At 41.1% G+C, this 248,361-nt stretch overlaps 5 protein-coding genes and 2 long non-coding RNA genes across 18 annotated transcripts; 4 read left to right on the forward strand and 3 right to left on the reverse strand.

Moving 5' to 3' along the window:
• The first annotated feature begins 2,082 nt into the window (after positions 1–2,082).
• ZDHHC14 (zDHHC palmitoyltransferase 14) lies at positions 2,083–67,415 on the forward strand. 4 transcript variants are annotated; one of them, XM_035108653.3, is made up of 9 exons: positions 2,083–2,871; positions 28,001–28,173; positions 35,358–35,516; positions 43,837–43,974; positions 46,151–46,199; positions 47,893–47,995; positions 49,978–50,087; positions 51,711–51,813; positions 63,847–67,415. In XM_035108653.3, exons 1-9 carry the CDS (start codon positions 2,618–2,620, stop codon positions 64,246–64,248), a joined length of 1,491 nt encoding a protein of 496 aa, XP_034964544.1. In that variant the 5' UTR covers positions 2,083–2,617; the 3' UTR covers positions 64,249–67,415. The 4 variants fall into 4 exon arrangements, with proteins under 4 accessions (XP_034964544.1, XP_034964546.1, XP_034964545.1 ...); XM_035108655.3 differs by having other exon boundaries at positions 63,892–67,415; XM_035108654.3 differs by having other exon boundaries at positions 28,001–28,161.
• Positions 67,416–86,054: 18,639 nt separating this feature from the next.
• LOC148686283 (uncharacterized) lies at positions 86,055–90,151 on the reverse strand. The gene is made up of 3 exons (XR_015949339.1): positions 89,506–90,151; positions 88,614–88,869; positions 86,055–88,175 (listed from the first exon to the last, which is right to left on the reverse strand). It is a non-coding gene; the product is annotated as an uncharacterized LOC148686283 (long non-coding RNA).
• Positions 89,646–133,613, forward strand: SNX9 (sorting nexin 9). 2 transcript variants are annotated; one of them, XM_035108651.3, is made up of 19 exons: positions 89,646–90,154; positions 103,680–103,766; positions 105,105–105,179; positions 106,112–106,219; positions 113,032–113,115; positions 114,252–114,405; positions 114,832–114,985; positions 115,981–116,065; positions 116,748–116,873; positions 117,047–117,164; positions 119,493–119,623; positions 121,137–121,240; positions 122,908–123,011; positions 124,571–124,648; positions 125,899–125,975; positions 126,762–126,851; positions 128,070–128,184; positions 128,840–128,931; positions 131,650–133,613. In XM_035108651.3, the coding sequence occupies exons 1-19, from the start codon at positions 90,143–90,145 to the stop codon at positions 131,695–131,697; spliced, it is 1,842 nt and encodes a 613-aa protein (XP_034964542.1). In that variant the 5' UTR covers positions 89,646–90,142; the 3' UTR covers positions 131,698–133,613. The 2 variants fall into 2 exon arrangements, with proteins under 2 accessions (XP_034964542.1, XP_034964543.1); XM_035108652.3 differs by lacking the exon at positions 113,032–113,115.
• On the reverse strand, positions 129,379–141,301 carry LOC148686284 (uncharacterized). The gene is made up of 2 exons (XR_015949338.1): positions 141,171–141,301; positions 129,379–130,305 (listed from the first exon to the last, which is right to left on the reverse strand). It is a non-coding gene; the product is annotated as an uncharacterized LOC148686284 (long non-coding RNA).
• Positions 140,827–195,629, forward strand: SYNJ2 (synaptojanin 2). 3 transcript variants are annotated; one of them, XM_088667327.1, is made up of 27 exons: positions 140,827–141,766; positions 146,167–146,253; positions 151,487–151,757; positions 154,772–154,997; positions 163,696–163,779; positions 165,614–165,675; positions 167,295–167,391; positions 170,422–170,594; positions 170,859–170,940; positions 171,238–171,387; positions 171,473–171,638; positions 174,229–174,420; positions 175,545–175,626; positions 176,304–176,444; positions 177,771–177,963; positions 179,043–179,201; positions 179,828–179,984; positions 180,397–180,514; positions 182,037–182,255; positions 183,911–183,989; positions 185,595–185,763; positions 186,460–186,639; positions 188,310–188,444; positions 190,258–190,370; positions 191,305–191,413; positions 191,706–191,908; positions 193,300–195,629. In XM_088667327.1, exons 1-27 carry the CDS (start codon positions 141,646–141,648, stop codon positions 194,110–194,112), a joined length of 4,581 nt encoding a protein of 1,526 aa, XP_088523453.1. In that variant the 5' UTR covers positions 140,827–141,645; the 3' UTR covers positions 194,113–195,629. The 3 variants fall into 3 exon arrangements, 2 of the variants coding, with proteins under 2 accessions (XP_088523453.1, XP_088523454.1); XM_088667328.1 differs by having other exon boundaries at positions 140,939–141,766; positions 170,425–170,594; XR_015949337.1 differs by lacking the exon at positions 191,305–191,413 and having other exon boundaries at positions 140,950–141,766.
• Positions 195,630–201,649: 6,020 nt separating this feature from the next.
• Positions 201,650–227,265, reverse strand: SERAC1 (serine active site containing 1). Of its 4 annotated transcripts, none has more exons than XM_060272784.2 (17): positions 227,067–227,231; positions 225,654–225,745; positions 223,557–223,593; positions 221,869–222,005; positions 221,251–221,340; positions 218,563–218,694; positions 216,973–217,094; positions 215,441–215,569; positions 214,604–214,717; positions 214,262–214,424; positions 213,061–213,211; positions 210,888–211,029; positions 210,108–210,208; positions 208,191–208,288; positions 205,744–205,926; positions 205,083–205,226; positions 201,650–203,602 (listed from the first exon to the last, which is right to left on the reverse strand). In XM_060272784.2, exons 1-17 carry the CDS (start codon positions 227,159–227,161, stop codon positions 203,466–203,468), a joined length of 2,067 nt encoding a protein of 688 aa, XP_060128767.2. In that variant the 5' UTR covers positions 227,162–227,231; the 3' UTR covers positions 201,650–203,465. The 4 variants fall into 4 exon arrangements, with proteins under 4 accessions (XP_060128767.2, XP_034964536.1, XP_060128768.1 ...); XM_035108645.2 differs by having other exon boundaries at positions 227,146–227,228; XM_060272785.2 differs by lacking the exon at positions 223,557–223,593 and having other exon boundaries at positions 227,146–227,265.
• Positions 227,266–227,367: 102 nt separating this feature from the next.
• On the forward strand, positions 227,368–231,515 carry GTF2H5 (general transcription factor IIH subunit 5). Of its 3 annotated transcripts, XM_088667330.1 has the most exons (4): positions 227,931–228,178; positions 228,675–228,732; positions 231,063–231,146; positions 231,279–231,515. In XM_088667330.1, exons 1-4 carry the CDS (start codon positions 228,021–228,023, stop codon positions 231,279–231,281), a joined length of 303 nt encoding a protein of 100 aa, XP_088523456.1. In that variant the 5' UTR covers positions 227,931–228,020; the 3' UTR covers positions 231,282–231,515. The 3 variants fall into 3 exon arrangements, with proteins under 3 accessions (XP_034964535.1, XP_088523456.1, XP_088523457.1); XM_035108644.3 differs by lacking the exons at positions 227,931–228,178; positions 231,063–231,146 and adding an exon at positions 227,368–227,429; XM_088667331.1 differs by lacking the exon at positions 231,063–231,146 and having other exon boundaries at positions 228,126–228,178.
• Positions 231,516–248,361: the final 16,846 nt, after the last annotated feature.

The raw sequence follows: 248,361 nt of genomic DNA on the forward strand, positions 1-248,361 counted from the left end.
TTCACACACACACACCATTTTTTCCAGGACCCCAACTAACATATTAAATGCTAGTCTATCAGAAGGCGAACGCAAATAATACCTATTACAATATCGTCATTAATAGTAACACAGCATTATAATATGTATATTCCAGATGAGTTTATTTAAAAAAAACACTCCTCTGCTTCCTACCCCGCTTCCCCTTTTCTTTAAATTGCTCCTGCTGAACTCACTCCGTTTCCGTTCCCAGCTCAGAATTCGCCGCCCTCGCGATTATTTACATCAGCAGACTATCGTAGAGGGCGAGGAAAGGGGGGGGAGACGCTGGGACTTGTAGTCCTGCCCCGTTTCCCCTTCGGCTAACTTCACTTCCCCTTATGGAAGCTGTTTTTGTTTTACGTAGCATCTATCTAGCTGGTACACGCGGAAGGAAGGCATTGGACTACATTCCCCAGAAGGCCGTGCGCTCGAGAGTGGGAGAGGGGAACTGGACCTTGAGCCTTCTTCCTCTTGAAGCAGAACATTGGAGGGTGGCGGGGGAATCTCCGCTTTCGCGCCGTCGCGTGGTCGGGAGTCGGGACCCAGCACAGGGCGGGTGGGGGAGAGGGAGGTTGGAGGGAAGGAGGAAGAGAATGAAAACAGTAAGGACAGCGGGAGCACAAGGCGGCCGTTCCCGCTGTCGCCGCTTGGGGTTGGCGAGAGGAGGCATCGCCGCTGGCTGCTGAGAGGAAAGCGGGCTGGGAGACGACGGGGAGAAGAGACCCTGAGAGACCGAAAGCGACCTTGCCGCTGCCGCCGCTGTTGCGTGGCTTGTGGACGGAGGAGGACGAGGCAGGGAGCGAGGTGGCTCCCCGGGGGAGACGGAGCGAGGCGAACAAAAGGCTGCCCGCCTTGCTTGACGAAGGGACCGGAGGAGGCAGAACTGGGCGACCTTCCCTGGCCGAGAGGAAGCCCCGTGAGGCGGACGCTCAACTGGCAGAGTTCTCCGCCGTCTTCCAGCCATGAAACGGAAGAGCAAATCCCGAGGAGGAGCTCCTGGCGGCTGGTGCTCGCTCTGCCGCGGCTCTTGGTGAACCCGAGGCGAGGAGGCTTCTTCCAGGAACGGTTCGAGCGAAAGAAATCTCTCCCCGCTCCTGCTGCTCCTGCTCCTGACCCGTGTAAACGAAGTGACTTCTGTTTCCCCTCAGCAGCAGGAGAAGAAACTGCGCCAAGGGAAGCGTGTCTCGTGAGGGCAGCTACGGTATTTTATAACCGTGCCTCCCTCTCTTCCTTTCCTTCCCTTCCTCCTTTCGCCTGCCTTTGCCAAGCAGCCTCCATCGCTTTTGAACGGGGGCGCGTGGATGCCGGGAGGCGAGGGGGAAGCAGGCGCCGCCGCCGCCGCGAGCTGTTTTCGGGTCGCTTCTCTCCCACACGCTGCTCCCGGCGATGAAAAGCGGGATCCAGGAAGCTGCTTCTGCTTGGTCTGGCTGCTGGGGATAAATAAACCCAGATAGAGTGGGAGGCGGAAAGTGAAGCACCCGCCGCTCTTTTTCTCGACGTCTGGCTCTGTGTTCAAGTGGAAGGCAGCGCTGGGGTCGTGAGGTGGTTGTGCACAGCTTTGGGTCCAACGGCAGTTTGAAGGGAGCGGGTTAGGTGGGTGGGATGCCTGCCTTCTGGAACGGGAGACGAATCTTGGATGGCTTCACTGTCTGACTGACTAATTCCTGTATCGAAGCTGGAATGAGTTTCAGAGAGCAACTCGTTTCTTTGCTTATATAAAAGCCTGGAAGTCTCGGTAAGAGCGACAGAAGGAAGAAAAGCAGAAGGGATTTATAATATAAACATTTTATTTGCATCTCTTTCCCCTGAAATCAAGTTTGTTTTTTTCTGGAGGAAAGGGAGGGTGAACTGGATATTTGTTGGCAAATAGAAATGAAGGCTGACATTTAAAATGTCATGCATTATTTTTTCCCTGGTGATGGATATTGACCACCACATTTATGTCTTGTTCAGAAAACTTTCTTTTCTATAGTGAGAGCAAAGAGGAACTAATAGTCTTTTGTTGTCATTCAGAGCAACAGCTGGAAAAATACAGGCAGCTTACAGTGAATTTAGAGTCTAGGAAAAATTGGATATTATGGATGGTTTCTCAAATGCTGGTTTTGGATTTGGATATATGTATTTGGAACAATTAATAGGAATTTTAATTTTTGTAAAATGATCTGCATAAAGGATCTTAACAAACTTATGTGAAAGGAATGTACTCAGTTACAAAACACTCTTAACATTTTTAACCAAGACATGCTTAAGGATGTGGATTTGATGTAAAAACTGAACAGCTTGTTAAACAAAAGGAACAATGCTTCAAAATCCTTTTAAAGCGCTATTTCTTCGACAGTTGATTTATATTTTAGCCGTTTCTAGTTCCCATTTCCTTGTATGATTACATACTTTTAAGGAACTGTTTTGAACTGTTTCATTTCATTGTGAAGAAAGGATAGACTACTTATGACTTCTTCAATGACAGCTTTGGACACTGAACAGATAACTGGGTGTTGTATAATACCCTGATAAACTAAAGTACTAAAAGTGGCTTCAAGGAAACATCTTACCCAAAAGGTGTTTTGGGGGTTACTCCCCTCCTTATTCCCCCTTGATGACTCCAGGAGGTGGTGGAGGAGGGCCCATGAAAGACTGTGAATACAGTCAGATCAGCACTCACAGCTCCTCTTCTCCCATGGAGTCTCCTCATAAGAAAAAGAAAACAACTGCCAAGAGAAAATGGGAGGTTTTCCCTGGAAGAAACAAGTTCTTCTGTGATGGAAGGATCATGATGGCTCGTCAGACTGGAGTCTTCTACCTGACCCTTGTTCTTATTTTGGTTACCAGTGGACTGTTCTTCGCATTTGAGTAAGTGGCATTAAAGTTTTCATTTCTTTCCCCCTTTCCATAATGATACAGCTTTTTGAAAAAGGTTTCTATTTCCATTCTGTTCTATATTTACCAAAGATGGTTTGCAGTCTGTAGGCATGGATAAGTGAGTTGTACCTATATCATGACTGATATAGTTATGTTTACAATATGTTGAGACCTTGAAGCTGAGGTTGCTACTGTTTTCCACTACAGCTGAATTTAAAACAGCCATTCTTTCCTTATGTCCGGCAACTTGGGCTGCTACATATGAATGAGAAGACTAGTTATTCCTGCTTGTTATTTCTCAAAACTATTACAGTACTTGATAGTACTTTTTCACACAGCCTGTACTAAGCTGAACATACTTGCATTTTAAAAAGAAATTTTAAAAAAACCTTGAGTCTAGCTGAATGATTTTAAGATTACTTTGTCAAATGTTTGCAACAGGCTATTAAGGAACCAGGTGTTTACATTTACATCTAACTATGAACTACATTTTCCTCTTTCTCTGATCAATTCCTCTGTGTAAAGGTTTGTATGTATCAAGTTGTTAGCCTGCCAGTGGATGCAGTTTGTAGAACTGCAGTTTGTACCTGGTAGCATGGTCTGTTCATTATGCTGTTGCTTGATTTAGTTAGATGAATTTTAAAACCTCATCCAAGAGGTAAACTCAGTGTAATTAGGCTAACTAGACATTTCACAACATTCCTCTTCTCAGCTATTGTTCAAACTTACTTCTTTTTTGTTGTTAGGCAATTCTTCCTTTAAAAAAAATAAAAGAAATAGATTTTTTTAAAAAATTATAAATACACCTGTTCATCATAAATACCTTACTCACTTCCCTTTTTGAGAGGTGAAGGATATTGCTTCTGACTTTGCTCAGTCTTTGTTAGCTTTAAAGTCTTCTCCTCACCCCAAAGCACCTAGTATTTGCAGCTATGTGAGTTCAGTATTTTTTTAACAAAATAAAAAGCTGTAACTGAGCAAGAAGAAGTGTGTAAATATGAGATACATGCAATAAGCCTGTGTGATGAAAGTGATCAGGGAGCACTAGTGTACACACCCTTTATTGCTTCCTCTGTGGCTCATGCCTACCGTATATTCCGGCGTATAAGACGACTGGGCATATAAGACGACCCCCAACTTTTCCAGTTAAAATATAGAATTTGGGATATACTCGCCATATAAGAAATATGACCCGGTGTATAAGACGGCCCCTGACTTTTGAGAAGATTTTCCTGGGTTAAAAAGTAGTCTTATACGCAGGAACATACTGTAGTTATGCTGTGCTGTGTTAAAGTTATACTCATGGAAGGCTAGTTAGCTTAAGGATAGTTTAATATGTTATAATTTTGCTTTGCAGTGGTCTCAATATTTATGACAGATGCAAGAAAATGTGGTATTGCTGTTGCACACAGGTCCTGATTTTGGGTTTCCTATACACATCTGCTTTGCCGCTGTGAGAACTGGGTGCTGGACAAGATGAATTGTTGGCCTGATCCAGGAGACCCTCCTTATGTTCTTAAGTGGACCTTTTAATGTACAGTGCATAGAAATGTTTTCTACCAATAGGCATGGAGTTTAGCATTCTATGGAGAAATTGTGTAAATTATGAATCCTGATGGAACCATTATTTGATAATCTGTTTAGCAGATAAGCTTTTTTTTTAAAAAATTATCTTTATTCATTTTCACATAGAGAAAAAACCATACAAAAATACAAAAAATATGAGAAAAAAAAGAGAAAGAAAAAAAACATGAGAAAAAACAAAACAAAACAAGCCCACAATAAAAAAAGCAAAAAGAGAAAAAAAAAAGACAAAATTATCTAATGATCTTATATCAGCATCAAATCATTTAGACTTCCCCGGTTCCCCTCCCACTGATTCCCCATTTCAAATCTTTATAAAACAGTTTTCACATACTACCAATTATTTCCCAATTAATTACAATTTCCTCTCTTATTATCTCATTTCAATTTTATCTATTAACCCATTTTTTATATACATACATTTCCAATTAAAAAAAATTCCCCAACTTAAAGTTTTCATCAAAAAAGAATTCCCTTTTAACACTTCTTTCTTCCCTCCTTCCCCCGGACCCCAGTACCCCAGAAAAGCCAGCAAACTCCATAATTCATACCAGTGTCAGACTTTCCAATCAATCCAGCCTTAAATCACATAAATAAACTTTTTAACCCACCCCCACCCTTTCCACAAACTTCCCACAATATATTGTAAACCCAGCCTGTTTCCCCATTTTTCTTGCTGCTTCCCAGCACCCTCCTCCCATCCCAGTTTCCCAGTGGTTTCCCAGCTCTCCCCCTCTCACTGGGAGTGCAAGGATCCTTTCTGGTACACAGTTGAGGGGTTCTTTAATCAAGTCCCAAGTCTGCCCCACATCTCTCACTTGTGGGTCATTTTGCCATCCTTTTTCCTCCTCTTCTTTGAATCTTTGCGCTTCTTCACGAGTGTCGTTGTCTATTTTTTGTAGTTCTTCCTCTCTTGTCTCAGAGCTGGTCTCTTTCCTTATCTTTTTCCATGCTGTCCCTTGGTTCCTCCAGTCTTTTATTAATTTGTCTCAATTGGGTATTATTCTTGCCCAGCTGATCTTTAATGCACAAAAGTTCTAGGTAGATCTTTTGGTAATAGAAATCCTGTATTGGTGTTGGCACTTCCATCGTCATTACTCTTAAGTCCCGTGGGAAAACAGCAGATAGTGAAGCCGGATGTGGCAGGAATCAAGTTACACAATGGAATCCATTTTAAGTCCAGTCCTGGCTATTCCATTAATCCAAATAGAACACATCAACCCTTCATATTATTAACAAAATTTTAAGTCCGTTCGCTGGTCTCTCCAGGGACCAAGGTCCAGCCTTCTGGAGGGTTTAAAAGTCTTATTTTTGACGAATTGGTTGCTCCTCTCCCTTCCCCCATCAGGGATCAAATTACTGCATCTTAAAATACTCACTGTGGGAGACCGACTTCCGTTTTTTTAAAGTCTCCCAACATGTCCATCTTTAATCGAAATTTTGCCGCTCAAGGTTTTTACTCACGTGGAGTTCTTTTTCCAATTCTTTAAATTATGGAAGGCATCCACTGCTAACTGGCTGAAGGCTCAGGGCTTCGTTTCTGGAGGTGGTGAAGGTGCCCAAAATGGCTCCCGCAGCTACCACCCCGCTGACTCTCGAGAGCTCTGCGGCTTCTCGGGCAGCGGAGGAGCTGCGATTCAGAGCTCTGCCGGGCCAAAAAGCCCCCGGGAAGCCCAACCCGGGGTTTGTGGGGGTCCGCGCGCCCCCGCGGGAGTCCCCCCCCTCCTCGAAAGCCAGAAGCCTCGGAGCTCGAGGCTTCCGCGCCCTCACGCCAGCGCAGCAGACCGGAAGCCTCAGCAGATAAGCTTTTTTGAACCAAATCGTGGTCCATTCTTCCATGCACTGAAAACAGTGGAGCCTACTTTTGAGTGTAAACACACATGATTGCACTAAAAGTATTTTTTGTGCTTGGGGACAATTTTTTCCACAAGAGCAGGTTTGGGGTCGAGCCACTGAAGACATGGTGTGTTTACATGATCCATTTTTCATTGAAAGAAAGAGCTTCTGTTTCTGGTTAGTTTATATAAGGTATGAATTAGATAAGAGGTTTTGTGATCCATGGACCACCAGTGATATGTGAACTTCATTCAGGTGGTCCATGGCATGTGCACATTAAAATGTCATATTTATTTTTAGTGGTATCTTTATTGTTTCTTTTCTTATATTGTATTTTATTGAATTACAATTCAAATTCTATGAAATGCAAATTACAATGCAATAAGACACAACTTTAGAAATGAAAGAACCAATAAAAACACCATTCAAAACATAATACGGTAGTTGCTATGACATGTAGAAAAATAATTACGTAGTCTGCTAAGACCACCAGCAGTTTTCAAGCTGTCTGTGGCAGGGGGCAAGGAGAGATTGGGAACCACTGAACTACCGGGGTAGATGCTGATCTGATCTTCAAAGGGCAAAATAGAGGCTGAAAGAGATTCTTGGTGAAATTAGACTTTCTTACATCTCCAGATACTTGTTCATATACATTTGGTAAGTTATCATCTTTGATTTGTAAAAGTTAAAAGAGTTCCTTAGAGAAGCATAACTGCAAATCTGCATAAATAGATGGGGTTGGTGTTTGTTTTTTGTACCTACATATTTAAAACATGATGCGTGATACAGCACTGGAAGCTTTTGTCCATGTAAATGGGTGTTATTGTTGGGAGGCTATATTGTTCCCATACAAAGTAGGATGATAGATACCATGGCCAGTAATTTCACCTGCTGGAAGCATTTTATTCATCCTGCTTTATTATCTTTATTTTTCTTTTTTAGTCTCATAAAGTACCTTTGATGGGCACCTTTCAGAGAGGTTCACCTAATGGATTTTTTTTCAGTACAGCAATTCTTGCTTGAGTAATGAGAAAATTTCACCAGGAAAGTAATAAATACCTCTACTTTTAAGTAACCACTCACATCTCCATGAATCCATCATAGAGTTTGCTAATGCATGGAAACATTATACTATTTCAGGACTCACTTTAAAAGTTCTAAAGCAAAATGTTAGATCTTGTCCTTACCTGTCAGAAGGTATGACATGTATTGAAAGAGGCTAATCAGAAGTGAAGTAGATTACAAATAACCTGCATAAGAATAAAACGGTACAGCAGCTCTGGGTATTTCTGCCTCTTCCTGATGGCTAAAGAACAAAACATGTTTTGAGACAATAATCATGTGATAATCAATTTGTTGTAAATGCCCTATATACAGAAAGCAAAACACTGTTGCTCTACTTTTGATCTGATGCCATAAGTTTGGCAGTTATTTTTATCAGCCTAAGAGGCTGTCATTTAATGAACAGCAATTTAATTTGAATTAGGCATATTAGAATCTAAAATCTTCTCAAAACACATCACGTAAGTAACTCATTTCTATTCTACATACTTGTGCAAGACTCCATAGGTTTTTGTGTATTTGTACACTCTGCTTGCTATTATCAAGAACTTTTTGCAACAAATACGCAGGCACATGCTGCTAATTTTTCATAAGAGACACCATTTAAAACTGGCACAATCTGTTATTGGTGCACTTTATTAAATAATATTTAATTAAATAATATAAAACAATCTGCAGGTGTTTCCCTTTCTTTATTTTTAATACAAAAAGTTGTGCAGCTGTAATTAAGTGCGTGCATGTGGTGGAAATTATCCCGAGCGCTATTTGTGTGTAAATTTATAGCTGTAGTGGCTTACAAGGAGGTATATATTGCCATATATAGCATACCAAGCAGTTGTTAGGGTTCTTTTTGATAATTAGTATTATTAAGTTTAAGGCTGTCAAAGCATCTGTCTCACAATGTAAAAAGTATATTCTTATTCTGTGAGAGAAATCTAATGTTCTAAAGCAATTTTTTTTGTCTCATGTGCTCTAGTAGAATGGGTATGTCCCAGAAGATTCAATCAGAAGTAATAATCTTTTGCTCTGCCCTTAGCAAACAGCATGAGGAATTAGCATCTTGAGCTATTATTACATGAAGTGCTTGAGTATGGAATATTGAAATATTTAATTTTAAAGATATCTTGTGTATATGCAAATACACAAAAGTGGCACAAAAATGATTCATATGCAGTTTCCCATGGCCGCCTTCATTTTATGGTTTGATAGTTATTAAAGCATACTATCTACAACACAATTTGTAATTCTGTTAATAGTAACATTATTTCATCACAATAATTATATATGAATTCAGGATGCATAAGCAAATATGTAATTAGTTTTTCCCCAGCTGCACATACTTCAAGATTTGAATATGCCTGATGATGTGACAGCTAATTTTTCAGAAAGTTTATAGGGACCAGTAAAAATACTGAATATTCATGTCAGAGTTTTCCAGCCTTAATAAGAAGGTGGGCAGGTCAGGAGGACTGAAATCTTTGATATATTAACAAGTTAAGCTTGTTATATAAAAACAGATGGTTGCTGATCTGGAAGAAACGACCTAATGGCAAACAAATGGGTAGATCTTAAGTATCACTCCTGGCAGGAAGTTAATGGGGGAAGGGAACATTTCAACTTCTTCAGGTACTTGGTTAGCAGTGTCTCCTGAGGATCTCTGTCTAACATATAGAAAGCTCCTGAAAGCAGGTGAAGAGCTGCTTCCTACTGGGGCAGAGAAAGGCAGACTCCACTCCAACAGATAGAGATTGTGCTTCCCCCACCCTGCCAAATAACTGTTTGGCAGGCTGAGAGGAGCATGTTTTACTTAGGGAGGAAGGCACACAGAGACTACTGTTTCCTTCCTCATTGCAGTTGTGCTCTCTTCAGCCTCCAAGCAATAACGTGATGGTAGGTGGAAGGCATGTTAAGGGATTCACAGCAGGTGTCAGAAAAGACCTGTGAAGTTGCCTGAGAGCTGCAGCCACTACATCTGTCTTAAATGCATCCCTTAGATCAGGCATCCCCAAACTGCGGCCCTCCAGATGTTTTGGCCTACAACTCCCATGATCCATAGCTAACAAGACCAGTGGTCGGGGAAGATGGGAATTGTAGTCCAAAACATCTGGAGGGCCAAAGTTTGGGGATGCCTGCCTTAGATGCTTCCAGTACATCATCTGATCATGGAAAGATTATTAAAAATTACAAATGTTTCTTACTCCCTTAAAATGTTATGATGGGAGAGTTGGAGTACTGTATATTCCTGCGTATAAGACTACTTTTTAACCAGGGTGGATAAAAATCAATGATTTTTTAAAAAAAATCAAAAAAATCGGATTTTTTTGATTTAAATCGGATTTTTTTGATTTAAATCGATTTTTTTGATTTAAATTGGATTTTTTAAAATAAAATGCTTTTTGAGGAAAATATATTACCATCCAAAGGTTATTCCATCATGAAATAAAGATTAGTTTTTTAATTATGTAGAATAAGGTTGTATATGTTTAATTTTTGGGGTAAATAAATTCCATTAATCCATTCACAATGTCATGCACTTCCAGATGTTTTTGTAAGATTATTGGGCAGTTTCTCTGCCTACAAGATATTATCACAGATGCTTGGTTTACTTTTGCAGTTCTCAAAACTGAATTTGACTCAACAGAGATCACATGCCTCTTCTTCACAGCAATAATGTTATAACATGAACAGAGTTGAGAAAAAGACCTTAATCCTATTGTTCTATAAACCTATGAATACAGAATCAACCCCTTCAGTGCTAAGTTTCAAGAAGTTCAGTGAATAGCATAGAAACAATATTTTTCTGATTGTTTGGAGTGGACAGTATTTAAGTTTTTCATGTGTAGGCTGGGCTGACAGTCTAAGTTTCTTAAAATATTTATATTTTGTTTTTGTTTAGCCAAATTAGTTAACAAACATGGATGTTTGTTTAAGCAAATAACATATGCTGTAATGTTATTGTTTCAGTTGAATAAATCTATTTAAATTATTATTAAGGTAATGATTATTTTTCTCCTTCCTAAGTACAACAGTAAAGTTGTCCAAATATGAATAACCCATTAAACTGGGGATAAAAAACTAATATGAAAAGTTGTTATTCTAAAAATCTTCATCTACTTGCATATTAAAGTTATACCAGCAAGAATTAGTCTTTATGTAGAAAACTATGATTTAAATCAAGCCTTACTGACTAGTGATTTAAATCATGATTTAAATCGTGATTTAAATCAGATTGATTTAAATCAAATCCACCCTGTTTTTAACCCAGGAAAATCTTCTCAAAAGTCTTAGGATATTGATTTCAAAATTGCACATTAGGCAAACTAGTTTTTACCCTCCCTTTGTTTCCCCTTATGAGATTGTATCATTAAATTATTTTATTATTATAAAATAATCCTGTGGAATTCCGTTTCTAATCTGGAATATTTCTCTAAATATGGTCCGTCTGTCGCCTCCACCAGATGCTCTGTCACATACTCTTGTGGTTAATTTGGTTATGTTAGAATTTTTTTAGTCCTAGCCAGATATTTTAGTTCCTGTTCAACCCCAGTGAGCATGACCAATAGTCAGGGATGATGGGAGTTGGAGTCCAGCAATATCTGGAGGGCAGCAAGTTGGAGAGGACTTTATTAGTTATTGTTTTTAAAGTCATACAGCTTCTTACTAAACAAGCCTGCTACACAAGTGATTATCAGACTATTCCAGTTCCCTCTAATAACCCTGGATCCCTGGTGCTGATGTGGGAAGTAGCCATGTCATCTGCCTGATCTGTTGGTACCTGGATGCAGGTGATCCAGGCTCTCATAGGCCCAATCTATTTGCATTGAGAACAGGTTGTTTGCATTTGCCTTGAAAACTGTACAGATATAGGTACTTACAGCATGGTAGTGATCTGATTCAGATGTTACAGTCTCCCCCCGGTTGTATATTCTTTTTAAAGCACTGTTTAAGCCACAGTTCCCCAGTTGTAATATTATGGGGATTGGTTTAACAAACCACCATATATTCCTTGAAGCTTGGGGTGTGGGGGGTGGCGAGAGGGGAATGTATGTTCACAAGGCCAATAAACAAAGTTTATTGTGTCTGAACCATGCCAGTATCTTAAAAGTATTAGTGAAGACTGTAAAGATCTGTGCTCCTAGAAAAGTACATCTTCATCTTGAAAAGTTCGGGGGTGGAGGGAGCTGCAACATAGGCCTACACTATTATTTTCTTCCTATAGTTTGCAAAAATCAGAATATTTGTGATAATTTTAATACAGAAGTAAGCTATGCACTTTAGACCAGTGATACAAAATTGTTTATAAAGTTGTTTGCATTCTCTGGAAATGATATAGAAATCCTGTTGTAATGTGCAAAGGGAATTTGGTAGAGAAGCCCCTAGTAGTGATTAGCTGATCTGATATCACAGAGTAAGACAGCTAAGCTCAAAGTGGTAAGCAGAGAACAAGCAAGCCTGCGTCCCTCCCTCAGTTCATGCATAGAAAGCAGCAGAATAAGAGAAGTAGGCGATCTTGGGAAATTACAGTTGGGTCTTGTGAAAGGGAACTGAGGGCAGATGTGTGTTAAACTCTCAAAAGTGGTGTTTTAATACATGTTCTAATGGAACATTGCATTTGCAAAGTAAAACTATTGCACAAAAGTTTGCACTTCTGCATAAATATCACACTGCGTAAGTCTTATAAGTAAGTGTACTGTACAACATTTCCTAGCCTGCAAAAAACGTTATTAGTTTGCTGGGGGCTGGCAGAGGAGAGATGGATAATATCAATCCACACTTCTACACTCCGATTGGTTTATGTGCTGAGCACAGAGGAGAGAGAGAGTGCTCCATTCCTGCACTGCCATACCTCTCTTCACTTGTACATGGAATTCGATACACTTGCTGGCATGCAATTCTTGCCACCTATGGCTACCATTCTAGTACTTAAATGCAAAGCCAAGCTGTAGTATGTTGAGAAAAGTGTTTATATTCTATCTTTCTGTCATTGACTCCTGAGGCAGTTCACATTAATAAATGAAGTATTTAAAACAGCTTACAATGGTTGCTGGACACAGCTTTATTTATCCTTATGCATATGAAACTAATTTTATGTTGCTGTCGGTGATTAGGTAAGTGCAAGGTAACGGCATCCCTGGAACACATATAATGTATGCTTTGTGGAACAATTTGTGCTGATTGCAAAATTTGTGTTATAAATCAGTACTGTATCTTTAATTATTTCTAATCTACAACATTAAAACTGAAAAGAGAAATATCAGGCAATGAGGTTGTTTCAGATTTAGGCATATGTTGTTTAGGCATAATGTATTAGGCATATTAGCCATGTTAAAATAAGAATGATTCATACTTGGCAATATACATTAGATTCCTAGATACTTAACATTTGTTGTGGAGACATACATGACATACACATGCACCAGTCACAAAAACCCCTTAATAAACTTCTCCATACAGTATATAACTAGCATAAAAAGGATAGATTTCTTGTAAATCAAGAAAATCTTTAATAAAAATACATTTAAAAAAGGATAGATTTCCTGACAATTCCATTTTTGTCCACAGCTTAGAAGAACACTATTTTTAAAAGGGAGGAAATAAGGATGTCTGGGTTCTGCTTCCTCAGTGAGTAATCCCAAGGAAGGAAAACTTGCAGAATTAAGTCTTGTCACACTGACATCCAAGCATTGACAGGCAATGAAAGGGTGGGCCTTTGCTGTTGCATGGATTGGAACTGGGCAAATTAACACACTGATCTGTAGCCCAGTCAAGATACTTTCATCAGGAAACAAAACATCTTCTTGAGGATGCACTCCTGACCCCTAGATTTTTGCAGAGATGATTCAAATGCATGGATGAGGGACACTTGGATGGTAAGGAGGAAGGCCCCTTAACCATTCCTATTCTGGGCAACTCTTGCTGGCAAATGCCTCATTTCTAAGGCTGTTGTTCTCCCAGTTGGATTGGGTTGTAGTTTTGGAGTCCACCTTGAAGAAAAGATAAAAATATATATGAGGGGGTGGCATTTTGCAGGGGAGACATGGTAGGCTATAAGTGCCGTTCTCTTTAGCATTATGAGGGAATTGCTCTTTGATTTGTCCGGTATCTCTCCCACTCCATGGTTTCTTCCTTGAAAATGGCTGAGATTGACTGGCAAAGCATGAACAAGTGGGCAGACTCGAGCTCTTCGGGTATCTGAATCAGCCATAAGTGTAGCAAGGTTTGGCCATAACTTTTTATGATTGGATAACTGGATTTGCGATAAAAAGCTTTCTGATAAAAGTCTCTGCGGGTATTTCCTATTCTGATGTAGCCATTTAGAATCCTGAATTTTCTCTTGTTTTTTAGCAACTCAGTAACCATAAAAGGAAATGTATGTTCAAACTCCTCTTTTGTAAGGAATGAATAACTGGTGTTGTTTGTAAGCTGCCTTAAGTCCCTTGAGGTAGTGCATATATGTGTGTGCATGCATATTTACTTAGACATAAATCTTACTGTGCTTTGTGGGACTTACACCCAGGTATGTGTACATAGGATTGCTGCTGTAGTTCCTGAGGATAATCTGTATAGCCAAATTTATTATTATTATTTATTAAACAAGAGATAACATTGCCTTCCTGAGAATTAGCAACCAGTGTGGGAGCTGCTTACCATGGCTGCAATGTCAATAAAGGGTCATGGGAAGAAATTTATGAGATTTTCTGAATTCTAGAAATAACTGTGCAGTCCATCCCCCTCCCCATCCCTTAAAGGATTGTAGAAATTAAATGTTCATGAATCATACACTTGTAATGTTCAGTTGCTGTATGTTTCATCAGTCTGGACATTTGGGGTATATTCTGTATTCCTTTGCATGTAACTGCAGTGCTCATATGTGGAGGAATCATCCTGGAACTCTTTAGAGCCTTGTTTCTTTTTGTGGTGTAGTGGTTAAGAGTGGTAGACTCATAATCTGGTGAACCGGGTTCGTGTCTCCGCTCCTCCACATGCAGCTGCTGGGTGACCTTGGGCTAGTCACACTTCTCTGAAGTCTCTCAGCCCCACTCACCTCACAGAGGGTTTGTTGCGGGGGAGGAAGGGAAAGGAGAATGTTAGCCGCTTTGAGACTCCTTCAGGTAGTGATAAAGCAGGATATCAAATCCAAACTCCTCCCCCTCCTCTTCTTCTTCTTCTTCTTCTTCTTCTTCTTCTTCTTCTTCTTCTTCTTCTTCTTCTTCTTCTTCTTCTTCTTCTTCTTCTTCTTTCTTCTTCTTCTTCTTCTTCTTCTTCTTCTTCTTCTTCTTCTTCTTCTTCTTCCTCCTCCTCCTCCTCCTCCTCCTCCTCCTCCTCCTCCTCCTCCTCCTCCTCCTCCTCCTCCTCCTCCTCCCTTGGCCAATATGGAAGCAGTATGGTAGAAATTTGTAGGGAACTCTTCTTCACATTAACACTTACTCGAAGCCTTCTGTGTACACCAAATGAGGAAAGCAGGAGGGAGGTAAAGAGTGGAGCTACTGACATTAGCTGTGTGTTTGTGTTCCTCTGTCCATTGATGCTGCACCCAGAGTCTTGTTTCTTTAGTGTTTTAAGAATGTGCAAGAGGGAGACTTTCTTTTATATTCCTTTTAATGAGATAGTTCAGATGGTATTCACATTTTAGTGAGATCATTCAGATGGTATTCACATGTGTGGCACCAAAAAGCATTTGAACCATGGCTTGAAGCTGGTTTTTAAAGCATAGTTTCAGCAAACAATGGTTTGGGATACTGTTCTGTCCTTGCAGATCATGATTTGGGATCAGGATAGCCTCTTGGGATTCAGATTGAAGACAGAGGAAGAGGGAAGCCACACAATCCATGATTTGCCTATATGATTTGCCTGTAAGTCTCTGGAATGCAAATCATGGTTAGTGTTGTATTGCACTTATGTTTTTCTTAGCATATATGAAAGCAATTGATATTATTTTGGATATAAACATTCAACTCATGCAATTAGTTTCTGCTAAAATAAACATAATAGCTACATCTGACTCATATAGGGCTAACATGCATTTTGGGGGTAGAAGGAGGGGTCAGTTCTATGAGTTCTTTCTAATTATATATATCAATCTTTAAATTTCAAAATGTGGAGTCCACCTCTGACTCTGTTTTACTGAGGATAGAAGAGAAGGAAAGAAGAGGGTCTGCACACATGGTAGATTGCAAAGTGTACTTCTGCAAAACAATAGCAAGGTCAGAACAATTCTGACCCAGAATGCCCCAAACCAAAGCAGGTGTTTGTCACTCTTGACCTTGGGGAAGTATTCTCAGTAGTGGAGGCTAGCCCTCATCCACTAGGCATCCTGAAGAGAGTGAGAATTGTGATCCAATGAGTTCTTCTCCCCCACCCCAAATCTCTTTAGTCGTCAAAGGAGGATTTCCCCTTTGCCATTTTAAGAGTTCCACCAAGGGAAGGAGGAATTGTGTTCCTTATATGCATATTCAGTAGTATAAGCCCTTGGAGCCACTTTGATAATGAATGAGGGTAGCACCGGCAGCTCAAAGCAAGTGAATGGGCAGAGGCTCATCTCAGACCTCATGTTCAGCTTCAGAGGCACTTGGAAGCAGCAAGCAGTCTTGCTGTTGCTGAATGCTTCTGAGGCTCAATACTACTGCAGGAAAAAGGCCTCCATCTCTCAAGGGCAACATGGATGCGTAACATAGGGAGTTACTTCAAAAATTGGCAGGCTGTCAAAGCTAGCCCAAATTTGAAAACTGTTGACAATAGTTTTCTCTGCCATAGATTCTATATGGTAGCAATATAATGATACTCTTGAGGCCCATTCTCAGTAGTAAACCATCAGAACTGTTTACTTACACAAACAGCATAAGCCAATAGTGGGGATACATCTGTTTGATGTGCTGGGTATCTAGGCATCTGCTGGCTTAGATAATTGTAAAATGTTGGTAATTTATATTTTTTAAAAAGAGTTTCTTTGGATTTTAATAGATTTCTGAAAATATAATTCTCTTGAACTTATCCAGATGCTCCCTAATTCCTGCTCCCTAATTTATCTTATTGTAATGGTAGTTTCTAATATGTTTTTACTTTGAATGTAGCCCGGACAGTCAACTCTTTATTATTGTGTGGCTGATAAAACTGAATTAATAAATAAAGGCAACCACTTTCTTTCTAATGCCACACATCAATATTGCCAATCTACTTTATATTGAATAAAGTTGCTAACAAAATGATTGGTTTTTCTTTGGTTTTTCTTTGTGATTACTTTTTCTTCCTCAGCACTTTGCAGTACAACTGAACAAATATATATATATAGATATAACCTTTAAAAAGGGCATCCACAATCTAGTGCTCTCCAGCTGTTGTCGGACTCCAGCTCTCATTGTTCCTGACCATTGGCCACACTGACTGGGGCTGATAGGAGTTAGGAATCCAACAACATCTGGCAGACAGCAGATTGGGGAAGGCTGCCTTAAAGGAACGAAAACATTTGGTTGCATTAGTGTTAGCTTAATGCCAGCAAGTGCAGCGTCTTGACAATATGTCAATGTTTGTGGTTCAGATCAAAAGCAAACTTCTTTAAAAGCTGACTAATTATTTTGCAGAAAGAATGCATGCGAAGTTAATGTATCTTTGAAAATGGAACGTGCACAAACCGCTTCTTGCATGATTTATGAGTGTCTGTGTAACTGATGCAGCATTTGAGAATAAGTCTGTCCAGCACTGTTTCCCCCCACATGTGCAATAATCCCAACATAAACTTTTTATGGATTCCGATACCCAGGTTTCCATGAATTGTGGTTGAAAATTACGGTAAAATATTGCCTAGGCAAGTTCAGTCTGTATATAGTTTATAAACTGGTTTAAAGTGGAAACGAAATACTGTAGAAGTGAGTTCATGTGGTGTGATGTACAGTGTGATAATTTAGGGCAGGGGTGGCTAATGTGCAGTTCTCCATATGTTAGTTACTTAACTTCAGCTCCCATCATCCCTGACCATTGGCCATGCTGGCTAGGGCTGATGGAAGTTGTAGTCCAACAACACCTAGAATGCCACAGGTTTCTCAACCCTGAGTTAGGGTATCAGCGATAACTGGATGTGTGAATTAGCTATAACCATTACTCATATTCAAGCATCAGGATATTTCATGACATTTCTAAAATATTGGAGTTGAGATAACAACAAGCTACATTGTGTGAGATCCCAGGCTATCATCTGAAAGTACATGAGGCCATCACCTTGCTGAAGTTAAGCAGGTCTGGGGCTGGAGTGATCTATAATGCAAAACAGATGGAATATGAATTAAATAAATAAAAACATGTACTGCAGTATAAACTGAAGATGTGTGTTTATTCTCAGTGAAATCAAATTCTAGCTGAAGCCAATTAACTTGGCTACCATCTCAACTTCAGAATTTTTACATTTAAAAAGCTTTGTGCCCATCAGATTTGTTATGGTGACCTGTAGGTTCTTGTACATTTGCTTGATTGACTATCTGGATTTTTATATGAAACATTTTTTCTGTTCTGGAGGTACTGAATAAATTGCTTTTGTGGCAGTCCAACATGTCACTTTTTCTAATCCTTTAGCTGTTGTTGGCTTTAGAGCTGTATGCATAGACTGCTGTTTTGGTGACATAATGCTGTTTGCCTTTTTCAGGCAAAATAATATAATATGAGTAGCTGATTTCCATCCTTTTTGGCACACACCAACATGAGCTGAAATGCCTAGGACAGTAAATTGCTTGAGGTTTTTAATGGCGCTTTCTCTTTTAAACACTGCTAATTTTCCTTTTGCAACTGTGCAGCAATATTTCAGTGTCAAATGAATGTTGTCATTGACAAAATAACCAATGCAGTTGTTTCATCTATAATCCTAAAATTTGGATTTTGAATGAAACTTGCAAAGATCAAATGATAAATCCTTACAGATGAAGTGTAATATGTTTGTCTTGGCATTCTTTTTGTAATTCTTCTGTTTGCATTCTATTTCAAGAAGCTATTTTAAAAATTCACAATCTAACTTCTTCAGTTCCTCCCACTTCTGGCTAAGATCTATTGCCAGATAATTTAGAGTCCTAAAGTAAACATTGCTAGGGGAATTATATTCTTGTTTTGTTTTACCCTTGATTGTGAATAGACGTAAATGAAACACATTGTGATAAAAGTTTGGAAACCCTTCTTTTAATTACATCTGTAGTGGATTGATGTTTTTTCTGTAGGTATTAGTAAACTAGTCCCACACATTCAGAAATAAAAATGATTAAATATGCAGCAACTTTGTACACAAGCCCATTTCAGAATCTGATCTTGATCTTGCACACAGTGTTCAGATATGCAGTCATATTTCATCATATTCACATTTGGAAATAGCCGTTTCATAAGCTCATTCCTCCAAAACTCCATCATCTTTGTGAATTTTCTGAGGCAGCCACTCAACAGCAGGATGCATAAGAACTTGTACCTCGTGGGTGATATCCAACTAAGTTATGCTCACAGTAGGCCCACTGATATCACTGGGTATATTATGAGTATGACTAATATTGATTAGCTCTTACACTCTTGTAGACTACCACTCCCTTTAGCCCCAACCAGTGTGGCTAGTGGTCAGGGAGTATGGGAGCTGTACTCCAAAACATCAGGTATTTGCTTGTTTGAAAGCAGAGGTTATTGTTTTATAAAATGCTCTGTTTATTACCAAAAACAAGTAGCTCACTTTCATTGAGCTTCAAACTGGACTAAGTTCAAATATGCATTCTGTTTAAAGAAAATGTGCTATGCTACTTCAATTGTAAAAGCTAAGGTCTGATATCTATGTAGTACTGCCAAACCTGTTTCCATTTAGGCAATCTAACGAGAGCCTGTATCACTTGAGTGCATCTCTGTTATCCACTTTATATTGGTGGAACCCCCCCCCCCCACACACATCATGTTAGCTTCCAACAAAATGGAAGCAGTTTTGAGTGGCTGCCACACTCAGCCTTGTTTCAAATAAACGGAGACTGTATAAAGTGACTGAAAGTTTGTGATGCCCTATATCATTTGCTAGATGTTTGTTGCCAGAATCCGCAGGTTGCTTCACAGGCAAAGAGGAAATTGCTTTGTGGGGAGGGGGGTTTCCTAAAACAGTTCAGAGTACAGTATGTCTTATACTGAGTCAAACAATCCATTTATTGTCTACTTTGTTCAGGAGTAGTTCTTCAGGGTGTTGGTCTTTCTTAGCTCTTCTATGTGAAATCCTTTCAACTCATGCTAGGAACTAAACCTGGAACCACCTGCGTTCTAAGGATGCACTCTACCAAGAGAGTGCTTGGGTGAATTAGGGAATGACAGCAATACTGAAGGGCTCAATTTCTGTGTGTAAAGACATGCAAGAGTTAGTCTTTGTGAATCTGACAAAGGCTGATGGGCAGATCATCGTGGGGGTAGGGTGGGTGGAAATAGGAAGGATGAACACTTGTGAGTATGCACCATAGTCAATTTGCCGTTGTTTGTGCTATGTCCACAAGTGTGACTGTCCACAAGATGGTCAGTATTTTATACAATCTCAAGTATGTGTCTATATTGATGAATGGTGAGAACAGGAGATGAGAGAACTCTCACCCTGTTCTTCCTGCCATCCTACTACAGTGGTTTACAAATATTAATTTGTTGTTTCATCATTGCCAAAATTAGGATTAAGCATAATTTGAAATTTGGCCAGAGGCCATAGCCACAATGTGTGTAAACATCTGGCAAGTACATGTCTCATAGTTCTGAATAATGAGTTATTTTGGGCCCAAACTTGTTTATCTGAACAAAAACATTTAGAACTTTTCTACACATGTTACCCATTTCCTGTTATACAAGATTGTTGATTGCTATACTGAGCAGTATACAGAAAAATTATTTGCATGTTTTCATCTTGTCCTTCTGGGACGACAGGTTCTGGCAGAAATGCAATATTTTGCTAAAAGAACGCTTGTGTTGTAATTTAGCAGGCATCTCCCATAGTTCCTGGACAGAATCTGTTCTTGGGTGTTTTGTTCAGCAGTGGAATCACATTGTATGATACCTTGCATGATTGAATTGTGTGCTTTTTCTATAACCGTCTAGAATATGACAATATAAATTGTGACAAGGAAATAGTTTCCCTTAGAGTGAAGGGCCATCTTACAAGGATGGTCTCATGGCATTTTTCACATACTTGACTCAAATCTGTCTTGGGCTTTTAAAAGTTACTTTGAAGTTGTATTGGCAAATTAGTTCTTTTGCTAATATAAGTAAGTGTGTGTTAAATTACAGGAATATAAAGGATTAATGTACTTTAAGAAATGCGAATACTGTATTGGCCTGAATATAAGCCTCACTTTTCCCCCAAATTCCGACCATGAAAAGTTAAAGTGAGGCTTATATTCATGACCTTACAGTATGCAGCCAGGAGCACGGAGCAAACAGCGCCAGGAAAGTGGCAAAGTGGCACCTGCCCTGCTTGTAGTCCCCCATCCTCTCCCTCCCCCCCAATATGCAGCCAGGAGCAGTGAGGAATGGAGGGGCTTATATTTAGGTATTTTTTCTTTTCCTTTCCCCCCTCCAATTTTAAAGGTGCAGCTTATATTCAGGTGCGGCTTATATTCAGGCCAATACGGTAAATGTTACACCTTGTGTATTTTGTAACACCATAAAAGTTTAGCAGCTGTTAGCTATGGCAGTCTTTCAATTCAAGGGCCATACCAAAACTAATACAGTATATGGGAGATGTGCAGGTTCAAAGTGAGGAAGCCCAAGCATTTTCAACCCCCAAGACAAAGGTGCTAAAATGGACCATATATGGACCACCAAGAGGTTTTGGGGGGCCTACAAGGATGCCCCAACAATTCTGTGTGATCTTTTAAAAATATATAACTATTACTGGCAATCCCTGCACACACACACTTTCCCCAATTTTTTCCACAGCTAATTAATTTCCTTTGTTGGGCTTCACCAAGTGCTCTCAGATAATTTTTGCCATTTTATAGTCAGCTGGGGTTCCTGCCCTCCCCCTCCCACCTTAAAATTAATTCTTTCCTCTTTCTGCTTCTAGGTGCACTATTAAAAGTACAACTCTGTGGCAGCCTATTCACTGCATTTCAATTCATATCTCTCCATGCAGACCTGTATCACCTTATTCTGAATGGTTCATTCAGATTTTGTTTAAATTTGTCCTTAATAGATTACAATGCATTTTATATCTAAGTTTTAAAAATGAAACTGGATTTATATCATGATCAATTGTGGTTTATTGTGACAGGATTGAACCTAGTCAGCCTTTAGGCTTGTGTGTCCTTGAGAAGTGCAGAAGTTTTGCTACTGTTTTTTTTATCAGCCATAGCTTGTTGTGTCAAAAGGAGTGAATCCATTACAATTTGTATGAAACAAACCAATTTAAAACTGTAGATTATAAAGCTGCCTTTTTCAGTATGTCAGTTAAAATTAACCACAGTTTAGAGTTCATATATAATGCTTAAATGTGTTTAATTAAAATTGGAAGCAAAAGCTTCTATTCATGTAGACATGCTCGGGGAGGGGAGGGGTGGGCAAATGAATGCAGAGGGCACTTAAACTCATTCCCAGCTTGATAAACCATAGTTTATCATTATATCCAAACCTCACCCTTGTTTCCTAGGTCTTAAACTTGAAAATGTTATTTGAGAACTGCTAAACGTATAGCAAGCAGGAACTGAAGAAGGTTTAGAATGTGTGGGTTGTTACACAGAGAGAGTCTTGTATACCTGCCTCATACTTTTTATTAGAAGTATGGTACATCTTGTGTCTTTAAACATGTGAGAAATAGTTCCATGCTGATCTGAAGTGACCATGTTTTCAGGTTTTACTTTCTAGGTATTGGATGAAATCTACCCAAAGTTGAACACTTTAAAATTTAAAGTTCTGTTTCAATGTCATCATAATACACCATTATTTTAAGATGACACACCTTGCAGTTCATTTATAATGTAAGTCACAGAATGTGGAAATCAACATAAAAACCATGAATTCTCTTATTGTTTAGTACCCAGCAGTTTCTTCCATTTAGTCTTTTCAGCTGTGAAACAGAGCATGTCTAAATTAGATTGGGACTGAATGGCCTCCTCTTCCTCCCAATACATACATACTTTTGGAGCGCTATTCATGTCTCACAAAAGTGGAGGGCTTTCTTGATGGCTTTGCGGGTTTTGCTCTTTTGTTTATGAAATCCATTTATTTCTGTTGAAGGAACTTTCTATTCTGTCATAGGAGGCAGGTTCTTTGTACTTTTCCCCACTTTGTTATACTGTACAGTAAAAAAATGCCTTTGTTTGGTGGAAGAGCTGCCATCCGTTTGCCTCATGGTGTTCCCATTTGTTTCAGAATAGCTCAGTTGAAATGATGCTACAGCAGACTTTGTGGGGTGGTGGTGTCTTACGTCAATTAAAAAAATGTTTGCTGCTGGTGGCTATGCTCAGGGAAGGGTTATTCTCTTGGGTACCTTGAGACAAGTTTGAAAGTTAGGGGGCCACTAGTGTGGGCACAATTCTGGCAGTGACTTCTTTAAAGCTTTAAAGCTATTCTAAAAGACTTGCTTTCTTTACATTTATATCCTGTCTTTTGCGCTGGAACCCATGGTGGCATACACCCAGCCAAACCCTGCCCAGGTGTAGATCTGCTTAGCTTTAGCAAGGTAATGGCCTTGTGTCTTGCAACCATACCATATCCTGATCTAAAGGCACATAACCTCTAGGCAATTGTTAATATGACACACTTGTGCTCACAGTAGGGGGAGGTGGGGCAGATTGATGCAGAAACATTCGCTCTCATATTTTATGTTAAAAAAATGAGTCAAATAATAAAAAATTGTTTCATGCATGGCATAACCAATCAATATTATGATAGCAATCAAAAGAACCATTAAAGTTAGAAGATAATAAACAACATTAGTAAACAACAGTTTTTTTTCTTTCCAAATTTAATGAGTAGGAAATCATTTTCTGGAAAACAGAATGACTAGTTTAGAAATTTCATGGAAACTTGTATATTGGGGCACTATTGTACATTAGCGGGGCACTTTTATACATATCAATGCCTTAGTGTATCAAAGTGCCCCAACGGATATTTTCAAAAAAACCTAACAGTTATTAATAAAACCACTGAACTTATTTAAATATCACGTGTAATCCTGATTATTTAGTGGAATAACTTTCCTTTGATATTTTAAAATCCTAACGACGTAAAACCACGTTGGAACACTTTCACATTTCACGTAATTTTTTAGTTGGCTGTGCTAAAAACACACCCACTCTCGTCAAACACCAACGGCCAACTGGCGGGCGGTGCGGTCGCAACTGTTGTACTCACGCATGTATAGATACGTTTTAGTGATGTTGCAACACAAATAACGTTTCTTGATATTGATATATTGTTGGTGTATCAATGTGCCCTGCCTCTCCCTAACATTCTTTGGTGCCCACAGGGTTCCATCCCCCTGCTAAAATAAGATTTGAAATAAATATTCTGTTGTAGCCAACAGAATAGGCTGTGGTGTGTGCTTGGTGCCCACAATAGTTTCTCTGGTTTGCAAATGTGTCCATCAGCCCAAAAAGGTTGGTGACTATGTAGATTATCCCTGCTTTGTATCACTCCTTAGGTGTGTTTAGTTCAGACGGCTTGACCATAATCTGTGCTCAGTATAGCAATGTTTTTGTTTTTTTAAAACCCAGATGCAGCAGATTAAATTCTCTGGCAATTTCTGTTTCCTCCCATTCTCCTGTAAGCCTTCAAACACAAAGTAACTGAGTGTTAGAGATAAACCGGGGAAGGAAAAGCAGAAGAACATGTAGAAAAGCTTACTGTTAGCTTAGTTTACTGGTATGTTTAATATTTGTAGTTTTGCAGATTCAGATTAGAATCTTGGTCTTCTGCAATTTAGCACTGCAGGATTCAGTCTGAACAAATGATTTTTTAAATAAAGTATTTTGTAGCCAGTTTAATTTTGCAATTAACATAGTGACAGTTGCAGTTTGTTTCAGAAATAGACAGTACTGTCAGATCACCAAGATCAAAGAGAATGTGTCTGTTCTAGCTACAATCTGAAACTCAGCTCAGTACAAACTAGTAAAAACTGTCCTTTTTTCTAGGTTTCCTTTTAATGAGTAACTTTAAATATGTGAGCTCCCTGTACCCCTGGCCATGTACAGTCCTGTAATTTCTGTTGGTTTTGACACTGACTTGATGGAAGTGTCAAGTGGGATCCAGCCCACTCCTTCCTCCTGCCTCCCACCCAGATCCACCTCTCCTTTCCCTTTTCAGTATTAGCCATGGTATAAAACCCCTGGTGAAGAACTTGTGTCCCTGCAGATGTTGCTGAACTATAACTCCTCAACCAGCATGGCAAATGGTTAATTATGATAATGGGAGTTGTATTTCATCAACATATGGACACTCACAGGTTAGCTAGCCATAGTTGGACTTAAATCAACACCAAAGCTTTATTGTTGTTGTTGTTATTTATTATACCACTCTTTACCTGAAGATCACAAGGCGGCTTACCATATAAAAACACAAAAATACATAACATAGTAGCAAACAAGAACAATGCCCCCCTCCTATTTTAAAGGCCATAGATAATTTAATTAACTAAAGGCCTGGGAGAAGAGGAATGTTTTTGCCTGGTACCTGAAGATATGTAATGAATGCTCTGGGAAGAGCATTCCACAAATGGGGAGCCACCACAGAAGACGCCTGTTCTTGTGTTGCTTCCCCCCAGACCTACGAAGAAGGGCCTCAGATGATGGTCGCAGGGTCCAGATTGGTTCATATGGGGGAGTGGCAGTCCTTGAGGTATTGCGGTCCTGAGCTGTTTAAGGCTTTTTAGATACAAAATGAGCACTTTTAATTGTGCTTAGAAACTCACTGGCAGCCAGTGCAGTTGGGCTAGGATTGGTGTTATATGCATACACTGTCTTGCCCTAATGAGCCGCTGAATTCTGCACTGAGAAAGCTAACAATTGTTTGCTTTACACTAGAGTTTGAAAGCAGGATTTAGTGCTGGTATACTAATGATTAAAGAAACCATGGCACAGAACTATGCTACTGTTAATACTGAAAAGGAAAAGGAGGGAGAATTTCTATGAGTCTGCAGAATGCTCCTTGTCTGCTAACTATGGTTATTGTCTGTGATCATACTTGGCCAATTCTGCAACAACTGCACTGATTACTAGCTTGCTTCCAGACTGAATGCAAGGGGCTGGTGCTTATTTACTTTTGAATCTGGTCACAGCCTGTGATCCACACACCTTAGAAACTACTTCTCCCTCTGTTGCACCCCATGGTAGTTGTGATTGCTGCACCGGACTCTGTTTTCAAGCACTTTTAACAGGGTCTTCATTACTGTCACCTCAGGGCTCTGGAATATCCTCCCAGATGAGATATAGAGTCCTTTCTCTCTCATTTCTTTTGGGATAGTTCTTATTCCAGAGGGTATTTGGTTGTTATGATCGATTATGCTTTTGTTATATTTTTCTTTTTCTAAGTTATCTGTTATGAATTTCCTGTTTTAGTGTGATTGTTGCATTTAAAATATGTGTGTTTATATTTTGAGTTGCCTTGAATTGAATTGAGGACAGTAGCCTATAAATACTTCAGTGTAATACAAATAATTAGGTGCTACTTGTAAACACACAGATTGTGAAGTGTAAAGCATGCCTGTGAAGACCTGCTTGGATCCCGTGGTGAATTAGTTCAGCATGAAAATACATTCCCGTAATTCCTTGTAAGGGAATCTATACCATTCATCACAGTGAATCATTTGTTCAACTCTCTGCACACAAATTCAGCCTAGACTGATATGCATTCATTGCAGTAACCCTGAAATTCACCAAGTAAACGATATATACCCATGTGATCTTAATAATTTAAGCTTTTAAGAAGTTTTAGTTCTTAAATTAGGATACTCCAGAAATCAAATTAAAAGGGTTGTATTTATTTATTTAGAATACTTATGTCCCCTTTTATTGTCCCCAAAGAGACTCAAAAGTGGTTTGCAAAAGATTTTGTAGTATTAGGAACAGAAATAACATGAAGTCCATATGGCACCAGATTTATAAGGGCAGCATATCCTGCCCTCGTCTTTGGTCTTTCCTGGTGTTATCAGGCAGCAGCTCCCACTGAAGCAAGAAGTGCGGTTCAGCAGCTAGACTTCATTCAGCCCATGATGAAGGGAAGTCTTCTCTTTTGTCAGTTGCCAGGATTATGCTGTATACAGCATATAATACAGCATGGATATATTGCAGAAGTCATAACTTGCTTTTCTGCAGCTGTTTTTTTATGCAATATAAAATGCTAGGCATATTGTTTTCTTAAGGTTTTTTTAAGCTAATACCGGTATTTAAATTTCAAATATCTATCAACAATGACATTTTTATTTAATTAATAACCATATTAATTAAATAACCTCTAACTCATATAAAATATCAAGGTGATATACAACAATATAAAAAATAAAATATAAAGCACCATAAAAGCAATACAAAACAATCATAAGAATCATAACACTGGCTAATCAAGAAGTTTTAAAAGGTGCATAGGCCTGTTGGCATAAAAAAAGTATTCAAGAGATGCCTGAAAGTCAATGGCAAGGATGCTCTTCTGTACATAGGAGTTATTTATTTTCCAAATTTGTTGTGCAGCAGCATCAGGCAAAAGGAACTTGAGTCCTCAAAAGTTTATCTTGTAATCAGTCTGTTAGTCTTTATGTTTTTTGTTTTGCTGCAAGTGATTAAGATAGTTATCCCTCAGGAAACATTTTATTTTTAAAATTAAAGAAGGCGGGGAGTCTAAATAAAACTGGGAACTATATTACATTTTAACCACACTGCTATACCCAGAACATTAAAAGAGATGCCATTTATAAAAGGCTTTGCATCTCTTATCAATGCACTCTATCCTTTTTTGTTTTTGTACATAACATCATACTAGTGCTTCACTTTAAACAAACAAATAAACAAAGGGTGTTGACTTTTCAGGAAATTTTACTAAAGTGTACAGAAGCATAAATTATATCCCTGGAAATGATCTGTATTAAACCATGGGTTCTTTCACTACTTCTGCTCAATTTGCTCCAAGGAGAAGTGATTGACTGGCTCAGGAGATCCTATGTTAACACAAGAATTTACTGATGCCTAGAAAATAAGGTGGGAAAATAGAATGTAAGTCTGGACCTCCACCAGAGCCTTCCTTGAGTACAAAATAGTGGTAGTGGTGAAACATAATCTGAACATGCACTCAGAAATTTTGTGAAATAAATAAGTTCTCAAATAAAATTTGAGCTTTTTTGGTTTTGTGCTTCATGGGGAAATGACTTCTCTAAGCTGGTTATCTGGAATGGCTTTGCAGGAGTTCTCTCTCCCACACCTAATTCCCTTACAATAATGGAACTTACATCAACTGGCTTATTACTACTAATAATAATTTGATTTCTTACCCTCCCTTCATCATAAGGTCCCAGGGCGGATTATAGCAATTTAAAATTCAATCTTAAAAACAGTTAAAACAAATTACATTTATAGGAATGGGGTGGGTCCTGCAAATTATATTGGGTGTCAAAAGCCAGGGTAAAAGGTGTATTATGCAGTATTAATAACCCTTAAACTTTCAACTTTTCTCTGTTTTACAGTTGTCGATATTTATCGGATGAGATTACACCTGCTATTCCTGCAGTAGGAGCAATTCTGTTCTTTTTTGTTATGGGGACCTTGCTACGTACTAGCTTCAGTGATCCTGGAGTCCTGCCTCGTGCAACACCAGATGAAGCAGCAGATCTTGAAAGACAAATAGGTAACACTGAAGGTCTGTTGTTGTCCCATCATCTTCTTTGTAACTGTGTGTGTGTGTGTGTGCACACACACACAAGTGCATACATGCTGAATGGCAACATCACCTACTTGTTCTTTTTTTCTAAAAAGAATGAACTTTGTAATTTTTCAGTTCTAGGGCAGTGATAACTGGAATGGTCTGTCTTGCAGCATTTCAAAAGAAGCATTTGTGTTTACAGTGATACTGAAAAAGAGCAACAATGACTTCTACAGCACACTCTCAAAATTAAAAATGTGACCACTGCTCCAAAACGGTTACCAACCGCTGCTGCAGGGTGTCTGGCTAAGAATGGAGTGCTTATGTCAGGGGTGCCAACTTGAATAAAATATTGTGGGGCCCAGGTAAACCCTGCCCCACATAATCAATCACATGACTCAGAGCACACAAGCTGTTTGACTGGAAATGTCCACCAACTTTAGGGGAGGGCAGCCCCCTCAAATATTTTATTGTGGGGGCGAAAGCCTGCACGGCCTCTAGGAATTGGCTCCTACGGGTTATGTGAATTCGCTTTCAGGAGACACAGGCATATAGCAGGGCGGTTTTAAAATCTCCCTGCTGATGGGCAGGTGAGGACCCAGAGGACTGTAAGAAATCCGGCTGTGGGTCAAGGGTTTGCCATCCCTCATCTACACAGTTGGGGGTAGTGTACATTTGGATCCATTGCTGTCACTTTAGGCTCAGGTGGCCATGGTGGTGCAAAGTGCCTTCCACCAGCTTCTGCCAGTAGTCCAGCTGGGATTGCCTAACTTCTGTTGTCCATGCTTTGGTAACCTTGGTTTGCGACCGCAATCCGTTCCGCGGTGCCGGTCCCTCTCCGAAGACACACTTCTGCGTGTGCGCGAAGCGCCGATAGAGCGCTTCTGCGCACACACATGCTGCATAGATCGCTTCTGTGCATGCACGCGCTGAGCAAATCGCTTCTGCGCATCTGAGCGCCGCAGAACTCTGATGTAAACACTTCCGGGTCCACGGTGGTCGGAAACCGAAGCAGTCACAAATGGAGGCGATCGCAAACCGAGGTTTGACTGTACTGCAACACGTTATATGTGGGCCAGCCATTGAAAAAAGTTTGGAAACTAGCTATTGCAGATTTTGTCGGCCAAGTTGCTCACTGGGGCAAGATGGTTTGAACATATAACACCAATCCTGGCCCTACAGCATTGGCTGCCTATTAGTTTCCAGGCCCAATTCAAAGTGCTGGTTTTGACCTATAAAGCTTTAAATAGTTCTGGACTGCAATACTCAAGAACCATGTATTCCCATGTGAATCAACCTGGACCTTGTGATCAGCATCTGAGGTCCTTCTTTGTGTGCCTCCTTCACAAGAGGTCCGGAGAGTGGCGACACAAGGATGGGCCTTTTCTGTGGTGGCTCCCTGCTTGTGGAATGCTCTTCCCAGGGAGGATCGCCTGACACCTTCGTCACATACCATTAGGCACCAGGCAAAAACATTTTTATCCTCCTAGGCCTTTGGCTAATTAAACAATCTATGGCCTTTTAAATTGGGGGGAGGTGTTCTTGTTTGTTGTTATTGTATGTATTTTTGAGTTTTTATATTGTAAACCACCCTGTGATCTTTGAATGAAGGGCAGTATAGATATTTAATAAATAACAATCTAAGTCATGAAAATACTCTGTGTATTAGACAATGATGGCTTTTGGTTTGTTCGCTGTCATTTTGGTGAGATACCTGAATGAGTGTGATCAGTGTTAGAAACTGATATATGAAAGCTGGGAGCTAAATGGCACCTTAAACCTAGGTTATGGGTGCAACAATGGAATGTATTGGCACACTTTTTTTAATAACAAGAATACAAAGCTGAAAATGAATGAACTGCAGTTAAAATATTATGTTCATTTTTCACGTGGTCTGGTCCGTCCCCTGCCGATCCTTTAATATTCTCAAGAGGGAAGTGGGGAGGTAGAAAGGTCCTCCTTTCCTTCCACTCTGCAGTTTTAATCTGAAATCTTAGGCACAGTACTGTACCCAGAGCTCAGAAACTGCTTGCGCTAAAGAAATTCCCTGTCGCAAAATACGCCTAGAACAATGGGAGTTTCATTAAGTTGTTTGATACTGTTTATTACTGTCCCCAACCCTCAAACATCCCTTGAGCAAATGTTTAAATTACCCATAAATTAGCATATAGAGTTCACCGCCCCCAGTCTAAGCTGTTGGAGAGCTTTGTGTATAAGTGTAAGGTAAAGGGACTCCTGACCATTAGGTCCGGTCGTGACCAACTCTGGGGTTATGGCATTCATCTCACGTCATTGGCCGAGGGAGCCAGCATACAGCTTCTGGGTCATGTGGCCAGCATGACATTGCCGCTTCTGGCGAACCAGAGCAGCTTATGGAAACGCCGTTTACCTTCCCGCTGTAAAAGGTAAAGGGACCCCTGACCATTAGGTCCAGTCGTGGCCGACTCTGGGGTTGCGGCGCTCATCTCGCTTTATTGGCCGAGGGAGCCGGCGTACAGCTTCCAGGTCATGTGGCCAGCATGACTAAGCCACTTCTGGTGAACCAGAGCAGCACACGGAAATGCCGTTTACCTTCCCGCTGTAGCGGTACCTTTTTATCTACTTGCACTTTGACGTGCTTTCGAACTGCTAGGTTGGCAGGAGCTGGGACCAAGCAACGGGAGCTCACCCCGTTGCAGGGATTCAAACTGCTGACCTTCTGATCGGCAAGCCCTAGGCTCTGTGGTGTTACCAAATTCATTTTTCCAACAGGAGGTAATGTCAGTTGTTACATTGGAGGTCTTCCTCTCTTTTATTTATATATCTGCAGATTTATAAATTCCTTCACAACCAAAAAGTTACTGAGGTGGTGTACAAACAGTACAACACAATAAATTAAAATAAAATAAAGTATAAAAATTAAAGAACCCAATAAACTAAAAGCAATATAACAATTCTTGCAATTGTACAGTTATCATTTCATTTTTTAAAAGCCTTCTCGTACAAAAATATATTCAGTAGCTGCCTGAACATCAAGACACAAAGGGGTTGGATAATTTAGGTTTGATAACTGGAACATGCACTTTAATCCAGCAAAAGTTCTATATTGTTTTGTCAGACTCCAATATGGGCCACTTCTGGTTGAAACTTCTGGTTTCAAAAAAGCAGCATTGGAGGAAAAGAAAGTAGTTAATTCTTCCATTCCCATTTCCTCCAAGACCCATGAGAAATGCACATTTTTGACACCACATTGGGCAACATGTATCTGCCCCTGTCATCAAGAAATGACCGAAGTACAAGTCATTCCTACTTCCTTTCTATCCCTGCTTCATTGGAACACCTAGATAATCCCTTAGTGTTTGCCTCCACTATTTTCCTCAATTTTCCAGCATATTTGAAATCAAATCTGTAAGACTGGGTAAATATCCAATGCAGCATCATTGGGTGTTTTGTTTGGTTTTTTTGGAATTTTTTCTCCTGGAAAAATCTTGCAACATTAAAGCTTGCTTTCAGCATTTTAAACGTAGATGGTCCAAATAAAGTGATCGTCTGCTTGCTTTGAATGAGCCAACTGCTGTTCCCTCTTTCCAGCTATAAATAATGAAACTGCATAATAAGCCTTTGGAAACAGCTGTTAATACAGTATAAATAAGTTAGAAGATAATGTTTTATGTTGAAAGGTACTGTCTTGCATCTATTCCTGTAGTGGTGAAACCAGATGAAGTTACAGGTTAGGAAATCAGGGGGGAAATCACACGTAGTTTTATTGGCTAAGAGCACAGACTTTTGGACTGATATCAGTATTTATGAACACTTGCAAATGGAGGGAATTAGCTTTTGTTCACTGTACAAGTTTGAGGAAGGAGATAAGCAAATAAGTTCGTCCTCTAAATAACATTTGCATATATATATTTTTTGTGTGTGTGTGTGTAATAGAGTTTGGAGGATTTGGTCAAGGACCTTTTTCATTAGTTTGGGGTATGGTTAATTAAGGTCATACTGAATCTTATTAATGTCAGGAACTGTTCAGGGGCTTGTAATTCCTACCGTAATATTACAAGCCGTAAGGTTTTATTGTGCCACTCTGCTTATTTATGTGTGTACTCTGGCAACCAAGACTGCTTTCAGTTGGTTATTAAGTTTAAAAAGATTCAAAACATTGTGGTAATCTTAGAGGATAATGCAGAATAAATGTGTTGGGTGCTATCTTGCCATGGCAAATACAAGTATCTGGGAATTTGTAAAATTCTTTGAGCAGATGCACTGGGGTGGATGCTGTCTCATCATCTTGGATGTCATTACATTTATACTTCAACTTTAATTTGATGACCAGTTCATTTAAGGATTTCTAATTTAATGAGTTCTTCAGTTTGGGCACAAAGTACTTCTATTTGGGATAGTTAATTGCACTCATGGTATTGATGTGGACATATTAGAAGTTGGTTTAACCGATCATTATGCAATTTGATTAAGTTTCTGTTCTTACCAAACAGAGTGGCAGAAGCATAAAGAGCCTTCAGATGTTAGCTAGTCACACAGAATGCAGTGTTTGTTTTTTTAAAAAAATCCTTATTAATTGGAGGATTGTCACAGATTTTTCCTGTTCTCAGGTACTGCAAAATAGGTCATATTAACCACTCTTACAAAGCATGCTATTTTTGTGTACTAACACTGTGGTGTTCCTGCATGATAAATAAAGTCATTTTTCCATTTGCTCTCAATGTGTGTGCCACGTTTTTATAAAGTATTTTAGGTCAGGAAGGGATAATGTTCACACAAGTACATGCATTCAAAATTGCTGTGCCACAGATTCCGTGTGATGCCCTTGTTTTCTAAGGGAACCTGCTATTATACATTACAACATTGCTTTTGAGAATTCCGAAATGAGTTTCAGAGCTTAATCTGCCCTGTAAAGTTCAGAGTAAGTAATAACTAAAGAATGAAGAATTCTAGATGCCAGATAACCCAGCTTGTTCTGGTTTTCTCCCCATCCTCCTCCCTTGCAAAGGTATGGATACAAAAGCATTACATTTGACTAAATGAAACAGTGTTTGACCTTGGTTTATAAATTGTGAAAGCCGAGACCCCTTCTATGGTGGACTAATGTCACAGATCGGGTCCTCCCTAAACAGAGGGCATGTGTTGCAGTGGGACCCGGCAATCAGGCCTTGTGTTGTGGGTGGGATCATTGGAGCAGCCACAACACACTATTGGTGGTCCCTCGAACCAGGGAGCAATTGGCTGACTTATGGTTGGTGCCCAGAGTCAGCGCTGCCTGCAGGACTGCAGGGAGCTAGTCGAACCAGAGCCTATGCAACCACTCACTTGACTTGTAATCAATAAAGTTGTGGCCTAAATTCTGCCAAAAATCTGTCTGAATTTATTTCTAGGCCTGGTTAATGGGTCTCCACACGCAATAGCCATACATTACGCAGAAGTAAGCCCCACTAAATTCTATAGGGATAGCTACCAAATAGGCCTGGAGCCTGAACTGATCAGTCTTAAAGGTGTCACACAGAACTGTTAACAAGGGCCCCACTAAACTTTCAGCCCTATGGAAAAAGATTATCCCCACCCTAACATATTTGCTTCTATGGCTTTTTCCCCATAGTGTGGAAGGATATTTAATGTACTAAGGTGTAGGAGACCAGGGTTAAAATCATGATTCATCTATGAAGCTCCCTAGGAGACCTTGGACTATTCATTGTCAGTCTTTGTCTCAGGGCTGTGAGCAGAAGATGTGAAAGAGAATCCTAAATGCCACCTAAGTTATTGGTAGTACAGAACTGAAATGTTTTAATTGGAGGAGATATGTCCTCAAAGTATTTAGAGCAAAGTGCCAATTTGCCACTACCAACAAATTTGCCAGCAAAAAGGGCGCTTCAGAAGGTGCCAAGTGCTCTGCTGGAGTTAAATCGGGTCACAGAAGGCCTCTCAGGGCCACAGATGACAATAAAGATGCAGCAGCATTAACAGCCTTACGAAGAGCAACAAGGGTTCTAAGTATGACTTTGTGTAGATACACTCATGTAACAGATATTTTATTTATGTGAATGGATATCAGACTCACTTGTTCTAAGTCAACACACAAAAACTGGCCATGTGAAGGTAGCAACATGAATAAGCAAATTCTTTTTGCTTGCTACATTTCTACTCTGAAATAAGTATTACTGAATTAAATGGAGCTTACTTCCAGGTAATTAACTCCATCTATATCACCTGTCTGAGTATCTCCCAAAGTAAAACTATTAAAACAATTAAATTAAAAACACAATTAATATGCAATTTAAAACATTGTTAAAAGTATTCTTCAGGTTAAAACTTTTTCAACACACTTCAACACAGAGATATTGCAAATATATAAATATTATGGGTAATACAAATATGTGCATATAATAATATGCATGTAGTTTGGCACTTTATGCAAGGGTGAAACTAGGCTTTATTTCACCATGCAGTACTGTATGGATGCAGGAATGGTCATAATGCATAAGATGTTTGGGCTAAACATCTTCAGGACTAATTTCCCTCCAAAGGAAATGTAGGAATTAACAGATTTTTCTGCATGTCAACTTTGTTGTTGACACTATGCATTTGGGACAAGTAAAACTCCTCATAGGGACGCGGGTGCGCTGTGGTCTAAACCACAGAGCCCTAGGGCTTGCCGATCGGAAGGTCGGCGGTTTGAATCCCCGCGACGGGGTGAGCTCCTTTTGTTCGGTCCCAGCTCCTGCCAACCTAGCAATTCGAAAGCACGTCAAGTGCAAGTAGATAAATGGGTACTGCTCCAACAGAAAGGTAAACAGCATTTCTGTGTGCTGCTCTGGTTCGCCAGAAGCGGCTTTCTCATGCTGGCCACATGACCCGGAAGCTATCTGTGGACAAACGTCGGCTCCCTCGGCCTATAGAGCAAGATGAGCACCGCAACCCCAGAGTCATTTGTGACTGGACCTAATGGTCAGGGGTACCTTTACCTTTAAATCTCCTCATATAACATTATGTTTTCAATCAAAAGAGGACCTAATATGATTTAGTTTGTTATATATTACCCTCCTTATTTATAAAAAGGATTTAAAGGGCAATTTTAGTTAACTATTTCCAATTCATATAGATTATATTAAGAATTACAGTAATGTACTTATTCCATATATATTGGATGAAAACTCAATCTTTCCACTTCTTGTTTTTATTTCCATATTTAGAAATTGCAAATGGCTCCAGTTCAGGAGGGTACCGTCCTCCTCCCAGAACAAAAGAAGTACTCATCAATGGGCAGACAGTAAAGTTAAAATACTGTTTTACCTGCAAGATTTTTCGCCCACCTCGTGCCTCACATTGCAGCCTTTGTGATAACTGTGTAGGTGAGTAAAAACACAAAAAAATTATATACAGATCTTGCTAGCTATAATGATAGATTAATATATACAGTACTGGTCAATATATTTATGACAGTAAAAGCTGTTCAACAGTGGAATCTCCCTTGGGAAATTGTTGACTCTTCTTTAGTGGAGGTTTTTAAGCTGAGGTTGCATTGCAGGGGGTTGGGCTAGATGACCCTCAGGATTCCTTCCATATCTATGAAAGTAAAACTTTTTTTGTGTATTGTCGGGCTTGATAGAGGCAAAAATAAAATTTTCAACCTGCTAAACTTTTCTGTTGGTGCACTATATAGATTCCATTTCAATTCAGTTTTCCTGTTTGAGCATTCCCTCTTGTTAAGAGTCACAGTGATTCATCTCTCAATTCTTTGTTCAATTTGAAATGAACCCATGGAGTTTTGGGTTGATTCAGAGCCACAGGCTACACCTGTCACATTTATAGTAGGAATCTTTTGTGAGTCAGAACATCTGGAAACCTTGGGCAAAATAAAAAAAGCTTAAATGTAACATCTATTTTAACAGGGCATACATTTTTGTAGTAAAAATAAAAGATAATGCACTGTCCTAGCTTTCTTACTACCGTAGTTTGGTGTGGAATATAATGGCTTAACTTTGGTGTTGAAGGCTAAAGAAGAGGGTATAATGTTTAAAGTTATGTACTTCAAAATATAGTTTGTGAAGCAATATCTCTTCTGTATTATAGACTGAATCTGTGTGATGTCTGTGGAAACATATTTCATCCATAGTCCCTCCCCCCAAAAAGGCCACTTTGAAATCTGTGCTTAAAAGTAGTCTTGTCAACACACACACACACTGCTTGTGGCTCCTGTGCACCATTTTGGAACCCTTCAAGTCTTTTTCTCTGTACTTTTGGCTCCCTGACATCCTCTTTGGGCTCAGGAATGGTCTCCTTGCGAGCCACAAGACTTTTCAGCTCTTCCACCATTTCAGGTTAGAATTGAATTACCGGTATTTATTTATTTCCTGGTGCCGCACATATGTGTGGTTGCGTGCAAGTTGGTTGCGCATAAGTGGGAGGATCCCTGCATTGAAGATTCTCTGTAACTCAGACAATATAATACTGTGTAAAGGTAAAGGGACCCCTGACCGTTAGGTCCAGTCACGGACGACTCTGGGGTTGTGCGCTCATCTCGCTCTATAGGCCGAAGGAGCTGGCGTTTGTCCGCAGACAGCTTCCGGGTCATGTGGTCAGCATGACTAAGCTGCTTCTGGTGAACCAGAGCAGTGCACGGAAACGCCATTTACCTTCCCGCCAGAGCAGTACCTATTTATCTACTTGCACTTTGACATGCTTTCAAACTGCTAGGTTGGCAGTATTGTATACAGTGGTACCTCGGTTTACGAACACCTCGGTTTACGAACTTTCGGTTTACGAACTATCCTAAGCCGGAAGTGAGTAAACCGAGGTGCCGGAGGTCTACTGAGCGTCCGATGCCTTCGGGGAGGCCGGGCCTTCGCTCCGATGCCTCCTGGAGGCCCGCAGCGAAGGCCCGGCCTCCCCGAAGGCATCGGAGCAAAGGCCAAACCTCCCCAAAGGCATCGGAGCGTCGGATACCTTCGGGGAGGCTGGGCTTCGCTCCGATGCCTTTGCGGAGGCCGGGGAGCGTTTCCGCGACTGGGCTGTGCAGCCGCGAAGCCGGGGACCCAGTCGCGGAAACGCTCCCCGGCCTCCGGAAGGCATCGGAGCGAAGCCCAGCCTCCCCTAAGGTATCCGGCTCCGATGCCTTCCGGAGACTGGGGCTTCGCTCCGATGCCTTTGCGGAGGCCGGGGAGCACTTTCATGACTGCAGCCTCCGGCGCCTCGGTTTACTAACTTCCGGGTTAGGATAGTTCGTAAACCGAAAGTTCGTAAACCGAGGTGTTCGTAAACCGAGGTACCACTGTATTATACTATGTATACAATACTAGAAGAAGGAAAGTAATTTGTACATAAATATATTTTCCTGAAATCTGTTGCTCCACAAATTAATAAACAGTGTCCAGCATTCTAAAAATGCATTTGTTTAACCATTATTTCCTCTTCTATATTAATTTTATCAATATAATGATAACCCAGATTCTTTCAAACCATTCTAAAATAAAAAGGGGTAACCAAGCCTTTCTGTAATAAAATTCTAGATTTAAAATACAGCTATATAATTGGGCAGCTCTGAACTATATGCAAGAAATTTGTTTGAGGCCGACTACATCTCCAACAGTTACTTCGTACTGGTGAATATGTCCTACTAAGTCTATAGGGAGTCAAATATGTTATAAAATTCTTTTAACTCCACAGATGTTGTTCTTCCTAGAATCTTAACCCAAATCCAGTTGTATTGCTTAGTACTTAATTCCTACTGTAGATCACTAGCTGATATTCTCAAAAGTGTCCCTGGCTTGTTATCAAATTCCAAAATAATAAAACAGAACTGACTTGTTAAGTACTTGTTGTTTTCGAATATAAATAAAATTTTAGCTCTAGTCTCCATTACCTCCATGTATTCTAATTCAGGCTAATAATGCTTCTCTCATTGGAAAGTACTGGAATAGTGGGGTCCTGTGCTGCCCATTGCCAATGAAATTTCAACTACGGTAATGATTTTACATCTTGCTCAGATACTACATTTTTAGAAGAGTTCAATCTTGAGTTCATATTGATAAGTCACCTAACACACCATGTTTACTTGTTAAAAATTCATTATGAAATGGTAAGGTATGTGGTGAAAGTTCTAGACATAGTTTCTTTCTTATTTCATACCTTACGGGTATCTAATGTATTTCTTGATTTTCAATACTACAGGGTGTATAAACAAGAATCAAACTAGTACACCCTTCCTCCTAATCTCTCCCCCTCCCCTGTGTTTCTCTAGATTTCTTGTTACCTTTATATTTTATACTATAAGTTAAGTTTGTATGAAAAAATGAATTTTATAAGTAATTTCCTCCCAATTTTCTTCATGATACCACAGCATTGATTTCAGTACATAGCTGCCAAGTTATCCCTTTTTTTAAGGGATTTTCCCTTATGCTGAATAGGCTTCCTCGCGAGAAAAGGGAAAACTTGGCAGCTATGTTTCAGTATCTTTAAAATAAAGCTTTCTGCTTGAGTTACTAAGCCTTCCCCATACCATTCTTTTAAAATATCTAGTCTTGCAGCTTAGTATTGTAAGGGACTCCCATTTCCCCATATTTTGATTTTTTTAAAGTTTTTAATTTTACCTTTTTAAAAAGTTTTTAATTTTAATTTTTAAAAAGGTAAAAAGAACTGAATGCACAAATATGAATTCTAAGGTTTTTGTAATTGCTTGCTGGAATAAATGTGAATTGATTTGTTTTACATCATTTGGGGGACACACACACCATAATGGTGGGGGTTTTTGGACCCTACTATTTCTATATCCTTATCCTTGTTTTTTGATAACTGTTCTTGTTGAACAAAGCTAGCTCTAATTCCAAGGTAATTTCTACTGTTCAAAGTAATCCTTGAAGAGTAATCCTTTAATGCCTTTATAATTAAAGATGTGGGGGTGATTACAACAGGTGACCCTTTTGTATTTCATGGTTTTCTGACCATTCAAGGAGCTTGAACTATTCATGAAACAGATTTGTACTGAATGTGGCATCATGGTAAGCAACCATTGTTTCTTAGGTAGAAGATATAGGATGTGGTTTATGTGTCCTTAACCCAGAGGAAAACTTAAGGTAATCTTGCAGCAATTTATCTGAAATGGGCCTTGACCAGACTCTTGAGCAGAGAGACAGATTTCCCCCTCCAGGATACAAAAGCAGGGCAAAATAGGATTGGCAGTGACCAATCAAGATGCCTGTGGAGTAACTGAGCACAGCAGCACTCTCTCCCCTTGCAGTTCCCAGCAACTGATATTCAGAGGCATATTGCCTCCAACAGTGGAGGCAGAACGTAGCCATCATGGCAAGTAGTCATTGATAGCCCCCTTGGGGGAGGAAGAACTGCTGAGCTGTATTCAAACTGGTTCCACCAACGCAAGGGTTTCCGCTTCTGCAAGAGGACTTCCCCCCTCTCCCCTCCCTGCCCTCTCCCTAAATCTATTTTAGAGGGTTGTGGGGAATGCCAGAATAGATATGGGGACATACAGGGGGAAGGAGGGGGGAAAGTTTTGTTGCACAAGTGGAAATCCTTGCACCGACAGAATGACTTAGTTGGAAACTGCCCACTGTGTTAAATCCTGCCATTAACACGTATAGTTCTGAATAGTTCTGTCATCAAATGTTCTCTTTTAATGCTATCCAATCATAATTGAAAACTATTGATATTCTATTTAGAAATAGAGAAATTGTATGAACAACTGCAGCTGGGAGCAGTCCAATATTAAGTTTTTATAGAGCCCTTTCAATTTCCTTTTTGGTTTTCTGTCCCTGAGTTTGAAGGTACATATTGTAAGGCCCATGAGCCAGATCAAGTCCACACAAAGAAAAGAGAGCCAGGGGCTAATCTCAAATTGTGGCCTGAGATTTGGGGCACTCCCAAGCCCTGCATGAGGTCAAAGGTCTCTGCAAAATGTTCCCTTCTTCTTAGTTTGAAAAGTCATGGGGAAGATTAGGTTCATTAACAAATACAAGCTTGCTACCAAGGCCAGTAAGTATGTGAACCTCTTCCCCCCTCATGTATGAGACAGTTGCTACACAGTGCCTGCATGAATTTGTTTTAGGCTATGGAAACAGCCTTGGAAGTCGCCAGGGGCACTATTCTGTTCTAATTCTAGTAAAGCAAGTGAAAAGTTTGCAGGAGCAGTTGACTTGCTAAAAATTAGTCTCTTAGTCTTAAACCCAAGTTCTTTGAAGGTGCTATGTATCTTTTCCCATATCTGCAGGAAATAATTACTATAATTACTAGCCTTGAATTTGCAGGATTCTTATGTTGCTGCATTTACGAATGTTCCAAATGCAGGAAAAGGCAGTACCGTGTTTCCCCTATTTTTAGACGTAGTCATAATATAAGCCATAGCAGGATTTTAAGCGTTTAGGAAATATAAGCCATACCCCGAAAATAAGCCATACTCCGCGGAGCGAGACCGCTGAGTGCCCCAGCCAGCCAGTGGGACCCAGCACGCTGGCAAGAGGAGGAGACGCAGAGAAAGAAGTCACAGCAAAGAGGGATGTCTGGCAAGCGGCGTGGGCTGCCGCCGAACAGGGCCACCGAGGGGGAGGCAAGGGTGTGCGCGGATCCTCCGGGGCCCCCGCAGGCAGAGCTCAGTGTCGGACCTTGCGCTGGACTCCTGAGGGGGGGAAGGAGAGGGGGCGCGAGAGTCACACTGCTTTTCGGCGGATGCCGCTGCGCGAAGCAGCTTTCCGCGTCTCGGGAGGGAGTTGCGGGCGAAGAGGCGAACAATGTGAGGCTCGAGGTAGGCAAGACGGAGGGGTTAGGAGAACAAAAAGGCTGGGCAGCAGGCGGCTGCATGCACCGTGGCCTCGAGCGCAGGCTGGGGAAGAGGAGGCGAAGGAGGCGCGCTCAGTGGGGGTTGAGGCATGGTGGAGTGCCCCGAGCCTCTGGGAGCCGGCAGGAGGAGGAGGAGGCTTGCCGGGTCGTCACCCAGCAGCGTGCGTGGAGCGCCCCGAGCCTCTGGGATTGTTGTTGTTGCTGCTGGCTGCCGGAGGCTCGGGGTGCTCTGCGCGCGCTGCTGGATGACGACCCGGCAAGCCTCCTCCTCCTGCCGGCTCCCAGAGGCTCGGGGCACTCCAGCATGCCTCAGCCCCCACCGCACTGAGCGCGCCTCCTTCGCCTCCTCTTCCCCAGCCTGCGCTTGAGGCCGTGACGCCAGGGACGAGCGTGCACTCCTCTCGCTGCTGCTGCTGTCCGGGAGAGTGACGAAGCTGAGCGAGATTCCCCCCCCCCCAGTCCCGTTCCCGGTCCCATGGGGAGGCCTGACATCACCGGGGCCGGAATATGCCCCCCGCTGCCTCTGGCTTCAGCCCCTGCACGCCTTCTCCCGGGGAGCCTTGGTGCGGCGCTTTGCAGGCGGCCCCGGCGGGAAGCCTGCAGCTACGGCGGCGAAGGCGCCTTGTGTGGAGACCCGACCTACCGGGCCATTTGCACGCGCTGCAGACGGGAGCGCATCAATTCCCGCAGGTTGCGCGTGCTCGCCCTGCCTGCTCTATCCGCAGCCCAGAACCGGCGGCTGCTGCAGTGCAGAATGCTTGGAGAGCCCAGCAGCGCCGCGGAGCAGAGAGCCTGCGAGGAGGGAGAAGGAGCAGTAAGAGAAGGAGGAGGAGGACTCCTCTGTGCTGCTTGGCGGTGGCACATTAGCAGCACGGTCATGGACACCCCGGGATAGGGGCCCTTCCTGACAGGGTGGCTGCGGCCCCTCAGCGCAAGCTGAGACCCAGTGTCGACGGGGTGCCCCCTCCCCAGCCCAGCCTGCTCCATCTGAACGTGGGGGGGGAGGGAAGGCATGGGCGTATGTGTATGTGTGTGTGCGCGCACACACATGGTCCAGCCCGCCACAAGTTGTAATACTGTATTATACAAGTACTGTAATAAAAACAGTAATAATTTTTTTTAAAAAAAGACATCCCCTGAAAATAAGACACTGTGTGTTTTTTTGAGGAAAAAAAGTTATAAGACGGTGTCTTAAAAAGGGGGAAACACGGTATGTACCAAGCATCCACAATGGGTTTTGTAATAATAATGAAGATTTAAAAAAAGATAAATGAAGAACAGCCCCAAAATGGATGCACATAAATTATGAAATCATAGGGGCTACAAAGGAAACCACAACATTACATATTGCCAAACAAGCACAGATGTGAATGATATCAATTGAATTAGCCAGGCTGCTGGTATGTTATACAAAGGCCCCTGTATCTTCTATCCCATTAGTTTTTCAGCAGTGGTTTTTGACAATACTGATTGAGTCTTTTGTGTACAAAAGCTGACTCTACCCATCCTCCCAACCAGTCAAGAGAACTTATCTTAACATCTCTGATTCTGAGCTCATCCATACTATCATATGAGACTTTTTGTGGGTGAGCTGAGACTTTGCTGAAACCTGGGTGAGAACCTGGAGTCTGAGAGGGACTGTGTGTCAGAAGGAAAATGAATTGGTGTAGATTTATATATGTTAGTAACCTTGTATTAATGTAATACTTTTATATTTAACAGTGTGCTTTTGTAATATTATGTTTAAGTTGTCTTTTGTTCGGTTTTCTGTACACTGCTCAGAGATATTTTTAATATATTAAGCAGTATATAAATTAAATAATCAAATTTAATGTTGATAGTAAGCTTCCTGTACCTCCATTCTCTGTTGTCCATATGACATTCTCCTCCAAATCACTACCTTCTCACACTCCCTGGACTGAGGCAGAATCATAGAATTGTAGAGTTGGAAGGGACCATGAGGGTAATCTAGTCCAACCCTTTGAAATGCAGGAATCTTTTTGCCCAGTGTGGGACTCAAACTCACGACCCTGAAATTAAGGGTCTCATGCCGTACCAACTGAGCTATCCTGCAGTAAAGGGTAAAGGGACCCTTGACCATTAGGTCTAGTCGTGACCGACTCTGGGGTTGCGGTGCTCATCTGGCGTTATTGGCTGAGGGAGCCGGCGTACAGCTTCCAGGTCATGTGGCCAGCATGACTAAGCCACTTATGGCGAACCAGAGCAGTATACGGAAACGCCGTTTACCTTCCCGCCGGAGCGGTACCTATTTATCTACTTACAGTTTAACGTGCTTTCAAACTGCTAGGTTGGCAGTAGTGTTAAATGAATGGGGAGAAATGTAATTGTTCCCTTTCCCTCAATTCCCTGTTCTGTTCATGGATTGTAAATTAACTACTTTGAAAGAGATTTATATAAAAAAATGACTAAAAAGAAAGGACTATGATAAAAATATGCATTTAAACATCCAATATTGGGTCATGTTTTTGTCATTTATATTCAAGCATTCACATGAACATGTGATAACTAAAACTGGGGACGGGCATATATGTGTGCCAACAGCTCTTAAGATCATTGTATGATTAGTGCAAAGGGCATTAGAAGGTTTTAAAGCATGTTCAATTGATCCCAGGCTAATAAGGGTTTATGTTCTTGAGAAGAGTTTGAGTGTGTTCAGTTGAACACACTTTAAATTCCCTACAGACATCTGTAGTTGTCATGTGAAGATCTAAAAGCAGTTCATGTGACCTTGAGGGTGGGGCTTGCACACACATCTTCCCCATCACCAGTTTTACTTGACTGAACATGGCTACAATGATTTTCTCAAGCAGGTCTGTAGTTGTTGTTTTTGTAATTGCGTCTATTTTTTTCTGCCTTTTCTTTCAGAACGGTTTGATCACCATTGTCCCTGGGTAGGCAACTGTGTGGGGAAAAGAAACTACAGATTTTTTTATATGTTTATTTTATCTCTGTCTTTTCTGACAGTCTTTATATTTGCATTCGTTATCACCCACATCATCCATCGTAAGTATGCTAATACAATCAGATTACATATGTAGCCATTTGCTTGAAATTCTTTTTCATTTTAATCTTTTGGACATTCAGAATGAACCCAAAATGGTATACCTAGTTTGATCATTAACAAGACTTTCAACTGTTAAGCTTGCTTCTTAATTCAGAATCTTAAGGCAAATGCATTTTATTCACCTTTATTTGTTGTACTGCTCAACAGTTCTTTATATAAAGGGAACATTCTGGCCCGCTCTCAGTTTTCCTACAGATAGGTTTCACTGGTCTGTGACTGTTCCTTGGTTTGTGGCCTGCCTTCCCCAGAGTGGCTGGGGGAAACCCAGCCGGATGGGCGGGGTACAAATATATTATTATTATTATTATTATTATTATTATTATTATTATTATTATTATTGCTGACTGGAAAACCCTATTGGAAAACAGAATAATTTCCAAAAGTTGGTCAACGTTCACAACCTCTTGTATTTATTAATTTGCATATTTTATTATTAAACTTACATACTGCCATTCATCTGAAGATCACAGGGCAGTCTACGGTATAAAAACACAAAGATACACAACATAATAACAAACAAGCAAACAAAAAGCCACAAGTTTTGAAGGCCACAGATTGTTTAAATAGTCAAAGGCCTGGGAGAAGAATGTTTTTGCCTGCCACCTAAAGATATGTAATGAAATAGTCCGGTGATTTATATTCCTAGGACAATTTACAGAGTAGTAAGAAACACAGTTTTACAATTTAATAAATAAATTAATAATAAATCACAGACTAATACAGCAAATTAAAATTGAAGTAACAGCAGCCTATTCAATAAAATCAACCATGCTAAATGCTTACATCAGCAGTTTTTTAAAGTCTGTGAAAACAGAAGTGTTTTTGCCTGGTGTCTAAATGATAGCAAGAAGGTCTCTAAGTAGGCCTCCTGGTAATGTCTTTCCAAAAGCAAGGAAGCAAAGTGTCTCTCCAGTTTCCACCTGCCACACTTCAGAGAGCAGGAAGACCTGGAAAAAGGCTGCAGATTATGTGGATTGATAAAGAGAGATGCCTCCAACAGTTATATCATGTAGTGCTTTAAAATGCTCAAAAAAATTATGGGAGGCAGTGGAGTTGCTTCAGCACAGGCAAGATTAAATCTCTTTGCCAGCTCAGGTGGGGGAGACTGCTTGGTAGAAGGGTGGTTGGTACACAAACAAGAAATCCACCGTGTCCCTAGTATACAACACCAAGTACAAACACCCCAAATCAGCACCCAACCTAATAGTTTACAGACTCTTGTCTCTCCCCCTCCCCCATTTAATGCATAGACATAACACAAAACTAATAAAGCAGTTAAAATACTTTTAGGGGAGTGTATACAAGAGATTGTCATAAATATGTTTTAAAATCCCACTGTCAATTGTACTTGAAATGCAAGATTTGGATAGCAGATAGGTCCATTTCACCAGCTCCTTTGACATGAACTAATGCTGTTTTTGAGGTCAACAGTCCAACAGATACTCCCTCCTGGAGGTAGCCTAAGAAAGCCCTGTGTTGTTCCGTTAAGGTGGCTGAGTCTTCTCACCAGGGCACAGAGTCAACACAGTGCCCATCTTTCTCTGTGCCTAAATGTCAGCAGTTAAAAATAGATCTGGATCTTAATTTGACAATTGCTTGTCATTCTTTTTTTCTGAACAAATTAATGAGTTAAAGCAAGAATCCATTGCTGGCTCCTTGCATCATGTCTCCTAATTGTATCCAGAGAAATCCGTAAGCAGCTTGGAATTTGGGTCATATTATGATGCATTTACAGGATTTCCTGATCCAACAGAAACATTTTTGTGTGAGAGAAAGTATATTTATGGATACCTTTCATGTTGAAAAATAATCTTGCAGTGTTTTCCCACCATAATAAGATAGAAATGAACAGATTGATAACCAGAAAACTTATTTATGGGGAACTGGTGTCTGCAGACATTAATGTGTTACTATTGAGAAAACATCCAGCATATGTTAATTCGGGTTTTAAAACTTCCATTTTTGCTGAACAGTTTCAGTAAAATTTCAAGGCTACATTTAGTCAAATTTGTGTTGTAGTTCTTTGAAACTCTAACTGTATATTGGATTTTGAGATTTGTTTTTATGTAGACAGTATATATTATCATTTAATATTTACATTTATTCTTTCTACAGGATCTCAACAAACAGGGTTCTTAAATGCACTCAAGGACAGTCCTGCAAGATATCCTTTCAAATGGAGTGTATTTGCATGCTCTTATTTAATGTAGTATAAATTTTAAAAGCATTACTATCTAGATTCATTTGGAGTTGTTTACTATTGGAAAAACATTTGGGTTATGTAGTTATATGAAATTCGGACATACTTCAAGTAATCCCTCTCTTTGGATTTACACACAGCAATTTGGATAGCCCCTATTTTATACAGTAAATGACACTTAGTGTGTATAGTTTTAAACATTCATTACTAGAATATGAAAATGGTTTTCATTTTTTATAAAAGCAGTTATACAGCTTGAGCGAGCAAGTGATTTTATCAGAAGTAATAAAAAGAGAGAGTATTTTTTTTAGAATTAAACTTCCTGGCAGAATGATTTTGCATTGGGTGATAATTTACTCAGTTTACTTAAAGAGAACTTGTTAGGTACTTCCAGCATTATCAGCAGATATGCAAAGCCAGAAACAAAATAGGAAGGAACCTAACAATAAGTTGTGCCTCTCTTTCAAATATTTGGAACTACTGTTGCACATTTTACCCGACTGTTGCTCCCCACTCCCCAAGCCTATACCTACGGTGCTGATCCTAGCAGAGATCAACTAGACTGAGGCAAATTCTCCACCCAGCAGCAAGAAGTGGAAGAGAATTGCAAGAGCACAATCAAGCTAAAAAGCACTAACTTAACTCACTAGCATACAAAACACAGTGCATTTGGAAATACCAAGACTTCAGTCCTGCACAAAGTTGTGAACATCTAAGTGTCACTAACTTTAGTGGGAGTTATGCACAAACAGCAGTGAAGATAGCAGGCCAGGTACTTTAAAAATAAAAAAATCTTAAGGTATAACTTCTACTATGTTCACTTACTTGTATATTCATTGGGTAGAAATGCTAATGCACAAGTAAGTACCTCTGTTGGAAGAGCTTAGGTTTGAACACAATGTTCATAAATAACACAACAATAGTCTCCAGTTAAAAGAATTACAATAGCTTCTAATAATGTATTAGGCTTTTCAGTTCTCTGAAAATGAAAGAGCCTTTCAGTTGTTTTAAAATCAAAAGGTAGTTGATTCCACATTTGTGGACTATTCAGCCACGACAATTAGCTATTTATTCATAATTTGCATTTAAGGGTTGGCCAGTTGGGGGGGGGATCAGGAAAGTGTCTAGTAGAATAAATCCCACAAATACGGTGTGTTTGATGATGCCTCTTCAAGTAGGAGTGGAAATGGTGGTGTGTGGTAATGACTCTTAGGCTAGAATTCATGTTGAATTTCTGAAACTGCCAGTAACTCATAGCAAGGCCTTGGGCAAAATTTTGCCATTTCCTGATGCCTTTCTGTTCTCACTATGTCCTATTTTTTATGTGTGCAGTTGTGTCATGTGAGCCTAGGCTCTTTTGAACTACATAAGGAATGTTTCGTTTAGGCTTCTACATGCCAAAATGTAGAGATTAAAAGCTATCTGCGTACTAAAAATCTTGATGGAACAAGCGAAGGTCCACCTAGTCCAGCATTCTGCCTCTTCTAAATATACATTTTCTGGATGTTCACAAACTCAGCATGATAGTTATGGCTATCCTAGGCATTGGCAATTTGGAGCAGTATACGCATGAACTGAAATTTCCATTTAGCCATAATTGCTAATGGCATTTAAATTCATTGACTTCTCGGTTACTATTCCCTTGACGTTCAGTTACTGTGCTGGAAGCTGTGGTATGTTTCTTCTCCGTTTGGTCCATAGTTGGGCTCTCAGGTTTTCATACTTATTTGATCAGCTCCAATCAAACAACAAATGAGGATGTAAGTTTTTTTGGTTTTTTTTACCTTTATCTAGTAACTATGTTTGTCATGGAAACAGCACACATGACAGTGTTTTCTGTTAAAACAAAGCCCTGGACTGGACACATTGATGCCCTGTAGGGAACATCCCCCTGGTGGCATTAATGTTTCATTTGGGCCCAAAACTTATTTAGTTGTTAAAAATCTCCACTTCCATATTCATAAGCATGGCCTTTAGGTCATTATGCATTAATGGGTGTTCTGCAAAAGCAATATTTTTGACTGGAGAGAATGCTTATTGAGAACGTTTCCTTCTTCACCCTGCTTGTGCAGCTCTATTTCAAACTTTGGAATAGCGAAGTGGGAACCTAATGACCAAGGTTGTGTTCTCTGGGTGGAATATAGTTTTATCCTCTTAGTCAATAGTGACTGACTCAAGGTCACCTAGTGGGCTTCATAGCAAAGTACAGATTTGAACCTGGGTGTTCCCAGTCCTACTCTGGCACTCTAAATTGTTTTGCTACTCTGGTTCGCTGGCCTTGATGGATTGACCCAGACAGTGTTGCTTCCCAAGGACTTGCACAGGAAACAGTGGCCATGCAAGGGCAATAGCTGCATATGAAGCTGGGATACAGACTCAGTCCTTCCAGAGTTCTGTTCTTACAAGCTTTTGGAGGGTATACAAGACATTCCCCTTATAAGCCTACGAAGTTCACAGACAGAGGTTCTGTGTTTTTAATGGGTTATTGTTTTGGTATTTCTATTTTTAATCATACTATTCTTGGGAGTCTCCTCAGGCCTTAGAGAGACTGGATACAAACGCTTAAAATTAATAAATTAGATAGCTCAGGGACCTCTGCATCATTGCAGAGACCCTTTTGAGCCAATCTGGCAGCATTTCAGCCTTCTCAGAGCTCAAATCCCCCAGAGGCTCTTTTGTGACGCAGAGATCTCTGAGGCATCTCTTCACTGAGTGCTGGGAGGATTGAAATACCGCCAACTGAATCAGAAACGATGCCTTGCACATAGCTGTTGGCCCCAGCAGTGCCATTTCCAAGCAAGTTCTTGAGAAATAGTATGCTGTCTGGGCCAACATCAGTGCTTGAAACAGCATTTCAAGCCAGCAGATTTTCCTCTCAGAAGAAGAGAAGAGGATGCCGCTGAGGCATTACCCTGGAACATTCTTTCCTTTTGCTTTGGAAAGGGTTCCTTCCAGCATCCTCAGCCAGGGGAGCAGGACCCTCCCCAACCCAGTTGCCCTGAGGGGGAATTATGTCATCACTGGGAAATAGCCCCCCAACAGTTTGGCAAGACCGTGTCCAGCCTCCGCAAACCAAATAAGTTGGTCACTGCTTTAGGAGTCAATAGACTGATTCGTTCAGGAGCTGCTTGTTGGGAAGGGTTCCAGTTTTGAAAAGAGCACGTTGGAGCTGTCTGGGAGTAAATCACATAGCTTGCCATTTTCAGTTGCAAACTTGTGAGAAACAGTGTTACTTGAATGAGAAGATGGGGAACCTGTGGCCCTCCAGATGCTATTAGCGTCCAGCTCCTGTCAGCCCCAACCACCATGGCCAGCGGTCGAGGACAATGGAAGTTGCAGTCATCAGGATAACCACAGGTTCCCCGTACCTGCTTTACTGAGATGCTTTATTCCTGTTATAAGCAGCTCTGGGAATATGATTCAAGAATGTTATTAAAACATTCGTAATATATAAATAAAAAGTGGAGCTGTCACCAATCACATCCCAGGATGTGATTAGGATGGAACCAGCTGTTACATCCTGGAATGGAGAAACAGCTGGCACAGAGCATTCCTTTGCCCTTGGAGGGTATATGCGACAGTATGTTTCACAGGGGAATGTGGAACAGTGAGACGTGAATAAAGTGACATGTTTGTTTGTAGGTTTAGATAAAGTCACAAAACTCACAAGGTGATCTTAGGTACTGTTGGGTCAGCCTAGTTTACCTTACAAAAAGGTGCACTAATGTTCCTTTCTTACCAGATCAAGGGAGCTTGGTCAAATAAAAGAGGTAAAGAAAACTTCAATCCATACAGCTATGGCAACATTTTCACTAACTGTTGTTCTGCACTCTGTGGGCCCATCTCTCCCAGGTAAGGGGTAAAATACAGTTGTTCAGTATCTTTCCTCTTCCTTTTGGTCCTTCTTAGTGCTCATTGGGTCAATTGTATGTAACTTGCAAGACCACATAGTTAATGATATAATGTGACATTTGAGTCCTCTAGTGTGGTGGTCATGTATTTTGTATGGCTTGCTGCTAATAGGACACTGGTACCACATAAGGCTGTTGTGTACCACCCATTCAGCACTTGTGGAGCTTGCAGTAATTAGACTTTTGGAAGGAAGAACCTAAGCTATGATCTTCTGATGATCCACGACAATTCATTTGCTCTTCTCTCCAGATATAGCAATCACATTTTAAAATTGCTAGCAATACGTTTAAAAGCTTGATGTTGTAAACATTAGGTATTTATTGTTTATTTGATTGGAAATATATTAAAAATCTGTCGAGTGTGTTTCACACTTTAAAGTGGAGTACATTTCAGAATAGGAGCATGTTTAGAATGAGAAAAATGCTACTGCTGCTACTCAGTTATGGTGTGGATATGCAACAGAAGGTTATAACATCCTTGCTTCCTGTTAAATCTGCCACTTCCCACACATTTTATAATGCTTATTTTATGTAAATGATGGCAAACCTGTTCAAAGTTTTAACTTGCAGATGTTCTACACTATTTTTGTTCTTTTTAACTTCTAACTGCTTATGGTAAGTTTTCTCCAGACACCAATACTAGGAATTTGTCTAATTAAATGTATACACTACCTTTTCAATTAGAAATATACAAGGCAGTTTACAATAAAGTTAATATTCTGACCAGTACACAACAAAAACTGAGTAAAACTATTGCAAAAAATGGTTAAAAAATATATTAGGAGCACTGAACGTACAAGGTGACTGTTAAGAAGAAAATTCCTGTGCCAACAAAACCTGTTCCTGAAGTTAGTAAAATGGACACAAAGTGAGCAGCCCTGGGGGAAAGGCTTTGAAATACGAGACATCAGTGCAGAAAAGGCCGGATTCCTTGTCACCAGTCACCTAACCTCTGTTGGGGACATGCAGAGAAGGCCATTGAGGAAGATCTTAAATAAGTAATAGTTTTAAGTGTGTGGTTAATTTTTTCAGCAATGATCCGTGGTAACAGGTTTGTGTAAGTTCTCCCATTTCATGATACGATTCTGTTAAATTAACAAGCAGTTCCCCACTAGAAACTGAATAACCTTGCTATTCTGTAGAGTGCATCCATAGTAAACTTTGATTAGAGTTTCTATTTCATTTTTTAAATGTTCCAGTCATTATTCTAACGTAAGCACCATTGAGTTAAATGAGGCTTAGTCTCAAGTAAGTGGGTATAGGATTGCAACCTTAAGAAAACTTCAGACTAACTGTTACAGAATGACTTATGGGTTGCAGCCAGTTTTCTTCCTCTTTTTATGTTGTCTCCAAGTTGCAAATGTATTGCAAAAACTCAGAAATGCAGCTTTTGCTACCAAACTCTTGGGAACAAATAAATCTATTTTACTGTTCCATTAAAAGAGGTATTGAAGCTATTCTCATATGGTTCAATGTTCTTAAGGTTATTTTTTTTTCCTTTTAAAGCTGGACCAAAATAATCTAGCCAGAATGTTTTGTAACAAAACTTTCTATTATTCTGTAGCTTAATTGACAGAAGAGGATTTATGCAGCCAGATACTCCTCAGCCGGCAGCACCCTCAAATGGCATTACAATGTATGGGGCCACACAGTCTCAGAGTAATATGGTAGGAACCATCCCATAATGTTGATCAAGAGCCCTGTGAATGCTTTCCTTCTCAGGTTTCCTGTGAACTAATCAAGTCGCTAAACTAACTGGATGCTACTGGTACTCTCTGTTAGGGGATATTTCATTGTTGTACTGTAGTAAACTGCAATAGACTTCTAGATTTTCATAAGCACTCGTGGGGCAGGGGGAAGTAGTGTAATGGACAAAAGGAAAATATTGTCTACCTGCAGACAGTTAAATATAGTGCCAAGAGAAATTTCCATGTATGGTTGAAGTTTTGCCTGTCTTTGTTAGCCTTCTTAGTGGTCATAGATGGCCCTTGGATCTTCAATATCATATTTGTTGCTTTTAAATTCTTTTCCTCCAAAAGTTGTTGATTGTGTTGCAGAAATCCTTGAAGCCTGATACATTTCTACAAAACTTATCATATCAGCATGAATAGAATGTTTATAGAGAAGACTTTAAATTTCTTGTGAACTTTAACTATTGCAAATTTCTAAATAATGTTTTTGTTTTTATAAATTGTGCCAATTACTCCCATTGTGTTTCTTGAGAGCAGTACATTTTTCTCCATGTGCCAAGGAGCAGAACCCAGCCTAAGGAAACTTTCTCAACCAAAAGTCCTCATTGGAGTAACCTTCTTCTAACATGCATGTTCTGAAATAGTGCCAACATTCCTTTGTATTTTTGGCTTCGTGGATTTCTTCCCAGTCTCCGAGGCAAAGAAATAAAACCAGTCCCAAGCGTTTCAGATTTTTTGCACTTAACTGAAGCAAAGTTAGTTTTCATAGCTATGTGGATACTCTCTTAGAAATGAGAAACACATGATCAGTGGACTTACTAAGAATTGGTTCATTCATCATTTTTTCATATTTGTTAACAATATCTGTTTCTTAGATTTTAAAAATCAGACACATTTAACTGACTTCTAGTGTCAGTTATATTTTTTATAGCATTTTGAATGGTCATTCATAGTGTGATCCTTTATATGTGTACTCAAGTGACATTTCCAGTTCCGTGGATATAGGATTGCAACCTTGGCTCATCTTGGTTGCTTTAGTTTTTGAAGCAAGTCCAGAAGATTTTCTTAAAGTGGGGTGGCCTGAAAGGGGTGAATTATTTGCTTGCCTTATGTTTAAACTAGTAGTTCTTAACACTGGGTCCCCTGGTTACTGTAGCCATCAGAGAGCTTTGCCAGTTTGTAGGCAGAGATTATAAAACTATATCTCTAAGAGATTGCCAATAAATTGTTGTATTTAAACGTTTTTTCAGTTGTCAAATTATTGTAGTGTTTCTTTGCCTTATGGCAGTTTCTCTTCCTATATTTTTACATTGGGTCTTTACAGGGTAGTTTGAAACAAACCCACATGCTCCTGTTTTTAAGAAATGCTGTGTTCAGGCCACTATCATGGTTCCCTGTGTATGAACTGAAAATACCAATGCACACAGGGAGGGCCACGTACAGACTCACTTGCCTAGCTTACAGTCTCCCTCAGGTCTGGAGGCTTCCTTCCCACCATTACTGTATTATTTCTTTCTGGTCTACAGCTAGCCTTACTCTTTCCTCTACTCCTTACCTGGCTTTAGCTTTCCGGACAACTTCCTTGCTATTCTTTCCCTGCCTGCTATGCCACCTCTCCTTTCAGGCCCTGGTTTAATTTGGCTGTATCACAACTAGATAATGTAATCAGGTGCCACTTAAGACTGTTAGCCAAATGGCCAAGTTCAGAAATAAGTAGCAACTACTCCCTCTTCTCATACATTCTCTTTGACGTTTCTTTCACCTGCATACTTCTGCATGTTTACATTAAGTGGAGGTGAAATCAACCCTGAAAAAAGTGTGTGTCTGCCTGATGTAGCATATGCTGATCAACTGCTGTTTCAGCTATTCAGGTCTTTAGCCATAGTTACTCTGAAAAGTTAAATACAAAGGATATTGTGTTTATTGGGATGAAGGATGAAGCATGGTCTTTTGGTCAAAGTGATAAATTTCCTTGCTAGAGAGCAATTTTTGTAAATGCATATAGATATAGATGCACGCACACACACACATATATACTGCATGTAAAAAAAGAAACTAATTCTAACTGTCATCTCATGTTTTGGGGAGTCTCCAGAGTTTATCAATCTTTCCACATAAATTTAATTTGTAAACTTAAATGCTTAAAAAGAGACCGAAAAAGAAAGCCAACTGAAATCTAGATCACCAAAAATCACAATCAGGATTTCCCTCCACAAAATTTAGAAGAAAAGGCAAGTATATTAATGTCAAAAAATTCAGACACTTATGCCCATGAAAAAATGCAAAATATTACATATACCAGATTTTTTTTAAAAACAAACCACCATCTATTATAGTTTCTCTCTATTTAAAAAACAACCTAGTTATAATGAAATCTGAATTAAACGCAAACATGTTAAAGCTCACACTTAGGATCTCTTCACGGTCAACCATGATCGCCTGTCAAACAGATTTGAGTTAGCGGCTGCTTACCTAGTTTATGAGATTATGCATTATAAGGACACAGTAAGACAGTTCTATGTGTCTTCCCCCCCCCCCATGCCGTTGAAACTATTGACAAGCACTCCATCACACACGCTAGGATTTAAGAGATGCCATTCTGTATATCACAAGGCTCACCCACTACCTCTCTGTTACTTGCAAACGAATATGGGCAACATGCAGATGCAGGTGAACAGTTTCTTCTTGTTAAGTGGCATGGACTTCTGTGAGCAGAATAGGACCCCTCCCTTTCCCTTCTTCACCTTGCAGTATCCAATCTGCTCTGGAGGGTCCCCCAGCCAAAGGCCTGTTCTGGAGTGTACCCAAAGGGGAGGAGCAGAGGGAGTGGAAGCCCTATCATGCAAGCAAGCTTCCAATCACATAGCATCAGATATAACCCAATAGTTATACAACTAGATAGTGTCCATGCCGGGGATTATTTCTAAATAGGGAACTTGATTTTGAGCAGTGATTTTAAATTAATTTACCTTTTCTTCTTTTTGATTTAAGTCATGATAGACTCATTCAGAGTGGTCAATTTTTATTTTAACACTGATAGAGTTTGCAAACCATTTTCTTAATATTCCTAAAACTAGGTGCAGATATTCAGCTGTGCTCTCACCAAACAACTCCTCCTAGTGATGACATATGATGTAATGTTTTATAGCATTACTTCAGATTTTTCCTTCTATAAGTATCCCAGGCTTCATTATAACACTGCAAGTTAGAGCCTGGATAGCTCAGTTGGTGAGAGCATGGTGCTGATAACGCCAAGGTTGCAGGTTTGATCCCCATATGGGACAGCTGTATATTTCTGCATTGCAGGGGATTGGACTAGATCAGGCATAGGCAACCTTGGCTTTCCAGGTGTTTTGGAACTACAACTCCCATGATCCCTAGCTATCAGGGCCAGTGGTCAGGGATCATGGGAGTTGTAGTTCCAAAACATCTGGAGAGCCCAAGGTTGCCTATGCCTGGACTAGATGATTCTCATGGTCCCTTCCAACTCCATGTTCCTGTGATTTATACATTATTTTAATCTCTGCAGACTGATTTTCCATGCCTTTTTGTTGTCATTGTTCTCTGTATCCAGGTCTGTTGTGATTCTGTGAATTTGTTGTGCCATTTGCTTTTTTATTATCTTGTGATCATAAAGATTTGTAAGAAGGTGAGCTCAAATAGTAATAGTAAAAGTAGCAGCACTTTTAAACGCCTCTCCCCTCTGATAAATATTTTTAGCTCTAGCCTTTTTGCAGTAAATCAGGCAATCCATGTACCATTGTTCTTAATCCAAAAGAATTTACTGGTGTGAAATTTGAAAGTAAAAGACAACTGAAATCTTTCTGATCCATCTAGTTTATGCTTTTTCTCTATAATGGCCTCAAAAAGCAAAATCTCTTTACTTTAGTCACCACTGCTTTACTTCCTAAATGTTAAACAGTATTTGGTTTTTTATGTTTTCTCTCAATATTTCCGTTATTTTAATAGGGAACTGAAGTTAGATTAACCAGGTGGTAATTGCCAGGATCACCCTTTCCTTTTTGAAGGTTGGTAGTATATTTTGGTTTCCCCCCTTTCTAGTACACATCCAGTTCTCCATCACTTTTTAGTAGTTTTGTGAATTCATTAACCAATCCCCTTACACCATAGAAATGTGCCATGAGAATCCACAGACTTGCTGATTATTCATTATTCCTAAACATGTTCTCTTTTCATTAGAAGCTATGGCTGCAATCCACTTACACTAGGGGGGGGGGGGAATTGCTTAATCGGAAGATAACTGTGATTCAATGTTGTGGATTGTGCCCTATTTCTCCCTTCATAACTGACCAACTCAACCCATTTTTCTTATTTTTGAAGAGAGTTCTGTGCAAGAAAGCATTTCAGCCATTTTAGAAATATCTGTTCCTTCCACATTTCTCATTTGTATATTAACTGTTGCTGGATCTACAATAGTTTCAATAGTCTATCGTCCTGGCTGTGCCAATACCTTTCTGCAATATACTTTCTTCCTTTTTCCTTTTGCAACTTCATAATAATGTTGTAATAATAACATTTATTCAATTTCTGTTTCAAGTTTAGGATATTTCTCCTAGTTTATTTAGGGATGGGGATGACACAAATCTCTGAATGGATAACCATGGTTAAAATTTTCGTACTGCCTTTCAATAGAATTTTCTAGGGCAATTAAATTGCAGGTAAAACCAATCAAACTAAAATGACAGCAAGCTCTTAAAAATAAGATTTGTTTAAAAGTCATAGGGCTAAAAATAAGTCTTTAAAGTCCAGGGAAAATGCAAAGATGTTTGTCTTGCATCAAGGTACAATAAGGAGGCATCAGGCAGACTTGTCTGAGGAGAGCATTCCTTAATTTGGGGGGTCACCTTGCTTTATATATGGGGGGAACACCAACAGATAGCCTTTCACAGAAGATCTAACCTATAAGTAGGAACTAATGAAGATAGGCAGCTCTCCCAATTATCTGGTCCTAAGACATAAGGCCTTTCGAAGGTTAAAAAATAGAATCACTTTGGCATGGAAACTGACTGGGAGCCCATGGGAGCAGCATAACACCAGTGTGATATGATCATAACACTCAGTCTCAGTTAATTCAGCATGTGGCTACAGTACCAACTTCAGTCATCAGAGGCAGCCACACATAGCATAGAAGTGCCATAGCTCCACCTTGCATGTCCCAGTTTCAATCCCCAGCATCTCCAGGTAGGGCTGGGAGAGAATCCTCTCTGAAACATGGAGAGCTGCTGACAGTCAGTGTAGAGAAGAAAGAACTAGATGAACCAGTAAGTCTGACTCAGAAGACAGCTTCCTATTTTCCTAGGACACATTGCAGAAGTCTGACTTGGAGGTTAACGGAGTAATAATCGCTGAGGCTATGCTCTCTGTCAAGGTTTCCAGCTGCTGCACCAACCTAAACTGGTAAAAAGTACTACGTTCCACAGAAGTAACCTGTACATCCAGAGACAAAAATAAGAGATTAGGTGTATGAGTATTCTTTCGTCCAACATTTTATTTCTCCCTGCTAGTCTTAACTGTGGTTAAGTGTCACATTGACAACAACGTTTGTGTGATTGACAGCAGTGTTGGTGTGATTAACAGTCAAGTATGATTTAAAACCAGTGTGACAAACAGTTTAGTGTGTCCAACCAGGACCAGGGAGACTAAGGTTCAAGTACCCACTTGGCCATAAGTTTTACTGAGTGATTTGGGTGATCTTGGAACAGTCACTATCTTTCTGCCTAACCTACTTCTCAGGACTTTTGTGATAATAAAATGGGAGGGAAAATATGCATGCTGCCATGAGTTCCTGAACAAAAATTGGGACATAAATGTAATCAATCAATATAAAATAATAATCAGGGTTCACTCTTAACTATGATGTAAGTTAGTTTAAGAGTAGTTCCTACTAGGGCTGAGGAATTTATGACAGCAGCAGATGGCAAACGATCCTTTTTCCCTTTTCTTACACAGGCTTTAAAGTTGTACTTTCATGGTGGCTGCCACAGACAGCAACTTTAAAGCCAATGTAAAAAATGCAACTTTAAAGCCAATGTAAAATGAGAGCGAGAAACTGCCGCTGCTCATAGCATGCTTGAATCAGCCACCATAAATATTTCTCCTATTGGCCGTTATTAGCAGCTATGTCAACATGATCCTTAACTATCGGTAAAGTTGGCAGGGGGAGATTTGTAAGTGAGAAGGTAGCAGCTGGCAGGACAGAGTGTGCAGTCTCACCACCTGTCTCCATTCTCTTAACTGTGGTTAATAGAGCAATAGCATTATCTCTGCAATAGGAGTCCACAACTCAGCTATGACCATTTTGTCTCAATATTTGTGATAATTTATTGGGTTCTTGTTTCTCCTTTTTTCATTTTCCTCTGAGAATAGCTATTTCCGCAGAACCCTTTGTATATTTTTCTGTGCATATTCTTACTCTGTTTTTCTATATTATGACAACTATCATATTTTTTTGCATACAGCCATTTGGTGGACATTATGGGGGATTTAGTTAATTTTAGTGATGAACATGCTGTTCTTTGTTTGATAACTCGATCACACTAGTTTTAATTTCCCTTTATCTTTCTGAGTGGCACATTTCAGAAGACCACTGTAAAATCCACTGCTTCTTTTCTAAACATTTCATCCCACAGGTATTCTGTGCCATCATCCTACCTAAATAATACCCACCTAGACAGCATTCCAGTCATAGAAACCACTTCCTAAGTTATAGTTACTCCACTTCGGTCATAACATCATATTTGCCATACAAATGTATTCTTAGATTAATGTTTAATTACTCCTATTTCTTTAAAAACTGTTGGATAACTAAATAACCTTGTACTAAAATTTATCAGGCATTTGCAAAAAAAAATCAATATGTGTAATGTGATTGCTCTTCGGTGTTGCCTCTTGATTCAGATAAATAGTTGTGTCTCAGTATTGTAAATAGGAACTCAAAATCTCTGTTAATTTGTATAATTTGGGGGCAGATAAAATAAGATTTTTTTTAAAAATGAAACTGTTTCAAGTTGATTTTTGTATCAGTTATATGACAAATAAAGAAAAGCACTGGAATTTAAGTATGTGTCTAACTTGCATTTAGTATATGGCTATTGTTGTACGGAAATAACATTTTAAATGGCTTAGACCTCATATCTGTATAAATAAAGGCAATATTTTAACAGGGTAAAGCCCTTTAAAATTAGTTGGTTGGGTTTTTCTGACAGGGTGATTGAGGAGTAGGCTCCTGGTCTGACATTTTATTTTGGCTGTGCAGTTGATATTTTATTCTAAGGAGGAATAGGTAATTCTAATACATTAAGAAGATTGCTTGAGGCAAATTTACACAATACCAGAGTTTAGATTAAAAAAAAACCAAAAACTAGAGCATACCTTATTTGGGCATATGTCAGTGGCCTGACAGCCCTTTAAATATATTATTTTCATTTATTTTAACTCTTAATTATTGAAAAGTGCCGATAGTGACATGCGAGGTGGTATGGCTGGTAGTATATCACCACCTGCAGAGAGCAATTGCTAAGGAGCACAGAGGAATCATGGTTTGCTGGCCCAAACTTCATTGGCCAGCATATTGCTGCTAATTGGCCGGCAGCATCAGCCCAGTAGCTCCAGCAGCGGCACGTAACTCACACCAGTAAAAGCATGAAGCCACTTCTCCCTGTAGCACCATTCCATGATAGTGGCCATATATTGCCTGCTAAGTCACTTTGAGCCATACTACCTTGTCAGGTGCTACTGAAACACTATTTTATTATCTTTAAATGTGAATTGTTTATACTTGTGTTTCTCAGTATTTGTCTCTTGCGGAAAATATACATTGCTTACACATCACACATACTCTCCGTACTACTCATTACCATCTCATTTCCCCCCATAGGACATTTAAAAGAGAATGACTACTAAGCTTTGCGTGTTATTGTTGAGATCAATTATTATTTCTGCCCTTTTTGTTAAATTCTATACAGAGCAAAACCCTTACCATCCAAATTTGCTAGCTGGAATTTGCACAAGGCAAGAGACTGAAAAGCTACGAGGAGTCAAGAATGCATGCTAGTGGCATGGGATACAGAGCAGCATCTTGTTCCACTGTGTGATGTGAGCAGTCCACACAAGGAGTCCCCTCCGCAACTCCTCTCCACACCTAGGTTAACCCAATTTCATGAGGGTTGAAACTGATTCAGAGAGGAGGGTGCAGTGTGGATTCCTTCTGTCTGATCCATGGTTTATAACTTTATCTGGCAACAAAAAGTAAGAGCATTTCAGAGGCTTCCATACTGCGGAGGGAACTTGTGTACCAGTCCTAAACTGTCAATAGCCTATGTTTTTCTTAAATTGCAATCTAATACTATATGAGCTTATTGCAGGTTGGTTTATATAGCCTGTGGGATCTATGCTAGAAACACTGCAGTTCGTCAGGCACAGTGTCAATTCCATAGGAATTGTCAGGAGCAGTGTTATCCCCTGACACATTTTTTCCTGTTAACTTTCTGTAGCTGTCTTTCTTTGGCTTCAGCAAAACTGGAAACACAATAAATGATAAGTAGGATTTTTGGAAGAAGTGCACCTATGGGTAATGAAAAATCAAGTTAGTCACACATACCGTAGGAGATAGCACAACAACATGAAGATGCTACTGATTAATGCATGTTGTCTTATTTATTGCTTCTCCAGGAAGCAATAGGATGGAACTTTCCATTAAAATAATCCAAGCTCAATGAAAAAATTCCTTCAGTAGCACCTTAAAGACCAACTAAGTTTATATTTTGGTAAGAGCTTTCGTGTGCATGCACACTTCTTCAGATACACTAGAAACAGAAGTTTCTAGTGAAGTTTCTGTTTCTAGTGTATCTGAAGAAGTGTGCATGCACACGAAAGCTCATACCAAAATATAAACTTAGTTGGTCTTTAAGGTGCTACTGAAGGAATTTTTTTATTTTGCTTCGACTCAGACCAACACGGCTACCTACCTGTAACTAATCCAAGCTCAAGATATACTAATCATAAATAAATTAAAATTATTTTCAGATTAGTTCAAAATTGACCCCATTTATATAATTGTAATCCTATCGTACTTGAATAATCACAAGGCATCTGTATTTGAAGTTAAGCACAGCCACTTAATGTAAGCTGCTATTTCAAAGCAATTTCTCCTCTGTTTTAAAGATACATGCAAACAGAACATTTTGGATATCCTTTTCTCAAGGTTCCAAAGTTATGTAAAATAAATTCCAGAGCGTATACATCTTTTGTTACATAACAAGGCATTTCTTGGTTTGTCACTTTCAAATTCTTGATTGTTTGCATCTGTCTCAAGAAACATAGAAGTATGCCTTCAGTGGTGAAGTCAAACAATTGGAGAATCACAGTTATCAGCTGTGGCTGCAGAGACCAGTAACTTGTGACTGCTGCCTCCCTAGTAGCTAATATATGATGCTTCTTTGGAAGAAAGGTTCTTGCTCTAGTGCTTTTTCAGTGCAGCCATTGTGGCGTTGAACGTTTTGAACAGTGCTTTAAGAAGCAAGCTGGAACTTTAATCTGAAAGATGAAAAATACTTTGGCCATGATTTCATCTGAAGTACTTTACTGGAATGAGGCTGAAGTACAGTGAACTGCATTCAGAATGAACCACCGTGTAGCAGCAAACATTTTTCAGGGTGTCAGTTATTAATGAGTAGCTTGGTCCAGACATAAAATATACTTGCCCAATCTGTCTCTCATTCTATAAAGAATTCTGGAGATAATGGCCTTTAAGCATTCCCAAATTGCACCAGTGAAAGAGGTGCTCAGGAGGACATGCCGACTCTGTCCTCTCCGCTTCTGATGTGGGAAGGGAGTCTGAAAGGGAGTTTGTAAGTCCATTTGGCTGAACAAGGTTACAGCCTTTGCCACAGTCAGGAACTCTGCATGGTGGGACTGCCTGGTGGCCAGATTACAAGGACACCAGGGCCCATACATACAAGGGGGCACAGTCAATGAGCTTTCATTTTTTAAAAAAGTCTCTAACCCCCCCCCCTAGACAGAAAGCAAAGAAGCAAAATTTCACCTCTAGGAAAAGTTAAAGAAAAGTGAAGTGGAAAGGAACCAAGGGCATGCATGTGTGTACACACACACACATGCACGCACATGTGCACAAACCATGCACATTCTTGTCTAGCTAGATAGAAGTGTGTACGGTATTTTTTTTCATTTCTGTTTCGCTGAGCTTGAATGACTCGTTTTATTCATGGGAAAACAAGGTAGATTTTGTGATAGGGTAGTGGCTATGGGAAGCCCCCATTTCAAATATTTCCATAGCCATGAATTCAAGTGACATTAGGCAAGCCTCTATCTTTGTCCCAGTCTTCTATCATGTGGAGATTAAGAAATACTATTAGCTCACCTTGAAAGAGCTATTCCTAAAGATTGTTGACATAATGCATGTGAAATGCTTTGAACGCTCAGGATTTTAAATACTGTATTTAAATATTTAAATACTATTTTGATTTTTCTTGTTATCTTATAATGAATGCAACTTCACTGGAAAATCTTACACCTCTTGTTTTGCCTTCAGTGAGTCTTCCTTTCTTTTCAAAGCTGCTTAAATTCAGAAAATTAAATTGTAAGATTCTGAGCATAATAAAATAGTAAACTATTACAGAAAATGCTGCTTTTAGTTATTTGAGGCAACTTCATTATGAGATGCAGATTTTTTTAAAAAAATACTTCTTTTGCTTTTGTGTGTTAACTTTAGTCCTTAGTCTCGTTTATCTGAATAATAGGATGACTGTATAATAATCTCATTTTATGTTGTACTGATTACTTGATTCAAATGCCCTGTTCAAAATTGTAATCCATGTCTGTCTTTCATTATGGACAGGTTTTGTGTATTTCCATGTTAGCATTGTTCAATATCAGCAAAATCAAACAAGAGGCAGTATCTATGTACTCTTGTGTAGTCCCCACTACGTAATTTCAGAATATAAAAATTATCCATGCACTTGGTGGTCCAACAGAAAAACAAATCTTGTTTCAGTCCTCTTCCTGAATTCTAAGAAAGACTGCAATATTTGCATGCAACATTTAATATATTTGAGCCCCTGTTTCCAACATATATGGTGCTTGGCATTATGCCCATTTAAAATGTGTGCTTGGTGTATTTTCCTGCAATATTCTTTCTGTTTCACGAAGCTGCATCTTCTATAGCATCTTACCCAGATTTAACCAACGTAGTGCCTTCCAGATGTTCCTGGACTTTGGCTCCCATCAATCATTGACCATGCTGACTGAGGCCAAGAGTTGTGTTTCAACAATATGTAGAAGGCACTGCATTGGCTATCCAAGGGACTCTTATCAAAAAGGATATTGCTACATAGTTCCTCATTCAGTGCTATGTTACACAAGGCATGTTACTAGGAATTGTTAGAGGTATTGGCTTTGAATGTGCACCTGTACAAATGAGGCCAATTATATTCCATTTACAAGATCCTGCAACCTCCAGTGTGTTAAATACATGTAGTCCAAAGTAGTTTTCCAAGAAGTATTGAATGAAACACCTTTTCTTTACACACATCAGGAACAGAAATGTGTGTGCCGCTGTCTTTGTTTTATGCAGCATTAATGTTGCTTATCTACTGGTTAAAAGATGCTCTGGCGTTAACGCTGCTATCCAAAGCAAATTCAAACCAAATAAATGCAATTTTTAGTTGGGAAAGTTAGTATCATTTACAGATTATTTTCTTCAAGAGAAACGAGGACTCTGGCTCTCGCATACAGCAAATGATAGTAATAATGCATACTGTCACTTTCCTGGGTTGCATTAAAATGAGCATGCCCTATATGTTAAACTGACAAAGAAAAATTACTAACAATTCTTTTCTTTCTCTTCACACCCCATTCCTCTTTTGCCTATATCCTTCCATCTCTCTCTCTCTCTCTCTCTCTCTTTCTCTCTCTTTCTCTCTCTCTGTGCATATGCTTTGTATATTATTTTGGCACCCTTCAATACTTCAGTGTGATCAAGATCAGTGCATTCAGAGCACTAAATTCGTTTTGCAGGCTGCTGCCACACCGCTTCTACAGAGTGAGCCCAGCATAAGTAGTGAAGAGCTACCTTTACCAGGAAAGACCTCTATCAGTGCTCCCTGTGCCACATTAACACTAGGGCAGCCAACACCACCCTCCTCCATGCCAAATCTCACATCAGAAACAGGTTTAACAGACATGATACCGTTAAAAGAGGACTCTGAAAGTCATCAGTTTCTTACTCCTGAGGAAGCTCCATCACCACCTGGGATGTTGCCAATTGGGAGTCCTATGATTCACAGCCGTACCATGCATATCCTCAGCCTAGCCAGCCAGGACTCATTGCACGAAGATTCAGTACGTGGCCTTGTGAAACTCAGCTCAGTCTGAGCAACTTTCAATATGATGGTGATCATACAGCCCTTATATGCTAACAACTGAAACTTGCCGAATCGCCTTCGGACTCCGTAACATGCATAAGCCACTGAAACTTTGCTAGGTCTTTTTAAAAGGACAAATTATTTTTGTGCAGTGAACAAGCTATGACATTTCTTTAATAGCCAATTTATGGCTTGGATTTTATGTGACATTGTCAAAATAACAAAAATGTACATTGACCTTGTTTGGTGACTAATAGTGTCCAGCAGCTTGGAATCCTGGTACTTTGAATTTGATTATGGTAATACTTTAAAAGATATTACTGGAAGTTAGCATCATATTCCATGTTTTATGAAGTTCTCATGTAATGTTGCCTTTAAGGCCATGCCGGCCACCATTTTCATGTTATTACGCTACTAATATTTGAAACAAAAAAAATTGCCATTCAGTTAATACAAAACCAATAAATACTGCAATTGTGGATTTGCATGCCACGCTACAGTGTATGTTACAGTAGTGTTGGTATTGAGAGAAAGTGCTGCTTTATTATTTGTGAGTTCTGAAGTACTGTTTCATATAAAAGACAAACTAATGGACAAATATGTTTTTTTTTAAATCGGTCAAAGTTGTTATAAATAAATGAACTGGTGGTACTTCAAATGTGGAGGACTACCATTTTTTGCATATCATTTCACTTTGAGTGTCTAATATAAGATACTGTGTTGTGCCATCGATTTCTCTCTACCATCACCGTTAGATAAAATGGCACCCTCTATTCCTTTAAATATGTGTACAGTTATACCCATACAGTGCGGACGACGACAACAGCTCCATATGGATTGCGAGTTACTTTTCCTCATGATAATGCAATTAAGAAGCTCAAAGAGTATATGAAGTCCAATCATGAATGGTTTTTAGTATTGTGTGTGATTTGTAAAATAGGCAGTTTAATTTTAGGACAAACCATGCCTGCAACTAACTTGAGTGTCAAAATAACTTGAAGTTAATGAGTTGCATCTAAAAGCCCTCTTCCATTATCTGGTTCTCACAAACAGAAGGGAACAGACGTTCCCCCTGAAAATCTGATGTGGAGGGTTGAGAGACCCTCTGGAACAGCATAGGAGGCTGCAGGTATTAGGGGTAACTGGCAAAGGTCACCTTCCTTTCCTTCCATTTTCAGGACTTCTGCTAGTTGGCATATCTGTTGCATTCATGGAATGGCACCTTTGGATCCGATCTAATATCTTATTTGGGTCCCATACCAATGGTGCCCAGAGAGATCTTCCGAGATTTGCAAGGTAAGGGTGCCCCAAGGTTCTAAACTTTGGGAAGAGGAAGAGATAAATTACTGGAACATAAGTTACATGTGATCCATAGCTGCCATCTAGTCATATGTATTTTCAACTATATTTTTAATTTAAAATTGACATATTTATGAGACATAATTATTTGTTTTTATTTGAGGTTAGGACAAATTAGTTATGATTTAAAGAAGAAAAAACTGCTCGGGGATAGCCAAAAAGAACATTAACGGTGATAAATTCAAATGCTATGTATTGCTGCATCTTGCCTTGCTTTTAAGATGCTAGGACCTGCAATAATCTTTTCTCAGGACAAAATTTCGTGCAAAGTATTTTTAAAAAAATTCAAGCTTCATAGCAGGCAACTACTTTTGAAAACAAGGATCGTGATGACATGGATTTGTTGCATCTCTGAGACATGGAAAAATACAGTTTTAAAGAAAACAAAAGCACAATGTTTTAATTGGAATAAGGCCATCTCTCTTGTAGAAGTGCCAGACAACATACTGTCAAGAAGCTTCACACTGTGTATGATTTTATAAAAGATATTATTTTTCTCTTAAAAGTGATAAAATGTTCACCTTGTTTGCATGTATAGTAAATATCTAGAGGGGGGGAATTATATCCATAGGTTCCTTGCTTTTTCTGTTTTGCAGAAAGCTCTGCATGATCTGCAGTTATCTGGTTGTGAGCCATTCAAATGTTTACAAGCTTTCATATAAAGGGATATTGTCTCTTTTCCTGTCTGACCTCATAGGATTTATTTAAAATCCTGCATACATTATTTCCTTTAGCACAGGCTTATTCCAAAGAAAAAACAACTTTGAGATGCATTCTCTTGACTTACTGTTTGATTACTGTACTAGAAGGAGCTATAAGAAGAATTTAAACAACTATAAGCACCAATATAACAGCAGTGAACACATTGTTTTAGGGAAACGTTTTCAATGGAAGTGGGTGAGGCTGATTCCCTTTGTAAATCTCAGTCTCCATACAACAGTCAACACCTCAGAGGCAATAATCCTAAATCAGATTTTAAGTTTGTGAACTAATAATGTTATGTCATGTGCTAGGGATACATAATTACACAATACATTCTAGAAAGTTGGGAGACTTCAATTTCTTGCCATCCTTCCTCTCTATCAGAAGGATTCTGATTTTCCTACAAAACGAACAAAGATTAGGGCAGGAGGAGAATGCCTTTTTTTGCTAATTACATTGAAATAGGTTTGGCTTCATTTCTGATGATAGAAGGAAAGTATCACATTGACATTTATTTTGTGAAGTTCATTTTAAAAAAAAAAACACCACCAGTATTGGATTATTTCAGTGTACCTGAATATTTTGCTCCTTCTGCAGATGCCAGAACATGGAGCCTGCATTCCCCACAGTGCAGAAAATAAACAATGATAAATATTTTACTCTGCCATTATGACTTCACAGCTGTGGCGCTTACACTAAGGAGTAGAAATGTTTAAAAATTCATCTGCTTACATTTTCACAGAAATACTTTGGGGTTCTTTTTCAATAGCAGCATTTGGATACCTTTGCTATATGGAAAAAGCATCACATGTCGCTTAAGTCCACAATATGGTTCTGGTAGTATTTTTTACTGAGGAAGGGGCATGAGAATGCTACCATGCTGTTGTTTTTAAGTGTCTCTTATGTAAAGCTTTAAAATTCTGCACTGCCACATTAGAATACTTTGGTTTTCTTAGCGCTTGAGGGAAAGAAAATGCTTGATGACAGAAAAAGTACTGTGAATACCTATTTTAGAATGAATTTATTATTTCTGTTTGCATTGTTGTACAGTAATTTTTTGCTGTTTATATTTTTTGACTTTGTGTTGAAGAATAAAAAGTACAGCATTTTAAAGCATTCTCTTCTGTTTTAAGATTTATCATTCCCCTTGGTGTTAAATCTCTTCTTACTCTCCACCAGCCCTAGTGCATCTGTTTATTTTTGTTACCATGACATTTTAGAACTTTTACTGTTGCGTCGTGATGACATCTGCTGGAAAACAATGGAACTGAGCATATGCTTCTTTTAATTGCAGTTCTTCATTAATTGTATACAGTAGCGAAGAAGAGCAGTTACAATATCCAACAGACCTGGACAGCTTTACTCAGAAGTAAGCCCCACTAACTCCACTGAGACTTCCTCTGAAAGGAAGTGCCTAGGAAAGGAGTGAGTTAAAACCAAACACATTTTACCACTTTATTTAACCAGTTCGATTTTTTTTGTTAGGTTCAAGAGACTTGGTCATGTTGAAGATAGAGATCAGATGTATGAAGTGATTGTTCTAATCTAAGGAATATGCTGGATTTTTTTCTAATTTCCTTCTTATTAGGCTAGTAAATAAAATAGTGAACATTCTTCATTGGCATTATCTCTGTACAATATATTTTTATGCAGATACTGGTTGCATACAAGGTCTGAATGGGTGTGTTGTGCAAAAACAATATTGTTTTAAAAGGTAGGGGCTTTTTATTCCCTGGTGTAGTCAAATTTTAGGATAAAACTTCAAATTGCATTCATGTACACTTACTATTAGCCCAGTGGCTGCTTTTCCCAACTAAAATCATCGGGGTGGGGGGGTTGGAGGTCCGAGGAATTGGAGCAGAAAAATGGCTGGGTGGCAGGGCTCTTTAACCTTTTCCCCACTTGGCACTTTCCCAGCCTCCCCTCCCTCCACAACTACTTTCTGTCCACATGCTTCTAAACTTGTGTAAAGATATTTGTAGAAATGGAAGTTATATAAACTTAATAAACAATTTTTACTTGTTTAAAAATAGCTCCCAGGGAGTAAGTAAACTTAAACAATATGAAAGATGGAGTTTAAACAAGCGAAATAAGGATAAACAGGTAAGTAGTAAGCTAGGCTGGGAAGAAGAACTTTGCAATGCCTAGAGACAGGAGTGGCTACCCTGTTTCTCATATTTTAAGACATACCCATAAAATAAGCCATAGCAGGATTTTTAAGCATTCAAGGAATATAAGCCATACCCCGAAAATAAGACATAGTGATAGGCACAGCAGCAATGCCGGCTGCGGCAGGAGGAGGAGGGGAAAAAATAAGACATCCCTTGAAAATAAGCCATAGTATGTTTTTTTGAGGAAAAAATAAATATAAGACATGTCTTATAATATGAGAAACACGGTATATACTACAGCAAGGATGAGTAAGGGGGGAAAATGGTCAAGTAACTAGAACTGAAAATCTCCCTCAAACCCTGGGGACAATGGTCTATTTTGTATTACATTTACATCATGTATTCTAAGCAAAAGCATTAATTGGCTATTTGTATATATTTGTATATATACAACATATATATTGTATATATTTCCAGACTTGCCTCAGTCTCATTATTTGGTGATTTATTGGGTGAACTTTGTAGCGCATTTTATTGTTCAGGCCCGCTGTGAATAGTATTTCCACCTCCTGCAACTACATTTCTGTGAAGCTCACTGACCAGTTTTGCAAGTTCAAGATAGGAAAAGGGCAGACATGCACAGCAGGTACTAGTGAGGCTGGTTGGGTTGGCATTTAACCCCGATCTCCCAGGTCAAGCTCAATGTTGTCAACGTCAGTCTCGAGAAAGAATGGAGTGTGCCTCCAGGGGTAAACTCAAACTGCTGGAGTATCATAATGTCTGCTGTAGCTGCAGAGACTGGTAACTCATAACTGCTGCCCCATGTGTTGTATTTTATGCATTCTGTATTTTCTGGCCTCTCCAGGGCACAAGCCTGGGCAGTGTGTTTGGAGGCCCTGGGCTGCCCAGATGACAGGACACCCCACCGTCAGTTTTTAATCTCAGTTTTAGGCTTGGGTAGCTTGCATGTCCCCATACCCTCACAGCAACCCTATAATTTTAGGCTGAGAATGTAGATGGCCTAGCATCAACCAGAGGGCCTAATGGAATTTGAACCCATTGATCAGCATTTAGCCACTACAACACATAGGCTTTAATCCAGCCCTTCCTTTTTCATTAGCCCCTCACTACCAAGCCTGAGCCAAGGCAGCTTCAAGGGAGAGTGAGCGGCCGAGGCATGGGTATACAATTCTACTAAGACTTTGCTTCTGTTAATGCAGCATATGACACTGTTAAAGAACCCTTTGCCCCTTCTTGATTCTGATAGGATAGGAACATCTCAGCCTCGCTCAATTTTTTAAAAAGATGGCCCTTGTTAAAAATAGTTGCCAACCCAGGCACTAAGCTGAAAATTCAGGCAGGGAGAAAGCTGTGAGAGAGCAGCAGCAGTGCCTGTGTTCAGGCAGCCAGGGCTTCTGTATCATTGCACAAAATAAATAAAATGACTGTAGGGAAGTATTTGTAGGAATCGTAAGGCCAGCTGAAAAACCAAAGTTAAACTAACATTTTTTTTCAGAATGAGGAAAGTCAATAGGATTCCATTCCCAAGCAAACTGTTGCTGCAGATATTTGATGGCTCTTGCTCACATCTCTTGGAGCAGCCGGAGTTCTGGTGCTAGCCTTGCCAGGGCAATTATGCTGGACACTGGCTTGCTTGTTGTCGTTCTAAATACCATTTTTGTTTTCTTCAGTTGCAACTGAACAGTCAACAATGCTTCAAGTATTCTTTTGTGTGTCGATTTAAATGCCACTACTGCATTTCTGTTTCTGTGACTGCAGGGAAATCACATCACATGGTCAGTTAAGCTTTGCGTTAAAATAAACAGGAAATACTAGTCACTGTTTGGGATCTGATTGAGCCATACATGACTATTGTGTGTTGCAAAAATAATTTAGTTTGCTGGTGAAGTGGGGGAAGACAACCCCCATCCAGACAATGAACTTATTAAAATTAATCCACAAGGTTAGGTTTCTGGTACTGAGTAATAAATTAGCATCAAAATGCTACACATTAAATATGTAGAAAAATAAATGGGTTATGATTTAAAATTGATAACTTTTAAGTCAGTTTTTATTTTAATTTGCTTTCTAGTCCTCCCAAAGGTTTTGCAAATATAATTTCCTGAAAGTGTTGCTGTAGTTTCAAGAATACAGAAACATACCCATACTTGCTGACCTGATATGTGCTAGTTACTATATTCAAGTCAACCCCGTATTTCAGAAGGGAAAGGAATTATTTTTAAGATCCCATGGCAAGAACTGACTCAGAAAATAATTATTTGTCATCCAATGATGGCCCCACTGAATGAATAAAGGCTATACAGCTGTAATGACTGGTGGATTGTGACTTAAATCCTGATATTGCAAATACACATTGTGGATTCCTGGTGGGCAAATGAAGGAAATGAGAAACGTTGATCATGGATTCTCCCAAACCCCATGTCAGAATATATTGAAACCTTACAATAAAGACAAAATAAAAACAGAGAGTGTTCCTTTTGGACTGCTTGCTATCAGACCATTAGTGAAGGAGGTTGTATGTCATATTATTAAGTCCATGTTAATGTTATTCCTACACTATGTCCGTTTAGATAATTTAGTTTAGAAACAGGAGAAAATACAGTAGCCCGACTCCTTTGTGAATCATATTATGTGATATTAGAACTCAGACCTCTTGCTCCATGGACTAATTACCTAATTCAATTAACAACAACAACCCTTTCAGTTTAACATAGCATGTAAAGGGCTTTCCATGTTCACTCAAACTCCAAAATGACAGGGAATTACAGCTGTTAATGGCCACACCATTAACAGATATGTCATTTAAACAATATGGATATAGTATTGTATCTTTTGCCGTAATTGGTTCAAGCTTCATCACTACTTTGGAACTGAATGATGGAAAGTGGCAAAGGAGTGGATCCACATCACAGATATGGCTGTTTACTGGACTAGGCACATGGAATCTGTGTAACTGAAGCTGCTATTCTACACAACAAGGACCAAACTGGCAATCAATATTATCATCAAAGAATGATCAGAGTTGTATGGGATCAGGTTGTCTTATCCCCTGCCATAGATAAAGCATTTTAAAGCACATCTTAATAATGTCATAATACCAGACATTAATTGGTCTGGAGGTCTTTGAGCATCTTGGTCTACCTCAGCAGCAGTTGCCAACATTTTGGGCCAGCAGGTACATTTGGAATTCTGGGAAAGTTCCACAGGTGTCATGGAGCATAGCATAACATAAAATGGCTGCTGTGGGAGTGTGGCATAACACAAAATGGCTATCGAGGGTGGAACGACATATGTACATAACAGAAAATGTCTGCCACAATTAAAAGAGCGGCGGGGGACGATGATGACAGGACCACAAAATGGCATATGTCCCCTTCTTCAATGGTGAAAAGACCCCTATATCAACCACTATCACATTCACTCACATAGAGATGATATGTACACCTCTCCTCTGTTAAGAATGGAAGAAAGGATGGGCATCCAATCCTGGCATCCAATGAAATGTGACCATGTTTAAGGGAATGTGTTCAATTATAGGCCAAACCCATGCAAACAGGAACATGGCAGGAAGAACAAACATATATTGTGGAATTTTGAGGGGCTATTTACTGAGATATTTTGTGGGCAACTTAGGAGGTACTGGCGGTCATACTTGTGCCCATGAGCATTGCACCGGTCAGGCCAGGCCTAACTAGTTTTGTCTATAAACCTCTTACATCTGTTCAGCCCAGCTGAGCTGTTTATTCCTAAAGAACCTGTGTAGAACTGAACCTTCAAGAAGTAAAGTCGTGGTAAGAGATACCCTTCTTCCCCAGTTTCGGGCTGTTATGGTGGGATGTGATTCACCCACATAGTAAAAGCTGAGGGGTTTCTTTTTTGTTGTTTCTTTTGCATTCTAGTGTTATCTAGTGAGGTATGCGGTTCACCCCCCTCCTCATTTAATCCCTGCAACAGCCCTGTGAGGTAGGTTAGGCAGGGGCGTAGCAAGGGAGGGGCATAGGGGGCGCTCCGCCCCAGGCAGCACACGATCCCAAGGGTGCCATGGCGGCTGCCCGCGCTGGGCGCCCTGCCCCCAGAACGCGGGCTCCTCCCCTGCGGGCAACGCGCCCCACCCCAAAATGCACAACGCGCCCCCGTGGGTGGCGTGCCCCACCCCAGAATGCATGCCAGCCTCGCCCCCGCCCACTCTCCGTCCCCAGTGGCGGAGCATGAAACTACGCCAGTGAGGTTAGGCTGAGAGGCAGTGACTTCTCCAAGGTCACCCAGTGAATTTCATGGCTGAGTGAGGATTTGAACCCTGGCCTCCCAGCTCCACAGTATGGATGCATAAGGCAGATATTCTGTAGAATTTCTGTAGAACAGGGAAGTTAAATACTGTTAAATATGGACATTAGCTATGGAGGCATTCTGACTCAGCTCTCCATTTTAGGAAGAATTTGCTGATCCAGAAGCTCTATGTATAGAGGGCTTTTGATTTTCTACTTCCCTTGCCTCGTGTCACAAATTCTTGTTCATATTCTTTTAAATTCTATTCCTCTTTCCCTTTCACATTTAACTTGCATCTTATCCTCTCCCAAACTGCAATTTTCTCTAATCGTTCCAATTATGTCCATATCAGTTTACTTTTTTTATTTAAAAACTCCCTCCAATTTCCTTCAACATTTCCTCTTGTCCTTTTCCCTCAGCTGGGGCGGAGACCAGCTCCCCTCGCCTACAAACTTCTCAGATTCTCAGCCATCTTTACTCACCCTGCAGGGAGTTGCTGGTAGTGGTGTCAAAGAGCTACAGCTCAGCTGGCGGTTTCATTCAACCCTCACATTCTGCTAAAAGCAGGAGCAAAACTAGGCTTTATTCCACTTGGGTCAAAGACCAAGTTTGGCACCCTCCCATGCACATTTGTGTACACATACACACGGGCTAGGAGCCTCAATGGCACCCCTCTGGAGGCTTCATCGGGTGACCTGGCTAGTCCCCACCCCCACCCCCTTTATGGCTCTGGCCATAACTTCAGTGTATTCAAACAGCACATGGTGTGGGGCTATGTGTGTTGTCCCTATCCCAACCATGGAGCATCTCTCCGGTGTTTCAAACAGATGGTAGACACTTTGTGGCAATTGCTATTTTCTTTGTGGGGGTAGAATGGAATAGGCTCAAGAGTCGTGTTCTGAGTCATAGTCTCATCCCAGTGAGTCCCCTTCCCTAGCCTAACTGGGGGTGCATTTTCCTTACAGCCCCAGGTAAAATAGCAAGTTTTAAATTTCCTGGTAAGTGTCTGGAGCACTGAGGCAGCTGTAAGAAGGTCTCACAATACAATAAATAATTTGTCTAAACCAGGGGTTCCCAAACTTGGGTCTCCAGCGGTTTTTGGACTACAATTTGCATCATCCATGACCACTGGTCCTGCTAGCTAGGGATGATGGGAGTTGTAGTCCAACAACAGATGGAGACCCAAGTTTGGGAAACCCTGATCTAAACCTTAATTTATTATTTTTTTAATCCCCTGGGCTGCCCGGTATTTGTTGTTTGTGAAAAGTCCTCTGCTCACCAAAGTTTCCATCACCCAATCCCCACTTGTGCATTCTTCTACTTGTGGTTTTGCAGATACAGGAGTGGCATGTTGTCGTTTCCATTCTTTGCATTGCCTAAGCTGGCTGTTCCCCTGACCTGCTTTACACAGCTTTAGTTACAATGGCAGGGCACAATACTCATTTAAGGTAATGAAAGCCTAGTAGCATCTGTCATAAATTGAAATTATGTTGACATGCATGATTGAATCCTATCCTCACCCAGCTAGCATAATTTAAGTATAGGATTGCATTGTAAATAATATACATTATGTGTGGAAGTCTAATTATATGAAATGCATGTCTGAAAAATTGTACATCTCTGCGCTTCAGAGACAGTTCTTAGGATGATTTTAAAATATGCTGAAAGCTTATTGTGAACAGCTAACTGTCTTGTAAGTGGTTTACACAAATGATTCAGCCAAATAAATGATTCAGTAGCATAGGTCCTGGAGGGAATGAAGTTGGGCTATACATGGTATAATTCAGAGTACATTTAACAGGAGGATGAGTACACATATGGTTTTTTAAAACACCAGAACAGGGCACAACTTGTTGAGTATCATTATTAGTGTGTCAGCTATAATTCTGTTTGCTTCACAGCTGCTGTGTTTAGTTAATTTGGTAGCCAGCACTGAATGAGAAAAACAACTACAAACAAAACAACTTGGCAAAAACAATGACAGAAGGAAAGTTTGAGCTTTGTCACCTATCCTGCTTTGGAGACAGGGGTAATCTGACCAGTATCGTGGAAGTCACCTTTAGTCTGACCTTACATAACTGCTGTGAAGTTCCATGCTGCTGTCAAAACAGTGCTGGACCATTAGTCTGAAATGAAAGCTGAACGGGAATGGTTTGCTGTGAGCACCCATGTGCCCTCTAGTTAAAAAAAAGAAGTCGGGTCATTGCTGCTTTAAGAAGGATGGAGCCTTCCAGCAGATATAGTCATGGAAATACTTAGGACCTTATAATGTATAACTTTGGTTGCTAGGCATAAAAACCAAGCCCAAGGGCAGAAAAAGTATTGCAGAAACAAAAATCAAAGGATTTGTATGATAGCTGGAATGTCCTATAATGACATGAATTCCAGATCAAAGTCTAGATATGTTTTATTATTTTGGCAGCAGTATTAAGCAAGGAGAGAGAGAGAGAGAGAGAGAGAGAGAGAGAGAGAGAGAGAGAGAGAGAGAGAGAGCTTGGCAAGTAGGAGGAAGTTAGACAAATCCTGTCACTTTTGGAGCCTGTCTGACCTGACCTTTAGAGTTGAAACTCAAATGATATAGAAAACTGTAGCTGCAGTTATTAGCAGCAATGTCCTTGAATTGTACCCCCATGTGGGCATAATTGCAGAAGTGTGGGCTGGCACAAAATAGATCACAAGGCGCAGGAGCTGGTGAAGGTTCAAGAACACTGGGGGGAGGGAGCACTATGCAGAAGCTGTGGGTGCAACCCTGCCCGGCTGCGCACGATTTCAGTTTTGCATCCCCATATTTACTTAGAAGGACAAATCGTGAAGCTGAGGCTCCAATACTTTGGCCACCTCATGAGAAGAGAAGACTCCCTGGAAAAGACCCTGATGTTGGGAAAGATTGAGGGCACTAGGAGAAGGGGACGACAGAGGATGAGATGGTTGGACAGTGTTCTCGAAGCTTCAAACATGAGTTTGACCAGACTGCGGGAGGCAGTGCAAGACAGGAGTGCCTGGCGTGCTATGGTCCATGGGGTCACGAAGAGTCGGACACGACTAAATGACTAAACAACAAAGAGCCCAATAATTTCACTTAGATTTGAATATGCATGAGCAAGCTGCAGCAAGACAAGGCCCCCCCCCAATCCAACTCTCAGTCACCCCCCCCCCAGGTCTGGGTCCTGCAAAAGCAAAGATTGTGCCAAATTATTCGTTTCTGGCACCCTGATCCTACAGATAAACTTTAGCTTAGATTCCGTGGTTCTATTTGCCTCCCTTGGTTCCTTTGGGAGGAAGAACAGGATATATATTCATATCAATATATAATAATAAATAACAAAACAGGGACAGGAGGAATATGTCTAAGAAAATTACAATAATTGTTGACTTATAGAAAAATAGAATTGCAGAAATGGAAGGGATCCTGAGGCCCATCTAATCGAACCCCCTGCAATGCAGAAATCTCAACTAAAGCATACATGACAGATGGCCATCCAACCTCTGCTTTAAAAAGCTTTCTTGCTCTTGTGGGGGACTAATAGTCTCATGAAAGTGTCAGGGGTTGAGACAAACTGTGCTTAGTGTGATCATCTGTGAGAGGAATCCTGGCTTCTTCAACAAACCATGATTAAAGCAACCTGTGGTGTAGTCACAAGATAGTATTATAATGGATGCTGCAATCTGCATCAATATTATTATTAAAAAGGTACACCAGAAATTGCATTTCTTTCGACACTAAGGAAATTTAATCTGCCCCAAGAATTGCTGGTCCAATTTTATAGAGGTACTATTGAAACTGTTCTCTGTAATTCCATTACTGTCTGGTATGGTACAGCCTCTAAGCTGGATAAGAAGAGGCTCCAACGAGCAGTAAGAACTGGTGTTAGTTTTCCTCCAATAGAGACACTTTATGCCGCTCGAGTTAGGAAGAGAGCAGAGAGAATTGCTGTAGACCCTTCGCATCCTGGTCATCACTTGTTTGATTTACTCCCATCCGGACGTCAGTACAGGACTCTATATACAAAAACATCTAGGCACAGGAATAGCTTTTTTCTTTGTGCCATCAAATTGTTGAATCTGTAGTTGTGGGTCCAAGGGAGGCCAGTTGGTGGTATGGGGTCTTTTTGCTGTGCTGTTGTATTGTGAGGGAAATAGTGGTTGTATGAGTTACTTTTTTTCTTTACATTGCAATGTAGTTGAAGCAAAATTCATTCCAAGTATGGTTGATACTTGGTCAATAAATTATTCTATTTTATTCTAATTATTCTATATTTGTACACTACAATAAACCTCAATGTTATGTATAAATGCAAACACTGCAATACTCCCTTGGGGAAGAAAATGAAAGATGGTTGTTTTTCTGCTTATCTTATTTAACACACCCACCTACCCACACTTATTAATACATTAATCTCCTTCATATTATAAAAAACCCTAAAAATTAGTACATGGACTACTTATGAAACAAAGCAATTCCTAGTAAGCAAATTAGAGTCCTGAATTGGTGCCAGTGCTAAAGACACTGGAGTTCATGTATTCTGCAAAAAGATGGTAAATATTAGCCCCAGTTAAGGTTGGCATTTGCTTCTGGGTGTTTTTTTTAAAGAAAGAAATGTACTCTCTGGAAGAGAGAGAGAGAGAGAGAGAAATGTACTCTCTGGAAGGCTGTAGCATTGCTACTTTGGTTTTAAGTAGGGGAAATTATAGCAGGGAAGGGAAAATGTTACTTCTTTAAACTTTAAAACACAAATGGGTGACATTTTTATGTCAGATTCTGCTTTTTCCTGAGGGAAATATGTCAGGGCCATATGCAGGTGAATGGAGCCAGAGCTGATGATGAGCAGGCCCAGAGACAGAAGTATTCTGAATTAACTAATCCAGAATAAATACTATCCTGCTTTAGTTTTCACTGTGGCTACCTCAGATTAGAATTCCATCACTTTTTGTAGGTGCCATTGGGCCGGCCCTCACTAAAAATAGTGCACCCACCTCACAGAACACCAATTCCACCAATTCCCACAAACTACCTCAGATTGTCTTGGGGGGGGGGGAACTTGTGTGAGGTAAAATTTAATAATTTGGAGTTTCAGGTAGGATTTGCTCAAATAAACAATAAAGATTTTATTTAACAAATAACAAATTTATGACACGAGTGGGTAAAACATATAATACTTCAGATTATAATGCTATTTCACTTCAGTGCTTTCTCAGTTGTTGCACAGCTGTTACCGCTTAATACTTTGGTTATTAACTTAATACTTTGGGTCTTAAACAATGTGGTATTTTCTGTCAGTTACACACTGCTTAGACAACCCTACTCCCCAGGTAATCCAAGTAACAGACCCAATGTTTCACTGGTTGGGGAGTCTTCTCTTTCTAGAATAATCTCTCCCCTCCTGGCTGGAATGAGAACTAAGGAGACTGTCTCTTTACAGCTTCTACTTCTCTTATCTCAGACTCCCAGTTAATTCCTGGCTTAATTACTCTTACAGGACACCACACACTGTCCTTCACACTAAGCTCAGAGACTCCTTTCTCTAGTTTGTGATATTTTCCTCAGAGTGGATGTTTCTACCCAGAACCAACTCTCCCACCTCTCACTCCCTATCTTCCTACTTATCCTCCCAACCTACTCCAAAATCCTACTCCCTCAAATAACCCAACTGTCTCTCCAATTCCTCTCCTTTTCAACTCCCCACTCCTGGAACCGTGGCCAATCAGAAGCTGTCGTTCGTTAACCATTTGCTGACAGGAAAAAAAAGAAAAAGTAAACAAACTTTTCCGTCACAGTTCTCAGAAGTAAGCCCCATGAGGTTTGATGGGGTAACTCCCAAATAAGTATACAGAGGACTTTCCAATGCCTATATGAACCAGTACACACCATAGCTGCCAAGTTATCCCTTTTTTTAAGGGAAATTCCATTATGCTGAATAGGCTTCCTCGCGAGAAAAGGGAAAACTTGGCAGCTATGGTACACACACACACACACACACACAAACACACACACACACACACACACACACACGGTAGAAGCCTGCCAATAAGTTATTTTTAATCAGATTTAATCCTACCCCTTTCAATTGTTCTGCAACCACACAAGAAACCGCACTTTAAAAGAAATAATAAGGGAAGAAGTCTGATGGGAAGGAAGAACAGGTGGCTTCAGGAGGTGTTGGGCTACATACGGTAAAATGAGATTGGGAGCTGCATGCGTCTCCCAGGTTGCAGGTTGTCCACCATGTACTAGAGCAGGCTTCCTCAACCTCGGCCCTCCAGATTTTTGGCCTACAACTCCCATGATCCTTAACTAGCAGGACCAGTGGTCAGGGATGATAGGAATTGTAAGTCTCAAAACATCTGGAGGGCCGAGGTTGAGGAAGCCTGAACTAGAGCAATGTATTACTTGATTAAATCACGATATTAAATCACGACGACAACAAATTAAGAGATGGACTCCGAAGACAAACCTAGATTAGTAAATTATTCCTTGAGAATAACAATAACAACTAACTTAAAGATATAATCCAAATTAGAGCTCAAACCTAAGGACAGATAGACAAACAAATGAGAATATAAACATCGATCGGGCCCTAACCTCAACAACAAATCAAGCAAGAAGGGCGTCAGTGGTAGAAACAAGGCCAATATGGACATACTCCACGTTGCTCCAAACTGTGCAGATGTAATGCAGACACTCACAATGCCAGCAGGGCTCAGAGCCAGAATCTGTTCTGAACATAGCTGCCAAGTTTTCCCTTTTCTCACGAGGAAGCCTATTCAGCATAAGGGAATTTCCCTTAAAAAAAGGGAGAACTTGGCAGCTATGGTTCTGAATGCAAAGTCAGTGGGACGCATGAAGCAACAATAGTGCTTCTGACCGACAGTAGTCCCATGCTGTTTTCAACAATTGTGCTTAAGGTACACCAGTGATACAATGTCCTTCAAGAACAATATGTGCATCATCTAACATACTGTACCTGAGTACATGCATTGGGGAGAAACAGAGTCATTTGTAACCAGGTGTTTAATTGTTACTACATTTCCTCCAAATAACTCACGACGGCATACATGGTTCTCTCCTCCAGGATTTCAGACAGGTGATCTTTCCAGTCCTACCTAGAGATGATGATGGTACCTAGAGAGCTGTCTGAGATTTTCTTCCTAGAAGGTGGATGCTTTTACCATTGAGCCATGGTGCTTCCCCAGTAAACATTGTCAGACATCCAGATTAAGTGGCAGCTTGCTCTGTAGCTTCTAAACAGTTCAGAGCTTGAGTCCCTTAAATTTTTATTTTTAAAAAATCTTTAACTGGTTGAAGGCTTATACAAAGTGGTCTTAGAGACATGACCTGAGTTTTGCTAGACAATACTGTCTGCAGATGTGTGCAAACAATAGTTGCTAAATGCCACGTACATATTTACTGGCACTCCAATAAGTGAGCATGATCTCAACCAAGTTAAGCATGTCAAAGTCCCTTTGATTTCAGTGAGGAAGCTCTGTAACTCCGCAATCGTTACTAATTTGCTTTCTGTTTAATCCAGGCTAAAGTTTAGTGCACGATCAACATTTTCTGTTAGAAAATGTTGACTTTGGTGATCTATTATCTCCAAACAAACATCAAATGTCAAGTCCCACCAACATTCTGGGACCAATAATCTGTGGTTTTCCTTAATGTAGCTTTTCAAATTTTAAATGTTTTTATGTCATTCAAAATTAAGATAGTTTCAGGATGTCAAATAGTTTTGCTTAAGAACACTGAAATTTTCTTCTTCAACATTTCTGAGAAACGTAGTCTGTGAAATTAATTTAACCCACTCAGTTTTCTATTCTCCTCTGCAGTTAAACCCACATAGAAAAAATTGTGCCATAATAAGTTTCAGTTTCTTAGCCACCTGCTTATTTGTGACTTGCAAGACAGATATTCTTGGAGTACTGTTCTCTTAAACAAAAAAGGAGACTGATCAGTTTTTTCCTGTTACCCCTTAGGCAATAAAGCTACAATTCTCAAATCATTTCATTTTGGAATAGTGCCATTATTACCTTCAGTGCGGCTGCTCCAGAGTAATGCTTTTTAATGATTATAGTATTTTTGTTTTGTTTTATGTTTTAAACTGCTTTAAAAGCATATGCTGAAAAGTGGTCTAAAAATATCATTTTAAAAAAAGGAAATTTGATTGTAGTTTTAAGCACATAAGAATTAAATATTCATAAAGTGCCTATTGGATATACTAAGGTTCTGTGCAGAAGGAAAATTAATGTGTGCTGCTAAAAATCTAACAGCACAGAAAGGTAAGAATTTGTCTGAGGAAGATTCCAAGATTTTTAGCCAAGCTTGTGGGAATGGGAAAAGGGGAGAAAACTTATTTGCTCGGATAAAGGAATAAACAAATGCAGGATACTATCCATCTTGTTGGGAGCTATGACAAGTAAATTTCCTTTCTGGTGCTTGAAAAAGTATCTTCCCGAATTTTGTCCTTTCCATGACCTTAATACAAAACAGAGGCCATGTTACAATGTAAAAATTCCAATATTTATAAAATAACCAGCATCATTATTTTTAAAAGTATCTGAAATTGTGTATTAAATGGGTTGTTATATAGTTGAATCCTAAAATGTAAAATAGCAAATTCACTTAAGCAGCAATATATCTGTATAGCAGTATACAGATATTAAAGCAAATCAGAATACACCCCCACAGAAAAAAAATCAGTACAAAGGAAAAAAATCAGATTGCGAAGGCTTCATTTTTTTCTTTTCAGGTGTTTCTATACATAAGAACAGGAACCAGACGGGGAAAAGTTATCTGAACCACCAAGATTTTCCTTTTTACCACTTTGAGAAGAGTGTTTGGCCATTGTTATTACTTTTCCAAATTCTATTAATCCACCCTCTGTTAAGAGGGTGAAGCTAAGCACTCCCATGTACTTGCCTATACAGAATGGGCTGCCAGAAACTAAGTGCAAAGCAAAACCTCCTGTGAGTACAATGGGCCATTTGGTCAAAGTTGTTCGTATAAATCCATTTTGGATCCTTAGGGAATGCAGAGTGAAATACATTCTCACAAGCACTATAGTCTAACAATCTTGCACTTGTTCACATTCCCATCAAGCTACTTGTCCACAGACATCTCAACATTTGGAAGAGTACTCTGCAAACGATTTTGTGTATTTTGGCATAAATAATAAACTACAATTACATTTATAAAAGTTTTGTTTCTTGGCAATTAGTGCATACTGTGTGTCTGAAAGTACATGCTCCAGATTTTTTTGCCATAATCATTATTCTGTTTGTTATCTTAGATTATGCTGTCAAACCTGGGAAGCTCGCTCGAACAAGGAGAGAGAGAAAGAGTGTGTGCACATGTATGTTTGTGTAACATCCCTCTATATGTATAGAGCTTTGCAGGGCTTTTTTTTAGGCAGAACTCACCGGAACTCAGTTCCAGCACCTCTCAGGTAAGCACCATTGCAATTATAAGAGAACAAGGAAGGCCTTCATGGTGAGTTCCAGCACCTCTTTTTCTAGAAAAATAGCACTGGAGTTATGTATGTCAATCAACTGTCAATCTCTTCAGCTTCTGTGAATGGAATTAGGTAGGGTGGGGTATCATGATGTTCTTTGCCTCAGGCAACAAAATGTCTTGGGCCAGTCCTGAAAACAATCAAGGTGTTTGGATTACAGGTACCGTATATTCCGGCGTATAAGACGACTTTTAAACCCCGGAAAATAGTCTCAAAATTCGGGGGTTGTCTTATATGCTGGGTTTTGTGCGCTCAGCAAGTCCCCCCCGCGCTGCGCTAAACCGGGGACACACCAAGCAGCGAGGGTACTCGCCGAACAGCGCCAGAAATCGCTTCTGAGCATGTCCTCATGTCTGCACATGCTCAGAAGTGATTTCTGGCACTGCAGACCTTTTTGATTTGGGCAGCGCTGCCCATAGCCAAAATATCCGCAGCGCCAGAAATAGCTTCTGCGGCTGCGATGATGCGATTCCAGCGCCGCTCAGCAAGTCCCCGCTGCGCCAGAAATTGCAAGTACATAAAATATAGAGAATATCCCAAACTCTATATTTTAACTTGAAAATTAGGGGGTCGTCTTATACGCTCAGTCGCCTTATATGCCGGCATATACGGTAGGTAGCCGTGTTGGTCTGCCGTAGTCGAAACAAAATAAAAAAATTCATTCCAGGAGCACCTTAGAGACCAACTAAGTTTGTCATTGGGATGAGCTTTTGCGTGCATGCACACTTCTTCAGAGAGATTTACAATGCATATTAATTTTATTGTTCCAACAACATTCTTTTAAGTCATTAGTACCTAGGCCTGACCCTATAAAGTATGATGTCCTAATCAAAACTTACCATCTTAGCATTCATTATCCACAAAATAATGTTCTAAAAGTATATTGAGAAGTGTTAGCGTTGTGAAAAGTTATTGCCTAGCTTTATATAGGTTTTGGCAGCAAGCCTATGCATGTTTATCCTGGAATAAGCTTCACTGAGCACAGCAGGACTCATTTCTGAATAACTATGTATAAGATTGAGCTGTTTGACAGTGAATCTTCAAGCCTAACATTCTATTGCAGTAGGTAAGGACACCCACTTTGTTTTGCTGCCTACTGAGCAATAATTGATCAGCGTGGAAACAAACACACTTTTCTTTTCCACTATCAATTTACATTTCATGTAAAGACCAAAATTTAGTTTCAGGCAATATCCAGTATCGGTACTTCTGCTGAATGTTCTTGATCAGCCCTGGAATATGTAAACTAAAGAAGACAGTACCTTTGAGCATGGTTTTGTTATTTTATTTATTGAACAAAATTTAAATACTACATGACTGTAATAAAACCTTTTCAAGAAATATTAAAACCATCAGCAATATTAAATTTATTTGAAGGGCACATTCAACAATTCCAGCCCATCAAAAAAACGTTTAGATGCAACTCTTCTAGGTCAATGAGTGTGGCTGGCAGATTTGAGTCTATTCCTTCACCCCCCATTCTTCCATTTCCCATGTTTGTGGGTCTGAGAAGCTATATTGTAAGAATGGCAGAATGATTGTAAGGTTTGCAGAATAAGACCATCAATAACAGTTGGGATGAGTTGGGAGCAAAATTTGCAAGTGCATTTTAAGGTGGAAGACTGAGACAGATTGTACATGTGCTATTTAAATCTGACAAGTTGTAAAGTAGATGGCATGGCGGTGTCATTATTCTTAGGTGCACTCAAGCAGCAGAATGTTATCCAGTAAACTGTGTGTTGCAAGTTGTGGGGAGAGCGATCTGTTTTGGCAGCTCTCTTTGGCTGCAACCCCATGCACAGTTCAGCTACTTTTATCCCTCCAACTACAAAAGGGTTTTAACAGTCTAACTGTGCCCAGGATTATAGCTCTTGGGTATTACATTTGATACAATTACTAATTGAAACTCAAGACATTTATAATACAAGAGGCTCCAAATCATCCTTTGGAGGGACTGTTACAGCCATTTTTCTCCATAAGAAAACAATGTCAATGAGAACTTATTTGCTACATCACTACAAATAAACATTTAGACAATTTGGTGGTGACTAGTGTTCTTGGAAACAAAATCACAGTAGTATGAAAAGGCAATGCTGTTGGGTTCTACCTTTTCTTCAAATAGTTCAAAGTGGCAAACATCAGGTTATGTCATCTCCCCCCTCACAATTTCCTTTGAGGTAGTTTAGATTGAAAGAATCGGAGTGGCACAATATCATCCTGTCAGCTTTGTTGTTGAGCAAGTCCATCATTGTTCACAACACCATATTGCACAGTGACCACTGACACAACTGTATCCTTCTGTCTGGCAGATAAGGTGAGCCCACGAACCATCATTTGCTAAGGGCTGCTCAAAACCTGGAGCTTTTATTTGGGAACCAAAGAAGAGCTAAGGCTTGACAGCAACAAAAACCTAGAAGCTAGTTGAACCAGGTTTAGCAATATCCAATCTTAAAAATTTGCTCTAAGGTTGCTCAGGGTGGTTGGTTAATAAAATTGTTTCATAAAGAGAATGTCAGGGCATTGTTTATTAAATTTCTATGTGCCCTTCATCCAATATAAAAACACAAAAATACATAACATGATAACAAACAAAACAATGCCCCCACAGTTTAAAAGCCCAACATAACCCCAAGGCCCGGGAGAAGAGGAATGCTTTTGCCTGGTGAAAGATATCTAACAAAGGTGCCAGGCAAGCTTCCCTGGGAAGAGCATTCCACAAATGGGGAGGCATTGCAGAAAAGGTCCATTCTGGTGTTGTCACCCACTGGACCTCTCATGAAAGGAGCACATGAAGAAGGGCATCAGATTATGATCGCAAGGGTCCACGTCAGTTTATATGGGGAGAGGCAGTCCTTGAGGTATTGTGGTCCTGAGCTGTTTAAGGATTTATGGGTCAAAACCAGCACTTTGAGTTGGGCCCGGAAACTGATTGGCAGCCAATGCAGTTGGGCCAGGATTGTTGTTATATGCTCAAACTGTATGCCCAGGTGAGCAACAGCGGCCCACTAAATTTTGCATCGGATGTTTTCCATAACGTCTTTAGAGACAGCCCCATGTAAAATACATTGCAGTAACCTAACCTAGAGATTACCAGAACACAGACAACAGAAGTTTGGCAATTCCCATCCAGATAGGGATGCACCTGGGCCATCAGTCAAAGCTGATGGAAGGCATTCTGCACCACCAAGCCCATCTGAGCCTCAAGCAACAGCAATGGATCCAAAAGTAACCACAAGCTACATATCTGCTCCGTTAGAGGGAGCATACCCCTATCAAGAGGAGACTACTACCCATCCATCAAGCCTAGGGAACTAAACAACAATCAGTGCCTCAGTCATATCTGGATTTAGATTCAGTTTGTTGGTTCTCATCCTTGGTATGGTATAATTTGGAGTACAAGTACTGTATGTTTTATCCATTATTGTTATCTGAGAGCAATCTTCATTAATATAGTTATACTCTCCTATTTTTGAGCCATTGAATCTGTAAGTAAAAATTCTATTCCCAGCTATTTAGCCTTTGGCCTCAATTATTCAAGAGCTAGCATTCAACTTTAATAACAGATTAAGGATTTTTTAACAGGTTGGAAGCTCAGAAGCTTTCAAAATTTCTGGACAAAAACTGCAAGTGAGATACCAAGAAAAAGCTATAATGTGAGGGGTTATGTTGAATACCATCTTAGAGGATGATGTGTAACAAAAACACATAGGTATTAGAACATGTTACTCTAATTGTGTGTAATTTCGTCTTCCATTATTAGAAATCCGTATATAAACATATTGGCTGTGTTATCCTTGAGTATAAAATGTTGTATCAACAGTATATTGCACCACAAAGACTCAACAGATTTTACAAAATTATTTTATTGCTGGAAATTTCATGTGAATATGTTTATTTCATACATACATGGGACATTTGTTTTCGGAAAAGGTATTTCTGTAATGATTCTGATTCTGCTGAACTTTATAATTTAAAAAAACCTCTTATGTACACAACACTAACCGGTGCTTTTTTTCTGGGGGTACGCAGGGGTATGCATACGCCTAAACATTTTGTGAATCTAAGTTTGGCCTCATTGAGGGTCATTATTTCTATATGAGTAGGAAAATGAGAGTACCCCTAAACATTATTAGGGGGGGGGGAAGCACCAACAATAACCAAAACTGACAATAACCTGTGTTGGGCACAGGTGAGATTGTCCTGCAAATAAAATATTTCAAAATTACATGAAACACTGCCTCGTCTTATTTTGGAAATATGTAACAGCCTCCAGTCTCTACAATTAAGACCTGAAATTCATAGTGTAAGTTTGTCAGCTTATTAAAAATGCCTTTGTACAATTGTTGTCATTTTATATCTGTATAAAGGCACAGAGAAAGACAATTCATTAAAATGCAGACCAGTATTTAGGTCCTTTGAGGGATGTAGGCAGTGTAATCAGGCCAACAAATGCCTTCTTAATGATGGGGTGGGGTGGGGGAATTATGAAAGAGGAAGATGGGGCTGCTTTGTACTATTGCTGCCCGATCTGAAAAGCTAAATTTACTCTGATGAAATACAGTACTTAAAAGGAAATCCCATGACGTTAATGTTTCCTTCTGGGGGAGTTTTAAATAGGGTGAAATGCATGAGTGATTAGAGCACTGAATAAAAATAGTGTATTGTTACTAATAAGGAAAGTGTTCTTATTAGTAACAATTCATACACAGTTATTTTTATTCACAAAAATAAATTTGTAACTTGGTTTCCCAACGAAGACTGTACCTGAAGGTAGGGTTGCAAAGATAGCAGGATCTTATCCTTTTATAATATGCTTCAGAGCAGGCATCCCCAAACTGCGGCCCTCCAGATGTTTTCGCCTACAACTCCCATGATCCCTAGCTAACAGGACCAGTGGTTGGGGAAGATGGGAATTGTAGTCCAAAACATCTGGAGGGCCAAAGTATGGGGGTGCCTGCTTTAGAGTCTCATAGTATTAATATGATTTATTTTTCTTAAACAGGATGAAATGGCTGTATCTGAATGTTTATGATTTGCATAGTTCATTGTATCTATATTTAAAGTTCTGGTTTTTGTAGTGATGCAAATGCTTAAGGCTGCAATTATACACCATCATGTGGGAGTATGCCCCATTTAACTCAGGGCTTACTTCTGAGTAGACATGTATAGAGGACTGCACTGTAAGTTACATACTACATCAGACAAAAAGAACATTCAGAGCAACAAATGGTGAAAAACCTGTATCTGTCTATTTTTGTCTTAAACTAGAGTGCTTTTGCAGGTATGGCTGCTATTTACATTCCCTCTTGGGCAGAGGTAGATGGTTTGTGCATGACTCTCAGGTTCCTTGATAAAATTAGTAACACCAAGTTTTGCTCCACATTTTGCACTGCAAAACTCATTTTAATGGATCATTATGTCTGTGTGATTAAAATTTACAATCATCATCTTTAAATTACTGATTATCAGTTATTTTTAGCTTTCCCCACCATGGAGATGTGCCGACGAGAAATGCTTCACTTGCAGCCTCTCACATAGGTCTTAAAGACAGGAGCTCTGCGAGAAAAGGTGGGACGAGCAATCCTACACCTTCTCTGGTATCCATACAGCTTTCAACAATTCTGACCTTCCAATTATGATTTAATTTTATATTTTCTAAAACCACTGTGCTCGGGGCAGTTGAGGCTCTTTCTTTGCTTTGTGTGAAAAATCTGATTTTGGATGATTTTTTTTTTAAAAAAGTCATTATATGATAATGTAATTATGATCATGCACTGCACTATGTGTTCATCACATGCTGATGTTGACTAGTAGATATAACATACCTGACAGTGTTTACTCAGCTCTCTTCTGCTTCTATAATCATCAGAGTTGGTAAGCACCAAGTACGGTATCAGATTCCTCCACTGGATTAAATGGGCAGTGGCATGAAGTTAAGATTTTTAGGAGTTTTGATGAATCAGTGAATCAACCTGAAATATGAACCCCAAAACATCCTGATATATATCTCTGTCACAACTTATTTTAAAGAAGTTTCTAACAGGGCCATTGCCACAAAATGGAGTAGGACACAATTTTAAGTGGATAAAAACCATTCCTTCTACTTCAACACAGATACAGCCATAAGGAATAGTTGCAGAAGGAAGATATGAATGTAGCCCTCAAAATCGTTTTGGAACTCTCTGCTTTAGATTACACATATCCTATGATGTGCTGGTTATTATCTCAGTAGGCCACAGTGCTCCTGGACTAGAATAATTCTCATGTTGTAAAACATAAAGAAAAGTGCCTCCACTATGTGCCCCTTGCCCACCCCACCCTTCCATCATAAAATCTTTATGGAACTCAGCTTTAGTAGCAAGAGACTAGAAAGGTGACAGGATTGAAATTGAGGCTTACCTGCTAATTACCTTATTTCAGCAGGGGAGAAATCTCACTTTCAGGAACAAATATGAAATTGCAAAGCTATGAGGTTGATAGACATGAGATGAGGGAGAAATGTGGTTGCTTTTCCTGTGTCAGACCAGTTTCTTGCAGAGTCAAACTTTTTAAAAAAAGTTTTGTTTGTTTTCCACATTCTGCTGACATCTGCAATTGTCATGACTTTTTCACCCTCCCAACAATAGAAGAGTTGAAGCACTCTTGGGGGGGGGGGATGTCGTAAAGCTGCAATGAAATAAATAAATAAATAAATAAACGGAGTGTCCCTTCAAATCACTTTATTTAAGATTATAGAGCAATAAATGAGTGGTTGATCAACGTATTTCAGGGGTTTTAGGAATACCCAACAGCCTAGGATTAAGTTTCGTTCTTTGTAAGGAGCAGAGAATTGTTACATGCAGGTGGAATCTAGTTTGTGTGAAGGCTGCTGGTTGGCCCTTAAACAACTATCCCCTCCTACCCCACAGCCCACACCAACACTGGATTCCTCAGCAGCCAAGGCTGAAGAAGAAATAGGTGCTGCCAATGAAACAAAGATCTCCAGTTGTTTCTTATCCTAATCTAGAAGCAATTATGGGGCATCTTTTAGCATTCCAGATGTTGCACAACAATTCCCATCAGCCCCAGCCGAGCCATCATAGCAAACAAGTCAGGCATGATGGGAGCTGGGATCCAGCAGCAACTGATAGGCCACCTCACCCCACCTTCTAGGCTCCTCCTTTGCAATCTACAAATTCAGGACCTGCTGTGCATTTTCCCTCAACCCTGCCGGTGTCACGGGAGGCATGGGGTGGGAACACTGCGCAGTTTTTTAGCTGTTGCTCGAAATCATTATTATTATTATTGCTGCTGCTTGCTTACGGGATCAGTACAGACACTTCGATGCTATGGCTTAACGATGTCGGAAAAAGTTTAGCCGACGAGTATTGGGGCTTGTCCTGACCACGTCTGCAGCGACGGGATGTGGGGACGACGGGGACCAAAAAGTGGGCGCTGACGGCTCTTCTCTGCGGAGAAGTTGCCCGCGGCAGCGGCGGCCTCCGGAGGCATCACGTGCGCGCGGCGAAGGGTGGGTCGGTGGGCGGGTTGTCTTCGGAAAGGGCTGCTCCGCGGCTCCTTCCCGTCCCATTTCCCTCGCCTGGGTTTCGGGACGCCCTCCGTGAAACTCCGCCCCTGGATATGGGCGAGCGAACGAGGAAGAGGCGAAGAGAAAGAGAAAGGCAGGCGAAAGGAAGCGCAGGGGGCTCGGCTTTGTCGTGAGCTCAGGAGCCGCTTCGCCTTCCCATCTGCCGGGGGAGCCCAACCAACTCCGGGGAAGAGGCGGCGCCGGGGGCTGGTGGGCTGGTTGAGGGCGTAGGAGCCGCAGCAGCCACCGCCGCCACCCTCCTCCTCGTCCTCCTCTCTCTCCTCCCCCAGCGCCGAGGCCCACTAGGAGGGACCCAGAGGAGCCCCCCGGAGCTCATTCCCTGCTCGTGGGGGTGGCACACGCAGCCCCGCCATGGCCACCAAGGTGAGCAGAAAGCGAACCCTGCACGCGGCGGCAGCCTCCCTTCCCCAGCGCCGCCCGCTTTTTGTTTGTTTTCAAATAACTCGGGTGGGTGGGGGGTGTAGTTTCTGAGGGAACGGCTCGCAAGTGGGGCGCGTTTCTCTGGGGTTTGGGGGGGCGTTTTGGCGGGACTCTTGGCTTGCCTGCCCGCCCGCGCGGGGGTCCGGTGCTGGCTTGAGGAGCGGGGCATGGCGGAGGGCGGCTTCTGAGGGGCATTCTCTTCCCTCCGATTGAAGTCACTGACTTGGCACAGCTTAATCTATTCCAGGCAGACGGGCAAACGTGCGTTTGGGCCTCCAGCATAACTCCGCTGTGGGCTCAGCAAACGGGAGGAATGGCTGGCGAAGAGCAGCCTTCAAACTTCCGAGTGCCTCTGGAAAGAGTTTTCTTTCCATGGCGATATTTTCATTAATCCGTGGTAAACAGTGAAATGAATGACTCGCTGTGTTGAAAGGCTCCTCTCCTCTACGAGGCAAACTCTCAAGGTTCCTCCATGAGTAACTTTCCCCCAAGTTCAGGGTTTGAAGACAATATGTTTCTGTGAAGAAAGAAAAAACCTGCTTCCCAACTCCATTTCTAGGTGTCATCACATTTTGTACACAGTACGTGTTAACTGGTTGTCCCTGTGGTATCTGTTCAGTTTTGTAATTCTGAAAAGTGGTTTGAAGTAATGCAGACATTACAGCCGGTAGTATCCTTAACAGCCAAGTCCTATGCATGTTTACTGGGAAGCAAATCCCTTAGTGTTCATTTGGACTTTCCTACTAGTGTGTTTCGAGTTACAGCCTACATGTGCTTTCTGGGCTGTATGAAAACATTTCAAAAATACTTTTCTGGGGCGGGGAAAAGTGCTAAGATATCTCAAGGGAGCAGCAGCTGATTGATGTTAGCATAGTCTGTGTGGAAACTTACTTTAAAAAAACAGTACTGTTTTCATACTGTAAATGTTTAAATTCTACAGCTACTTCATTCTGTTACTGTTTTTACTTCTAAGATCAAGCAATAAAAAATTGGCCACCAGGTGTTTTTAAATACGTCCTCTTTCCTTGATTACATCATACGTTAGTTTTGATCACGTGTATATTTAGAACTAGTATTTCCAACCTGCACATGATGAGGGGAAAATGAAATGTGGTGTATCAGTCCTTAAAGAAAGAGACCATGTTTGCTTCTCAGTTTATGCATATGCTTTAGAGTGGCATTTTAAATGTTTAGTTTAGGCATGCTTTTGGACTCTTCTGTTACCCAGATAAAGCTGTTTACTTTTTTTAAAAAAGTGGTTTAATTCTTGAAGTTCTAGGTCGTTCAGCAACAAAACCAAAAGATCAACAGGCCTAGCACTCTCTAAAACACTGTTATTACTGCTGTCTGTGATGTGAAGTGCTCTAACTTTGCAAAAGTGTTTCTACAGAATTCATATTGCAATATCTCTCAGGCAACTTATCCCATTTTATAGATGAGATGCCAAAGCAAATATATCTGTGAATTTACTGTATCCATGGCATAAGCAGGACTGAAGCAGATCAATCACAATGGGCCTCAGTCCACTTCTTTATTGCACCCGTTCAGGCCATATTGTGCACTCGAGTACTTTTCTGACAAGTTTTTAAAAGTTGGTCCCAACTCCTTTTCCTTTTCCTGCTTGAATTATGAGTACAGTACTGAAAAAGGAAAGGTAAATTAGAGAGAACTTGGATATACTGATCCTTACTTTCAGAACTGCATCAAGTTCTTTGTAGTTTATCCTTTATTTTTGAGTACTCAGCATTCAAGTAGGAAAGGAAAGAATGAGTAAAGACAAAGTTTTTAAAAACTAGTCACAAGGAACAATTGCTGAGTAATACTCTTACCTCATCCATGGCTATAGATAGCTCTTTCCTTCGAAGTGACGTTTTTACGTATAATAACCACAGAAAGAGTATTGAAACCCCTTCAGTGTGAGTTCTCAGTTTAAAGTAGATGACCAAGGTAGATTGTTTTCTTACACTTTCATTATGGAAATTATTGGTATTCTGTATTACAGTATTACTAGTCTAGGATGTACCGTACAGTTATGAGGTCTTAAAAATAATTGTGAATAGGGCTGTGGAACTCAAGTGGTTTCCATTTCATAGCAAAAATTGGAATGGAAAAGTTTTTTGTTTAATTTGCTGCTCTGGTTTTATTTTAATTGAGTTCCTTTCCTTGTGTGGACCTAGACACCGGAAAATATAATATATTAAAGTATAATGACAGTTGAAAAATGAACAAATCAACAATAAAAAATGAAAATAACTGTTTTGATTGTTTTAAGTATCTTTTGGCAGTAGTTGAGTAAAAAGTTGATGAAGTAACATGCTTTCCTCCTTTAAGAAAAAGAAGAGCGGGAGAGAAAGGCCACTAATAGGAAATCCAGTTTTATTTCACTTGCCACTACTTAGCGGAATTTGCTATAACGTTTTCTTTACTGGCTTGCTTTAAAAAGAGGCATATGTAGATTATTACTGAAGGACTCCAGGCACCTGTGGAGAAGGAGCTGCTGTAAAGATAATAAATAATCTGCAATCATTCTTGTATGCAGTTCAATGAAGAGCTCATTGGGTGAATGGTACTTGAGCTGGGCATGAGTTGGGATGAGAGGAAGGAAGGAATTTCTGCTGAAAGTTTTTAGTCTCTCAGCCTCAATCTGTGATTCCTTCTTATGCAAAGTGGTGGACATGCTCACATGCACATGTGCACTAACACGGCAATCAGCTGCGGGAAGGAAAGGGGCCAAAGGGTAGAGTAAGTTTGGAAGAGAAGCCAAAGTTTGAGATGCACTGTGTGCCTGTTTGATAGAGCCTGGATGCTGTGATATGTCTATTCATAAGCTATTTGACTTGCATAGGCATTTTTTCTCGAGTCTACAGTATTGCCTCCTGTGGAAAAAAATAATCTTATCTTAGTTGTTCATCAGTGGAAGTATAGGCCTAGATTTCGGACACTTTGAGGAGATCTAAAGCTATTGCTTAGTTTTGTAGGTTTATAGTGCTGTTCTCTGTTGATGTCCCTTTCCAGTATGGCATGGAAATACATTTTAAAAGCACTTTTAATACCAGAGTGCAACGTGAATTTCCTCTTGCCAGCTGTTGAAAGCCAAAGCTATTGAAGGTTTTCCGCTAAGGCAGTAGCAGAAACATAGTCCAATTGGTGCTTGCTTACTTCAGTGTTGAAAGGAAGTGAAGGATCATTGTTTCAGTGCCAAACAAATGCAACTTCATTGTGTAAACATAGAAGCTTGCTGCATCCTTTTATTTGGCTAGTTTTCTAAAGTCAAATGAGGATTGCACTATCATTTGCTTACGTGAAATTGTACTGTGAATAATAAATAAATATATCTGATTCTGGGAAGCATTCAGGAATAATAAAAAGCTTAAAATGAAAGGCTTGTGCTACATTGTTTCATAGTCTGTATTGTTTACATTCTCAAATTATTTACTCTCAATATGAGTTGCGGGTACCTGAAGCAATGTTCACATTTTCAAAAAAGTAACTTTCAAAAATTAAAGAAGTGCTTTTTTAAAACAACTAATTGGATGATATTTAAACCTGGTAATTTCAGAAATTGAAATTCAGCATTTAAGTCCATGGATGATAAGATACAGGCAATAAAATTTGCCAGCCAGAAACTTAAAATGGTTAGCTGAGAATACGTGCTTCTCAAAGCTGAAATGGCTCTGTAAAACTAGATGACAGACAACTCAGTCTACCCATGTAATTCTCATTCACATTCTGTGTGAAATGAGTGTACTATATGTGCAATGATGTAGAATTTTCATGTACAGTATGTGTATGTCCAGAGGTAACCTGAGAGAGGTGGGTGCAACTTGATGACCTGGCTCTTGCAACTGGGGAAACTGTTTGCTTTAGGTGAGCAAGTGACAAATAGAATAATAGAACTGCAGAGCTGCAAGGTACCCAAGGGTCATCTAGCTCAACCTCCTGCAATGCAGGAATCTCAGCTAAGACATCCATGATAGATGGCTATTCAACCTCTTCTTAAAAACCTCCTGTTAATGAGGTAATGTTTCTCTTGCCATTATCAAGAATGGGGTTTCACCCTTTTTGAGGACAGGTCTGTTAGTATAGTCAGGATCTCATAAGGTTAGAAGAGACTAATATAGGCCATTAGTGTGGTTGTTGCAACACTGGACCATCATTCCATCAACTCTGTCAGTAAATGTAAGAATTTGCACTACTGTGATCTGAGAGTGGGTGCCCCAAAAGCAAGCAAAGTATCTTGCTTTGGTAAACAGCTAATTCTAGTGAGGTAACCATGCTGGTTTGTTGTGGCACAGTTTGGTAACACCTCAAAACCTTGACATTTATTGCAGGGTTTTTCCACGCTGTGGTCTATAGTCTAAGTTTCATTTAGTTTGTTGTCTGTGAAGAACTTTACAATGTTAATTCTAAAGAATTCCAACTGTAATACAAAATAATGCAACATAAGAAATAAAAGAAGTAATAAAATGCAATTAAAAATCGTAACAGCATCTAGCACAGGTTCCTACAATTGTTGCAAGAGACAGAAGAACCATTAAGTTGTTTGCTGAGACCCTCAGCCACACTCAAGTGGTCCATGGGGAGAAAAGTTTCGGATCCTCTTAATTTATTGTGAATTCACAATAGTTGGTATATTTCCAGTGACATGCTGAACAAAAACAATACAGCTGGAAGTGTTGTGGCACCCCGAAAAGCTTAGTTTACCATGAACCACGACCCCCAGTTCAGACATAATGCTTTACCAAGGGGATTCAACTGTGTATTTACTGTAAATCATTAACTCTGGTTTACAATGGAATGTGAATTGTGCCACATTTTGCCAATATCTTGTCGAGAACAACAAGCACACCTCATTTATTTCATAATTGTTGAGAAATGACCATTCTTAACAAGTGCCGTTGTTTGCATCCCTATGTAACAAGTTAAGGGAAAAAGACATTTCCATTATTGAAATGAAGTTATTTTTCTTTGGCATAAATTTGAGAAAATTGGAGATCATCTGGATAAAACATAATTATTTTTCTGTAGAGCATCTCTTTTAAAGATGCCTTCCCATAGTTACAAATGGAGTCTATATGAACAGGCATGAATTGATTTCAGATGATACAAAAATAATCTTCTTGGAACATGAACACATGACTTCAGTTACAGTACAATCTTCCTTTGTTCTGGCCAGATGGTGACTTTATACTTTTCAGTTATATTAGAAAGCCTTCCCCTTTCCTCTAGCTTGATATGAATGGACTCAAGAAGAAAAAGGTATTGAAACAAAGGAAAATCAAGCCCACCTCTGCCATGCCACAAAGTTCAGCTCAGTCAGATTTCTGAAGGCCTCATTCCTCAAAACTTAATTTTTTTATTAATTTTTTAATTTAATTTTTTAATTAATTTTTTTAATTTAATTTTTTAATTAATTTTTAATGTCAGGAATTGCGGCAGGGCCTATGCTGGGCTGTTTCCTAGGACACATTTGTGATAGCATCCCATATTGTTCCCATATCATATAAGAATGATCAGAACTATTTCACATGGTAGGAAGCATTGGACTTTGGAATGCTCTTCCCAGAAAAGTACACTTAATGTCAGGTAATGTCATTTTTATGCGCTGGATTATGGAGAAAGCTAGAGAGTTCCAGAAAAACGTCTGCTTCTGCTTCATTGACTATGCAAAAGCCTTTGACTGTGTCGACCACAGCAAACTATGGCAAGTTCTTAAAGAAATGGGAGTGCCTGATCACCTCATCTGTCTCCTGAGAAATCTCTATGTGGGACAAGAAGCTACAGTTAGAACTGGATATGGAACAACTGAGTGGTTCAAAATTGGGAAAGGAGTACGACAAGGTTGTATATTGTCTCCCTGCTTATTTAACTTATATGCAGAATTCATCATGCGAAAGGCTGGACTAGATGAATCCCAAGCCGGAATTAAGATTGCCGGAAGAAATATCAACAACCTCAGATATGCAGATGACACAACCTTGATGGCAGAAAGCGAGGAGGAATTAAAGAACCTTTTAATGAGGGTGAAAGAGGAGAGCGCAAAATATGGTCTGAAGCTCAACATCAAAAAAACCAAGATCATGGCCACTGGTCCCATCACCTCCTGGCAAATAGAAGGGGAAGAAATGGAGGCAGTGAGAGATTTCACCTTCTTGGGCTCCTTGATCACTGCAGATGGTGACAGCAGTCACGAAATTAAAAGACGCCTGCTTCTTGGGAGAAAAGCAATGACAAACCTAGACAGCATCTTAAAAAGCAGAGACATCACCTTGCCGACAAAGGTCTGTATAGTTAAAGCTATGGTTTTCCCAGTAGTGATGTATGGAAGTGAGAGCTGGACCATCAAGAAGGCTGATCGCCGAAGAATTGATGCTTTTGAATTGTGGTGCTGGAGGAGACTCTTGAGAGTCCCATGGACTGCAAGAAGATCAAACCTATCCATTCTTAAGGAAATCAGCCCTGAGTGCTCCCTGGAAGGACAGATCGTGAAGCTGAGGCTCCAATACTTTGGCCACCTCATGAGAAGAGAAGAATCCTTGGAAAAGACCCTGATGGTTGGGAAAGATTGAGGGCACTAGGAGAAGGGGACGTCAGAAGACAAGATGGTTGGACAGTGTTCTCGAAGCTACGAACATGAGTTTGACCAAACTGCGGGAGGCAGTGCAAGACAGGAGTGCCTGGCGTGCTATGGTCCATGGGGTCACAAAGAGTCGGACACGACTAAACGACTAAACAACAACAATGTCATTTTTATTTTCCTAAGGCTTTTAAATTTTTCTTTGTCTTTTCTACTCTAATAATAATTTTATGCTGATTTTATAGATTTTCAGTCTTTAGCTTATTTTATAGTGGCTTAATATTTTATTGTAAGCAGCCCTCATGTACTTGAAGGGGAGATATCAAACTTAATGATGGATAAATAGAAAGCTGTGTTACAGTGAGTGAAGCCATTGGTCAATTTAGCTCACTTTTGTCTACAGTGCCAGCTGGCAGTGGCTTTACAGTGTTTCAGAAGTCTTTTCCAGCCATGCCCGGAGATGGCTGGGATTGAACTCTGGGCTTCTTACTTACAAAGCATAAGCTCTACCACTGAGCTGTCCTACCTTTTCCTCATTGCTTGGGACTCTTAAATGATAATGGCTTGGTTTGCCCATGCAATAAGCCAAACTATGGCTTACAGGGACTCTCTGAACATTCTGTCTCTTGGAAGCATCTACTTTCCACCCTCCTGGTCCTTTTTGCTCTGTGCAACAACTAAGGCAAAGTTTGGCTTACTTTGTCACTTGAACCCAGGATCATGGTTAAGCGCTCTCTGTAACCCTAGGGCAATCCTTAACTACAGATCATAGTTAAGGAGGAGAGAGCTTAACCACGATTCAGATGACATGCTAAGCCAAACTGAGCTAAAAAGACTGGGGAACAGCAAAGGATTTTCTCCCTGGGAACAGTCTATTCACATTATGCCTTGGTTTGACTTAGTGTTGTGTGTGAGTATGGTCAGTGTGTAGTGCTTAATGGAAGCTTTATTGACAGCCCCATTGTTGCTTCTACCTCATGTGGATGTACTATGTATCCTAGACAATCATTATTTTTTCTTGCAGTCTCATCCTGTTGCAAGAAAACAATTGTGAAAGTGCTGTCCTTTTATGCTCCATCATGCTACTGACTGATAGAAATAGTATATTTTGCCGTGTACGTTTCCGAGCACAATTCAAAGTGTTAGTGCTGACTTTAAAGCCCTAAACGGCCTCGGCCCAGTATACCTGAAGGAGCGTCTCCACCCCCATCATTCTGCCTTCTGGCGGTTCCCTCACTGCGAGAAGCAAAGCTACAAGAAACCAGGCAGAGGGCTTTCTTGGTAGTGGCGCCTGTGGAATGCCCTCCCATCAGGTGTCAAAGAGATAAACAACTACCTGACAATTAGAAAACATCCGAAGGCAGCCCTGTTTAGGGAAGTTTTTAATGTGTGACATTTTAATGTATTTTAATCTTTGTTAGAAGCCACCTAGAGTGGCTGGGGAAACCCAGCCGGATGGGCGGGGTACAAATTATTATTACAGTATTATTATTATTATTATTATTTTATTATTATTATTATATGTGTTGTTCATTCCTGAAAATGGTTATCTTCCCTGCAATTTTAATGGCATTACTTGCTGTGCTGGTAACCATAAATGTGGTTGTGTGCTGGATTCCACCACCTCCCCTTATTTCTTTTTGGTTAGGGCAAGGAATCTTTGCATGTAAGGAATAAAACTCTTTGCTTTGGCCTTTATTGACAGAACAGATTTCTTCCTTCCATTTTTTAAAGGCTTGGTAAAGCTCAGCAGTTTTTTTTAAAAAAATATTCTTCCAAGATAATTTAGAATTTAAGAAAACAATGTAGGAGCAAAACGTCTTGGAACAGTGCTCATTTTATTGACTCATTAGAGCAGGTGTCTTCAATCTACGGCCCATGGGCTGGATGCAGCCTGATCGGGTCGCGAATACGGCTCGCATGGCTATTTGAAAACCCGCCGAGAGTCCGGTTTTCCTTAGCGCAGTACGGGGCAGCAAGCATCCCCGACATGGCTTTTCAGCGGAGCAGGGACCAATTCGTCAGTCCCTGCACCACGCTGAGGTAGACTCCGAAGCGGCCTTTCATTTGTTGAGCCGCTGCCGACACGCAGCGGCTCAACCAATGAAAAGCCGCATCTGAGTTTACTTGAGCATGGTACAGGGACTGATTGGCCAATGAAAAGCCGTGGCAAGCAGGCAAACTCCTGTCCTTCTGACCTCCACACCGCCTGCCATGCATCGCAAAGCTGAGCTGCAGCTGCTGCCTCTTCCAGAGCCATATTGCAGCTGCAGATCCCTGCAAAGAAACAAATCCAACTGGGGAACCGGAGAGGCAGCCTTCAATCCTCCTCCTCCTTGCTCTGCTCCCTTGCTTCTCTGCTCCTCTGGCTGCCCTCAGGGGAACCCGCAGTAAGTTACTCAAGTTTTCCACGATGCCCAAAATGCGAAAAGGTGTATTGAATAGTGAGAAGATCAATGTGAGCTGGTTTGCAAACTAGGCATGCAGTTTGTGTTGGAAAACGCCCAGGGGTGCCTGCAGTCCCCTGAAACTCCAAGGGTCCTCCAGTATGTGCAACCCTGGAAAAGGCATCTCCCACATTCTCTAGTGCGCTCAGCGACATAAACTAGCTTGATCTGTGCACACTAATCTTCTAGCTTAACACAGCAAGAAGTGTGAATAGAATAGTCTAATCTACTATTTATTTACACACTATGTACAGGCAAAGGCATAATGGCGACTGTTCTCTTCAGCTCCGAGAGAACGGACAAACAACGAAGTAAAAGCAAAAGTACATTACATACAGCAGAAGAGAGATAAGGCTGTCTTCCATTCCCACAGGCTTCTCAAACAAGCATGAGAATTATACCAATCACAAAATGCAGCATCAGAGGAGTGAAATTGCTAACAGTTTGGTCTCACACATTCTTTGGCCACATGCTGAGCTCCGAATTTGTCATGACACCTCATATTTAGAACATCAGTTTGTGTAAATTTAACAAAACATTTACCTGTGTGACAGAATCAATTTGATGCACCATCAGAAAATGCAGTGTCATGGTAAAAGAAACACTCACTGAGTTCCAACATAGGAAGACAGTCATGTGCAGGCTACATTTCTGCAGGTATACCAAAATTGATGCTAGTGAGTTTAGCATCTGACAATGTACCAGTAATAATTCATAAATCAGATATCAACTACTGTATCTCATTAGCCAAAAACAGGCCCAAACTTCCCATTGAAATACTTAAAAGTTTTATGTTGATTAAAATCGTTCTTCCTTTTAAATATTTTATTTTCCCCCTGTTTTTTGTGCACTTCAAATACAATATGTGCAGTGTGCATAGGAATTTGTTCATATTTTTTTTCAAAATATAGTCCGGCCCCCCCACGTGGTCTGAGGGACAGTGAACTGGCCCCTGGCTGAAAAGGTTTGAGGACCCCTGCATTAGAGAGTCATACAGAGAATGTTGCACACATCTGGGGCAGGGGGAGAGAGTTATTTAAAGAATGCACGTGAACAGGAGAAGCTGGGGGTGGGAGCACTTTAACAGAGCGCCCACCCTGCCGCCTGCTCACACGAGTCAGCAGCAGGCTGGGGGATCCATTAACTGCTTTACTAAGGGGAGTGGCAACCACTTGTGCAGGGCGGGGGCTCCATAAAACTGGTTGGCTGAGGCAAGGGCAGCTGTGCGCTCCTCAGCCAAGCAGTTTTTTAAAAGTGTATGGAGGAACAAGCTGTATCAGCGTCTCACCAATGCAGCTGGTAGGAGGGCAGAGTGAGATGGTGGCTTCACTCAGCAGTATATCACTGGTGAAACCACCGCCACTCCTGAGTTCCTTTGCCTCCAGTGCCAGCTGGAGGGAGCCAAGAGCAGTGGTTGTTTCACTTGTGATATACTGCTGAGTCAAGCCACCATTGCGGTCTGCCCTGGGTGATGTATCTGTATTGTACTGATACTGATGCTTTGCTCAGGTAACTTATAGAGTTATCAAATTTTTCAAAAGTAGGGGGTCCATGACTTGGCTTTTGAAAAATATGGGTCCTCAGTAATTAGCTAATTGGGAACCTCTGTTCTACCATGTTTTCAGGGTGGTTTACAAAGAATGCACATAAGACAATTGAATTATAATATTCTAGATCAGGCATCCCCAAACTTTGGCCCTCCAGATGTTTTGGACTACAATTCCCACCTTCCCCGACCACTGGTCCTGTTAGCTAGGGATCATGGGAGTTGTAGGCCAAAACATCTGGAGGGCCGCAGTTTGGGGATGCCTGTTCTAGATATACAATCCATTTTTAAAATAGTGGTTAAAATAGCATTAAAGTATATTTTCAACAGGCATGTATTCTGCATCAGTGAGATTTTAGAAACCACGTGGAAAAATAACATTCTGGGAATGTTTTTGTGTCTGGCAAAGACTTGGAACATGTTGCAATTACATTTTGCTGAAGAGTTTATTTCCACTCAACAGTGCTAGTAATAGGGATGCCACTCTGGGAAACAATTTGTTCCTGAAGCACCCAGGCAGGTTTCCTGACAGTAATCCAACCAGTTTTATGTGCTAAGAATGAATTCCTTACTACAATATGTTTGTATATTCATAATTGTTTAAATAACATCTGTGTCTTGCACAAGGTTCACATAATCATCCTGGCAATAAATGTGGACAATATATATGGTCTACATAAAAATTAGGCAGAATTTATCTTTCCCATGCTACATTATAAAAGATGTAGTTAATTTGGACTCGTACTTTTAATAGAATCATAGAATTGTAGAATTGGAAGTGAGCACGAAGGTCATCTAGTCCAGTCCAACCCTCTGCAATGCAGGAATGTTTTGCCCACCATGGAGCTTGAACCTGATTGGTGCTGCAGGTAGCCTTCAAAGCTGCTCAGGGAGCCCCTTTTAAGTTGTCATCGGACATAAAAATGATTCAGCTGATTGATAAATAAGTGCCTACCAATCAAAGTTGGCCTACAGGGTTGGGGGAAACCTGCCAGTTGGATCAAGTTCCCCATCCCTGACTAAAGCATGTAAATGACCATGAATAGCACAGCCGTCTATTAAATAGTGTATGCCACAACTGAACGTATTGTTGGGGCTCATTTCTAAGAAGTATACCCTTATCAGGACCAGATGCTGTGGAGTCCAGCAGATGGAGGATGGGTATAAGATGGCCAGAATAAGATCTAATTTTCAGCTGCTGATTCACAGCAACTTCTTTGGGTGCTGCCAGGCCCTAATGAGCATTGTTGCATTTGACAAAGCCAGAAAACCGATTGTATATCTTATGAAGATTCAGTAAGTGGCTTTAATTTAATTTTTTTAAAACCAACTTATTCTTGTGTTTTTAACTGAGCAGGAGCAACACAGAATGCATGATTCTTGTAAGCCACATTGGGGACCAATTTTGATTGAAACCAAACCTGTAATTAAGCCTAAGCACATGTAATTGAAACAACTGCAGATTGCATTCCCATTTGCTTCCACCTCCCTTTCCCTCCCCTTCCTTTGTTGTTTTTTCTGTGTCTAATCTTAGATTGTATGCTCTGTGGGGCAGGATATAAGTATTTTTTATAATAAAATACAAAGCCCCGGAGTTCTTTGTTTGTGTGAAGTAATTAGTTCCATAAGGGAGAGAAGAGACCTTGTTGACTCCTGTTGACACATGGTACATAAATGAGCGGAGAGTTGTAGATTTTGTTGATTCCTGATCTCAACAATTTTTTTTTTAACAATACAAATAAATATTCATACAAAAACTAAAAGTAGAAATTGACATGCTAACTTTTCATACCGACATATTGCTAGTTTAAATAACGATATGACAGGGGATCAAATAGTTAATCCATTGCTGTATAGAAGGTGACAACTTATCCTGATGGTGCTTGAAGCACCATGCATGACATTACATTCCAAATATCAGAGATGTAATTCATTAACAACAAAAATTGCATATTTGAAATATTATATAATTACGGTATATATAATATAAATTATATCTTCAAGCACCAAGCGAAAACTTTCCTTTTTAACCAGGCCTTTGTAATTACCAAAACTTCACCCCATAAAGGTTTACAACTGGGCAGCTAGCTACACATCATGTGGATAAGGGGCCTTATTTCTGCCCCACGTTGAAGAAGAAGAAGAGTTTGGATTTGATATCCCGCTTTATCACTACCCGAAGGAGTCTCAAAGCGGCTAACAATCTCCTTTCCCCTCCTCCCCCACAACAGACACCCTGTGAGGTGGGTGGGGCTGAGAGACTTCAGAGAAGTGTGACTAGCCCAAGGTCACCCAGCAGCTGCATGTGGAGGAGCGGAGATGCGAACCCGGTTCCCCAGATTACAAGTCTACTGCTCTTAACCACTACACCACACTGGCTCATCCTTGGGGATTGAGAACAATTTATGATAGAGCTGTCATGCATCCATTAAGTACAAATTATTAGAGGTCTTTTTGTGTGTGGATGCGATCAATCCTCAGACTTAAGTGAGGGCTTTTTGATATATAAGAGTGCTGTGGGCTACTAATTAGGTTGAATGTGGTATTCAAATTTCTGTTCTGGTCCTTGTGAAGCTGCTTTAAAAAGTTGGGTGGACAGTGTAGACTTGAGGTTGGTGGAGAGATTCCTAAATTTCCTCAGAAAATTAAGCAATAATCAGGTTTGGTACTTGAGACCTGATTGTGTCTACAATTTAGATTTTTACTGACAGCAGGTTTTACATAAATTTTCGGAGTTCCAAGTTTTTCGAAGTGCTAACCGTAACAAGTGATGTGTCACCAATTCCTCTCTGCTGTTACGTCATTTCTTTTGAACTCTTGGTTCCTACAAATGTTTGCTATGAACCTTTAACTAAACACAGAAGTGGTGTCACTGATACAGTTTTTGCACATCTACAGGCTCGGGTTATGTATGACTTTGCTGCTGAACCTGGAAACAATGAGCTGACAGTTAATGAAGGAGAAATCATCACAGTTACCAATCCGGTAAGATGCAGTCAGTGGAAATCAAAGTACCATACATAAACCTACTTCCTGGAATTTTGGTGTAGAAAAAACAAGTATTTACCATATTATTGAACCTGAAACCTACAGATACACAACTTGCACATTTCCCTTGTGTCTTAGTATATTTGCCATTACCCTCCAAGTTAATAGAAACATTACTTACTTACTTACTTAAAAGGAAGCCATACAAAGAGTTGGTCACTGTTATGCATTTTTCTAAGGGGGGTGGCTGGAATTCTATAGACTTATTAGTTAGAAATAGTTCTTTGAACTGTGCCTCAAAGTTGCAAATATATCTTGGGCAAACTTACATATGATTTATCTTCTTCTTTGGCAATCACTCGTAGCCGAGTAAGATTGTCTTCCACATATGATATAATGATATTGGAGCTATAACTTAAATGTAGCCTTACTTGGAAGGAAGTCCCATTGAATTTGGGACTTGCTTCTGCTTAAGCACGCTTAGGATTGTGTTTTGTTTGCATTCTTAGTGACAAAATTCATAATTAATTTTTAACAAAACGATGGAAAAATTAATAGCTCAATAGGTATATCTGCTTCCATCAAATCTGCCAGCTAAAATTGCTGGCAAGTTGAATAGATCCAACTTGAACTGATCAAGCCTGAACTCTGACTTGTGGGGTTTACTCCAAAATGAACATGTGTAGGACTGCAGCTGTATGCAGCTGCGTCAGGTTTTCATAGAGCCAATATGATGTAGTATGTTGGACTCAAATTCCGATTTTCATCCGGCTATGAAATTGACTGCTTAGCCTTCACTGTCTCTCAACCTGACCTAGCTCCTATGGTGGCTGTGATAATAAGACTGCAATGCTAGCCTCTGACTGGCAGTGGTGGGACTTGATGGTGTGCTGCATCAACAGTCCCACATTTCATGCCAGCCAGGACAGAAGGTGGGGGTGCAGGAAACAATGCCCTTTTGCTGTGTGGGCTCCTCAGCTGCCACACTGAAGAAGCCTGGATCAGCAGCAGAGTCCCTTAGTATCCAGCAAATCCTGTGCCATCACAGCTCCACTGCTGAAATGCTGAGTTTTTTTGGGGGGTGGAGAGGTCATCAACTGCAACTTTTGGAGACACCAGTGGCAGTAGCTTCTGAGTGGAGGGATACTTGTGCTGCATTAAAAACTTTCCAGCACATTGTATCAGGGGGTTAGATTGCTCTATTAATTGGGAGACCCCATTGTGCTTTGGAGGAAGATTGGAAAAAAATGTGATACTAAGAAACATATGAATATGCTAAAAAGACATTTGGAATGCATTTCAACTACTTAACACCTTTGTTTTTATTTGTTGTAGGATGTAGGTGGAGGCTGGCTGGAAGGCAAAAACAGCAAAGGAGAACGAGGACTTGTTCCCACAGATTATGTTGAAGTAAGTTCTTATCTGAAGAAGTGTGCATGCCAATGACAAACTTAGTTGGTCTCTAAGGTGCTACTGGAAGGAATTTTTTTATTAAGTTACAAAATGATACTCATCAGTGAGATAAAATGAAATTACTACATATTCTATAGATAACCATTTTTAAAAACTGGAAACATACACTCTTGTAAGTCAATAATTGAGATACAGCACCACACCATTGTTTCTGTGTTTGTACATATAGTACACTAAAACATTTAGTACACTAAAAACCAAATCACAGTCTGCTTGGGGCTGCAATCCAAACTCCGCTTACCTGAGAGCAAGTTCCATTGAATTAGGGTTGTTCTCACTTACAAGGAGCAGCTTGTTCTTACTTAAATGGAAGATGGAATGAAACAGGGCTTGTTCCTGTCTTATATGTTCAATGCATGCACATAGAGTGATACAGCAAGGCAGTGGTTCCCAAACGTTTTTCACAGGGACCATTTGAAAATTGCTGAGCATCTTGGTGAATCATTTAATGATTTTTCTGCCTCTTGTAGCAGTCACAATGTGCTGGGTTAGATGCTGTATTATTTTAAATTGTATTTTTATTGCTGCTTTAATTTCTTACATATTGGATTTTATTGTATTATGGTTTGAATTCCGCATTATAGTATAATAGACTACAATATAAGAAATAAAAGAAGCAATAAAAATACAATTAAAATCAATATGAGTGTTTAGGGTGGTGGATGTGCTGTCTCCTGTCTCTAGCCATAAACACACTATGTCACCTGAATGAATCTCACAGAGAACATAAGTCCATTGATATCACTGAGTGTGTTCAGTGTATGACTTAGCTGGATATCATACTCGATATCTAAACCTGAGCTTATTCTTTAATAAAAAGTTGACATTTTATTTTAGAAATGTATTTTCAGCGGCATTCTGTTTTTCAGATGCTACCTGAAGGTACCAAAGATGGAATTTCAGTAGCTGACCAAGCCTTTTTGGATGGGCTCTCTACTGCACAGACTAATTTGCAAGCAGCAAAAACCAATAGCCAGGTAGGTATTGTTTCTTTAAAAAACCCTTTATTTAGAGCATGTTTTTCTTGAGCACTAGAAGCATGCCAGACTGTATTGAACCCAAAGAAGCTTGTTGAAGTCTCTTGTTGTGAGTTACTCTAACCTGCATGGAAAAGACAACCTCAGGTGTTATTTAATCCTTTGAAAATTAACCCCTCATTTATTGACATTACATTGGATCTCTGCTGGGTCAGACCAAAGCTCTGTCTAATCTAGAATCGCTTTTCTATGACCAACCAGATTTCTTTTAGGAAGCCATAAACAGCCAAAGGTTCTCCTTTTTTTATTTGCACTCCAGTTACTGGCATTCTCTGGGCATAGAGATTCCAGTTAGTTATCGTGGTGGTTGATAAACCTATTCTCCATTAATGTATCTCATCTCTCTTTGTGGTGAGCAATTCTTTATTGTTCACATGTATTAATTTTGCCACAGCTTTTGTTCCTTTTTTGTTCTTGTTTTTCCTTCTTTAAAATAATACTTCCCTCTTCTCCATGAGGGATAGCTCAGTCAGTAAAGAATGAGACTTGTAATCTTAGGGTTGTGGGTTTGAGCCCCATGTTGGGTGAAAGATTCTGGCATTGCAGGGGGTTGGACTAGATGATCTTCATGGTACTTTCCAACACTACAGTTCTATGAATCTGTATAGCTTCCTTTACTCTGCTCGTTAACCATGCTGGTATCCTCTTGGGCTTGTCTTTACCTTTCCTAGTATGTGTGGTATACATTTTATCAGAACTAGTCTTAACAACTGTTTATAACCACTGAGTCATCCAACTGTTCACATAAATATGCATTGAATTTGATAGCTCTTTGTCAGCTGTTAGCAGTTGAACATCTTGCACCAGATCTTAAGCACCCCTGTATGAAGATTGATCCCAGGTTCTCTCTTCTCCCTGCTTGGATCCTGTGTGTTCTTACCACATCAACCAGCCAGCATCCTTGACTGCCCATGTTGGCAGGAAAGAGGAAACAAAATACAGTCTCTTGACCTGTTAGTTCCTGTGTGAGTTATTTCTGAAATCCATTTCCTTATTGGCCTTTCTGTTGCTCAGTTCTCTGTCTCCTCCACTTGTTCTTCCTTTCTATTGTATTGTATCAGCCAATTGCTGAGTTTGCTCTCTTCCTGTTTCTTCCCTGTCTCCAGGCACCTAACCTCTTTTCATTCAGCCTGCATATCTTGGTCAAGTAGCTCCATTTGTTGCTAGATCCATTGTCGCTGTCCTTAGAAAAGACTGCCTGAAATTCTGAATATTCCATGTTACCCATTAGGTTCTCCTAAACACCAAATCCCCTTCTCTAATTAGAGCCTATACATCCCATGTATGTGTGAGGCTGAAATGGAGCTCCACTGACTAGCCACGCCACCAACCACCACAGGAGGCCCATTCCAAATTTATAAATATCTGGAAAGAGCAATATGTATAAATAGCTGCTGACATATAGGCCCCTCTTCCTACGTAGATGTAATTGCTGAAAATGTGGACATCAAGGAGGCAGGTATCAATTAAGGTGCGGCTAGCTCATTTGGTTTACATGCACATGTTGGGAGAACCTTTTTCAGTTTGAGGACTGAATTTACTTCTGGGCAACCTTCAAAGGGCTAAATGTCGGTGTGGGCAGGGCAAACGGCCGAAGTAGGTGGAGCTATGAATGTACATTTACTAGTTTCTATAAACATTCACACAATGAGATGCGGGTGGCGCTGTGGTCTAAACCACAGACGGGGTGAGCTCCCGTTGCTTGGTCCCAGCTCCTGCCACCCTAGCACGTCAAAGTGCAAGTAGATAAATAGGTACTGCTCCGGTGGGAAGGTAAACAGCGTTTCCATGCGCTGCTCTGGTTCGCCAGAAGCGGCTTAGTCATGCTGGCCACATGACCTGGAAGCTGTACACCAGCTCCCTCAGCCAGTAAAGCAAGATGAGCGCCGCAATCCCAGAGTGGTTCGCGACTGGACTTAACAGTCAGGGGTCCCTTTACCCTTTACCCTATACACATTCACACACCTCTCGCTAGCCTCCATCCAGACTTCGGGGCACTATCAGAGCTCAGGGACACGTTGCAGCCACACAAAAAGCAGAGCCAGTGAGGTGTGTCATAGTACACTGGAGAGAGTTCAAAGTGCCAGATGGAGAGGTCTGGTGCACCACACCTGAGTGTACTATGACCATGTAAGCTCAAATGCATAAAGGTGCTTTGAAATGTTTCAGTGTTCCATATCAGCCAAGTTAATAGTTTTGGTTGGTTATTTCAAATACATATGCAATTCCCTGCCTCTCCAGCTCTTGGACATAAGTCTCTCATTTCTCACTTCATTTCTCATTTCAGTTTTCTTCTTTGCTAATGGCTTCTTTTCTTGCTTTTTCCTCTCCCCCCACCCCTTGTTCTTTGTTAGATTTTGAAGGAACTGCTCAAGTCTGTGGCACAATATGTTTTAGCTGTTTCTGCATCCCAAAGCCCCTAATATGTCTGCCTGCATACTCTGGTTCCTCTGGACCCTTCATTCTTGCTCATCCCAACTGTGAGTTCTTAAGTCTCTACTGTGCTGCTTTTTGAGTCTCCCAACTTCTGCTTCCCTCAGCTTTTGCTGTGCTTGTCCATCTTCTTGCCCCTCGTTAGGGCCTGAGAAGCTCAGTTAGTGGGAACCAGAGACCATGAGGCTCAAAAAGCTCAACCTATAGCAGTAGACTCCTTTGCAGGTCTGATACTAGCCAGCCAGTTATTATGAAAGGCCTCATGACAACTGTGACAACTGCCGAAACTGTATTGTAATAGAGACTTGGATCTGGATAGGGATATCTTTCAACATGCCTAAACCTTTGTAGTAGTCCATAGGTCAGAGGCAGGTAGTGGTGGTCAAAGGTCTTGTAACGCGACAACAAGCTTTTGAGTTGGTGGCAGGGTAGTTCATTCATTAATAACAGAAAAATTTAAATGTACTAAAATTCTAAAAGAAGTTTTTGAATTTCAGGGCAATGATTTTTAACAAACTATGAACACTGCTGTTGTTCAGGAAAGCAAACTTGTTTGCACAGCATTGCAGTGTAAATTGATAAGCCTGTTTGTTTAGCTATTTGAAATGGTGAAGACTGAAAACCAGTGGTTTTTTCTATTAAAAAAAATGTTTTGGGGTATTCTCATTTTCCTACTCCTATTGAAATACTGCCTCTCAATGAGGCCAAACTTAGATTCACAAAATGTTTAGGGATATGCGTACCCCCAGAAAAAAGCACTGCTGGAAACTATAGCGAGTACCGGTAATACTTCAGTATAGTAATACAAAGCAATCAATCACATGACAGCCTTTATAAAATAAAAATTTTAAACAAGTTGACCTAGCAGAATGGCAGGCGAAATGTAAATAACAGCCAGTGTATTCGTATAGGTAGAGGACTGAATTTGGACTTTGGACCCAGCCACAAGGTTGCTTCGTTACTCCCTGCTAGAAAGGAAGTTAGGTTGACTGGGAGACAAATAGCAAAATACATTGTATGCCAAAGAATTTTACAGAGATGGTGAAGAGGAGGTACTTTTATTAGACTCAAAGGCAATGAGTACCTTTGGACACTGCCAGGGATCTGAAGAGTTTTATAATGTGTGCCTGGTGAAGTTATTGGCTCTTTCTCTAAACTGTAGATTCTCACACCCTATCACAAACTACCCTCAGTTTCAAAAAGGATATGGCATGTATGATTGCTATTCAAGACACATAAATTAGCCCCCGTGGGTACATTAAAGTTATTGAACCTAGTTTAAAATTAAAATTACATAGCTTTTTGGATTCCGAACATTGTATTTTTGTTCTTGTTGTAATATAATTTTGAAGCAAGAAAACAAGCAAATCTTTTCCTTGGACTACTGCGGCTGCTCACAAAATTCCTGATACACGAAAAAGCAACAACTCATCTAGTTTTCCTTTTGAGACTAAAATTGTACTGCATTCTCAGAGCTATTGGGATCCCCAAACCCAGGCTGACAATGGAATCTAAGCAGTGAACCAGAATGAGTTAGTCTGTGAACCCTCTTCCTTGAGAGAAGTGGGAGCTGGCCAAAGCGAAGAAACTCCACAAGTAAGCAATCTTAGGAGATCCAGAAGTATCAAACGGTCTAGAGCATGGGTAGGCAAACTAAGGCCCAGGGGCCGGATCCAGCCCAATTACCTTCTAAATCTGGCCCGTGAACGGTCCAGGAATCAGTGTGTTTTTACCTGAGTAGAATGTGTGCTTTTATTTAAAATGCATCTCTGGGCTATTTGTGGGGCATAGGAATTCGTTCACCCCCCAAAAAAAAATATATAGTCCGGCCCCCCCACAAGGTCTGAGGGACAGTGGACCGGCCCCCTGCTGAACAAGTTAGCTGACCCCTGGTCTAGAGTATCAAAGGTTGCTGACAAGGTGCAGCTTCAGATGAAGTCTGTAAGCCAGTCGGTATAGGGCAGCCATTATGCTCTTAAATCTCTGCGCATTGTTTACCTTCTCTCACAAGAACACATAATAATTAGTATGCTAAACAAGAATGCTAAAAATCTAAATGCCAACAACAATAATAAAAAATGCTAAATACATTTGGAGTAGGAGACCAGCTAGAGAGGTGGTTGGACCTATGGATGATAAGGAAGTCAAAGGTGTGCTAGAAGAGGAAAAGGAGGAATGGGTTAATTTCATCAATCAATCTTCAGAGCAGAATATATAAAGCAGAGGAAGGGAGACAGAGGAACTGAGGCAAATAGGCAAGAGACAAAGTCCTAGGCCTTGTTGACAAAAGGAAAACTTACAAATCACTGTGTGTATGTGGCATCCATCTGAGAGGCCTTAAAGAACTCATATGGGAAATAGCTGATCTTCTAGCAAAAATATGTAACTTGTTTCCAAGATCAACCTACATATCTGTTGACTACAAAAAAGTCAATGTGATATCATTTTGTACAAAGGGAATCCAGGGGAGGATTCTGGAAATTACAGATTAGTTAGCTGAATGTCTATTCTGGGAAAACTGGTAAAATTGCTACATATATCAAAGAACAAGTCTTGCTGAAGCATAAGCAGCATGGCTTCTGCAAGGGTAAGTCCTGTGTCACTATGTATTGGAGTTCTTTGAAAGTATCTACAGGCATATAGATAAAGCTGATACTTGGATTTTCAAAAAGCTTTTGACAAGGTACCTCACCAAAGAGTCTTGAATAAGGGTAGTAGTCATACACAAGAGGTCCTCCTATGGATCAGTGATTGGTTTAGGAGACAGAAGCAAAGAGTAAGAAATATGGACAGTTCTCGCTGTAAAGGGATGTAGAAAATGGAGTCCCTGAAAGACCAGTGTTAACATTCTGTAGCCTTTTAAATGTGTCTGGGGAGGCTTGGGTGTTACTGGTTTGTTTTGCGCCGCCCTATTGATCATGAGATGTGGCACACACACCCCATTTGAATGGCCGTCAACTTGGGGGGGGGGAATCCCCTCAAATATTTTAGGGGGACAAGGGACCTTGGCCCCTAGGAGTTGGCTCCTATGCTACTTGGTAATAAGCATGATTAAGCATTACATTTGCCCTAGGTCTAAGTATTTGACTTTAGTATTGGTTGATGGCTTTATGCATTATGTTTAAATTGTTTTTAGCACTCATATGCTAGTTTTGTGCTAGCAGAAGCCAGCACTTGGATTCATGCTCTCCTCAATCCAATCTAGAGGATCAGGAAATCCCCAGAACGGCTCATGAGGGGAAATTGTTTTGTCTTGGCAAGCAGAAATGCTTGTAGTAATGGGACATTCAGGAGAGCTGTTGAATTCCTCCCAGAATATAAATTATTCCCTTCCTTTGGAGGATACTACTTTAGAGGAGATTTGCTTTGGACACGAAGGAGAACAACAACAATTTTATTATTTGTGCCCTGTCCATCTGACTGGGATACACTACTATCATTTCTAAATTAAACATGGTTGAACAATATACAGTGGCTACATAATTGTAGTTATGTCAATTCCAAAGTCTTATAAAATACTTTGTTTTAGGAAAACCAGTAAAAATTAATGAGGCAAGACATAGTCTAGGCATGTTACTCAGCAAATTACTTAGCATTGCGAGCTAAGCCCAGGACTTGGGCTCAGTAATTCTTGTATCATTTATATATTTTCCAGTAACACTTTCAAGAAAATACTCTAGTATGTATTTTGATTGTTATAAATGCGTGTGAACAAAGGCTTCCTTCATATGTTAACCACACATGTTGGTTTCATAGTTTTTAGATTCTCTTCATGCTTCTTAATGCATAAAGACACAACAAAATATAAAATGCTTCCATTTGAGGAATAAGAACACTGAACAAATTCATTGATGCCAATACAGTGGCAACAAATGCTTTTAAGACTGGGTGTTCATGAATGGTATTGTGATACTTGGTATGAAGGCCCTGTAGATGAAGTTCATTTGTAAGCAGATCAGGAAGCATTTGTTGTATGATTATTTCATGATGTGGAAGACATTGCTTGGCTTTTGGAAGTTATGTCTCATGGTTGCATGGTTTTACTTGTTGTTTTTTTAAAGTTTGCTTTTGTGCTTGATGTAACATCTAGGATCTGAACACCCAGTATAGTATGAATAGGCTATGAGAGAAAAATCCTGCAGTCTTTAGAGAAGAGTTTTTATTTACATGCATGCTGCTTCTGATTATTGTGTGGCATGCCTGCATTTCAGCAGTTCACTTTACCTGCAGTAATCTTTTCTATGCTGCAGAGGTAAAAACTATGTCAGGCTTTCATACTTCTGCCTTTCCCCCTTTACTGAGTGCTTCTTATTTTTAAGGTGGATTCTCAGGCATCTGCCACTCATACTTCTATTATGGAATTTTTTACTCCATCTCCACCTTCAACTCCTTCCACAAGAAAGGTAATTCTTAAAAAGTTACTAAAAGGGTATACCCTTAAAAAGTATACCCATACAACTTGACCTCTTTCTCACTTTTTTATATAAAAAAGATCTCACATGCAAGTCTGAATTTTAATAACACTGCTGGAAGATGTTACACGCTACCTGCATAAACTAGAATTTACAGAAATGTCTAAGTTTAGTCACTGGTGAGCTGCTGGTATTCTTGTGAAGGTACACAGAACTAATGACTGGCTTTCTTCTCAACTCCTAAGGCAGTGGCTAAATCATTTTCAAAACTTTTTTATATTTCTCTTAATAGTAAGTGATGCTACATCTGTTAGCAAAATAAGACTTTGAAAAAGAACCCGTGAAATACAGAAAAGGGCTTCTCCAGAGAGTAGGCAGGTTGGTATGGGAGTAGGCAGTCTCTTTGATATCCTGGACTTGAGCTGCTTAGGGCGTTAAAGATAATTACCAAAACTTTTGAGTTGCCCCTCAAATCAAATTGACAACCATGGCAATGAAACAGTATATCTTAGATGATTATGATTATTATAAAATGATGTTTGGGCTTGTATATCAAAGTGGACATATTTGTGGCTATAATGGCTTGTTTTGTTACCCAAACATGAGTTTGTGTTCAAAATCTGGGTAGAACCACTATTAGCCTACTAACGGGTTCTGTTTTTGCTGATTTTAAACTCCATTGAAAAGAATAACACTTGCTTCCAACTAGGATCAGACTGCTGGCGTCTAATGAACTGCTGTTTTTTTATGCCATAGTGTTATATAAAAGCATAAAATATGTGCCTTTTATATTTTAACTGTTTAGAATTGCTTTTCGACTTTCATTTGTAAAATTAAATAAGGGAGTGCAACTACTGTTTACTTGGCAGTAGACCCATTGAAAATGATGGGCTTACTAACTTAGTCATATTAATTGCAGTGGGTGTGTTTTGAGTAAACTGTAGTTGAATAGCTCCCTATATGTGTACCTGTGTGGGAAATAATGGAATACACGCTTTTGCCTTCCAACAATTTTCCCTATTTACTTTAAAAGGGAATTTATTGGTAACTTTTGTGACTAAATTTTTACTTTTTTATGCTATTTTTCTAAAAATATATATTCCACCTTATTCATTTTTTCAACATAGGGTACCAGCAATGCAAACGACCCCTGGTCAAGTTGGGACAACACAACAGGTGGTGATGGCTGGGCAGCAAAACCTGAAAATAGGCAGAAAAACAGTGCTTCAAACAACTGGGATGCAGCAGCATTTGGTCATCCACAGGCTTATCAAGGTCCAGGTCAGCTGAGTGTTTCCGTAACTATTGCTGATTATTGGGGTCAGGTAGGACTCCAGATAAACATAATTCAGAAATTAAATAATGATACTTGATTTCAGAATTCTGCTAAAACTACATGGTAAACATACTCAGAGACCATCAGCAGATTATTGTTGTGTAATAATAATAATAATAATAATAATAATAATAATAATAATAATGCCATTTTGATTAGATGTTTGTGTGGGTGTGTTGATTGGGACTTCTTACGATATACCCTTATCGCCAGAATGCTCCTGAATGTTAGTATTGACAGCTGTCTGAATGTTGCATTAGGATACTGTAGAATTGAAAGATGCCAGTTCCAGTTAATTAGAAGATGCACTCTTCTTCGCATTAAGTGTGGTTTGGACATTATGTATGCAACTAGTATTGTCTCTTCTTTAGCGGCTGCTGATGACGATGACTGGGATGATGACTGGGATGACCCAAAATCAACGCCTGCACCCTATCTTGGATATAAAGAGGCAGAGCCTTCAGACCCAGCAGGGCTTCAGCGTGGCAATAGCCGTGGAGCTGCTATGAAGCTACCACTGAACAAGTAAAAACTGCAGCACTGAATAGGGTGGGCGTGGGGGAAATAGAAATTAAAAGATGAATTTAAACTGGAATATTTGACTGTGTTCACAAGTCAAAGTGCATTTTCCATGTAAAGTTTACAAGTAATGCACTTGTTTCAGTGGAAAAGGGTAACAAAATCAGTATTCAGCTAAAGAAAAGCCTTTTTATAAGTCCCAAACAAAACTTATTTCCTCAAATAAAATATGCACTTCAATTGAGCTTTATCATCTCTTTTGTGTGGACTTGTTGGACCAAGATGTTGGTGTCCCTTAGGTGGTTTTGACCAGCTGGAATGATTTGACCCTATAGTTTGTTAGTTTTCACATTTTCTGTAGCAAGTGCATTTCAGTTAAGTGCTTTGTCTTAACAGGATAGTTCTCCCTTACAGCCAGAGATGTAAATCATTTGCACTCCCTTGCCCAGCAGCCTCTTTCTGCCCAGTTGTCCAGCTCTGTAATGATATATACATTCTGGATATTCTGTCTGTCTGTCTGTCTGTCACTTAAAAAAAAGAAAGTTAGTAATACAGTCAGGAGTGTGGGGGTTGATTGGGAAGTGAGGAGATGAAAATCCTGCTGTGGGCTGGGCCTTTTCATGCACTTGAAATGTTTCTGGATTCTGAACTGCGGGAGAATGTAACTGTCAGTTTATCAAATGACAGAGGAGAATTCAAGAGGCCTCTTATATGGTGTTATGGTGGCAGTTGGTACTAACAGTTCCTTTGCACTGTTTGTTCTGATTGGCTGAATTCAGCCACTCAGCAATGACTTAATTGTAGGTGCATATTTATATACTCCTAATGCAGTTGTTGCTCAGTCTGTAACTAACTAGAACATTTCAGCATCATTGTTTTAGTAGCAGCCGCATTTAGCATCTTGGATACACGAAATGTCTATAAAATATGGCAAGCAGTTCTTCTGAATCTGTCAAAGAGCCTATGAAAGAAGGATTCAATCACTTCATTTCTCTGATCAGATTTACTGGATTTGCAAAACCTGGAGTGGAACAGTATCTCTTGTCAAAGCAGCTAGCAAAACCCAAAGAGAAAATTCCTATAATTGTAAGTTTAAAATTGTGTGTGTGTGTGTGTGTGTGTGTGTGTGTGTGTGTGTGTGTGTGTGTTGTAGTCATTTCTATCTTTGGCAACTGCATGAGGCATTAGTATGTAAATATATACATTCTCACTTTTAGCCAAAGCAGTATGGACTTATGTATTTATTGAATGAAAAGCCAGTCTGGTCTTGAACATGCTGAGTACATTGCATACTTCCATGGGAACTGTGAAGCCTCAAGGGCATTCTTCCAGAAATTAAGCATGTAATTCACAGCTTCCTTTTAATAGTGATCAGGGACCAGGATTCTGGTCTTTGTTCATCACCCTATAGCACAATAACACCACTATAATTTTTTGAGCATTTTTCTTCCTAAGCAGCTATTTGTGTTGAGTAGTTGAAATGCTATACTCTCATTGAGAGATCCTAGAATGCTGTTTGTGAAAGGTGCTTTGGACACCTGCTTCAAACTGGCATCCAGGTGTAAAGTTCTGTGTGGCCCGTTTCTGTATTATGCCTGATAATGCAGCCTGCTAAGCATCTGGATTGCTTATTGAAGTAATTACTTTCAGGAATGGAATGGATGCATCATTGGCTCCACATGTAGGTTTATTGTGCATCAAATGCAATTGTATATTTTAGATTTGTGTACCATGCTTGGAGTTAATTAATACTTTTGTTGTCCTGTAGATTGGAGATTATGGGCCAATGTGGGTTTATCCTACCTCTACATTTGACTGTGTTGTGGCTGATCCAAAAAAAGGTTCTAAAATGTATGGTCTGAAGAGCTACATCGAATATCAGCTTACATGTACAGTAAGTGCGTACCAGAGAAGTTTGTTTAGGTGACATTTCAAAATGTCCCAATTCTTTTGATCATTTATCTATGATTTACATCATACAATTAAATAACCCTGACTTATACAGACATAATGGTAAATATATTTTGGAAGTCATAAGCAAGAGTGTTTTGTCTGTCAATCTTACAGAACACTAATCGAGCTGTCAACCACAGATACAAGCACTTTGACTGGTTATATGAACGTCTCTTGATTAAGTTTGGATCAGCCATTCCAATTCCATCTCTTCCAGACAAGCAAGTGACAGGTAACCTTCTCCAAACTGATGGTTCTTGAAATAGGAAGTTTTGTTGCTCTCTGATTAGCTATGTTGATTTTCTGAAAGATGATACTAATGCAAGAGGGTCCCTCTGAAAATGAGGACTTCTCAGCTTAAAACTGACTATCCCCTTAAATTTCATAAGAACAGTGGAGGAATAAAAATGAAGAGCAGCAGCAAAGTGGTTGAGAACAGAGTATGCTGTTGCTGGTTCATTTAAGAGCCTGCACTAGTCTTTCTTTAATCTGCCTCCTAATGCTACACTTCCTGAAAATAGTAGGTGTTAATATTTTGTTTATACTGCCTTGATAGATTCTAGGCTTTGTCTTTCCATTCATTATGTGCTTGATTGGGCTATTCTGAAACCAAAGGAGTGTTGGAATGTGGTCCAGTTTTTATAAAATATAAGATTAAAGTAATTCAGCATGTAATGTCTGAGGATTATGCTGTGGATATCATAGGCCTTTTTGCAGTGGGGAAACTAAGCTTACTACTTCTGTTCTGATTAATTGGCATTTCTTTCCATTTGACTCTCTGTACCCCTGAAGTGTGATCTTTTAAACAGATATCTTAAAGTCAGCCAGTAAAAATAATCTGATGTGCAGCCTGCTCTATAGCTCTGTGTAATGCTGGAAATTCAAGCAGTATGTTGCGTGAGAAGGAAATTGAGCATTGATGTGTGTATTACGATGCATGCCAAGGAAGTGGAAAACTAGGGAAGTGATTTATTTTTTCCTTAGCTAGAGCTTCAAGCTTAGAATTCCAGCAGTTTTTTCTGAAGTGCACACATGAGCTTGAAAGAAAGCCATAGCAGACCAGCACATTGGGAATCACTGATGATTAAGATTCAGATAATTTTTTCTCCATTATTTTGAGTATTGTGAGATTGAAAGAAACTTTATTTTCCCATCAGTGTTTATTCCCCTCTAACCTTGTTAAATGGTAATATAGAAAAAATGTATGCATCTTGCTATATTCTTTGATAATTGCACTGGGGTTTTTTTTTTTTGAAAGTATGTTTGCAGTGTTAATGTTGGCAATTAGCATATGCAAAACAAATGAGAGACTTGGCACTGCCTTATATTTTATTGTGGTGTTTCTCATATTTATCTATTGCTTTGCAGCCCAAAGCAATAAAAACAATTAAAATAGAGTGCATGCACAGAAACACTTCATTTTCTCTTGATGTCTAGGTAAAAGTTGGATCCAGTAGATTTAATCTGAACTTTGAAAAGCACATAGAACTGAAAGAGAAAGTAGGAAACAGTGTTGCTCTTCCAAATTTGTCCTTTAGCTCTATGAACTTTTAAAGGGAGGAAAAAGTTACCACGCCTCAATTTATGACTAGGGGACAGGCGGTGATGGGGAGCCTTCAGGCTTCATGAGCACTAGGAGAAGACTTCAAGGGCACCATTGTACCCATGGGCACAATGTTACTAGCTTCTAGCATCTTGTCATGGACCCCACCGCCTCACTGTGAGTTAAAGAGAAAGTTAGAGTGAATTTAGAGCATGCTGCTGGGTGTGGATGATTTAAATAGAACTCTTACCTTTCCAAAGGTCAGTAACTGCTGGGTTTGCAAATGGCACACAAGTTGCAATGGACTGCATTACCACTGCTATTCTATTTTTGTCATTGACCATAGCTTTTCTTTCCCTAACCTTCCATACTTACCACTTTGTAAAACAAGCAACCTAACAATTCACCACCATTATTCAAAGGGAGATTAAGTGTTCCTAAACCATGGGGATCTTCTGTTTTAATTTGAAGTACATCTTAAGTTTCACAGGCAAGTGTGTGTGTTATAATAAATTGAAACATCACATAGAATCTATAAGCTGACTAACTTGCAGCTTATGCAAAACCAAAGAATTAACTCTATACAGCTTTGTATAGGGTCCTTGAGCTCTGGTAGCGATGTCCTCTTAACAGTCTCACATTTACCTAGCATGCAATATGTGGTGATGTATAAGAGGGCAGTCTTGATCATCACACTTAGGTTGTGGAATGCATCCCACCCCCAAATATAGTTTGTGCCAACCCTGTTGGGTTATAGACACCTTTTGAAGATCCTATTTATTTCCCTAGCCATTTGACTGAGCTAATTTTATTTTCCTCCCTTGTTGAATTTCGTGTGACTTGGATGTTTGCTGCTTGTTTTAGATTATATTGTACCCTGCTCTGGGATTTTTAGTGAAGGGCAGGCTAAAAGGCTTCAAATAAGTAAAGAAGCTAAAAATTGATTGTCTTATTGGAGGGGGGAGGATAGATGGCATTAAGTGTGAATGTCAGTAGCTGTCACTAATTGGCCTGCAGGGCGTTTCGAGGAAGAATTCATCAAAATGAGGATGGAGAGGCTACAGGCATGGATGACCAGGATGTGTCGTCATCCAGTTGTTTCAGAAAGTGAAGTTTTTCAGCAGTTCCTTAGTTTCCGTGATGAAAAGGTATTACATTCAATTGTTTTTTAATTGCTTTGAGAGAAATCTTTCTAGACAGTGTCATTAGATATACATCTCCAAAAGCAGTAGCAAGTAGTCCCTAGTTTAAAATTTATTTATCTCATAAAATTTATATACAGCTTGATTGTGAGAAAGGGAATGAAGCCTATGCACCTTTTGATGGATAGTTTAAAAGGGGATAAAACGGAACACTTATTTCTAGAAGACCATTTTCTAAAAGTCAGGTAGCAATGTGGCTTTTTGTAGAAGCACCTCACTTACGAACACTAACATTTTTCAAGTAAAGTTGTTACCTAACTTTGCTTAAGTCTAAAGTACTGGTGGATAGTGAGTGCTAAGCGATATTATATATGTATGACTAAAACAACAAATTAGCATGGCTTCCCTTCTGGAAAATGTATGAGTAAGTTTGGGCAATATATTTTTCCAGGCCAAATTAAAACGCAAAGAGCCCCTTTATGGGCATGGTCAGGACTTAAGCTATTGCTGCAGTTATTTGGATTGTTCTTGTTTTATTTATTTCAGAGGATTTTTATACCTCTTGATTGTAATAAAACCTCAAAGCGGTTTACAAAAAGCATAAAACAATAAAATTACCCCCAAAAACGTTAAGAACAAGTTTTTAAAGCATAAAAAGTTAAAATAAACAATAAGCTAAAAACCAGAGTAAAACACGTGTCAACATTCTACACATCTGGATAGGCTTGCCTAAACAAAAAATATTCTTAGCAGGTGTCGAAAAGCGTACAGTGGAAGAGGCCTGCCTTATATCAATAGGCAGGGAATTCCAAAGTGTGGATACTGCAACACTAAATGATTGATTTCTTACAAATGTGAAGCAAGAATTATGTGGCATCTGTAACAGTGCCAGTTTTGCAGGTCAAAGTGGTTGAGTAGGTATGTATGAAGTTAGGCAATCTCACTAGTATATGACCTCAGGCTGTTAAAGTTTCATATATTAATAGGAACACCTTGAACCTGGCCCGGCAGTAAATTTGCAACCAGTGCAGATCTCTGTGCAGAGGTGTTCTATGCTGGCAGAGTCTCACTCCTCTCAGTGATCATGCTGTGGCATTCTGCACTAACTGCAGCTTTCAGATCAAGCAGAAGTGAAGCCCCACATAGAGCACATTGCAGTAATCCAGTGCTGAAGTGACCAATGAATGAGCTACACTCAGCTTTCAAATTGCTACATTAAAAATTCAGTGTGAAACTTCCCCAATATTAAAAAGATATTTTTGCAGAAAGGAGCTTTCTGAAAAAGAAGCTGAAGAATAATAGATATTAAGTCACATGGCTGTCTGGATCACGGCTTCTTCCATGCTTGATTATTGCTTTTCACACCAGTTTTTAATTGAGGACTGGGAGGAACCTGAAGATCTATGGCAGGCCCCTGCCCTGCTCAAAAAGCATATGGGAGCAGGCCACAGGCCCTATGTGATAGATGTCACTGCAAGAGTGGGTTGTCTCACATTGCCACACTTGTTCTTATTCCTAGGAATGGAAAACCGGTAAAAGGAAGGCAGAAAAAGATGAGGTTGTGGGTGTTATGGTCTTTTCTACTATGGAACCAGAAGCACCTGACTTGGATTTGTTAGAAATGTAAGGTGTTGGATTCTTCATTTTCATGTGTTATTTCAAAATTGCTGTTCCTGCTTTAAAAAAAAGGTGCACTTGTTTTTAAAGCATATTTAATCTTGCACGGATAAGTAACTCGGATAGCAGTTTTAGTGAAGTGTATGCCAGCATTGTGAACTTGTATCCTAGCAAATTAGTTTGGAAGTGCTTCCGTGTTGTGTTTGAATACTGGAAATCTGCACAACTGCAAGGACTAGTGCCAAATATATCATTACTGATCTCTGTTCATAAATACCACATTGAGAAAAATGTCCTTGGGCTAGTGCATACCGGTATGAAATGCTATTTTGTGCTTATGTGTTGATAAGAGAAGAGGAATGGATTGAGGGAATCTCATGTACTCTGCTCCAGCCCCTACTTGTTGCACAGATTGTCTCCACTACCTTAACCAGGAAGACAGGAGTGCCTGGCGTGCTCTGGTCCATGGGGTCACGAAGAGTCGGACACGACTAAACAACAACACCTTAACCAGGATTAAGAGTTCTATATTGGCAACCTGTGGTTAAGTGATTGGAATGTGGGTTTTTACAGGCTTACACACTACCAATCCCCTTACATTCACATAGAAGTCTCCCTACTCTTCCCATGCTTGCCTTAATCCATGTTTAAGCATTATGTTGGCATTTATGTTAAACATGGTTTAATGCTTATTCTCTCATCTAGAGCCCTTTCAGATCCTGGTTTACTGATGTTGCGTGTAACCAATAGGTCAACAGAATTCTCACAAGAAAAGGGAGAGGCTGATGAAGATAGCACACATACTTGTGTATCACCGTAAACAATCATATCCTTTCTGTGCACACACCCCACACACCCTGGAGCAAAATCAGAAACTACTTGCTTTTGTTACTTTGAATTGATGCTTATTACCAGTAACTAAAATATGATACTTTATATATTATTATTGCCCTATTACTTGGCATTATTTGTTCTGAAATGAAAGGCTCACTAAATTTTTTGCGTATTTGTGAACTATTTTATGAAATACCTCTAGTAAATTAAAAGGGAAATATATGTATAGATGTGTCCATTATTTCTGCAATCAATTCAGTCATTGCAAAACCCAAAACACTTTAAATTGTTTTTATCTTGTTGTATGTTGAGATTCTGACTGTGGTTGAGAAAATAGCTGAACTTAGTTTTTTGGGTTGCCATTCTGTTACAGTGTTAAATGTTGATGATTATAGTTATAGGTAGGTAGCCGTGTTGGTTTGCCGTAGTTGAAACAAAATAAAAAAATTCCTTCCAGTAGCACCTTAGAGACCAACTAAGTTTGTTATTGCCATGAGCTTTCGTGTGCATGCACACTGAAAGAAGTGTATCTGAAGAAGTGTGCATGCCCGAAAGCTCATACCAATAACAAACTTAGTTCGTCTCTAAGGTGCTACTGGAAGGAAATGTTGATGATTTTCCTAGATTGTTTCCCCCCCAGTTTTTTTCTCCATAGTTCAGGGAAAGTGCCACCGTATGCCTACAATGTACCAATAGTTTTCACTTTGCAAAAGGGATATAAACTGTACTGAGGGCATGTGGCCTCCTAGTCAATATGCAAAAAGAAAAAAATCCAGTTTAAAAATGTTCACAGTAGAAAATGAGAAAAACACTATGTAATTCAGTTCTTTATTATACAGTGAACAGAAATGTGATGCAGTTGGAAAGTTCACTAAAGCCATGGATGATGGAGTTAAGGAGTTGTTGACAGTGGGCCACGAACACTGGAAACGCTGTACAGGACGTAAGTGTGGGAATATATTTAACACAATGAAATTTGTCGTTTTTTGACTAATTTTTTTAATGTGCTTATATATGTGTAACAGGACTTACTTTGACAAAAAAACTAGAACTACTAGTGCAATGTTCATGAAATGAATGAATCAATTCCATATAAAATATGCAATCCACAAAAGTGACTGTGCTTGCCTCATAAACACTTGAAAGGTCTGGTTCTGACAGACGTTCCTTTTGGAAGCTGCCCCACAGCTTATGCATTCTTATTTTTTAACCATGCTTCTTGGTTTTTTTAAGATGTTTGAATTAAGTTCTCAAGATCTGGAATGGTTGTGTGTGTGTGTGTGTGTGTGTGTGTATGTATTCTGGGTTCAAAGAGCTCTTACAGAATGTTTTTTCCCCTTCACATAATTTTGCAATGAGTATGTGTTTATCTACTGTAGGCAACTTTATTTACAGAATACTTGGCGAACAAAATGAATTTTCAAAGCTAGGAAATGTTTTAGATCTTGGTGTTTTGAAAGCATAAACGAGCTTGCCAGAAAAGATCACAGCAGAATAAGCAGAGTCATCCAATTCGGTATAGCTGGATTCTTGCCAGTTTTCCAAATCATTCAAAAGGTGGATATTGGAAATGAACTCTTGTTCATATTACTGGTTTGGATGTGCAGTGTGACAGTTTGCATACATGATTCATTAGTCATTTTTTGTATGTTTTGTAAAAAGCACAATTTCTCTAGAAAAGCATTTTCTGTGTGAAAGGCTCAGACTATTTAACTGATCTGCACCAAGCTGCCATTTGAGTAAGTAAATACACTACTGCACTGTTAATGTAGCCCCATAGACCTTGGACTTCAGAAATGAGTTTCCCATTAGGTCTTGAGGTCACAGGGGGCGCTGCGAGCTTGGGCCAAGCAGCAGAAGCACTTGTAGACCCACTGATCAAAGTAAATGAACTAATGGCACCAAGAGGGCAGTGCAAGTGCTGGTAATCAAGCAAGTGGATGTGAAATAAATGTGAGGAGAGTGGTGGAGAATACAGGGACCATCAGAAAGAAATTTGGCTGCCTGCCATACTGGTGTTTATTTAGGTAGTGTTTTGTAGTCACTTATTTGCTGAGCTGGTTCATGCATAATGCTACATGCATGAATCTCAGCAAACCCAAGTGAAGCACTGAGTTTGTGCACTCATCCTTCCCCTTGTCGTCTCCTGTTTGTGCCAGGAATGATGGATTAAAGCAAACAAATGGTTCAATAAACAAGCCAGCTTCAAGTAAAGCTGGCTGGTTTAACAAACCATTGCTAGTAAATCAGGATCCCTGATACACGCATAATGCTAAGTCAAGATTCTTTGAAACTGAAAGTAAACTCAGCAGAAGTCCTCCTTGCTGCATGGGAAGATGGGGAGGGGAATTGTATGAGATCTGTACTTCACTTGGACTCATTGAAGCTCATCTATGTAACACTGCATAGCCACTAAACACTAGCACTGCTTTTAAGCAAGCTCATTGCATTTTTCTGGCTTTACCAGATTATATCTTAATGTTAAATCTTTTTTTTTTTCAGCATTGCCCAAGGAATACCAGAAAATAGGAAAAGCTTTACAGGGTTTAGCAATGGTTTTCCATAGCAGTGGTTATCAAGGTATTTCATTCTAGCTCTGTTTTGATTTGTCTTTCAAAGCAACTTCACCTGTTTCTAGTATTTGGGCTGCATTAATTGGATGACCTTGGAATAAATATTTTTGGTTTTTAATGGACTAAACTTCCTTCAAATGGCAGGTAAACTGAACATATGAAATGAGCCTTGCTGGATCAGGCGAGACTTGCGTAGTCCCACACGCTGTTCTCTCAGTGGCTACCAAGATGCCTATGAGTCCTTCCCTGTCATGCTCCAATTTATAAGGATTAAATATTGGGGGTCAAATACTTGTTTTAAGCAAAGGCATCAATACTAGAAATACGATTTATTAATATAATCTCTGTTTGGAGAGTTATACTGATAGTGATTTCTTAAACGATCAAAATATTGTGGTTTACTGTTGTAACCTCCCTTCTAGTAAGACGTTTACACAGGACAGCCTCTCAGACCAACTCAATCACTGGCTCACTTCTGATTTTTTTGCCAGACATGTATTAACCACACATTGTGTATTGATACTCAGGCCTTTTCCACACACCTGCCTCAACTGTTTGCTTCTCATCCAACTCCTCAACAGCCTTTCCCTAACTGATAGCTAACTCCCAATCCAGTTAATTGTTGTGACCCAGAGCAATCAGACTAAAATTACCTGATCCAGGCCCCGTTTAATGAATTCTTAAAGCAGTTATCTCTCTCCTCTCTCCAATATCAGCTCTACAGGCTTTGAACTCTGTTGCAGAGGTCACAGAACATGTTTTCATTCCAAACCTAAACACATTTACAGCATTTCTCTGCAACAGTAAACAAAGAATAGGTGAATTAGACTACATGAAATCCCTGCTGTTTTGCCCCAAAACTTAATGTGCCAAACTCAACCCCAGCCTTTTGTTGATGTGTTCAGCAGAAACATTTGAACATGTGTGACTAGGGAAAGATATGAAAAATATAAAGATGCTATCATTTAATTTTGTCATCTTAGTCTTGATAGTTTGCTAGTTTCAAATTTATAATTACTGGTATAATTAAAGGCAGTTTATTTTCCCTCATGGATTGGTTTATTCAAATTCTAAGTAAGCCTTCAGTAAAAATTTTATATTAAGTAAATACTTATAAACCTTCTACTATAGAAATCACTGCATGTACCAACAAACACTTATTTCAAAATGTAGATGTTTCTACATGTCCCATTTTTGTTTGTTTCAGCGACTCATTTTGATGTATTTGGAAAACCTCTGTGTCACATTTTTTTTTAGGAGAGTCTGACCTCCATGAAGCAATAACAGAAGCAGGAAAAACATATGAAGAAATTGCCAGTCTTGTGGCAGAACAGGTATGTCATACTACTACATTGTGGGGGGAAGTCCATGGGTGAGTTCAAATGGAGCAGGTGCTTGCTTACATGGTGAGCCATCTTCTTCTGGAGCAGGTTGGGGAGAAGAGAAACAAGAGGTCATGTTGCACAAGTGGGGAAAGTTCATTGGATGGCTGTCTCCCTAGGAATGCATAGCATACTTTGAGTGATTATAAAGGTGCTAAGAATTTAGCAAGAGTTGGTGATTAAAAAAACACTTTGAGGTCCCCCCCCCTTTACAATCAAGCAGTATATAAATTTTATGAAAAAAATAAAATCTACCACCATAGTCATGGTATGCAGAAGCCTGCTTCTGTATCAGTAAATGAATGGGAAATTTGTGTGTAACTGGGAGTTGGGCATGCAACTCCTAACCTGCTAGCTCTATAAAGTGCAGGGGGGCAGGGGCTAGATTCAACCACACCAACACATGATTTGCAGGATATGTGCCTCTTTTTAAAGGACTATGGGCCAAAAAACCCTGAAATCTTATGCCCCCTGTTGTATTAAAGCCTATTTGTACAAAGATTGGGTAAAATATAGTGATTTATGTTCACTGATTTTATATTTGACTTTGCTATCTTTTTTAAAGTAACAATTTCTTACATGTATCCATTTGCAATTTGTAGATGAGCTGCCATTTTTCAGCACTCAAAATTTCATTGCCCCTCACCATTGGTAGTCTTCTGATTTTCAGTTTAGATGTGGAGCTTGTATGACCTGTTGTTATGGAGTCAATAACTGGATTTTCCCCCTCTTTATCAGCCAAAGCAGGATCTTCATTTTCTAATGGAAACCAATCATGAATATAAAGGATTTCTTGGTTGCTTCCCAGATATCATAGGTGCTCACAAGGTAAGGAGCCTTTTTCACCATGACACTTAAAGAGCGGGGTGCTACTTATCATAGTGTGAGTTATGCAGATTCTCAGTCTCTTCAGGAAAGGAAAAGGGATCTTGCTACTCCCTGCTAAGTTTTGGGATGTGTGTACTTTAGTTGGTTTTTGTATTTGATTGGTTGCTGAAGTGGATGGAAGTATTTTTCCTGCTTGTTTTTAGGGTGAAGGGATGTTCTGCCTGCCCTTTTTTGCATGGTTTGGGGGATTGCTTTACACCTTGGAGGTTTTGCTTTTGATGTTTGCTTTTTTGGGGTTTGGGTGTATGTGTTTTGTCTGCAGGTGTTTTTTTGCAGGGTGGGGGAGCAGTCCTGAGCACTACCAGTTTTTCTACTGGGAAATGGGTATTTTGTGTTGCCCATAGCATGTTCTTGGATTTCCGTATGTGCCTGCAGGCCAAGAAAGGTTGGGGGTTCTTGTCTTAGGGTATTTGGAGAAGGGGTATAGCTCAGTGGCAGATCATCTGTCTTGCAGACAAAGTGGCTCAGGTTCAGTCTCCAGGTGGGGCTGAGAAAGATTATCTTCTGAAATCCTGGGGAACCACTGCCACTGAGTTTCAGCACTACTGAGCTAGATGGTCCAGTGGTCTGATTCATAACAATACAGCTTCCTGTGAAAACAAAGGCCAGAAAGCCTGCATAGAGTATGGAGTGCACTGTATAGTTCTCACATTTTAGGAAACCCAAAATAGTCTGTGGTTTATAAAGTGTGTGAAAGCTAAGCATCTTTCGTGGCTATGCTTTAATGTATTTTAGTAGCTTAAACTTAATTTTAAAACTACTGATGGCAGATTCATAGTCATCTGATGATGACCTGAAACTACTGCACACTGCCTTTCCCAAGCCAGTTTTGCAACAGCGCTGCTTGCTGTGAAGAGGATTGCAGTTCTGCATACAGTACATAAATAGCAGCACAAAACTAGTGTACATTGCAGCTTGGTTTTATAGTTCCCATAGCATGCCCCATGATTGTGTGAATTGGTCTGGAGGAAGAATAAGTATGTGGTGGTTGATCCTAGCATACAACACTCCTCCTTCCAGGTTTTGTAAATTTTTGAGGGAGGGCAGGGAGTCTTAGGAAATAGAATGAACGCAGATACAACACAGGCAAATGAAACTAATTAATTTAATTTGAAATGCTTTTCCGTTGATGCTTTATGTGATGTTTTGTCTTAACAGGGAGCAATAGACAAAGTGAAGGAAAGTGATAAATTAGTTGCTACCAGCAAAATCACCCCACAGGATAAACAAAACATGCTGAAGCGTGTAAGCACCATGTCATATGCACTACAAGGTAAAATGTACTTTGCATTTAAATGGCATGGTTTCTCCTGTTAATTGGGAATGGGGATAAAAGAGGATTGGTGAAAGGGAATTTTAAGAATAAGTTTAGTTACTTTACAAATACGTGATGTTTATATGGTTTGGGGTGCAGGGAGCAAAGAGGTTTTCCCCACCTGTCTGAATTAATTGGTGTCCCCTCTGTCTCTCTCTGTGTGTAGTCAGAAAGGAATCCCTTTCACTTGCTTTCTGGAACAGTAGCAATATTCGTCTACTGTATTAAATGAATACTGCTTATGTAAGAACAGCAGTGTCAAACAACATAAGGCAGGCTTCTGAGTTGACCTGCATATGATTGGGGAGTGTAATCTGAGGTGACCTTGGTGAGATAGTCAGTCTTTATTCTTGATTAGTTAAGACAAAATACTTCAGTCTCAAATCTGCCTTTCATTGGCTCTGCCAGTTGGGTGGGGTATAAATAATAAAATGGTGGTTGTTGATTGTTGTTGTTGTTGCTGCTGCTGCCATGCCTTTAATAGAAAAATGGTTTCCTACCCCTCCACTAGCATAAAGTGCAAATCTGGCATTTTGCTTGGATTCCTAAATGAGTAACATTTATTCCTTTTTGGAGTCAGACTTCAATATGTGCTCTGGTTTTGATTTTACAGCTGAAATGAATCACTTCCACAGTAACCGAATTTATGATTACAATAGTGTGATGCGCTTGTATCTGGAGCAACAGGCACAGTTCTATGAAACAGTAAGTTGCAATGTGTCTTGAACTCTCTCTGTCTGCACTTGCTTATTCTTCCAAAATTTCATATTTTTTCATAAAAATTATACAAACCACTATATTGTTAAAAAAACCAACCCAACCTTCCATGGACTGTTTCAAGTGCATTTGTGTTCAGATACTCATCATGTTCTTGAGATTGTTGTCTCAAACTATGGTTAGTTCAGAAACACTTCATGTGGTGAACAAAATTATTTTTAAAACACAGGTTTATGAAGTAATAGTTCTTTCATCCTCTCATTGGAAAATGCTACTTGGCACTGCTAATTCTTCCTGCACCACATACTTGCATGACAAGACTATGCAGCTGCTGCTTGCTTTTTGGCTGGGATTCACAATGAATTGCATTTGGCAGTTCATTAGCAATTCTTTTCATTCCTTTCAGAGAAGGGATAATGATTAAGCTGTATGCAGTTATTCCGCTTAATTCTCTCTAATTTCATCCTTTTATACCTTGGAAAGTGAACACATGTGTAGTGTTAGCCTAGTGCAGGGGGTGGGGTGGCAGCTTCTCTCTTTTCCTCCTAATAGTGACTCCAGCATTTATTTATGTATTATTTGTATTGCCCTTCACCAAACGGTCCCTGGGCAAGTCACAAAGATGTTACAGTTAAAACAAGTACAGTGTATGTTAAAATCATAAAACAAAACTACAAAACAACCAATAACAAAGTAATAAAGCATCAGCACCAAACAGCAGTACACAGCAAAGTTAGGAGGAGTGATGACCCTCACTCGCCCAAAGGCCTAGGTAAGAGGTGCATCATGACTAGTCGTCAAAGCATCCAGTGGATGCACAAAGCGCATTCATTCATTCTACAACCAGGGTCTGCCACACAGAAAGCTGTCCCTTGACCACAGAGATGGCGGCTCCTTTAACAGGACATCTCCTGTTTATCTTACTATCTTGGTAGGTCAATGTGAAAGGAGCTGCTGCTTCAGATATTTGGGACCCAAGCTGTTTACAGCATCATCATCATCATCATTATTATTACTATTATTTATTACAAAATGGGTGGCACTGTGGTCTAAACCACTGAGCCTCGCTGATCAGAAGGTTAGCAGTTCGAATCCACATGATGGGGCGAGCTCCTGTTGCTCTGTCCCAGCTTCTGCCACCCTAGCAGTTTGAAAGCACACCAGTGTGAGTAAATAAATTGGTACTGCTGTGGCTGGAAAGTAAACGGTTTTTCCATGTGCTCTGGCTTCCGTCATAGTGTTCCAGTGCACCAGTAGCGGTTTAGGCATGCTGTCCATATGACCTGGAAAGCTGTGGCCTGAAGCGAGATGAGCGCCGCTCCCCATAGTTGCCTTTGACTGGACTTAATCTTTACCTTTAACCTATAATTACAAAAATAAATAGTAAAAACTACAGAAAAAAATCCCAAAGTACACACACAGACAGAGAGAGAGAGAGAGCGAGAGAGCTTTTTTTTCTGAGGGGACACGGGTACTCATACCCCTAAACATTTTGTGAATCTAAGTTTGGCCTCATTGGGGGGCAGTATTTCAATATGAGTAGGAAAATGAGAGTACCCCTAAATATTTTTTACATAAAAAAGCACTGTGTGTGTGTGTATGTTACAACAGTTCCCACTCAACCCCACTCCCCAAAAAGATAAGCAGAAAATTACAATCCCAAAGCCTGAGTGGATGTTTTTACTTGGTGTCTAAAAAGAGAGTGTTGGTGCTGGGCATGCCTCCCTGGGGAGAGCTTTCCATAAACAGGAAGCTTAACACCTGAAATTGGGCTCTCCAGCTAGTTGGAAACTATTGTTGTACATGTCCAGCCAGAGACATCCACCAGTAGCTGCTCAGCTGCATTCTGCACTAGCCACAACTTCAAAACCATGTTCAATGGCAGCCCTATAAAGAGTGCATTGCAACAGTCCAATCTGGAAGTTATCAGAGGCCAGCTCACTATTATCAAGCTAGCCCTGGCCAGGAAGGGCCAGAGCTGGCAAGCCAGCCATAACTGGAAATAGGCACTACTAGCCACTGACTCTACCTGGGCCTCAAGTGACAATGATGAATCAGGGAGTACCCCCAAGCTACAAGCCTTTTCCTTCCAGGGAAGTGCAAATCAATCAAAGCTTCAAAAATGTGTGTGTGCAAATAAATTGAAAGATGGAAGTTAATGTTTCTAACCACACAAGTAGGTCTAATCACCAGACATTGTTGCCACTGGAAAACTCGTAATACCTGTCTGGAAAGAATTGCCATTTTAGGTAACACAGGACAACTGTTCATACTTTCTTCTTTGGGACTACTCAGTAAGCAGATTTATTTATTTGGTAACTTGCCTTTTAAAAAACACTTAATCTATACGAAATAATCTATATTTTTATTTATATTAATGATAAAGCAACCTTTAAGAGTGCTAGAATATGCTTCAAATGGACAAATGTTTGAGCTGTCAAAGATATCAGGTTTCTTGAACAGCATGCAGAATAAATTATATTAGGTCTATACAGTTTGTTTACCTTTTCTATGTTAATGGAATGAATTGTTTAAAATGTTCTCATAAGATCTTTGAGATAAGGTTTCTTTTATTTATTACTATTTTTATAATGACTGTAAAAACAATCACGTCCAACTGGTTTGCAAAAACAAACAAACTTGAATAATTCTGAATATATTGGGGTATCTCGCTTTTCATGTGCCATATTTGTTTGTCTATTTCAGATTGCACAAAAGCTGAGGCAGGCTCTCAGTCGCTTTCCAATGATGTAGATACAGAGACAGATAATGAAGAACTCCAAAGTGCTTTTCTGATTTTTGGTGGGGCAGTGCAAATAAGTTAAGTCTTTGCCATCCAAAAAGCCTTTTTTAAAAGAAATAAAATGCAAAAAGTAAGTGAAAACTTCAGGAGTTTACTTTGTTAACCTAAATGCCTTGGATATTTATGTATATTTTTTATCATATATGCTTTCCCTTCATACCCACTATCTTAGTAAAACTGGAAAATGCCCTATATTAGGGAAGGGTAACCTATGGCTCTCCAGTTGGAGCTAGCTCCCATCCTCATTGACCATTGCCTTGGTTCCAGGGCTGTGGGAGTTGGAATTTAATTACATCTGGAGGGCCATACTCTGCTCTATGATAGGGCTTCAAATTGCCAAATGGTTTGTTGCCAAGGGTTACAAAAAGATACATATATACTCTATAAGAGTATTCTGTGTCACCTGATTAGATTTTTTGAATACTTTATCCTGATTGCTGAAATGCTTTCAGCATACTTTTTTTGTTACAAGCCTGCTGTTGAAAGCAGAAGTTTAGCTTCCCTCTCCTGTAGCACTGGTATACAAAATCTGAAATAAAGTTGCTGACGCCTATGAAAATCTTTTAATATCCTGTCCTTGAACCACAGATGCCTCAAAACTTGAGGGCTAGATTATTATTTTCTTCCTGTCTATATGAGGGGGGAAAGAGCTGAACGTAAAGACAGCCATTCCAAACATCTGAAAGATATTGTTCCATCCAATAATTCTGAGCCATGCACTTTGGTTAACAACCCAATAGTCATGGTTGTGTGTTTGGAGCTTTTTTGCTCTGTCCTTACAAAGTGTGTAGCATCAGTAGTGTCTCATGTCCCATCACCACTGCCATGATAGAAAATGTTTCAAGGTCACTGCCAGATTCTGGGTGCTTATATAATAGCATGATACTACATTTTTGATCCACTTTAAAACAATCCCATAATGGCCAAAATTCTTTATTTTTTACCTCTGGAAAACAGACCATTTATTCAGGTGTTGAATACAACGTGGGCTTATAAAACAAGTATCTACTTCAAAATGCAACTATGCTTGAAATGTTATGTTCAGGCCACTGGTGTTAAAACAGCTTTTGCATACCAACAGTGGGCAATAAAGGCTTGAAGGTGTGTTGCCACAAATTTTCTCACTGTTACCACACACAACTTCCATTAGAATTAGTCTTCACTTCATAAACAAACATTCTTTTATCTACCAAGTCATTCTAAGAGAGTAGTACTCCCTATGTGTTCTGTTGACTTGTGTGCTGTTGTCATTTTGTGTGTGTTAGAGTAATAAAGAATCTCTGTCTGCCATAGTAATATAATGCTGTACCCCCCCCCACAACCCCCCCCACAAAATCCCAGAAGGTAAACATGGCTCAAATCCTTTCTATTGTCAGGTATTTAATGATTTTTCTACATTTTTTTTGTTTTCCTATTTAGTTTGTCTTCCAAAATTCCATAAAGTGTTATGATACAGCCATTCAGATATGTACAAATTGTAAAGAATGTGTATAAATGTTTTATGCCAAATGTAATGAGATCTATCTTGCATGTAGAAACAATTTATGAAGTTACTGCAAAGTGTATAGTAAATTCTAAGGCACTTTTTCACAGCACCACTTTTCCAGCATTTGTATATTCACGTTTTGTGTCAATCTTTGTTACTGGTTCGCTGAGGATTTCTTTTTACCAAACTTTAAATTGATCCTGATGACAGAAGTTGCAGACTTACCATCTTTAACAGACAAACTGGGACAGAAGAACAGAAGAGATGGTTTCATTGTGGAAAAGCAATGTATGTAGCAAGACCATTTGGAAAAGGCAGATCTGTAACTTCCCAGCAAATTAAGTCTTTAAATTGATAATAAATATTTATACATAAAAGAAACTTTGTGTGACTCCCCATTATTTTGCTACTCTATAAAAACAGGTGTTTGCCTCTTATTACTTGGCAATATCCAGTGAGGTCATGCTCTTGAGCAGACCCATTGAAATTAATCTACTCTAAGATTGGATATTATCTACTTTGTTCAGAGTTGTCTTAGAATCATAGAATCATAGAGTTGGAAGAGACCACAAGGGCCATCCAGTCCAACCCCCTGCCAAGCAGGAAACACCATCAAAGCATTCTTTGATGCTGTTATTGGTCTACATTTCCCATCAATCCCTAACCATTGGCCATCCTTGTTGCAGTTGATGGAGGCAGCTGCATCAAGGGAGCGCATATAGCTTAGGAAAATAATAATTGCTGGCTGTTGCCCTGCTTAGCACTCTCTCTGCAATCCAGTGGCTTAACAAAAAGTCAATATAAATCCTGCTCAAGCGAAAAACAAGGAAGATAGATAAACTCCCAATATTTAAAGGGGGGGAGTGATTTCCCAAAGGAAAGCATTTACCCACACCTTTTCCCATAGGGCACTCATCTTTTTGAGCATCAATTCACACCCATGTAAATAGATTTCTTATTTTTCCAGGATAGTTATGCATCTTATGCTTCACTTTCTAGGATCTGTTGAAAAGACAGATTTGACCTGGGGTGCAGGAAGATCAGAGTAAATTAAACATATGACCATCTTGCAATGGCACTGCCCTGATTGACAACCATCTTGAAAGTCCTTTTAATTACTCCCACTGCATAGACCAGGCACCCACAGACTATGGCCCGCGGTCCGGATATGGCCCGAAGGCCTCTTTTATCCAGCTCGCGACGACCCCCGCTCTGCCGCCCGCTCTTAGCGGCGCGGCTGCCCACTTCCGGGTTGGAAAGGCGCCAGAAATAGCTTGCACGCATGCACAAGCGTCATTTCCGGCACACTTCCAGGTCGGAGGAGGCCTGTGTGCGTGCGCGCAAGCTACCGGTATTTACGGCACTCTGACCCGGAAGTGCACTGGAAATAGCGTGTGCGCATGCGTATGGGTGCGCGCTCATGCGCGATCCCCCACCCTCTGGCCCACCTTGCGATCGGCGGTGCGGGCACCGGCCTGAAGCCGGGTAAATTTGGGGACTCCTGGCTTAGACCCACTGGGATAGCTCAGTTGGTAGATTAAGAGACTCTTAATCTCAGGGTCATGGGTTCGAGCAGTATGTTGGGCAAAAAGATTCCTGCCTTGTAGGGAGTTGGGCTAGATGATCCTTGTGGTCCCTTCCAACTCTACAGTTCTATGATTTTATTTTAAATTTTTTTTAAGGAAAAATGTAACCACTGTTACTTGTATGGATCCTCAATCTTTCTAAATGTTTTTATCCTAGATGTGAGGGTGATTCCCCCATGTGAAAGGACTCCTGCAATGATAGGCATTTTCAACTCAACATGCAGTCTGTATTCCATAGAGCAATGTAGACTAATGCACTGAGTGTGCGCTGTCCCAAGAGAATGTTTAACTTTTCTTTGAATAGATGAATTTTCTGCCATATTGCAAACCATTTGCAGTTTGTCATGGAGTTGTGGAATCTCTCTTGGGCTCACGTTGGAGAAGCTCATAGCTGCCAAATTTTCCCTTTTCTCACGAGGAAGCCTATTCAGCATAAGGGAATTTCCCTTTAAAAAAGGGAGAACTTGGCAGCTATGGAGAAGCTAGTTTAACTGTTCTTTAGATCCTGGACAAAATATCAACCATTCAGAAGCCTAATAGAGTCAGCATCTGATTGTTAAACTCAATGGCTCCAAATTTAGAGGGGTCATGTACTGTACTTGAGCAGGAGCAGTTGTCCGCCAGGTATTTGTGATGCAAATTAAGTGTAATTTGTTACTAAGTGGTTTTAGGACTCTAGCATTTAACTTTGTTATAATGAGCATGAAAGGACCCATCTTGAATTTGGCAAATATAAAATAAAATATATACTTAATATACAGTACCAAAAATTCTTGCTCAATGCATTTCCCTACAGTGAACCTGGACTTTTTAAAAGAACTTGATCATTAATGTACTTGGTACATCAGGCAATACTTATCTTCTGCATACATCTTTTTTCAATATACTCATGCAAAAGTAGTACATATTAGTTTGGATGTGCCTAATTTTCTGATTTGAATGCATGCACACAATGATCATAGGAAAGATGACATCAACAGAGTCAACATTAAAAATGCAAGATTCTATTCATAGGGTTGTTTTTGGTGGTCTTGGTTTTTTTTTAAACTTTAGAGGTACTTTAATAGCTATCATTAATAGAGTTTAATTGAAACTCAGTGGGTGATTTCTCTGCTGATTGCCTGTTCATGCTGAGAGGAGGATACAACTCAATTGGATTTAAATAATTTTTTATTAATGGGAACAATTCATTAACTGAACAAGAAAGCTTCATTCTCACCACCTCCTGTTTGACAGATACAATTTCCCCCAGTACTTCTACAGATGTGGTTTTGCTTCTCCTTCTATTATCTTTAATACAAGCGATTAGCACATTTTTCAAAAGTCAGATGAACTTATAAAACATGTTAAGAAACCACATTACACATGTTAAAAAAACATGTTAAGAGTCTGATAACATGTTTTGAAACAAGAAGTTATTGATTCATAGTTTAGCCTCTAAGCCACTATACTATACCAGCTCCTTTTGGCGAGTCAAAACAAAATAAAACTACAAAAAATATGGTTGTCTGTTCACTCTCTCTGCCTAAATAAATATGGTCTAGCTAAAATTTACTCATCTGCAAATAGTTTTGGGATGAAAGGAGTCAAGCTTTTAAACAGCTGCTGCTAAAAACAGACTTTTAATAGGAAAGGTTTCACATCTGTCATGGCAAGTCTGTTTTTGCTAAGAGATTCTTTTACGTTTTTAAAGTACAGATGTAAGATCGCAGAATATATAAAGGATGCAAAGATTTTTCTCTTTTGGGGGAGGGGGGAGCCCTGCATTTCTTCCAAATACCAAATAGAATTATTTTATTCCTAGGTTAGGCTAGGATAAGGTTACCAGATTTTTTTCAATGAATCCGGGGACACTTTTCAACTTCCTACTAAATAGATGGATTTTGTCAGGGGACTGACTTGTAAATCCGGGGACTGTCCCCGGTAACCTTAGGCTAGGAAGATGGCAGTGGGCCGGAATAAACTAAACAGCAGGAGTACTGCTAGTGCAGGACTTGGCCGCTTTGGAGTTGGCTCCTATGAGGTCAACCAATCATGTTTTAATGCCAAATCGCCACCTAAACCTACCGGTAATTGGCCTTGATAATCTGTTTCATTCAATAGCACCCTGGTGAAATCACCATCACCTCTCAAGGACCTCACCAAAAGGAGGTGTTGGCAAGTAGCTGATAATTGTTACAATCTTCCAGGTGTGGTCTCAGAACCATCTACTTCAGAGTGGCAATAACCATTTCCTCTGCCAGTGCAGCATTTATAACCTTCTGGAGCCACTGAGCTCACTTTGGCTCCAGAAACCAAGTTGAACAATGGTTGAGAATACATGTTACTGGAATAACCTCTCCAGGCACCTTGGCTACATCTTCAGGCAAATGGAACAGGAACTGTATAAATGATGGTATCTAGGTCAGAGCACATATGATCAACATTGCCTTCTAAGTGCTTAGAAAATATGTCACAGTAGGCCTTAGGTGACTCATCACTTAGCTTGCTTTGCTAACCCCAGGTGACATACTTCCTTCTTCCTGTATCTACTGAAATAAGGTCGTTCTGCCCTTTCATGACCTTGCTGCCCTAGCACATCTTTATCTTTGTCATTCTCCAGAGGAAAGGCAGGATACATAAATAAATATGAAGCTGCCTTATAGTGACACAGACCACTGCTCTATCTAGCCTAGCATTATCGACTCCCACGTGGCAGTGACTATTAAGATCTCAGAAAGACATATTTCCCAGTAGTTTTGCTGCCCAAGATCCTCTAATTTAGGATTGCCATATGTCTGGAATTTACCAGACATAACCGGTATTCAACTGTTTGTAACAGTGCCTGGGCAGAAATCAATTCAATCTCCAGGAAAATCTGAACGTTTGACAACCCATGTCGGAAGTGTATATTTTGGCAAAGTTTCTTAAAAATAGCTCAAAAACTTCATTTTCTTAAAATAGATTTTGAAAAACTAAAAAAATCTCAACAACCTTTGTGTCCAGATTTTCACTTTTTGAAATATGGCAACCTTATTTAACTGGAGAATGATCCTGGAACCCTGCATGTGCAAAGCATGTGCTGGCCATTCCCTTCCACATCCGAGATCTCGTCACATTTAGCTTGGCCTTTGATAGACAACAGGCACCTCAGATATATATCCCCTACTGAAAAGTGTGTGGCATGGCATGTGTGACAGTGAGAAACACTTAAAATAGTTTGAAAAAATAAACCAAATACAAGAATGGGTGGTCTCTTTGACATTCAATAATTATGCAGCAAAGATTGCAGTTTGCAAAAGACCAATGTTCAGAAAGTGATTCAAACACAAACCAAATATTACAGCTAGGGGGAAAATAGTTTACAATGCCGTTAGAGTGAAAGAAGCAGGGAGGGTAGAGCTTACTTCTTGATAAATGAGTTGAATAGATCCCCTCTCTCACAAACACCCAAAAAATTCTCAAAACAGAGGCTTCTTTCTACATTCTGTCAAGTTTATGCACCACCACCCTGCTTTCCACTGCAGCCAGGTTTTAAACAGAACCATTGCAGCTATGTGGGTACACATAGCTGAAAATCTATCCTGGGATATTCAGGATAGAATGCTATCCTGCGGCATCTCAAGAAAGAAGATTCTCTCCCCCCCCCCAGTCTTTTGTTTAGAGAACAGACACAATTGTTTCTTAATTGGCTAATCTCTGGAATATGTTTCTCCAGTGACCCACAAAGGTTGGGAGCTGGGACACATAGGCAGGGTAGCAGGGACAGCTCCATCGGGTTGCAAGGTTGGGTGTTTTTGCAGAACACAATGGGTACCTAGAGAAGGAAAAGGAAGTGGAGCCACCCAACTGCATATCCCAGAAGCTTCAAAGTTTATTTGGCTCAAGGCTAGCCAAGGGAACATACAGGCTTTTTGATGTGAGGGATCAAGTCCTAAGGGGTAGGGGGTAGGAACAACTATCATGCCAGGAAAAGCAGGACTTTGCCAGATATTGTAAAGGAACATACAAGTAAAGAGGCCACAACTGTAGTCTCACAAGGGCAACAACTGGTAGCTCACTGAATGTACAAATCCTTCAGGTGGAAGTCACCTTGACTGCCTTCTCTACTACCTTCCAAGCTGAAATTTGCAACCAAGGAGAGAACCCTGGCTTATGGTTCCACTACCAGCAATAACATGAAGAATGGGGAGCTGGGACAGGCCATTGTCAGCATCACCGCCCAAGGGAAGTCAGGCAGTCCCCATTCAGGAAACATGTGAAGACTTTCTTATTTACCCAGACTTTTGGCCAATAATTTTATGAATTTTTTTTTATACGGCTGGTTTTAACTGCTGTCTGTAATATATTATAATGCTTTGAATGGCTTTGTGTAACTTTATTGTTATGAGCCACCCTGGACTCCCCTTGGGGATGAAGAATGGGTTAGAAGGACAGGTTGGAGACAGTGATGCTTCTGAATACCAGTTGTGGGGAGCAGCCACAGGAAGCGAGAGTGCTCTTGTGCTCAGGTCCTGCTTGCCAGTTTCCCACAGGCATGTGGGTGGCCACAGTGAGAACAGGATGTTAGACTAGACAGGCTTGATCCAGCAGGCTCTTCTTGTGTTTCTATGAAATAAGTAAAGAAAACGAGGGACGGGAAGTGAACTCTGTGGACACTCCACAGAACACCTCTCTTCTCATGCAGCCAACAGGGGATTGGCAGGCATGCCATGCTGCTTTTGTCCTTCACCATGGAGTGTGAACTCCTGTTGCGTGTTTATGTGTGGAGTCCTGAGGCACAGGACATTTCAATAGTTCAGAGAAGACAAATGTACACATAACACGAAGCCATAGTACTTTGGCCCTGTCCTGCATGCCTTATATTCAGAGTTGTGGAGTCCCTATTTGGGGCTTGTATACTGGTGCTGGTGTGTTGCAACTGGCTGTAATTGTTGGCCATAATACTAAGAGAACAAGGGATAAGTTCATGGTGAGCTCTGGCACCTCTTTTTTATACAAAAATGCTCCACTGCTGTGTGATCAGAGCTAAGCTCACAGCTATCCATTTCCAAGTTTAGGCTGCCATCTCCTTTCTTTTGTCCCCCTCTCACCACAAAAACACTTGTCCATGATCCAACACTACATATAAACCAACATAGCTTCAATTTGTTAACTCCCACGGAGGAATTAACAACCCATCATCCCTTACTATTAGCAAGGAAACAGATGGTAAATGGCAGCTGTAACAGTACGGTGTGAAATGGTCCTGCCTGAAGGCATTCCCCCCCCTACCCTACCCCCCAATTCTACCAATAAGAGAGTTGGGTTGAAAACTGGGCTGAATCTGATATGGACGAGACACCAGTTGGATTGTAAAGCTGTACAAATCTACACTCTGAACCCAGCAACAGGATATGCATAAATCTGAACAAACATTAATAAAATCCAGAAAATAATACCTCTTTCATGAGTTCAGTACAGAGTGTGCAAGAGAGGGAGCACATCTAATTACCCCAACACCTAACACCTACTGAAGCACAAAGTTAGGGCATGGTGGTCAAATACTCTGATTTCTCTGTTTGGTTGACATTTGAAACGGAATAGCAGGCTACATTACTAGATTTCTGTGTGAACCTTCCGATCCTAGTGTACATACGGGAGTCTTTCCTGTGTCTACTGAACATATAGGGAACTTCTGCATCCAGCCCTATATGCATATACCCCAGCAGCCCTATCTATGAAAGAAATTCAACACTTGGTTCATCACAACAAAAAGTGAACAGCCGGTGAGCAGAGCTAAAGTATTTCACTAGGACAGGAAGTGAGGAAGAATGCAAGGGGGGGGGGGAGGACTGTAGAAATTCTGGCTGATGGCCAATCCAGCTGCCTTTCAGTCTCTGGCTTTACCAGCATCTGCCTGTCTCTCTGACTCTCTGCTTGGAGAGAAAAGAGCACCGCAGTTGCCTCTCCTCTTGGGGGAGCCAGTGTGATAATCTTGCAGCTCTCTGGGAAGGGAAACAGGGCGGAGACACATCGCCTCTCACCTGTCCCTCGAGGAGGAGAAAGAGGCGGAGACTCGAGGAACTTGAACTCGTCCAGAAAGTTTACGCAGGAAAAAGAAAAAAGAAAAAAAAGGGGGGGGAGTGAAAGCGGCGTGGAAGAAAGAAGACGACGTCGCCGCCGCCGCCCTGGGCGGTAGCGGGAAGCAGGGAGGGATTTTCCAACAAGGAAACAGAAAGTCCGGAAATTGAGCAAGAACAACTTGCGCGAAGGGGGGACGTTTTTCCAATGCCCCCCCTCCTCTCTTTGCAGAAAAAAAGAGCATTTTGACCTCTCTTTTTTTCCTCCACCGCCGGCCGGAGGCTTGTGACTAGAAACTTGCTTGACTTACACAAAGAGGAGACACAGCTGCGACTTGTCTTCAGAAGATGCTCAGGGCGCGCGAAGGAGGCAGCTAAGTACTTTCCAGCCTCCCGCGAGGCGGACAACTTTCCAGTAGAGAGAACACCTCAGTGGCATGGGGTGTTTTTTATTTTTTTATTTTTAAATATTTTGTTTGGAGATACCCGTCTCTTCTTTCAACGTCTCCTTTCAGACTTTTCTTAATTATTTAAAAGCACACACCACCAGCGGGAAGCTGTTGCTCCGTTTTCCTTTGGAACGAACTTCTGGCAGCTGAGAAGTTGTGGGGAGAAAATTCCCTCACGCCGCCCAGTTTCTCGTGACTGTTTTCTGGGGCGTGTGTGTGTGTGTGTGTGTGTCTTGTTTCAGAGGAGGAGGAGGAGGAGGAAGCCGCCTCGTTGCCTCGGTGTGACTGACTTTCCCCTTCCTCTCCCTCCTTCCCCCCTCCATGGAAAGCGGCTGCCATGGCTCTGAGCAAAGGGCTGAGGGTGTTGTGGAAGCAGGAACCCACGGCGAGTGCCCTGCTGGAGGCGCGTGGCCGCCAGGACTGCCTGCTGCTGGAAGCCGGCACGATGGCCACCCTCAGTAAGTGCCTCGCGCCAAAGTGGGTGGGGCGGCGGGTGGGCGACCTGCTACTCTTGGAGCCCCCCACCCACCGGGTTGGAGGTGGCTCTGCCAGTCCAACACGCAGCCATAAAGACAACGGGCCCTCCCTCGCCGTTTGCCTCCTGCCCCCTGGCTGCAACTGGCATTCCGAAAGCTACACTGCTCCTGAGCTTGGAGGCTCTGTAGGGCAGCCTCCTGCAACCTGGCACCTTCCAGATGTTTCTGGACTCCAACTTACATCAGCCCCAGCCGGAGTTGCCAGTGCTCTCAGGAATGATGGGAGTTGGAGGCCCAAACCTCTGGATGGCTTGCTAGGCAGCTGTTCAGGTTAATATGGCAAATCCCTTGGAGAAAGGGTAAACAAAAAACAAAAAACCCCTTTTGAAGCCATTTAGGTCCAAGGCTATAGCTGCATCTTGTTGCCATGGGTTCCATAAATTAATAATCCCGTGTTTATGTTGTGTTTTGGGTGCTGGTACAGGAGGAGACAGAGATGTGAATTGGATATTGCAAGAGTGTGTTTTGCCTTCAGACTTTCAGCTGTGTTCTATGGCTGTAGCCAACTTTCAAAAAGGAGAGGGAAATGCAGCCTCTTTTTCCAAACTGCAGTGACTCCACCCCTTATCACCATCCACTGTTGAACTCCCTACTAAAAGGCTACAGAAATAATGGCCTAACTCAGTGGTTCCCAGACTTTTCCCCCCAGGGAAAATTGCTGAGGGTCTTTGCAGAGCACTTCATTGATTTTTTGCCCACTGTAACAGATGCTGCATGATTTTTAATTGTATTTTATCGCTTTTTTATTTCTTCTACATTGTAAGTTGTTATATTTCATAACATTCAAATTGTAATGCACTAAAATATGATATAAGAAATAAAAGAATCAATTAGAATGCAATCAAGACTCAATATATTTAATATGATGGATGTGCTGTCTCCCATCACAAATCTACAGACATGCTGTGGACCACCTGAATTAAGTCACATGTTGTCTATCTGCAACCAGGAGCTTGACAACTCTACCCCTCAATTTTACAGTTCTGGGCCAGAAACAAAAACAGGGAGGTCTACTGAGTCAGTTTTGGGAAATCGTATGTGGCTAGTGGACTGGAGTAAAGAAAACCTGATTGAGATATTTGCAAAGCATTTATAAGTGAAAAATGAAATGGTCAACATGTCACACAAAATGAAAATTCACAGACTTGTATAAAAATATAATGTGAAGACCTCTGTGTGTGTACTTTGTGCACAAACGTGAGCTTGATTGCCTATTTATTTTATGAAGAAAACAAATTATTTATGTGTACTTTAAAGATTAATATTGGATTAATATTTTAAGATACTCTCTCCGTCCCTTTTCTATTCTTCCATTAATCTGTTCTGCTTCACTTGTGACTTCTTGAAGGGATGCAATCCCATCTACTCTGTATCATTGATATTATCTCTCCTGGGCCATTGGAGTTCAGTGGGCCACATGTATCTAGAAAACGTCTGTCCCGGGGTAATGTTAATTACAAAAGGCTTGCATACTTCAGGTCTTGCGAACTTTGAGATAGGGGAGGGGAGTTTGTAGAGCAATCCTATCTCTACAATGCTGGTGGCTGGTGTGTAAGTGTTAGGATGGTGCACAATCGCCTCCCCATTGGTCTCTGTCAGCCAAGAGGAGCACCAGTGGCAGGGGGCACCTCTGCTGCAGGGGAAGCCCCAGCTCTGTTGAAGCAGGTACCGGTAGTATGTTATCACGGTTAGTCATCAGTGGAAAGGCGTGAAAGCAGACATTTTGGAGATGGGTGCTGGATCTGCTGGGGCCTGATGCTTAGAATGAGCAACTACTGTACAATAGATGAAAAAAGACCTCTCACCCTCCTCCTTGGTTGGTAGGAGCTGACAGGACTCAGATGTACTGGAGCAGGCATCCCCAAACTGCGGCCCTCCAGATGTTTTGGCCTACAACTCCCATGATCCCTAGCTAACAGGACCAGTGGCTGGGGAAGATGGGAATTGTAGTCCAAAACATCTGGAGGGCCGAAGTTTGGGGGTGCCTGTACTGGAGGATCTGCTGCTTGCCTCCCTGGCCCCTGATTAGGATTGCTGTACTTCAGCTTTAACAGTACAATTCTATGCATGTCTGATGAGATGTAAGCCACCTTGGCTGTGAGTCCTGGAAGAATTGCTCTCTGCCTTGCAGGCCCTTTTCCACCTCCCCTGGGAGGGCAGGGTCCTGACAGACTCCAGTTGCAAAAGCTGAGGCTGTTGAACAGACTCGCGGGTTGGTGTATTGCTTAGGGTTCTTTTGTTGTGGGTGGGGTTGTTGCTCTTATTTATATTAATTTTTGTTCCTTTTTTATTAGATCTGGTTATGTTTTAATGTGGAAATTGTTCAGTTTGGTTGGGTACTTTTCGATGTGTGTTATTTATATTTTATGACTATTTTTGTTATACAGTGGAACCTCGGTTGTCGAACGTACAGTAATTTGTTCCGGAAGACCATTTGACTTCCGAAATGTTCGACAACCGAGGCGCAATGGGCTGTTGGAAAATTCAGTTGAGAAAATTGAGAAATGCACTTCAGAAGCTGTTTGACTTCCGAGGCACGTTTGAAAACGGAAGCAATTACTTCCGGGTTTTCGGCATTCGAAAACCAAAATGTTCGGCTTCCAAGGCTATTGAAAACCGAGGTTCCACTGTATTTGTAATTATGTATTGTTTTTCCTCATGTTGTTAGCCACCTTGAGCATGGTTTTAACTATGGGAAGGTGGCATACAAATAAAATGATGTATGAAAGCCCTGCTGAGTTCAGTTGGACTTACCTCCCATGTAAACTCATATAAGATCTATATTATATGACATGATATTATAGACTCTATTAAGAAGAAAATAAAACACAATGCAAAGTACTTGTGAAAAATGAAGGGCTTCGCCATTGGTTCTGTTAGCATAACTGCTAGTGGAGGGGAACAGGTATTCTGGAATTTTTAACATCCTGACATAATACATACCCACCCACGGGCAGGATTGTGAACGATTCTGGCCACAGCCTGCTCCTTAGAGAAGCCAGCCTCACATTGAGAAAACTTGAATAGTGCCCTACATGACATTGCATATACATGAGTATCAGCCTCATTCATCGTAACTGTAATAATATTTTTTTACAAACCCAAGTATTTTTTATTTTTAAATATTTGCTACGTTTAAAATGCAGTTGCCTTGCAATCTTCTAAAGGCTCAATGATATCTGAATGTTGTGGGTTTCTGGTGTGTGTGTGTGTGTGTGTGTGTGTGTGTGTGTGTGTGTGTATTTCTGAACAATACAATATCTCTACATGCATAACCTTTCATGATCTATAGGGTTTCAATGAAGAAAAAAACATATGGATGGATGTCACCCTCATATTTGTCATTCCAAAATACCATAAACGGTGACCAATAACCAACATGCTGTTTAAAGCTTATTTCTCCTTGCTGATTGAAATAAGGGAATGAACTCTTTGGTTTCAACCCTCTTTTCTCTTAGGAGGCATGATTATGGCAAAGTCCAAACATTGCTTGCATTCTTCAACACTTGCCTACGTCTTTAAATGTCATTACTTTATTTTTACAGTTTTACTGTAGTCTATTACTACAGTAATTCCTTTGTCTACTTAAGCATCTCCTGATCCAGTGACTCCATTGTACTTTCATTGGGAGATAAAGATGTGAAGATTTGGACAGGGAATGGCCCTGTTATTTCTTTCTTTCTTTCCTATAAGTGAGGAAGCTCTAGAATCACAGCAGGATTCCAAATTTCATGCATAGAGAATTATCTGCAGTTAGACCTGCCTTAAAGTGCATTGGATAATGACTAAAATATACTGTATTGATAGTACTGTATGGAAGAACGTAGCCAAGATGTAGGGACACATTCCACTGCACACATGTTTATTGGGCCAGGAGATAGATGGTTGATGCAAAACTGTTAATCTGTATTAGCACTGTATGTAAGTTTGTGGTCAAGTTGCTCAACACGTAATATAAGTCTTCTTAGGGAGACATCTCTTTCTGGCCCTTGCAGAGCATATATAGCACACCCCAACTTCTCCTACTCAGTGCAGTGTAAGAGGTTGTGAAAGAAGCCAAATGGCCTGATCCTGTGCATATTTACTATGGAGTAAGTCACACTGATTTTGTTGCAACTTACCTCTGAGTAACCATGAGTAGAATTGGGCTGTAAAAGTATTGTGGCATCTAGGAGACTTAATTTTATCATGAGTTATTGTACTTTAGCACAAACCATAGGCTTAAAGAAAAGTAAATCTCGCCAGTTTTTGTTGGCTTGCTGTATTATCAAAGGATTAAAAATAAATAAGAATTGTTGTCTTTTATTGTGCAATTCCCTTAGCTCCTGAAGAAAAGGAAGAAATTAAAGGGCAATATGAGAAGCTCATGGGTGCTTATGGGTGCTTAGGAGAACTCCAGTTAAGATCTGGTAAGTACCTTAATGTCATTTTTAGAATAATAAGTTGAACAATGTGTCCTTCAATCCGACACAGTGAAGTGAAACTATTCTTTGGTTAACCTTCAAGAACTAATTCTTTAAAATGAGTTGTGTGGTAATCATTGGATTTAAGGACAATTATTAAACAGTGGCTTATTGCAGGGTTTCTCTTTTTTTTAAGAAAACTTTGCATTTACTAATAATAGCTTCTGGTTTAAACTTGAAAACAGCTTCTGTTTCTTTTTACCAGCTTTGTTGTGCTTCTTGTTGGCCTTGGGTAGCTGTCCCATAAAATGCAATCCTACACAAGGACTTCTTCCTTAGTAAATATGTTTAAGATTACAGCCTCAATGGGTGGATACTAAGGCTTAATTGACTTACCTATCAGTAAATGCTTAGGATCATGAATAGGTTTGCCTGCTCCTATCCTCCATCTCCTGCCCTGCCTTTGGGTGTTTTTTTTTTTTTAAAAAAAAAATCTGTTGGGGGAAATGATGCTCAATAGGTGAAAGATCTCAAATTGCATTGCTGCAGCTACAGAAAAATGATACCCTATGAGCCTCTCCCTGACAAGTAACTATAAAAGACAGATTTTTGGGCTGTTGCTTTTATTATGCATTGAGGCTCAGGCAGAAATACAGCAAGTGACCTCCTTTTAGGGAAAGCTGCACTTGTTCCCGTTTTAGCTTGCACAAATCTGTTAAAAGCACAGAGCTCCTGCCCATAAAAATACAGCAGTTATAAGGAAGTCAGCCCTTTCGGGCCAAGAATCAACAGCTCTACTGAATAGCACTTTCCCCTTTCTTTTTATTTTGAATGACTAGCTTTATTAACAGCAATAGTTCATGGTTAACTAAGACTACAGCCCTGCAATTGACAATTTTCTCTGTTCTGGTGACCTTCTAATTTGGGTTTCCTGAACCTGGCATTTTCATTGCAATGAGCACGGCTCTCTCATTGGATTTCATGTTACAGCCATCCACGTAATTGTGGCCAGGGATAGACAGGTCTGCACTAGGAGATGCTGACTATCCCTTTAACAGCTTGGGGGCATTGAGAGAGCATATAGTCACTGCCCCTCCCAACCTTTTCTCCAACCTCTTTTCCTGCTGACTGAAGGCAATGGTGTAGCCCTGTGACAAATGGAGCCAGGGAGGTGAGTGGCGTGGTTGTTGCTGCTTTGCATCTTGGTGCTTTGGGTATTTTAAAGGCGCAAGCACATCTCTGGAGAACCTACTACAGCTAGAGTGAATGTGGTATCCAAAACTGCAAAATGTAAATGATATAAATGGACTATAGCTTTGCCTCTTCGTTGGCTGACATATGGTTTTATGCACATAAAAGCATCTGAAGGATTTAAACAATTTGTGTGGGGGGATATGATGGAGTGTGGGCAGCTGAGTGCAAGATCATATGAGCAAGAAGTTAACTTTCCAATGCCCAATAACAAGGAATGTCAGGAGATGTGGTTATGCAAAACCAAAATAATAATAAAAATCCAAGAATTCTGTTCATATTTAATTGAGGGTTGTGAGAGCATGAAAGAGGCTGTGCCACAGACCAAAGGCTCAGCCATGGCTAGTCATAGCCCTTGAAATTTCCATAGTTGCCCTACTACTTTGACAACGCATTGGTTTCTTCTGAAATCAACCCATGGTAGAAAAGGTTTGTTCAGATACTGTCCAAACCATCCCACCCACCAATTTGTGGATTTCCTGATGGTCCCAGTTTCATTTACATAATATGAATTTAAAAGAGTCTGCCTAGACACTTCGCTTCTTGCCGCAAGAAGTGTTTGGCTGGCTGGAAGGGAGAGACAGTGTGGTCATTCGGCCCTTGAAACAAATAGGCTCCCTAAGGAGGGTAGTAAGTCATTAAGAGCATGAAATATTTTTCCAGAATGCCTGAAGATAAAGAAAGTTTATAGCGATGGCAGCAATAGCCTGAACCAACTACTGGGCAGAAAACTCCATAAATTTTCTGAAATATGAATTAGTCACAGTGGGGAGACTAGACTGGTTTAAATCCAAACATTTGGCTTAGCTGGCTTATAAAACAGACAAAAAAGGAAGCATGACTGTTCTGACTAGCTATTCAGACAGTAAGCAGAATAGGTAATCACACTGGTTTTTCAGTCTCACTTTTTGGCACTAAGGACCTTCTGGGGTTTTACTAGGAAATTCTTCCTTTTGTCATACTGCAGAACTTGTGTGTGAATACTTGGTTAATAGTTCTTTGTCTGTTTTAGGCTGTCAAAATTGATAGGATATAAACCCAACCATTTCCCATGCAAGACACTTGCACTATAAGGCTGGTGGGTTTTGTCTAGTTGATTGCCTGGGTAATATTTCTCAAAGCCAGAACACTCCCTTGTATTGGGTCTGGTCAGCTGGAGCAACTCACTAGTTCCCATTACAGTATTTGTCTTTGGGATGGGCTAGAGCAGGATGAAGAACCAAGGACCGTATGTTCTGGGCTGGGCCTCGGGGGGGGGGGAGTGTTATGTATTCGTTGGTCCAGCCTTTCGCATGATGAATTCTGCATATAAGTTAAATAAGCAAGGAGACAATATACAACCTTGTTGTACTCCTTTCCCAATTTTGAACCAATCAGTTGTTCCATATCCAGTTCTAACTGCAGCTTCTTGTCCCACATAGAGATTTCTCAGGAGACAGATGAGGTGATCAGGCACTCCCATTTCTTTAAGAACTTGCCATAGTTTGCTGTGGTCGACACAGTCAAAGGCTTTTGCATAGTCAATGAAGCAGAAGTAGACGTTTTTCTGGAACTCTCTAGCTTTCTCCATAATCCAGCGCATGTTTGCTATTTGGTCTCTGGTTCCTCTGCCCCTTCGAAATCCAGCTTGCACTTGCCTAAGCCTGCCTTGTAGAATTTTAAGCATAACCTTGCTAGCGTGTGAAATGAGCGCAATTGTGTGGTAGTTGGAGCATTCTTTGGCACTGCCCTTCTTTGGGATTGGGATGTAGACTGATCTTCTCCAATCCTCTGGCCAAGTTCCAAACTTGCTGGCATATTGTGTGTAGCACCTTAACAGCATCATCTTTTAAAATTTTAAATAGTTCAGCTGGAATATCATCACTTCCACTGGCCTTGTTATTAGCAGTGCTTTCTAAGGCCCATTTGACTTCACTCTCCAAGATGTCTGGCTCAAGGTCAGCAACCACACTACCTGGGGTGTATGAGACCTCCATATCTTTCTGGTATAATGTATTCTTGCCACCTCTTCTTGATTCTTGCCACCTCTTCTTGATGTCTTCTGCTTCTGTTAGGTCCTTACCACTTTTGTCCTTTATTATGGTAATCTTTGTACGAAATGTTCCTTTCATATCTCCAATTTTCTTGAACAGATCTCTGGTTTTCCCCATTCTATTGTATTCTATTCTATATGTACAGGTCTGCTTAAGTGGGGCCCATTTGGCACATATTCCTCTGTGACCTTCTTGAGTACCCCTATGTTGAAAACTCTGCAGGGCAACTAAAGTTGCTTTGGAGATTATTATTATCGTGACGATGCACAATAGGGAGCATACTTTAAAGCTCTTGTTGTGCATTGGCAGCTGTGTCTCTACCTGCCCCACAGCTGTTGTTACATATGACATCAAGGATGGGGTAGGTGGGTGTGGTTGGAGAAAAAACAGCTAAATTTGAACCCCTTACAGGCCAGGTTTGGCCCACTGGCATGTGGTCCCTGGAAGGTTGCCCATGAAAGAGTGTGTCCCTTGGGCTGATGAAGGTTTCCCATCCCTGTCCCGGGGGCTGCTCCTTCCTTATTGCTGTAATACATATGTTTTCTCTGCCTTTGTCTCAAGATAGTTTTAAATGTTACTCCAAATACTCTTAAGGAAAAAATTATATAATGAGCAGAAACAACCGTTCATTTTTGTTTGGATTTTTTTAAAAAAATACAGGAAGCTTTTCTTGGCTATTGAAACAGTCAGCAATGCAAATTTGAAGGTGCTAAGCACAGCTGGAATTATGGCATAAATATTCAAAATAAGCTATCCAGTGGGGAATAAACTGTGGGTTTACTTCCTGGACTTAAATTTGCATTTCCAACCTTTCTTGTGGAAGCTCATTTTTTGCTTTTGAAGCTATGGCTGAATGACAACAGACGTCTTATTTTCTGTTTAGTGCCCTTCCTGCATTAGGCATTCTTCTTTTACTCTAAGATAACCAACAGTTAGTATTGGACTACAGCTTCCATAATTCCTGCCCGTTGTCTGTGCTGGCTGGAGCTGATTAGAGTTGGGAGTCTATCGACATCTGAACTACCTTTGCTTTCTATATGTCTTAAATAATGCATCCCGTTACAATACATTTTTATGATTGACCCTCAGCATCCTTTATGAGCATTTCCCTTGAGAGGCCTTTCACGTTTATTATCAAGCAAGTGGCAAAATATCTTGAATGTTGTCATGCCTCTTAGACCACTTATGTTGGTTAGTTCTTTGCTTGTTTTCTTTTTTTTATAAAAGGTTTTATTTAGCTATGAAATTGTATTTTAGACATAGCATTGTGATTGACTGACCCACAGACTCACTGTTAGGAGTAAAACTGACTTGACCCAAAGCTTAAGTACCTAATAGATAGAGGAGCTCACAGATTGACTTTTATGAGCTTGCTGCTTGAAGCAGCAGTCGTGGATGTCTCCTGAGAGTGGATTCAGTCACAAATAAGTGCTCTTGCTTGTCATTCCAGGTGGCCAACTTGTTACAAGCAATGTTTCTCCTGCCATTTATTTTCAGATATTATGATGGATGCTGTGGAGGAAATGAGTACCTTTCCCACAAAGTACAGTACTCCTTTCCTGCCCCAGATGTTCCCCAGCTGGGGGGGGGGGACAGCTGATGAGATCATCCCCTTAGACTAGATTTTCTCCTTGTACAGCAATGAGGATGGCTGAGTTGGCAGTTAATGCAATATTTCTGTTCACACTTGTATGTTCTACCGGTATGTGAGAAATGTTTTCATTTCACAGCTTTATACATTGAATCATGCCAACATAGGTTTCTGCCATACCTACAATCAGTCCCAGACCAATGAATTTAATCTGGTATCAACATGGCATTGTCACCTTCTGAAACAACAAACAAACAAACAAAACATATTATGAGATATTGACAGGCTGCCTTTACAGAAAAGGTCTAGAATGGAATAAGTATTTGCATTCCCATGTAATTCTAATGTGCCTGTCATTTTCTAGGCAACACCACCCTGCATTTTCTGGTCCTTGTGACAGGCTGTGCATCAGTGGGGAAAATACTTGATGCTGAAGTTTACAGAATCACGACAACAGAATTCTGTCCTCTCCAGGAAGAAACTAAGGAGGAAGATCGTGTTTCTGCCTTGAAGAAAATTCTTAATTCTGGGGTGTTTTATTTTTCTTGGCCAAATGCAGGATCAAACTTTGATATCACTGTCCGAGCCCAGAAACAGGGTGATAACAACTATGGAACTGCAAACTCATTCTTCTGGTAAGTGCAATATGTTACATCCTATATTTGGTCAGTCCTTAGCTAATATGTCCTAGACTTCAAATCCATATGGATTTCTGCTTCATGAAGGACTGGAATCTTTTTGGAATCTTCTAAAGCATAGCAGTAAATGCATTGCTATTATAGCTAGAGAGTGTCCTTTTGTGGGAGGAAAAATGTCATATTTCGAAATATAGTATATATGGTATTAAGTCCCACTAAACTCAGTGAGACTTATATTGGATTGGATTGCCAATGTATACAATAATATCAAGGCTTTAAGAGCTAGTTCACACATAGCCCAGGTGTGCTGGGTTGTTAAATTTATTATTGCATTTACATCCCACTTTTTTCTCCAGGGAACTCAAGGTGTTGTAGATGTTTCCTCCCCCTCATCATTTAATCCCCATTACAACCCTATGAGGAAAGTTAGACCAAGAGGCAATGACTGGCCCAAGGCCACCAAGTGAACTTCATGGCAGAGTGGGGATTTGAACCCTGTTCTCCCAGGTCCTAGTCCAACACGTTAATCACTACACCACACTGGCTCTGTAAGTGGCAGGTCACAATAGTGAATTGCAGGCTCACATGCTTCCCCTCCCCTTGGTGAATGGAACCTTTCATGTGAATCAGAGTTTGTGAGCCTGAGATTGGCCTTGGGCCCTGCTGTGTACGTGAACCAATCCTGGATGCCTAAATATTTGTGATGCAACCATTTCTGAATGTTTGCACCTCTCTTTGAGCAAATCCCGAGTATCTGCAACTTATACAGTGTACAAATTTATTTATTTTTGTTAAATAGAGAAGATCAATACATTTTATTTTCAACATTTTAAATAATAAATGGCAACTTCTGCATAATGTATGCAGTGATAATGATACCAAGCAAAATGAAAGTTAGCAGCTGCTTCTGTGCATGACGCTCCTCTTGCAGCCCATGGAAGGTAAATAACAAAGCCCGGTGAAAAATTATTGAATTGGGGTGATGGGGCAGGCCTATGTCAATGTAAGCCTGCATGAATTATTTATCTAACTAAGTTTTAAATGCCCTGGCACCAAGCTATTTTGGCCAAAGTTTTGTTGTTGTAGTACGTGTACTGTAGATGATACTGCAGTTCTGAACTTGTTAAAGGGTTTCGGGATATTTAGCTGTTATGTTTCTTGACCAGTTTTGCCTGACACATAGTCACAAAGTGAAGGTGGGCAAAAGATCGAGTGAACGGTCTCCTGGGTACTAGTCATGGCCGCTGAATGCACCATCATAATTACTTCTGTATATAGCACTCTCCATGTGGCCTTCAGGGTTCCATTGTGCCAATAAGAGCTTCAGGACAGCTCTGCTGCATCAAACCAAAGAGCTATCACATCATGCATCGCATTCTCACACTGGACAACCAAATGCCATTGGGAACCCTGCAACGAGACCATGAACCCAAGAGCACTCTCCCATTCGTGATCCCCAGCAACTGGGTTCAGAGGTGTACCAATGCTATTGTTTCCATGACCCACTTCTGGGCTTCTCAGAGACCCAGTAGGACTGCTGTGGGAAGCAGGATCCTGGGCAAGATGGCTATTTGGTCTGACCCAGCGTTTCCTAGTCTGGTGCTCTCTAGATGTTCTGGACTGCAACTCCCATCATCCCATGCTTTTGGACATGCTGGCTGGTGCTGAGGTGAGTCCAAAACCCCTGGACGGTACCAGGTTGGGGAAGTCCAGTCTGTTCCATCAGGGCTCATCTAATCAACTTCTGGCATGTTGATTATAGACCTAAATACAGTATATTCAAAACAGATTTTGTGTAGTTTTTTCTTGACTCAGTTCTCCTAAATGCATTTGACACAATTTGGCCCAAAGTCCCGCTGGTTTAAATGGGAGAGATTTAAGTTACATGCTTAACTGAAATCCGTGGGACTTTTTAAAAGCATGTAATTTTTACCTGGATTGTGTCCACTATCTGCGTCTTGTGGTGGCATTTTGGGATGCAAATGGCTTGCAAGAGTGATATCAGTACAGAATATACTTTCACAGAAAACTGCTGACTTTATTCAAATGAATTTGTATTTAATGAATTAGTCTGACTGGTAATATATATTCATATTGCCAGACAAACAGTATGGAATATTAAATATAGTCACATGCAGAAGTCACTACATTGCCTTTAATGGTTATATTTCCTTTCAGTAGTGCTGGGAAATCCAACAATAGCTGTAGGCTGTTTGAGCTGTATCTAATGGTAGCTTTGTCTTAGAAAAAAGTACTTCTGTTCCTGCAAGGCAAGACACCCAATTTTCACTGCCTTCCCTACTGCTGTGTCCCATTCTGTTCTGGAGGATCCCATGATCCCAAGGAGCAGGTTTTAGGGAGACGTGTGTTAGAGGGGTTGGCAAAAATTGGGTGCATCCATCTGCAAGAGCAGAAGTCCATTTCCATTAAGGCAAAACCACAACTGGATACAGCCCAAAGTTTTTTAATATTTATGATCCCGGAAGGTTACATATATTAATATAGTAATTGTAAGCCCAGGGCATGGGGAGAATCTGCCTGACTACAACAGTAAAAACAGGATATTTAAAGGCCAAAATATCTGATGGGCTGAATTCAGCTTGGTTGGTCACAAAAGTATTATTGGTGTCACAAATGTATTATTACCTATCTTGTGTGGTAAAGTTGCACTACATTTATTTTTTCCAGATTTGATTGCAAACAAATATTTCGTGACTAAAAACTATTGAACCTGCACTGCAGTTTTTCAGGTCACAATCTGAACTGTGAAATCCTCCTATTAAAATGCCTGTGGTTCTGTGAGTTGCTACCTTAACAGAGTATTTCCCAAGGTTTATCCTCACTGCAATTTTGGCTTTCTGGCAAGAAACAAGCAAAACTGGAATCCTTCCAGTGCCTTGTAGCTTGAACTCAAATAAATTATAAAACCTTACCAAAGGATAATACTTTAAAGTTAGCTTTGTTAATAATATACAGTACACCTAGTGAGTGATTATTATTGAATCTTGCAGGAACCAGCTACTGCATGTCCCCTTTAAACACTATCAGGTGAATTGCTCTGATTGGCTGTTAAAAGTGATCTGTGGTGTGGTGGACATTCGCACTCTGTACGCTTCTCACAAGAAGGCAAAGGCCTGTCTCATCTCCCGGATCAGCTGCGAGAGAGCTGGTGCCCGGTTTCACATACGAGGAGTCAATGATGATGGCCACGTTTCTAACTTTGCTGAGACGGAGCAGGTAAGGGCTGGATCCCATGTCTCTAAATAATGGATTGCATTTACACAAAGTGGGGTGGCAGTTGAGGGATCAGGATGACATCTTTCACAGTGACAAGTGACATGAGAGAAGCTAGCAAGAGCTTTTCAGAAGTAGTGTCTAAACGCCCACAGTATATTCATTAACTCTGCTTTTTTCCTTTTTGTTCATTACACATGTCTTCAGAAGAATACACCCACTCCATTCCCTCCACTTCAATTCGTTTGGCTTGGTGTTTGCCCCCCTCCCCACATTTGATTTACAGTTGAGAACTTGTGTATTCTGGGGTTGGGGGTGGGAGTGTGATTTTTCAGTACATTAAAAAAAAAATCCCTGAGTGGGGAAGAATAGAAGCAAAATAAATTCTTCTTGTTCATTATCACACACTTTCCCCATAAGGATTATAGGCTGGACTAGATTCTAATCAGAGATTCTTTCCTGAAGCTTTAATAGTCCATACCAAACATCTCATGCACAGGTAAAGGGAAATGTTTGTTTATTTGTGTTCACAAGGACACTAACACCACACCACCCCAAAATGTAAAGTGTATTTTATGGTCATATTTTAACCATTTTCCTATGGTATTGTAAAAGGCAAGTTATTTTTTAAAATATTAGGGAGCAGGGTTTGATTTTGAAATGATCATATATTGCTTTTGTGTCAATCTCTTCTCCATTATCCTTTCTTCTGCTTTAAAACAAAAATAAATCATGAATTCCTGTCATCAGGAGTGTAATGTTTGTCACCATGATACCATAGCTACCGGACAGGTGGTTCAACTAACCCTTTTTCCTGTGACTGGATACCTGCATTCTTCAGTGACAGCACAGTGCAAGAGTGCAAAAGTATAAGCCTATCTTTAGTCACACCCCTGAGCATTGGGGGTTAGCATTCTGGCTAAGAAGTATTGATGACCTGGCCTACATGTATCTAATTATTTGGCAGCATTATTTCCTCTTACAGCTAAAGAAGGAATTACCACCACCACCACTATCATCATAATCTGTCTCATTAAGCTAATGATTTGAAATACTTTGCTGTTGTACTTGGGGCCTTGTTTTCACAGTGTAACTGAGAGGCCTATTTTGGACATAATAATACTAAACAATGTTTTAACAGTACATGCATCAGCAGTAGCAAACCTCTTCTTCCCTCCTCTGGCATAGCCATGAGGAGAGGATTAGAAACAGACACTTCCTGTTTAGACTAACTAGAGATTTTCATTCCATCCAAACGGGGGTAGTGTGTTAGGGAGGACAGAATTCTAGTTGGCTTATACTTAAGCTCTGTCCAAATGTTCCTTTTGGTATCTAGATACTGTATTGAGATACCATCCGCATAAGAAATGATGCTGTGGTATGCAATCTGCTAGAAGATGGATAGTTGTTTCTGGGGGGTAAGAGAGAAATGCACTGTTGGGGAACTCTGGCAAGGGGTAGCGTTTGTTGATCCGGGATTGAAATGCTACCCACTAAAAATGAAGCTATCGAGTGATGTTCATGCACCTACTGTCTTAAAGAGGAAAACTGGGAAGGATAATAGACATTTCCTTTGCATTGTTATGGAAACTGCAGAATTATAATAGAATCATAGAATTGTAGAGTTGAAGGGGACCATGAGGGTCATCTAGTCCAAGCCCCTGCCATGCAGGAATCTTTTGCCCAACGTGAGGCTCGAACCCACAACCTTGAGATCCAAATGGCACCTATGTTTGTTGGACTTGTGGTCTATGAAAAGCCTTTCAACAAACAATGCAAGAAAGCAAAACAGAAAGGACTGGCAGCACCATTACCATTTTATTTCTAATGGCCAAGATATACATTCTTTTGTGAAGAATGGCTTTCTTGTTATGATGGATGAGGAGCTAACATGTCGTTTTGTATGTCTCTCTGCTCAAAAGGACAGGTGGCAACTTTAATCACAATGTGCTGATTTTATAGACCCTACTGGCATCATAAATAGCTTTTTATTCAAATGCTTGCATATAAAAGGCAAACTGTCCCTATATTCATGTTGTTGTTGTCGTTTAGTTGTGTCTGACTCTTCGTGACCCTATGGACCAGAGCACTCCACGCACTCCTGTCTTCCACTGCCTCCCGCAGTTTGGTCAAACTCATGTTGGTAGCTTCGAGAACACTGTCCAACCATCTTGTCTTCTGTCGTCCCCTTCTCCTTGTGCCCTGCATCTTTCCCAACATCAGGGTCTTTTCCAGGGAGTCTTCTCTTCTCATGAGGTGGCCAAAGTATTGGAGCCTCAGCTTCAGGATCTGTCCTTCCAGTCCTCAGGGGTGATTTCCTTCAGAATGGATAGGTTTGATCTTCTTGCAGTCCATGGGACTCTCAAGAGTCTCCTCCAGCACCATAATTCAAAAGTATCAATTCTTCGGCGATCAGCTTTCTTTATGGTCCAGCTCTCACTTCCATACAACACTACTATACATACAACATATGTATGTATATGTTCATACAACATACTTAATATTCATACAACATACTTAATCATTTTGCAAAAAGGAAAAAGAGCTCATCGAATCTTGTTCTACTAGTGCCTGACTTATGGGTTGCAGGCTGCATGTACATTGCAGTAGCTTTTATAATTTTCCAGACAGTTTTAGTTATTTATTATTCCCTACATTTGTATCCCGGGACGCAGGTGGCACTGTGGCCTAGGGCTTGCCGATCAGAAGGTCGGCGGTTTGAATCCCTGCGACGGGGTGAGCTCCCGTTGCTCGGCCCCAGCTCCTGCCAACCTAGCAGTTCGAAAGCACGTCAAAGTGCAAGTAGATAAATAGGTACTGCTACAGCGGGAAGGTAAATGGTGTTTCCGTGTGTCTGGTTCGCCAGAAGCGGCTTTGTCATGCTGGCCACATAACCTGGAAGCTGTACGCCGGCTCCCTCGGCCAATAACGCGAGATGAGCACCACAACCCCAGAGTCGGTCACGCCTGGACCTAATGGTCAAGGGTCCCTTTACCTTTACATTTGCATCCCACCTTTTCTCCCAGGAGCTCAAGGTGACATACATGGTTCTTTCCCCTCCCCTTCCCTTGCAACAACCCTGTGAGGTAGGCTAGGCTGAGACACTGTGACGGGCCCAAGGTCACTCAGTTAGCTTCATGCCCGAGTGCAGATTCAGTCCCTGGTCTCTCAGGTCCTAGTCCAACATTCTAACCTCTACACCTGCCTCACTCTCAGCCTTGATAATGTGATGGGGATCTCGGCATTATTATTTTCTCTCTCTTTTTTTAGTTATGTAGCGAACATGATTTCTTCTGTGCATTCTAATGTTCAAATAACACAAGTCAAATAAAAACACTGTTTATATGATGCTAAGATAATTTGAGGCCTGGAGCAGAGTAGGAGGAAGGGAGCTGACAATGATTTTCAGTGTTAAGGCTCCTGTTGCCTGGGATACAGGGACTGAAATATAGCTTGCATACTGTTGGGTATCACTATTGTCACATTGCAAGAACACCTGCACTTCTCTTCAGGGGTTAAAAATTGTATAAAAGCGTTGGATTTCTCATGTTCATTGTCCAACCTGCCATTGCATCTGTCTTAAGGGCTAAGCATCCTCATGAAGGATAAGGCTGTTGGCAGCTATCAATTGCATTTTTCTCCCTCTCTCATAATAGTTGAAGCCAATGCCATGCAAAGAAGCTGAATGTTGGACAATTGAGGACAGACCAGAAGGATTAGCAATTGTTTGCTGAAGCTTGAGAATGATTGTCGAGCAGGGGTGGAGAATCATTTCCAGTTTGCTGTGGGGTGGGGTGGGGGGCTGGATGCTGCAGTGCCCTGACCTGTCCCCTGTGGACCATTCACCTGTCATTTACCTGATGTCACCATGACATCACCTGAAGCATTTTCCTTTGCCCACATGGTTTGAAATCAAATTATATGGGGAAAGACATAATGTTTTGCAAGCTCTGCCAATCAGCTGATTGTTGGAGCTTGCAAAACTCTGTACCTTTGCAAACACTGACAATTCACAGGCACACTTGCAAAGGGCACAAGGCTTTGCAATCAGCATGGAGCTGCATCTTACCTGCTCCGCACCTAATGCCAAATATACATGTAGGGCAGGTAGGCACGGCTTGACCAAAATGGCCAAATGCAGAGGCCTGCCAGTCTTAATAAGATCTACAGGCCAGAGGTTCCCCACCACTGCTGGAACGTATTGCTTCCTTTATAGATTCAATTTATCCTTATACAGTATTTATGTTAGAAGATATTTGAAACTGGAAAAGGGGCATGGAGAAAAAGGAGTGATTACGCCTTTGCTGCTCAGTACACTTGAGTGGATAATGGAGCTCTGTATTTTTGTTCCATGGAACTTCATTAAGGGACTTTAATATGGAATATAAATTTTACTTTAAATATAGTAAAGAGCACCATTTTTAACCTGGATCACCGCAAAAGGAATGACACGACTTAAATTTTGGAAGGAGTGAAGATATTGAATCTCTTGTAACTGGGGACTTAATCATGTGCTCATTCTGGAACTAGGCTATCAAAACATGATAATTGGTTCCATCTTGTCTAAAGTATTCATATAAAAAGCTTAAAATGCAGTGAGGTCACCCCCCCCTGCATTTCTAGCCACATATTTACAGTACATTGTTTTTGCATTAACTTTTTTGTTTGTTTCCCATCCTTTGAATCCCCCCAGAACCTCTATTAGTGAAGCTCTCATCTGCACATGGGGCAGTAACTATTAGGGTATGCTCACATTACTGCTTGCCCCACTTCCTTGGCAGAGAGTGATAGTTGATAGGTGTCGGGTGCCCTAGCACTGTGGTGCAGAGATCGCGCCGGCGCCCCCGCCCCACCCTGTTTCTTGCCGCGGCTGGTGGGCAGGCGCGGCACGCGGCGGCCCCTGGCAGCCCGGCGCCCCACGCCACCCAGCCTTCCCCTAGAGCTGGCCCTCATAGGTATGATATTGTTATTTATGCGGACCCAGAAGAAAAATATATCTGCACTTGCTATCCTCTTGTAAACGTAGATCTGGGAAAGGTATGGGTCACCCTTATCAGGACACCTAAAGAGTCGGCAGAAACGCTTTTTCTAATGCTGACATTGGAAAGTGGCACGTATCCATGTGGTAGCAATAGTTGGCATTCTGGCTTAAAACACACCTAAAACATGCCCTAAATATCAAGCTGAGAGAAGGAACCTAGGTAGAGCTAGCAAGAATCTTTCTCTCTGGAAGTAGCAAAAGAGGCATTGGGTGAAATGGAAGTTAATTGTGAAGTCACCACCTCCCCCCCCCCCCGCCTCTTTCTCATTCACTTATATATGCATCATTCACAGCCACTGCATTCTTTCCAAACAGGGCTGAACCTCAGAGTGGCTGAAATCCAGTCCAGTTTGTAATGCACAAGCCTAGGAAGAAAATCTCTCCTGCTTTCTTAGCAGACTACTGGATAATCAGTGATGAAGTAAAAACTTGGCAGCTTCTAATTCAGTGGAGAAAAAAGTTGTTTCCACTTGCTTCATAATGACATGCTGGCTCCTCTCTTTCATGAATAAACGGCACCCCAGGAACCTGGATGCCCAGGGAAGGCTCTCTGACCCCTTTACATTGCATTAGTTCTGACATTTTTTCCTGGTTTCAGGAGAGAGAAAGAAACAATTAGCTTTATCTCCAGGCAGCTCTTTTATGCATAAATGGTATTCCTTTGTCTCCCACTGAGTTAGCCTTCTGGCATTTCAGCTTGGCTATGAGTCATCTCTTTTTTCCTTTTTTTTTTTTTGGTGGCTGGAAATGACTCACTGCAACAGGCAAAGAAAAGAAAACAAACCAATTTCAAGTCTTTTTGCTTTCTAAACTGAAGCCAACACTTAACATTTTAACTTATTTGGCCATTTTAGTTTACAAGCCTGATAAAACTAGCAGGAACACACAAAACTGCAAGACTGAGAACTGAAAGAAATTGGGATGGGGTGGGGCATTTGACAACCAGTGTGCAGGTCATATGAAATTGGGGGTGGGTGGGTGTGATGAGTGCCATTTTCCTACTCAGGGTGCTGCAGTAGGGCACTTGGTTTGCATGCTGAAAAACCCGGGTTCAATCTCTGGCATCTCTGGTTAGGATTTGCTGGAAAAGACTCTTGTCTGAAAACCATGGAGAGCAGCTGCTAGATAGTGTTGACAATACAGTACTGAGCAAATAGACCTTGTAGCCCCCTAAGGCAAGCAGCTTCCAGATCCATTGGTAGATTATTTCACATTCTTTTTCATATCTCCAGAAAGAGCCTAAAGTTTCCCTTCTATGGCATATGACATAGAGGGGAAATGGGATTCCCTTTGTGGGATTTCTTACAGAAAAATAGAAGTTGATTCAGATTCCCCTCCCTTTCTTCCCCCTGCCTCCACTAAGGCATTTAATTTGTTCAGTGTGATTCATGTGCCCAAAGAAGTGTTTGGTTTAGCAATTCTTACCTTTCCGATCACTTTTTAAAATGGCATTTAAAGTGTGCATGATGTGCACGTTACAAATCTGCTGTGGGGAAATGCTGCTTCAGCAGCAGCTGGGATTATAGCAGCTGTTGTAATATTTGGAGCTGCTTCAGTGGCCAGAACAGAGCATAAACCTTTGTGTGGTCCTGGGCATTTTCTTGTAGTATCGTTATTAAAAGGAAATAGAAAATTCCCTTGATGGGATGGGACTTGCCCATCAGGAGCACTCTGGCATCCACCAGATTCATGAAGTCCATTAATTAAGTGCAGTTATACTGTGCAATCCAGTGATGGTCCTTGTGTTCACATTTCCACTGTGGGCATTGGTGCTGATCCAGCTGCCTGCCTGCATCCTGAGCAATGCAGCGTGCTTATAAAAGAAGGCTCTTGGGTGACTTGTCTGATACCCTTTCTTTGCTGAAAGCTCATTGTGATGAACAATGACACCACTATTATATATCGCAGGTGGAAACGGGCCAAGATTTAATTGCTAAATATAGGCCAACGCTGTTAAGTTTGCCATTGTGCTGTTCTTTCCAGGGCCGTGCCTTGCTATCTGAAGCTTCATCTCGGCTTTTAGCTGGCCTAAAATTGGATATGGGTACTGGGGGAGGCAAAGACGCAGGCAGACACAACCATCCATCCATGCAATCAGTGTGGTGAAGGCCGCCGAGTCAGAATCTCTCAACATAACCTACCTTACAGGGTTGTTGTTAGGATAAAATGGAGAAGTGTGTACACTGCCTGCACTCCCTGGAGGAAACGCGGGGTATAAATGTAGTAAATAAAGAAGTGTTGGTGATACTGTTTGTTCTGAGATAGATTGATTATTATTTTTTTACAGATCATCACAAAAATATAAGTGGTTAGGGAGGGGAAGGAAAATAGTGAATTCATATTGGGAAAGGAAATGAATACCAAGTTAGTCAGCCCAACTATTTTGTTTCCTTGATGGTCCTCAGACTTTTTGTTACTTAACATGTTGCCAAGGCACAATGTGTGATTAACAAAAATTAGTAAGTGTTGTAAGTGAAGCTAATACATCCACTTACCGTTACCCAAGAGTGGTCCTAATATGTGTAAAATTTCTGGGGGTGGGGCAGGGGAGAGAGAGGGGGGGATTGTGCTTGCTTGTATGTATCAGGGGTAACTAATATTTTTTAAAATTATAATCTATATTAAATTTTAGAATGACTAGCCTTTGAACCTTAGGACTCATGTATCTTTAGTATTTGCATATAAGAGGGCATTGCAGCCAGTGAAATTTCTATATTACAGTCTGCAGGGATTTGAAAATCTTCCTTGGCCAAAGCTTTCTCATTCATCCAACTATTAAACATACATAAACCCTAATGTTGAAAGACTGGCTGTGGCGTTTGCCCATTCTTTGGGGATACGTTTGTATTGGGGGAGAGAAAGGGTTAATAGGTTGACCAACAAGAAAGCCCAGAGGCGGAGCCTACCTGATTTTGAGGCTCAGCCCAGAGGTTTTGACCAGGCATCCCCAAACTTCGGCCCTCCAGATGGTTTGGACTACAATTCCCATCTTCCCTGACCACTGGTCCTGCTAGCTAGGGATCATGGGAGTTGTAGGCCAAAACATTTGGAGGGCTGCAGTTTGGGGATGCCTGATTTTGACAGTTAGTTAGTTTGGTTGGTTCTTTGGGGGGTGGAGATAGAGGAGTGAGAGTGAGTTAGAAACCAGGGACAAGACTGAGAGGGGATAGAGTGACCGCATTTCGAATATATTTTAAAACTTGTTTGTGTTTGAACTAAACTTTAATCTTCATTGTTAACTCTACCTGACTGAGACTCAATACTTCACCAGGGAACCCTGGTTTTTTTTCCACAAAATCTGTGGCAGCGGAAGAATAAAGTAGTGGTGTACAGGTCAATACGGTAGTCCGTGAAATGACCGGGGGCTCTGTACAAACACCACACTGGCCATCCCAGATCCACACTTGCCATATCAACAGCAAGCTAGCTGTTCAAATCTGTCCAGTTGTCTAGATAGCACATATTCTTTTCTTTGGTCCAAATAGATGTCTTATTTCCCATGTATTTTTGCCATTTTTTAAAAAACCCTGAAGATACCTCACATTCAAGCTTAACTGATATCTAGCTTTGCATTTCAATCAATATAGTCATACACATAGTTGAGAAATAGCCAAAAAAATGCATTGATCTGAATATGCTTTATCTCTCTTGTTTCTGTAGACTATCTATTTGGACAATGATGTTTCTTCCTTTGTTCAAATCAGAGGCTCAGTTCCACTCTTTTGGGAGCAACCTGGGCTACAGGTAAATAGCAAAAATCACTAAGGCTGCAATCCCAAGGCAAGAGGTGGGATTGAAGGCAGTTTAACCACCATATCCAATGCCCTGCCAAGTGTCAAGGCAGAAGCAAGAACAGAGGAATATTATCCATCCTTTTTTGCACTTTGATTAGTTATTATTTAAGAGCTTCCTTTCCACTGGGAATACAGTGGTACCTCAGTTTAAGTACACAGTTGGTTCCAGAAGTCTGTACTTAACCTGAAGCGTACTTAACCTGAAGCGAACTTTCCCATTGAAAGTAATGGAAAGTGGATTAATCCGTTCCAGAAGGGTCCGCGGAGTACTTAAACTGAAAGTACTCAAACCGAAGCGTACTTAAATCAAGGTATGACTGTAATGGGAACAAAATAAAGAGTTAGAGGGGCTGCTGAACATGTCTGTCTTTCTCCCTGGTTCTGGATGTGATGTCTTTGGATCTTAGCTGCTTCCTGGTCCTTGCTTGGAATGCCTCCTTTTGGCCCTACTGATGGTTGGAGTTCTGGCATCAACGGGGCCAGGACAACCAAGGGTCCAGTTGCGAAGAGGAAGTACCCATCTCCCTCTATAGTGTTGGTGCTCTGTCTCTAACCTTGTAGAGAGAGATGTGATCTATCTTACAACCCCTGAGATGTCAAAGAGGCCTGATGCTGTGGTTAAGGTAACTTTGAAAGTTGCTATGCCAACATTTGTGATATTAATATTCAAGATGCTGAGATTTGAGGTGTTGTGTTTTTTTATTAAAAAAACTTGTGTGCTGTGATGCAGTGCTTCTTATAAAGGCCACACTGTAGCCATTGGCAATGAAAAAGGGAGGCACCAAAAGCAGAGTTTTGCCAGCCACAACCTGAAATGGTTGCCTACAAATTGGGTCAAAACTGTTTTTAGAGAATAACTCCTTTATTCGAAACAAAAAAATAAAAAAATTCCTTCCAGTAGCACCTTAGAGACCAACTAAGTTTGTCATAGGTATGAGCTTTCGTGGTATCTGAAGAAGTGTGCATGCACACGAAAGCTCATACCTATGACAAACTTAGTTGGTCTCTAAGCTGCTACTGGAAGGATTTTGTTTTTATTTTTTGTTTCGACTACGTCAGACCAACACGGCTACCTACCTGTAACAAATCCTTTATTTGAATCATGAATGGCTCCATCTCTGTATCACTCGGGAAGATCATATGGTCTGGTTTATACAAAGAAGCTGTTACCTTGAAACTTAATATGCATATTTTAAAAAATATTGATTATTCAAAACTCGACCTGTTTGTTTTTGTAAGCTCAAATACTTTTTATAAGCTGATTGTTTATCCTGTAAAACGATTGAACCTGGCTAGCTAAAGACAACACTTTCTGCTTGTTTATTTTTAACTGCAGTGGTTCAGGCATGGTCTGTGCTTTAGGACAGCAGTTATATCTGTGTATGTACAGAATAGATACTTACATGAGCTCTGGAATGTGAGTTAGGGACAGATTCAAGAATGCAATGAATTCAGTGGTGTTTCCCCCAGCAGCTATGCCTGTTATATTCATCGGTGGCCCTAATAAGGAAACTCACCTTGACAACTGGAGGGTCAGTTGGATAGAGGATTCTGGGCAAGGTGAACCCATGGCCATTCACTGGGTGTTAATTTGATTTTGCATTCATTTGTCAGTGTTGTTAGCTAATAAAATGTGTAATTTGTGCTTTGAGTGCCATATGGGGGTGACGGTGTGGTTGCTAAGAGATAATTAAGGAACATTTTCTTTGAATGAAAAAGGGAGACATCTAGTGACTCATGTTTAAAATGATTGCTTTCTATTATTTTCATTGTTATCCACTTAGGTTGGCTCCCATCATCTAAAACTCACCAGAGGCCTGGAAGCTAATGCTCCTGCTTTTGACAAGTAGGTTTAATTGCAACGCTGCTGATAACTGAGTAAAATCGGATGTTACTGTTTGCATTCCAGGGTTTCCCAGAACATCATCATGGTGTCCAGGGCCAGCTCTAGGTAGAGTCCCGGTGGTGCAGGGCGCCAGGCGCGAAGCCATGCTGCACCCTGCGAGGGCGGGGGCACCAGAGCGATCTCCACCCCTCAGCGCCAGGGCGCCTGACCTGCTCGAGACTGCCCTGATGGTGTCACATCTTTCTTCTTTCAAATCCCACTTCAAAACTCACCTTTTTATGAGAAGCTTTTTGGTTGAATCCCTACAACTGCAGACATAACACTTAACCATAGAATCATAGAATTGTAGAGTTGGAAAGGATCCTGTGGATTGGGTAGCCCAATCCCCTGCAATGCAGGAATATGCAACTGTTCCATATGGGGATCGAACCTGCAACCATGGCATTGTCAGCACCATGCTCTAACCAGCTGAGCTAACCATATATAAGGGATCAAATATTGGCTGTGGGGTCAGCACGCTGCTCTCCACTTCCCTATTGCTCCTGCTGGTCATTATGCCAGCATCTGGCGGTAGAGCAGGGAGAAATGTCAGGGGTTTTGCTAAGGGGAAAAAGAAGCTATCTGCATTGTGGCTGCTACATCTGAAGACGGTAATGTTACTAGGCTTATTTAAATTATTGTCTTAATCAGAATTTAGGTCTGGGGTTAGGAAACTTTTTTTTTAGCCTAACCCTCATCTCCCAAAGGGACACATACTAGTGACAGGTGGGGCCAAATGAGAAGTAGGTTTTGGGTTTGACTGGAGCTGGCGCACATGCAACTCTCACTGTGAACACATACAGCACACACAGCATGCATATACACATCACATGCCAAATACTTGTATAGTATGCACACATAAGCTTGCAACCCCCCCCCCATCCCACACCCCCAGCTGGAACAAAAAAAAGCATTTTAGGTTTTTTCTTTGTAACACTTCAAACAGCACTGGATGCTTCAGTTGAGGGAAGAATCTCATTTCAGGGGGAGGGAGGAGAATTCAGTTCGTGTGCTAGAAAGGTGGGATATTTTGTAGCACTAGAAGGAAGAGATCTTGATCTGCCACCAAAAAGAAGTTAACTGTGCATTTGCTACCTTTATTGCACAGTTGGTTTTGAAGACTAGTAGATTTCCCACCCCCCACCTGTATAATAAGCTGTTCTTGCATTTACACAACCTCTTAGGAACTACTAAAGCCAGGTAAATGGCACAAGGCTGTGTGCAAAGAGTGGTGGACGGCTATTGAAATAGATAAAGATCCCACAGGTAGAGCAATTCAGGTGATATAGGAGGGAATCAGTCCATTGTAATGCTTCTCAGAGAATGTTGTGTGTTTTTTAAGGCCGTCCCTGCTCCACATGTGTTTTATGAAGAGTTCTAGGGCTCAGCTATACAGCTGCAAATAAAATGTTTTGAATGTGTTGTAAAATGCAACTGAGACACCAGATAGCAACTGTGAGCTATAGCAAATTCAATGCATTTTTCAAAATGATTTTTTTAAAAAATATATTAAGGTAGATTTCACCCTAGTTCGTGTCTAATATTTATGAAACCAAAGCATTCTGTTTCTACTTTTGCAGGCATATAATGCTCATGAAAGAACAATATGGTAAACAAGTGATTGTTAACCTGTTAGGAAGCAAAGGAGGAGAGGACGTCCTTAACAGGGCTTTCAAGGTAAAAACAAAAAGCAAATACATGTGTGTTTAGTATAACTGGGATTATTGGGAGACTTGATAAAGTTTGTACATATGAATGTTTGCTAAAAAGGCATTATTGTCTAGCCTTTGCAATTACCATCACAATGTCAATTGTAAATGTCATTTTAAACCAGGGGTCAGATGCGGCCCACGAAGACTGTTTTACCAGCCCACGAGCTGCCCCCGAACCGAGCCGCCCGCTTGGTGAGTCCCTCACACGCTGCACTAAATCAGCATGGTGCGGGGACTCGCCGAGTGGCGGCGGAAATCATGTCTGCACACGCGCTGGAACCGGAAATCACGTCTGTGCATGTCCAGACACCTAAAATCGCTTCTGTGCAGGGTCGATTTTCGGCATCTGGGCATGCGCAGACACAATTTCTGGCATCTCGCTGTGCCAGTCCGGCCCACAGACGATCTCCATGGGAGTGATCTGGCACATGGTCGGTAAACTTTGCCGACCCCTGTTGTAAGCGCATCAGTTAAATCGATAAACAAAACTATTCTTGGTTATTTAAGCCTATACAGACATGTAAATTTGACATGTATTTTAATATGTGGTTTTATTTTACAATTTATGCTTTTAAAATTGCTGGTTTTATTTTGGAAAACATTACATTAGCTTGATTTTTAACACCTGGATTTTTAATTTTTACATACATGCTTGGAGGTTTTGATGATTAAGTAGTATATAAATCCTGTTAAATAAAATATTTTAAAAATCAGTTCTTTTGAAAATCATCAATATTTCCAAAGGAAGGATATTTCCACCTAAAGCAGAGATTGCCAGATCATATTATTTGTATTTTAAATATTTTTAAAATTAAATAGCAGAATGCCTTTGAAATTACAACCATATTTGTCACTGAGAAAAGAAAGAGGAACCCATGCAGTTAACTATTACAATTGTCTCTTATCATCCCACCCAACAGCCCCCATGCCATATGACCTGAAAACCTTTTTGACCTGGCAAGCCAGATCTTTTATCTCCTTCCACCCTGCAGGCCAACTTTGACCCATAGGTGGTTTTGCCCACCTGTTAAGAGTTGGCAGGTCCAGGGAGATAATGAACAGATTTCAACTCCCCACACAACAGCTGTTGCACAGGGAGTTCAATCCTGCTTTCTGCAGGCTTTTGGTATGCAGAGGCATTCCCTGCAGGAGACTCTCACACAGAGCAGGATGTGTTCAATGTGATCATTGTCCATGCTGGCTTCCCACAGTGAAGTAGGGCACACAGCCAAACCAAGCAGGGTTGTACACCACCTCCACTGTTACCCACCACGTGACATTACCTACCCATCACTGTGATGTCACCTAATTGACAAGTGGGCGCAGTTTAGAATAAATGATTTATTGGACCCAAATTGGAACCCCAGGTGGACCTGAAGTCCCCACTCCTTTTATTAAAATATATATATTTAACAATTGATATTGTTTTGATATACCACTTGATTGTAATAAAACCTCTAAGTGGTTTGCAAAAATACGTGATGCTGTGCTGCGTCTGAGCTGGATCTCCCTCCTTCTCCAAGGGGGGGGGGGACACTGTTCCTCACAAGCAAGTTGATCAAAGATCAACGCCTGTCGATCAAAGCCTGTTGATCAAGACTGGGCACTTTGCTCCAGTCACTACAACTGATGCTGGCCAAACCCTTATTCATTCATTCATTTCATAAAATTTATACAGGCACTACAGTCTCTGCTTTCTACCCCATAGGGAGAGGAAGTTGAGGCATGAGCATGGACTGAGTCCTTAGGTGGTTCCATTTCTTCTCCCTCACAAACTCCCACTGTGCATTGAAGTTCATTGTCAGTATTGCTCCCCTGTTAGGTCTTATCCTCCCTCTCAGTATCACCTGTAATTCCTGTTAGAGATGATAATTTGTCATTTCTCTGTAATGTTAATGAGTAGCCCAGCTGCACAATTGGGTACCATGCTTTGAACAATGATTCATGCTGAGATAGTAATGGTTTAGTCTGATGTCATTCCCAAGTATGGTCCCTAATGCAGCTGTCTGTAAATAGTCACTGAAGTGTGGGCAGTTACCAAAGAAACAGATCCAACGGCAGTAACAGACCGTGGAAGCATGACTCTCCTCTAGTTATAAGCAACTCTTAACATCGTCAGTGCCTGAAGCGCCTCTTCTCCTGAATTTATTTTGGAACCTGGCCATTTGAACTTTGAAATGAGCTTGATAATAGTTCTAAGTGAGCAAACACAGGAAGCAAGAATGCAGCCATGTTTAATATCTCAATCTAAAACATTTGCACCAATACCTCTCCCTATATGCAATGCAGCTGAAAAGGCAGGATAGAAACACTAAATAAATGTATAAGCACTTTGCCTCATGTGGCTTTCTGACAGTGCACCTGGAGTGTTTTCTGCTGGTATTTGGGGGGTGGGGAGCAGCAGCATATCTTGCATTCTTGCTAAGGTAGCAGAGCTTCCTTTGAATCCTGGGCCTCTCACCTCAGGTATCTTCAGCACAGGATTGCACTCTGAGTATGTGCTATTATTCGTACTTTCAAGCTGGTGTAGTAAACTGGATCACAACTTTATTTTTAATTTTTGCATTATTTCATGCCCTTTTGCAGGGTGGTGTAATTTTTATTCTGTCATATCTTCCAATCCATAGGAGAGACTATAGAATGGGCATTTAGGTTGTGAGTACAAAATACATATTGGCATGAAGCTGTATTCTGACTACATACAACTACATACTAATATTTTATGTGACATCATGTGGCAGAAACATGATGTGTGGGACACAGGCCCACACAGTCTAACTGAGGCCTTAGTTTTGGTTATAAATTGAGCAGTACTGATTGGTGCAACAACAACAAAAAACACCTAAGGGAATTGAATTTTAAAATATGCAGGGAATATTGTTGAATTTACAACTTAGCATCATGATTAGCAGTTCAGTGCATATTATCATATATATTTTTCTGCAAATGATGAATACAAAAGGTTTTTCTCTCTGTCACTTTCCTTTGCAATTAGAAGTTGCTCTGGGCATCATCCCATGCAGGAGACACACCCATGATTAATTTTGATTACCACCAGTTTGCAAAAGGTGGGAAAATGGAGAAGCTTGAGAATTTGCTGGGGCCTCAGCTGAAGTTGCATTGGGAAGAGTTAGGCATCTTCACCAAGGGCGAGCATGCGGGTTTCCGGTGAGTGTCTTAACCCTTTGATACCAATTGTTTGTGCTTTCCTTTTCGAGCTTCCAGATGTACATTGACTCTGCATATGGAAGGTTGCATCCTCATTGGATTGGGGCAAAGGAAGCTAACAGTAAACAACACAACTCTCTACATATTTATGTATCTGCTTCTTCTTTCCCCTTCTTCCCTTTTCAGCAGGTTTTTAAAAAGTAGTTGTTTTTTGGGATTTGTGGGAATGCTAAATCTTTTCATTCTTTGACTTGATTTTTGAAGTCAGCAGATGGGTACCTTGCGAACCAACTGCCTGGATTGTCTGGATCGAACAAACACCGTTCAGTCCTTCATAGCACTTGAGGTGAGTGATCCACCAGACATTTTGCAGGAATGCTCCCCCCCCCTTTTTCATGCCTGCATTATGTCCGTCTTGTGAAAAGGTGAAAGATGGTGTCTTTCTCATACATATCTGGTTGGCCAAAGTGAGGACAGGATGCTTGGCTCTTTCGTCAGATCCAGCAGGGCTCTTTCTTACGCTTTGAGATTAATATCCTGAGCAAAATCCTTAATGTAACAACCAGCAGCAAGTTTGGGGTATGATGAGGGCAGTGATCTTATCTGTTTCTCTCGGGCTTATGCCTCTTTTTTTCTCATCCAGGTTCTGTTCACTCAGCTTGAGAGCCTGGGATTAAACTCCAAGCCTATAGTTGAACGTTTCCTGGAGTCTTATAAAGCAATGTGGGCCCTCAATGGACACAACCTAAGTAGGATTTTTACAGGCAGCCGTGCCTTGGATGGAAAAGCTAAGGTAGAGGAGACAAGTGATAATTGTCATATTCTTGGAAGCTGTCGCTGTGAGTTAAATAAATGCTATTAATCCTTTTGTTACACAGGTTGGGAAGTTCAAGGACGGGGCGCGTTCAGTGTCACGGACAATCCAGTCAAACTTTTTTGATGGTGTGAAACAGGAAGCCATTGACTTGCTGCTTATGGGTGATTTCTACAGTGAAGAGCAAGCGGAAAAGGAGAGGATGCTCATGGACCACACGGCATTGCTGAGTAAGTAAGATTTAGTTCTGACTTTCTTTCTTTTTGGTATTGGTGTGTAAAGGAATTAGCAGCTGCAGCTCAGAAAAAAGTCAATGAAAATAGTATATGTAAAAGATGGGAAGACAGACAGACAGTTCCAACTCTGCCCCATGACAGAAAGACAGATAAGACAGATGTAACGCCACCCAACCCTGCTAAAATAAAAATTCAAAGGCCTGGATGAATAAGAATGTTTCACCTGGTGCCTAAAAACAGCTAGTGATGGTGCCAGGGGAGGGCATTCCACCAATTAGAAGTCGCCACTTAAAAGACCCATACTCATGTCTTCACACTCTTTTTTAATTTAAATTATTCATAGTTTTCATTTATATACATTTCAGTAGTTTAACAATCATTCTAACATTTCAAACCTCAACTTCTTTCCTCCTCTTTCTGCAGTTTCCTTAAATTTATTTTATCATTTCCTCCATATTCTAAATTAACTTATTCTTATTCTTTTATTCATAATTTTGATTATATATTCTTTTGAAACTGCAGGTTATTACAGTAATCCTGCCAATGTCTTATCTGTTTATAATTTGTTGGTAGATATTCAATAAACGATTTCCATTCTTTTATAAAAAGTTTGTTATCCTCGTTTCTTACCGGTATTCTTCCAGTAAGTTTTGTCTTTTCTGCATAATCCATAAGTTTTTGTATCCATTCATCTCTCGTCAGAACTTCTTCTTCTTTCCATTTTTGGGCAAGTAGCATTCTTGCAGCTGTAGTTGCATACATAAATAAATTTATATACTGTTTGGGTAGTTCTACACTTATAATTCCCAAAAGAAAAGCTTCTGGTTTTTAAAACAAATGTTATTTTAAACATCTTTTTCAGTTCATTATATATCATTTCCCAGTAAGCTTCAACCTTACTACAAGACCACCACATATGATAAAAACATCTGCACCATCTGCACCATAACAATGCCTTATGAGGAACGACTTAGGGAGCTGGGTATGTTTAGCCTGGAGAAGAGAAGGTTAAGGGGTGATATGATAGCCATGTTCAAATATATAAAAGGATGTCATATAGAGGAGGGTGAAAGGTTGTTTTCTGCTGCTCCAGAGAAGCGGACACAGAGCAATGGATTCAAACTACAAGAAAGAAGATTCCACCTAAACATTAGGAATAACTTCCTGACAGTAAGAGCTGTTCGACAGTGGAATTTGCTGCCAAGAAGTGTGGTGGAGTCTCCTTCTTTGGAGGTCTTTAAGCAGGGGCTTGACAGCCATATGTCAAGAATGCTTTGATGGTGTTTCCTGCTTGGCAGGGGGTTGGACTGGATGGCCCTTGTGGTTTCTTCCAACTCTATGATTCTATGAGCTGCATAAGGCTTTATAGGTCAAAATCAGCATCTTGAATTGGGCCTAGAAACTAATTGGTAGCTGGTGGTAGCTGGTACAGCCATGCCATAGGGACCCAGGTGGCGCTGTGGGTAAAGCACTGAGCCTAGGGCTTGCTGATCAGAAGGTTGGTGGTTCGAATCCCTGCAACAGGGTGAGCTCCCGTTGCTCGGTCTCAGCTCCTGCCAACCTAGCAGTTTGAAAGCACGTCAAAGTGCAAGTAGATAAATAGGTAGCACTACAGTGGGAAGGTAAACGTGTGCTGCTCTGGTTTGCCAGAAGCGGCTTTGTTATGCTGGCCACATGACCTGGAAGCTGTACGCCGGCTCCCTCGGCCAATAACGTGAGATGAGTGCCGCAACCCCAGAGTCGGTCACGACTGGACCTAATGGTCAGGGGTCCCTTTACCTTTACAGCCATGCCATAATTTGTGCTATTATCTAAGACCATCTTGCCCTGGTGATCATCAGCATGAGACCTTTACTATCGTAAAACAACATCAGAGAGGGAGAAACTACACATCTGGGAAAATAGCTATATTCAAGGCTAATCCAAGCATCTAACTTGCACCAATAATTAAAACCATATATGCAGGATACAATGAACCCACCCTCTTTTTCTTTCACCTTTTGACGTTCAGGGTTTTTGTCCCCAATGCATATATTTGGGCTTTCTGTACCACTGATTCAGACACTTGTGCATTTGAATCTGAGTAACCAATGTGCCTGTTCTAGTGGTTACAATCTCACACTCCTATTAATGATGTCTTTTAAAACTTTTTAAAATAATATAACTATGTGCATGAAAGCAAAAATACATATAGATTGGTTTGGATTCTCAGGTTGCAATTCTGTGTGTTTTTCTTGGGAATAAATGCTACTGAACACAATAGAAGTTCACCTCTGAGTGAACATTCATAGGATTGCACTGTCACTCTGCAAAACGCCCAACAGCAGATGAGCACTAATGCCTGCTTAACGTTTTCCCATAAGCTACTCAGCTGCTCCCAAACTGTTCATGTTCCTGCTTTTGAACTATGAGGAAGAGCATCACTTGTGGGTTGTGGCATAGCCTGAAATGTTTATCCCTAGTGATTTAAGGCATGCCAACAAAAGCAATTATCAGGAGAGATGTTGGTATTCTGATGATTCATATGGTCCGTTTTATTTCATGGCAGAAAATCCCACTCTCTTCCCCCCTTTCTTTCCATCAGTGACTCCTAGCATTTTGAAAGCCATGTCAGAGCATCAGTTTGAATTCACAAACTTCAAGAGAATTCGTGTTGCTATGGGGACTTGGAATGTCAATGGAGGCAAACAGTTTAAGAGCAATATCCTTGGTACCAGCGAGTTAACAGATTGGTTACTGGATTCCCCGAAGCTTTCTGGTGTTTCAGAATTTCAAGGTAACAAGGAGCACTAGTCATGCAGTGACAAGCGTTACCCACACACATATCATATTCCTGCATACATGCATACATATGTGTCTATGTTTGTATTTGTTACAACTCAGTTTGTGGGGCATTAAAATTGTTAGGTTACTTGCACACCACCTAGAAACCTCTAGTTTTGTTCATAAATAGTCCAAGATAATGTGGTTAATAGAGAAGTCTGAAAATGCAGCATTTGTATGTTTTCCACTCAAAGCGAGGGACTTTTAAGTTTTACCCCCAGTGGTCAAAGATACCCCATCTAAAAAGCTGAAATTTAGTTCACATTTAATCATTAGGATTTACCTAATCATTAGGATTTACCTAATCAGCCCTGTCAGTAGAAACCCTGTACAAAGACTTCCATTGTGCAATGGTTCTTCCCCTTTTCCCAAAATTGGTTTTGGGGATCAGGAGAACCCCTAGAAGAGTGGGGTGGGAGGAATCTTTCTGCCCGGCCAGCTACAATGTTTGTGTAGATGGAATGTTTGGAAGAACACAACACTGAATTTCACCCCGATTGGTAGAAAAGTCTGAAAGGGGGATTCTGTGATGAACATGCATGTGTGAACAATATTTTAAAATCTAAGTCAGTATTAGGATTATCATATATAATAAAAGAGGGCAGCATTCCACTACAGAAAAAACCAAAGCTCCACGTGGGAATGGGCTGTGTGAGTTCTGCTGCCTTTCTCTATGCCAGTGTTCTGCGACCTTGGGCGACATGCTATTGGACTGTAACTCCCATCATCCCTAATCAGTGACTAAGCTAGCTGGGGTTTATGGAAGATGCAGTCCAGTGACACATGGGAACCCATTGATGAAGAACCTTGTTCTGTGCTAGAACCATACTTGCTTGCATTGTGGGTGAGTGGGGATTTTTACTAAAAGCTGGGTACGTGCATCTGTGCCTGCAGAAAGCAAGCATAATGCACTAGTGTCTCTCACATACTCTCTCAACATGACCAGCTGACTATTGAAATCACTTAACCATGGTTAATAACCATGGTTTATTTTGTTTTTACATTAGAAAAGGAAACATTTTCACAAAGCATCAACTCACTTTTGTATGTGTTCTTCCCCCCCTCCTGTTACCATAGATGACCATTGTCCAGCTGACATATTTGCCGTGGGATTTGAAGAGATGGTAGAATTAAATGCTGGGAATATTGTGAATGCTAGGTATGCTTAAACTGAGCTATTAAGTGTATTATACTCCATATATATTGACATAGTTGCTTATACCCTGTGTAGTAGTGCGTGGATAATTTACAAAATGCTAATAGCTGGTTCACATATGCATGCTCATCACCTGTTGACTCTGACATCAAGTGATGATTGTCATGCATACATAAGCCTTCAAAGACGAATCACCACAAATAAATCTTTCATGTCACCTGATATCAATTCAAGCACAATAAATTTAAATAGAAACTGCATTCATTCATTCATTCAATGGAAAAGCATCAAGTGTTGAATAATCAAGTGATGTTCATTCATACGTGAACCACACTCAGATGGGGTTTATTCAGTGCAATAAATAACTATGATTTTGCAGCCTTTCAAACATGTCTGAAAGAGAATGAAATGAAAAATGCTGATTTCTCTGAATCTCTATTAGAAACTGGTCTATTATTGTCTTATCGGTCTGAAGTGGTGGAAACACAGGGGCTTTGAAGCAGAGTAAGACCAGTGTATCCTGTATGAACATGATAGTTGGATAAAGTGCTGATGCAGCCCTGAGTTATCAATAAGTTGCCATTTATAAGCTCTGGAATTAACCCTGTGTTCTATCCAGTGAAGACTATTTCATGCTCTATCCAATTTTCCTGCTACCGCAATTAACGCTTGTGTTGCAGCACAACTAATAAGAAGATGTGGGGAGAACAGCTTCAGAAAGCCCTTTCCAGGACACATCGATACATTCTGTTGACATCAGCACAGCTTGTTGGTGTTTGCCTCTTCATCTTCGTACGGCCTTTCCATGTCCCCTTCATCAGGTATATCCCCTGCGGTGGGGAATTGGGAGCAAGTAGAAGTCTTCTTTCACTGCAAATTCTAATTTGGTGAAAGTGAAGGGAAATAATTATTAAGTGGGAATTTACTCACTCTTGCTCATGCTGCTTTAGCATTACGCACGTGTTTTCTTTAAAAAGAAACTTTCATAATTAATGATTGCGCCAGAAATCCTAAACATAAGTAAGACCCACTGAATTAAGGATTCTGCTGTTGGGATCCTGTTACCAACTGTAATTCTTGCAGCAAACTCCATTCATTTTCAAAGAATGTGGGCAGGAATTGTGATTGATGAATTGCTCCCTTTGAATTGGATTCTGCTTGAATAATTCACAGAGTACGACCAGTGAGTCTTGGAATCTTTATTGATATGTCTTCAAATTTGACATGCCCTCCATTAAGGAAACTCCATTAAGGAAACTATATTTTAGAGCAGAGTAAACAAAGGAGTGTGAGCAAAATTAAAAAATATATAATGTTTCTGTTTAATTCTATATATTTCTTTCAAGGCAGTTGTTCCATCTAAGCCTTGTAAACTTATTTTTAAAAACCCAGGTTCAGAAGTGGTGTTATGCCAAATTTGATTTAGAGTTTTGAAGTTTTGAATGGGTGAAAAATGGGTCAAAATGTATTGGGGTGAGGGGAGTTGGCTGTATTTTATTCTGGGAAATCTCCCAGTGGCCACATACCACTGGTGAGCGTGCAGCCAGAGGAGAAAGTGGGCAGAGCAACAAATGTAAAGTTTACCTTTGTATGCTAGGCTAGTTGCTATGCACACAGATATGTACACACACAAACACCCTGCTCCATCCTTCATACACACAAGCAAGAGGCATTATCAGAGTTCAAAACACAGTTCAGCCAGACAAAAACACTCAAGGAGAGGGTCAGAAGCAGGGGTGTTGAGGGTGTGGCCACAGGAGAGTAACAAGTGTTAGATGGAGAGGCCTGGAGTGTAGTTCTGTGACATCACATCAAGATAATAAATACATGAGCTGGATAAAGTCAGTGTAGTGGCAGTTTCTCTTTTGTAAGGCCCATGAAGATGTATCGCCCCTTCCATGTTCGTTCATTTTGGCAGGGCTTCCACAGGCTCCTTCTTTGCTAGTCATAGAGCCATAGAATTGTTGGAAGGGACCCCAAGGGTCATCCAGTCCAACCCCCTGCAATGCAGGAATATCAACTAAAGCATCCAAGACAGACGGCCATCCAACCTAGTGACAGTCTACTCTGCCTATTGTTCTATGTATTTCCTTTACATTTCCTTAGCAAATGCTTCTTTTTGTCTTTGGCTGTTCTCTCCTGCCCAGGGATGTAGCAGTGGACACAGTGAAGACTGGAATGGGAGGGAAAACTGGCAATAAAGGAGCAGTTGCCATCCGTTTTCAGTTTCATAGCACCAGCTTATGCTTTCTATGCAGCCACTTGACAGCTGGTCAGTCTCAGGTGAAAGAGCGGAATGAGGACTATAAAGAGATCACACAGAAGCTGAGCTTTCCAATGGTGAGGTTCTTGAAATGTTTTATTTGAAGTTGTGCTGAATTCTCGCCCACAAAAACTATCAGAGCAAAAGGAATATATTCAGGGGCGGGTGGGTGTAGAGTTCCACCCATTCTCCCTTCTCTCCAATCTTAATTCAGGGAACGTAGCACAGACATTTATTTCCATGTGTGTGAGAGGAATTCTGTAGCTGCTTATTCTGAAGCCTTTAAAAGATAGCCTGAATTATAGCTTGTACATCTGTATTAAAATATATCCATATTAACAGTGCCCTCTAGTGATGTTATAGCTGCAGACATGGTTTGATGTGGAATGCATATATTTTTGTTGGGTATGTTTTGAGTTTTTGTTATGCTTGGTTTTATAACAAACATTTAAATTCAGCTGAAACAATGGACTGTAAACAAAAGCTTGATGGTTGAGAATTGTAGTAAATCTTTATTACAGTTGGTTTCAATTTATATTTATAGTAGTGTGAGACTGTAGTTTTAAGGGGGCATTTTCACTTTCATTTAGTATGAAGATTGTACTTTAGTGGACAGGAAGTGGCTCATTTGGAGAGGTGGAACCAACAACACTAGTTTCCTGGCAACAGGAGTGGGTGGGGGGAAATGGCAGGGAGGTTGGCATGGTAGGGCAGGTTCACTGGCAGGAGCACCACCAATGCACTTGTACTGAACCAAATGCCTGCGCCGCTCCATTTCCCTCCCAGTAAATGTCAGGGACACCCCTGCCAGGAAGCTAGCATTGCACCTCATGTCTATGTGGGCCATTGCTGTTGGTTGAAGCACATTTTCCAAGTTAAAAGCATGTATCATCAAAACAGATTTGCATATGCACTTAAGCTATTTTTAGTTAACTGTGATTGTGCCAGATTATCAGATCAGTATTGTTTCAGTATAGGATAGTGGCCTGTACTGAAACTAAAGATCAAAGTTGTAACAATAAATGTAGTGCCCAGCATTTATTAATGGGCCATACTCTGAAGAAAATTCTAAAACAGCACTCAGAAAATAAGGAAGATTAAAATTCTGTTGTTTAATCTGTGCTTGAAAATACAATTTTCTGTCACACACAAACAGGGAAGAAGTATGTTTTCTCATGACTATGTGTTCTGGTGTGGTGATTTTAACTATCGCATTGATTTGACCTATGAAGAAGTATTTTATTTTCTCAAACGACAAGATTGGAAGACACTCCTGGAGTTTGATCAACTGCAGCAGCAGAAATCCAGTGGAAAAGTAAGGGGATTGGTGCTCTTTGAAAGAGCATTTATTATAAAAGAGATATTTACCCGAAAGCTCTTTAGTTATTTGAAGCAGATGCCCAGAGCCTGATCTGAATGCACATGGTGCAGGAACCTAGCTGAACCTAAGCAGCTTTGGGTCTGGATGAGAGACTACTTAGGGGCACTATTGAGGCCACCTTCTGTTTTGCAGTGGAAGGCAGGGTGATTATTCATTTAATAAACAATTATATTCTTAAAACTTGTGCTGTCAGAGGTCCATGGCGTACACTTGGTTGCTTTTGTTTGAATTTTTTTTAAAATCCTACCTTCCTTATGAAATAAATATCAAGGTAGGTTACCTGCAGTTTTTTTGGGGGGGGGGCGCGCGGATATAGTAAAATAATAATGAAGTTAGAAAAGTTGGATATTTTTTTTAAATGGAATCATTTTTCTAGTTGCCGTTTTGTCTTATTCAAGTACATAACATAAGCAAAAATACTTGCTAAAAATGCAAGTAATCAGGCTGCTATCTGTGCTTAGAGCTACATAGTGGAGATCTGTTTTATACCAAGAAAAAAATACTGTATGAATGGCATCATAATAAGCCACAATTTAGATGACCTGTGATTTGTTTTATAGATATTTAAGGATTTTCATGAAGGAACGATTAATTTTGGTCCAACATATAAGTATGATGTTGGCTCAGAGGCTTATGATACAAGTGACAAATGCAGAACTCCAGCCTGGACTGACAGAGTACTTTGGTGGAGGAAGAAACTTCCTATTCATAAAACGGGTAGGTAGGATCTTTTCAGTTTTTTAAAAGTTTGATAGACTTTTATTTGGATCATGAAATGAAGATATGTATAGTAATAGCTTAATTATAGACGGGTACGAAAGTTAGATCCTCTTGTGTCAACTGACACCTCTGTGGGGCAGAGAACTCAAAATTGCCATACTTACCATTTGAGTCACCCTGTATGGACATAAATGAATTACTATTTACCATCAATGCACTGTGTTTTGCTGCCCATACCACTGCAGTACTCATGTATTCAAATAATATATATAATATTTTGTGTCCTGACAGTTGGGTGCCACATAAGTTATAAGCCACCATACAAAGTGATTGAAGTCCCAACATTTTGTTGAATGATTGCTCTAATGATTTTAAACTCAGAAACTGAATTCTGTTTTCTTTTACAAAGCTGGAGAGATCAATCTTTTTGACACTGATCTCAGTGCAGAAACAAAAATCAGACCCATTTGGTCTCCTGGTGCCTTGATGTATTATGGAAGAGCTGAGCTCCAGGCAAGCGATCACAGGTACCGTAACCTCAACGGAAGCATAACCCTTCTGAAATGGCAGAGATGCTGTCGTTTCTGTGATTGTCATGCTTTTCTGTACTGTTGCATAGCAAAGGAGGGTTCTGTAGCTCAAATGGGAAACAGCATGCAAAGCAGGTTCAACCTCTAGCATCTCTAATTCAAAAGATCACAGATAAAAACATGAAAAAACATGATCATGAGGAAATATCTCTATCCAGGACTGTGGAGAGCCATTGCCAGGCAGAGCAGACAATAGTTGGTGAGATTGACCTAATTCACAATAAAATAAATCGGCCACATTTGAGAGGCTAAGGAGTGTGTGCTTGGCTCATGCTCACAAAATCCAATTAGGTGTGCAGCATTGACCATTTCTGAGGAATCCCAGAAAGCCATTTGTGGCACCCTATGCTATCAGTGTGATCCTAGAACCTTTTCTCATAAAAAAATTATGTGCTTATCAGAACACCAAAAAGCAAGTAGTAATGGTCACATGAAGCCAGTCAGCTGATTGAAGTTGTTGTATGAATCCATAATTCTGGATCAATTAATGATTGGTGCAAAACTAAAGCATTTCAAACAACATGGGCAACCCCATATGCAATTTTCCCCCTCCACCTATCCCTGTGTCACTCAGTCGATGGTTGCAATTGGTTCCCTGACTCCACACCTGTTATGTGGTTGTAATCTTGTGCCACCATCTTGCTGCATCATGGAAAGTCAGTTGTGCTCACTGGGTGCCCAGAGGGGAAAGGAGATAGTCTGCAATGGCAAATCTTAAGGATAAAAACACATGAAGCTTACTTTATTTTATGAAAAAATGTGGGGAAAGAGAAAGAAGCTAATGTTTTGTTTCAATCTTTGATTCTATACTTGATTTGTTTCCTTCATAAAATAATTAAAGCATAAATCACTTTTGCTATGTTTTTTATTTTCCCACTTGACTAGTTTTAATATCTGCATTTCCCTAAAACATAACAAAAATATCTGAAGACGGAAATCTTGCCTGTTAGACAGCACCTGTAGGCTGAGACTACAGGTGTTTGCAGACGCACCTGTCCATACGTAATCCTCCCTCTGGCTACCCTGCCATTAGGAGGTTGCTGTCAGTAATGGTGGTATTTGGGTGGGTACTTGACAACAACGGAGGAGGGCATTTTGTCTTGTCTTTTTAAAGTTGGTCTGCTACTGTGAAGAACAAGGCCTTCAGTTTCCATCAGTTTCCTATGGCTATAGGCTTTTCCCCAGTTGACCAACTCTTTGTATAGATTCTTATATGATTATGTAGATACTTTATTTTATTTAAAGATAATAATACATTACATAAGTTGCACTGTCAGATATCTTGGGAAACCAAGCAACAAAACAGTGTGTGTTAAACAGGCCTGATTTCAAATTGCTTTGATTGTGCCAACAATTTTTAATAACAAGTCAACATTTCCCTCTCTCTTCTTACTTCTTTATTTTCCCTGGAATTACTGGTTTCCCTCACCCATCTCTTACTTCTTGTTTCTCTGATTAGGCCTGTTTTAGCTATTGTGGAAGTAGAAGTCCAAGAAGTTGATGTGGCGGCTCGGGAGAATGTTTTCCAGGAAGTGTCTTCCTTCCAGGGTCCCCTGGATGCCACAGTAGTGGTGACTCTGCAGGCACCATCCCCTGAAGAGAGAGATGAATTTCCAGAGGACTTGCGTACCGAACTAATGCAAATCTTTGAGACTTATGGCATCGTTGTACTTGTAAGGTAAAAATATTATTCTCATTTTTAAAAATCCACACCTAACTTTTTGCTCCTGTGACTGAAATGAGTTTCTGTGAAGTGTGGAAGTTTGTCCATGTCACAACAAATAATAATTATTAGAGAATGTTTCAATCCTTTTTCCAAGTAATACATTTTATTGAGCATTGTTTTTAGTTAATATCAACAATCACAGCCATAATAACAGAAGGTCAAACTGAAGTAGGCCAAAAAGTTGAGCCACTGTGCTTAGGAAATGGCAGGTCAGCTTTCCTGTATGTTTATCTGACAAAATGGCTCCTGAGAGCTAGTGGTCTCCTCTAAAGAATTGGTCAGACAAGCTTGACAGGTTACCCTGAAGTAGTACCTTAGGGCAAACTAAAGCGTCAGCTTAAAAATGCACACACTTCTCTTGCGTTCTGGGTATATTTCTGAATTATTTATGCTGAATGGACTTAACCCTAATTCAAACACGGGTGGGTCAGAACACTGTGTTCTTGGCTGCCTCAAACAAAAAGCTTCTATACTCTGATATAATGTGTTGTTGTTTCTCTTGACATACATTGAGTATTGTGTATGCGTGTGAATAATGCAGCCACATCTCCGTATTAGATCTTCACATTATTTAACAAATTTGCATACCCTTGGCACATAGTCAAAAGGCACCACCATCCTTGTGTATAAATTACTTGCCCCAGAATTTATCCCACAACCTAATTATTTATCATGATCATCAGCATGGAATAGAATTCCTATTGCCTTGTACTGAAGCTTTAAAAAACTTATCCCTTTACCACTCTTCAGTCACCCCGATTGCGAGTGTATCGTCATAGCAATCACTGAAGTGTGGCAAAGGGGAAAAAATATATGTTTTCTAATATCAACATGTGGTCTTTAGCATATGGAGTACAACTCCATTCCAAAAAGTGCTGAGCCCCCTTTCAATAAGCTCTCCTGTATTTGCACATATAATGTACAGTGGTGCCTTGCTAGACGAATTTAATTCGTTCCACGGGTCTTTTCTTATAACGAAAAATTCGTCTAGCGAATCCCATAGGAATGCATTGAATTTTTTTTTGCCCATAGGAACGCATTAATTGAATTTCAATGCATTCCTATGGGAAACCGCGATTCGCTAGACAAATTTTTCATAAAACGAATTCGTCTAGCGAGGCAACCTCCGCTAGAAAAAACCTTTCGTTAAGTGGAAATTTTGTTAAGCAGGGCATTCGTTAAGCGAGGCACCACTGTACACATCTCAAAACAAAGGAGATTCAGGTTCAGAGGCAATGTACCAGTTGCTGGGGAGCAAAAGCCAGAGCCAATCTGGATATTACCTAATAAATATTAAAAGAATTCACCTAAGTCATTCATGCTTCTCCTCTTCCCCATTTCATCTTAAATCTGCTCTAATTTTAAGCCCAGAGTGAGAACATAACATGTGATTGAAACAACGTATCAGATATTATCTCAGTACACCAGCTTTTCAGTTAGGCACAGATACAGAATCATTCACTCTGAATGAGCATGATGAGAAATTTAGTACCATCTCCCCTAAAAACATTGGAGGCAATTATACTATTCACAAAGCTAAATGCAGGAAGTAATAGGCATGTGCACAGTTGACTGACCACCTCTTTCTTTCTTTCTATTCTTGTCAGGATCAATGGAGGCCAGATGCTTGTAACATTTGCAGAAAGCAGGTCTGCTCTTCAAGTTCTTGATGTAGATGGTGTCAAGGTAAGAAAAATAAAAAAAATCCCTGCACTATTTTAGGTACCTAAATGGCTATTGGAGAGCGAGCTGACATTCACTATTCTCTTTGATTTCTCTGAATACCAGGCATTTTTACAGACCTCATTGGACTGCATCTCTAATATGGAGCTGACATTTCCCTGAACACCAGCTTGTAGTTTCAGGCTGACTGGGTTTTTTTTTTAAAAAAAAAAAGTCAGCTACTAATACAAGCTCCAGAGAAAATCTCTGAAAACTATAAGCTGGTGGGTGTGACTACTCAGACAAGGAAGACTCCTGTCATCCCTTAAAGACTAAATACATTTATTATGGCATTCAATTGCCTACTTCACTAGATGCTCATGCCATTGCCACAGTAAATCCATTAGTCTTTAATTTTCCACAGAACTCATTGTCTTTATGTTTTGTATGAGAGTGACATTTTGTAGGCTGAACTTCCAGGATCCTCAGTTTTAAGCATGTCATTGATGTGGATATGGGTGGGCCAAGTCAATACTATGTACACTTGGACTTTGAAAACCAGGTCGATTTTCTCCAGGAAACACTTTCACACAAATTAAATCCCCCTACCTAGCATTAACATGTACACTTTTATGTGCTGTGTAATTAGTAGGCAATGCAGGGCATGTATAAATGACCAACTTTCTTTAGAGGGAGAGGCATGCAGTACTACTTTACAAATGAATCAGCTTGGCCCTCCTGGTTTTACCATAATCATTAGTGACTGGGAAAGGGGCATTAACAGTGGAGTAGCAGAGTCCAGATTACACTAGGCAAGTAAGCAGTTCGATATGGCACTGAGGAATTGCAGAATTATTCCATAGCTTCTAGTGAGTAGGCAAAGTACAGTGGTACCTCGGTTTATGAACACAATTGGTTCCGGAAGTCTGTTCATAAACTGAAGCGTTCATAAACTGAAGCGAACTTTCCCATTGAAAGTAATGGAACGTGGATTAATCCGTTCCAGACGGTCCGCGGAGTAACCGTTCATAAACTGAAGCGAACTTTTCCATTGAAAGTAATGGAAAGTGGATTAATCCGTTCCAGACGGGTCCGTGAAGTACTTAAACTGAAGCGTTCATAAACTGAAACATGGGTGTAATTGGTTCCGGAAGTCTGTTCATAAACTGAAGCGTTCATAAACTGAAGCAAACTTTCCCATTGAAAGTAATGGAAAGTGAATTAATCCATTCCAGATGGGTCCGCGGTGTTCATAAACCGAAAATTCATAAACTGAGGTGTTCATAAACTGAGGTTCCACTGTACTGTTTATGTAAGCAGGCCTAGTTCCCAATCAGTGTCACAGTGCAAGTGGCCCTTGAACACACTTCAGCCACCACCAAGACGAAACGAAACCTTAGAGAATATTACAAAAGAGTGAGGAAAATGTCATAGTACCTTCCCTCTACATGTCAGCTATCAAAATTAGCCAATCAAGAGCTCCACCTACTCTCTTTAAAATATTTAGCTGACAGCTTTTGTCTCAAATCTGTTGAAACAAGCTTTCGGTTTACATTCTGTTGATGGTTGGGTCTCGTTTGTGCATAGTGATTTGATTAACCAATTTCCTTTTTTCTTTTTGTAATGCAGATTAAAGGCAAGACAGTGAATATCTGGCCTAAAACCCAGGACTGGCTGAAGGGCCTTCAGGAGGAAATCACTAGGAAACGAGACAGCATCGCCCCCATGTCACCCACAGCAAACTCCTGTCTACTGGAGGAAACCTTTGATTTTACAAGTTTAGATTATGAATCAGAAGGTTTGTGGCATGGACTGTAGATAATAATAATAAATTTTATTTATACCCCGCCCTCCCCAGCCAGGACCGGGCTCAGGGCGGCTAACACCGAATATAAAACAATTAATTAAGATACAGCTTAAAAACAAGATTAAATACATTAAAATTAAAATGCAGCCTCATCAGAAAAAGGAAAAAGGTAGATTTGTGATCCCTCAGTTTCTCTCCAAGTCTCTGTGTGTGCTCTTGATCGGTATCTTTGGAATCAGGAACGTGAGCAGTGATTCAGTCCTGCAACACTTATTTGCTAACCTTCCTCTTCACTGTACTTCCCATAGTGAGACTTGCTGCCAGAGACAGCTGCAGTAAAATAAATGGGCATTTAGCAGAGGGATTTTCCTATGTCTTCTTCTTCTTGTTGTTGTTTCTTCTGCTTCTCTTGTTGCATTGGAAGGTGTTTTGGAAGAGCTTTGTTAAGCGATGTGATGGGGCTACATTCAGGAGAGGGGTTCAAAAGCCCTGATCAATGTGCAAAGGTTCCCCTCACAGCCCTCCAATTATTACCTGAGTGGCTATCCTTCCTACAGGAAAATGCCACTACACATCACTTTTAAACATTCCTGCTTCCTTTTTATACAAATTGCAACTAGAGTAAGAACCAAGAACAGATAGTCCAGTTTCCCACCAATATTTCCATTGCTATATTTTCTGATTTAGGTGATATCCTTGATGATGAAGATGATTATTTGGATGACATGCCACCACATTTACTTCTAACGACAGAAGTGGCATTAGCAGTGGATGATTTGCTGGATGGGCCCGAATGTTTGATGGTGGCATCCACGGTACATGCAAACAAATCTCACCATGCTGGAAGAAAGCTGCATCCGTATAAAGGTAACATCTTTATAGGATAGTGGCTGACTAGACAACTGGTGTGTTCAGAGCACAGTGATTGGGCTTTTGAGACTGGCTTCCATGAACAAGTTACACTGTGGGTGTGGCCTGCTGACCAAGTTAGAGAAAAAATGGTTCCTTGTCAAGTCTCATTATCTGAGTCAAGCCCAATCAAGTGTGTGTGTGTGTGTGTGTGTGTGTGTGTGTGTGTGTGTGTGCATGCATTTTGCTTATTGAAGAAGGATATTGACAAGCTGGAACGTGTCCAGAAGAGGGCAACCAAAATGGTAAAAGGCCTGGAAACGATGCCTTATGAGGAACGGCTTAGGGAGCTGGGTATGTTTAGCCTGGAGACGAGAAGGTTGAGGGGTGATATGATAGCCATGTTCAAATATATAAAAGGATGTCATATAGAGGAGGGAGAAAGATTGTTTTCTGCTGCTCCAGAGAAGCGGACATGGATCAATGGATTCAAACTACAAGAAAGAAGTTTCCACCTAAACATTAGGAAGAACTTCCTGACAGTAAGAGCTGTTGCTACCAAGGAGTGTGGTGGAGTCTTCTTCTTTGGAGGTCTTTAAGCAGAGGCTTGACAGGCATATGTCAAGAATGCTTTGATGGTGTTTACTGCTTGGCAGGGGGGTGGACTGGATGGCCCTTGTGGTCTCTTCCAACTCTATGACTCTATTACTTTTTACAAGCTTTGAACAAAATTAAAAAATTCCTTCCAGTAGCACCTTAGAGACCAACTAAGTTTGTCATTGGTATGAGCTTTCGTGTGCATGCACACTTCTTCAGATGCACTGAAACAGAAGTCACCAGAGCCTTATATCTAGTGAGAGGGTGGGGAGGGGTATTACTCAGAAGGGTGGTGGGATTCGGTGATTGGCTGATAGGTGTGGTAAACCTGTTAACAACTGTTAACGACTGCAATTGGTCTTACAGGAAAAAGCAAGGGGTGAGATGGCTAAAAATAGCTATACAGTGGTACCTCGGTTTATGAACACAATTGGTTCTGGAAGTCTGTTCATAAACTGAAGCGTTCATAAACTGAAGCGAACTTTCCCATTGAAAGTAATGGAAAGTGGATTAATCCGTTCCAGACGGTCCACGGAGTAACCGTTCATAAACTGAAGCGAACTTTCCCATTGAAAGTAATGGAAAGTGGATTAATCCGTTCCAGACGGGTCCGCGGAGTACTTAAACTGAAGCGTTCATTAACTGAAACATGGGTGTAATTGGTTCCGGAAGTCTGTTCATAAACTGAAGCATTCATAAACTGAAGCGAACTTTCCCATTAAAAGTAATGGAAAGTGAATTAATCCGTTCCAGATGGGTCCGCGGTGTTCATAAACCGAAAATTCATAAACCGAGGTGTTCATAAACCGAGGTTCCACTGTATCATGTATAATGAGATGTGTCATTTGCCACACTTGTTCCCCCCAAAAATGAGAGGGAGAAACAGCTCAAGCAGCTGATGAAGCTTGATACATTGCTGCTTGACAGAAGAGGGTGGTTGAATGTTGGGTCACTGAACACTTGGGAAGTTTCTCCTGGTTCATTTCTCAGCTTACCTTCTTTTATGGGTAAACATTTGTTTTTGATATCATAGCTTTTTTCCTTGCATTGGTCTGTTTTCTATTTTTTAATGATTTTGACATGTTCCCTAGATGATGCTGACCTGATCGAACCAAAACAAGAGCTGGACGGAGGTGGGGAGTTTTGCCATTGTTCCCCGAGCAGGTCTCTTTCTGTCCCAGGCAGGCCTCGGCAGCCTCAGCCACCACAGCGACCTCCTCCTCCAGGTGGGGGGCTACATTTCCCCCCTCCGTGCTGAAAACAGTGTTTGGATTGCTGGCTCCTCAAAGCCACAGCATAGCCAGAACACTGGAAGGAGTGTGCTGAAGCCAGTGAGATTTATTCCTGCGGGCATTTCATTAAAAAATACCGCAAGGCAGAATACAACATACAACATTACAATAAGACCCAGTAAAAAACATAAATGAAAACTGGTTGGGAAAAAGAAATGCATGTTTCAAAGGCTTGTCTGGATAACAGTTTTCAGGAAATGTAGGCAGAGATGATTCCTGCCAGCCCTCTCCTGTCAGGGAATTCCATAGGGTAGGACCAGCCACATGAAAGGCTCAGTCCCTGGTAAATGCCAGCTGGACCTCAAAGCACCATCAGATGATTTCCATGATCAAAGAAGAGCATAAGCATACTTTGGGCCCAGGTTATTTATAGGTTTGTGAATTAGCATAATAACTTTCAGCCTGGCCCAGTAGCAAACTTGGCCCAATTTACATAGGATTGAGTCATTGGCTGTATAAATACTTGCAGTTTTAGTCTGACAAAAGCAGGAATCACACTCATTTGGGAGCATGACCCATTAAACTCTGTAGAATGTTTGAGTAAATGTGCATGGGTGTGAACTGTCTGATATTTGGCCTCACGTTCTGCCTTTGCACCCCATTCTTTCTTTATTTTAACTCCCTAAGCTCTGATAGAAAAGGGTGGCTTTTGAATGGAAAGATCCTACCAAATGCTTTGTAATACGTACTGTCCAAGTGGGTGAAACTCAGTTAATAATGCCCATAGGAAAAGAAAATTGTAACAATTTTCAAAGGGGTCACGGTTTCAGAGCTGTTGCTGCAATAACATCATATATTACTAATGCCCAACTTATCTGACTGGGTTGGCCCAGCCACTCTGGGAAACTTCATAAATATAAAAACACAGCGAAACATCAAATATTAAAAATACAGGGCTCCAGATGCCTTCCAGCACCTCTTTTTCGAGAAAAATAGCAGTGCTTGTAACTGTTTTCTCTCTTGGACATCTGATGGGAGAGCGTTCCACAGGGCAGTGGAATTGCGGCAACTTAATGGATAACTAATTTATGATGACTTAATACATTTATTAACCTTTAAGGTGCCACAAGTTTCTTGTGACACATACTTCATTCATGACTGCAAAGGTGTGGGGTTTTTTTTACTTACTGCACACAGCTGAACCGTGCCTACTAATGCATGCACATAAGGAGACAGATTGTTGAGCAAAACCGCAGCACACCATTTCACACGTGAAAGATGCATCCGTGTGATTCTTCCACAGCTGTCACTCCACAGGTTAAGCTGAGAGCAGGGTTAGCAGCAGGAGCAGAGCAATCTGGTGACTTAGCAGCACCAGCTGCTATGGGGGAATCTGCACATGCCACTCTATGCAAGAACCCCAAGTACAGATGCAGCCCAGCCTATCTTTGAGCATTAACCGCTGGAGCAAACAAAGGGCTGTATCCAGTGCTCTGCATGAGCAGAAGAGGCTTCTGCAGTGGGACTTCCACCACTGTCATCTTCCCCCTGCATCCTGGAACAGGTTTTGAGGGTGTGCTCGGGGAAGAAAAGATGGTGAAGTCTGCTCACACAATGCTAGATTCCACCTAAAATGATTTATTAGCTTAGGGCAGAATTCTGCCCCCTGACCTGTTACATATTGCATGCTCCAAGGACCAGAATTGTTTAAATTCATGGCTGAACTGTAGTGCTTTCACTGTTACTTTTTTTTTTAACACACCCACGTGCAAAATGTCAGAAATCAATGCAGTTGTCTCTCCTCCAGCTGGAGTATCTGTTAAAAAATCCACATCAGATGGGTTCATCTCTTCAGGAGGCCACTCTCTGTGTTCCATCCTGCAGACTGCAAAGCTTCTTCCAGGGGCACCTCAGCAACCAGTGAGTAGTTCAGCAATTTGGTGGAGGGCAGGAGGTGAGATGAAAAAGAAAACAGTGTATTTACAATTACGCATATCCTGCCTTTCGGGATAGAAATCCATCCAAGGCAGCATATACAACATATTTTTTTAAACATCACAAACAGTTTCAACATATTAAAAAGTCAACAGACACATCAGACCTATAAAGCACTCAGTATTATTTATTTTTGCGCATTCTGCTTAAAATCTCTAATGTCATCTATGAGATGCTGAAGTTGCATAGCAACCATTATCTGTGGGATGAAGACGTTAAAGGGGCAGCCAGAAAAAACACTCATGCATGGGCACATGCATCAAGAAAGTGTCCTTTTAGGAGCATCTCACACAGCATGACTTTGCCAATATATGACAGCAAAGTACATCCTTTGTTCATCCTTTGCCAATATGCTAAAGTAAAGAAACAACGTGTTTGTATACGACCCGTCCTAGAAATAATACAGTTCTGGGGTTAGGGTGCCCCAGCAGTGAAGCCCCTAGATCAGGGATGGGGAACCTGTGGCCTATCAGATACTGTTGGACTACAACTCCCATCATCCCTGGCCATTGGCCAGGCTGGTTGCGGCTGATGAGATCTGGAACTCAACAGCTTTTGGAGGGCACCAGGTTCCCCATTCTTGCCCGAGGTCTAATCAGCACACCAGTGGTGGCAGCTCCTTAAACAGGGTGTCTATTGGAAGACCTAAGGGCATAGTGGAATGGAGCATATATAAGTATTCCTTCTTGTGAGAGGGATTTATTGACATTAATTCATGGCTGGTAGGCAAAAACTAACCACTCTGAAAATATTAAGCCTACTTCCCTGTTTATACTCTGCTTTAGAAAGTGGCATATGCATGATTTTCTTCTGGGCTCACTCCCTGTGTTATTTGTGTTTTCATTTAAATTTTTGTAAGCCAAAATCACGGACTGGAATTAGCAAGCCATATAATGTCAAGCAGATCAAAACCACCACCCCTCAGGAAGCAGAGGAAGCAATTAGATGCCTGATGCAAGCAAAAGGAGGTAACATGAACAAATTTTGGTTAAAAATCTTTTCAGAGCCACAGCATGCAAAAGAAACTTCTCTTTTCGGTGCCATCTTAAAATGTTATTTACTGCTGTTCTCATTTCCTGTAGTGTAACCCAAGGAGCTGTCTGTTTGGATTACAATATTGCTTTTCTTTTTGTTTCAACTTGAACATATTACTCCATTTTCAAACTGATCTGTTGATGTGAATAAGACTATTTGGGCAAATAAACTTTTGAATTTACCTGGCATGTGGTATAAGTAGATTTCTACAATTATGTATTTCAGTAACTCCAGAGGAAGCCTTGGCACCCATTTCAGGAAGGACCCAAACTGTCACTAAATCTGAAAGTTTCCCCGGTGTTGCAAAGTCTGCACAACTTCACAGCCCGCAACCACCCCCAGTGCTCATACCTCAGCGTCCAGCACCAAAAGTTCCCTCTGCTAAGAAACCAGCACCCTTGCAGAGGATGGGAGGGAAGCTAGGATGTGTAAGTGTCCATTAGATGCTTCTATGGGGTTCAGTCAATATTCAGAGAGCAAATTTGGGGGTTGCACATGCAGTCGGTATACGTTTGCAATTGAACTTGTCATTGAGCCGAGTTAATAGGTATGTGACCTTCAAAAGTCCCTTCATCTCCAAAACTCCAAAACAAAATAGTACCATCAAGGAGAAAGAAGACTGCTACCTTTGGGTTATGTAGGGAGTGAGCTGAATAGCCAAGACACACTCTTGCCCAATCCCAGCTACATTATGACCTTGGATTTCTCCATTGTTTTTTTATGGGAAGTTCTCACTTCTGTTCTGGGGACATGAAAAACAGCTTTTTCTGTGTGAACCAGGAAATCACCTAGACAGACACTGAGATGGTTCCTCTGCCTTTTTAGTATTTATGTGTCCATTTCTCTTGGAATAGGAGAAAAAGGGAGAATTAAGTAAATGCCAACGGAGAGACAAATAGATGTCACTGTCTACTTTCTACTCTCCTTTTGCTCTCTGGCCTTCTCTTTCAGCTGGCCTCTCTCTTGCTCACTGGCAGAGGAAAGGGGGTGCGGTGGGTGTGGTCTGCCCTGAGGGGGGGTGACATCCCCCCCCTGCCCTGCCCCTGTGGGTAGCTAGCCCCGCCCCTGGGTGCACAGCACGTGCACCGCTCCAGGTGCTGGTGCATCTAGCTCTGCCTCTGCTCTTGCCCTCTCTCCTTTGCACTTCCGCACCACCACAGCAGCAGGGGAGGGACAAAAAAGGGCAGCAGTATTTTTAACAGCTTGAATGCCATTTTTGGATGAAGGGTGGGTTACACATTGTTAAAATAAATTAAGTAAATTAGAGTCAATGTTGCTGGTCAGCTTCTAACTCCTTGTGTTCAGCTATTCCACAGCCAACTGAGCTCTCCCCTAGTATTCTGTTCTGTCCCTCCACCGCAGCCCATTTATCTTTTCCAACTAGATACTAGGCATGCAGAGTCCTCATGGAAGGGGGTGAGGGATTCCCCCTTCAGATTTTTTTTTAAGAAAAGATTTTTGTACTTCTGCAAACTTCAGTTTACCTGAGATGCAGGCACCTGCTCTTCCTTGATGGCCATATTTTGGCTTCAAAGCTTGTTAGCACTCTGAGACAGAGTTCATAATTAGCAGGAGGAATGAGAGCCATGGAAAGGACATAATTCTTTCCCCAGAATGTTGAAGCTTTTTAGCACATTTTAGAATGGATATATTAAGATTTTAGAATGCTGCATGTACAGAATTACAGAAGACCATCTTACCTCTGTCAAGAATACATCAGCTATGCTTTGGGGGTGGGTATGTGAGATTGTCTCTTTTTTTAATCACTATGGGGCTGGTCGAATAGTAACTGATTGACATTATGACATCCTTTCCTTAGCCTCCTTCTCCAGAAGAGCAGTTTGAGCAATCTGTTGGTCACTTCTCCTTTGCGCTGCCAGAGTCTTGCCTCGAGGCTAGAGCCATTGCTACAAGTCCTACCAGAGCAGCCCCTGTTCCTAAGCCAAGAACAGTCCCCCCAGGCAAAATCCTTGAGAGGAGAAGAAACAGCGAAAGGTACCCGGCTGCCTTGCATCTTCTGGAGGAGAGCTCTTGTCTTCCTTCTCAGAATTCTACCCATGCTCCAAGAGTTCCACCGAGGAGAAAGAAATCTGCCCCTCCTGATTTTCATCTGCAAGTACTCCAGAGCAGTGACAGCCTGTTTCTCAAGGGGTTAACATTTAATTCCAACAATAACAACAATCCGTCTCACACTCAGTCTGATTCCATCCCACTTTCTCCGAGTGAGCCCTTTCTTCCTGAAGCAGCAGGAGCCATGACGAGTCCGATAGACGACTCCAAACCCTTGAGGCTCACGGCTTCAGAGATAATTAGCGGCTTGCAAGTTCTTCCGCCCATGTGCCTCCAGCAGCAAAACCAGCAGCTTTCAGGCGACTTTCTTAGAGGCAGCACCAGTCTTTTAGACCTGGAGGCTGACTTCATTGCTTATCAGTCAGTCCCTCAACCGCTGCCGATCAGCCCAACACATACTCCAAAAGATTTGAAACTCCTCGGTGCAAGTGATTTCAGCCACTGGGTTACATTTGGTGAAGAAGGCAACAGCGGCACCATCTCTGAAAGTCCTAATGTACCGGTTGTGTCCAAGCAGAACCAAAATGCCTGTGTGGACCCCAACACAAGTTTAAAACTATGAGCCTGGGTCTCCACCCCTTGCTTTTTCTACAACAAACAAAAAAAATCCTAACAGGACAAGATTTTTTTTCTGAAACAATTTGCTTTATTCTCAGAGCCTCTGGTACAGGAAGGACTGAGTTAAATGAGTCGTTATGGTACGCCCCCTTCCAATGAATTCTGATTTAATTTGTATGGTGAGTGGCAACCTTCTCTTCCACGTGCATGCTATAATGCCTTTTGGTACAATTGCTTCACATTTTCACTTTGCTTGCTTTCTGTACTTCATACCAAGGCTGTCTGTCCCATAGTGCTCCCTTGCTGTGTAAAGGATAACGTGGAGGTTTCTGCATTAAGTCTAAAGAGGTATTTTGTGTCTATTTGGGCACACAGCGGTAGTTGCTTTGAAAAGCTGAACACACTTCCTAGGAGAGGCCCTAGTGAACTGGGTAGGACATAATTCTGGATAAACATGCTGAAGATCTCACAGTATGTTTGCCGCTGCATCTTCCCTTTCATGCTTGTTAACATCTGCAGAGTCTGGGAAGCTTAAACCAAATGAGCGGAAGCCAGTAAGCGCTCTGTTGTTTTTTCCACCAAGGCCTGAAAGGGAAGAAATTACCTGCAGATTGTGCATAATGACAACAGAATAATGTGGAGATGGTCAACCAAGGCTGCTGTAGTTTTAGTGCTGCTAATAAATGAAGCAGCTAATAAATAGAAAATGTTATCTCAGAGAAAACGAAAGCCATGGTTATATGAAAGCACTAGAATGTATAACTCTGAGTAATGTGGTTGCTGTCTCATCTCTGGCTCGGGTAGAGGCTGGGAAGCCGATCTTGTAGTACAGGGGTGGGGACCTTGTGGTTGAGCGCAAGTAGCGAGAATTGTAGTCCAACAACTGGAGGGTCACAGGCTCCCCATTCCTGTCCTTGTGTATCACCCTGTTGACAGGACCCATGTCCTCTTTCACAGTGATCAGGTAGGCTATAGATTGCCCAGGGCAGTCTCCCCCAGCCTGAAGCCCTCTAGATGTTTTAGATCACAACTTCCATCAGCTCCAGCTGGCAGGTCCAAAACCTCTGGAGAGCACCAGGTTGGTAAAGGCTGGACAAGGGTAAGACGAGTCTAAATGTGCATATGTAGAAATATCAATGGTACACATGAGGGAGACTTCTGTACTCAAGGTTCCACAGCTCTCACCCTTTGGAGCTACAGTCCTGAGAGTGAAAGTTACCTGGCATAATAGCCAGAGGATAATTTTATCGATAATTGTTAAATAGTATGGGAACATGTGCAAGGATTTACCTGTAAAAATCAGACAATGAAGTTATAGAATCAGGTGATTGTTTTAAGACTGGTAATTTATTAGTGGCAGGATGGAATCACTTTTGACGGAGTGGCATACTTCATGATTTTCTTTTAATTTGTTTTTAAATAGTAAAGATCAGAAGAGGGAGGAACTATAAAGTATTTGACTTTCCTTTTTGTATTCAGGCTGTAAATAATATCATTAAATTTCTTTTTTATGAAACTGAACTTGGCTTATTTTGTTTTTGTATTGTATTGTCCTCAAAACTGAAAGGCCAGATGTTTCGTTTGATTCTTCTATGAATGAGAGGCCAGAAAGGTAAAAGGAGGGAATTAGATACACAATAATGACTAAACATTGATTATTTAATCAATGTTTGTACTGTACTTCTTAATAAAAATACAATATTTAATAATGTTTCCAAGAAGCTAGGGAAAAGATAAGATTAAAAACAAAACTCAACTGTACATTACAAAACTGAGCAGTGGTCAAAAATAAGAGTCCAAGAAAGCTGGGGCAAAATTATAAATGTTAAAGAGGCATATATTAGTCATTAATGTATCCACAAAATACCCAAGGGAGAGCACTCCATGGGGTGGGTGCTATCACTCAAAAGGCCTGCTTTCACATTGTCACCAAGTCACACTTTACTAGTCATGGAACAACCAGCAGGTTCTCAGATGATCTTAATGATTGGCCCCAAGTTACTTAGAAACCCAAAAACCATGATATTTGCTTGAGAGCTACTAGGCTGCTTACAAAGATCTGCACTGGCTGCCTAAGAACTGCATTTTTCCACAAGCTGCAGCTTCTGAACCAGGTGCAAGTATGGCCCCACATTCAGTGCATTGCAGTAGTAACTGAGATTAGTAACCAATGGACCACTATAGCAAGGCCATCCTTGTACTGAAGTGGCTGCCCCAACCAAAGTTGGCCATGGGTGCTCTTAAGACAGCAAGGTCATGTGGGCCTCTAGTGACATTGATGGATCTAGGCACATGCCCCCCCCCCCAAACTACACACTTGCTCCTTCAGAAGAATTGCGATCCCACCCAGAACTGGTACACAATCCAATTCCTAGACCTTGGAACCACCTGTCCACGGAGTCTCCATTTTGTCAGGATTCAGCTGCTATAGCCCTCATCCAGTTCACAATTGCCTACAATTTACAGAACAATGGAGCTGGTGACACCTTGTCCAAAATATCCTAATGATTTTAACAGCCTGCAGATAAATTTCGAGAAGGCTGAGGTACAGTCACCCAATACTACTATTTGGAGATGCCTGCTGGTTTGGGTGAAACCACCATAAACCATTGCTCCCAACTCATAGAGATGGCCCAGGAGGATAACATGACCTACCATATCAAAGGACAATCAACAGAGTCATACTCCTCATCCACCTGAAAAATGTAATCTGTCAGCACATCCAAAGCCAAGTCTCTTACCAAACGAGGTGTGGACCCAAAATGAGTTTGCTACTTGGTATAGACAGAAACTGACAACTGCTGGAGACCTCATTGCTTAGTGTGCACTTCAATGCAGCATAAAATAATGGAAGTCCTTGGTGAATTGGACCTATGGACTATGAGTCTTCTGCAATTTTTCATCACCAACAGTGGTCAGCCAGCTGACTCTGGGAAGCTCACAAGTAGGCCATGAAGGTAAAAGTATCTCTCTCTCTCTCTCTCTCTCTCTCTCTCTCTATATATATATATATATGTAGAATGTGCATGTTTTTTATTCCACACCTTTCTCCACAACCACTTCCCCAATCGCCCTGAAATTTGCCCACATCAGAGTCACATTTGGGCATGTAACCATCCACTTACATTGACCAGATGACACACCTAACACAGGTAAAAACCTGGATTTGTGTTAAAAAAAATTGCACCCTCCAGAGGACATCCCATACTCCCACAATCCCTCACGCCCATCATCCCTCACGCCCCGGAGACCACGCCTCCAAACAGGGAGCAAGCTGCCTCGAGGACAAACATACTTCCACAATCCCTCACGCCTTGGAGACCACGCCTCCAACAGGGAGCAAGCCGCCCCGAGAGCAGGCCGCTCCCCAGGGACCCAAGCCTGCCTTGGAGATCGTCCACCGTCCACGGAGCAAGACCGCTCCACAACCCCCGCCCACCCCGCAGATTCCGCCGATACCGCCGCCGAGAACAGCCCACTCCCCAGGGACCCGCCCCGGAGATCCCGCACTGTCCACGGAACAAGACCACTCCACAGTCCGCGCCCACCCCGCGGATTGCTCCGCTGCACACACGGACCTCCAAAAAAACTACGCCACCTCCCAAGAACCGCACCACCCACGGATCGGACCCCTAAACAAACCCCGCCGCCTCCCAAGAACCCCACCGCCCACGGTTCAACTCGCTAAACAAACCTCACCACCACCCGAAAACCCCGACACAATCCACAACCCCACCTCACCCACCTACCCCCGCCGCACACTGATCCCCCTACACAAACCCCCACCCCCACCCCAGACCGCCGTTCCCCCATGGACCCGGACCTCCACACATCCGTCACACCCCCAATGAACTCATACCCTCCACACACCTCTCCACAATCAAAGACCCATGAGCCTCAGGGACACTACCCCCCTCAGAATCCCACCCCACCACAAACCCCCACCACAACCCTCTACCCCAAGACCCTCCACTCACAAGACAAGACCCTCCCCAACCAATACCAAGGCCCCCAACGACCCTCACCTCTCCTCAACCCCCCCCCACCAATACCAGGACCACCCAAGGAACCTCACCTCTCCTCAACCCTCCCCTCCCACCCTCCAAATACCAACACAGCCATGCACACAGCCTACTTCTGCACAGGTACATTTCTGGATCAGAACTTAGAACAGAAATGCTACTGCAGTGGTGGGAAACATCCTGCTCATGGACCCAATTAGGCTTGCCAGGCGATGCCATTTGGTTCACAAGTCACACCACCTGCCTGATGTCATGTGTGATGCCCACTTGTCACATATGGCTCACAGCAGGCAGGGGAGACGAGGATCCAGCCCACCAGCCAGCTCCAGTTCCCAACCCCTTTGCTACTTTCCACCTATCCTTTTCATTCTCAACACTTAGCAAAAGGTAAGAGGCTTTTTTTGAGAGTCCCACACAAATCAAAGGTGGGTAGGGACAAATGACAATCTACAGCTAAACTCCTGCGGAACGTGTTACAAAACCCCTCACCCTTCCTCTTTAATGAAGAAATTAAAAAGTATCACTGGATATTTATGGCTACATTTCAACATAAAACATGAATGCCTATTAAAAAAAGGAGCATGGTTTATAGTTCGTGCCAATATTCTCTGCAACAAAGATAATTTAACAGCTTTGTGGCAGCTCATTTGCATGATAATAAAAGCATTAGAAGGAAAACCAATTTAAGTCGATTTATAAATTGCAAATAAAAGTTATTCTTATTACACTACTTGAAGAAGTGAAGTGTCTGGCCTTTGGCACTATATCCTATAACTGGCTCACTGGTGAGCTATCTCATTAAAACTTAGATCTTGCCAGTAGCGTCCTCTGTGCAATCAATTGCAGTTCACGCTGCTCAGTCTGAACAAATACAAATAAAAAAACAAGTATTGGTATAATAATAATAAAAGTTAGCTGTCAAGTGGCTTGACTGTTTTTAAAATGTTTTTGATGGGAAATCAGAACTTTGATTTCCAGGCTAAAAAACTGTGCTTTAGGATACAACTCTAGGAATACGTACAGAGAACTGTGTCTAAATAAATCCACATACATTCTCACAGCTGATAAGAGACACAATATTTCAATAATTCATGGCATAGGAGAAGAAGACTGAATTTCAGTTTCATGGTTGTTCCTCATCAAGGCGTTTTGTTACCCATTATACAGTTTAGCACAAGGTCACATGTTTATTTGTCCACTCATCACCTACGTCATGTCAAAGTGAAATATCATAAACAAATCACATGTTAGTTAGACACAATACTTTCTACAGATTTGGTGTAAAAGGTGTTTCACGTGACAGTTTTCACAGATAGTTTAAACATTCATCTTATCAGCCATCAAGCTTGATGGGAGATTAAATGATGTACATACACATGTGAGCTGGGCCTTAGCTTTAACATTTTATCAGGACTACAAAACAGAGTAGGAAGAGAGCATGGCAAGTTATTGCCCCTTACATCTCCAAGTTTCTTCAGCCACTCATATTTCAAAAAGGATGACACAGCACAGCTCTCCCCTCCTGCCCTGCAGAGCACATGGAAAGAGAACACTCAATCCCACATAACAAGATGTGAGCTGAATGGTTAAGCTTACTGGTCCCACAGCACCAAGACTGGAGATAAGCCTCTGTTGATGCTTTTTACTATTAAGTAGCAAGAAGAGGCTCATCTCCCATCTTAGTGCTGTCATGTGAAGAAATCCCTTATCTCTGATCTTAGCACTTAACACTAATAAGAATAAGAATTTATTTATTTATACCCCGCCCATATGGCTGGGTTTCCCCAGCCACTCTGGGGGGCTTCCAACAGAAAAATGAAATAAAACAATCTATTAAACATTAAAAGCCTCCCTAAACAGGGCTGCCTTCAGATGTCTTCTAAAAATCTGGTAGCTGTTTTTCTCTCTGACATCTGATGGGAGGGTGTTCCACATGGAGGGCGCCACCACCGAGAAGGCCCTCTTCCTGGTTCCCTGCAACTTGGCTTCTTGCAACGAGGGAACTGCCAGAAGGCCCTCGGCACTGGACCTCAGTGTCCGGGCAGAATGATGGGGGTGGAGACGCTCCTTCAGGTATACTTGGACCGAGGCCATTTAGGGCTTTAAAGGTCAGCACCAACACTTTGAATTGTGCTCGAAAATGTACTGGGAGCCAATGTAGATCTTTCAAGACCGGTGTTATGTGGTCTCGGCGGTCGCTCCGTCACCAGTCTAGCTGCCACATTCTGGATTAGTTGTAGTTTCTGGGTCACCTTCAAAGGTAGCCCCACATAGAGCGCATTGCAGTAGTCCAAGCGGGAGATAACTAGAGCATGCACCACTCTGGCAGAAATCTGTCATATGACCATGGATGGCCATGGATTGCCCAAAATGGTCTCACAGGCTAAATTCAGAAGCCATGGGGCAGAGGATCCTCACTGCTAGCTTAACCAAAGGCTGGAGGGTAAGGGAATGGAGGGCAGATTTCCCCCCAGAGATCTGTAAGCTACTGGCTCATGTGACAGGAAGAAGTCAGCATTTGGTTGACTAGCACAAATTATTGTTATACACCACAACCACTGTACATTCATGTTCACAGAAATGTCTACAGCAAAAATTCATGTGCTCTTTCTTAGCTCATAAGCTATGCTACTCATGGATTGTGTGTGTGTGTGTGTGTGTGTGTGTGTGTGTGTGTGTGTGTGTGTCTTAAAAAGTAGCACCAAGTTATATGTGAATTGCTTCAGAGGCTAGGACCCGAACCAATGGCTTCAAGTTACAAGAAAGAAGATTCCGACTAAACATCAGGAAGAACTTTCTGATGGTAAGAACTGTTTTGACAGTGGAATGGACTCCCTCCAAAGATAGTAGACTCTCCTTCATTGGAGGTTTTTAAGCAGAGGTTGGATGGCCACCTGCCATGGATGCTTTAGTTGAGATTCCTGCATTGCAGGGAGTTGGACTAGGTGACCCTTGGAGTCTTGTTGTTAAAGACTGTTTGACAAAAGTTTTGGCTACCTAATTAATGAATTTTACAGGCTATTAAAGGCACGGGAGCAGGGCTAGAAGTTGGCGGCCCCAATAGCCAGCTTCACTGTGCTCAGTAAGCACTTTAAGCCAATTCTTGGGGTGGAGGTGGATGGATGTTTGGATAGCTCTGTTATGGCGGCTTGAACTCTCAAGCCCAGTGGCAGATGTGAGGCTTTCCAGGCCGCCCTCCTTTGGTCTGCACTTGGTCAGGCTCTGACCTACTTAGTTTCCAAAATGAAACAACATCATGCACCATCAAGTGGTTAGTAAAGCTTGGTTGAGAGTTTTGTGGGCGTTAAGAGTGCAGCTGTGTTTTATAGTCTTTACCTTTAAGCCAAGAGCGAGGAACCTGCAAACCTACAGGCGATTTGAACTCAGGCAGGATTAGGAATGATGAGAGGCTCACAAGTTTCCCATGCTTGTCTTAGGTGTTGTTACATCTGCAAGTAATTGCTTAATATAAAATACATTAACTTTTAAGCAGCTTTAAAAGTTTAGCATCTCCAAACATTAAAATTGTTTTGGTTTTATTTGAAAATGCCCAAACACAGATACTACATGAATTATATTTACAGTATAAACCACATGTTATTAATTTAAGGGGAGAAGGGGAACACGGCCTGCTTCAAACAGCTCCAACATTACAGATAAAAAAAAAACATTTTCTGTGCAAGGCAACACAGCAGCTTGTTTCTAACAAAGAGCTCCCCCATTCTGCCTTGTAGGCAGATTTTTTTTATACATACAAAATGGCTCTATTCAGATATCAACCAAACCATGGTTAAGGAAGCTTAGATAAGGTTTGCTATCATGTTCAAACCATAGTTTGTTGTGGGAGCTGGCAAATCAATAAAGTGGGTTTATGCTAATTATGGTTTGGCATGCTTTTTGGTTTGACCATTCATAATAATGGCTTTTACTTCACCTCCAGAGGCTACTGCAGCTAACATGGGAATGCTAAGCAGATGGGATATAGAACACCACAACTCCTCACCAGAATTTTCTAGATTGTGTAGTGTTATCAAACCATGGTTTGGCATCATGTCTGAATTGGGCCACTGAGAGTTGATCAAAACATCCGTTCTTAGACTAAAAGAACCATTAAATAACTGTGTCTGAAATACTTAAAAGGCATTTATTCAAAGGGAAGAATCCTCCCCTTTTGCAGTGCTTGGCATTCTGAATATTACAGTATAGAATTGGCTGAGCTGTTCAGATGATGTAGGCCTTAGGTTTGCGTCCATTGAGTTTTAGAATGTATGTGGCAAACACATTCTATGTTACCACAATGACAGTGAAGGGTTAGAAGGCTATCTGCATTAATTCAGCCTTTCATGCAGGAGAAAGCAATGATTTTAAAGTTTATTTGTTTCCCACAACACTCTGATTTAACATGACTAGAGAAAAGGCCACCCCACTGGGAATAATAAAATGAACTAGTCCTTAAAAGAAATTATTATGTATGCTTCACTGGAACTTAGTTCCACTGAGCTCAAGAGGGCTTTCTCTGAAATAAGTGAACACAGGATTGCAGCAACTAAAGTGTTTCCCCTGCTTCCAAAACAAATGCAGTAGCAAATCAACAGTCTGAGGGATATTCTTGCTTCTCCTTGGCAAACAGATGCAAAGGGCACAGTTTAGCTTTGCAGGTTTAGATGTCACTATATAATTTATTCTATTATTTACAGACAGCCTTTCTTTATCACACCAATTTGTCTAATAAGAAATCATACCATAAAACTGGCATTTCTGTTGCTGATGGGTAATCGCGTGTCCTTACGGTGTACTATGTCAGCACATTTACTCCTCACAGTACACCCACACATTACGTTCCAGCATGTGCTCGACCCCAAACCAGCAAGTACATGGGTCTGGCTAAAACGAATCTAGGAAAAATTCTGGGTCTGCACAGCAGGGCTCCAACAGGCAGCAGCAAGCAGGGTTACCTCTTTCAAGGGAAGAAGGGTCACTTTCGAGTAAAAAGGCCATTTCATGTATTTCCTACTGGACTGTAAAGAACCCATTACAAGCTCAGGCAAGAAGTGCTTCCAACTCAAGTGGTGAACAGGACTTTTCACGTATGCTTCCACCAGGTAAAGGCAAAGGGAACCAAAGCTACCATGGATTTTCTCTGTGAGATGTACGGAAGTGCATCTATGCACTTTCATATCCTAGGTACACGCCAAGGTCAGCAGTTAGAGGAGTTGTTAAAAAGCAACTTGACAGCAATAAAACCTTGTGCTGTACCTGTCAATTCAGCCCCCGTTTTAGTCCAGGAATGTGTTAGGAATTACATCAAAGAAGCAAAGCTCTGGTGCGCAGTTCCTCAGTTTCCCAGCTTTCTTTCTAAAGACTCTCGAATAAACTTTACTGTGCGTTGGTAGAGGAAAGAGTCCTTGTTCTTCGGTTTGCAAATATTCAAGTGGCTGACATCTATGGGAATGAGTTCTCCTATGCCTAAATCTGGACAAAAACAAAAGTCAGCGCCAATTATTGTCAAGGAAAAGACACAAATTATACACAGCAGCACCCATCTTGTGATACTGGTGGAGATGCACTTTCCCATTTGCTATGTGGGGACAACCAGGCATGCTTCTATTGTGTGTGCCAACAAGTCCATGCAATAAGTTATTACAATTATCTATGGATCAGAGCTAAGCAAAAATTTTGAGGGGGCAAATAATTTACCTTGGAACCAGGTTTTAAAGGGTGCAGGCTTGTAAGTTAGGTCTTCCATTAAAAGAACAAAAGCCCTAGGGCAGGAAAAGCACCTTAAAATGTATGTTAGTCACAATATCCCATGCGTTAGGCACAGAAGGTATGGTGGGCAAGCTTCTGTCATTGATTCTGCTCATATTGATCCAGAACAGACCCCAATGTACAGTTAGCTGAGTAAAGCATGAACACATTGCAGGGTTCCCAATAATAGACCAGAAGCAATTAATTTCACCCAGCAGAATTTACTACTGAAAGCAAATGAGCATGTTGGTCACAAATCCATACATCTTCAGGATTGGCACTGTCCATAAGAAATCCAGTTGCAGCAGACTTAACTTAAACTTACAATAAGACTAAGATCTTAACACTTAGCATACTATATACAGAATACCACACCAGAAGGAAAGAGAGACAGAAAGTGAAACTTGGGCTCCTTCTGACCTATTATTATAGGAAGCTATGACCTTGACAGAAAGAGATAATAGAACCAGTTTAAACCAGCTGTTCAGCTTCTCTGAGGGAATAACCCAAACATCAGGAACCTCCTGCCTGTTTCCAGGCAGAATAGAAACTTGCTTGTTAGCTAGAAACTTCCTTCTTCCACCAGCTTGGATCACACACAGCAGAACCCTCTTGAATTAAGTGGTACCTCAGAAGTCGAATGGAATCCGTTCCAGAAGTCCATTTGACTTCCAAAACGTTCGGAAACCAAGTCGTGTCTTCCAATTGGCTGCAGGAACCTCCTGCAGCCAATCGGAAGCTGCAGAAACCCTGTTGGATGTTTGGGTCCCAAATAATGTTTGCTGGAACACTCACTTCCGGGTTTGCAGCGTTGGGGAGCCAAAACGTTCGACATGCAAGGCGTTTGGGATCCAAGGTACAACTGTACTTAACTTTTAATACACAATGCATGGAAACTGTGGGCTCCAACCTTTTTACTGCGGTACTGAAAGTGTTCCTGTAAATTAATGCTCACAGTACTTTAACTGCAAGCAATTTGTAAAGAGCAAGAGAGGAAGAAGTTGGGAGAGGGGTTTCTTTGAGGCTGGCTGATCCAGCCTTACACCAGAAAGACATCAATCATTAATTTTTCTGAAACACTGATTTTTTTCATACGACACTTTCCATCTGCATCCATTTCTGGATGTTTCTATCACAGAACTCTCATGGCTATATCTTGTCAGATCAATACATTTTTAAAAGGGGAATGCTGAGAATATCAGACCTGCAGATTCCACTGGTACTACATGCAGGCTCAGCACTCTACTGACTCGCGTTGGCATTGTTTCTGCAAAACTCAATACAGGAAGGTTCTTATTCTTGGCAAATGAGAGAAAGTCATCGTTCAGTACTTTAAGGTCAGGAGAATCTAGGGGAACAAGAAAGAAAATTAAATGCATATTTCTGATTGTGTTTGCATGCCGCATTTTCCTATGAAAGGTGCACTTGGAATAACTAGATTTAAGTTCAGACAGGCACACCTGCTGTCAAGCCCTGCTTCTGAGGGATTAGTATTAGCATGGCAACATGCAAGCAACACAGTCTTAGATAGCGTGCCATTTACAGTTCACTGTATCCCTTTTGCTTTTCAGTCAGGTTTGCAATATCCATATTCTCTCTGTGTTGTGAACTCTTTCCATTGAACTTTCTTTAAGAAGACTTTGGGGTCTTGAGCAGTTGTCCTTTCACTGAAGTTTTAATTTTATTGTTTCTTTATAGTTGTCTAAATGGCTTTAATTTATTGTTAGCTGCTTTGAGCTCAACTGAGGAAATGTGGGGAATAAGCATCACAAATAAATACATTCCCGAGCCAGGTTAAAAACAATGCAAATGGTTTGTGTGCATGCAAACACTCTAAATATTAAATTACTGCAACCAAAGCATACCTTTGCTGAGCTCCTTAACGCCCACAGAGGGAAAAAGCAGAAATCTAATAGTTTTTGAGTATTCAGCCAACCTGGAGCCATGATGAGGGACGCTATAAAACACAATTCCCTGGGTGTTGTTTACAATGGAATTCATATCAGAGTCCTTGGAAGCATCCAGAAGCATCTTCTTGACTAGGAGACCTGAAAAGAAAATATATTTATAAAGTAGGACCAATGCAAGAATGATGCTTAAATTTATGTACAAAACATCCTATCCTATTTCTCCTTCATCTGTTAGATGTGCTCCTTGAAAATGAAAATGCAGAAAAGCACCAATATATTCTGCAAGTTAGGCAGATATGGTAATATACTAAATAAGAGCAATGTAATCTTATTATTGTTAATGCCAGCTAGCAATGGGTTTTTTTGTTGCCGTGTTTTGATATTTTGTTTTTTAAAAAAACCCACTTCTTTCTATTTGCCAATAAAAATGGGGGGGGGGCACTTTCTCCTTTTTAGTGAAGATTTACTTTTACCTCAAAGGTAAATAATAACTATCATCCTGGTATGTCAGAGAAAATATGTGTATAGCTAAAACCACTGCTTCTTTTTTCATTTCCACCAATGTAACATTCAATTAAAACAGATCTGAGTCAAATCCCTACACTTAACATGCAGTTTTCAATTCCCTAATTTAGTTTCCTCAGAATCTCTGCAAGGAAAATAGTTGAGGAATCTCTGCAAGGAAAATAGATCCCCTACTGGAGAAGATTCTGGAGAAAATATCAAGGGATTGAATAAGACAGTAAATTGACTTAAAGAGTTTACATTGTTTAAAAAACAAGCTACTATATTATTCTACTACTGGGAAAAGTGAATTCTTGAATAACACTGATAAAAAATCCAAATATATTCTATGCCGCCCCTAAGTAATCACCCTGTAGAACAGCAGAGAATTTAAGAACTTCTTGTTGGTTTTTATGGACCTTAACCGTATATATGCCCTATTTTTATTTTTATTTTGCACCAACTGGAAGTTGGGTATTACTCAAAATCTCAAGAATGGTTTTGTGAAAATTAACAACATGTGGTCTTATTGCCTATCTAAACTTTCTACATGTTAATGACTTGGTCGTTGCCAGAACAATCTCTTCAAATAAAGGTTAAAGGTGAGGTGCTGCAACTGCAAAGGTGCAGCCTGTGGCGACATCCCATGTGAGGATACCACAGCCAACCCAGGACATCATGCCCAATCAGCCAGCATTATTACACTGACAACAGTAGGAACAAGTAGGGAGGTACACAAATATATTATTATTATTTACATTTGTATACCGCCCTATAACCACAGGTCTTTGATAAAGAGATTGCAGTTGACAGGTAAAACGGCGGGCTAAAGTAACTACTGATATGTAATGTCAAGGTAGATGTATATCCAAATGATTGTATGCCAACACAGAGACATGAAGTCAGCACATGGCATATTGGGAGCATATCCATCCTAGCAGGGATCAGCAGATCAGTTCCTCATCTGGGGTCCCCACTAGCTGCCATTTTGGCTCTCTGAGGGAGACGCAACTAGTCTCCCTCTTACAAGCAGGCACACTCAGTGGCAATGATATAATGGGCTGCGAACTAAATGGATTCTGAGTCCCGATCAGTACCCAGTGAGTGCTTGACTTCTACCCATAACATCACTGTTACTAGGTAACCCCACTCACAAGCATGAGGGGAAATACAAGGCCGGCAGCTGTGGCAGCCCCACCAGAGCCCCAAGTAAGAGGGTGGTCGGTGCTGGGAGACCACTATGCCATTCTGACAACAACCCGCCCCGCCCCCCCAAAAAACCCATGGAACTGGGCCTGCCAACCTAGTTATCCATTTGTACAGATGAGACAATCAGGTTCAAAACCTGAAATTCAACGAATGGTACAGGGGAAAAAACCTCCACTGTCTGAGCAACCAACCACATGTATGTCAGGAAAATTGCTGTTGGCCCTGCAGTTCATGATACCACTTCCTGTGGCAGTTCTTTTGAAACATATATAGTCTTTCATGGTCCTCAAATAGAACCATTTTTTTTACACACAGTTAACATTATGGATGTTAGCCTATTTCTGTCTATTTCTGGTTCATGCCATTTTGTAAAATATCTATCTATGAATAGGTATTTAAATACCTATTTCTGAAAGTAATTTCTCACAGAACATGCACGTCTAGATCTATTTTATCGTGCATTTCTAAATATGTTTTATCCTAAAATGCACATTTTTAAAAGAAAATTGCAAAATTGGGGGAAATGTGACATCCGAAGCAAATTATAACATGGTTTAGGGTGATGTGGATCAGGTCAGTTCACAAAGGTCAAATTCCTCAAGCACCCCTAGTTAACACAGTTGAAATACTTGAAACTGCAGAATAGTGCAATTTAAAGAAAAAATTAAATAAAGATTCAATGGACTTGCCCCCCATGCTGTGTGACAGCCATACAAGAGGTCTATCTCCAACACCAGCAGATCGCAGTTTCTTGAGAAGCTCAGTGCTCTTGTACGAAAGAGACTCCCTGCAAATCAAGGAGAGAGAACCAAGTAGCAGATGCAAAGGCAGTGGCTTTTAAACCCTGTTCTGGGAAACACTGGACAGCCAAGGAAGCTTGCAAGGGCCCCTCAATCAGGTCAGTATTGGTGAGCAAGCTTTACTGAGAAACAACTTGTGCACCACCTACAGGCATGGGAGAGGGTTGGGTATTTTCTAGGCCACATTCTCAGATCAAGCAGGGCGATACTGAAACCCCAAAGGTCTGGCCAGGGTCCCACCTATTTTCATGGGTGCCCTAGAACATGCCTAAGGATGTTCTGTAGTACATTGGGATCCTTTGGCAGATGCACAAGTAGCTGATGTGGAAAGGGTTTACTACTGAGAACAGAACGTTTCAAAACCACTCCAGTTATTAAAAAGCAAAAATGTTGTGCATTCCAGTTAGGTTGAGCATGCTGCTGCTTAATACCCCTTTCCAATCAGCATGGATGCTATAGAGATTTTGGGTGCAACTCTGCGCACAGTTCAGGCTGTTTAAATCCCACTGAGGTCTACGGGATTTATGCAGCCTAGCTGTGTGCAGGATTGCAGCCAGAGTTGACCCAAATATTCAAATAGGCCTTTTTAGTTAAAACTTCAAGAAACCTATGGGGACTTGTTCCAAAGCAGAAGAGCACACAAAATTCTAGAATTCAGCAGGGTCTTTAGATGTCGTCTCAAGGGTCCTTGGCAGCATTACAGATTCATTCCTTAAAAGCTGGCGTGCTTATAAATAGCAATGCAAACTTTCCAGAACTGCTTGTGAATTTATACCGGCAGTTCACCTTAGTCTTAAGGTCACAGGATTTGCTGTGCATGCAGTTATGAATATATATATATATATATGCGCAGAATTCACCAAAGCTGGTGTTTTAAACTGTCAAGGACAATCAAAACTGTGCCTCCTGTGGCACTTGAGGGAGGGGACACAGCTCAGTGACAGAGGACAGGCTGTACTCAGGCTCAGACCCTTGGCAGTTCTGGTTTATAAAACTATCTCAGGGAGCAAGCTGGGAACTCTGTTGCGAGACATTACAGAGTTGATGATCCCTGGAATAGAGAACCCCAAGCAAAATGGACCAGCGATATGACTGGGTATAAGGCAGCTTCATACGTGCCAAAGGATGGCCCAGCCAATTCTGCGAAACTGGAGCTTACAAAACACGATCAATTATTTTGATCAAATGCAAATGTGTATTTAGGCTGCTTACAACTGTCACCATCATTAGTTCCTAAACAATACAAGATACTTTACAAAGCAGAAATGGAAATCGCCATGCCTGCCTCTGTATAATCACACAGTTTCTACTACTTCCCACCTGTCAGGGGGCTCCCACAGGGTCCACGGGAGGAGGTGGAAGGGAGATCAGGTTATAGGGATCCCCGGCCCCTCCTCTCCAGTAGTACCTCTTCCAGCCGGGGAAGCAGCAACGCCTCCAGTGGTGAGGAGAGGGGGGTGGTCAGCACGGGGAGGAGGGGGCTTGAGGATGTTGGGTCGGAGCCCTCGCACCACCTTCAAAGGGAGACGCCACTTCCGTTGCCCCAATTACGCAGGGGGCTCAAACGCAAAGAAGGTAGGAGGAGATTGGGGGTGCCTAAGATATTTTGCTGGGGTCGTAACCGGAAGAGGGCACTCCCAGATTCTGCGAGTGACTGAGACAGACATGAACTTGTAGCTCTGCACTGTATGCACTGTATGCACAATAAACCTGTAAATAGTCAGGTTGGGAGTTTGGCATTGTTACTCTTGAGCAACCAACACACGATCCTGATACCACCCCATTTGTGTGCCCTTCATTTTTTACCTGTAGCTGTCCACGGGACATTTTGCTCTCCAGTCACTCAGATGTGTATCATACTCCACAGATATAATTCTAAGTGATGGGCAGTCAGATGCCAACCATGTCTACATTGAGAGTACATGAAAACAAGACAGAATATTGGATTCACAAAAGTTCTTGGGTTTCAGGCATTGAAATCAAGACCAGCTATCTATTTTCAAGGCAGACAGTGAATTGGAAGAGTAAAGTATGGTTACAGAACATTGAAACTGAAGCTTCTTTCTGAAGTAGTTTGCTAGAAGTCCATGTAATCTGAACTAATTTTTCTTTTAAAAAACATTAATTCAGTGTTAGCATACAAGGTATCACCACCACAGTACCCCCCCCCCCCAAATGTAGGCATTTTCACTCCAGGCCATAGCACTGTTGTTATTGTGGATGGTTTAGTTAGGTGTGCCGCTAAATCTCTGCATTCTACTCTGGTAGCAGGCCCCAGAAAAGCTAACTTCACTCAATGCACTATGCCACTATAGCTCGGGCTCCTTAGCCAGGTTAACAACACACAGCTGAAAGGAAGGGAATTGAGTTTAGCCTCCCTTATCCATTTTCATACACCGGAAGCAACAAACAACCCAATAAGCACAAAGGATTTCCCCCATACCCAGGGCTTTTTTCAACTGGAACTCATCAGAACTCAGTTCCAGCACCTCTCAGGTGGGTGCCACTACCATTATAAGAGAACAAGGGAAGCTTTCATGGTGAGTTCTGGCACCTTTTCCCCTAGAAAAATAGCACTGCCCATACCTTTGGCCAACACTCTGTATAATCATCTTCTGTATCCACTTCCTTCTCAGCAGCAGGCTGCTCTATGTCCTGTTGCCGCCATGTTTTAAATGCTGCTCCCAAAAGACCATGAACGAAAAGGACATCAGCTTTAATAGGCTCACTGGTAGTGGAAATAAGAAGTCGCAAAAGGGAATATGCATTACTAGAAGCTGGCATCCAAAGAACTGCTATCAAATCACATGTACTGGTTAAGAGTTTTGGACTAACAGCTGGGACTCCACGGTTCAAATCTCCACACAGTCATGAAGCTTACAGTCAGTCACTCTTAACCTAACCTATCTCAGAGCTATTGTGAGGCTAAAATGGGAAGAATGAGAACTATGAATGCCATTTTGGAGGAAAGCAAAAGCAAAATGTATTTTTGGGCCCTCAGTGGAGCCTTATGGTTGACACAGTTGCAATGCTGTAGCAATAGAAAAGGCCATAATGGCAGAATTCTCCCATTATAATCTAGAGCAGGGATAAATAACCTTTGTAGGGTTGGAGGGCTGCATTCCTTTCTGGGCAACCTTCTGAGGACCACATGCTAAAGCAGAGTAGCAAATGTGAATTTTACCTTTGTACAGTCGGCTAGTTTCTACACACATTGACAGAGCCCTACAGATTCTAGGCTTAGAAGACACTTCTTTTGAGCCGCCTGGTATTTTGATTAACCACCCCACTACCTATCTTCACCCCTCACCCTCCACAGCACACAACCCCAGAATGATCTTAAGTGTTGTGAAGGTTCTTCAGAGCCTCCTCTTGTATTTGCCCCTTCTGGGTTCACTTTTCCCCCCTCCTCTGCCTTTTTCTTCAAAAGTCTTCTTCTGTGCCATTCTTTCAGCCTCTGGGCTCCCTTGTCACTTGCTTCTCTACAGCCTACACTTCCCAAAGCTGCACCGTATTATATAGCTCTACATTGCTCCCCAAAACATTTGGTCCTTGGAACCAGCAAGGCAAATCCAGAAAATATTAGTTAAGTGGCAAACTCCTGACCTCAGTGAGATTTACATATATGGTTAAGAATCTAATCTTCCTGAGTTTAAGGAAATTTAGGAATACCTAAAGTTTCTCTGTATTGGAGCCTGCTACTAAACCATTGCATTGCAGGACCTCTTTTCAATGAGACAAAGGAACTTCTTAACAACTGCAGGATGTATTCTACTAGGGGGAACATTTTCTGTCCCAAGATGGAATGATATGGAACAATTTGGGCTGCAATCCTATAGCCACTGAAATCCCGACTGAACTCAATGGGACTTGATTCCAAGTAGATTTGCATAGGATTGCACTCACACTAATGTGTTCAGAGTTCTTTCTGACTCTATTCACCACTATAATAATGATGGTAATAATAATAATAATAATAATAATAATTTATTAATTATACCCCGCCCATCTGGCTGGGCCTCCCCAGCCACTCTGTACTGTCCACCATCAGGGAAGCTATGAGGAATAAATGGTACGGGCAGGGTTGGCCCAAGACATTTTTGCACTTGAGGTGAAGCACGAAATGGTGCTGACCCATTTGGAGAGAAGGATGAGTGAAGATTTACATCAGGAACAAGTGGGAAATATATACATTGGGAACAAGGGTGGGAGGAGACCAGCAGTGCTTCCTATTTGCCAAGAGGCCACTGTAGAGGCAGCCTTGAAGAGGCACATCTGGCTTCCAAGGAGTGCGCTGCAGCTGTTACTGCCACCATGGCAGCAGCAGTGGGCAAGACATTCTTTGGAAGCTGGATGCAATGCCCCTGTGGATCCTGCCACCTGAGGCAGTTTCCTCACCTTGCCTCACAGATGGGCTGGCCCTGGGTACAGGGTAGTCATAAAGGCGGACATATTTTTCCCCTAAGCCTTTCAAAGCAGTGTTGTGCATGTGCATGCCTGTTGCAAGAATACATGAGGTCGGGTCAAATGGAATAGCTGCACAGCAACTTTCTCCAGAGACAATTTCTCTTAGGTGCCTTTCATAAATGCCATTGTTCACCTACAAGCCATCATGTAAGGAGCAAGCATTTAAGATCCGGCCCTGCAAGGAATCTATCCACAGAGCAACAGGTGAACTTTAGAATGGAGAGGCTTATTGTGAGTAATGAAGTGGTAGTAGTGGAGGGAGGAGGCAGAGAATAGGAGGCTCTCTCCTTACTTGGTTCGATATTGTGGGTGCAAAAGATATACTCCTTCTGGATACTTCTCCTGCACCGTATCCCTGTCTAGGTTGGCCAAGGCTCTTGCTGCATGGGAGGATTCCATGACACGTGGAGACTTCATCATATGAGCAAGTATAGAAACCCAACCTAGGATTGAATCAAGCAAGCATATGTATCATCACCTGTAACTGACCAAAAGGGCAATCCATTTATTAAACATTTTAAAAGGGATACAAGTGCTGCTACTGTGCAGTGGAAAAGAAACACAAAGAAACACACAAACACAGTATGTTCTTTGACAGTTCCCATAAAGCTTGATAAGTCTCCTGGTGTCTAAAATATAAAATTGTGATGCTCTGCTGGATATTGTTTCTCAAGCTCATCATTTAAAGGTGCAATGCAGGTGTTCTTTTATGACGAAGTTCAATATGTCAAAGATTAATTGTGGTCAGTCTATATGTGCAGTGGAAATCACACGGTAAAGTATATTTTTCTGGACTCGATGACAGCAGTCTGCGAGAGGGGTTGCCTGTTCAAATATTTCCCTATTTAAAAACAACAACACTCCTTGCACTTTTAGAACTAGCATACCAGGGGAAAGGGCCCACCCTAGCCTTCCTCCAATATGCTACTTGTCTGCTTGCAGGGGAGCATTTGAACAGGCAACCATCTACCTGATACAGCCCACCGCTGAAAATGCTTTACGAGTTGCAGTTCTTAAATTTTTTTATTTTTTTATTTCATTTCCACATTTGATAAGAAACGTAGGGAACTGCAGTACTGGTGCACGGAGGGACCACAACCCTTTTCTAAACATCCATTTAATATGCGGTTCTCAGAATGAGAATGCATCAGACATTCAACAGATAAGAATGGATAATCGGCTGACTGTATAAATAGGCTTAAAGTGTTAAATAATAGAAGGAAACATGTCGCCTACATCAGTAGGCTATACTTATGCATACTTATGCTCTTCCATTAAGGTTCATTCATAATCCAGCAATGAATTCCTTTCACCTCGGACCACTTGGCACATTATCTCAGACTACAGTCCTAGGCACACTTACCTGGAGGCAAGCCCCAATGAACCCAACAGAATAAAAAGCACCTGCCACTATTATAAAGAAAAGGCTACAGGGTCCCATTTCTTTCATCGTTAATTCTCCATTTTTCAGAGACCATAAGCTTTGCTATTACCTGCACAAAATATAGATGAATGAAGCTGTTCATTAAGCGCCATGTTCCCAATTATGTGAATGATGCTCCTCTGTATTTGGGGGGAATCCTTGCGGATTTGGTATAGTTTTTGCAGCAGCTGAAGCCCCCCACTTGCTTCAATTTCATCACAATGACTAGGAATCTGAAATTAGGCAGGCAAATAATTTGTGACATGTTTTGTCTTCCATCCAGATAGAAATCATTATAGAAATTGCATCTAGGGAACAGGCATATATTTGCAGAGGCTTAGGAAGGTGGTGGCATTGCTACACAGTTCAATTATTATTACAGCAAAAGCCAGCAATGTTGCTACTGAATTACCTTGGAATGATGCACTAAGGCTTGTAAGCAGAAGAGTTCTACAGCCTTTGAAGGGATAGTACTGAGACTTTCACAATAAGGAAGCCCATTTCCACCAAAACACCATAAGCCCCCCTGGAATAAAATATATATATATTAAGGAATGTATTTCAATTCATTTCAAAAAAGATAAGTCAACACTGAAAGCTTTCCTTACAACTAGGTTTGTAAGACTTGCATTTAAGGATTAGGCCATCTTGGTAACTTGACGGGGCAAATGGAAGAGAGGTTCAACTTCCAGCCTCCACAAGATGTTCTGGCTAATGCTTCCTGTTTATGGTAGCTAGGACTAGTTGGAAAGATAGCAAAACAGGCAGGCCAGCAGAGCTTTCCTGCTATCAAGATTACCTCCCAAACTATTAAACTATTGAACATGGAAATGAATTTTTGATATTTTTTTTCTTTAAAAAGTAATCACCAGCCTTTATATTATCCTGACTTTCTTTCTCAAGAAAAAAATTTATTTCCTTAAGAATGTTATTGTGTGTGTCAGGAGTCACCCAAGGAGATGGATTCAATGAATTTCCATTCCTAGAACATATTAAGAGCTGGAAATAATAGTAAGAAGAAAAAAGGCAAGCGAACAGTCATTTCTGCTAGCACAGAATGGTACATAAAACTTAGGAACTTACTGGCAGGCAGAATGTTTTTTTAATGGTTTCACACATTAACTGGAAGACAGATTAGGTAAACACAGACATCAGGATAAAATTGTTTGGTCAAGCCCCTTCCACCTTCATTGGTAACTCAGAGCATGCATTGTTCCATTTTTGCCAAAATATTTAGTTAGGAACACACCTTCCGTGCAGCGATGGTCTGGCTGCTTTCTCTTAAAGCCAATGATGTAAAATATTGTACACATGGGTCAAGATCTGTCTGAGGTAAAGCTGCCAGCAACAGCATAAGTTCATCTTCTGAATAACAAGCCTGTAATGTAAACCAAAAACACCTGTTAACATCTCCCACAACAGCAGGCATCAGGAAATTATGTAAAAACACTGAACCGTGTGAAATGACCAGTTCACATCAGAAAAATGTAGTGCCTAACTGCTGTTGAAGTTACTGCCCTAGATGCCATGGGTCTTAGATATCTTGGAAACTGCTTCCATATGTTTCATCTTGCCCTCCATAATATGCACAGCAAGGGCCACCTAACAATAACATCAATTTGAACTGACTTCCAGATGTGGTACTACAAGGATGAGGATTTCTCTAGATGTTTCTGCTCACTGCTAGCTCTAGCCAAAGCTAGTTTAGAGAGACACGTCCCAGCCTGCCTGGAAGAACAGTCTGTCACATAGTTCAGTTCTGCCCTAAGTTTTGCAAAGTATAACTCTTTCCAGGACAGTTTGCAGTCCCCAGTCTGAGCATCCAATAGTTGCCACTCCTCACCTTCTGGACTCATTCCAATTAATCTTTTATGTCACTGTGTTTTGTCCTTCGATCTTTCCCTTTCTTGCTATGGGCTGGATTCAACTAACTGCTCCTATTGAGGCCTGCACAATGGAGCTTCCCCTTCCCCCTGCACACCTCTCAAGCTCTCCAGTTTGACTTGGGAGCATAGCTGCCAAGTCTCCCGTTTTTCGCACGAAACCCCCCGGATTTTAATCCGTTTCCCGCTGTTCTCCCAAACAGAAAAAAATCCCGGAAATCTCCCAGATTTCCTACCTGCCAGGGAGGCTCCATTTTGGGTGCCGCTCTGCCCATGTCTGGGCACCGGAAACCAGGCAGAGCGGCACCGGAAGTCGCTTCTACGCATGTCCGGACATGTGTAGAAGCGACTTCCGGTGCCGCGCCGCTGCTGATCCCGCATTTTTCAGCAGGAGACTTGGCAGCTATGCTTGGGAGGCGAGAACCCCTAGAACAGCACACCAGAGGACAAGAAGGGAGATTGTTCCAGTAGCAATGTTTGCACTGACGGAGCAACCTCCTTTGTCATACATTGATTTCCTCTCTGTTTGCCTACAGACTTCAGTTCATTCCTATGTCCCTGCCTCTACACTCCCAGGGATAGCATGGATTGACATATCCCTGGCCTCATCTCCACTTCTCACTCTGTTCATTCCAGGCTGCACCATGACTCTGCCCCTTAAATCTAAAGCTCTGATCTTGAAGTCACCATCAGCCGTAGGGACTGGATAATGAAAGATACCTTCCATAACTTAGGAAATGTCAAACCAACTCTTAAGATTTCAAAATGTTGTTAATCCACATAGATGACAATGTAAATCAGTTATTATGTTAGACCAGCTATATGGGTTGACTCCTAGACACTAGATTTCAGAATACTTCTATGAAAAACGGTGAAGTCTGGATTTCATAATACGTACATCTTTTTGTTTTGGTAAAAGATGGGGTAGCAGGAAAAACCGCAGGTCAACATCTTTACTTCGAGCTAAACCAATAGTAGTTTTCTGATCACTTGCTTGGGCAGCTGTCCTATACTGATAATCTGTATTAGAACAAACAGAGTTAGGACTTAAACAAACTTGAAATATTTCCTTTTGTTTATAAAGTTTTGTAAAGTCCATGCAAGCAAGCAATACAAATTTGCAATTAGTAAACGCAAGTGAGGACATATGGTAATTCACAATGTATGGAGGAACAGAAAAGGGAGAGACTTTCCATCCTTCTGTTTGGAAAGGACTGTATGCACTAAGGTGTCGAACATACACAAGATGAAAAAAATATCAATTTTTCACAGTGAGGGGGTGGAAATAGCTGCAGCACTGATATGAAACCCTAGTGTCTGCATTTAGTTTTTTAAACTTGTCAATTTATAAATTTATACACCAGGCGCTCACATGAACGTTCATATCATCCTTAAAGCATTGGACTTCAATGGGTAGGTTGTCCCGGTCCCTCAGGTGCTCTAGTTATCTCCCGCTTAGACTACTGCAATGTGTTCTACGTGGGGCTACCCGGGAACTACAACTAATCCAGAAAGCAGCAGCTAGACTGGTGACTGGGAGCAGCCGCCGAGACCATATAACACTGGTCCTGAAAGACCTACATTGGCTCCCAGTACGTTTCCGAGCACAATTCAAAGTGTTGGTGCTGACCTTTAAAGCCCTAAATGGCCTCGGCCCAGTATACCTGAAGGAGTGTCTCCACCCCCATCGTTCTGCCCAGACACTGAGGTCCAGTGCCAAGGACCTTCTGGCGGTTCCCTCGTTGCGAGAAGCAAAGCTACAGGGAACTTGGCAGAGGGTGTTCTCGGTGGTGGCGCCCACCTTGTGGAACGCCCTCCCATCAGATGTCAAAGAGATAAACAACTATCTGACATTCAGAAAATATCTGAAGGCAGTCCTGTTTAGGGAAGTTTTTAATGTGTGACATTTTAATGTATTTTAATCTTTGTTGGAAGCCGCCCAGAGTGGCTGAGGAAATGCAGCCGGATGGGTGGGGTACAAATATTTATTTATTTATTATAGTCCAACACTCTAACCCCTTTCCCACACTTTTAAGTGACATTTTCAGATCAGCTCCAGTTGCAACAACAAGGTTGTTCATATTGTTGCACTACCGTATTTGTTTAAGATTTCAAGAGCAAGATAACGATTGAGAAAATAAACAGCAGACAGTATGGAGAAAGGTCTGGTAAAAAAATCAGAAGTTGATCCCATGTTGAAGGCTGAAATTAAACAGGATGCTAAATATGAAAATGCTGCAGTGATTTTCCAGTATATAGAAAATCTATCCAATGTACACCCACTAGTGTGAGCATAACCCAAGTTAAATATTTACAAAGTATGTACAGTTAAATATGTACAACCCCCCCCCATTTTAAAAAACAAAATACTGAGATGCTCTCCTGCACAAATCTCTTTCACAGGAGAACTTTATCTTATATTGTATTCCTATCCCTTAGCCTGAGGGCCACAAGTTAAAACACTAGCTTTCATAACAGAATACCTTACCATGCCAGTAGCGATTGGAGGCTAATTCCTGCACAGCTTGTAATCGGACCATTTTATCTTCTGACTGGCTCCTTTTCACAAGGAGCCACAAGGCACACTCATGCTCATCTGCGTCATAAGTACTGAAGCGTTCTTTACTCAAAAAATAAAATAAAAATCATGATTGCAGTTGTTCATTAAACTTTGCATTATCAGCAGAAAATGAAGATAACTTCTTCCAGAAGCAGCATTTTAATGCATATTATTCAACAAATGGAATCATTATTTATACAGCAGTATAATTATTATATATTTATTTATACTCTGCCTTGCCCCCGACAGGGACTCAAGGCAATTTACCAATAAAAATAAAAACAGTGCACAGTAATGTAGCCTTACAAGACGTCCCCGTTTCCTGGGGACAGTCACTGGATTTGCATATAAGTCCCTGGACAAATTCCATCCCATCCCTGGAATGTCCCTGGAAACGCAGCAGCAGCAGTCTCAGCAGCCAGAAGCAGTTGGCTCTGGCTGGCTTCAGGAGCTGCTCGGAAGTCCTCATATGATGTTGGTGCAGGGCTCCAAGATGCAGCTTCTGGGCTGCCTCCACCCTCCCTGACCCCAGCAACTAAACTGTGAAGGGTTGCCTATCAGAGCAGCTTCCCAACTCCTACTTGCGTGCAAGCAGGAGGGGGCAGGGATCTCTCAGTTAGGCAACGGGAAGCCTCCCTTCCCAGCTGGGGGTTCCCCGCCCCCTCCTGCTTGCACACAAGTAGGAATGGGATTGGGGCTGCTCTGATGCGCTGCCCGAGCCTCACCGCTGCTGCTCTCGGCCCTCCTTCTCCGCCTTCCATGCCTGACCCACTGTGCACCGCTTCCTCACCACCACCACTGAAGAACTAACAACTCAGGAGCTGCCCAGGCTCATGAAGAAAGGAGATAGAAGCCTTGGAGGAAGGGGAAATGTGGCAGTTGAGGTCAAAGTGGTGGCCGCCCCTCTGCCACTGCCATCGCTGCAGCATCAATGTCCCAAACGTGTAGTATTTAATTAATTAATTAGTCCCCGAATTCATTGGAAAAAATCTGATAACCTTACAGTAATGAGCTGAAAGTCCAGCAGGAGAGAAGAAACAGTTATGTATGCTGTATGCTGATAAAAACCATTATTGTGTAATTAATTATGCTCTGCATATAAGCTGTGCTTAAAAGTGTTCTAAGTACAATATTCCGTACAACAATCCTGTTTAGAAAGTCAGTATTATCATTTGCATCTTGCTATGATACAGTGGCTTGTGTTAAATCACTGATTTCCCTGAAACATACTTCAAAGTAAAAATGCTTAGGAATGACATCACCCGTCTCAAAATCCTATATACAGTATTTGATGACTAAGTGGATTTAAGCATAACAAAGCATGAACTGGTGAATGGCATATTCACAGACTGTTTCAATAGCTGCAGCCACCGGGCCACATTTCAAACGCTCAAGATTTTGTAGGCTCAAGAAGATCAATGTAACTTTTTATCAGGCTAGGGTACAGATGGGGCCTTTCCACACCACACACCCCTCAAAGACTCTCTGTCTTCATCAAATGCTTGAAGGAAATAAATGTTAAGGATTTTCCAATGTGGAGATGCAGACATGGGGAAAACCTCGGGTTGCAGTCAATGTAGTGCTAAGGAGATTGTTCTGCCGGCACAAACATTCCTGCTTGCCTGATGGAATAATCTCCCCTCGCCTTCCCCATGTGCTGCTCTGGGGGTTCTCCCAACGCAGGGGTCCACAAATTAAGGCCCGGGTGCCGGATGTGGCCCACATGAGCCAATTGTGCGACCCCCAACAACCCCTGCTGCCGCCCGCTCTTACCGGTACGCCGTGGTGCGGTTGCCCATCTCCGGGCCGGTGCAGCACCAGAAATAGCTTGTGCGCACGCGCATAAGCTATTTCTGGTGACGCGCCAACCCGGAAATGCACTGGAAATGACGTCTGCGCATGCGCCGAAGTCATTTCCGGAGCCGCTCTGCACCAGAAGAAGCGAGTGCGAACACATATGGAAGCGTGTTTTCCCGCCCCGCTGCATGATTGGCACCAGAGGAACCGGCCTAAAGCCGGGTAAGTTTGGGGACCCCTGTCCCAATGCTTCACAGCAGATTTGAGGAGGCCACGATGAGAGGGGAGAGTCCTGTTGCACTAGCAGGAATCATCGCACTAGCTTCCACTAACACAATGATTTAATTGAATACGGCCCATTATTTTACTCAGAACGGACCCACTGACATTAATGAACCTAGTCATGTTCATGAATTCAATGGGTCTGCTCTGAGCAAGACTTAGGTGAATACCACCCTTTATGTTTGTCAGGGGAGTGTTAAAGGTGGCAATCGTAGGTTGGAAGATGAGAAAGGGTGTTATGCAAGGTCTTTCAGTTCCAAGTGAAGATGATCCCCATAGAACCCAAGATGCAAGGTAGCACACCAGATAAGCAGTCTACAGAACAGGAAAGCAAGGAACTGGGTTTCGAGTGAATGAGGTAGGCAGAGCTAATAGGCAAGGCAGGAAAGCAAGCTGGGCTTCATGCCTTCACCATCATGATCATCTTGTGAACTACACAGGGCGTTTCAGTGGACGCTGTCAGAGTCTAAGAGCAAAGTTAAATAACCAGACCTGGCAGTAAAACTTTTAAGGTATAGCAGATTTGATCAAACCTACCATCAAATGGTCTTCGGAAAATTCTAGCATTTGTTTCTAGTATTTTCCTTGCTGCTCTGTGAAGTTCTTTTCTCACTTGGTAAATAATCCCTATTAAAAAACAACAAAAGCGCAGATTTAGTTGGGGTCATACAATACATAAAGGCTGCTGTCATATTAAGCACATTTCTTATAGAGATAATGTTCTATTACAAACTCTCCCTCCCACACGCATATTTCTCTGGGCTCTAACTATGACAAAACCTGCCAGTCAGGAAAAACTGTACAAAGGCACCAGGTGTATAGTGCTGCAGGCCAAGCAATGGCTGGCTCCCAGGTATGCCTGAGGATTAATGGGGCTTGGCTGCTTGCCCTGGCTTCTAGGAATGAGTGTTCATAACATCAGCAGCACTCTTAAGAGCTCTGCACATAGACTAAGAAAACTTCCAGTCAGAAGATGCATTTGTTCAACCTGAATTCTGAAAGAATACAGGCAAAATCCTGGTTCTTGTGAAGTAAATTTTTCTACTAATCTCAGCACTGCAGTACTCTTTATTAAACATAGAATTCATGTTATTTCCCACCACTTTGTTCTCTACATTATTTCTTGAATACCATAAAAGCCCAACAGTCTCTTACCTTGATATTCACTGGGATCTAAAGAAACTGTTTGTAAATAAATGTAGGACTTCAGTTTTTCTTGCTGTACCACTTGGGTATCGAAAGAGAACAACTTCCTTAAAGCCAGAACTTCATATATAGCAAAGATGCAACCACTTTAAAAAGAAAGATATCAGTTAAAGTATTAATACAAATATTCAAATATGACTTTTCTTAAGATGCAAATTGGGAAACATGATGGGCTGGTTCAGGCATACCGATCTGGTCCAATAAACTATGGTTTATCAGCCCAGGAAGAAGCTGTTGCCCATTCACTCCCTCTTCACCCCTCCCCCTGTTGTGCCCAGCTTCAGCAAAGTTATTTTGGTTTCTTAAACGAGTGTCCCTGTGACATTCAAATCCAGTAACTCAGATCATGGTTAGGAAAGGCCTGACCAATGAACCATGCAGATGTGCAGCAGGGAGATTCATCTTGTGACATCCTAGCAGTTCTTTTACAGCAGTCTGAGAGCTTTAGATGGCTCATATCCAACACAAATTTTAAAATACAGATCTCTGTTGTCAGCAATGAAGCCTGGAGGAGTACAGAAGAGGGCAAACCACCACGAAACCTGCCACTTCGCCCTGCTTATTCCCAAGTCTGAGCAATCTTTGATTGAAGCTGTAACATAAGTTCCTTTGGCAATAGGATCCACAGTATTCAGCTGCCAAACAGGGAGGCAAAGGAACAGTTACAAGGTTGAAGTAGTTATAGGTAGGTAGCCACGTTGGTCTGCCATAAAACAAAATAAAAAAATTCCTTCCAGTAGCACCTTAGAGACCAACTAAGTTTGTCATTAGTATGAGCTGAAGGTATCTGAAGAAGTGTGCATGCACACAAAAGCTCATACCAATGACAAACTTAGTTGGTCTCTAAGGTGCTACTGGATGGTTGAAGTACTTTGCACATGCCACTCAACTGCACAGTGAGTATTCAATGCTTTTCACTGGAGAAGAGCAACACACAGCTGACCTACTTCCAAAATGAGCATTAAAAGTGCAAGTTTGATTATTATTTTAATGTCCATTTTGAACCTAGGAAGGTAAAAATTGCCAAGGGCTAAGAAACAAAGTGGAAACCAATAGGAAGTCCAAATCAATTGTTTTTGGCATTTTTAAGATTTGAAGGTACAATTTCCATATAATTAATTAAATGCATTATTTGACAATAATTTCTCTCTTTTAAAAACTACATCTCCAGCACTGTATATTTGCTCATACAGTATTTTACTTCTGAAGTGGCCTTCAGTGCTAAGTTGCCCAAGCTTATTTCACACATATTTTTAGACGAGGCTAAGATTCATACTGTTCCTCACATGTTGGGGAACATCTAATGTGCCACAAGTAAGCATCTGCTCACACAGTGGGGTTCCTCTCTGCTCCCCTCATAGCCCTCCTGTCTACCCCAACAATCTGCTCTGGAGGGTCAAGGACTGGAAGGGAAGAAGAAAAACTGGAGGTCCTGTGACGCAACTATACTTCCATACCGCAAGTGTGTGAACATCATGCAAACAGATGAAAAATTAATACAAAAGTTCATTGACATGAACTTTTGTTATTTTCCAGAGATACAGATACAGATACACACACACACACACACACATATATATATACATTCAATTTTAATCCAATGTTAACTACTTCGATGTTTGCATATTCAAACTTACCCTAGAATAAGTGAGCCAGTTAATTTTGCAAATTTCCCTTAAAAAAAAAAGACTCAGTGTCACTGTATATGCAAAAAAGGTTTTAAAATATTGAATTATTCATCACATCATAAACAGTAATCAGATGGATCCAGCCTTATACTGCAATCCTAACCAGGTCTACTCAGAAATAAGTCCTACTGAATTCATTTGGGGTAACTCCCAGGTAAGTGGAGTTGTACAGCTAATTTAGGCTGCAGCAGAGACATCACCTTGCCGACAAAGCTATGGTTTTCCCAGTAGTGATGTATGGAAGTGACAGCTGGACCATAAAGAAGGCTGGTCACCAAAGAACTGATGCTTTTGAATTATGGTGCTGAAGGAGACTCTTGAGAGTCCATGGACTGCAAGAAGATCAATCCTATCCATTCTGAAGGAAATCAGCCCTGAGTGCTCACTGGAAGGACAGATCGTGAAGCTGAGGCTCCAATACTTTGGCCACCTCATGAGAAGAGAAGACTCCCTGGAAAAGACCCTGATGTTGGGAAAGATTGGGGGCACTAGGAGAAGGGAACAACAGAGGACGGAGATGGTTGGACAGTGTTCTTGAAGCTATCAACGTGAGTCTGACCAAACTGCGGGAAGCAGTGGAAGACAGGAGTGCCTGGCGTGCTCTGGTCCATGGGGTCATGAAGAGTCGGACACGATTAAATGACTAAAAAACAACAAATTTAGGCTGCAGTCTTAGGCCCCAAGTCAATGTGAAAAGTTATGAACAAAGAGCAACTAACTTTCTCTGGCTCCAACCTAATGTAGATATAAGAACACTGTTAAAGCTGCAGCTCTCATGATTATGTTTTACAATTTGCCTTATAATGTGTTCTGTTATGATTCTGAACGAAACCATATTTTGCTTCTTCATTTTTAATAAATAAAACAAAAAGTTAAAAAATAAAGCTGCAATCTTACGCATTTACCTGAAGGGTAAGTCTCAATGAGGTTTATACAAATCCTACAATCTTTGGCACCTTTGCTTGGCAATGAAGCTCAAAGAACTCAATGAGACTTGCTTCTACATAAACATGCATAGGATCTGGCTGGTAAAGTCATTTTTGTTTCCATTAGCAGAAGCAACTTCATTGCTTTTTGTACAGACATGCTCCTTCTACCATCATTCTGATAAGTTTAAAATTACTAATCACGATTAAAGAAATGCACCACCAGAAGCTACTTTCACTTTAACAGCATCAGTCGGGTATTTGGAGGATTAAGTTGTATTAAGGTGCTTAACTTTTACTGATGACTCTAATCAGCATTGTTCACCTTTTCCCCAGATGGCTATGGTTCAGCAGCATCTCAGAGACATGCAAGCTTATCCATCACTAGCATTAGCTTTCTGCATTAGAAAAGAATATTTAAGCTACTCTGTATTTTAAAAATACTTTTAAATTCAGTAAGTCACAAATTATGAATTAGGATTCATCAGCTGATTGCAGTTGACCTATAAAGAAATCACACATCTGCTGGTAGGAGGCAGAACACGATGAAGACTATGATAATAGAATCATAGAATTGTAGAGTTGGAAGGGATCACAATGGTCATCTAGTTGAATTATCAGGTGTAGAACCAACAAACATGGCCTGATCAAAGGCAAGATTTCCATCCTCTACCACTGTAGCATGCGCAATGGAAAATACCCAATGACAAGTAGAATAACAATGAAATATTACTTGTACTCATTGACATTTCTTATTTATTTAACAGGAACTAAAACTTATAAATGAAACGTCAAAGCAGTGTAAATTAAAATAAACAAAACCAGAAGCAGCGAAACACTAATACAACAGAGCTAGAGGTACTAAAAGATCTACAGATTAAAATGAATGGAAAATAAAAAAGTTCTTCACAAGTGCCAAAAAATACTGTAACATAAAGGCTAGCCTCTTCCTTTGGAAATCCCCAATTGAAACAGAGCTGATTGTAGATAACGTATTATCTATTTGTTTTAAACAAGACCTTCCCGTTAAATGATGATCAGCCAATCTGGAAACAACTCATCAGTAAAAATAATGATTAATGTCTTTCCCTTAACCTAGTAATCATAGAATTGCACTTACGGATGTCTTTCCATGATTGGTCAGTCTTCTGGGCTGAACCAAGAGTTCCTATCTTTCGACAACAAATCCCACAATAAGCAGCCAGTGACATTCTGTAAAAGTATGAAATGGTGATAAAGCATGTCAATCTACAAAAAATGCTTTCTAACTGCACAGCAGAAGGCTAGCAGCAAAAGTGCCTGCTTAGTGTCCCTTGAGATGGCATTCCACAGGTGTGGTGCAATAACGGAGAAAACCCTATCTTTTCTACGTACTGTTGCACACCAGCCGAATCTCCAAGCAATGTGAGATTCCAGGGGTTCCAGGCACTTAGTCAGGGCTCATGTTTCCTTTTGGAAATGAGGTACAGCAGAGACTGTGGTGTCTTTATGATATATGGTTTATTTACACATATATACAACCTGACCCTAACAGCATTAGCATCCCAAAGGGATCTCGTTTCTCCCATAGCGGCAGCCTTGGATTCAAACAGGAATCAAACATGGTGCTCTGAGTCTCACTGCAGCTTGCTGCTTTCCCTCTAGTTCAAATCACACCCCCAAAACTCTACTTCAAATGCTGGTTTTCGTCCTTCTCACTATCTGAGTTCAGGGAGAGGCTCTCCTTGGTCTCTCCTTTTCCTTTGTTCTCTTAATGGCCCATCGCCCAAACTATCACCTCAATGCAGGAAACTAATCTGCTTTATACTGTAACACTTGCTTGGATCCAGGGGTTAGAATGCTCTTGCATGCAGCCTCCTTCCTCCCACCCATCCCTCAACACATAAAAAACCCTTCACTGCAAATCTCAGTATTTAGGAAGGCACATGTGGGTGTGGGTTGGGATGGGCCTGTCTGTGCGTTTGCACGAGTGACTCAGTGAGGACGATGCAATCCGGAATGCACCACCCGCGACTGTTGCAAGCACGGCAGACAGCTAAAGAGCCTACCTCGTGTGTCTATCTAATTCTAAGCCAATTAAAGCACCCCTTACAAAACCCATCGAAGCCGCCTAAACGCGGCGCTTCAGTGAAGTGCCTTATGTTATAACCGCGTTAACTTGCTCCGGAGCGACGGTTCCGGAGCAACACATCCAAACGTAGCGGCTGTGTGGGCGATGACTAACTTCGAATTTATGAGTGACGACATTAAGGGAGGAGAAAGGTATTAATTCGGAATGGAAAAGAAGCGTCTCTCCAAAGAACCCTTCCATCCATGCAGGCACGTTTCAGTCGGAATGAAATCCCTAAGTGCAAAAGAGGGCGAGGGGAGTTTTACTCCCAAAGGAGGGCGCACAGGGCTGAGGTCGACCCAAAGCATTCGCCACCGCTTGAAGCAGCAGCAGCTATAGGCAGATAGGCAGCCGGGCCTGGGACGCTGTGCTAAAGCCTCGTGTGCCCTCCCACAGCGCTAAGTCCGCCCCCCGCAGCCTCACCTGCCTTCTGGAGCGCCGGCTTCAGGACCGCATCCCCGCGGCCGCCCATGAGCTCCAGCCTCCTCGCGCCCCCGCCTACCTGTCCATCTGCCCATTCCCAGCTCTCAACCAACGGAGACGCTCTCTGGGGTGGGCGCCGCGTCCGCCCACAGTCCGTCCCCCCACGCACGCACGCGCGCAGCAGCAGCCGCCGCCGGCAGATTCCAGCCAATCCCAGGGCGAGCCGAGACACACACGCGTGCGCGGGGGGGGGGGGCGGGAGCTAGACGGCTTAAAATGTGCCCGCCTCTTCCGGTTTGCTGGAGAGGCGAGACTGAGGTTTAATTTTCCGCCTCCGAGGGGATGCTGTCGGTTGTGTGAAACGTAAGAGGGTGTCCCCCCCCTTCCCCTTGTTTGTCGTGTTCGCCGCCAGCGCTTTCACTCGGCTAGAGTAGCTGTGCGGCCTCTTCCTCGCGCCCCTGAGTTTTTGTCCTCCTCCAGCTTTGCGTAGCCTCTTGTGTTGTGTGTATAGAGAAAGGCTGATGTGATGCCTGGTGGCCAATGCTGAAATGTGCGAATGGGTTAAGGCAGCTTTGCCCCCCTCCCCCCACCTGATTCTAAACATGAGAGCTTCTAGCTCATGAATGATATCTCCCCCCCCCTTCTTGAAAATATTACTTTTTACTTACGTTTACTCAGTAGGTAGAGTATGAGACTTTAAACCTCAGGGTTGTGGGTTGGAACCCCACGTTGGGCAAAAGATTCCAGCACTGCATGGGGTTGGACTAGATGACCCTGGTGGACCTTCCGAACTCTACAATTCTTTGATTCTATGTTGAGTGCTAGTATGTGTTTAAATATTGGTATGCATTGTGTTAATGTGTAATGAAATAAATAAATTACTTTTAAAATTGCCCAGAAGCACCTTAGAGACCAACTATCTTATGTTTGTTCTGGGTATAAGCTTTCGTGTGCATGCACACTTCTTCAGATACACTGAAACAGAAGTCACCAGACACTTATACAGTGGTACCTTCGGTTGTGGACAGGATCCATTCCAGAGGTCTGGTCAGATCCCGAGGTTTCTGCATGCGTGTGCGGCAAAGGCCAGTAAAATACTTCCAGGTTTGGAGGTATGCTAGTATATAGGGGGAGTATGGGGTGGGATTTTTCTCAGAAGGGTAGGAGATGGGTTTTTGACTCAATGGGTATGGTAAACCTGTTGACAACTGTTAACGACTGCAATTAGTCCTACAGGAAAAAGCAAGGGATAGTATGCAGATGACCAAAAATAGCTTTAGCATATGTAATGAGACACGAATCCAATATCTCTATTCAGACCAGGTCTCTCCCTAGCTTCAGTTTAGTAATAAGTTGTATTTCAGCAACTTCTCATAATAGCCAGTAATGCGTAATGTTAGCAACTTGTTTTACTAGTTTTAGGGTTTTACTAGTTGTAGGGTGATTGAGAGTGCAATTCTGTGCAAAATACCTAACTGGTTTCAATGAGGCTTCTTTTCCTAAATTCCTCCATAGGACTGAAGCCTTAAAACTTCAGTAAAATTTCTTCTCCTATAAACTGTGTCACACATATATTTTTACTTATTTTTTATTTATTGGTTTCTTTAGGAGTCTGAAAAGCTTTTGTGAAGATGGTGAATGTTTTGAAAGGAATACTTATAGAATGGTAAGTAGCACATTATATGTGGGGCTGCCTCTGAAGATGGTTCAGAAACTTTCAGTGGGGCAAGACCATTTGAGCATATAACACCAATCCTGGCCCAACTGCACTAACTGCCAATCAGTTCTGGGCCCAATTCAAAGTGCTGGCTTTGACCTATAAAGCCTTAAATGGCTTGGGACAGCAGTGCTTCAAGGACCGCCTCTCCGCCTATGAATCAACCTGGACCATGTGATTGTCATCTCAGGCCCTTCTTTGGGTGCCTCTTCTGTGAGAAGTCCAAAGGGTGGCAAGATGAGAACAAGCCTTTTCTGTGGTGGCTCCTTGCTTGTGGAATGCTCTCATCAGGGAGGTTCACCAAGCACCTTCATTAAACTTTCCTTTATAACCTGGCTTTTGTTATTTAACTATCTGGCCTTTTTATGAGAGCAGGATGTTTTTAAGTGTATTTCATTTTCCTCTTGGTTTTAATGTATTTATTGGCAGGAGGGGTTGTCTGTTTGGTTGAAAGTTGCTTTGGATTGCCCTGGCTAAGCTAAAACAATGGACAAATTTAATAAATAAAAATAAATGAAGTGAAATGACATAAGTGAAACTGGAAACTGGTTATTATAATCCCTGAATGAAATGAGTGGCATGGAGTATGAATAAAAGTAGGGGACTAGAAAAGGTGGTATGTTGTTGTTGTTTAGTCGTTTAGTCGTGTCCGACTCTTCGTGACCCCATGGACCATAGCACGCCAGGCACTCCTGTCTTCCACTGCCTCCCGTAGTTTGGTCAAACTCATGTTCGTAGCTTCGAGAACACTGTCCAACCATCTTGTCCTCTGTCGTCCCCTTCTCCTAGTGCCCTCAATCTTTCCCAACATCAGGGTCTTTTCCAAGGATTCTTCTCTTCTCATGAGGTGGCCAAAGTATTGGAGCCTCAGCTTCACGATCTGTCCTTCCAGGGAGCACTCAGGGCTGATTTCCTTAAGAATGGATAGGTTTGATCTTCTAGCAGTCCATGGGACTCTCAAGAGTCTCCTCCAGCACCATAATTCAAAAGCATCAATTCTTCGGCGATCAGCCTTCTTTATGGTCCAGCTCTCACTTCCATACATCACTACTGGGAAAACCATAGCTTTAACTATACGGACCTTTGTCGGCAAGGTGATGTCTCTGCTTTTTAAGATGCTGTCTAGGTTTGTCATTGCTTTTCTCCCAAGAAGCAGGCGTCTTTTAATTTCGTGACTGCTGTCACCATCTGCAGTGATCAAGGAGCCCAAGAAAGTAAAATCTCTCACTGCCTCCATTTCTTCCCCTTCTATTTGCCAGGAGGTGATGGGACCAGTGGCCATGATCTTGGTTTTTTTGATGTTGAGCTTCAGACCATATTTTGCGCTCTCCTCTTTCACCCTCATTAAAAGGTTCTTTAATTCCTCCTCACTTTCTGCCATCAAGGTTGTGTCATCTGCATATCTGAGGTTGTTGATATTTCTTCCGGCAATCTTAATTCCTGCTTGGGATTCATCTAGTCCAGCCTTTCGCATGATGAATTCTGCATATAAGTTAAATAAGCAGGGAGACAATATACAACCTTGTCGTACTCCTTTCCCAATTTTGAACCAATCCGTTGTTCCATATCCAGTTCTAACTGTAGCTTCTTGTCCCACATAGAGATTTCTCAGGAGACAGATGAGGTGATCAGGCACTCCCATTTCTTTAAGAACTTGCCATAGTTTGCTGTGGTCGACACAGTCAAAGGCTTTTGCATAGTCAATGAAGCAGAAGTAGACGTTTTTCTGGAACTCTCTAGCTTTCTCCATAATCCAGCGCATGTTTGCTATTTGGTCTCTGGTTCCTCTGCCCTTTCGAAATCCAGCTTGCACTTCTGGGAGTTCTCGGTCCACATACTGCCTAAGCCTGCCTTGTAGAATTTTAAGCATAACCTTGCTAGCGTGTGAAATGAGGGCAATTGTGGTATAGCCTTTCCTAAATCCAAGACTCTTGAGATACAGAATAAAAATATTCCTTCAAATTGTTGAACCACCCTGTAATATGTTATGCTTTAATTTTTGTGCGTTATACATTTCCTTTCCCCGCTAGTTAAAAAGTATTATTGCTTGTAATTCAACTATCATGCCTACTACCATAGCCATATGATAATACAACTACCATAGCCCTATGATTGTGTTCCCTGTCCAGTTCAGCCTAATTGAAGGCCAGATTTTTACACTATAAACAGCTTGACTGAATTTTAGTTGTACTTTGATAGGTTAAGCTCAAAGAGCTGCTCAGACTCCTGGCTTTCAATAGGGGTCTTAACTGCAGTACTCCCAATTTCTTTTTCTGAAGCTCACCAGCTATGTAATAACTTTAGAGCACTCTGGGGATTTCAGTAATGCTTCCGAAGACCATCCAGTTTCCATGACTACAGAGGTACTGTAAGTAACAAAACAGTCCTGAAAATGTACTCCTGAGCTGCCTTATAGTTCATTTATTCCAAAGGTTTGTAAATTTAATTCAGTTAAAATATCATGTGATGTGACCATTTTATTTGTGCCTCCACAGTGACCCAGCCATGAAGCAGTTTCTGCTGTACTTGGATGAATCAAATGCCCTGGGGAAGAAGTTCATCATACAAGACTTGGATGAAACACATGTCTTTGTGTTAGCTGAGATGGTTTACTTCCTGCAGGAGAAAGTGGGAGAGTTAATGGACCAGAACTCTTTTCCCATTACACAAAAATAGAAAATGGGACCGGAATTGTCTGTGTCAAACTACAATCAATAAATGTGGAACTGAAACTTTATGTGTAGATTTTCCTGGTAATAGATTTGGTGGGGATTCAATAGCAATAGTCACTATAACAAATAAACTATTTAATTAGATTGTATGTTCAAGAATTATCTTTGATTTTCTTGCTGTGGTAGTTAGACTATGAAGAACAGTTTTTTGATAGCCAGTAAAGTGTCTACCACTGCAAGTGATTTTAGAGTTTGCTTGTTTGAACTTTAGGCTATGCTTTATTAGCGGTGGGGGAAATCAATGTTCATATTGTTTATTCTTTGTAACTTTCCTTTTAGAGGAAAGATAACCTTAAAGCACATATGCCTTCTGTTTTTAATGGATTGTGCCACTTTTTCACAGGACCAAAGGAGACTACCAAATTTCATGTGATGGACCATGAAAAATAAACAGTACTGTAATATGAATCCTTCATAACATTGAATAATTTTCAACAGGCTTATAGCTCTGTCTTATACATTTTTAGAGAACTACATTTCACTAAGTTTAATCAGGTTTGTGTATAGGATTGCAGTCTTAGACACACTTACCTGGGAGTAAGCCCAGTTGAATTCAGTAGAATTTACTTCTGAGTAGAGATTGCACTGTTGGAGTAGAGATTGCACTGTTGTTCTTGTGCTTGGTTTGGTCAGGCTTTTATTTGTTAGCATTTCCAGTAATTTTCTTCTTTTGATTTATAGGGTTCATTATAAACCCTACTGAAATAAAATTTGAAACTTTTATTCAAGCTTTTACAATATTGTATAAAAATAGAGTGCAATAAAGATTTTAAAGCTAATTATGAAATCTAAAGAAAGCTAATTATGAAATCTAAAAAACAGGAAGGAATTAAACTTTTGGGCTCTGAGGTGGTTAATATGCATTACTTGCACCTGCTTTTACCGATGCAGATGTTTTCCCTTTAATTTAAAAGCATGTCATTTGCTAAGTAGCTATTATGGTGATGCAATACAGTTACCAATTATAGCGCACAAATCACTTTTAATGCCTTTGGACTCGTAATATTTAAGGGTAAAAAGCCCTGTGTTGTTCCTATTGTACAGATGGAAGATGAAGATGCTTAAGGCTATGTAGTCATTCTCTGGGTGGCATGGCCTTTGTATGTGGGTCCAAGGTCAATGCTCTACCTAGTGGGGCATATCAATCCCTTATTGTGTCAAGAGGCTATCCTCCCCTTTCACAAAATATTTTTGTATTCTAAGCTTCAGCTTGTTGCTGTGCATGGATGGGAGAAATCAATGTGAATTTTAAAGCAAAGTGCAAGCCGTTTCTTCTCAGATGCTTGATATGGCACCAATAATCTATTAAGATTCTGATTTAAGTCAAACACAAACCTGCTGGTCTAAAAGCCTTATCAATGAGAAATATACCAGTAAGGGGAGCTTACCAGGTTTTACAACAATTTGTTTTTAAAAATCCAAAACGAAATTAAAGAATGGCATATCTGCTTCCCTTGCCCTCCAATCTGTTGCTTTCCTTATAAAAGGACAGTGAGAAAACTGAGATGTATTTTATTTTAAACTCAGGTGCATGGTTTCTTTCAGTTTATTACTTATGCAGGGAAAAGGAAGGAGTTGTAAACTTTCTTAAGCACTGGTAACATGCTTAAGCAATTAAAATGGGATTTTATTACAGTAATTTTGTTTTCCCAGATTAATAATTTTGGCTTCTCATGTGCAATGAAAGAGAATCCTGACACAGTGCAAGGGAATTGTCTAGGGCAAGAATGACCCACAAGCAGCTTGAAGGCAGCAGCTGGCCTATGAGATTATTTGTCCATCTTTCAGGACTACATGCAAGGAAGCAGCATCCATGATCCCACCACTTGGCCCTGCTTTCATGTTGTTTTCCTTCTCCCCTCCCCTGTTAGTTTCCTTTTGTGCTCGCTCTCACCTCCCTCCTTTATATATGTTGGATTTATAAAGTGCATATGTGATACTTATACTCTGAGGCCCTTAGTCAAAAGCATTCCACAAATTAGAGAGACTAAGCTGGTTATCACTGTTCTAGATCTCTTTCCAACCCCTCCCATTCAGCTTGCTTCTGTAATGCTATGCTTTGAAGACACTTGTGCACCTCTTCCAAAGTGCATGCGAACAGAAATGGGGAAAGAGCAGTTTTTCCACAGAAATTGTTTACCTTTGGCAAAGAAGTCATCTGCATGACCTATCTTATTTTTTTAAAAGAGCAGTGAACAAAGAGTCAACACAAGAAGGTGGAAAGAAAGTCACTCGAGAAACACATTTCTTTTATTATGCTTCCTACACTAATCATATCCAAAAGAGGATGTTCCATTGTCAGCTCAGAGAATGGTTTGCTGGCACACGCAGTGGTGCACTTCTGATGAATCTGTATCCTTGGAAGCTGTCCAGGTGAGAGCCTGTTGGGAATTATATATAAGCTGCTCTAAGCCCTTTGTAGGCAAGGTGAGAGTTAATAAAACAAAATAAGTGTCTTTAAAGTCAGGAATAATTCTAATCAATATATGTGTATTGATTATGAATGATATCATAGTAGAAGGATGCTTGATTTTAATCTATTATATAAAAGGAAGATGGGAAGAAATGTGTCTATTCAGAGAGGTTACATACTGCTGAGACCCTGAGAGGCTCTCAAAGCAGCTTGCAAAGGACTTGCACAATACAATCACACTCAAGTGTAGCATCAGAAACATAAATAGACATAGCAGGAAAACAGCTATTTTTGTATTTCAGGACATGGGGAATTGACCATTCTGTTTTTTAATTTCCGATAGGCTGGTATAACCTAAAACCTGAACAACACCCAATTGAGCCTTGTTTGAATGTCTGCTACGTCATCTCACACTTCCACATGCAGACAGATGGCTTCACCACCATGCTTGTTTACCATTGAACTTGATAACATGCATGCATACATACATAATTTTATTTGTATGCTGCCTTTCCATAGTTCAAACCATGCTCAAGGCAGCTTTCAACATGAAAAATATACATGACAACATAACAAAAGCTGGAGAACCAAAAGGCTTGCACACTATTTTTGACCTCTTGATATGCTTTGGAATTTATCTTGTAGGCAAACTTGGTTTTTGTTTTTTTGTTTGCTTTTTGTATAAGTCTTCTTTCGCGGTCACTCGTAGCCGAGTAAGATTGTCTTCCATAAACACGATTTTAACAATGGGTCCATAAGTGACTGTGGAGGCCAATTCCGCATCCACACGTCCTTCCACAGTGGGGACATTGGTTTCTGGGCGGGAGTTGATCGCGGTGTGGATTTGCCAAGCGTGCCTTCCTCTTAGCATGTTTCTCCCTTGCGTCCTGTGTTGGGTTTTTTTTTTGCTTTTTGTATAAGCTTTTTGTATAAGTAACATGGTGTCCTCATATGGCGCCATGATTATCCAAGCAACATTACCTGCCCTCCTTGGTCTTTCCTGGTGTTTCCCTTTGATCACCAGACCTCTGAGGCATAAGAATACTGTAGGTCAAGTAGCTAGAACTCACTCAGCCTATGATAGAGGGAAGTCTTGCCCTGTTGGAAGTTGCCAGGCAACCGATTTTCCTGAGGACCTTGAGCAAAGGAAATTGAGGTGAGCAGCTGGAACTCCCTCATCTTACAAGGGAGGCAAGTCTCCCCTCGCCGTGATGGCAAAAAAAATAAGTTAGAAACAGTAAATTCCAGTTCTACTGGTTTGCAGAAAGCCATTTTTTAATTGTAGGTATTGATATTCAACAGTTTCCTCTTGTTCCCTCGCCTCACAAATCTATTTTTTTAATTGTTTATTGTAGTAATCTGAGTATTGTCTTCATTGCAGCAAGCTTGCTTCATGACGCCTCACTTTGAGATGAAAAGCACTTTAGTGAAAACTATCCATATAGCATAAGACTTGGTAGAATTAAAATATTTGAAGTTTTTCCACTTAGTGACTACTGCCATTTTCTGGGAGGCTTTGGTATTATTTATATTAATATTATTAATAATATATTAATTAATATGTAAAATATTAATATTAACAGTGAGAAGCACTGAAGCTAGGCCAATATTTGTGGCACTATAACATTGCTATTTCAATATTGTAATAAGGCCCAATGGCTCATATTTAGATCACAGCCAATATTGCTAGGCTGATACAGATGTAAAGGAAGAAACAATGTCTCTGAAACACATGATATAAAAAAGGCAGTAATAAAAGTAGGCAACACTAACACAGCAATCCTGTGCAAGTTTACTCTGAAGTTAATTACCATTTGGTTCAACGGGGTTTGTTCCCATGTAAGCGGCATAGCATCTCCACCCAAGTATGTCATCAGGTGGTGAGAAGAAAATGTATTATTTTGTTATTATTTCTAGCCCACCTTTAATCACAAAGGATCTATGGTTAAGGCACAATAAATCATTTAAAAACTTTAATAATGCCATAAAGCAAGAGCAGTTAACAAATCAATACCAAGAGCTACCACAGAAATAACTATACTTCACAAATGCCTGAGCAAATAAGTGTATCTTCACTTTGCTGGGAACAAAACCAAAGAAGAGATGGCAGCAATCATATCCCAAGAGGGAGGCCATTCCACAAATGGGGTGTCACCACTGAGAAGGTCTCCCATGTCACCACATAAGAAATCTCATGTAGCAGTGGAGCATCAAGAAGGCCTCCTCTCAACTATGATGGGGCACATCAGGCACCCCCAAACTCAGCCCTCCAGATGTTTTGGAACTACAGTTTCCATCATCCCTGACCACTGGTCCTGTTAGCTAGGGATGATGGGAGTTGTAGTCCCAAAACATCTGGAGAACCAAATTTGGGGATGCCTGGGGTACATTTCTGGACTTTTAAAAAGCAGAAACTAATGTTGAGGAAACAAGCCTCCAGTTTCAAATATTAATGTCACTGGACAGAAATTCAAATATTTCCGAATTTGAAATTTGAATCAGAGATTTGATGACTACAGCTTGGGACATTTTTCTAGTTTGGGGTAAACTTGTGTTTGAGGGGGGGTCTGTATGTATCATTGCTCAAATTTTGGTGAGAAATTTTGGTGGTCTGAAGATATCTGAAGGTATCTGAAGAAGTGTGCATGCACACAAAAGCTCATACCAATGACAAACTTAGTGGGTCTCTAAGGTGCTACTGGAAGGATTTTTTTTAATTTTTAATTTTGTTTCAATCAGATGTAGACTACGAAATGCCCCACTACGAGAATTCTAGCTATTCCTTCTTTATTTGTATTCCAGTGCCAATTAAAAACATTTCTTATTTAGATGCACCTTTCACAAATGTGGTTACAACTTATTTGTATCCTTGTAATAGTTGCTTGTTGGTTTACGTATTGGCTGTTGGTGGTTGCTCTCTACTTTTTCATTTTTTTCTGATTGTTTTGTTATTTATTAAAGTTAGCTAACTTGTAAGCTTAATTGTGGAGCTAAATGGTGTACAGTGGTAACTCAGTTTAAGAATATCCCTGTTTACGAACTATTTGGTTTACGAACTCCGCAAAACCGGAAGTAGTGTCCCGGTTTGCTATCTTTACATCGGTGTAAGAAAGGAAGCTGAACAGTGGAAGGGCACCGGCAGTGGGAAGCCTAATTTTGCTACAGCCTCATCAGGGAAAGCGCACCTCGGTTTAAGAACTGTTTCAGTTTAAGAACGGACCTCCGGAACGGATTAAGTTCATAAACCGAGGTACTACTGAAAATACAAAATTTTAATTTAGGTATACTAACCTAAAGTCAGGTTGCTGATTTCAGACAATTATTATTTTATTTTATTATTCATTAAGTTTATATACCGCCCTTCATCCAAAGATCACAGGGCAGTTTACAGCATAATTATCCAGAAGTAACAACCTGAACTGAGCAACTGCAAAGGGCGCTACCCCAATTCGCTCTAGATAGCATGGATCTGTGAGATATATATTAAAAGAAAGAACAGACTGCTATTATGCATGTTCTGTATTATACTGATTTTTATGCTTATAACACAAATGAGAGGAAACTAATTCGGTGAGGCAGGAGGTTCAGCTCAGCAATCATTAAGCCGGATAATCAGGTATTACAAGTAGTGAGTAAAAAGCTGAAGAGTAGCCTTTCCAGATTTCTCAGGACTCAAAACACTTCCAGTTGTGGCTGACATCATTTGTCATGGCTAGTGTTTGCATGTGTCCCATTTTTAAGCTTGGGCTTTAACAAGCACAATAGATTGAAGGTGTGTATGGACTAGAGTACAGTGGTACCTCTGGTTAATAACTTAATTCATTCTGGAGGTCCGTTCTTAACCTGAAACTGTTCTTAACCTGAAGCACCACTTTAGCTAATGGGGCTTCCTGCTGCCGCCGCGCTGCCAGAGCACGATTTCTGTTTTCATCCTGAAGCAAAGTTCTTAACCTGAGGTACTATTTCTGGGTTAGCATAGTCTGTAACCTGAACCGTTTGTAACCTGAACCGTTTGTAACCCGAGGTACCACTGTAATGTCTTTAACAACTAAATTTGTTTGCACAATATCTGAAAGGTGATCCTATATCTGTACCGCTAGATGCATGTTCAGGCTTCCCACGTGTCCAAGAACTCTGCATGATTAAGATTTCCAAACATGTGGAGAATCTATGTGTGCACAAGTGTTTGTGCATCTCCTTTTCTTTCAGCACAGACATGGGGTGGGGGGCAGTGGGCATGGTAATATTGTGAGCAGCTGGGCTAGACAGATGGGATCCTGCTCACCTCTTTTGTATGGTTCCTACAAGTGCTATTTTTCTAGAAAAAGAGGTGCCGGAACTCACCATGAACTCACCCTTGTTCTCTTATAATGGCAATGGCACCCATCTGAGAGGTGCCGGAACTGAGTTCCTGTGAGTTTTGGCTGAAAAAAAGCCCTGGTTCACACACACAGGAGGAACAAGTGAATAGGGCTCCTGTTTCTTGTGTCAAGTAGAATATTGAGATATGGAGTTGTGTTCAGTAGATTCCGTGTGCAGGATTCAACTAATGCGTCATTCTTGTAGAAACCTATGCAAGGACTTCTGCTAGAGCAATGGGACTTTCCCCACTTCTCTGCATGCGTCCTCTGCAATTGGCTTGGGATAGTGTGAAGAGAACCCTGAGAAAAGCATGGAAGAGGAGATGGGGATCGTTCTGTCTGGCAACCTGATTTTTTTGGTACTGACAGAACGATTGCCATAGCACTATACCAGGGGTCAGCAAGCTTTTTCAGCCATGGGCCGGTCCACTGTCCCTCAGACCATGTGGTGGGCCAGACTATATTTTTGGGGGGGAAATGAATGAATTCCTATGCCCCACAAATAACCCAGAGATGCATTTTAAATAAAAGCACACATTCTACTAATGTAAACATACGCTGATTCCCGGACCGTCTGCAGGCCGATTTAGAAGGCGAATGGGCTGCATCTGGCCCACGGGCCTGAGGCAAGGGCGTACCCACCACGGGGCAAGTTAGGGCAGCTGCCCTACTCTAGAAGCCAGCTGCCCCCCCCCAAGCTAAAAAGAAAGAAGAAATCTCAATGCAAAAAGCGGGGCGTGTGGCCCCAGCCAGAAAGAAACAGACCAGCCCTCCCCCCTTTCCCCTTTCCATAACCCATCGCACTTTCTCCTCTCTCCCTCCCACTATCGAGCTGCAAAAGCGGTGGGGTGTAAACGTAAGAGACGGAGGGATCCTCGCTTGTTCTCCCCACCCCACCCCGACCACCCCCACCAAGAAGTCACTTCTTTGTAGTTTTCTCCCCTGCAGCAGGAGAAACAGACACTCCCCCAATTCGAAATACAGTCAGTCAGCAGCAGCAAACACACACACGCACACACACTGCAGGCTCCTTCAACCCTTCCAAGATCCTCCCTCCCCCCACTTTCTCCCCGGATTGAGGCACTCACACTCACTTTTCTGGCTGGGTGCCTTGATGTCTATGCAGAGCAGCTGCAGGGGCAGCTCAGCCAGGGACAGTGGCTGCGGAGCCAGCCCAGGAGGCACAGTGAGGAGCCGGGTGGGAAACAGAGGAGGAGGAGACTGAGCCGTCTGCGCTCGGGGCAGAAACAGCGCACCCGGGGGATGGGGCGAGCTGCCCAGAGGGGCGACCAGTGCCGTGGGCAGGGGGGCAGGAGGGGGCAATTGCCCCCCCTAGAAGCAAAAGGCTAAGGGGCGCAGCGTGGCAGCCCCAGGCTCCGGCTCCCAGCGCAAAGCTCCAGAGGCGCGAGGGGAGCGTAAGCGGGAGCGGGGAGTGTAAGTGGAGGAGGCAGCCACAGGCTCGCGTTCCCCGCGCACCTCTGGAGCTTCGCGCCGGGAACGGGAGCTTCGGGCCGCCTCCTCGGAAGACCTGGGAGGCGCGGAGGAGGCAGCCCCAGGCTTGCGTTCCCCGCGCGCCTCTGGAGCTTCGTGCCGGGAACAAGAGCCTGGGGCTGCCTCCTCAGAAGAGCTGGGAGGACGCAGGCCACGTAGCCCCGCCCACATTCCCACTGTGGCCCCTCCCCTCCCGCCCCTTGCCCCCGCCCCTTGCCCCCCCTAATTTTGATCCTGGGTACGCCCCTGGCCTGAGGTTGCCTACCTCTGCATATACAGTACAGTATTGAACTCCTCCCACTGAAATGAATAACCCTAAGTCTTGTCCATTAATTTCAATGGGTCTAATTCTGAGTAGGAGTAGCATTTGATACCATCCAAAGTTATTATCTCTCTATATAAAAATTATAGGCATTGTGCACGTGGATGAAACAGCCTTTCTCTGTAACTGCTGGACTATAATGTGACAAATTTGGCCACAACATCAGGGAAGGATCTAGCATAATTTCCCCCCCAAAAAGCCACACCTTTCACACCTAAAATAATGATTAAACACAAAAAAGTGGCGCCCAAATTAGATGTCACCACCAGAAGCTCTGAAGACTCCAGCAGCTGCGCTGCCAGATGACATCACAAAATTCCACAGCAACCAACTGAAAACAGTCCTTTTGCAGCAACAAGGCCCAGCTTTTTCAATAGGCCGCAGCATTGCCAAGCAGGGAAAAACAAACAGAATAGGGCCTTTCACAAGGGGGGGGGGCACAGGGATGAGGCACAAGAAAGGGAGGGGGGACACATAGCCATGGGGGAGGGAGGAGCCTGAGTCAGCCAAAGCAGCATAGCTGCCAAGTTATCCCTTTTTTAAAGGGATTTTCCCTTATGTTGAATAGGCTTCCTCGCGAGAAAAGGGAAAACTTGGCAGCTATGCAAAGCAGTGGGGGTTAGGTTGGGACAGGGAAAACTGAGTAGGCCAACTGCCAAAACGGCCATTCTACCTCCAAAGCCCAAGCCCAAAGCCTCTCCCGGCGGCTGCATTAATAAACGCCTGGCAGCATTAGGCAGTCATTCATCATTTCCCCTAACACGCACTTGGGGGCACGGAGAGGGGTTTTTGCTTTTTAATTTAGTGGGCATTGTGTCACATGCGAGGCTACGACAGCCATTTTAAGTAAGGGCAGTCGTGCCCCTTTTAACCTAGGCTTTATACTATGACTGATTGCCAGCCTCTGCGTCTTTAAAAAAACACACAACAACCATGCACTTTCTCTCCCCAGTTTAAGTCCTCAAACCAACACCACATCCTACATTCAAAACACCTACTCCAAAATTAGAAAATCCAAATAACCAAAACAAACAAACCACAAAACACACAACGCCCAAATCATACAATGCCCACCAAAATAAATGACAACCCCACAAATAAAATCAAACAATAGTAACATCTGCTTCTCATATTCTTATTTCAAAAAAAAATCAATCTATATATATATATAAATGTTCACGATGCATGCGCAGTAGCCAATTTATGGAGATACAGGGGGGAGGGGACAATACTCCCCGGGGACAACAGAGGGCTCAGACAAAAGTAAATACTGGGAAATAGAACCCAGAAACTGACAGTTCCTTCTCCAAGGGTGGGGGCCAATGTAGGAAGATACAGGGGGAAAGGAACAACACTCCCCGGGGACAACAGAGGGCTCAGACAGGGGGGAGGAGGGGGCTCGATAGTTCATGAATCAGGACAGGGTGGGGCCAGTCACAGGGATGCGCTGTAGGGGTGGGGGGAGAAGGGGACTCAATAGCTCATGGGTCGGGACAGAGTGGGGCCAGTCACATGGATGTGCTGCAGGGGTGGGGGGAAGGGGGCTCGATAGCTCATGGGTCGGGACAGGGTGGGGCAGTCACAGGGATGAACCAGGGGGTGGGGGTAGGAGGGGGCAGGATAAGTTATGTGTCCGGACAAGGTGGGGGGAATCACAGGAAAGAACCACAGCAACACGTGGCCGGGCTAGCTAGTGTCTTATATAAAATGATAGACTTGGAGGGGACCTTTTAGGCTTTCAGGTCCAAGACTTGCTCAGTGAAGGAACTACAGAGCTGCAGCCCACATCCTTTTAAGTAATTCACTCCATTATTGAAGTACTCTAATTGTCCATAAGTTGTTCCTAATGTTCAATAAAAATCTACCCTCCTGTAACTTAAGCCCACTAGATCTAGTCCTGACATCTTGGGCAGCAGAGAAGTAATTGTTTCTAAGTAAAAGTTCCTCGGATATTGGAAGAGTGCTATTACGTCCCTCCTCTGTCTTCTCTTCTGCATGCTAAACATACCGTACTTAACTTTTTCAACCTTTCCTCGAGGGATTGGTTTCCAACTTGTTTACAATCTTAATTTTCCTTCTCTGAACCCGTTTTAATTTGTATATACACTATTTAAAGTGTAACAGCCAGAAATGAACATGCTGCTCCCAATGAGGCCTAGCTGCTGCACTATAAAGTAGAACCATTACTTCCTGTGACTCGAGAACTATAGTTCTATTGTTGTTGTTATTTAGTTGTGTCTGACTCTTCGTGACCCCATGGACCAGAGCACGCCAGGCACTCCTGTCTTCCACTGTCTCCCGCAGTTTGGTCAAACTCATGTTGGTGGCTTCGAGAACACTGTCCAACCATCTCGTCCTCTGTTGTTCTCTTCTCCCAGTGCCCCCAATCTTTCCCAACATCAGGGTCTTTTCCAGGGAGTCTTCTCTTCTCATGAGGTGGCCAAAGTATTGGAGCCTCAGCTTCACGACCTGTCCTTCCAGTGAGCACTCAGAGCTGATTTCCTTCAAAATGGATAGGTTTGATCTTCTTGCAGTCCATGGGACTCTCAAGAGTCTCCTCCAGCACCATAATTCAAAAGCATCAATTCTTCGGCGATCAGCCTTCTTTATGGTCCAGCTCTCACTTCCATACATCACTACTGGGAAAACCATAGCTTTAACTATACGGACCTTTGTTGGCAAGGTGATGTCTCTGCTTTTTAATATGCTGTCTAGGTTTGTCATTGCTTTGTCATGGATCAATGCCTTGTCGTGGTGAAGGGGCTTGAATAACTGAGAGAAGCTATGAGCTTTGCCATGCAGGGCCACCCAAGATGGACAGGTCATAGTGGAGAGTTTTGACTGAACGTGATCCACCTGGAGAAGGAACTGGCAAGCCACTCCAGTATCCCTGCCAAGAAAACTCCATGGACAAAGACAACAGGCATAGTTCTAAAATTTCATTATCTGCCACGTTCACCTTATGATCAGTTACAATCCTGAGATCCTTTCCTCATGTACTATTGCCATACCATATTCCCCATCCTATACCTGTACATTTGACTGCCGCCCCACCATTCAGAACTTTGCATGGTTTGCCCCTATTGAATGTTACTTGCTGCAGTTTCCGCCCAGTTCTGCAAAATTCATGTTGAATTTTATTCCTGCTAATTGCAGATGAAGATCTAGAGTCTGACAAATCACAAGTCACTACAACTGAATTGTATTCCAGCATTCTTCAATAAATGAAATGTGAAATTGTTTGTCTTCTAATAATGTTATGCACAGCCCAATCTCCAAGTGGTAAGGTACTTTAGGGGTGTCAGCACATCTCCTGGATTTGGTTCCATTAGAATGAAGGTCACTGGAGACTACAGACTTTATGATATGACTGAATTAGTGTAACATGAAAGGACTTCACAACATTAACACTGCAAGACATCCAGCTTCCCCATAAGGCTTTTAAACCTCCTCTCCCAAACCCCATACCTTTGGATTATGCCCAGAGAGGAAGTCAAATCTCTCTGTGCCTTCCCAGCTGCCAGCTTCAGATGAGACTGGTCAAAAACAGAAAACCTAACCATGAAAACCATATCCCTTAAATTCCGTACAATTATATTTTGCAAATTATGTAGTTTTTGAAATCGCTGTTTCATTTAACCGATCAGTTTACAACCGAGTGTTAGATTGACACCAACTCACAGCTGCTTCTGATAATACTTGTTGCTTTCACAGGAGGGCACTCACAAATCACTCCCATGAAAAAAACATGGTTGACATTCTGTGCCACAGACATGATGATTTGTTCTGAGATTTGCAACTTTCTTCTGGATGTGTGAATAGTATTGGTGTTATTATACCTTCGGGTATAGGGCGGTATAGAAATAAAATAAATGACAATAAAATAAAAATATTGTTTTTGTCAGGGAAATTATTCTCCTGTTATTAGAAAAGGTGGTATTAGGACTGAGCAGTCAACAGATGTGGTAACATGATACCAATGTATGCTAGTGAGGTTTTATATCAAGACTTTGAAAAATCCAATAGCATAAAATAAAATAAAAACCCCTAGTGTGATACTGCTAGACAGGTAGGAGAGATGGAAATCCATGGTGAATAAGCAGTACAAAGCTTTGAAAGAGAATGTTTGGAAGATGATGTATAGATGGCATTTAACCCCGGTGAAACTAGCAAAAATGTATAGAATGAGTAATAGAATGTGCTGGAAATGCAATGAAAAGGAAGGGGACTTTTATCATATGTGGTGGAAATGTGAAAAGGTTAAAGGATATTGGGAAATGATATATAATGAATTAAAAAAGATTTTTAAGTATACCTTTCCCAAAAGACCGGAAGCCTTTTTGTTAGGAATGATAGGTCAAGAGATAACCAAGGAGGATAATATCTTATTTTTGTATGCGACAACTGCGGCGAGGACACTGTTAGCCCAAAAATGGAAGACCCAGGACTTACCGACAATTGGAGAGTGGCAGACAAAGATGATTGAATATGCAGAATTAGCGAGACTGACTAGCAGGATTCGAAACCAGAGGGAGACAAGGTTTCTAAGAGACTGGAGTAAATTTGTGGATTATATGGAAAAGAACTGTAGAGGTTTAAAGACACTTGCAGGCTTGAAATAAATCCTACGAATTGACTTTAAGGACTAGATATAAAGGAACTGCGAGATAAGAACTGATTAGAAAACCTATTGAGGGGAGGGAGGGAAGTCAAACTCGGCGGAGTATTTTTTTGGTTAGGAGTAATGAGAAGTGTTAAAAGAGTGATGTATGTATTTTGAATGTTTGTTTGTTTGTTTGTTTTGTATAATGTCTTAAATGTGTTTAATTGGAAAATTTAATAAATAGTTATATAAAAAAAAGGAAATCCATGGTGAATATGCCACACTCATTCCCCAACCAACAGAAACCTAATTTTGCCCTCTAACAGATTTTATATGGGATGGTGTTTATGCAAGTATTGTAGTACTGTCAAGGCAAAACTCAGTTATGCTGATTGTAGATCAATCCAACAAATTTGGTGTGCTGGATGTTGTGTGCTGAGTTAGGAGATCTAAGTGTGTTTTTTAAAAAACAAACAAAAACAAACAAACAAACAAACAAAAACAGAAGACAATTTCAACATGCAACATCTCCTCCACTGCTGCAAAGATCCCACCATGACTTTGCTGAAACCAATTTTACAAGAGTTTGCAACGTGTCAAGCAATATCCTGAAAAAGCAAAAACCTAGAACAATGACTAAGACTTTTACAGTAGATTAAGGGCGGCGCTGTGGGTTAAACCACAGAGCCTAGGGCTTGCCGATCAGAAGGTGGGCAGTTCGAATCCCCGCAATGGGCTGAGCTCCTGTTGCTTGGTCCCAGCTCCTGTCAACTTAGCAGTTCGAAAGCACGTCAAAGTGCAAGTAGATAAATACAGCGGGAAGATAAACAGCGTTTCCGTGTGCTGCTCTGGTTCGCCATAAGCGACTTTGTCATGCTGGCCACATGACCTGGAAGCTGTACGCGATATGAGCACCACAACCCCAGAGTCGGTCATGACTGGACCTAATGGTCAGGGGTCGCTTTACCTTTAAGGAGCATAAGACTATCAGTGGCTACTAGTCATGTTGGCTATGTTCTACTTCCACTGTCAGAGGCTGTATGCTTCTGAATGCCAGTTGCTGGGAATTACTAGCAAGGGATGATTGTGAGCAACACCATGGGAAGGGTCTTTCCAGCTATCCCAAACCCCTGCTTTCAGAAGCCTTGCAAAAGGCTACTGTAGGAAGGGCTGTGAGCAGCATCATGGGAGGGTCAGTTTGGATTTCTCCATGGGAGGGGTTTCAAGGAACACAGGTGAAACTCTCAAGCTCTCTTTCTGCTGTTATGCTATTATATTTGTAGCATTTAAATGTTCTTTGTATGATGCTTTATATCAGGCATCCCCAAACTGCGGCCCTCCAGTTGTTTTGGCCTACAACTCCCATGATCCCTAGCTAACAGAACCAGTGGTTGGGGAAGATGGGAATTGTAGTCCAAAACATCTGGAGGGCCGAAGTTTGGGGATGCCTGCTTTATATGCTATTATAGTGCTGTCTTATTATTATGAAATTGTTTTATGTGATTGTCATTTTTGAGACATACTGCTGCTTGTGCATGTTTTTTGAGTGCAAAGGTAGCATAAAAATTACCGGTAAATTATTACTATGAGAGTGATGCTGCTGCACTCAGGCCCTGCTCATAGGCTCCCTATAGGCATATTGTTTGCCATGAAGAGAACAGGATATTGGACCTTTGGCCTGATCTAGCTCGGCTCTTCTTTTGATTTAAATTTCAGTGTAACTATTGCTCAGAAATCCAATCCACTCCAGACACACCCTTTAACTCCAGTGCTCATACCTGGTTATTTTATTTTATTAAAATGCTAAATCAAGCATACAACAAAATAATCACAGGAAACAGGTATCAAAATATCAAAGCAGAGACCGGGGGTGGGGGTGGCAGCGCAGAGGCATCAGTAATACACTCGACTTTCAATATACAGTAATACAAACTATAACAAGTCTATACAAATAAAAACACCATTCCTGATTTTCAGGGGGTGAGGTGGGTTTCCATCACACCTTTGTCTGAACCTCTGCACGTATTCCTACTCTATTGTTTTATCCACAGCTCATAGCAGTTTTAAACCTGTATCTGAATCTTATTTGAATTACAGGTAGGTAGCCGTGTTGGTCTGGATCGAAGTAAAATAAAAAAATTCCTTCAGTAGCACCTTAAAGACCAACTAAGTTTTTATTTTGGTATGAGCTTTCGTGTGCATGCACACTTTAGAAGTGTGCATGCACACGAAAGCTCATACCAAAATAAAAACTTAGTTGGTCTTTAAGGTGCTACTGAAGGAATTTTTTTATTTTATTTGAATTACGTAATAGTTTATTCATCAACAGCGCACTTGCGACTTTCTGCCTCATAACTTCAAAGGATAATAGTTTGTCTATTTCCCATGTCGACAACATTTGAGCGATTATTAAAATGTCCCCATCATGTTATTTCTTACTTGTCATTTTAAAGTGCAATTCTCCTTCAAAGTTAAATTAGCTGGAACAGAAGCTATATGCATTCTAGTAAATTCCATTTTTTATTATTTCAGCAAGCCTGCCTAAACATATAATCTATTTCCACAGAGGTGTGTCTGGATTTATTATGCATCGAATGCTGAAGATGCACCTTTTCACCCTGACCTTTAAGAGATATATTATTAAGGGCCCACCCTATTCCTGGCTGTAATTTGTTTTAAATTGTTTTTAATATTGCATTGTCAAACCACGGCAAGCTGCCTTGGGAACTTATGGTGAAATGCAAGTAAGAAATTTAAATCATCATCCATACATTTTGCAGTGGTGTGTTCGCTCTGCATTTGGACCTCATAAGATGTTGTAACCTAAATTTGCATGGTTATTGAGATCAAGGAGTGGATTTTCATCTGTGAGGATGCAACTGCCTGCCATTTTGAATCAAGAAGGCGGACCAAAACTTTCAAAACTGCAGATTGTTTTGTTTTATTAGAATTCCAGAGCAATGCAAGTTATGAGGGCGCTAGTAATGACAACATTGGTTTTAGGTGTTTTACTGTTTTTATTTGCTTTATTGTTATTTGTACATTTGTTTTAAGTTTTTATTTTATTGTTTTTTAAATTTTATTATGCATACCACATTGATTAAATGATTTATAAATCCAGCGGCAGACTTGGGGCTCTAAAATTTCTGTGGTTCCCTGTGCAATGCTAAAATTTGGTCTGCCTGTTCTACATTATTGCTGCGGCAACCCTTGCAGTGCCAGCGCCCAGTGCAACTGAACTGGTAGTGCTACCCTAAAACCGCCTCTGTACAATCATTCTAAATACAAACACATCTTTTCTGAAATATAGAGGATTAGGCAGAATGGCTACAATTAGGAACTAGGAAAGCGAGGACACACCCTTTTCCATCCGGGGAGGCCCATTATACATTACAGTTATAAAGCTATTGATGCTGGATCAAGGTTGGTGCTGTAGGCAGCAATAAGACGGAATTTGCAGTTGTTGCTCCAGAAAAAAACCAATGGCCCGCCTATAAACCACCTAAGAATCTATACTTAAATATACCACAAAGAAAACACATCCCTAGGGGAAGCTGCACCCCCCCCCCGAATGATGTCTTAAATCACGGGAATATTGCTAAGCAATGCAGTTATTAATGTTATTACAAACGTTCAAAAAAACGCAGTGGCAAATG

Source organism: Zootoca vivipara, chromosome 3 (assembly GCF_965207765.1).
Source record: "Zootoca vivipara chromosome 3, rZooViv2.hap1.1, whole genome shotgun sequence".
Classification (NCBI taxonomy): Eukaryota; Metazoa; Chordata; class Lepidosauria; order Squamata; family Lacertidae; genus Zootoca; species Zootoca vivipara.

Excerpts from the sequence above, each read along its gene's own strand:
- ZDHHC14 (XM_035108653.3), top strand. The coding sequence starts at position 2,618 with ATGACTCCAGGAGGTGGTGGAGGAGGGCCCATGAAAGACTGTGAATAC. Across the intron at positions 28,174-35,357 it reads ACAAATAGGTAACACTGAAG|AAATTGCAAATGGCTCCAGT; the intron begins GTCTGTTGTTGT and ends TTCCATATTTAG. Across the intron at positions 47,996-49,977 it reads ATCAAACAACAAATGAGGAT|ATCAAGGGAGCTTGGTCAAA; the intron begins GTAAGTTTTTTT and ends CTTTCTTACCAG.
- SYNJ2 (XM_088667327.1), top strand. The coding sequence starts at position 141,646 with ATGGCTCTGAGCAAAGGGCTGAGGGTGTTGTGGAAGCAGGAACCCACG. Across the intron at positions 176,445-177,770 it reads TTCCATGTCCCCTTCATCAG|GGATGTAGCAGTGGACACAG; the intron begins GTATATCCCCTG and ends TCTCCTGCCCAG. Across the intron at positions 177,964-179,042 it reads AGAAGCTGAGCTTTCCAATG|GGAAGAAGTATGTTTTCTCA; the intron begins GTGAGGTTCTTG and ends ACACACAAACAG.
- SNX9 (XM_035108651.3), top strand. Across the intron at positions 121,241-122,907 it reads GACTTGGATTTGTTAGAAAT|TGAACAGAAATGTGATGCAG; the intron begins GTAAGGTGTTGG and ends TTTATTATACAG. Across the intron at positions 125,976-126,761 it reads CCAGTCTTGTGGCAGAACAG|CCAAAGCAGGATCTTCATTT; the intron begins GTATGTCATACT and ends CCTCTTTATCAG.
- SERAC1 (XM_060272784.2), bottom strand. The coding sequence starts at position 227,161 with ATGGGCAGATGGACAGGTAGGCGGGGGCGCGAGGAGGCTGGAGCTCAT. Across the intron at positions 218,695-221,250 it reads TTTCCGAAGACCATTTGATG|AACGCTTCAGTACTTATGAC; the intron begins GTAGGTTTGATC and ends TTTTGAGTAAAG. Across the intron at positions 215,570-216,972 it reads TTTTACCAAAACAAAAAGAT|GCTTGTTATTCAGAAGATGA; the intron begins GTACGTATTATG and ends TTTACATTACAG.
- GTF2H5 (XM_088667330.1), top strand. The coding sequence starts at position 228,021 with ATGCACACTTCTTCAGATACACTGAAACAGAAGTCACCAGACACTTAT. Across the intron at positions 228,179-228,674 it reads AAATACTTCCAGGTTTGGAG|GAGTCTGAAAAGCTTTTGTG; the intron begins GTATGCTAGTAT and ends TGGTTTCTTTAG. Across the intron at positions 228,733-231,062 it reads AAAGGAATACTTATAGAATG|CTCACCAGCTATGTAATAAC; the intron begins GTAAGTAGCACA and ends CTTTTTCTGAAG.